At 36.6% G+C, this 249,198-nt stretch overlaps 5 protein-coding genes across 11 annotated transcripts; 2 read left to right on the top strand and 3 right to left on the bottom strand.

Annotated features, from left to right (window-relative positions):
- Positions 1–45,642: 45,642 nt before the first annotated feature.
- Positions 45,643–184,227, bottom strand: LOC135082444 (unconventional myosin-XVIIIa-like). Its single transcript, XM_063977239.1, has 22 exons — positions 183,892–184,227; positions 162,384–162,566; positions 154,224–155,456; positions 149,020–149,157; positions 63,392–63,574; positions 62,654–62,833; positions 61,871–61,995; positions 61,616–61,717; positions 60,687–60,824; positions 60,183–60,326; positions 58,440–58,669; positions 57,452–57,602; positions 56,908–57,018; positions 55,732–55,861; positions 54,625–54,721; positions 54,088–54,211; positions 53,368–53,515; positions 50,004–50,104; positions 49,479–49,603; positions 46,024–46,134; positions 45,807–45,928; positions 45,643–45,729 (listed from the first exon to the last, which is right to left on the bottom strand). The coding sequence occupies exons 2-22, from the start codon at positions 162,552–162,554 to the stop codon at positions 45,643–45,645; spliced, it is 3,951 nt and encodes a 1,316-aa protein (XP_063833309.1). The 5' UTR covers positions 162,555–162,566; positions 183,892–184,227.
- On the top strand, positions 126,784–128,897 carry LOC135082167 (uncharacterized). Its single transcript, XM_063976936.1, has 3 exons — positions 126,784–127,039; positions 127,521–127,765; positions 128,091–128,897. Exons 1-3 carry the CDS (start codon positions 126,877–126,879, stop codon positions 128,523–128,525), a joined length of 843 nt encoding a protein of 280 aa, XP_063833006.1. The 5' UTR covers positions 126,784–126,876; the 3' UTR covers positions 128,526–128,897.
- A 2,484-nt stretch (positions 184,228–186,711) lies between the features above and the next one.
- Positions 186,712–205,097, bottom strand: LOC135082165 (sodium/calcium exchanger regulatory protein 1). The gene is made up of 4 exons (XM_063976933.1): positions 204,946–205,097; positions 191,684–191,850; positions 191,129–191,239; positions 186,712–186,989 (listed from the first exon to the last, which is right to left on the bottom strand). The coding sequence occupies exons 1-4, from the start codon at positions 205,013–205,015 to the stop codon at positions 186,939–186,941; spliced, it is 399 nt and encodes a 132-aa protein (XP_063833003.1). The 5' UTR covers positions 205,016–205,097; the 3' UTR covers positions 186,712–186,938.
- A 7,755-nt stretch (positions 205,098–212,852) lies between these two features.
- On the top strand, positions 212,853–236,336 carry LOC135082162 (neo-calmodulin-like). Of its 6 annotated transcripts, none has more exons than XM_063976929.1 (9): positions 212,858–212,939; positions 218,922–219,003; positions 219,353–219,472; positions 220,102–220,202; positions 230,459–230,598; positions 233,555–233,698; positions 234,144–234,353; positions 234,792–234,848; positions 235,037–236,336. In XM_063976929.1, exons 3-9 carry the CDS (start codon positions 219,470–219,472, stop codon positions 235,141–235,143), a joined length of 762 nt encoding a protein of 253 aa, XP_063832999.1. In that variant the 5' UTR covers positions 212,858–212,939; positions 218,922–219,003; positions 219,353–219,469; the 3' UTR covers positions 235,144–236,336. The 6 variants fall into 6 exon arrangements, with proteins under 6 accessions (XP_063832995.1, XP_063832999.1, XP_063832996.1 ...); XM_063976930.1 differs by lacking the exon at positions 212,858–212,939 and adding an exon at positions 218,160–218,255 and having other exon boundaries at positions 219,358–219,472; XM_063976928.1 differs by lacking the exon at positions 212,858–212,939 and adding an exon at positions 218,160–218,255.
- Positions 236,337–236,524: 188 nt separating this feature from the next.
- Positions 236,525–248,462, bottom strand: LOC135082163 (serine/threonine-protein phosphatase Pgam5, mitochondrial). Of its 2 annotated transcripts, none has more exons than XM_063976931.1 (6): positions 248,167–248,462; positions 247,776–247,954; positions 247,101–247,318; positions 245,467–245,600; positions 241,287–241,433; positions 236,525–238,592 (listed from the first exon to the last, which is right to left on the bottom strand). In XM_063976931.1, the coding sequence occupies exons 1-6, from the start codon at positions 248,337–248,339 to the stop codon at positions 238,577–238,579; spliced, it is 867 nt and encodes a 288-aa protein (XP_063833001.1). In that variant the 5' UTR covers positions 248,340–248,462; the 3' UTR covers positions 236,525–238,576. The 2 variants fall into 2 exon arrangements, with proteins under 2 accessions (XP_063833001.1, XP_063833002.1); XM_063976932.1 differs by having other exon boundaries at positions 245,467–245,597.
- Positions 248,463–249,198: the final 736 nt, after the last annotated feature.

Below are 249,198 nucleotides of genomic sequence, written 5' to 3'. Positions count from 1 at the left end.
GTTGAGGATATTTTCTAGGGCTATTAACGGATGGAAACACGATTTGATGAAGTTGACTCGATAGAATAAATTCCCAAAGTTACCTCTATTCGTTTTCTATTTATGGTTTTATTTTTAAAATAAGCGATTTGAGATTCTAAATCTTTTACTAAACTAAAGTTCAGAAATAACTTGAGGGCTTTTAACGGATGAAATTTTTATATTGCGTCTTATTTAGTTACTATGTTAAAAAATGTGGAAAAAATCGTCCATGACGGCTTGGACAATCTCAATCAGTCGCGCGGTGGCGCTTACGGAGGACGGACGCGTGTCAGTTTTTTGGCCGTGACAGTTCGCGATTTGTCAATATTTTTGACAATGATGACTTTGATGAGTCACAGTATAATAATATCAGTGTTACTGGAGAAAGCTTAAAGTTTTGATAATTAAAAATTATCAATTTTGTCTACCTATTGAAATTTAAATCGTTCGCATCATTTAAATCGCGACATTCGCGACTCTACTCATGATACATAGTACATTCCTCAAATATGAGACAAAACCAATGAGTTAAAATTACATTTTAATAGTACCTACATACAATCGTCTTACCAGGCCTGTTCATCTCCGCGAGTTTGCATCGAAAACAAAACACGTACGATGGCCCACCTACAGGATACTCTTCGACAAGGCGTCACATACGAGCGAACATTGACTCACGCACGCGTATTCTTGTGTATGATGGAAGAAAATAAAGAAAATGGTGTACTAAATACTGTGCAGTATTTAACTGCCTCAATAATAATAAAAACACAAAATATACTTTTTTAAGTTGCCTCAAGACACTGAGAGGTAAATAAGTAGTTAATAGTATTCATGATAATTCATGCCAAATCATGTTATTTCCTCCGCCATTTTCCGCAGTTTGGCACCTCACGTCACATCATTTTACCGAAGTCAGCCCTATAGATTCGGCGCAGTGCCGATCACTGACGTTTGTCAACAAAATGATGCTTGACTCTTGAGACAGGCTAAATTACACCATATTGTTAATGATATTGAGCATACATTTTTTTAACCTTCAAGCGGGCGCGCGGCGTCGAATCGACCGCGCCTAACACATTTTCGTTCATAACTTTTTTTTTACATGTTACACATATTTCTCATTTTTAGTAGCCTGTCGCTTACTCATTGTGAGCGAAATAAAGACCTTATCTCAGCTCTCCGCGCTTTTCCCACCCCATGGCTTGCTATTGTTTTAGTCGCGGCGCCGGCGTCGAAAGCACGCCACGCGCCTGTCGTCGAAAAGGTAACCCGCGACTCTCTATGCGATATAACATTTCTTCGTCTATCACCCAATATTATTGAATTAAGCTTGCAATACTGTTTCTTCTTATTAAATAAGTCGTAGACTGCTAGTACAAAGTGAAATAACAGAGGCATTATTACGAAAAGACGAAAAAGAGAGTGAATCGGAGCTCAGAGACCAAGTCAAACTGAGCCAAAATTATAAAATTATGTTTTATCATTATTTTGCCATTTTTATCGTTTTTACCAGGTATATGAACTATTCTGAGGTATTTTAAAACATTTTGTGTTCAAAAATTAGTTTTTGATCCAAATAATATTTTCGTCATGTTAATTGATTAAATAATAGTTTCTTTAACTTAATTCAAATTACTAAAGACTTAAATACAAGCAAAATATACAGGGTGGCCAAAACAGTGAGGTCTAAAAGAAAAATTTAGATTCCTTACATCAAGGTGTACCTAAATCACCCCATGTATATTATACGATTGTGCTTAGTTTAGGAGACAGAGTTAATTTTGTGATATTTTAAAATTTTATGACCTAGTAGGCTTTAAACATTTTTATCTTTTTTTTGGGTTGACTTTTTTCAGATTTCTTTTTTTCGGCAGATTTGTTATTAATTGCAGATGTTTGAAAAAAATAATCACCTTCCTATCTTTAATACAAGATACAAAAGTTTTGCTAGAAACATTAAAATTATGCTTTTATCAGAACATTATCAAATTTTCAACTTAAAAGTTTAAGTAAAAAAAAGAACTTCCATAGGTCCAAAACCATTTTAAAAACTGCGCCGTTTCCTGAACATTCATAATAATACAAAAAAACATGTACTTAATGGACCACTATTTCCTGTAATCGGTCCACTAAAGTGGTAAGTCGGAGATTCCGTTACATGTTTTTGACTTTCTTAGAGTGAATTAATATTGGGAATCCTCTAAGTTTACATTTCGTAGAACAGATTTAGAGCAGTAACTGGACAGAACATGTTTTTATTCTCAACGAGGAAGCTCTTGCCCTTCATCACACCTGGTGGAAACTGATGATTAGGCTGAAGGTGGAAGGGAACTTCAACTACAAAGGAACTATGGCTTCCTACCTCCAAATTACGGAACATATTGTTATTTTAAGTAAGTTTTAATGAACATAAACCAAATATCCCTCCTTCTTCTTCTCACTGTAGTAGGTATTTCAAGGGTAATAGTAAAATGTAACAACTGCCTCTGTCTTCAAGTGGTAAGAGGTAAGCTTCAGAGGTCCCGGGTTTGATTCCCAGTGGAGGTGAAATTTTCTGATCGGTTTGGTTGGTGGTAGGGTTTGATCTAAGTCTGCCTGGCTAGCAAACCTTTTTTTTCTAAGTCTGTCACTATAACAATAATGTTAAAAGCATTACTGTATTCCGGCATTTGGAGGTAGGAAGCCATAGTTCCTCTGTAGTTGAAGTTCCCTTCCACCTTCAGCCTAATCATCAGTTTCCACCAGGTGTGATGAAGGGCAAGACCTTCCTCGTTGAGAACAAAAACATGTTCTGTCCAGTTACTGCTCTAAATCTGTTCTACGTAATGTAAACTTAGAGGATTCCCAATATTAATTCACTCTAAGGAAGTCAAAAACATGTAACGGAATCTCTGACTTATCACTTTAGTGGACCGATTACAGGAAATAGTGGCCCATTAAGTACATGTTTTTTTGTATTATTATGAATGTTCAGGAAACGGCGCAGTTTTTAAAATGGTTTTGGACCTATGGAAGTTCTTTTTTTTACTTAAACTTTTAAGTTGAAAATTTGATAGTGTTCTGATAAAAGCATAATTTTAATGTTTCTAGCAAAACTTTTGTATCTTGAATCAAAGATAGGAAGGTGATTATTTTTTTCAAACATCTGCAATTAAGAACAAATCTGTCGAAAAAAAGAAATCTAAAAAAAGTCAACCCAAAAAAAAGATAAAAATGTTTAAAGCCTACTAGGTCACAAAATTTTAAAATATCACAAAATTAACTCTATCTACTAAACTAAGCACAATCGTATCATATACATGGGGGTGATTTAGGTACACCTTAATGTAAGGAATCTAAATTTTTCTTTTAGACCTCACTGTTTTGGCCACCCTGTATCTGCGTACAAAATAATAAATGATTATTGGAAAATAAGTGCTTTATTTATTTACTAGACCCCATAGGTCTTTTCGTTTACGCGCGACCGCTGCCGTTACAAAAGACCGCGCGCCCGCTTGAAGGTTAAATACCTTCGCGAAGTAAAACTTCTGTACGTAGTACTTATTAATATTCTGTGGTCTTACACTCTTTAGAAGAGCACATTGACACAAATAAATAATAAAAAATACTGTCTATGGTCTGTAGCTAAAGGTCTAAGCTGTAAGATAGAAGAATCGTCTAGCCAAAAAGATGGCAGATGCAGCAGATGTCAACGGATTTAAAACTGGAGTTCATATGACTCCTTGTAGACTTGAGTCTCTAGAGCGTCCCTTCCTCCACCACGCGTAAGAATTTTCACAAAAATACTGTCTAAGGTCTGTAGCTAAAGGTCTAAGCTGCAAGATAGAAGAATCTTCTAGCCAAAAAGATGGCAGATGCAGCAGATGTCAACGGATTTAAAACTTGGAGTTCATGTGACTCCTTCTAGACTTGAGTCTCTAGAGCGTCCCTTCCTCCACCATGCGTAAAAGTTTTCCAAAAATACTGTCTGAGGTCTGTAATAAAAGTCTAAACTGAAAGATAGAAGAATCTTTTAGCCAAAAACATGGCAGATGCAGCATATATCAACGGATTTAAGACTGGACTGGCACCACCTTGCAATGTCATCCTCTCATTGTTACCTGTAATGTAAATTATTTTTAAAATGTATTTAAAAAATAAAAAATGTTCGTTTTATTATTTCAATAATCTGACCTCTCAACTCAACTACACTACACAAACACCTTTGTTCACAACTGTACTGACGAAACCTCGATATTATACCGTTCATTTAAGATGGCAAGCTTTTTGCTGCGGTAATGCACTCCAGGTAACCGTGTGTGATGCTTATAATTGCTCATAGTGATTTTCGATACAGAGCCCCGTACATACGTTATACATAAATTATGGAAAGAAAACACCCAGACCAATACAAACAAATATGTATGCAATTTTAGTATGATATTTTTATTTATTAATAAACAAAAAGACTGAACAAAATTGATGCGTGTACTGATTAATGTAATTAACCACATGCTGCATGCAGCTTTGTGAATTGCAACAACTATAATTTATTATCCAAGCTCTAAATAATCGCTACTACGAGTAACTGATCATAAAATGTTTTTCCAATCGCTCAAGCTCCCGAGGATCTACCGATAGGTCGGGTGACGTAATCTTGAAATTCTTTTAGCCGGCGCGGAACTTCCGGAAGGTCGGGTGACGCCACGCCTCTTTGAACCGTGTTTACTTTGGCAGTTATATTCTATATTTATTCGATTCTAAAATATATTCCCAAAAATTTTGAAAGTTGTTTTAATTTGTATCACTTGGATATGATTTGTATTAGAAAGTGCTGTGAGTGTGACGCTTGAACGGAAGGAAGTCAGCCTAACCTAACCAACTGCGTATTTCTAAACTGCGTATTTCTATACTGTGTAGCCGCGAGAGCTCTTTGGCGCGCTGTCTTCGGCGAAGTATTGCGCGCGCAGATTTTGACAGCGCGAAATACCTACTTTAGCAGAAATACCAAGCCTTAAATTAATAAAGTTTTAATTTTATAATGACATTAAAGCACTAAAGTGTAAATCTGATAAGCGATCATTTAATCGAGAACAAAAAGGTTACTTATCAACTGTTAAGATCTCATTTGTGTATGTTCATTCATTTGGACTAAACTGTCTATCGCAATAAATTGTACGAGTACGATCGCGCAGCCCTCCTTCCTGTCCCTTTTTATATCTAAAGTATTTATTTTAGGACTAGGTCTCTAGGGACTTTAGGAACTCCTGTCTTAAGGATAATAGACTCTACGGTCACTAAGGAGTTAGTTCACGTCCTGAGGGCCTAGCTAGTGAGCGCCCCTAGCGGGAAACGTTCAAAAACTAAAATTTTCATCAAACTCCAAATACGCCCCTAGTGAGCGCGTTTGATCTAAACTCACACTCAGCCCACTGGGCACGGATGTGGTGCCATACAATAGGAACTATTAAAGCTACATGGGATGCAAGTGATAAGCGCTATGTGCCTTCGTTGGTTCCTACACATCGACGGTACTTCATCCTAAACACCGTATTATCTTATGGAATAGGGGTGTTTATGCAACAAAATAGTCCGATGTGCTGTCATCTGTGTCAAATGTCATTTGAATGCACAATTGTTACGTGTCTAAATTACAAATGCAAACTTTCACGTGCAATGTGTTAATTCTTTTCATAATAACGGCAATCAATCAATCATAGATGATAAATAAATTAGATTCTCCACGGGTTATTGTGGAGAAAAGTGTCAATTTATGGAAATTCATATTTGTATTAAGTTTTCCGTATTTATGTGACTCTACAAATGCGGCGAAAATATGTTTGAGTTTATTTGAAGCTTTTGTAAGATTGTGAGTTTTTGCAGGAAAATCTCTGGATTTGAAATAAAAATTATTTTGTTTTGCTCATTTGTCGAGGAGGCTATAAAGACAATTACACTACGGCTAGTAGGAGTAGAGCATATCTGAAAAATGTTGTGAATGAAAACGGAACGTATTTTCCCCGCCATTTTCCGCAGTATGTTCGCCGAGCCAGCTATTGTCAAATATTATAGTGTCAAACAGTAGGGAAACAGTCACTAAAATATCGTCAACATACCAAAAAATTGCATTAATACACTCATTTTGAATTTAAACAGATAGTAAGAGGTATATACGAATATAAATTGGGTAAATTCATAACATTGGTGGGTTAAATTACTGAAAACTGTAGAAATCTGTGTAACTAAAGTAACTCTAATTCATTTTTTTTGTTTTCTGTATTACAGTCGTTTTAATACATTATAGCGCAGCCTCCATAGCGCTTAATGGTCTGTGGTAGACGAATAAAAAAGAAGTATAACCATTTAGCCCATCTTTTCCGGAACAGTTCACAAACTGTTTGCATGTCTGACGACTTAATTATTAGAACTAATCATTTTATTTTTTAAATAATTGTGCAAGTTTAGGTTTTTTTTAAGATTACACTGGTCAACAGTGTTTTTGTTGCCCTTGATATTGAAATGATTTTGTGTCAATTGAGACCCACAATTTACGAAACTATTATTACTTTTAGCAGATTGGCTCTAGTTTTTTTTTAAATCGTTTTTATCTGATTACACTATAAATAGTAGAAAATTAAGCAAGTACTTTTTATAAAATCAAATTTTATCTAAAAAGAACCTCAAATTTTGTTCTGAATGGTTTTAATTAATTTACAGAGAAGTAAAAAGATTAAAGAAATGCATAAATAATGTTAGATTTCAGAGAAAGCTTTTATGTATTTTTTTAAAATTAAATGTTGGGGGTCAATTTCCCTATGTGACCAACATTACTTAATCTGTCAGGAAACGATCTTATCTACCTTGATATCTTTATTCCATCACTCTTACGTCTTGATAGAATCATTATACCTGCTCGTCACTGCAATTTCATAAAAATAAATAAACATCTACCCGTGACTGCGAAGAAAGTGCAGCTTATTATGCTCATATTTGCTTCGACATATTTTGCCCAATAAACTGTGTAATTTAGTGCTTTCTAGTTACCTAAAAAAGATTACAATCAACACTAAACCTCTCCAAGCTTCACATACAGAATAAGTAATAGCTTTTTATAAGTTTGTGCATGTATATTCAAATTTGCCCACACATCTTGTTCCCAGTGAATTTTCTTTGCCCTATAGTTCCATATACATACAAAATGGGTATTAGACGTATAAGTGTAATGCGAAGTAAAAATCTAAGGCGTCCAGACAATATGACAAGTATGACATCAATATTACTGTCATTACTTCCTTCGGTAATGACATTCTAAATCTCCCCACATACAATTAGCCTTGTCGCACTATAACCGCCATTCCTTGATTCCAACCACCACATTGTCAGTGGTAATGACATTATTTTATCGTAATATCATTGTTACTGATAGAATCTGGTCCTATTACGTTTGAAATTGTGCAGAAAAACTAATTTGGTCCAGGTTCCTGGTCACTTATTAAAAACGCATGTTTCAAAGAGCCCATATAAATTGTTTATCACTTAAAAATTAATATCATAAAAACTAGAGCCAATTCAGTACTTTCGTAAATACATTCGTAAATTGTATGCTTCAAAGTATATAAATCCGAAGAAATAACCAGGGCAACAAAAAAAAAATTTTTTTTGTTGAGCTGTGTTATCAGAAGAAAAAATTTCCCAATATTTTTTCCTATATGAATGGACATAAAACAATTATCAATTGATTTATGCATATTTTTATGTAACAATAAAAGACTTACTTGGCATTTTTCTGCTTGAATTTGTACATGTAGAGCTTACCTGTAACAAAAGTAAAATATAATTAGAAATTATTTTTATAGGTATTTTTGAAACTGGGAAATAGGTTGGTTGCACATTTGTGTTTGGAAAAATAATTCTCGAACAATGTTGTCCTTTTTTTTTATTTTTAGATAATTACATTTCTTTTCATGTCTGAAACACGAAATATAACTTAAAACAAAGATTTTAAATCTACAAGAAAGACTGCTGAAGACGCGGGCGGTTTTTTAATTAGTGATACCGGAACTCAAAAATCATATTGGTAACTGTATCAATATTGATTTATAATTGATTGGTAATTGAAATAATGTAGGCAGACATGTGCTCAAGTCAGTTAAAGTCAATAGTAACTTGGTAGTTTAAATAAAATTGTATCTATAAATTTTAATTAAAAACAGATCATACATTAACTATCTGATGTATCCTCTAAGAACACAAGAAAAATAAAAATTACTGTGATTTAAAGACTATGCTTTAGATTTAACAAGATCGTTAATCTTCATCTGACCGGATAAATAAGATATAAAATTTAACATGCAATATTAGTAACAGCTCATTAAAGTAAACCTCTTTTGCAACGATAGAGGCGCTAACATTTCAAATTATTGGCGTTCCGTATCTCATATAAGTTTGAAAATTCAACTTGCCACATTATTTAAAAACTTATTGACTTCTCATACATAGGAAAGGATCGGAAAAAAATTGCTGACGCTCAAAAGTTGGTACTATTTCCTTCATCGGACATTTCCTCCATCTGTTATTCAAGCTGCTGAGTTGGTTAGTTTGCACTGAACGTCGTCGCTAGCGAGTGCGTCAAAAATTATTTGAAGATTTTAGTTCTTGAAAGCGGCGGCTAGCGGATATCTAGGGACGTTCCACAATCCGTCATAAGGTCATTTTTTACGCAGTCGCTAGCGAAGACGTTTGATGTACGACGACTGTTTTCCTGTTTTTACCCGACTGCGCGACTCAAAGGAGTGGTAATGTGTTTATTCTAAAAGGAGATGCTACGGATCTCTCATTAGGTACCCTTTCCGAGTCGCATTTGACCGATTTTTAAAATAAATATTACCGTTTAATATACATTGTAACACTTAATAATTATATCTCTAATTGAGTAACTTGATTTACTGGACAACTAAGTTAATAAGTAGAATAATTATAAACATGGAATAATACTGATAGGTTAATCAATACAGAGTACCTACTAATTATATATTAAAAATTAATACAGAAAATTCACATTTAAGTACCTATGTACCTAAATTCATACTTTTTGCATTTAGAATTTCATTTCAAAAAGTGACTACATTTTTTTTTACTAAACCAAGTGGAAAGAGAAACCTGGTATTCAATATCGTTAGTATTGAAATCTTAACAAACTGACCATCATATCAAAACTACACCAATCTTCGACTGTCAATCAAAGTTTGAATTTGAAAACATATTTTTTTCTAACCTAAATGGATATTAATGATTCTAGGTTCGATCTAGGTTTAGCGCATGTTTAGTGAATCACTTGTCATTATTCAATTTAATCAGTTTTGATGTCATGTTAATTCTATCATTTATTAAGTATTTTAATTTACCAGAGGCAAAATGGAGGAGTTGGCCTAAAGTACCATTTGCATAGCTTTGTTATTTATTTTCCAAGATTTAGGTAAAATTACCTAAGAAGAATATTTTAACTTTAATTCCACGTCTAGTTTGATATAATGTAGGTACGTTAATATTTAATGAATACATTGTAAGACAAATACTTTTCCTACATAACCACCAGAATTCATTAAAGTGAATGTTGAAGATAATAAAACATAACCATTTAGTTACGTAAATTAGCACTAAAGTGGGGGTGTCGTATAATTTTAATGAATTCAAGAGTGGATCTGCGAAACTTAACGCTTTATTTTTCATTATTAGAATGTTTTTGAGCCATTTTGTTATCTGATAAAATCAATATTCACCTATAGTCAGTAAGTAACTTTCTTACAGGCAGGCAGAAATAAAGTACGTTCACTTTTTTTGATCGAAAAGCGAGATATACAAATATCTTATTAGGCCTATTTGAATTTTAATTACATACCTACCAATAAGCATACATATACATTGCGAAAGTCCTTTGTCCAGCGGTAATTAAACAGTGAGTGTATCACAATATTCCGAAGAATTACATCACATAATTCAGTTTTATGATATCAAAGAATCAGCTGTGGACATCATTTTCATATTGCCCGGTTGATGACGGCCTGCATACAGCGCTTCTGACAGCTTCCATATTAATGAATTGCTGAATATCCAATCGCTTGTAGTCACTTTTCAATTTGCGTCTCTCTGTTTGAGGCTAGCTAGCTCGCTTGAATTAGGTGCTTCTCATTCATATTTTTTCCGTGACGTCATAACTGGTAAAATTTCCCTGAACTAAGCAATTTAATTGCCCGTGTAAGCGCATTTACGCAATGCTGGCTTTCAAAAAGTTGGCTTTGATCATATCAGTAGGTACCAGTTTTATCTTTAATAAACATATGTAAGTAATTTAACATTTTTGCACAATTTGAGGCTTGTATGAACGTATTTTTACGTGGATTCTAGCATATGGCTCTCCAAACTCCAACCACAAAAAAACAGGTTACAATAAATCTTTAAGGGGAATCCTATATATAAATATTGGGGGAGGCGTAGGCCGTTCAGCGTCTACGTTAAGTTCAACGTCTTATGGCTGAAATGATGATGATGATGATGATGTAAATATGTGACTCATAAAAAATAAGACTAACAGGTCTATTCCCACCTCTTGTTCCCGCCGCTGCAACTCCTGTGTAGCCAGGATCTACAGCTTGACCACCATAAAAACCCAATCAATCAAAGTCAAGTTTGTCCCGGGGGGAAAGTAAAACTGTAAGGCCCAGAATAGACGGTGAAACGCAACTGCAACGAAACTGCAATTTTCTGATCATTCTGATGAATGAAACTGAAACTGAAAGTTTCAAACTGGTCGCGTCATGTGTGGTCTCTCAACGGACGCTATGGCAGAAACTTAGATGCAACTCAAAAGTAACTAGCAGTTGCAGTTTCGTTGCAGTTGCGTTTCACCGTCTGTTCTGGGCCTAACTGGACCCGCAACGAAATTAAACAGAAAAACAAAAGAAAAATTAAGACTAGACAAAAAGTCAAAGAAATCTACATATTTCGAGCTGCAAAAAACAAAACAATATACCTAGTTACGATGGGTATTCCTAAATGTATTGCTAGTTTTGTCTATTACACTTCAGTTTGAATTGCAATCGTTCGTTTCAGTCAGTTGAATTCTTCCTTTGCAATGTAAACATACTTTATACATGTTAACCGAGTTTTTAACCAGGAAATAAAATGTTAGGCCTAGTTTCCAAAACCTCACAAGTAGCTTGTAACTTCTGTGTTCAAAAGACTTGGAATTTGGGTATATAAATCAATTTGAGTTATAACTTACCCAATTTAGCAATAAAATAGTTTATTGCAGTTTCTTTTCGTGACTGTTTTAAGACAAAGTCCATTAATTAATTAAACTCCGTTTAAAATTTTGTTAATTGTAGAAATATCAGTAATTTTCTCAATGTTGTGAACTGTTCGTTTCTAAGATAAAATTACTTGCAAACGATGATTCGACTTTCCAATTAATAAGACGAAAGAACATTTCATTAATCTCATGACATAATATTGTGTTTGTGATTACCTAATTAGGTAAGAAATTAGGAAATAACTTAAAGCTAGAATCAAGTTAAGTAGTATGTTAAAATCGGACTAACTTCAATAGGTACTTTATGGGCATCTTACAATGATATTACTAATTATTCGTGAATATTTATAGTTATTTTGCCACTTTCTTTGTTTCCTAGAATTTGTTTCATTTCAATTATCGACTCGTTCATTGCAAACGGGACACCGGAATGAGTTACACAGTTCTTTATAAAAACTACAGGAAAGCAGAAATCGATCAATACGAGAAATCGAGAGATTAATCGATTATCGATACTGGTTCAATTATACTGTGCATTACGCTTCACTAGTCTTCAGATAACTGTAGTAGCATTTAATGAGATTTGGTTAATTATTTTAATTATTAAATTACTCAACCAGGCACAAACAAATTAAGTTTCGGAAATTAAGGGCTCATCGATTTTGAATAGAAGCTCATTTCTCACTGTCTCGATTTGACAGGTGTCTGTTAAAATGAAACAATACAGTGGTGGAACCAATACTTAAGTGCTGAGCAAAAAAGACTAGTAGTTAATACGAGTACTATCACCTTTTTTCATTAAGATATACGGCCGTCATAAATTACTAAGGCCAGTATTGAGTCGGCAAGAAAAAACTCTATTATTTTATTCAAACCTTTATTGAACCAATTACAGACTTCAGTGTGCCTACCATGAGTTTACGTTACGTGTGCTCGCTAGCGACTGCGTAAAAAAATGACATTTAAATGTATGACATATTTTGCAGCGCCCCTAGCGGCTACTTTCAAGAAATAAAATCTTCATAGAATTTTTTTACCGTATTCGCTAGCGAGCTCACTTAACGTAAACTCATGGTAGGCACACTGGTGTAGTGTGTAATAGATAATTATTTATTATACAGTAAATCGCATGTTGACATTCTTCTGACATTAGTAAATATGTAGATGGGCCATTTACCTTACATCCACCGATCCGCACTAGGGCCGGGTGGAAGAATATGGCCTTAAACCACCCTACAGTATGGCCTATACCCTGCAGGGGGGGGGGGGCTTACTTAGATGCTTACCTTGATAAATTAAAAACAAAATCCAAGAGAACTCTTATCAAAATTGCCCTATAGTCTGTCATGATTTTTAGAAAATATTGTTATTATTTTAGTGAATTTAAAAAAATGTTACGATTTTAGTATATATTTTAAAGTTAAAAAGTGGCAACACTGTTAAAAACTTCAATCTTGTTTGGCAAGGAAGTGGTAATGTGGAGGGGATAGAGAGGCTTGTTGTAGGCCTAGAGCTCACTCAGAATCATTACTCTGTTAGCTTCGATAGAGCTCAGACTACTTGAGGAATCTATGTCCGATAGCTGTTAAATAATAAGTTATTGTGTATTGAATATTGAATAATTAAAGTGTGTGTGTAAGTGAAAAATATACTCGGGTTTGGCTGGAATAAAGTGGTTTCTTTTTATCTCAGAAGCGGGATAAGAACAGAACAAAAGGTATGTAACGCTAATTTCTTTTTTTTCTACGTTTGAAAATTATGAAACTATCTGATCAATTTTTTTTATTATTATTATAACATTTGGCCAATTTTCAAAGTAAATTAACAGTAATTACTGTGTTATTCACTTTGCTAAGGATATTCTTTAGTTGTGCAAAAATGAAATTGCTCAAACGGCCAGGGTATCGGACACATAATACTTATGGTCCAGATTCCTTTTGCCTTAAGCTTACAACGAAAGTACGCATTTTTTTAAAAGTAATTTCTACTGCATGGTGGCAATTTTAAATTAACTTGGTAATGTAATTGATTTAATGGTTTGACTTACGCGTTTAGATGCTGTAAAATTTTGTTCTCTCCGTAAAATATAGATTAACTTTCCACAAAGTTTGAATTACCAATGATTTACAATTGAAATAACAAAGTTAGTGTTTTTTTTTTTATTTTATTTGAATGGTCTACGTATGCTTAGGTTTAGTATACTGATATCAATTGAAATTATTGCTAGATTGAGTGGGCTATGTATGTTCACTGGACTAGTTAGGGGGCAGTGTATGTTTGGTCACTGGATTTTTGAGTGGGTATGTTTCCCGCTGGATTTTTTGAGTGGGTATGTTTCCCGCTGGATTTTTGAGTGGGTATGTTTCCCGCTGGATTTATGAGTGGGTATGTTTCCCGCTGGATTTTTGAGTGGGTATGTTTCCCGCTGGATTTATGAGTGGGTATGTTTCCCGCTGGATTTTTGAGTGGGTATGTTTCCCGCTGGATTTATGAGTGGGTAGGTTTCCCGCTGGATTTATGAGTGACCTGCATACATTTGTCGGATATTTTGAGTAAGCTAGGTTTGCTTACTGGATAAAGCTATAATGTTTGTTAATTAAATAGGCTATTTTACTAGATCAAATGAAATACCAATATTTTCAAGATTTTATTTAATAGAAAAGCTACATACAATAATAAAATAGTTTTAGATTGATCATGCCATTTTACATACAGTCTGGAACGGTTTATTTCGGTGAATTATTATAAATTACAGAAACAAATTACTTCTGATGACGAACACTGTACACCACGGGGAACGCCGCCTGGTTTGCTTCCGAAGCGGCGTGGACGAGCAAAGAAGTCTAAGTGGAGAAGGAGTCCTTCTTCTTCTTCCACGTCGAGCAACGAACCTGTACCTAGGAAGTCGCTTCTAGCGAGCTTAGTAGTGAATCTGAATAACCATTCAATTAATTGTTAAGTTAAAAGTAGAAAATTATATTTTTAAATTATAAAGCAGTATAAAATTTATTAAAAAAATGTGCATGCCAAGTGTATTTAAATATTGATATTATATTTGCATCTTATTGATTTATGAAATATTGTATGTATTGATATAATATTATGTTAAAACTCTATTGATTGAATTAATGTATATTGATAATAATATATTTACGCTCTATTGATTTAGAAAATATATAATGAACTTAATCAGTAGCTAATATAATAAATGTACCTAAGCGAATGTCATGATTTAACATTATCAAAATGTGTACTAAATTACAATTTACATAATTAAGTTCATGAGATTTAACTATGTATATTTTTTTATACCACTAAGGAATTAATGTTCCAGTATTTATTTCATTTATTTAATCAGATCCACTAATTATGTTTAGTTATTTTCATTTTTCTTAAATAAGTGTGCGTCGGGAGACAGCACAATATCGGATGGCCGAATGTCATGATTTTTAGAAAATATTGTTATTATTTTAGTGAATTTAAAAAAATGTTACGATTTTAGTATATATTTTAAAGTTAAAAAGTGGCAACACTGTTAAAAACTTCAATCTTGTTTGGCAAGGAAGTGGTAATGTGGAGGGGATAGAGAGGCTTGTTGTAGGCCTAGAGCTCACTCAGAATCATTACTCTGTTAGCTTCGATAGAGCTCAGACTACTTGAGGAATCTATGTCCGATAGCTGTTAAATAATAAGTTATTGTGTATTGAATATTGAATAATTAAAGTGTGTGTGTAAGTGAAAAATATACTCGGGTTTGGCTGGAGTAACGTGTTTTCTTTTTAAGTCCAGTAGAATTAGCTTTTAAATCGGAAATAATTCCTACAAAAGATTTTATTGTTTTAATGGCTTCATTGGTTGCCCATTAAGACTCTCCTATGTTTTCGACTTCGACGGAGTTGTGCTTAAGTGGTGGGGGCCCCCGAAAGAGGCACTTTTTCGGTTTTCCGGTTATACCGCGTAAAGGACTTACCCTATCAAAAAGTGGTCTTCATGACGGTTGAAGGGCACTTAATCCTGCATTGAATAAGACCAAATTCATATGTTTTGGACAAACCGTTCTCGAGCTAATGTTCGGCCAAGTAGAAAATATACGTATAATTAATGACCCTCTCCACGTCCAATGGTTTGTTACCCACAGGCTTCCAAGTCTTGAAAAGGGCCACCTCAACCAGTGTAACCCTATCAAGGCTTACGAGCTTGATGCGCCTATCCTTGTTCGTCCCAGCCGTTCCTTAACTGCGGTTGCTGCACTTCTTCCTGGCACTCACCTGAATGACTCTGTGTTACCTACTGTGGCTGCCCCTCTTCCTTGTATCCTCCTGCATGACTACGTTGCCTAGCCGTATGCCTGGTCTAAGGTTCGACGCCAAAAATCAACAACAACAAGTTCATATTAAAACGCTGAAGAGTTTTTTGTTCGTTTGTTTGAACGCGCTAATCTTAAGAATTACTAGTTTGATTGAAATCATTATTTTTGTGTTGAATAGCTCATACATTGAGGAAGGCTATAGGATATATACAATCACTCTACGACTAATAGAGGCGAAGCAGTAAAGAAAAATGTTGCAATAATAATAATAATAATAATAGCGACACCACGGGGCCAGTTGTTAATCCGAGTGCTCCCGAGAGTCGGTCAAGACCCTCGTCTTCGGCTTGCCGAAGTGGAATCCGAGAGGGTCTGCAGGACTTTCACCTCTGGCTTGCCTTAACCGGCCGGCCAGAGTGGAGTCGCTAGAGCTATATATGCTCCAGGGGTGGAAGTGTTAAAGGGCATAACGCCGCGAGTAACCTCGGAGAAAGCGCAGCACACCTCTCTACACCCCTGAGCTGGCAGACGCCAATGTTGCCCCTCAGTCCGGTCTATACGACTCATGACGCCAGGGGGGGCCCATTTAGTCGCTGGCTAGTCACCGCCTGCCATTTTTTCAGTCAGAGACTATGAACCAGGCAGGTGTCCCGTAGTCTCCATCCATAGCCCAGTAACCAGTCCCTCCATCCTTCATCCATAACCCTAGTCCATTCTCCAATAACTGCAATAGCTCCTGTGCACAGGCTGGGATGGTCTCTGGCTACATCCCATGATATAGTCAGAGACTAGATCCAGCATGTGCACCACTTTCACTTTTGTCGATTATTTTGCGCTTAAAACGGCCTCTACGTGTTGGATCTGTATCCCCACGCAAGCCTGTAAAGGACCGGGCCACTTTTGACCCGTGAGCTCCAAAGCGTACAAATAATAATAATAATAATAATAATAAGCCCCGCAGGGCAGCTTTGTGGCGAGCTGTTGGTGAGTAGCGACACCACGGGGCCAGTTGTTAATCCGAGTGCTCCCGAGAGTCGGTCAAGACCCTCGTCTTCGGCTTGCCGAAGTGGAATCCGAGAGGGTCTGCAGGACTTTCACCTCTGGCTTGCCTTAACCGGCCGGCCAGAGTGGAGTCGCTAGAGCTATATGCTCTAGGGGTGGAAGTGTTAAAGGGCATAATGCCGCGAGTAACCTCGGAGAAAGCGCAGCACACCTCTCTACACCCCTGAGCTGGCAGACGCCAATGTTGCCCCTCAGTCCGGTCTATACGACCCATGACGCCAGGGGGGGCCCATTTAGTCGCTGGCTAGTCACCGCCTGCCATTTTTTCAGTTAGAGACTATGAACCAGGCAGGTGTCCCGTAGTCTCCATCCATAGCCCAGTAACCAGTCCCTCCATCCTTCATCCATAACCCTAGTCCATCCTTCAATAACTGCAATAGCTCCTGTGCACAGGCTGGGGATGGTCTCTGGCTACATCCCATGATATAGTCAGAGACTAGATCCAGCATGTGCACCACTTTCACTTTTGTCGATTATTTTGCGCTTAAAACGGCCTCTACGTGTTGGATCTATATCCCCACGCAAGCCTTATAAAGGACCGGGCCACTTTTGACCCGTGAGCTCCAAAGCGTACAAACATAATAATAATAATAATCATTTATTTGCCTTAAATAGGTGGTTACAGAGTAGTTCTTATTTGATTAGATATAATGTAACTTAAGACCTATTTAGTCATAGACTATGACATGCAAGCACGGAAAATAGTATTTAAACTATTTTCACGCGTACAAAGTTGATTTTGTGGCGTCGAACCTTGGACCAGGCATATAGCTTAGCAATGCAATCGTACAGGAGGGTACAAGGAAGAGAGGCAGCCACATTAGGTAACACAGAGTCGTTCAGGAGAGTGTCAGGAAGAGGTGCAGCAACCGCAGTTAAGGAACGGCTGGGACGAACAAGGATAAGCGAATCAAACTCGTGAGCCTTGTTAGGGTTACACTGATTAAGGCGACCATTTACAAGGCTTGGAAGCATGTGGGTAACAAGCCATTGGACGTGGAGAGGGTCATTAATTATACGTATATTTTCTACTTTGCCGAACTTTAGCGCGAGAACGGTTTGTCCAAAACATATGAATTTGGTCTTATTCAATGCAGGATTAAGTGCCCTTTAACCGTCATGAAGACCACTTTTCGATAGGGTAAGTCCTTTACGCGGTATAACCGGAAAACCGAAAAAACGCCGCTTTCAGGGGCCCCCACCACTTAAGCACAACTCCGTCGAAGTCGAAAACTTAGGAGAGTCTTAATGGGCAACCAATGAAGCCATTAAAGCAAAAAAATTTTTTGTAGGAATTATTTCCGATTTAATCAAATTTTGTGTTTAATTCTACTGGCCTACTAATTCATTTCGAATTCGAAACAAATGACATGCGTACACTTCTTTTTAAAATCGCGTGATCGTTTTGATTTGATGATGGACCGTGTCCAATCAGCCAGCCGAATGATATACCTAAACGAATGATTCACATCTTAGACAGTGATTTTGGACAATTTGACATCTTAAGTGGTTGCAATAGATGCTATTTTGTAACGGATATTTGTGATGTGTAGTCGACTCTACAATAATACCTACTTCGGGCTTTGACACTTACCTACGCCAACAAGTTTAGTCCTCCTGTCTCAGACTTAGAATTCTTGGGTTAGATTCCCAGTAGGATCAAAATTTTGGTGTTTGATAAGTGCTACGGCTCGTTCTTAGCCTAGGTAGCCAGTCTACCTAAGGGACGCCATAACAAACAATTAAACCTTGCACCAAAGATAATAAAATATGGAAATTGGCCATTTTGTGGTGGCTTAATGTGCTGTGGACTGTACCTACTATCACTTTTAACGAGTTTTGAGAAAAACGGTAGTGGAAATTTTTCCTAAAGAAAGTTAAAACAAATCTAGTGACTTTCACATTTCTATAAAGAAAATACAATATCGCATAACGTCTGTCGTAATATCGCGTGTCATCATCCCAAAATTACCTCTTTCTACAAATAATACCTCGTAATACTTCTCTAGAAGTATTTTGACATTTAAGAGCTTTTAAGTTAAAGTTCCCGCAGTGTAGTGCCCTTTCATCATTTCTATTAATATTTATTGGTCATGACTGCTGTTCACAAAAAAGGTTTTATTTTTAAACCACAAAAATAAGTGAAAGTGTAATTATAAAAGAGGATTTAACCTCAGTAGATAAACCATTACTAAAACGACTTTCCAAAAACGATTAAGCTGTTTTTATTATTTCATACCAATCTACGTGCAAAAAGTATAATATCATATTTCGACATGCGCCTGAGCATAATGAAAAATTCATTGTCTCGAGTCGGCGTCCACGCAACTTGAAGTTGTTTTTCTTGACACAATATCTATCGCAAAAAGCAAATACTTAATCGCTGGAAATACGAAATAAATCGATTTCACGTATAGAATAAGATTTAGATACGATGATGTAGGAAAAGCGTCGAAGCCAATCTACTCATTTAAAACACAAATTACCTATAGACTAAAATGAATCGTGTTTTCTGTGAATTCTACGATGAATACGAGTATTACACTGATTTACACTCCATTTTTATCAAAATTTCTACAAGACGCTTACAGGACTCGAACCCACACGTATTTTTTTTAGCCTACCGTCGACTTAGCACATCAGACTGCCTATGAGATATCAAGTTTTCTTCAGCCATCCATTCCACGCTAGACTTTCTGCTAAAGACGTCGTTGGTCTATTTAGGGTGAATTCGACCAAACAAGAGTAAATATTAATATCAGAATAAATCGTCAGTTTTGACATATTTCCTACACTGAAACTGTCAATGTGCCAGTTATACCAGGATTTATTCTCGGATAAAAGTTTGGTCGAATCGGGCCTTATGAGGATAACATTCTCAAATAACAAAAGACTATCCTATTTATTAACTATAGGTATTTGAAAAAGATTATGTTAGCCTCTCAACTCTTTCAAAACCTTTCTTCTATTTGCTACGAATAAATTGTAAAAACACTATACTTACTAAACTACCCAGTATTTTCTTACTCTTGTAAAGTTGTCCCAAATAGAATTGAAAAGTCTGATTTATATCAGACTTTTCAATTCTACTTATTTGGGGCAACTCAACGACTTCGAAGTATTCTTCTTCGTTTTATTCGACTGCTTCTCTTAAGGAATTTCAATTTTCAACACAGCACGGTATGGTGCCTGCATCGGTAGATGGTAACTCACACAAAATAATAATATTGTATCAATCAAATAATAGATTTATTGCCTCCGATTATATCAAAACAATCCAAAAGAAAGCCGCGTCAAAGGCCGACATAAACGATGTATCATTATAAACTACAGTTTAATCATGGTAGGTGGTACATCACGGACAAATGGATCAGTGAACAAATCTGCATAATGTAAAAGTGACTACTTATCACCTTATACAGTTACAATTACATAGTACCTACAGCTAGCACTGTTATATGCAATAAAACAAAATAAATGCGAACATTCTTTACGTTTATTGAGATTGGATTTCTGTAAAACAAAAAAAAGATCACAAGGGCATTCAATAAAAAAGTCTTCATTGAAAATAACGAAAACATGAAATGAAAGAAAAATAATAGATATTAAAAAAGAAAAACATAGTGATTACAACAAAACAAATAGGAACAACATACAGGGTGTCCCAAAAACAATGGATAACCTTGTAACCATCAATAGGCCTCGCCATGGTCTCCCTAACGTCCAATTTTGACCCCAGTAAAAATATCACCGTTTTCAAGATTTTTAAGTTTTTGTGCATTTTTAGAAAATTGCCACCTGCGATTACTTTTTCTCATGCCATTTCTACAAATGAGGATACTTTTCAATCTAGTTTTTTTCCTTATCACAAGGGATAGTTGGGCTATCAAAAGAAAAGATTAAAGTTCAACAAACTAGTTTAAAAGTATGAAAATTTTAAGAAATTGCAGAGAAGAAGGAAAAATTAATTCATTGTCTTGCACTTTTGATCAGCCGTCGTGTAAAAAAAATGTAGGAAGACCATCGTGCCCATTACCTTAAAAACTTCCTTGGTTAATTGAGATTCTTAAAAGGTATCACATGCCTATGTATTCTGTATTATTTTTATCTTATGGCTACTTGAATAGCAACTAGTACGAAAACTGCAAAAATGAGTTTTTCTCGTAATAGTTAAACTAGGACTGCATAGTGGCATTAAATACAAATGGATAATTTTTAGCGTAGGAATTTTGATAAAGCAACATTTTATCATCATCATCATCATCATTTCAGCCATAGGATGTCCACTGCTGAACATAGGCCTGTACCCCAATGATTTTCATAATGACCGCTTAGTAGCGGCCTGCACCAAGCACCTTCCTGCTTACCTTTATGAGGTCGTCGGTCCACTTTGTAAGTGGACGTCCTACGATGCGCTTCCGGTACGTAGCCTCCACTTGAACCCTGTTGCCCCATTGGCATCCGTTCTGCGTTTTTGTGATTGCTTAATTTTTGTTTTAAACCTTATAAATGTGCCTATAGACAGATACCCGTGATAATACACGGCTCGGAAACGTGGATTTTTTGGACAGCGTGCTATGGAAGGGGCTATGCTCGGGTTTCTTCACGAAACCGTATCAGAAATTAGGAGATCCGTAAACGAACTAAAGTCGCTGACATAGCTCGACGGATCAGCAAGCTGAAGTGGCAATGTGCAGGGCACAGTAGTTTGCAGAACTGAGGCAGCAGGGTTAAAGTGGAGGCTACGTACAGGAAAGCGCATCGTAGGTCGTCCACCTACAAAGTGGACCGACGACCTCATAAAGATAAGCAGGAAGGTGCTGGATGCAGGCCGCTACCAAGCGGTCATTATGAAATCATTGGGGTACAGGCCTATGTTCAGCAGTGGACGTCCTATGGCTGAAATGATGATGATGATGATGATAAAATGTTGCTTTATTAAAATTCCTACGCTAAAAATTATCAATTTGTATTTAATGCCACTATGCAGTCCTAGTTTAACTATTACGAGAAAAACTCATTTTTGCAGTTTTCATACTAGTTGCTATTCAAGTAGCCATAAGATAAAAATAACACAGAATACATAGGCTTGTGATACCTTTTTAGAATCTCAATTAACCAAGGAAGTTTTTAAGGTAATGGGCACGATGGTCTTCCTACATTTTTTTTACACGACGGCTGATCAAAAGTGCAAGACAATGAATTAATTTTTCCTTCTTCTCTGCAATTTCTTAAAATTTTCATACTTTTAAACTAGTTTGTTGAACTTTAATCTTTTCTTTTGATAGCCCAACTATCCCTTGTGATAAGGAAAAAAAGTAGATTGAAAAGTATCCTCATTTGTAGAAATGGCATGAGAAAAAGTAATCGCAGGTGGCAATTTTCTAAAAATGCACAAAAACTTAAAAATCTTGAAAACGGTGATATTTTTACTGGGGTCAAAATTGGACGTTAGGGAGACCATGGCGAGGCCTATCGATGGTTACAGGGTTATCCATTGTTTTTGGGACACCCTGTATTATTACCCAAATACTTTTTTTTTTTCATTTTTTATATTTAGATATTTATTCCATCAATCAATTGCGATGGGCAACACAGTTTTAGCCTACACATTTTGCTTAAGTTGTAATAATGAGGGAAATATAAAAAAATGGTTGTGATTAAAACATAAACAATAAATCAATCTTCATATAGAAAAAAAGCAATCAAATACTTTAACTCAAACATAAACTCACAATATCAAATCAATTACTTTTCATATTGACAATCAATCAATTAATAATTTTGAATCTTTATTAATAAATCAATTAACAAAGATAAACATTGCACTGACAAAACCACTAGTAGTTAGTTTTACTTTATTAAAAAATCAACAGAACAAAAATAAACAAAAATCAATATTATGGCTGCAAAAAAAATAGAACAAAAACTTTAGTTTCACAGTACCACTTCCTTTCAAGGGCTCACAAAGAAAGTCAAATCATCCAGATAGCATCTCATTTGTCAATACGAAATGCTTTCTTGAAGTACCGACGACAGCACATTAAGCTTGACACCATGGCCTCTCAAGCACTTGTGATAGGGACTGTTTAGTAACAAAAATGTATAAGTTAATGTGCTATCTTCAGTACAATGTCTTTTGTCTCGCGATCAGGGCGTAATTATTCAATCAATGCGCGTGCGTCACGAGCTTGTTACAGATTCCCATCGCATAACGGTGTAACACCCACCCACGGGTTTGAATGAAAATGATAAAGGTTCGTAAGAAATCATGGGCCTTATTAAAAAAAAATTAAACGCACGTTTCAACGCGCATTTAACTTTTTGTAATAAGAACACTTACAGCTTGAGAAAGGTTAATGTATAAAACGTTATAAGGCAAAGAAGTTAGAGGTAGCCTGAAATTAAAGGATTCCCGTATTCTGAAACGACTCTAATAAAGTTTGAAAAGTCTAAACTCAACTATAGATTCACGTCTCCGACTATCTATTGACACTAAACCGTTAATCAATTCTCAAGTGCAAACTTGAGTGTTATCTTAAAATGTAATACAGGCTTATGAGCTCATAATATCGTAGGCTCTTTATTTCTTGTTCCTGTTCGGTTGCTCATTGATATTTATTTAAGTTTCTGTGCTATTTACTCCAGAAATATCACGAAACACATACACGCAATCATTAAAAAGGAAAAAATTATTGGACTTAAACAGTAGGTCGAAATATTTCCTACATGAGGCTAACGTTACTTGACGATTATGGGAAAAATTATAAAACAGATTTGCGTGAAAGAAGTGATTCGTGGTGTTAAAAATGTGCGGGTACGTCTAATTTTACTATTATAAACACGCGATGGATATGACAGCTAGAACAAAGTTTCCCGGCATGCGATGGTATAGTTCCAAGCCGGTTCCATGTACGAGTATATTGGTTGGAATTTTGATCTCTCTTATTAGCGAAACATAGCGAAAATCGACACTTCAGGCACCTTCAGGTCACTTCACAGTTTTGCTTTCATTTTTCAACCAATTTGAGATGTTCCAGTTTTGACATGTCTAACTGTTAACTAGATGACAATAGGGTTTTACGCGGTATACTTTTTATCAATACTTTGGTCCACTTGGTAGAAATGGCTGGTGGATCTCACCCGAAAAATATACCAGGAATCCGTATCTAGCCATCCCATTAATTTATCTTCTCTCTCTAGACCCTTAATTTCGAGAATTCACCACATTCTTAACAAGCTGTTGGTGTCATTATGCTAAAGTAGTCATCAGAAAACCCATTGCTAAATAGTCGTACAGGACAATAGAACATTAATATGTTCAGTCTTGAAAAAAAGTTAATCTACACATCCACATCCTCATTTTTAGCTTTGGAAATAGCCCGCTTTAAGATATTTTTATTGGCTTTATAAGTCTCACGCAGCTCCGCTTCAAGCGCTAGATCACGGACTTTCCTCCGCCGACTACGAGTAAAAGCCCTTCTTGACCTATTGCTGACATATCGAAGCTCAGCGATCTCCTCAGTCCACCAGTACGGAAGCCTACGCGGATAGAAGTGCCATGGGATACCCTTTCGTAAATAATTCTTGCTCACACGAGGCGAGCCTTCATAACCACACCATTCCCGCACAATCGTCACCTCTTCCTCAAACTCAAATTCCAAAAGCCACCTGGGTTTGGATTTTTTCGGGCGACCGATGGCCTTGTTAACACCTAAAGGCTTGAATTCAACAGCAATATTTTCTGACACATCTAGAGATGCCATCTTCTCTTCCAACGGTACGTCCAAGCTGGTACCCGGTTGGGCCATTTGCTGGGACTCAGGCGTAATCTGTAGGCGACCATGAATGTTAACGACGGGTTAAAAAAGGATTTATTACAATAATTGTCGAATATGAGACACACAATCAAAGTAATAATTTTGAATTCGGTCACATAAATGAAAAAGAAAAAAAAGGAAATGTTAAATAGTTATCTTGATAGCTCGTACCTATATTCATCTACCTACAGCAACTTCAGGTAATGATATAGCGAAAAAAATGCAGTCCTCTGTTGGACTATAACCTCCCCGAAGATTTCCTAAAGACCAGAGTCACTGCTCGCATTCAGAACAAAAAAAATTGCACAAATTATAAATGGACTTGAAAGATTTCCTTGCAGAATGAACTGAATTCATACAAAATTAAGTACATTTTTGAGTTCAATCGTAATTTATAAATGTTTAACCTTTTAATGACAGTTCAGCAGTATTTTAACCAAGTTATAGGATTTAAAATTGTAGTTGTCAATACTGAATGGGATTCGATTGCGGGTATCGGTGTTAATAACCATTACCGAGGCATTCTTCATTGTACCGACCGACGAGAAATAATTCGTATTGCAATTTTTCTTATTTTTATTTCCATTATATTGACGCCGAGGCAGTTGTCGGCGAATTAAAGGTTAAGGATTTAAATGGCAAGGTTATTTTATGTAGTCTTAAATGATATTGTAATTATTCATTATGAAAGGAAAATACGGTCAAATTACTCATCAGCAGAGAAACTGATATGCGATTAAATTATTCTTATATGATTTGATATTATATCTACCTAATTTACAAGTAAAAAAATAAGAAAAAAAACCACAGAAAGTCCGTAATCTATCCTCAAGTAGTGATGGGAACAAAACACAACACTGATTGTCGATCATCGATCTGATTTTCCGATCACGGCCCTCATTAAACTTTAATGGTTCGATCAGATCACGAGATAAGATTTTGGAGTTGAACAGATGTCTTGCACATTTTATTGAGTCATTAATTTTTTCTTCAACATCATCATTTAAGTTCGATGGTTGTTTGATAATAACAGCTGTACAGCAGTCAAATAGTTCGTGACACCCAACGTGGTCAAAATGTTGATAACACAACCCTATTCCTATTGTAACAAGGACGTGTTGCAAACTTTTTGGCTACTTAAGGTGTCACGGAATATTTGACGCTGACTGTACTTGTGTACCGCATACTTTCGTCTTATTTTGAACTAGCTTTCCGACCGCGGCTTCGCCCGCGTGGAATTTTGTTTGTCACAGAAAAACTTTATCGCGCGCGTCCTTGTTTCAAAAACCGGGATAAAAACTATCCTATGTCCTTTCCCGGGACTCAAATTATCTCTATGCCAAATTTAATCAAAATCGGTTCAGTGGTTTAGGCGTGAAAGCAAGACAGACAGACATACAGACGGACGGACAGACAGAGTTACTTTCGCATTTATAATATTAGTATAGAAGTATAGATTGACAGCTTTGCAGATGATATGTCCTAATCTATAGTTCATTTCACCTAAGATGATCCGTATGACACTTCAAGGTTATCCATATTACGCATACTACATATGCAGAATATTTTTGAAAAAATATTTGTATTTTATTAGCAATACAGTGTGAGTCACGTTAAAGTGTACATATGAAAATATATGAAACTAGACCTATTTTTATCGACAAAAAAGAGGTCAAAAAATTTTTGAGATTTTTTTTTAATTTTTTATAGATTTTTTTTTCTTCCAATTACTGTAAAGAAAACGTAATAACTTTTAAACTAAGAGGTATATCCTGATAAAATAAAAACAGTAATAAAGCTAAATAACAGGCGATACTAAAAAAATACATTAAATACACAAAAAATGCTAAAAAATAATAAAAATTGATACTTTTTGAAAAAAATCTGCTTTTAAATTCGTGTTTTTTTGGTTATTTGATAAATTTCTCCAAAAAATGCCCCTATAACGGGTGGTTTTTATTACTTTGTGTTATTTTCTATCGTATTATCTTTGTAAAACCAAAAATCGCATGTCTCTATCCCTATCACAACATTTGCTATGATCGTTTGAACAAAGGCCTGCCACAACATTATTATCTGCTACAGATAGAGACAATTTTAATTTTAACTAAAATGATTATTTTACTTCAAAATCTTTTGTTTTTATTTGAAATCTAACTTGTCTTGATCAAAATTACAAATCTAGAGTCATTTTCAGTTTCGTTGTTAACGAAGCGTTGAATGGCGCGCCCGGAGAGGCTTAGTTCAAAGGATCATTGCAAACGTTGTGATAGGGATAGAGACATGCGATTTTTGGTTTTACAAAGGTAATACGATAGAGAATAATACAAAGTAATAAAAACCACCGGTTATAGGGGCATTTTTTGGAGAAATTTATCAAATAACCAAAGAAACACGAATTTAAAAGCAGATTTTTTTCAAAAAGTGTCATTTTTTATTATTTGTTGGCCTTTTTTGTGTATCATATGTATTTATTTAGTATCGCCTGTTATTTAGCTTTATTACTGTTTTTTTTTATCAGGATATACCTCTTAGTTTAAAAGTTATTACGTTTTCTTTACAATAAGTAATTGGAAGAAAAAAAAATCTATAAAAAATTAAAAAAAAATCTCAAAAATTTTTTGACCTCTTTTTTGTCGATAAAAATAGGTCTAGTTTCATCTATTTTCATATGTACACTTTAACGTGACTCACACTGTATAATAAAAAATTATTAACTACTTGTCTTGAAATATATAGTAAAATCTGAGTCTATTGATTTTGATTTCGATTAAATATGATGTAAAAATATTTTTCATTTAATGTACGCAATGTGTGAAACGGAATAGATTTAGTGCTGAGGTATTTGATGTATAACAAAATCGATTATTTCCGCGATTCAGTAATCGATTGCAGTGAATACTTAGTTATTAAAAACATCACAAAAATCAACTATATTTTTCGATTGTTGACTTTAATAAACGCATTGAAAATAAATTAACAGTTTTTAATTTAAAAAAACAGAACCAGTACTTTTTAGGAATCGTTTTTTTGAACACGAAGTCCATGGAATTTGAATATTATCTATAAATAAAAAATTGTTAGAATAGTGTTATTTTTTATAACAAATATAAAAAAAACATGTTTTTTGTTGAATAACACCTATACAAAATATTTCTCTAAAAGTAGGTTTTACTAAAGAGATAAAAATCGATAGAAAAATCGCTATGGTTTAGTTATGTGACATCTCTATAACTTTCAAACTCGAAACGTCATACGAATCATCTTAGGTGAAAAAGACTATAGGAGGATATCTTTTCGTTCGTTTCAGCCGAAAGACGTCCACTGCTGGACAAAGGACAAATATTTTACTAGCAATTAAAATAAATTTTGCTTTGTATGACTACTAATAGAGTAGAGCTTGATTAGACGTATTCGGCTTTGAGCACCCGCACAAATAGCACCTGCTATTAGCTATCGATAGGTGCTCTAAGTGGAATAGGCCAGGTGCTATTGGGGCGGGTGCTCAAAGTGAAATACGTCCTTGATTGTAATTAAGTAATTTTAATAATAATTTACGAAAATTTTTGAGACAATTCCTGTAAGACACCAAGCAGACTACATATAGTACTTTTTGTCGGCCGATAGTTTGGTTGGGCTGTTAAATCAGTATGAACATGTATGGAAGTGCACACACATTCGATTTGATGTCGGCCGCTTCCTCATACATATTCGAAGCTGACCAACCTATTGGCCGACTGAAAATCTGTAGTCTACGGGGTTATCCAATTATACCTACGTAAGAATGGATTTATTGCTCTTACACCAAAAACAAAGAGTCAACAAGGAAGTTTTGGCATAAGTACTTAAATATCTTTGAAATGATACTTTTTGAATAGTTAATTTATTGTTTCGAAAGTTATAATGATAAACCAATGGCCACCATCAAAAGTAAACCGCATCTCATTCAGCTGATGAAATAATCATCAACAAATGTATGGCCTTTGTACTTCGTATCATGAATGCTTGTTCAATTATATTTTAAACAACCGTAACGTTATGATAAATATTAGGGGAGACCGGGGATAGTTGACTAATTTTTTACTAAATCATACATATTTTTTGTGTTTTCATCCATACAGACAAATAAATCGCATTAATGGATAGAAGAACTATTAAACTAATAAAAAACAACAAAACATAGTTCATTATTAAAAATCATCATCATATTTAAATGCATTTTATAGAACATCAACACTTAGTCAATCTACCCCGGTTCCGGGGTAGATTGACTATATGCCCGGGGTAAGTAGACCTACGTATCATTAAGCAAGAAATTATGAGAAGAGTTAAGTAATAAAACGCTATTTTCAATTTAATTGAACTCTTTATTCAAAAACAATTATAATCAGGTACAGACATCTTTAATAAGTCTTTAAAAAAAGTATCAACTCTTAGTATTTAAACTTTTTAAACTAAAATCTTCTTCAGTCTCATTTTAAATCACATATCACTCTGTGTATACAGGGTGTCCCAGATGGGTGAATCAAACTGATAGGGGAGGTAGTTCTACTAATGTATTATCCCTAAAAAATATGAAAAAAAAAACAAAGCACATAAAGACACAATTTTTTTTTAAGTGAAAATCAATAAGCTTTGCCTAAGTATCTGGCTATAATTGCTGCGTTTGGAGTTAATTTGTACTTTTTTCTTACCAATATTAATTGTACATGATCGCTTCGTTTATCTGTAAACAAACTTTTGAAAATAATGACTAGATTTCGAGTTTAGAGCACTTTATTAAAAAAAAATCCGAACTCAAAATTTTTTTTCATATTTATTTGAGATAGTATATTAGTAGAGCTACCTCCCCTAGCAGTTTGATTCACCCATTCTGTGACACCATGTATAGTAGTTTTACGTTTCCGAGTATTTCTTCTATTATTATCTAAACGTGGCGCCGCTTTAGGAAAGGGTCTTATTTTTTCATCGTTTAGTCGTCCGTTTATAGATCCTCATCGTGCTGTAGCAATAAAAATAATGTATGTATTAAGAATCGAATAAATAGATAATTTTAAAGATATTTTAAACTCAAAATGTTATTGGGGTTGGTTTATTCAACCAGCCCCGAAAGAAATTAGTCTACCAACCCCAAACGACATTTTAAGTTTCGATGGCATGGATAACCTACTGCCACCTAATAAAGAAATAACACAAAAAATAATATCAATGTGGACTCATAAAACACTCTGACTAATAGGCAAACGGTTAACATAAAATGTATAGGTACCAAATCAAACAATTTGCAACACGAAAATATTACTTACATGATATGAAAACAAATCACGGGTCACTACTCGAAAACGGCGTGTGCCGGCGACGCGGTGCTACCGACGCCTAAGCGGGGGGCGGAGAGTGATGCGCGGCTGCGCTGGGATGACGCAATACTCAAACCGTTGGCGAGTTTTTGGCGGTTAGTCTACCTACCCCTATAGGCAACCATCCCCGGTCTCCCCTACTTTCGATGGTTGACCTTAATTAGATTTATTTTTGTTTATATTTCAGAAGCAAATAGGTTGCTACGCTAAGGGCTGATTTTTCAATTGTCAGATATCTTTTAAGTGAAGAATAAACTTCTCAATTACCGTTGTGGCTAAACGCAAACCGCGAAAGCCAAGAAAAAAAAAAACTTGTCAATTTGACATATTTCCTATACTTAAACTGTCAATATGCAAAACTTATTCTTCAGTTATTAGATAAGCGACGATTGAAAATTCAGCTCTAAAAATCTGAATAAATACTTGGATTTGGAGGAGCTGTCAAAAAATATAAGTAGCTTGCTGAAAAATAATCTCATTTCAACACGTCTGATTAACTTTTAAAATGCCGTTTAATAGAATGAATACTCGATTTCGACAGCATCGATTTCACGAAAAAGTTGCAGTTGTCACCGAAAATAGGTTTCACTTGGAATAGTCGCAAAAAAGTCCCAAATAAACGGTTTAAGTTTCAATGCCACACAAAACAACGATTAACGAGTAGTTTGTTGCGAAAACGCCTATGTACAGTCAGCGTCAATTAGTTCGTGACACCCAAAGTGCCCAAGAAATTGAAAACACAACCTTATTCCAATTGTAATAAAGGCGTGTTGCGAACTTTTTGGCTACTTTGGGTGTCACGAACCATTTGACGCTGGATGTACCACAACGGTATTCTCCGACCGAAGTACGGAACGTTAAAATTTACTACGAAAACAAAAACATAACTCGGCTGTGGCGTACTTTCACTGGATCGGTTTGGATCTTAATTTTTACGTAATTAGCCTCTAGACGTTTTGGGGAAAGATTGACAGGTTTGTTTAAAAATAAGTACATGCCCTAGTAGGTAGGTCTTATTGATTTTGCAAATCAATAAGACCTACCTACTAGGGCATGTAATATCGGAAGGTTTTCAATTCCGATATTGGATTCCGATATTAGATCTCAATATCGGAATTCCGATATTAATATCGGAATTGAGCTCATGTGCTATAAAATTAATATTTGGTTATATTCGTAAGAATTCTGGATTGTTTACAATAAAATAATGATTTTAATCAAAATCTTTAATTTGGTACAAAACAGCACTTCATAAAATTGAAGTATTTTAAAACCATTTTTACGTTATGGGTATCCATTGCATTTAGTTTTTTTATGTGACAAGAGGCAAACGAGCAGACGGATCACCTGATAATGAATGGTTACTGATAATGAGCCTACATGGACTAGCAAATAATTAAAGTGTTTTTGTAAAATCACAGATATCAAACAAACTTTTACTCCTTCATTATATTACCCTGTTTTATGTTGGCGGAACGAATTTTAGAGTTATTCAAATCACGTGTTACAAAAATTGTAGAGTGGTAAAAAAAAACCTTGAATATGCTTGTAATTTGTTCCTTTTTGACTATCGATGTACAACTCACAAAACCACGAGCCATCATCATCATCATGTCAGCCATAGGACGACCACTGCTAAACACAGGCTCCGATGCTGATTTTCACAATGGCCGGTTGGTGGCGGCCTGCATCCAGCGCCTTCCTGCTACCTTTATGAGGTCGTCGGTCCACCTTGTGGTTATGAGTCCTACGCTGCGCTTTCCGGTACGTGGCCTCCACTTCAGAACCTTGTTGCCTCATCGTCCGTCTGTTTTGCGTACTAAGGCAGAACCGTTGGAAGACCTTATCACAATGCTCGAAGACCTTAATCGAGTTTCCCAACAGAGTGGCCTTCGGATGAATATGGAAAAAACGAAGCTTATGTCGAATGTCTATGTTGCTCCTTACCCAGTTTCGGTTAGGAGCTTGATTCTCGAGATTGTTGACAAGTAAATATGTCTATCTCGGACAAACGATCAGCTAGGTAGTTAGATGCAATTTCGAGAAAGAGGTAAATCGTCGAATACGAAGACGAAAGTAGTCTTCAATTAGTGTGTGTTACCAGTGATGATATACGGCTCGAAAACGTGGCCTTTGAATATAGGACACAACGTGCTATGGAGAGGGATAAGCTTGGTGTTTCTTTACGAGATCTAATCAGAAATGAGGAGCTCCGTAAACTAACTAAGGTCGCTGACATAGTCCGACGGATTAGCAAGCTGAAGTGGCAATGGGCAGGGCACATAGTACGCAGAACTGTCCATAGTCCAGTAAAATTAATGTTTGAAAAGGAGTTGAGACGTCGTTCTTTGTTGACCAAGTACCTATGGCAAATGCTAAAATTGATTTAGAACAAGTTAAATTAACCATAAATAGTCAAGATATTAAAATATTTGCAGTAGAACAAAAAGTGATGGTGAGAGACATGAGAAAATCATTGGTCTTTGCCAATCATGTACTTTGGGCTTTGTGGCAGGTTGTGGCGAGTTTAAACGCTTTGTTTAAAATCTCAATTAAAACTTTTATCTGATTCCGATATTACGATATTGGGTCGCTCAATATCGGAATTGAAATATCGGATCTCGCAGTCCGAAATTCCGATATTACGAGATTCCGAGATTCCGATATTCATGCCCTACTACCTACTAACATTGACACTGAATTTTTTAGAGACTAGTAGGCCTAAGGTAAACTTTTATCGAGGCATTTTATCGATGTTACGCGACAAGCCCATACATTTGTCGCCTAAAATTATCGATAGGATTTTATCACGGCGCGCATCCTAGCCCAGCTGGTATAGTAGTTAATTAAACATAACCTTTGTTTGCAAAGTGAATAATGTTACTTTTTTTTTTCAATAAGAAAATATGTCACTTCTCGGTAAGTAAAAGTGAAAAGAAAACTCGAATAATCTATGCGCCGAGTCCAATGACTAAATAATTACATACGTGTAAGAAAAAAATTAAATTCACGCCTTCTTATCTTATAACTCAAAAATGTTGAACCTTGGCTTTAGTTCACCTTTTACAACATTTAAGAGGCTATTCTTTTAAAATGTTAATGAGTTTAACCTTCGGTGTTCCTGCTCAGTAAAATCATCTTAACTTAAATTCGCACGATATACTCATACTTTGTAGTAAAATGTAATAGTCGATATATTAGTATACATTCTTAGGCTGAGTTGCACCAATTAACTGTAACAGTAACTATAACGATAACCGGTGTTTTTTTGTATGGAGTTGGCCAGACTTTTGACGTTTGTCAAAGTTAAAAAGATGGTACAACCCAGGCTTATTCGATAAGAAATAGAGAGTATACAAGATTTATCGGTGAAAAAAATACGTTAATTGTAGCCCAATTTAAACAGCTCTTCTGAAATGCGTTACAAGAATTTATGTACGGATGTTTTTACGAGTACAACGAAGTTTCATGCCAACTAGCAATCCATCTAACCCTTTGGGTCATTAAGATTTTAAGATAAAATATGAGATTACTCAAAGTACAGTCAGCAATTTTAACTTGTAGAACTTTTTGAAAATCACAAAATATTTTCAATAGAACACAAAGTTAGTAAAGTTAAAGTTTTAGGTAGGTAAGTATATAGTTAACTTCCTGATTAACCGATTGAGTCCCAGACGGCATTAATTAATGTCATAACAATTGATTATCTATTGTGTCTAGATTCGCGGAGCTTGAAGGATTAACACTATTTAGCAAGTAAAAATCTATTTTCAATTTCACACATCAAATTGTCACTAGTGCGCCAAAATCTTGTCAGTGTCATGGTCTTGTTGCGTGATTTTAAGCAACGAGTAGTAGAGAGTACTTACTTGACTCTTTTCAGAGATGGGGAACGAGGCAGATGTATTTTATCTACGACTTGATTTTCTTCATCTTTAACATTTTCGTGGGCTATTTTATGACAACTACAGGACGTATACTGTCACAAGTTTATTATTAACAACTGTACAATATTTCTACTTAATGTGAATGATGCCAATACTTGTCACCTGCTTTCCCACGGCAAAGAGTTCAAACTATAAACTAGAGGATGGGTAGTTTTATTACTCATTTACATAAATTAAGTATATAAATTGTCGCTTCTGTTATTGTAGATATCACGTGGAAGGTTCTTTTGATTTCTATCAATTTCCTATATTACCAATATTGCCAGATTTTCTTGATTAGAAGTTTTGTGATTCAAATTTGATTGATATGTATTTTAGAGAGTTTCCGTAACGATTGATGCATAATTAAAAAGTTGACAAGCAGAAAAGCTACGCGTAACTCGTTTGTCATAATATAAGAATTTATGGTCCATAAAATTGATTTGGATTTATTAACATTTTTATAAGCCAAGGTGTGAAATGATGCCTAGGTCAGTGTTCTTGAATTCATAGAAGGCTTTCGAGGCAAAAATTAATAAACATCGTCGTATGGGACTATTTCCACCTCTCGTTCCCACCGCTGCAACTCCTGTGTAGCCAGGAAAAAAAGCTTAGTCGCCAATAAAAACTCAACCAGTGAAGGTCATGTTTATCCTGAGGGAAAGTTAAGCTGTCATTGGACCCTTAATTAAAAACTCGACTTCCCTCCAGTGTAAAGAGGATTCCAGGACAAAACAAAGGTTTTATGGAACCTTTTAGAAAAAATATTGATAGGTTACACCACGGATAGAAGAAGTAATTAATTAAGGGGGCCTATCGTGTGAGCTATTAGGCTACCAGCCCAAATAGTTTTCGCAAAATCGCTTAAAAACATCGTCTATGAAAAATAATTTAAAATTCTTATTTCCCAAAATTAAAACTGCGGAATGGTTACTGAGTGAAACGGCAGATCGTAAATGTACACCTGCCATATTAGAAGTCGATAATTACCCACATAAATCTTTCACATGGTGGTGTTAACGCACAACGTATGATGGTGTAATGGGGGCTATCAAGCGATGGTGTGGTCCGCGCCCTTTGAACTCAAATGTGTTGGTTCTCAAACTGTAATGTGACCAACATCTCTGTGTTATGTTCTTCTGATTAATTTCGTTGCGGATCCAATGACAGTTTAACTTCCACCGGGACAAACTTGACCTTCACTGGTTGGGTTTTTATTGGCGGTCAAGCTGTAGATCCTGGCTACACAGGAGTTGCAGCGGTGGGAACGAGAGGTGGGAATAGTCCCGTGGATTATGTCTTAATTAAGTGTCATGTTAGTAGAGAGTCGGACTAGAAAGAGTAGGAAGACTTTCTGATTTAATGACTCTTGGAACTCTGAAGTTGACACTCCATTCTGCAGACGCAGTTCATATTTTTTTGTTATTGGTTCCACTGAGTCAAGGTCGTTATAGTGAAATCACGTAAAAAATAAAAGACCTTGGATAGAAGCACATTGTATCTATAGACTGAGGTTTTACAAAGGAAATGCTAATAGTAAAATTAAAATACAATTCCTATTAGTATGTATTCTGTTATGTGAAGCCGTTAGAAGATCTTCAGGGTGTAACAAAAAAGAACGATTTAAAATAACTCACGGAATATGGAAACAATAGAATTTCTATAATAATTTGTCGAACATGACAATCGCGAGGTGGATGTGTAGGAGCATAAGCTTAAAGTGACCTATGTACTGAATTCTCATCATCATCATCATCATTTCAGCCACAGGACGTCTACTGCTACTGAATATGGGCTATCCTCAATGCTTTCCAGATTGGCCAGTTGGCCGCTGCCTGCCTCCAGCGCCTTCCAGCCACCTTTATAAGATCGTCTGTCCGCTCCATTTCCTTTTATTAACTGTGTCCAATTAAAATAAACAGTTTGAGCACCGCATTGTCTTTAAGATCGAAAATCATTGTTTTAGGTTAAGTTCCGAAGGCCATCATTACGCTCGCATTTTGTTAATGTGTAGGCCCGCCTCCCGACTTTCCATGTGCCGACACTTCGACCGTATTTATGACTTAATTGTAGCAAAGGCATACCAAGTACAGACATCACATCAAGTTTAACACAGTGGCATCTTATCTCGTTAGAATACAGGCTGTTTTGGAACAAAAAAGAATAGGCTTATGTGCCGTCAACTGTACAGTAACTATCAATTTGTAGCAAAGCCCATTAAGCTGTTTGCACCATGTTTGAAAGCCAAGAGTTATCGCACGTGAATCTTGTAGCGTTAACAAACGTCATAAATTGAGCGTGCTTCAAAGAAAACTATCGCTTTTATGATATGAAACTGATGAGTTTTCGCAAGGCTTGTAAAAATACAGGAGATAAAAACAGTTTAGCAATATGACACTTATGAGTGTTTTTACCATCAAACCCTAATTTTTATTACATACCTATTAGGTAACACCTAACAGGTTCGTTTTCACCAAAGCCTAAGTGTTAGGTGACAGTTTTATTGTCAATCACGCAGACTAGTCAGCAAAATACACGACAGAACACAAGTGTTCTTAATTTGGAAAAACGGCAGGAGTACCTAGAATTTAATACAAAAGTGAATCGGTTTGTTCAAGCTTTTATAGGGCAATTAAAAACTTGTTTGATCACCTGGCACGTAATAAACTATGCTGCAGTGTAAATGAAAATTTACCGCTTCCGTCTCATACAATCCTAGGGCATAAAGGAAAGGTACGGTATTTAGTAAGTTTGTAGTAAAGCTGAACATCAGGACAAAAAGCACATCTGCCTAAGATAACCACAATGTACTATCGGCAACAGTGTTAACTGCCCATTGCCAGTCATGTCATCTCGTTCTATCGCACAGAATCATCATTTGATGAGAGCTAGAGAAAAAACGGAAATGGATAGTTAACAGTGTGGCCGTGTGTACCTATAGCTTGATGAGCTGTTCTCCGTACAATATGTATAGTATACAGGGTATAAACAGAGCATATAGTATAAATTTTCGGGATAAAATTCATGTATTAAATATAATTATAATTATGTTTTAATGTGACATTAAACACTGTCGTTGCTACGCTTCGCATCAGTTCTTGGAAACTGGAGACAGGGCAGTGGACGTCAATATGCTCATACTCTGATTATGATGATACTTTAAAATCTGTCCAAAGTTCACCCCTGATTCATGCTGCCATGATGATAATGATGATGATGAAGCTTAGAAGAAGGTGCTCAAAGTTCGCACCTATTTTTGGCTTGCGTGTTAGTTGTCCGATCATTGGATTTAATCATTTGAGATGCTTTAGAGCACATCTTGTACTATATTATAGTGATTAGATGTGTTTAGAAGCAATTTTTGCCTAGTTTAAGAATTGCTATGTTATTTTTATTTGTAATTTAGTGCCGACACGCAAGGAGTAATAGATGTCTTACTTAAAATAGTTTTGTGAGCTGTCGGCACAACATTTTTTCTTGAGAAGTTAGTGGCATGTGGAACAGTCAACGTCAAATTGTTCGTAACACCACCCACAGAAACTAAGTTCGTGTTGCCTTTTGTATAATTGGAATAAGATTGTCTTAACAACTTTTTGGCCACTTGGATGTACGAACTATTTGAGTCTGACCGTTAAATTATACTGTTGAACTGTTGAATTATATTAAACTAGCTTTTGCCCGCAGCTTCACCCGCGTGAAATTTAGTTTGTCACAAATCGTCATAAATTATAGCCTATGTGTTATTCTGGGTTATGAACAATAATACTGAAGTTTCATTAAAATCCGTTCAGTAGTTTTTGCGTAAAAGAGTAACAAACATGTCAACATCCAGACACCCATACAAACTTTCGCATTTATAATATTAGTAAGATACTGGAATTAATGCCATCTTCAAAGGAAACTTTGAAGCTCTCTGTTATTATGAAGTACTAAATATGTGGTTATTATTATCATAATAATGTTGTAAATGTTCTTAATACGTTTCTATCGTACCGACTACTACTAGCCTATTAATAATGTAATTTAAACATGAAAATGGTCATATAAAAAGGTGTTTTATCGTTTATATTTTTTTCAACCCTGTATGAAAGAACTTTTCACACCAAATTATAATCGGTCTTACTCATGCAAGTATGTAAGCCTATAATTTTGCGATGTGAAAGTGTACAAACTTCAGTGTTTATTTTAAGATCTAAAGGTATGAGCCACAGTTCCAGCTGCCTACTTATTTCGGTGTTTTCTCTCGCTGTCATCTAATTGCGATTCTTTGGGATAGAACGAGACGACATGACCAGAAATTGATAATTGGAAGTGTGACCCATAGTACATACACAGATCACTAATACAACTACTTAGTTAAAAGTCAGACGCAAAATTACATAACCTGTGACGCGTGTTATTTCGCATAATGGAAGAATATAGAATTAAAACATGTAAAAATTAACATAATATTCGCTTCCTACAAGCTACCATTCCAATAATACATACAAGAATCACCCATCTGTATCCGAAACATAAGTTCACACATGTGTTTCTAACGGAAGAATCTTTATGAATAATTTGGAATTAAATGTGTGAGATGCACGTCACTAGCACGTAATGAATTACCATACGGGTACAATAGGCAGTCCTACCAAGCCCCTACACGGGACTTTTTTCACTTGTCGTTCCTACCGCTGCAACTCCTGTGTAGCCAGGATCTACAGCTTGACCGCCAATTAAAACCTAACCAGTGAAGATCAAGTTTGTCGCGGGGGAAAGTTAAACTGTCATTAGACCCGCAACGAAATTAATCAGAAGAACATAGGAGTTCGAAGTTAAGATTCGACTTACCTACTACCAAGTTCTGTATACTGCCTGTGATACTACATACTCGTAGTTAGTACTGTTTGTAAGCCTTATGTACCACGCGCCACGCATAATCAGAAAATTCACGTTTTGGGTTTGGTTATTTACACTTAGGTTGATTTTTCTAGCCTAGCTCGAACATGTCAGGTCAGCAGAACTTTCGTCTGTTTGAAGACCTTGTCAGACTTTAAATTACAAATATTTTTTCCGTTTATTTAATTTAGATTCGTTCATTGATTAGGCCACGCAATTTCCTATCAGACATTTATGCCACTCGTATAATGGTTTTGATAGAAAACTGATTGTCGCTATTGTGCGAATATCGAAAGCAAGTCGTGCGCGAGAGTGACACTATGAGAAGGTGTTTACTTGGTTAGCGTGCGGTCTTTTATAATGCTTTATTGCGAGTGTAATAGGTTGTATTGTGCGTAAAAATTAAAACTAGATACTTGATTGGAAAACTCATAACGACTTATTGTCTTTTTTACGTCATCGGGTTTAGCCATTATAGCTATAGTAGGTCATGTCATTATGAACGCTTTCATTTCTTTTGTGATAGCATTCATTCAGACTACTTATTTATCTGCGAACAGAAAGGTGTGTTAACTTCATAACCAGCTCATATACCTACTGTATACCTAACATAATAGAGCTGTTTAGGGACGCTTACTTTGACGCCAAAACTTTAAATACTTACAAGGTCTGATTTTCAGTTTCAGTCGAGGACCGTTTCTGTTATGTAGTGTAAACAATGATGAGCTTTAGTGAAGACCTGTAGTCTTAAAAATCTTGAAAATGGTGAAATAGAGGATAAAAATCATAAGAGGAAGTCTACATTTCTTAAGTTAAGAAAAATCGTAATTATTTTAATTAGAAATTCTTACATAAAGTGTAATATCAAATCTTACGACCATGTTAATCGAGATTTGAGACCCGGAGTGACATACTGAAATCTAACAGAAGTTTCCATCAATAAACGTTAATTAAAACTCATTTATTTTTGCAAATAGACTTTTAAAAAGCACTTTTACACGACCCAGTATTAACCCCACCACTGCTTCGGGACAATAAATGGGCCAGTGCTGAGAAGAAGTTGCGTCTATATCCTTTAACCATGAATACATTATGACCTATTGAAAACAAGCAATATTGACCTATAGAATGTGGCAGCTCTCCTAAGATCTTGATTGTATCGGGGCCACGTAACACTTGTGGACAAAGAAGGGAAATAAGGCCACAGAGCCAGTTCGGAAGTAACATTTATGACGTAACCATATTATGCAAGTTATGTAAAGATTTTTTCTTGAGACCGCCGTGGACCGCGCGCAGCGAGAGTTGGTACTTGCGGTTATTACATTGTGTGAAGCAGGTCGTATCGTAATGTTTCTGTATTTTCATTTTTATGGTAAGTCGTTTGGTGAATGTTATGTGAAAAGTTGTGGTACGATTTGGTGGAAAATTCCCAAAAATGTAAAGTGATTAATGGTATTCTGTAGACTTGTAGAGAACTGAATGAATAATTTCATTCATTAAAAGTCCAAGTCATAGAGCAAGCCCAAAAGTAGGTGATGAGGGCAATGAAGGAAATAAAAGTAACTTTGAAAGATTAATCTTTATCAAATAAAAATATTTGTCTGTTCTCGTGTAAGTGGATTTTATAATCTTTTTCAGAGTAAAATCTTTAAAAATAAGCCAATTTTTTCCTTTAATAAAACGACTGACCAATCTAACTTGATAAATTAATTCTGAATCAAATAAAAAAACTAAGATTAGGTAACACTAAAATTCTTAAATACGAGTAAATATTCTTAACTGAGTGTCAATATCTCCATAACAAGCTTACACATTTAAAAACCGGTAAACTATTGACAATATCTTACGTTTTGTTTTACAATAAAACCGAACAAATATTGAAACAGCATAGGCACGCGCCAAAGCGGAATCCCAACTAATATTATAAATGCGAAAGTAACTCTGTCTGTCTGTCTGTCTGTCTGTCTGTCTGTTACGCTTTCCCGCTTAAACCTCGCAACCGATTTTGATGAAATTTGGCATAGAGATAGTTTGAGTCCCGGGAAAGAACATAGGATAGTTTTTATCCCGGTTTTTGAAACAGGGACGCGCGCGATAAAGTTTTTCTGTGACAGACAAAATTCCACGCGGGCGAAGCCGCGGGCGGAAAGCTAGTAGTAACATAATCCTACTTCTCAAGTATCAACATTGCGCGGTCGCGGTATCTGCGAGATAACGCTTACGTAAGAGCTTTCACTGCGCGAGCGCATGGGTTTGTTTACAACGATAGAACCGAACGAATGTTACTGTTACTGGACCGAAATGGAAATATACTAGCTGAGTAATCGTAGGGCAATTTGTATGCAGAGTTATTTTTAATGGTGGCCCATTCGATTTCGTTTGAATTATGAATTGATAACTGCTGATTCTGTAATATTTACGGTGTAGATCATAAGGTTGCATGGGAATAGCAAACTTTTTGCTATGGATACCTACTTGTTTCTTTTGTCATAATATGGTACCTATATCTACTGTTAGCAGTAGTAAGTAGGTATTTATGGGATCAAACGTTTTGCCTTGTACTTCAGTAAGGATTCGAAAATATACTATTTCTGCATCTATTACTATGATATTCTTTCATCACCAAACAGTCTGCCATTTGACAGTTTTTACTTAGTCTTTCATTGTTTGAACATGCCAAAAACGAATGAACAGAAACGAAATCTGGGATATTGATAATTACGTATGCCTACACTTGTAGTAATTTATTGGTATAATAAAAATGTTACACGTGCAGCCAGAAGGCATAGCTAATAAATAAAAACCGGTGAACGGTGTGTGCGAATTAACAAATAAATAAATTTTATGTGTCAATCTACCATTAATGTAATAGTTAATAGTTTAATGTGTAAAGACCGCAACGGAACATTAGTCATGAATAAATTATCATGAATATTCTAATTTACCATAAACACAAGAAATTATGTTTAATGATAGTAGTGAAATTAGGAAATATGTACTAAATAAAGTCCTCACGGTTCTTGATCATCATCATTATCAACAGCCATTTAGGTACTGTCTACTGCTGAACTCTGAGCCTCTTCCACTATAGTGGAGGGTTTTGCCATAATCCCCACGCTTGGCAGGCGATCGCAGTTTAAAAGATTGATGTTTTTCAGAGAGCGCGTTTTCGTGATCATCAATCATAAATATCTCAAAATAATTTGAATCAATATTTTTCCGGGATATTCTGCGTGCGAAAGTTCGAGAGAAAATTTCAAAGGTTTTAATTTTGATTTCACCATCAAAATTCAAATCGATTCAGAATAAGCGTGACCAATCGTGTCAATAGTATGACGAACGGATTTAATCGTTTTTAACTTCGTGTTTGAACCAAAACTGATACAATGACGAGGCAATACCGAGGGCCGTATTACGAAACCATACATTCAAGTCTCCATTCAATCATAAGCGAGGTTTCAAGCCTTTGAAAGAGAACTATCGCCTTTCAAACAGTTGGCACTACTGGCGAGTGACAGGATCTTACTCTACGACGAATGTTAAGTTTGTTGTTGTTGTTGAAGAGGTAGGACTCTGCATTTGCACTCAACAGGGTGGCGTCCCTCTCCTACCCTCATTTTCTGAATTTGAGATTCTTAGCTTGCTCGGCGTGCTCATTCTCTACTTAGTTATTTTAATTGATACGGGCATGGTTTTATTGGAGAATTTATATGACATTTCAGCCCGAATCGTTTTTATCAGTAAATTGCTATGAAGTGTTAATGAAGGTAGAATAAAACTTTATCTTCCTACATTTATTTTCATCGTTTTCTGACAAATAATCATAAATAAAATTACTTAGAAATTTCTGAAGAATTCGTTTACGATTTGTTTCGTACGCATATTAAAATTGAAAAAGATATTTTTTGAAATAAAATATCTTCATTACAGCGTATATACGAGTAAGATACATTACATACACGTGTCGCGCATTCAGGAGATTTGTAACAGAAGACAAAATAAAACATTAAACCTGGAAATGAAGCACCGTGGGACAACGACTTTTACTGACGTTATCTCGAAAAAAAAACGTGACTATATGCGTCTACTTTCTCAAGTAACGGCGTTTTATTAACTAGGGCTAGTAGACCTTTATGCTACTTAGTATGTGCCCTTGACTTCGTGCTTGAATTTCGTAAAGGCCTTATCAATTTCCCGCGATCTAACCCGACGACCGTGAAATCTTTTAAGATCTTTCTATTTTGATTGATATTTTTTAAATAACTTGAAAAAATCGAACTCCCTAAGGTGGGAATCGAACCCACGACCTTTGGCTTTTGCTTGCTTGAGAGGCAGGCCGCAACCAATCGATCAACATGGAAAGCATTGGCGGAGGCCTATGTTCAGCAGTGGACGTCCTATGGCTGAGATGATGACCAAAGACATAACGTCTACATGGCCCAGTGCTAAGACTTTTGGATTATTTTGATTATCCAAGTTTGCAAAATCGCACTTATTGCAACTACATAAGCATTAAGCTTTAAGTGCTATCCCCCCTAAATCAAAAGCCATTTCTGCGAAATTATTTGCTGTCGATTTGATATATTGATAACCTACAATTGAGATGTATATCAAAAAGATACGTGATTTATAATGATGATGCATTTAATAAATGTTATTTCTTCGTGGCCAATTAGCATATTTATTAGCCACGATAGCCTATAAAATATGCGAGCGAATAATATTTTGAACAATGTAGACCAGAGAAGAAAGTCAAATGCTCAGTGGTTCCAAAAACTTTTAAATAAAAGTACTTTCAACTTTGAACCGTCACCAGAGTTGATTCACGCCTGTTGCCAGAGACGATGGAGTATATGGACTCTTTAGCAATATTGTCGGCCGTTTGGAGTAGTGGCTCGGTAGCTGGCTAGGTATTCCTTATGATAACCGTGGTTGGTTAAGACCTGGGTGGTGGCAAAGTCCGGTCCGGTCCGGTGGTTAATCCAAACTTGCAACTATGGACGTCTTTCGTTGCCTATTATTTTTTCAATCGATAGTAGGTAAAACAATTGAAGCTTAATTTAATACTTTTGAATAAGGCTGTAAATTACTTACTTGAGTCAATCCAACCCTGTAACTGGTGACGTCCAGGTCCAGGCCTAATTGGCTGAACCTATTTTATGTACATTTCACAACAATTTGGGCTTCAAACCGTTTAAATAAGATCGTAAATCACTAACCTGAGTTAATCCAAGCCTGTAACTGGTGACGTTTTTCGCTTATATTAATTTTCAATAGTACCTACATAACAAATTGCACTTTATAGCGTTTAAATATGGTCGTAAATCACTAACCTGAGTCAATCCAAGCCTGTAACTGGTGACGTTTTTCACTGACTTTAATTTTCAATAGTACACAATAAATTGCACTTTATAACGTTTAATCATGGTCGTAAATCACTTACCTGAGTCAATCCAAGCCTGTAACTGGTGACGTCCAGGTCTAAAGCCAGGAGCATATCGTCGACCACCTGCCGGTCGGACAAAGTGTTCTGTTGGTTGTTCTCGTTTTCGTCGCTCTCCGATGTTGCTAGCAGCCGATATCTGGGACAAAAAAAGAAAAATCATCATCTTCATAATCATGCATGGCACAACGCTAATTCACCAAAAGCAAATGGAGGAGTTGGCCTACACTCTCTATGCTGGCCATAAGGGGTTGGGGATCTAATGTTTGGTTAGTCACCTTTTACAACATCCACGGGAGGAATTCCAAGTTAATTCAACATATTTTGTCACATGTGCCATGCTTTTTTTTATACATTATTTTATGCATAATTAAAATTACATGTTGATGAGGTCTATGAGGAGAAATCTTGCTATAATTTCAATTGTTTTCAGATTTCCACTCATCATTTTCTTTCGATTTAGAAGCACTTTGGAAATACCAGTGTAGATAGATGATTGGAAGGTAATTACCTACACTCTTCTGCAATCAACAATAGAGTGGTATTCCCTTCCAACGTCTGTTAAAATGGTGTATAAAATAATACCTTCTAGCGAACTCCGAAAGCGGCATGTGTTCGGGGAATCCCTGCTTGTACAAGCGCGCTGCATCCAGCAGTTGGAATCCACGGAACTGCAAAGAACATGAAAAATCATTAAAAAAAAATGATAAAACTCATTTATTTTTGCAAATAGGCACTTTTACATGTCCTAGTATTAACCCTACCATGCTTCGGGACAATAAATGCCAATACACTAATCAATGAACTAAGGGACTATGGAACTTTTCCACAGAGAGAGGTGAATGTGTGAAAGTTGTGGGATACAGGCGATTCTGATAGAGATTGTTGCTATGGTATTCTACGGGTGAGGCCTATGGCAGTAAACAACATTATCCAATAATTCAAGCACAATATATTTCTCTAATAAAACACCAGTTTTTGGTCGAGGGAAGCGCGGGGTGGAGCCAGCTTGATCCCAGCAATCCGAGCTTCGTTATTGTTGCGTGCTCATGGACGATAGCGTTTACCTATAAAACTCAAACATTAGCGGAAAAATAGAGGGGCGCGTCTTAGTGGATGAAACGATCTATAACATAATACTAGTACTACTACTACATAAATGTCATCAGATCTCTCACAAGGTGAGTGGTTAGCAGATCTATCACCAAACATAGCACAATGACTATATACTTTCTGTCTCACCTGTGACCGAAGTAACGGCACATTGACGTCATCAGGGCTCTCCGAAGGCTGGTTGGTCAGCAGACAGCACACAAACTGGACACCACCAGAGCCACATCAACGCAACGTATCCCCAATGCCGTCTGCACGAACGACATACTTAATATCTCACCTGTGACCGAAGTAACGGCACATTGACGTCATCAGGGCTCTCCGAAGGCTGGTTGGTCAGCAGACAGCACACAAACTGGACACCGCCGGAGCCGCAGCGACGTAACGTATCCACTATGCCGTCCGCCACGAACCACATAGTTAATATCTCACCTGTGACCGAAGTAACGGCACGTTGACGTCATCAGGGCTCTCCGAAGGCTGGTTGGTCAGCAGACAGCACACAAACTGGACACCACCAGAGCCACATCAACGCAACGTATCCCCAATGCCGTCTGCCAATAACGACATACTTAATATCTCACCTGTGACCGAAGTAACGGCACATTGACGTCATCAGGGCTCTCCGAAGGCTGGTTGGTCAGCAGACAGCACACAAACTGGACACCACCGGAGCCGCAGCGACGCAATGTATCCACTATGCCGTCTGCCAATAACGACATACTTAATATCTCACCTGTGACCGAAGTAACGGCACATTGACGTCATCAGGGCTCTCCGAAGGCTGGTTGGTCAACAAACAGCACACAAACTGGACACCGCCAGAGCCGCATCGACGCAACGTATCCACTATGCCGTCCGCCACGAACTTCGCTTGAAGAGCAGTCGACCGCCGCTTCATGCCAGCTGTGCCTATTGCGAAAGCAAAAACACATTAATGCAAAACTAGCTTTTGCACACGGCTTCACCCGCGTGGAATTCAGTGTCACAGATCACTAAAAATCATAGCCTACTTAGTCTATAATTAACTTTTTATTTATTTTATTAATAAGGGAAGGGGGTATAAATATGTGGTCGCGAATCGCGATCCTCATCAGTGACAAACAGGCGGGACAAATCCAAATCAGGGACAAACTTGACCTTTACTGGTTGGGCTTTTATTGGCGGTCAAGTTGTAGATCCTGGCTACACAGGAGTTGCAGCGATGGGTAAGAGAGGTGGGAATAGTCCCAATCCTCATCAGTGAGGGACCGAGGAAAAAATTATGTTATCCTCATGTATAAACATTAATACTGTAAAGATTCATTCAAAATCCGTTTTTTGCGTGAAAGTGTAACAAACATACAACATTACAAAATTTCGCCTTTATAATATTAGTAGGAATTAATTAAATTCCAACTCACACACACAAGGTTGTTTTACATCCTTGCAACGAATTTTGGCAGTAGTACGCTATTTTAAAGAAGTAAACACAGCGATAAGACGAGTGTAGAATACATTTGAATAATTCACGGAATTAATTTAAATACGACATCATAAAGGTAGCAGGAAGGCGCTGGACGCAGGCCGCTACCAACCGGGCAGCATGGAAAGCATTGGAGGAGGCCTTTGTTCAGCAGTGGACGTCCTATGGCTGAGATGATGATGATTGTTTTTAAATAATTGAGATGTATTTAAATACAAACATCGAATCTGCAACTTTAGAGTCTTTATTATTTTAATTATCTCAACGATATAGAGAAAGAAGATTATCTAATGATATAATAACAAATAAAAATAGAAGCACAGATTTTAGTTCATCTCACAATCAAAACATATTTACAATTCATAGGAGATTAATAATAATGCAGTTAAGGCTCAAAATAAGCATATTACATAATAATTACATGATCTTTTACCATTGATATGTATGTTTAGCCAACTTTCTGTTTATTTAATATGAATTAGCAAGGTTCTTGTAATATGTGTCATAGTTTTCAAACGGAAAACCATATTTTTATATCAACACTTACAATCGCTGAATCTTTTCAATTTTAACACTCATTACAACTAGGGTTGCCAAACGTAAATAAAATAGTGAAGCCGTAAAAAAATACACAAAGTAACTTTCCTGTCTATAATAGAAATGACTTGTCTCGATTAAGATAAAATCCCTAAAATTGATTTCGTAAAATTTGCGACTTTCTTTAATAAGGCAAGCAATCATCATAAACTAACTTTTATAGAGTCAATGATGTATGGTGATCACTTGCCATCAAATAAGCAACAGGTTTGTTTATAAAAACACTCATTAAATATACTCAAATGTCTAGCTACGCTTGCAGACTAATCTAATTTTAACATTCAGATTCAAGATCGGCAACCCTAACTACAACTTAAAAGGCCTCGGCACCGTAAAAATGTTTCCGTTCCGATGGGTTTATACTTTATTACTTTGCATAACGCAGTAATTAGACGAAAAACATAACTTCGTACTTAATTTGACAATTCATTAATTAAATTTTCTATAGCAAGCATCGGCTATAAAACAGTTTACGGCTTAGATTGACAATCTCGTAGGATATAACTCTTGGCAGTAAACTTTCTAGTTCGAGATATACATTAAAAACATGATTATTTTATTGCCAAAAGTTAGTGGTTTTATTACAATGGATTAAGGCTGAGATCTAAAGGTTTGACTTTTTACAATATTATGTTGGTTTGTTAAACGCGACGCTCCCTAGGCTACAAAGTAGCTGCCATTAAAAGTGATTGGTGCTACCCGAGGCAGGCCTGGCTCACTCCGCGCGGTACATCCGATAATTACCTACAGCGAAGCGCCCCGCCGGCGGGTATTATATCAGTCGAGTGTCACGCGCGCGCCCGTCAGGACGCTGGCGTGCGTTGTAGTATGATTATAATTCTATGATCGAAGTATTATTTAAAAATGGACATAAAGAGAAAGAAATATTGTGCGGCGTTCGGGTGTTTAAATTCGAAAAGAAATCTACCGGATTTATCTTTTTTTTTTCGCTTCCCAAAGATGCTGAAAGGTATGTTGGTCATGTAGGTAATCAATAATTCTTAGGATAGTATAGGAACCTAACCTACTATGACTACTGCTCAGAATGCGTTCGTTCGTTTCAGCCAAATGACGTCTACTGCTGGACAAAGGCCTCTCCCAAGGTTTTCCATAATGAATGCATACTGACCTACATACGTACCTCATTACAAATAAGTAGATTATTATTTTTTCACTAGACAGCAACCCTAACAGCGTAAGAAGAGTTCAGAGGCACGCGATAGAAAGAGACAAAACTTGTAATTGAATAAAATTGTAGGTACGTAGTGCTGTGCGAGCTGAATTCCACTGTATCGCGTCGTAGCAAGACTCGCATTTATTTAAATCGTCTTGCGGAGTAATCCTTCTGTACCTGTACTATTACTTATTCTGTGCCTGAGGTGCTACCGTACATTATGAAACTATTGGCTATCAATCTGATTGCGTAGAGAACAAAGATGTTCTAATTTTTTTAGTGGCTTGTGGCGTGGTGTTCGTTTGAAGCGATTATTCTAAGGTTTGGTATAGATAGGTACTCAATTATTTAACATTTCACATAGTGCCAACTACTCTCAAACTAAGCACTGGTTGTCTCATTTATAACCGGTCATTTTGAGGATTATCGGACTTCGATCTTGATAATTAGCACAATATAATGTTAATTGACCACGGGCTGGAAGACGTAGCGTGGGCAGGCCTCCTACTAGGTGGACCGACGATCTGGTAAAGGTCGCGGGAAGAGCCTGGATGCGGGCAGCGCAGGACCGTTCATTGTGGAAAACCTTGGGGGAGGCCTTTGTCCAGCAGTGGACGTCATTTGGCTGAAATGGTCAACGGTCAATGTTAATTGGAACGTATTTCTCTGCGGACTTTGGAATTTCGGTTATTCGGGCAAAAAACTGTACATAAAATATACTTTATCAAATTAACACTAAACAAGGTAATCTGTGACTTATTTAGATGTATGATAGATATGACACCATTTTTGTAAATGCTTTTTTTAAATGCTTGATTTTGCCTAGGCATATACTTAGTTGATACTTAGCTGCCGCGGGCCGGATCGATGGCAGTGGCGGGCCGGATATGGCCCGCGGGCCGTAGTTTGGAGACCCCTGCTCTAGACAAAACCTGCTTCACCTAACCCAGCGAAACTCTTTGCTATAAAGTAGAAGCCCTAACATTTTGATTTTTTTTATGGAAATAAAAGATATAATACCTGAAGTAAGCGTGCGTCGGATAGACGACGCTCGTCGCAGCGTAGACGCATCGCCTACGGACGCCGACCACGAGCCGGCGCCGCACGCGCCGCGGGCCCAGGATGAGAGGCGGCCCACGTCGTCGCTGGAAAACAAACCTTATTACTACGAGGGTAAGGGTATATCAACATGGAAAGCATTGGGGGAGGCCTATGTTCAGCAGTGGACGTCCTGTGGCTGAAATGATGAAGGGTATATTTGAGTCACGTTGTGAGCCGACGGCGGGAGGCTGAAGTCGCCACTGGAAAAAAACACCTTATCGCTTCGGAGATAGAGTTGTTTTTCCATCGGATCTGCCATATAACCTAGCTAGGGCCAATACACACCACGTTTTTGAAAGCGCCGTCAACGCGCGTTTTACGTTAAAGTAGTATTGTTAAACTTGTTGCATTGATTCTGAGTGTGGTATAATGCTATCATAAGGAGTACTCAATAATTTATTGCATCCATGTTGTTACATGTGGAAGAATGATTAAGATACTTACTTTTGACTCTCCTGCAGGAGTGTGAGAGCCTTCTTGGTTACAGGACTCTCTCGGCTTGCCTTCACCCAGCCAGTGACGTCATACAGAACTGGATTGGTGCCCTGAAAAGAAACATTTCATTATCTTTACAATAATTATTTCTACAAGTTTTCTTTCAAATAGCTCTGAAACTTTATATAGGATCTACAGCACTTGGCGATGGATGTCTGTTTAATAATAATACCCTTCGGTAATCTTGTAAAGCAAGCAAGAAATTAGCATGACGTCACATGGTACACGCCCTTCCTTACCATGTCTTTAACGATGTTAGTTATTTTAGCACGACCCGTGACGTCACAATATTTGATACTTTTTACTTAGGTATTTAAGGATATTGTGGAAATAAAACCACTGAACATTATTATATGTCAACAAAAGTACGGCCAACGAGAAGCGATACCAAATGTAAACAAACCCAATGTCATGGTCATTTGGAATAGCAGGGGTTTGACTTTGACATATTTTGGCGGGAGAACGAGACAGAATAGATTGTCAGTTCGACCAGGCCTGTTCATCTCCGCGAGTTCACATCGAAAACAAAACACGCACGATAGCCCACCTACAGGAGGCGATTCGACAAGGCGTCACATACGAGATACGAGCGAGCATTGACACACGCACGCGTACTCTTGTATTATGGATATAAAAAAATACTGTGTAAAAAATACTGTGCAGTATTTTACTGCCTAAATAATAATAAAAACACACAATGTACTTTTTTAAGTTGCCTGAAGACACTGAGAGGTAATAAGTGGTTATTGTTATTCATGATAATTCATGCAAATTCATGTATTTCTTCCGACATTTTCCGCGATTTGGCACTTCACGTCACACATTAGTTTGCCGAAGTTCGCCGAGCCAGCTATTGTCAATTATTATAGGTGTCAAACAGGATAGGGTCTTTGCGCTGGTTTTCGTCCAACTATCGGAGTTGCCAACTTTGTGATCTTAAAATACCCTTACATAAATGTATCATATTATTTTATGTCGTTCGAGTGCTCATAAAGGCAGTCAACTAAAGTCCATACTGCAACGCACACACAATCCGTAACGTAAACGCCTTGCCTCGCCGATGACAGTGCGCGAAGGGCAATGACAGCTCGCAAAACACTGACGTATATCAATGTCTCATGGACTTGGCGTAACTTTAAAATAAACGTACTCGGTACATTACGCACACATTTACACGCATTATAAATACATACACGATTTAAGAAAACAACATGGCCGCAATATAGGCAATCAGCTGACAGGTATTTGTGTGTGTGTGTGTGCGTGTAGTTGTCAGCTGATTGCCTATAAATATGTTGTTTTCTTAAATCTTGTATGTAGGTACCTACTCGGCACAAGTCAGGTAGTTAGTGACGTCACATGAAAATGTTGCCAGAATGAGTACTGACCAAACATTATCTATTTCTTTTTTTTATACATCACCAGGGGTAAGTTAGAAAGAGATAAACAGCTGTTTGCCATTAATTTGTCGAATTTTTGTATAGATCTATATTTCCTCTCCACTATTACCTCCATGCCACAAAAGGCGATACGTTGTTGATCCCTTTCCGAGTTGATTTGCCTGCTATATGACCTGAGCTATGCTTTAAAAAAATGACCCTTAGTCATCTAAGATTTAATTTTGTATGAAGAAGTTTAATAAACACTTAAAATTGTGTTTATAATGCTATCAATTAGACATACGTGCCAAAAACTTTTCCTGTCGGCACGTTTTTTTTCTAGCGCGATGATTTCTGCAATGTACCGGTGACCGGTGTATGGCCGCGCATTTACGTAATTTTTTGGAACTCACTACTTTTTAAATTACATTTTCATTTAGGTAAAACTGTTGCTTAGGCATTATAGATTGCAACAAAACTAGCGCGGGATGGCTACTGCCTTCTGTGAATACAATACTTTGTATTCAAATTTTACGCATGTGTTTATGGCAGCTCAGTGAAATGGACGAAAACCGAGGTTAGATAGAAAACCAGCACAATAACCCTACTTTCAAAAATTAATATTGCGATTTTATAAATCACTTAAACAACTTTATATTAATTTGCGGTACGAAGTACGCCGGGACAGCTCGTAAAACAAATTCATTATTTACATATTACTAATTTATCTACTTTGTTCATTGTTAGTTCATTAGTTGTTCGTGTTTCGTTTGGGTTAGACCAAGAGCCGAATGCAAAAAATAAAAATGTTACTTAATTATATTAATCCTACAAAAAACGGACGGACGTGTGCAAGTCTAATAGCCATATACTTGGTTAACTCATTTTAAAAAGTGCACAAAAACGTTCTATTTTCAGACAGACTATATGACGAATCTATGAGGGTTCCGTTTTTGCCATTTGGCTACGGAACCCTAAATACCGTATCAAAATCTGTTGCATAGTTTTAAAGATCTAAGCATACATAGGGACAGACAGACAGGAAAGCGACTTTTTTTTATAATTAGTACGTAGTGATGATGGGCATATAGACCAAATAAAGACATTTTGATTTAAGGGGGGGACATCGTAAGAGCCATTCACATTTTTATCAGAAAGTTAATAAATTAATATATTTAGGTTTTTGAAATCTAAAACAGCCAGGAAATCAAAGAGGCAAACATGATACCTTTGTGATTTTATATGAATTTTATTGTAAAACACGGTCATATTAAACTTTTATAAAAAATCCAGAGGTAAATGTTTTTTTTTTCGAGAAATTTTTTTTCTAATCGTGTTTTCGAAAATATCATCCCATGACACATACGTTCTGTAATACATAATATTGAAAACAGTGCGAAATATCGTCAATTGCAGTTTTCACATACTAAGGGCCCATAATGAAATTAGTATAATGTTTGTTTATGTAATAAAATTTGGTTTGAAATACCTACTGAATTGAATTTTTATTTCTTACTAGCTTTTTGGCTTCGCCCACGTGAAATAAATTGTCACAGTTATGTGTGTTATAAAATATTTAGGTGCTAGCTCTTACACTATATAACTGGCGGCCGCATGTAGCTGCGCGTTGCCGCGAAGAGCAGTGAATGCAAGTGTGGTGCGCTAGATGGCGACACAGTAGCTTCTTGTAGCAGTCAGCCCTATGGCATCAAGACAGTACCGATCACTGACGTATGTCAACAAAACGGTGCTCGACTCTTAAGACAAGCTAAATTACACCATATTGTTGATGACATTGAGCATACATTTTTTTGAATACCTTCGCGAAGAAAAACTTCTGTACGTAGTACTTATTATTATTCTGTGGTTCGACAGTCGAATCGACCTTTTGTATCGCTGCTAGTTGGCCTTACTTTACTCAATTAATATCATACCTGTAGATGCTGTAAGACAAACTGTCTCGCATGCGGCGCCTTCTTGATCAGGTACTGAGTCTGGTTGGGCGCGCCGTAGTGCGTCATCACGCGCTCCAAGAATGTGTCGTCGGACGAGCCAGGGTACATTGACTCTTCGTCCAGCAACCTGGGTAGAAAATTGTAGGTTAAGGATTATGAGAAAATGGATTCTGTCTGGAATTTGGTCTGGGTACCAAATTCAGTTAATTTACGAATCGCCAAATATACTGAACTTGAGAAATTATGAATTCTTACATATTCTTTCACTATATCAATCCTTTTTAGATTTTACTAGCGAACCCCCCCCCCCCCCCTGCACAGATACAATGTATTATATTATACTTAAAACCTTATAAAACTCATTTATTTTTGCAAATTACGTCCCAGAATTAACCCTACCATTGCTTCGGGACAATAAATGGACCAGTGTTGAAAAGAAGCAGTGCAAGAAACTCAGTCACTATTGTCAGCCTCCTTTCCCGTGGTTCCTATGTTTCACAGCTTCAGTGGCTTCGACTTTAGTTGCACCTACGTCGTAGAGAGGAATATTTGCATCATTCAGTTCCAAATCGGTAAGTTACATCGATGTAAAGTTCGGCAACGGTCCCTCAGGCCGTTTGTCACCAGTTACGTTACACCAAAAACCATGTGACCAGTAAAAGGTTAAGCGCTAGGACCTTTATTAGGTAAGTAAGTTACCACAAGAGGCCGCGGCGGTCGCAGTCTCGTAAGTCAGCCTGCGAGCTGCGCACGATCGTGTTCTGGGGAGACTTGTCCAGGAGCTCCACCATCGGGCCCGGGTTCACTGTCTCGGACAGCCAGTCTACGGAAGAAAATTATTAATAAGACCAATCAGCGGAAACTAACTGCTTGGCACACATAAATACCAAATTATTACTAGAAAACTTTATAAATACTTTATTCTATCCCTAGGGATGCTAACTCGTTTCCCCTTCTGCCATTCAATATCCATGGGAGTGTCGCATTTTTACAGTACATAAGAAGTTTGTTAATTGAATTCAAGTTTTCTTTCTAAGACATTCCATGCTGTTGCTTCGTATAGTTAAGTCAGAAACTTATGGTGGCTAATACATCTTTGCGGGCTTGAAGCGGGCTACTGGCAACATCGCCTATCAGAGGCCAAATCACACTGGGTCGCTGAGTTTTCGGAGTAAGTAAATAAGTTAGTCTGAACCTTAAACTATTGTCTACGAAAACAAATGAAGTCCACGTTACCTTCTTCAGCTCCGTCGTCGAGGGTGATGCCTTCCTGCGCGTAGCGCTCCCTCGGCGCAACCAGCATTGCATCGTGGAATACGGCTTGCAGGCGTTCCTGTGGACGCCATACATATAATTTATTATAGGAGCTATAGCAGGCCTGTTCATCTCCGCGAGTTTACATCGAAAACAAAACACGCACGATGGCTCACCTACAGGATACTATTCGACAAGGCCTCACATACGAGCGAACATTGACTCACGCACGCGTATTCTTGTGTATGATGGAAGAAAATAAAGAAAATGGTGTACTAAATACTGTGCAGTATTTAACTGCCTAAATAATAATTAAAACACAGAATGTACTTTTTTAAGTTACCTCAAGACACTGAGAGGTAAAGTAGTAGGTAGTTAATATTATTCATGATAATTCATGCTAAATCATGTATTTCCTCCGCCATTTTCCGCAGTTTGGCACCTCACGTCACATCATTTTACCGAAGTCAGCCCTATAGCTTCGGCGCAGTGCCGATCACTGACGTTTGTCAACAAAATGGTGCTTGACTCTTGAGACAGGCTAAATTACACCATATTGTTAATGACATTGAGCATACATTTTTTAAATACCTTTGCGAAGTAAAACTTCTGTACGTAGTACTTATTATTATTCTGTGGCTATAGTATGAAATATTTTTTGTGCGAGCAGAGCACAAGTAAGTGATAGTAAAAAATAGCGAAATGGACATTAACTCCTCCAGGCTCTGTAGACAAAATGAAATTCCTCTATTTAATTCCGAAATAGCTTTATTTCGGCTCTTTTTGTGTGCGAAAACTTCGCTGCGAATGAATCTGTCACGAATGACTTTGTCTAGTAAGGCGACAGCTAGGTAAGCTAAGTATTACAATGCTTGTCTTGAGAGTAAGTTCATAACATTCCACCAATCGACGAGGAATTTTTAGCTATTTATCACCATCAACGCCTGCCTGATGCCTGCCTGGTTACAGGTGCAATCCAGACACAGTAATTTGTATACATATATATCTATTGTTTGGTACTCATAGTACAAGCTTTGCTAAATGGCGCAAGGTAAAACGTCCAAAATATTAACAATGTATGTTTCTAACCTGCAGGTAGTTGGAAAGCAGTTTGGACAGCGGCGCGCCGCTCTGCTGGCCGGCGCACATGGGATTGTCAGCGCCAGGACTGTCTAACAGCAGAACAGACGCCATGGTTCGAGCCGACGTCGATAGACTCCTGCGCATAAAAAAAAGAAAAAATAACAATTCTAGATGTCACAAAAGTCAATGCTGTCCTTCTGAGGCTGAGTTGCACCACCTAACTTTAACCGTAGCTATAACGATAACCGGTGTTTTTTGTTTGTAGTTTGACAGATTTTTTAGTTTGTTTTAGTCAAAGTAAGATAGTGCAACCCAGCCTAAAAGTCTGAAACGTATTGGCTCTGTGCACGATTACAGCGCCAACTAGCGTCCACAACTTTGTGGGCTCTGTCACATTGACATTTAGGTCGTATATTTGTGAAAAAATATCGAAATGAAAAAATAACAAATATTTTCGACTAATAAATTGTCGTGATACCACCACAAACCGTATTTTACGGAAAGCTGTTGGTATTGGCTGGACAAGTCCGAGATGTAGAAGAATTAAGAACAAAACAAGGGCAGAGTTCAATAATTCACGCTCTCATCATAAGGCAAACATCTGTGCACAACAACTACTGTGACTAATTTTTGTACTACCACGTTGTATAGTCTAGTTATTTCCAAATTGTAAACGGCTATTAAACCAGCCCTATCGAAATACAGTCTACTCTTTTATTTAAGTTCCCAGTAGGACCATTTTCATGCGATTAATTAATGATAATAAAATGTATTAGGTAGAATCGCTTTGCTATTGACAGATACATCTGATGACATAGCTTACATTATTTCTACTTTTGACCACCATGAGCGCTGCGATAGATTATGTTACCTCCACCTACTACTTCGCACCCAGCGAATAAACAAAGGAAAACTTTATAGTCGAGTACCTCGAGTAGTTAGTTTTAGATACTGTAAGCTTTAAATTACTCTTAAAATCTGATTTAGAATTATAAAAAGGACAAAAAGAATAACTCTTTTTCAAAAGCCTTCAACCTTTATCAGTATTTATTAAACAGTGGAGGTCATTTCAGAACGAAGGAAACAATAACTCTAACGCGCGGTATCTGACACTTTGGTTTTAATAGCCCCACTAAGTTTCGCATATTATTATACCACCCACCCTATCTCATTAAAACGTACCTGTTAACGAGTGCGGCGACGATGTTGAAAGTTTCATTGTAAAGGCCTGTGACGAAAGCATCCAATGCTTCGGTGCCGGAAATCTCTCGCTCGTTTGAAGGCGACGGTGTTCTGAAACAAAGCATGTTACAATGATAAATTAATATCCTCTGGACATTATTATCTTCAGGATTCTTCACTACTATCTTATTAGAAGTCTTAAGCTTGTGTATGCAAAGTCGTTACCTTTTAAGCTATTAGCAAATTGTAGCGTGAGGGGCGTGGCTTGTAACTACACCCAATCGTTACGTCACTTAATCAGCAGCATCAGATTGCTGTTAGATTTACTCTCAATGTCTTGGGCAAACTTCAAATTATAAGCGACCTAGAACTACAATTGACTCTTGGAACTGTTTACTTTAGACCTGATGTCTTTGTCAGCTTATGATGTAATGTACTTCTTGTGTGTAAGATCCCGGAGTCATACTTCCAGTTATTAGCCGACTGTCACGTCTCATATGACATCCCATCATTGCTCAGCTCGTGCTGATTGTTTTAGTCATACCTCAAGTTGTTAGCCGACTGTGGCGAAGTGGGCGTGGCTCCAGAGAACACGGATCTCGCCAGGTCTTCAGGGGCTACGCCTAGAAGTCTCGCAGCACGCTGCCCACACCCGGTGCTAGCAAACTGGTATTTGAGGCCCGATGCTGTTGTTGCTGTAATAGTAAACACATGAATGTAATTACAATTAGTCATTATCAATGACATGCAAGATATACAGCATGTTGGAAGAATTATTTCAATTTGCAGCATGTCTTTGTTCCCTAATACGTAAACAATAATGGACAGCTAATTTCTGACCGATTTACAAAGATAAATCGAATATGCATTCGATCGTCGTGCAATATTATGGCCACTTATATTGCACGGTTGAGGGCACAAGAGCGCGCGGCAGGTCGCCCATGCGCTGGACTGACCAGATCAAAACCGCACTTAATAGTCCACTCCACGAGTGCACAAGAAAGGCTGCAGTGCGGGAGGAATGGCGACGGATTGTGAGACTTGCCACCGGACCTGGTGTGACGACCACGACCACTCTGGCAAGAGTGTAGCGACGAAGAAGGAGATATTGCACGACGTTCAATACTGTAAGATGGTACGGGCCACATGGTGCGAGAGTCTAACACCGGACTTGGTCAATTGTTTTTCCAAATACATATTTGTAGAAATAGTAAATTCTTTATAAATCTAAATCTAAGGATAAAGTTTAAGTTTTCATCGACACCATGCTTATTATAGGGCTGTTTCACACTTGTTGATAAGGATTATTCAGAACTTATCTTTCAGATGAACTTGTCTAATAACTAGAACTAATTAAGTGTCACTGAAACTTTATTAGAAACTGTGTAGAGAACTTTTAAACATTATGTGTACAGAATTAGCTGTCGTCGTGACTATATGAAATTGACAAGTTGCGGCATCTAGTCGCCGCGATTGTCGCCCAGTGTGCGCTGTCGCTAAAAGATTTATTAAAAGTCTCGTCATTATATTACCTTTAACAGCGCCAGCCCATCCCAAATGGCATATCGCGGCCAGTATCTTCCAGATCGCCAGCTGCTCCTGTTCGGTAACGCTCAGCAGCTGCAGCGCTTCCTTCAGCGCCGCGAATTCGGTAGGCGCGTCAGCCTTCTCGCTGCAGCTGATGAAAGGGTTCGGCGCGTTCAGAGGCGCTTGGTCGAGTAGTAACTCGCGGCGAAGACGGCCGTCGCAGCCGTGGAATAAGCTGAAGGGTTTATAATTTTTGTACATATTTGTTTAGATTATAAATAAGTAGTACCTAAAATCGTCAAATACGAGGGGCGGCTGATAAGTTCGCGGCCTAAGGTACTTAGCGATGAGTAATTAGCTTGTTACTCATGTCACTAGTTGCGACACTCAGTAGTATTATAAAAAGCAATCACTAATTAAGTTTGCACTGATAGTTCAATTTCTATCGAACAAATGACATCACCATGTCCGCCGAATCTGGAGATTTGCGGAATTTCGACACCGCGCGCCGCGGACATAATTCCTCGTAAAGAAGGAAAATAAACCGAAAGACATTTATGAAGAGATGTCATCGGTTCTTCAGGACTCTGGACTTTCATATACCATGGTTAAAAAATGGGCCCGACTATTTCAACACGGATGAGAGACCTGTGAAAACGACCCCCGCCCTGTCACGATACTGAGTGAAGGAAACGTTCAATAGTCGAAAAAATCGTTCCGGCTGACCAAAGAATTTAATCGTGGCAGATAGCTGAAGAATATTTCTTTATGTTTGCGAGGCTATTGTACAGAAATGACGTGGGAAACTGACACGCGGATTGCTCTTTCTGCAAGACAACGCGCCCGTTCACGCCGCACGTATTGCGAGGCCAAGCCCTGAAAGACACCGGGTGCTCAGAGATTGACCACCCACCATATAGCCAAGACCTATTACCTAGCGATATTTTCTGTTTTTCGATTTGAAAAAGGACTTATGGGGCCGGAGATATGCAGATGACAACGAAATTAAAGCTGCGGTTGGTCGTCATTTTGAAAAAAAATTTTTTAGGTGGGTAAAAGGCATTGTATGCGAGATTTAAGAAATGTATTTCATTTGAGGAAGATTATATTACAAAATAAAAAATAGAAACCATTTATTTTATTTCATTAAGTACCTTAGGCCGCGGACTTATCAGCCGGCCCTCGTAAAATGGTTGAGTAAACATTTAATATAGCAGATTCGAGACTTCCTGTCAATTCAAATCATTGCTTTTTTTGAGCAGTCAAATTACTTGTACCTGTAAAGTGTACTGGAAGTGTATGAGAAATCACGAACTTTTGACGTCAGTAGAAGAATTGTTGATTTTTAAACAAAAATCAATAACGATTAACTACAAAGATGATATTTTCAATACACAGATTAGAATAGTTGTTTTTATAAGTGTAATGTTTGCCCCTTTTGGTAAGAAAAGACTTCTTCCACCGCCGTCAAAGTCCAATGACGTCAGCACCGCGTGCGCATCGATCTAGTGCTTCGTTCGTTTCAGCCAAATGACGTCCTCTGCTGGACAAAGGCCTCCCGCAAGAATTTCCACAACGACTGGTCCTGCGCTGCCCGTATCCAGGTACTAATAATAGACAACTCACTCGTACAGAGTTATTTATTATTATTATTTATGTACTCACTCGTGCAGAGCCCTCATGGGAGTCTACCGCCTCTGTCAAAGTAGTGACGTCAGCATCAAACTAGCACTAACAACAACACTCACTCGTGCAGAGCCCTCATGGGAGTCTGTCCCGGCCTCAGGTCGGGCAGCAGCGTCTGTACCGAGGCCGATACAAGCGCGCCGCCGCCGTCGAAGTCCAGTGACGTCAGCGCCACGAAGCGCGACGCGTGCGCGTTCGAACTGGTGCTGAAAACACGACATGCATAGTTTCGGACTATTTTAGGGTTGTTGACATCATTAACCAAAAAATATTAACACAACTTCTGAAACAGACATTTGATTCCAGATTCCAGCCCAGAAAACTAAGAATTTAATTTGAAAGAATAAAAAAAATTGAACAATTCAGTCATCATATGTAATGAAAAAACAAGAATAGCTAATTGATATTCATTTTATGGTGAAACTAGGTACTGCTAAAAACTTTACAGCAGCCACTTTCTCTTGCTTCCTAGCTATAAAACCGCCTGAATACTTAGCGCCGTTTCGATTTAGTATTTCTTTTGTGTATATTTTGTTTTTAGGTTATACTAAAATATATTTACTTACCGACAAGACCCAAAGGTGTACAGCACATCGAAGGCAGCGTCGAACCGCTCAGGTGTAAGTTTGGAACTCTGCGCCGGGTACGCAGTGGCGAGGTACCACACACAGTGCCGCATCGCTGAGCTTTTGCCTGAGCCGGACCTGTAAGAGCAAGAGACAATAAGTTTTACAAATCATGGTAAAATAGTAAATACTTAAAACCGTTAGATTATAAACTGACTAGACCGTAAACTGTCGAAAGATTGTTAACTGTACAACTTGCAATGAGGGCTATCTTTATACTAAACAGTTGGCACCACTGGGGACTCACATGACCGTACTCTACAGTGGCGCCAACTTGGTGAGTGCAAATGCGAGTACTCCTACCGCTTCAGCGCTCACCATTTGCCCTCACTGCCTTCGCAGTGGCGAAGAAGGCTAGTGACCAAGTGACTTAATCTCGATACTTTCGCTTGCCTTCCTGTAGTTCAACTAGTAGTAACTAAACCCGACTTAATTCCGAAAGGTTATACCTTAGTCCGCCTTATGTACATTGTTTTATGTGCATATAAGTTTGAAATAAATTAATAAATAGCCCACCTTCCAAGGAAGACCACGGCGCGGTCTCTCCTAGACGCGAGCATGCAGCGGTGAGCAGACTGGACAGCCGAGGAACATGGCTGCCACCTAACGAAGAATTAGAAACTGAACCTACCTTCCAAGGAAGACCACGGCGCGGTCTCTCCTAGACGCGAGCATGCAGCGGTGACCGCACTGCGCAGCAGCGAACACATGGCTGCCATATAACGAAGAACTAGTTGAAACTAAACCCACCTTCCAAGGAAGACCACGGCGCGGTCTCTCCTAGACGCGAGCATTCAGCGGTGAGCGGACTGCGCAGCAGCGAACACATGGCTGCCATATAACGAAGAACTAGTAGAAACTAAACCCACCTTCCAAGGAAGACCACGGCCCGGTCTCTCCTAGAGGCGAGCATGCAGCGGTGAGCAGACTGCGCGGAAGCGAACACGTTCTGCAGCAGCCGCGGAACATGGCTGCCACCTGACGAAGAACTAGTAGAAACTGAACCGACCTTCCAAGGAAGACCACTGCGCGGTCTCTCCTAGACGCTAGTATGGAACGGTGAGCAGACTCGACAGCCGCGGAACATGGCTGCCACCTAACGAAGAATTAGAAACTAAACCCACCTTCCAAGGAAGACCACGGCGCGGTCTCTCCTAGACGCGAGCATGCAGCGGTGAGCAGACTGCGCAGCAGCGAACACGTGCGGCGGCATGTCATCGGCGCGGCAGCCGCGGAACATGGCTGCCACCTGGAATGATATGTTTGAATTTGAATTAAAAACAGATTAAAACTTTAAAAAATTGCTGGTATGGGAAGCATGATGTTTGATGTTTGTAACTTCTCCCTTAGCTGCCTCTTTTAAGTTCGACATCTACGGAAAGAGTGGAAAACAGCACGATTGAAACTTAAATAATATCTGGTTGGGAAAACCTCATATTTGCATATTGCCTAAAGCCCGGTCCGTGAGCACGTAGAATTTTGTCTAATGACCCCAAGCTACCCATCCTTATCGCTCGCGCGTAATTATATTGCTGTCGCGACTGTGCGCCTGGCACCCGCAGTGAGTGTGCGAGCGCGATAGCAACATAATTACGCGCGAGCAATAAGGATGGGTAGCTTGGGGTCATTGGACAAAATTCTACGTGCTCACAGACCAGACTATAGCTGCCTCTTTCGAAATCCACGGGAAGAGTGGAGATGGTCTTATTATACTCTGCCGAAATCAAACGGTTGACTGACTGGTCAGCGCAGCGTGGAAGTGAAAGCATCCATTTTCCTCTGGTAGACAAAAAATACCTTGCAAATTTTTACCAAAAAAAAAAACGGAAACATGAGTAAGCATCCCCTTATTTAGGCAGCAGAGTGACGCGAAGTCTTCAACCAATCAGTTGTCATTTTAATCTTACCTTTTCGGTATACACAGGAGCAGTGCGCCTTGGTGGCCCTAGCACGAGCAGCGCGTGGCCAGCACGAGCGTGTGGTAGGCCGGCCGCGTACCGGGAGCGAAGCACGTGCAGTGCCCCGCACTCGTTGAGGCAGCGGAGAGAAGCAATGTCCTCGCAGCGCTCCAGTTGGGGAGGGTTCGCCTGGAAAAATAGAAATGGGTATTTAGTAAGAAATGAAAACACAACTTCGTTAAGTACTCATCAGTATGACTTAGATCTTCGACGACCGGATGACTTCTGTCAATACATCATAACATGCGTCAGCCACAAATGGCCAGTTGCTTGCTAAAAAACCTGAACAAGCTGTCTGAAATCTGAATAACGTGAATCTTCGCAACGCCGTCGTGCGCCAGCCACATGTGGCCAGTTGCTAACTATTCTAAGCAAGTTGCCTTCTACCGTCAGTCTTTTAAGGACCTGTGATCATGTCACGTGCGTCAGCCACAAATTTCCAATTGCTAACCATGAAAGCATTAGGGGAGGCCTATGTTCAGCAGTGGACGTCCTATGGCTGAAATGATGATGATGATGATGATGATGATGATGATGATGATGATGAACCATGATCTGAGCTAGATTCCTTCCTCAAAGCATTCTCAATAACGATAAGGTCCTGATTCGCCGTCTGAATAACGTGGACCTTCGCGACCTTTGCTCGCGTCAAATGACCAGTTGCTAGCTATAATCTAAGAAAATTACCTTCTCCAGATCATCTTCATCAACGGTCAGCACCTCCCCAGTCTGTATGACGCGGACTTTCGCCCGGCCAGGGTCTGCGTCGCCCTCCCTGACGACCGCTGTGAAACCGCCGCGGTGCGCCAGCCACATGTGGCCAGTTTGCAGCCATTCTTTTTCGCAGGCCAGCTGCTCCTCTGATTTGGCCTGTGAAAGAGAAAAGAAACTTTATTACTAGACTGTTGACGGATTTAAAGGAAAGAAGGACAGTATCCGATATTAGATAATGTCGTCAGATATTCAATGAAATAGAGATACTCGTAATTATTGGTTTTAGAGACGTTTATGGGCGCCGCGTTTATGATTGCTTGACACCAGGAGCGACCTATCTCATATTTTTGTATTCAGGTCAGAAACAGAAACTTACTCACAGTGACAAATATGAAAAAAAAAACAAGACAATTACCAATGTTTTTTGGTTTTATGAATGACGCAATTTTTTTTTTTGTGAAATTTTAAGAATACATTACAGAATATTGATGCAGGTGCTATTAAATTGACTGCATTTTTAAGAAAATAACACATTATGTTGCTTATAACCTTTTATTTCTATTCCGATGGCTGTTCTGCCAAAGCATCAAAAAACTAAAACCCTACCTACCTATTCTAAAATATTGATGAACAAATAATTTGCACATTTGCCTGCTCATTTCTCAAGATGACGACTACAAGCTTACGCGTGTTGCTTAACCGTCGCAAGCTGATATGCATCGATATATCAATAAATTGCGTCTGCAGTGCAGTCTGCACACATTTATCTATCTGCATTAGGGTTGCCAGGTCCAAAAACACAAAATCCGGACTCTGTGCTTCATTTGGCCGGACATTTTACCCCAAAAGCCGGACATACCGTTTTAAATAACTAACGTACCATGTCAAGGGGAGAGGGGAGCAATTAGCGTCATAGCTCATGACTGGGTACTAGATACTATCATCTTTGAATGAACATTATTACATTCTGTGGCTCGAGTTTGGACTGGCGCGGCAGTTACATAAAAAGCCGGACAGGCCGGACAACACAATATTTGGCCGGACAAGTCCCTAAAAACCCGGACACCTGGCAACCCTATCTGCACTTACTATTGCCTGCAGGTACGTTACATTACCTTGCCGCATAATAATATGCAAATCGCTGGTTGCATAACAATTTATTATCACAATACGACTAATTGACGCATTAGGAAACGCATGTACTAGGCGACGTTTACAATTACTAGGTAATCCAGGTACAACATCGTAACTTCACATACAACATACAACTTTATGATTGAACAGCAAAGATTCAATTTGAAATTGATGCGTGGAACGAGGTAGATGGTACCACAGGTCATGCAGAATCAATTACTGTTCTGGCAACAACCTAACAACAATTTTAAAGGCGAGTTACGATAAAGGTCTTTTGTAACATTCACTTAAGGAAATAAGAGGCAGCGTGTATACGTGATGGTTTCCTTATTTCTATAATAGGATCTTAATAGATACCACATACCCACTGGGGATTGAACGTGTGAATCGCAGATGGAAAACATTGTCGGCCGTTTGGTGTAGTGGTTCAGAACGGACTACTATGCCGAGAGGTCCCGGGTTCGATTCCCGGCCGGGCAGAAATTGAAATGATGAATTTTAATTTCTGTGACGGGTCTGGGTGTGACTATGTATAATATTTATGTATTTAAAAAAAAAAAAAAGTATATAAGTAGTATATCCGTTAAGCTAGCACCCATAACACAAGCATTAAGTTGCTTACTTTGGGGCTAGCTGGCGCTGTGTGAAATTGTCCAAAGATTTATTTATTATTATTATTTATTTATTGTGTTGTATCTAAGACATTCGATACTTACAAATAGAGCATAATTAAGACTATAATGGGTCAATTCTTTGATCTCGACCCAGATGTTTCCACAAACCATATATAGAACTCCAGATGCTGTCCGTATTAATAACTGTTAACCATTAAAGGTGTACTATAAGAGTAAAACATGTACTTATACTATAAACTAATTCTAATATGTAATCTAATCTCCGAAGAAAACAAGTTATTTGAAAAAGATCTTAACCCCTCACCAGCTGGGCTAGGATGCGCGCCGTGATAAAATCTTATCGATGATTTTAAACGACAAATGTATGGGCTTATCGCGTAAAATCGATAAAATGGCGTGTAGAGATTTTTTTTTTTTATCTTATCCCACTTAAGTTCAAAATATGGAAGCATCAATCCTGCCACCACCAGATAAAGGCTAAGGCTGAGTTGCACCACCTAACCTTAACCGTAACTATAACGATGACCAGTACAAAATATGGAGTTTGACAGATTTTTGACGTAGTAAGATGGTGCAACCCAGCCTTAATTAGAAGTCATGCCCTCTACAACAAAGTTATCAAAATACGTAAGTCGACAGGATGATTCTTATCAAAAACAAATACACCCAAAGCAGTCCTCCCCTTGACATGTTCTCGGAAAGTGTGAAGATGGCGCGGAAGTAACGATCCCCGCCGTAATACTTATAATTTGAAGCCATTAGGATCGTTGGTGGCGGCAGATCGTGTCTTGGGAATACGTTTCCACTAAGCAATTCATCCGATAAATAAGTCGATTTATGCTAATCAAGCATAGGGACTTCTTTACACCATATTAAATATTTTCAGTTTTTAACCCCTAATTGCTGTTGCTTTAGTCTCTAACGCATGATGTTTTCACCTATAATTAAGTTTGCATTTAACAAGTGTCATTTTTATAGTTACTTTTGTGAAGCCTCAATGTAACCTTGTTGGTGTTCAAATAAATAAATAAATAAGAAAAGTAGAAGCATTAAATAAGATACAGAAATACGATCTAATAAGTTTATGGTCTAGATATTTTTTTTATTTTTCAATTCTTTATTTTTATTTTTGTCGTATCAAGACTTACACTGGTTGGGTTTTTATTGGCGCTCAAGCTGTAGATCCTGGCTAAATAGGAGTTGCAGCTTTGGGAACGAGGTGGTAATAGTCTCGTACCAAGATAATATCATTGTTCGATAGTAATCTTCCATCATATAAAACAGTCTATAAGCTCATACACTTAAGTTTAATACACAAAAATATTGCATGGTTGCACAGTGCACTGATTTTATAACACGATCCAGAATTTAAGAAGTTTTGTGCTCGAGTCGCCCGTTTATTTCTCGGCTTAATACGGCAACTCCCATTTTTTTCTCGGATTACTACGTCAACTCCCGGTTTTTGTCTCGGCCACGGCAATGGAAACGCACTGGACAGGTTAACAACGCCTCTGGTGTCACGTATGTAAAATAAGACGTCACCATTAATCGTCGGGGTGCTGCTATGTTATTTGCGAACTGTATCTTGACATCTTGACGGATCGGGAAATCCATTATTGTAATACTAATAGCTCAATCCCTTCTTAGTAATGACGCAATAAGAAATAACAGCTATGAGATTATTCTTATAAAATTTATTAAACTCATAACTCAGTACAGCTTTTGGCACTTGACAGTTAATGTATTCGGAACTATTCCCACCTTTCGTTCCCACCGCTGCAACTCCTGTGTAGTCAAAATCTACAGCTTGACCGCCAATAAAAACCCAACCAATGAAGGTCAAGTTTGTCCCGGAAAGTTAAACTGTCATTGAACCCGTGACAAAATTAATCAATCGAAGTTTAATGTGTCTGTCGAATTAACGATTGCAACACACAACATCAAATCTCTAAAGTGTAAGAAATCATCGATATTTCTAAAGAAAATATTAATTCAAAGCATTTAATTAATACAGAATGCTTATTTATTACTTGATCGTTATTGTAATTTTCCTGACTCTTAAAAAACTTGCTATGATGTTTTCCTGCATTCCACAATATTTATTTAAAAGGCATGATTGTAACTTGTAGCTGCTATGAAAATAATTAGAAAATCTTCATTAATCACTTTCAAGTTCATTTAAAAACACTTCACACAATTTAACGTTATTATAAAGTACCGTAAAACTGTCGTTGCAACTGATACCATGATTCCGGTTTCGAAAATACCGATCGTAAACGGTTCCGGTATTATTTCTCCTGTCTCATGCCTACCGCATACCGCACTAGAACCCACACGCCCCATCCACAAGGAAGCACATGTACGAGTACAGTCAGCGTCAAATAGTTCGAGACACCCGAAGTAGCCAAAAAGGCGCGCGTTTATATATTTTCCTGCGCGGGTTACCAGCGCTGACAAGTTTCTTTCTGTATACGGCCTTACATACAATAGGCTAGATGACAAAATTATTTGTCTGTCAAACAGACAGACAGAAAATATTAGACTCGTTTTTTATTTTCTTTCATAATTTAACAAATAACAGTACTAAATAGAGTTGAAATGGTGCATTATCTCACTCACGCAGTCACGCCTATGTAGATTTTTTATTCAAAAGATTCAATTACGAAAAAAAAATCAAAAATACGTGTCCAATATTCTTTTATTATCTATCTGACGGACTAAATAGAATTTCAATTTCATTACCCAGTCAACATCCCAATAAATTGGAATACGGTTGTTGTAAACTTTTTGGCCACTTTGGGTGTCTCGGTCTCGAACTACATATTTGACGCTGACTGTACATACGAGAGCACATTAAGATGCCCTCTTATGTCGTAGGACTATGTGCTATTTTATATACTTTGGTATGCTGCATACTGTACTTATTTGATCTTCCTACGCCCTCTACAGCATTATTAAGAGTTGACATTGGCATGGCATAGCATTTCCGTATATGTGGGATTCAATATCTGTAAAGTTAAACTGAATGCTGTCAATTGACGTAATTACATTAACGATCGCAAAAAATTCGCAAAAGAGTTGGAGAAAAAATTAAGAAGACATCTTACTCGTATTACGCAGGTTGTTAATAAAGGTGGTACCTATTTGACAGCGAATATTCAAGAATGAATCTGCAAGCAAAGGCCTACAAAATGATATTTTAATTGATACTGATTGACGTCGACGTCTATACTTACACATGTTCACTCCATGAAAGACAAAGAAATAAAAAACTGTGTTTTTACTTGCAAGAAAAAATGGGTTTTCCTTTAATTAGGTTCCATAATTTAATATTCGTCAGTCTAAAGCCCTATAAGTCCTACAAGCAGTGCGTCACATTTGGCTGAAGGACTTTTTATCTCTGATGCTCTAAATAATGTGCTGAGAAGTTTAGAAGCACAAAATTTTCGCAAACAAACCTTTATGCCTTTATGCCAGCTATTCAAAATGCTTTATTCCTCTATTCAATAACAGTTTTCAATCTCGATAAAAGCATACCTATAAAATTCTTGTAGTAGCCTTCAAAGCACTAAGCGATCATAACTCAGCGATAAAATCGTAACATGAAAGCAGAACTTCGGAAGTGAATCTCATGTTTCTCGCCCACATTCTCGATGCAACATAGTCAACATTTCATAATAAACACACAGTTCTGAACCTTAGTGCGTAAAGTTAGCAGAAATTGTTTATTAAAGGAAGCATTAAAGTTATGGTTTTAGAGGATGGAATATTTCGCATAGTTCCTTAATGAAAATCCTACAAACAGGACTAAAGCTTCTACCACACCAACGCCGTGCCAACGCGTGCAGATCGCCATCGCCGGCGCGATCAAAGACCAATTAATGACAGGTCGCGCGACCCATAACAGTTCCCGTGACCTGTCATTTCCCTATGATCTGCATGCGTTGATGTGGTTGAAGCATAATACGTGAGACTATACTGACTAAAGTTATAATTTTGAAACTTGGAAGACTAGCGATAAAACCACCTAAATTGTACCATATCTTTTGTATCTGTGTTTCTTCATTTTTCTTGTCTTGTGTGGTAAAATACGAGTATAATATAAAAATCAATCACAAAATGTGGTAAGTGCATAACTCAACAACGCCTGGACCAATTTACCAATTCTTTTTTTTAATGTTCTTCGAAGTCCAAGGAAGGTTTTACGGCGAGATTTACAAAATTCAACCCCTAAGGGGAAACGGGGTCGCGGGCGGCCGCTAGTGTACAATAAAGTGTGTTCAATCTTACCAGTACCACACTAGATAATATGTAAAAGTTTTCTCTTATTTCTATTACAAGTAGTGCACTTACATAATACCCAAAACTCATACGAGCGTAAAATCGCTCGGCATAACGTAAAAGTACAAACAAGTAACGTAAAAGTTGCCTTTTCTTTTGAAAACACTGCGACTAATCGCAAGTGTGTAGCGATTGTAACTCCAGTAGCGGAGGAAAGTGCCACCGCCGCGACTATTAGCGATAATGCAGATACTTTATGTCCAAATGGCGATTGTAAAGTTGCAAGATTAGGAATTGTTTTGTTTGCATAGATTGTCGATTCGGAATTTACGATAGGAGATAGTCATAGCGGTGGTTTGGTACAGTCGACAAAATGTATATATTAGTTACAAAATAGCCATTAATACAACTACTTAAGGTGTTAGTATTCAGCTTAAAGTACTTTATTGGAAATAGGACAATGATACAACAGCAAACAATACTACGGAACACTATTATTTATTTCGATGACTTGCTAGGAGATAATTGTAATCAATAAATAATGAGAAAAGCGACCACAGCTAATTATAAAATGTTATGATAATTATGTCGTTTATTAAGATATTCAAGGATAGATTCTACATATAATAACAAAGAAAATAAAATAAATTTACAGCTATATGTGCCTATAACTTTTAGTAAAGAAAATAATGACTTCATCAATCTTAATATGGATATGGAAAACGTATTAAAAGATACAGCCATAAATTATACAACATAGCTCAAACAGAATACCATGTAGGTAAAGTAATACAATATTTTAAACCAAAGACCTAACGGGATAATTTATGTTAGATTAATACTCGTAGGTATACATATCTTTGAAGTTCACCGTACAACATTAAAAGCCATATACGTACATTAACTAAGATATGATATAACCAATGGCGGTACCCTAAACGTTTGATTATAAATCCTAGCTCATTATGGTATGAATTTGATGAGTTTAGACCGTAAGAGGTTTTCTAATATTGGTCTGATCGATCAGAACAATCTAAGTATTAAAACTTACTCGTAAATATCTAACAATGTTAAGTAAATAATAATGTAGCAATTGGCAAAACATGACCTCAAAAGTTTTAGACCCAAATAAAGATTGTAACACCAGTTTTAGCCATCAAATTAAAATGAAAATATTTCAAGAAAACAAGCTTTTCAACAACTTTTCAGTGTTTCTAAATGAAATTAAGTTCTTTTTTATTATTAGCCAGAATCTCTTTCAGAGAACCTGAAGAGAAGTTAAAACATATTGTGATTTTTATACGCCCGAGCTAGGAAATGAGACATTTTCACGAAAAATCGCCGAATTTGGGCGAACGATTCGCTCATGCTGTGAACCAGTTATTTTTAACCTCCGGAAACTTCACGTAGTCCAGTTACGCCATGCATGTGGTAATCTACGTCTATGGGTGCATCTTATTCCAATGGGCCAAGGTCCAAAATCTGGTGCATCAGATAAGGCCTTCTGCCCACATCCATGGTTTTTATGTTTCCATTTATTACATAGCAGGTGTTCGGTATTTACGTTACTCCGACCTGGTTAGAGTTAGGATAAATTACGATTAAGTTACAAATTGGGTTATGATTGCCTTTGATTTGGTATTATGTTAGTTTAATAGCTAAATTTAGACTATTTGCATCGTGTGAAGGGATTAATTGTAATTTATTCGTTGAATGTTTTGATTTGCCTTAAGTGTATATCCTACTAAAGTGTTAAGTGCTCCATTAGGTTGAATTTAACAGATGAATTTGGCATCTACTAAAGTTTTAAGAGGGACGATTTTGCAGCAAAAAAATTATAGTCTAACTAATGTGTATAATTAACCTAATTACATCTTTGCTTGAGTGAATTAAGTGTTAAGCAGCTCACTGGTTGACAGTATGCTTTGCTCTACCGCACACAAGTCAATAACTCTATAGAGAATTAATTGCATCATGTGCACAGTCATTATGTACAGTTTACAAAACATAGTGCCACATTATCTACCTTGATGTGCTGTCACCTGTACCCTGTACAAATTGCACAGGGACAGCTAACGGCTGAGGCACCGTATGCGATTGATATTAACACCTATTGTCGTAAGCCCTGACCCTTGCTATTGGGTTAAGGTTCATCGTGAGTATCTTATTTTGATGTATAAGTTGAGTAAACGATACTGGTGTGGTAGTGACTATACGGTTAGCTATTTCGGACCAACTATTTCTTTTTTTTACCCAGAACGGATTGCGCCGATACAACGTGACGTGATGATCAGGACAACGGTGGAAGCGAGCTTCAAACGGAAACCTTTAATCACAGAAGAATGGATGTCGTGCCAGAACTGCTGAAACATAACAACATGGCGAGAGACTTAGGTAAGATGACGGAAACTAACCAGGCGGACTTAGAACAAGCTCTACATCTACTACCAACTAAACTGAGCAGAAAATGAGTCGAACTCGAATGTGCATGTGGATTGAGTGATCCTTGCTTCAATCTTAACAAAAATCGAGGAAGTTTTACTTAAAATATGTTAAAACATTGCGATGAAGTTTAAAAATTTGTTAAACCTAAGATAAAAATGTTATGGTCAATAAATAGGAGCACTCATACAGCACGCTTTAAGAAAACGTCATAATGTTTATTTCAGAAAATAAAGCCTTTCCACTTCTTTTTATAGTATTGAAAAATTGTTAAGAATTATGTTAAAACTATTAACAAATTCCGAAATCCCTTGCACGTCCCGTTCCAAAGTTATGACGATTATTTAGGATCACTCACACCGCACACGGGCCGTATGAGTGCTCTTCAAAATCATGACTATTTATTAATAAATACGTTTTATTTCTGTTGGGAAATGTGTGCAAACTGACGAGCGAATTTGTTAAAGAATAAGTGTGACAAAACTAAAAAGCTGAAGGAAGAAATTAACCTTTATTCTTTCTTCCAATATGCCGTGTGAGTGATCCTTACTTTTACCTCTATCTGCTCATATGTAGTTCGTAGGCAGACTGAGTTAGTATCTAAAATTGTTAATCGTTTTTAACAATTACTTGGCATATATTTTGCTTTTATTAAGGCCATAATTCAAGAAATATCAGGCTTAGATGATTCCTAAAGGAAAATGTTGATTAGGGTACATATGATTTTTTATTTTGTGAGACTGTTTCGATTCATCAGAAGTTTTCCTAAGGACGTGTACGAGCCAATTGAAAGCTCTTGCTGGACGTCGATACCAGTCAAATGACGATTTCATAGAGAGGTCATGAAAAAACGGTCATTCCTGTGCGATGTGCACCGACGCTGTTCTGAACTTGGTCTCGGGATAAAGCCACCAGTCTCCCGAAAGCGTCTTAAAACTTTCGAAACCCAAGACTGGCTTAAATGTGAAGCTGACGTGCGACAGCCCGCTGGCTGAGCCCTTCTTGCAATAGTGCAACGATTTGTGCTGCTTCTGAAGGTGTAGAATCCCAAGTAAAGTGTCAAAAGAAGCGGAGATGTGTATGGATCAACGTGTGAAAGCAAAAATCCGAAAACACTTTGGAACGGGACGTGCAAGGGATTTCGGAATTTGTTAATAGTTTTAACATATTCTTAACAATTTTTCAATACTATAAAAAGAAGTGGAAAGGCTTTATTTTCTGAAATAAACATTTTAACGTTTTCTTAAAGCGTGCGGTATGAGTGCTCCTATTTATTGGCCATAACATTTTTATCTTAGGTTTAACAAATTTTTAAACTTCATCACAATGTTTTAACATATTTTAAGTAAAACTTCCTCGATTTTTGTTAAGATTGAAGCAAGGATCACTCAATCGACATGCACATGAACTCGAGACCATTTTACCACAGAGGCGGTTAGCATGTTACAAACAAACGCTACAATGATAAGCGATCGATGACAAATTCCACAACAAGCAAATCCTGTTCGATTCTAAAACCTTAATGTGCAGTAGTCAGATTTAAGATTCAAAACTATTTTGTAGCAGTGTAAGCTAAACCCCCGACATCCAGTTCGGTAATTATCGCTCTGCAATCGTAAATCCAAAACGAGACAAACGTTCCTACGTTTCAGGCCTGACGGGAATTCTCGGCATTCCTACTGCGGGCTGCATTAGTCCACTTGAATACCATTAACTATTGTTTTGTCAGTCAGTATTTCCTTGTCCAATTAAATTTTGCATTTGTTATTATACCGTTTGACGTTTCTTCATTAGTTTGTTGAATGTATTGGTATTGCATACAATAAGTAAGCTATACTTTAGTTGTGATGTAATTTTAAATAGACAGTGCAAAATTGTTGACTAACTTTCATACAGTTTGTTTAAATAACGTCATCATCAAGTGAATTAGTATCCGCGGCAGAACCACAATCCTCTAATTTACCAGAGGCAAATGGAGGATTTGGTCTACAGTCCCTCCACCGGCTCTAGTATGATGATCATCATCATTTCAGCCACTATAGATTTCCACTGCTGAACATAGGCTTCCACTAATGATTTCCATATTGGCCTGCTTCTAGCGTCTTCCCGCTAACTTTTATTATTTATTGGTGGACATCCTACGCTGCGCTTTCCGGTTCATAAGCTTGTCAAAAAGTCAAAGTCAAAAGTCAAAATTTCTTTATTTGTTTGGACTAATAAATAGTTCTTACAAATCGTCATTTTGCTCTTAAGGAGCCTCTACATGTCTCATAATCTTTTTACCCTACCAGCGCTTTGAGACCAACATTTGGCAAGTGCTGAGAAGAAGCGCCGCAACAAACTCAGTCACCACTGTCTGCCGGTTAATATAAATAAATAGAAATAGTAGTAGTAGGTACATTCGATTCAGGAGCAGTTCACTGAATTTACCATGCATTCTTGTATGGTGTATCTTATAAGAATGGGTATACAAGATTGCGTGGTATATTAAACAAGGTAGTGACGTGCTAATATCTAGACTTACATATTAAGATACTAGTAGAAATGACTCGCATACATAAATTTGAATAACTTGGATTGACCAGTCCCCGAAAGCAGCGCCTGTTCACAGACATGACGAGTGAACCAGCCATCGCTTCACTCGACCATATTAGAGGGAATGTAACGACCCGCCTCACTTTGCCTTGCTTGACTCCAGAACCTTGCTGCCCCATCGGCTGTCTTCACTTCACTTCAGCTTGCTAATCGATCGGGCTATGTCAGCGACTTTACTTCGTTTACGGACCTCCTCATTTGTGATTCGAACTCGTAAAGAAACACCGAGCATAGCCCTCTCCATAGCACACTGCCTTAATAGGTACCATCAAAACTGAAGTGCATCTAATACTTTCCCTTTTACTAGTAACTAGCTTTCCGCCCGCGGCTTCGCCCGCGTGGAATTTTGTCTGTCACAGAAAAACTTTATCGCGCGTGTCCCTGTTTCAAAAACCGGGATAATAACTATCCTATCTCCTTTCCCGGGACTCAAACTATCTCTATGCCAAATTTCATCAAAGTCGGTTCAGTGGTTTAGGTGTGAAAGCAATACACACAGACAGACAAACAGAGTTACTTTCGCATTTATAATATTAAGTATAGAAGTATAGATTCGTCATTAGAGTGAATAGCCCTGAAAAATAAAAATTTTTTGAAAGGCCTTAATATGGCTTTTTTGTATCTTTTTGGACTTTAATTATAAGCCGTTATCATTATAAGCCTTTTTATTGATATTTACCTCAAAGATTAATGTATTTCATTTTATTATAAGAAATTGTCGTAGTTTTTTAATATCCGGTATCCGGCCGGATAGTGAGTTACTATCCGGTATCCGGCCGGATAGTAAATTTAGGCCGGATATCCGGCCTACCGGATAGTTACCGGATATCCGTTTCATCTCTACTAATTATGAAACATTAAATAAAATTAAATCCGTTGTTCCTTTTCAGTTACATTTATTAATATCATTATTGTATCTTTATGTAGTACTAGCGGCCGCCCGCGACTTCGTACGCGTGGATCCCGTTTTACCCCCTTCATCTATCTTACGCGGTTTAGATTTTTTCATGCAAATGTTTTTTCCCGCTAACTCCCGTTCCCGTGGGAATTTTGCAATATCCTGTTGTAACTAAGCTTTACGTTCACTAAGGTACCTGCATGCCAAATTTCAAGCGTCTAACTTAAGCGGTTTAGATTTTTCATACAAAAGGATTTTCCCGCTAATTCCCGTTCCCGTGGGAATTCCTAAGTATACTATAACCTGCCCAGGAGTATGAAGAATAATTGTACCAAGTTTCGTTAAAATCCGGCAAGTAGTTTTTGTTTCTATAAGGAACATACAGACAGACAGACAGACAGACAGACGGACAGACAGACAGACAGACAAAAATTTTACTGATTGCATTTTTGGCATCAGTATCGATCACTAATCACCCCCTGATAGTTATTTTGAAAATATATTTCATGTACAGAATTGACCTCTCTACAGATTTATTATAAGTATAGATTAGCAGATAAGAGCTACTTATCTTTATTAGCTCCACTTCACGCATTAAGCCCTCAATCGTACTTCAATGCAAGTTATGAAATGAATTTGAATTTCAAATGCAAGTAGTCAAAGTCATTTCACTGGTTATGACTAAGTTAAGGCTGCGTTCACACACAAAGGTGTAACGCAGTTTGATGATTTTTGAAATAAAATAAAATTACGCTTTATCGGTCAACAGTATGTTAAAACACTCAGTTCATATCTGAGTATCAAGGACTCGAAAAAATCATCTGTTGTGTGGATGAACACTTCTCACACAACACCATTCTTTTCGGGCCATACTGAGCCATGTACAAAAATAGCTATAAAAACATAGTTAATCGCTATGTGTTCTCGACCCTCAGATTTTTATACTAAAGACGCTGTTTGGCTAAATGCGCACCATATTTTCAAAGGCAGAAAACTTTCAAGATTTCCCGTAAGTTGTGATAATAGTGAAACTGAAAAAACAGACCGACTTAAAATAGACCGCGCCGCGCGGCCACAGTAATACTTAGTCCACAATCCACATTGCAGCTCACAAGACATTATGTGTGAACACATCCTTACCGGCCACTTAGAAGTGGAAAGCCAGTTAACATCCACCATTAACCCAGTCCCGAAACTAATGATTAGCTCTACAGTCAACAGCACATCAGACTATACATTTTTGTTGAATACTCGCCCCTATTACAACTGTATAAGAGATAGCAGTGTTTAGGTTGACATGCCGACACTACTTAACTAAGTGGTGACACCGACTCCCGTATAATTTGTACCGCGTTCAAATGACAAGTTTAATAGTATGAAAATGTTGTTTACTTGAGACATAATTAATGCGGATAGGCTGGTTAGTATTAGATTTTCAATTTCTTTGACAGCATAAAATAATGAGGGCATGTGCCAGTCTGGCAAATAGTGCTATAATGATATTTATAAGTCAGAGGTTTTAGTAAGTTTACATAAATATGATTTTGAGCATAAGGCCCGGTTTCCAGTTTTCCACCAAAGCAGAGAGCTGAAATAACATCGTAATTTAAATTTCTTAGCGATTAGTCGCATCTCATACTAAATTTTAAGAAAATATCTGAAAAGAGGTGACGTGGAGACAACGAATTATCTTCTCTTCTCTCTCCAGTATGATGGAAACCAGGCCTTAGAGACCACGTTAAGTCTCGTCAGTCAGGCGGCTAATGAAGACTGACACTAGCGCCCGTATTCACAAACACTACTATGAGGTCTCACAGTGTGCGTGGACGCACAGGGTGACACACGAACCAATCACAGAGCTCTATTCAACGCTGTGCGTTCGATTTATCGTTTGTGAATACGGGCGTAAGACTGTAACCTGTGATTAAAAAGAATATTTTTTTAAGAAAAAGGATAATAAATGACAGTTAAAACCACATACCTTCATAGATTAGAAACAATCCAAAGAGCCACAGAAACAAATGAAAATCAAACAGGTTTATTTCACGTCACAATCATCAAGTGTCACAATTATTACAACAATCCACACTCACTCCCCGCTATTGTATGAGATACTATTCCACAATAAACATTCATGTTTTAAAAGTGCAAATGTGTTCATTAGTAACTAATATTTTGTACAGTCAGCCTTAGAAAGTTGTAAATTTTCTTTTTAAAAGAAATTAATTGCAAAATGTGTTTAAAATAAAATATAATTAATATTTAAATAAAATAACAAAAAGTTTATATTTTCTGTGATTTCGTTAAAAGTTTGAATAAGTAACGCCAATCAACACTACATCCGCTCTACCTTTTTCGATTTTTTCACTTCAGTTAGTTCATGTCATTTCTGTGCTCTACAAAGAATAGAGTGGCCTACAAACAAAGTGCGTATAGTTTTACAGATGTGGCTATTTAGTAAAGTTCTGTCTTCAAACGTAGGTATGTGACTGACTGTACTAATGATTGCATTGAATCGTGACATCTGACACCTAACGTTTTCATACTGTTAGCGGTGCTCCGTGACATTCTACCCGATCGATAGCTTATTTGTATGACGTGCATAGTTTAAATAAGTCATCAAAACTGTTCAATTAATAACAGAAATCAATATGAACAAATTATTATTTATAATCTGTGTCAAATAACTAATTGACAGATATAACTATCTGATTGGATGAGTGTGGCACCATGCATATGTGGATTATAAATTAAAGGGTTATTTATAAACCATATTCTAATGAGATAAACCAGCAACCTGGGCTTTGGACTAAACCAGCATGCCACGTGCCAGCCATCATATTCATCAAAATCATGCTATGTCACAAAATTCAATATGCTCAACATTAATTGGATATCGGAAATATATGGGAGATGATACGAAAGATATCATCGTAGATATTTTATACCGAAATGGAGAAATGACCATTTTGTCTTCTCAGATAAGATCTGGGTACATGCACAAAAATTTAACGTTTTTTTATTAGTTAGCTGTGCTCGCGACTTCGTTCGTTCGCGTGAAAATCGTTTTTGACCTAATCCACTCAAGCTAAATTCAATTTCGCCCGCCTGGTGGCGCCACTGGCGAGTAAGGTCCTGTCACTCACTTGTTTGTAACTAGACGAAGATAGTAAGCGCTGATGTTTTTTTATGGGACAGGAGGCAAACGAGCAGACGGATCACCTGATGGTAAGTGATTACCGTCGCCCATAGACACCCGCAGACCCATGGGCGTTACAGGATGTGTTAGGAGAACGCCACTGTCAAGTCCTATCACTTACTCTCTAGTGGCGCTAACTGGTGAACAAAATTTAGGAAACCCTCACTATTCGATTGTCTGCGCAATTTTCTTAATAATTTTCTTCTCATGAGATCTTAAAACTTTAACAAGTGTACCTCGTAGTATCAATATCCAAGCTAAATTGCTTCCAATTGGTTCGCAAAGTTAACCTAAATAGCGGCAGTTAGTCCAGTTGTTAGCCAGTAACTCCTAATCTATGGCCAGGCGATCACTTAACAGTACACACAACGGATTATACAATTAGTCGCATCCTTCACATGGCTTCTGTGGGAAAATACGCTACAAGCTGAAGAAAATACGCTAAAACTATTTTCTATATCTTACAGTGCCGCGTCTTTAGTATATCAAGTTTTCCAAATTTTCCAAACGCTGCACTGCTTTATGTAGTTTTTGCCTTTGAGATTTGACCAATGCGACTTACTATTTTAGAAAGGTCGTCATCAAGGTAATCCTGCATGTAAACATTACAGATTTAAAGATATACTTAGTTACTATATCTTTGAGAATCATGAATATTTTTAAGGTAAAAATTCGCGTTGCAGTTTTTAGGTGACAAACACGCAAACATTTTTTTTCATTCGTGTAGAGTATCTACAGAATCACAATTTCTAGACTTTTAATGTGTTGAATTAATTCCTATTGCTCTAGTTCGAAACAACAATCGGTGCATTATCTAAACATAATGAGCAATTTATAAACATAATGCCTTTAACTGCATTGCCATTTACATAATAATGCAGTCCGTAAATAACTTTTGGAGATGTTTATCTACTCGAGATCCAAACGAATGATAGATCACGAAATTATTTACGTATGAAAAATCGCAACAAAAATAGAGTATTGAAATCTAAATGGAATATTAAACTTTGTATGGAATTAGCTGAGCGTGACGTCAAATGTCGAGTGCACTTGCAACTGCATGGGACGTTGCGTATTGTTTTGACATGGCTAGTGACGTCTTAAGATGTCTGATGTCTGTATTTTAGGTATTTTTAGATATTTTTAAACAGAGACGTACATGATGCATTTGATAATGCCACGACTAGAAATGAAAAATCATGCATTTTTCACATTAAGTTGAATATTCCTATTAAAAATGCAATCCCAAAACAGTCGTTTCATTTATAGTGTCTCTGATACAATAGGCACTGCATTGCATTAACCTATATCTGTTTACCAATTGTTACAATTGCCACAATCCCAATTCGCCCGACCACGTTATGATCAATGACTTAATAAATCCAAGATTTATGAATTCAACCAGTAATTTTGACGCCTCAGTATTAAGCAACGCGATAGAGACAAATTTACGACGTATTTTACGTTGTGGTTGTGTACCACACTATTATAGATCCTTACGAGGTGGAGAAACCTTATGGCGATTCTCACGGTGTAGGTGATAAAGTGAAGGAATGTGTTATTTTATGGTGACAAGCAATAAACTACAAACGCGAAATGATTAGGAATGTAGACGAAGTGATGGAACCTTTTGATGCATCAAGACAAACACTGTGACATCTTATGTAAGTTGTAAAAGGTGCTATCTGCAACAAAAATGTATAGTCTGATGTAATGTCGACTGTACCTTATTTATTTTAATAAATCAAGCTTTAACCACTGTCTATTGAATCTACAAAGAGTTGCCAGAAGAAGAAAAGAAAGCGCGGGAACCTTTTAGCCCAGGCGCAGACCACCAACTTTTTGTCAGCCGATAGTTTAGTCGAGCAGTTACCTAATCAGTTTGGGCATGTATGGAAGTGCGCACCTTATACCGATTTGATTTTCATACAAATTAAAATCGGGCCCCCAACGATCGGCCGCCTAAAAGTCAGTGGTCTGCGCCTAGGCTTACGACCAGTTTCCATCATTTTCTATCAAACAGTTATCTGCACATACATAACCTCGATCTAATATGCAAGTAGAGAGATGCGTGCGGGTATTATACTTAGCATAGACTATTACCAGGCCTGGCTCACTCCGCGCGGTACATCCGATAATTACCTACAGCGAAGCGCCCCGCCGGCGGGTATTATATCAGTCGAGTGTCACGCGCGCGCTCGTCAGGACGCGGACGCTGGCGTGCGTTGTAGTATGATTATAATTCTATGATCGAAGTATTATTTAAAAATGGACATAAAGAGAAAGAAATATTGTGCGGCGTTCGGGTGTTTAAATTCGGAAAGTAATCTACCGGATTTATCTTTTTTTTTTCGCTTCCCAAAGATGCTGAAAGGTATGTTGGCCATGTAGGTAATCAATCAATAATTCTTAGGATAGTATAGGAACCTAACCTACTATGACTACTGCTCAGAATGCGTTCGTTCGTTTCAGCCAAATGACGTCCACTGCTGGACAAAGGCCTCTCCCAAGGTTTACCATAATGAATGCATACTTACCTACATACGTAGGTCATTACAAATAAGTAGATTAATTATTTTTTCACTAGACAGCAACCCTACTAGCGTAAGAAGAGTTCAGAGGCACGCGATAGAAAGAGACAAAACTTGTAGGTGAATAAAATTGTAGGTACGTAGTGCTGTGCGAGCTGAATTCCACTGTATCGCGTCGTAGCAAGTCTCGCATTTATTTAAATCGTCTTGCGGAGTAATCCTTCTGTACCTGTACTATTACTTATTCTGTGCTATTACAGTATTATATTGATAGCTTTGAAAGGAAAACCAACAGTTTCCATGCAAAGCAATTCATGTAATAAAGTTGCAATAATTAATAGTTGAGTAATAAGTGCTTTCAAGTATTATTTGCTTGGCCGTATCGAATGGCAAATGACAGTGTTTTTTAATATTGCATGTCGGCAAAACTAATAAATAATAGCCTGTGGACGTTAATGCTGGTATCATTTGGGTATACTAAGTAAATACACAAATCTTTCCCGTCAAAAAAATCAAGCATTTGTAATAAGACAAGGCTGAATGAATGGCAACACTGGTGGGATAAATTAAGTGCGTTCCTGGAAGGTGTATTTTTATATTCCAAATAACGAAAACTGTGACAGGAAATTCCTCAAAGGATTATAAGAGTGAATCGTTTTGTCTGTTTCCCAGATACAGAGAAAATCAGCCTCCGAGGTCACTCGGACACTTCATGAGAATGAATGCCAAGCTTCGGCTCATTATCACCCTCAACAGTTACTCACAGTTACTACCTCAACAGACTATGTAAGAGCCTCCTCCAGTTTAGTGGAAAGTTTTGGCATGTGTGTCGGAGATCGCAGTTTAAAAAGCTTTGGCTACCATCATACCTTTGTCCAGCAGTGGACGTCATTTGGCTGAAACGAACGCACCATCATAGAAAAAGAAATGGAAAAAGGCTGACAGGGGCAAGCTCTACAAAACCAAAGTTAGTGACCGAAAGTCTCACCATAAAACCTTAATTTACTTATTCAAGAATTTATAACAACACAGCCACCAACCCTGTTTATCAAATGTATCCCTATTGAAGAAACAAGAAACTGGATAATTTATTCCAAACGAACGACCAATTATTGCTGACATGACCAGTTCCGATTTAACTGCAACCGTTAAATGTTGCCGTTAAATTTCGCGATTTATGACAACAATAACAACATTCCAAATGAGACTAACGTCCGGTAGTAGCTACCTTTAGAATATCTAGAAAAGAAAAGATTTGATTGTTAGGCTCCGAAACTATTGGACCGATTTGAAAAATGTCTTTACCATTAGAATTCTACGTTATCCCTGATGAAAGTAATGATGATAACAAGGAATGTATGTCAACATAATGATAAAGCATTGCCACTAGGTGTAACGACGATCTGGTGAAGGTCGCGGGAGGTGCCTGGATGCGAGCGGCGCAGGACCGGTCTTTGTGGAAATCCTTGGGGGAGGCCTTTGTCCAGCAGTTTCGGCTGAAACGAACGAACGAACGAAAGCATTGCAAACATGTGGACATTTAATTTAGAAAGAAGTCATAGTAGTATCTATGGACACTGCAATCTAGTTGGACAGTGCCCCACTGAACAGAGAAAAGTTCAACTAAAAAAATAAACATTACGCAATCCCAGAAAGGCAGTAAGACCTTTAGAAAACCGATAAACTCATACAAGTTAATGTTAAGCCTGGTCCAGCATAGAGCCTTGCTCACACTAGTCGAGTACCTACTTTAGTAGAGAAACTCGCCTTTAGTGACTAAACTACTCGCTACTTACAAAAAAATTTTTCGCACTTTGGTCAAGTAGAGTTTACAAAATTAGTGGTTTTATATATTATGAACTCGACTAAACCGCCCGGTTCGGACCCGTTTAGCTGGTGAGCGAGTGAGGGATGCGTGGTGGAGGGTGCTACTCGCCTATTAAAATAGAGCAAAATCTATTGATTTAGTTACCTACACGACAAAATTTTTAAAATGTTGATGTTCAGGCACGTTTAGCTACTAAATTACTTATTCGCCACTTTACTAAATTACTGTACTAGTGCGAACAAAGCTTAATGCGTAATTATAGAATTTCTCTGCACATACAAGGACACTGCGCAGTGTTGCCAGTGCTTAGAAACGCGTGCGCATGCGATATGGAAACTTGACGCTGTCCCGCCAAAAACGACGCTTTGACTCATTCATTAGAGGCGGTATTATGTCGTGGGCAGATTATGCATTAACATTGAACGCATTGGCTGTATTGGTTACGTTCATTCATGAGAAAAAATAACGAGTATCGAAAAATAAGCCGCACGAAAATTGACGCATTCTGTACACGGTAATATGGTTTGGTTTTAGACATTTTTTTTAAAGAATTATGAACTAAGTAACGTAGACGTCATATCATATGCAGGGCTAGGATGCGCACTATTATAAAATCTTATCAGTGATTTCAGACGACAAACATATCATGGGCTTATCGCGTAAAATCGATAAAATGCCCATATAAAAGTTGAACGTGGCGCGTATCGTAGACCTAGTGATCCGAATACTTTATTGAAAAAAATAATACATAGACGGAGACAAACGTGCATTGGTTTTATATCTTTGAATATGGCGCCTTTATAACATGTAGACAATGTAGTAAAACGTGTCAAACTGTCTCTAGCGAATGCACGTCTCAAAATACATTTCCAAGAAACCATCGCAATGGTGTTAAGGATAAAGGCAATAAAAACAATAGCTCTATGAGGTCTAATCCTCATGCGCGCGCAGAATGCTCATGAGGTGTGGACAGGAAACGCGGACGTGCTAGAATTCCTTGCGGGTGATGGCGGATTTTAGGGTTACGACGAATAGCTGTGCCTGTAGACAATATGACATTTGCTATCGATTTCGATTCGGTAAAGGCCGAAGATGTGTAACTTACTTTTGTTTGGTATCTAACTTTATGGCAAGATAGAACAAACAGACAAGAAAAATGTAATGATTACAGTTTCAACGGCTCTACATTATTTATTTATTTTATTACTTGACCCCATTACATTGGCCCCAAACAAAACCGTGACTCCAGATCTTCCGTTGTGTAGGGGAAATTCACAATTATTAATAACATAACCTTGTAGACAATTATTTCAACATTTATCTTCTACAGCATGTAAAACCCTATCCGACCCGAAACTCAAAATTTGATTCTTCATACGAGTATTTATTTAACAATGACATCTAATTGCATCTTAACAAGCCTAGCCAATATCTTGGTAAAACATGTTGTATCTCCTGTTAAAACTGTAAGACCAAAATCATGTTGCTCTGTAATATGTTTTCACACATGTTTATCTAATTAAATATCTTTATATTTATCTAATTTATTATTGAAAATGGCCACTACACTACCTACTACAATAAGAAAAGATCCAATATTTATATTTCCCCGTACGGAACCCTCAAATACACTCCTATTCCAAGACACTAGTACTACCGCTTATAAATAGACTGAATGTATGAGGTATTTTCAAATGGTGCGGTGCATCAGTCTTTTCAACAACTTTGAATTCTATTTCGAATGCCATAAGGGTCTTGGACAAAATTGGAAGAAACGTCGGAAATACTTTTGAGGTGATAGACAAGGGCCCGGAAATACACTATGCACTTTGAATTGTAATGCACTTTCGAATGCATAGATGCAGGTTTGTTATTTTGAAAAATTAGTAGCAGAAGATTAAAAATTACGTCGTAAGTAAGATATATTTTGGTAAAGATTTATTATACCTTTTCACGCTTAAACTTAGATGAAAGATATAGAGATATGTAGTTTTAGACCCAGAAAAAAACATAGGATAGTTGTTATCCTGATTTTTGAAGACAAAACTTCAAACGGACTAAAGCTGGAAAATACAAAAAACACTAGCTGGCACTAAAAACAAGATTATGACAAGGAAGAAAAATAATGCAATGACCATTGTTATCTGTACCTTAATATGATTGAATATTACATTAAATTGCGTTAGATATTGTGACACGAACGAGTTAAAACTTAAAATCAAAAAGACTCTACGGGCTACCTATACAACCTTTGATGAGCTTATTAAATTAAACAACTGCATTAATTAAAACTAAGTGTCTTTTGTTGTCAAAGATTTGAATAAATATTTGCTTGCAAATTGAAAGTGTACACTTATCAAATAATTCGTTCGGTTTATATTGTGTGTTACATTCTTATTGTTAAACTTATGCCTTTTCATGATAAATTAGAAGGCACGTAATGAAATGGCACTATAAATTTACTTCAAATTCAAGCAAAGAATCAAGACTATGATGAATATGAGGGTAGCGGTTGAATCTGTTCTTAGGAGTAGAGTCGTACTTGAGTGTTGTTTTATACAGGCGTCAATATTTATAACCCATTAAATTAATATGAAGACATGTTTATGAGTTGAGACTTGTTTATGGTCTAATATGACAGCTGTTTATGTAGAGCGACTAATAAGTCGAACCGTTTAATACGGCCAGCAAATAAACAAATCCTTCACAAAATATGTACTAATTTATGTGGCATTAAATAAATAAATAAAATATTATTTTAGTCGTCTTATACATGTTTCTATAAATAACGGGCACTGGGCTGAAGAAAGAATATTAGGGGAAAAAACTCAGAAAACCCCACAAAAAGAACCTATTTTGTACGACAAAATCACATTTTTTTTTTCGTTTTGGACATTTTTGTCTAATTCACCACCCAAAATCTAGAATCAAGATTGATTATTATGGATATAATTTATTATTTAAAATAAATAATAATCTATCTATTCTATACTTATAATAAATCTGTAGAGAGGTCAATTCTGTACATGAAATATATTTTCAAAATAACTATCAGGGGGTGATTAGTGATCGATACTGATGCCAAAAATGCAATCAGTAAAATTTTTGTCTGTCTGTCTGTCTGTATGTTCCTTATAGAAACAAAAACTACTCGACGGATTTTAACGAAACTTGGTACAATTATTCTTCATACTCCTGGGCAGGTTATAGGATACCTAGGAATTCCCACGGGAACGGGAATTAGCGGGAAAATCCTTTTGTATGAAAAATCTAAACCGCTTAAGCTAGACGCTTGAAATTTGGCATGGTGGTACCTTAGTAAACTTTAAGGTTAGTTACAACAGGATATTGGAAAATTCCCACGGGAACGGGAGTTAGTGGGAAAAAACATTTGTATGAAAAAATCTAAACCGCGTAAGATAGACTCTTGAAATTTGGCATGCAGGTACCTTAGTAAACTTAAAGCTTAGTTACAACAAGATATTGCAAAATTCCCATGGGAGCGGGAGTTAGCGGGAAAAAACATTTGTATGAAAAATCTAAATCGCGTAAGATAGACTCTTGAAATTTGGCATGCAGGTATCTTAGTAAACTTAAAGCTTAGTTACAACAGGATATTGCAAAATTCCCACGGGAACGGGAGTTAGTGGGAAAAAACATTTGTATGAAAAAATCTAAACCGCGTAAGATAGACTCTTGAAATTTGGCATGCAGGTACCTTAGTAAACTTAAAGCTTAGTTACAACAGGATATTGCAAAATTCCCACGGGAACGGGAGTTAGGGGAAAAAAATATTTGTATGAAAAAATCTGAACCGCGTAAGATAGATGAAGGGGGGGGGGGGGGGGGGGGGGAACGAGATTCACGCGTACGAAGTCGCGGGCGGCCGCTAGTAATAAATAATTATTTAGTCAAGTAACCAGGACTCGGTTTGTTAGTAACAATTGCACTTTTGTTGTACAAGATGTAAAATAAAATGAAATAAGATGAAAATAAGATTTAGAATTGAAATGAATATCATAATAAATTTTATATTTAGAGTCTGAGTTTGTATATGTCACAGTTACTTGCTAACCGTACCGTATCCCCCATACGTGATATTTGGCTGATATCACCCGCCCACCTCCGAGACTGTGACGGCTCATTTCATGCGTTTGTTCCCATATTTGTCAATAAATATGACGTAATGTTGATAAATAGTGACGTCAAACATTGGTGTAGAATGAGTTTACGGATATAGAGCTGAATGACTACGTGTTAGAAAACTATTTTACTTTCCCGTTGTTCATTCGTTTCAGCCAAATGACGTCTACTGCTGGAAAAAGGCCTCCTAAGGATTTCGACAACTACTGGTTCTACGCTGCCCGCATCCAAGTACTTCCAGGACCTATCTCATAGATAGACGGCGCTGTAATGATAACCAACAGTAGACTTGAAATGTGAAGTGCTAGTTCACTAACATACAGTGATCACTAGAGATGGCAAGATGTGCTGTACCCGATTTTCATTTTTAATTGTCTAATGCCTGTTTTCACCATCAATCCCTAATTTTTAAGTGACCCCTTTGAAAACAAAATTCCTGTTAGGTATTACCATAGGACTAGGGGTCACTTAAAAATTAGGGATTGATGTGAAAACAGGCATAACTCGTTAGGCGGGTGTATTTGCCGCTATCCCAACGAACGCAAGTAGGTTTATAGCCAAGGCATTCAATTTGCCACAATACTAGACACACTTCTTATAGGACATTTAGGTCATACGCATTTCCAAAGGGGAGTTTAACAAATCGTCCGCCAGATAGCGCCACGGTCGCGGCGCACGCGCATTGTTTGTAAACACGTTCGCGAGCGCCGCTCGCCGAATATAAATGAGACATATTTTATCTCCGTCCTGTATCTGTAGTCTTTACGTAAGTATGGACTTTAACTACAAATGGAAGTGGATTTACTGATGATGCCACACTGTCTTGTTTGAATTTGAAACACAGACGCACGTAACCACAAATTACTAAAGCTGAGTTGCACTTATTTTTACTTTGACAAACGTCAAAAATCTGTCAAACTCCATACAAAAAGCACCGGTTATCGTTATAGTTACGGTCAAAGTTAGGTGGTGCAACTCAGCCTAAAAGTAGTCCCTTCGGCTATCGTCCCTTAAAGTAGTATGTTATTTATTTTTGTGGTTTACTCTATCATTTCCTTATGACCACAATGAGATAAAATAGAGTCAGGGAGAAGAAGAAATTCCTCTACTAACTCAGCATCTTTTGGTTTGGTTATGTAGGTATGTGTTAGATACAGAATTTCGACATCTGGTATTTCAGCAGACTCGTTTGATTCTATCTCATAACAGTCTTACACTGAATGATAAATGGCGAATTAACCCTAAAAAGGAAGATATTAATATACCCACTGAGAAGTAAGCGACTAAAATAACACAAATGACGCGATAGTTACTTAATTTTATGGTTGTCAGTTATAGTGCATAGTTACGGTGCGATCATAAAATTCAGTTGCATTTTGTTGATGCTGTGATCATGTTTAACTATTATAGTAGTTCATTGAACTTTAGTTCCAGAAATTGCACAACATATTTTCGTTAACCTACACATATTTTTTCCCAAATAAAAAAGACATTTCCTCTTCCCTAATATGAAACAAAACTAAACCAGAATTTGTTGGAGCTTTTGAAGATTCAACACAATAAATTAGCCATACAAGTACCTACCAGAACCATGTAACTGATTTAGATGACATTTGTTTAGTATACAAGAGAAGAGGGATATTTTGAGATATACAAAAATATTATGGTAGTTTTCTTGCTAAGTGTAATTCAAATCAGCTATCATGCCCTATTCTCAACATTGAATACAATCCCAATGGACTACAGATTCCTAAAACCTACAATTTCTACTTACTAATCACAAATACCTGTCAACTGATCGACAAACCACTCGAGCTTTCGTAACGCTGCGTAGGCGCACGCGATTACTTACCGTTCGCAGTGGTATGGCCACCGGGCCACTCGATTCTATCATTAATATCGGTAACGATAAACGTTTTATCTGTCACTATTAGTAATAGACAAGCTAACACCGAATAACGTTTGACTCTATTTCGGTTACATAAAATAGTTTAGCTATACTTTGGACTACGTTGTAAGATAGAACATAGCGAATTTGACACAGAACACACCCCGAATAAAGTAAAATATCACTAATAATGTCGAAGAGCCTCAGTCACTTCTTGATCTTATTTTAGGTGAGATACAGACCAAGAATTTCCTCGTTGTGTAAAGTAAAATAAGTTCATCGATAAGTAATCTATCACAAATTAGATAGATATTTAGCGTTACATACATTACCAAATTTAACAAAAAACATGAGAACATTCCACGGGATTTCATCTTTATTATCTTTTGCTAACCCGTATAAAAATACGATGGGGCAATTTACCATTACAAGTCATCGTGAAACAAAAAAAAACACTCAACAAGGTCATCTATAATTTAATACTGCCTAGGCCTAAAAGATAAGATACGTCCTTATTCCATGAGCTCATTTGGCCTTGATTCTAGTCACAACGCTTAAATGTAAAGAGTCAATGACCAAATTTTTAAAAACAATGGGCCAGTTTTAGTAGGACACGCCAAATCTTGAAAGTTGCAAGATAACTGTAAAAAAAAAGTACCTAAAATCTAAATATAGATTTGTCTCGAACCAACAAAACTAGATCATCAAAGAAAACCACACTTCCTCTCTTCCCTAATCATTACAGAAACAAATAACATAGAGTTTCAATTAATACCCGTGTTCTCTACATTAACAGCTCCAACTTCTGGAATGAAGATCCACAGATCAACCATAGAATCACCATCAAAGCCATAGATTAGTACCCCGGGTATGCCATAATAACAGGCGCTGTCCATATAGGGGGTCCCGTTGGCCACGTAATGATAGGGATCGGTAGCGATCAGTAAGAAACCCCGGCAAAAACTTGTATGGGAGAGGATAAGCCAAGTTTAGGACATGAATGAGATCGTTTGGTTGGAATAAGGACAGCATCATAATAAAACTTGACGTTACCGGCTCTAAATGTCTCTGTAAAGTTAAGGATGGATTAAAACAATAACAAGGGAGTTTGACATTAACTGTACATCTATTATCACGGTAACACGAATATATTATGTGAAACCTCTGTGCCTTTTAAACTAATACAGGATGTACGGAGATTGTCATTTTAAAATCAGTAACTCAGTAACCTTGAACATTTTACGCAGCGCCATCTAAATCCAAATTAAACTAAACGATGATCTTAGATTTAGCAATTATGAGTAATAGTTTGAAACGATTGCCTTCAAACCTCCGCACAACCTTGCAACGGTGGAATACAAATATCCTAGAAACGCGATACCAGTTTGACAAAAAGAGTTCTTTGTAACGTAATCTTAAATTAATATCGGATCAAGAACTTGGCGGAAGCACTACCATGTCCCAGATCAGATAGTAAAGTTAGATTTACATAAGCGAGTGCGTGTTAAGGCTGACATGATTAGAACTCAGTAACTGTAATCTTCGGTTACAAGTGCCGATCAATTCCGTTAAATTAGATCGCCCTAATATGGCTTTGCATTGAAGGGATGATGACGTGATGATTCGATTTAGATAACCATTGATCTAAAGATTCAATTTACACCTCAGTAGCCCGGACAAGAACTTACTGAATACCGATCTATCTAAGGAAATATTTCATTATTGGCGTGTTATTAAATAGATTGCACATTCTTGAAGCCAGCGCAAGAATCTCGGCTTTTGACTATTTAATGATGAGAACTTATTCCTTCTTAAATCTGAACAATTCAGGAAATATTTAGCATTGTTTAATTCAACTCAGTCTAATTTAGTTAATTTAGCATCTGGTAATCCTATTTGAGGAAAAATCTAAGGATTTTATAAAGGGGAAATCTTGCCTTGAAATATTTCGTAGATAGGAAATCCCGAATACTTTTAGCCAGGTTTTTATAGTAATATCATAAAGGATTTTCGTATTTGTAACGTAGAACTCGTTTCTTATCGGAATGAAGAAATATACTTACTAGCTTATGCATTTTATTATTCGATAATAATGAGACTTAAGTACTTTACCGATGATCTTTGCTTCACTTAGGTGTTCAAGATGCTTACCTGCAAAAAGAAAACATCTCATTAATTAAGTATAAATATTCAGGTCACCGATGATTTTCCTATTAAATCCATCATTGACATTATTATCATTAATAGTAAGTGGAATTCCACACAAGACTGCTTCCACACTAATTGAGAACAAGAGGTTAGTGCCAAGGAAAACGTGCTTTCTATAGCTATCAGCCGATGCCAATCTAGAATACATAAAACTAAATCTTCAAAGAATACCGCTGAGAACATACGAGATGTGATCGCAGACGCACCGGCTCCAGAATCACTAACAACTTTCGCCAAATACGTAGAAAATTCGCATAATCGCGTCATCAATTACGTTTAAATAATACTAAAAGCTCATTCGGATCGTCCGAAAATGGAGGTTCATTAAATTAAGCACATTAATCAGATTTTAACTAGATAGGGAAATTAGAGAAAAATTTCACACCTATATTTATAATGAGACTGAGTGAGAACCATCACATAAATCTTTTTCCAAACACAAAGTGTGAACTTCCAAAATTATCAGTGCTCTAAAAACTTAAAAAATGACAAATGAATTTAAAATTTCATTTACATTTACATTCAAAATAAAGTTACTCATATTATAATAGATGTAAATCTCTGTTAACAGGAGACATCAATAGTTTGAAACCTAAAGATAAAAGGACAACAGAAGCCCACCAGAACAATGTAGCAAATGACAGAGTTCGAGCATGTAATTTCGGCGTTCGCATAATCATTACATATCTTGAGCGTGAGTTTTGCAATCGGCATTTGTTGTGTAGGAGACAAATTATACTTGACATTAGTCCTGTCCTTGTCTCTTTAATAAAGGCCCTTCTAATTGTTAACTCCTGCGGCCATCTTCGGAGCTTCACTGATTAATATTATTGCTAGCGAATACATAATAGAAATACCATAGATCTTCATGCATTTTCTAGATTCATGAATAACATTACACAGTCGCGAGTCACGATTGCTGATTTAGAACCTCCAATTTTAAAATATGATGATGAAGATGAAGTGTAATGATTAGTTATTTTTAAAATCCTCGAAATAGCTGCCAATTATAACGAAAATCTAAAATTGAGTGCGAAAGGAATAGATCAAAGCGTTGAACTTGTTAACATTTGGCACTTCATTAAAATAATAAGCTACAGATATTAATTTTCGTTAGCTGTTTATTAGAGCCATAAAATCATGATCTCAATCTCTCGACAGATTAGTGATGATTTGCCGTGAATGATCAAGACAGTAAAATTTAAATTCATAACAAGAAGACCATAAATCACCTAAGAATGTCAGAATGTTAGTAACAGGATCGGAATAATTAGAAAATAATTAATGAGTAGGTAAGTACAGTAGCAATGAGCGCAAACAAAAATGGCATCGGAGTATTGAATTTCGCAACCACACAAAGGAGTGTAGGAGACAAATTATACGTGAGATTAGCAATGAATTTAAAGAAGTTACGACATTCTCATTGTTTACTGATACACATACCGTTGTGCCATTCAATTATCGTCATACCACTTTCGCGCAGATGACGGCCCGAGATATGAATGAAAATGATTTGAATTCAACTAACAAATTCTTTGGAACCGGTTTGTCGCCACTCTTTAAATGTCACGTTGTAATGATATATGAAGATAGGCAAATTGGTAGGTATTGTACGATTTTCAAGACTTTGGAAACAGAGGCGTCTCTGACAGATACATTATCATTAAACAACAATTCGTTGTCCGTCTTTGACTTATCAACCACAGGGCCGAGCATCTGGGCATTTGAATAAGAGTCAAGTTCCAATTGTTCTCAGTCCTCAGCAAATCACTGATACCCACGCTCGGCGTTGTTTTCTTAACACTGACATTAGTATGTCCGATCAACATCTCATTTATATTCACGTCGCTCCCCTGCGGTGGTTATGTAAACACGCCTTGTAACGAATCAGGGACATTTGTGATTCGCACAGCAACATCGATATAAAGTTGGATGCTGTGATGACTGAATCTATTGCTATTTGTATTGACAAATTACGTCAGACGCATTCTAATCTAAGCTAAAATTTTTATAGCAGTCATAAACAAGATATATTACCTACATCCCATCTAAGAATGAGAAGCCTTTGATAGATTTTGCGAAATATATTGATGAAATCTTTATACACGGTTCGTTATAAATCAAAGCGGTAAATCATAAAACGGTCCCACGGTGAAAATCGTTAGGACTCCCGCGATCTCGGGTGCCGCCCACCGTGCGCCCGCGGCGCTCGCGTTGCCTCATGTATGGGTCCGAATGTTGCAGCGCAAATACGGCGCCCGGCCCCGGTGCGATATCGTGATCCAAGAAAATCGAAAGTGTTTGGAATTACCACAAACTGAAACCTTGACGTCCAATTTGAATACCCTCTGGACACGCTAATAATATCAAACAACGTTATACAACACCCTTAGAGCCGCGAAACCATTATTCAAACTACATCGTCCGCTATCCTCACTTTACATAGTAAGTCATTGCCTTAAATGGAACCCCATTTATCTCTTATTTTGGCAAATATAAAGAGACCATTTACGACCGTATCTCCGAAGATTAAACAAAGGTGCGTTACGTCTTGGCCTAAAGATAAGATCAGAGATTAGGACTTAACAACGCTCCTAAGCTTTACACGAGATCACAAAATTCATTGTACGACGCAGTAGCAGCACTATTTATTAGTAAACTATGGACCATTGAAAGCGTAACCGCGTGACCGCCTCCGACATAATGGCAGTCGAGTTCGTGAGATCCGTCGATAAGCAACGAGGGGTAACCAAGTGCCGCCAAATAAGTGAAGTGAGATATCAAAGTGCAGACGCTGCCTGCGGCTTGCGGCCTATTGACGTTTGACTTACCAGGAAGGGCGGCGGGTGCTGCTGGGAAGACATTTCGCCCCATGGTCTGAGCAAAGCGCGTTCGCCGTCAGCTCCGGAAGCGGCGAAACTCACGCCACACTTTCGCCACAGCGAAAGTTCGTAGAGCCGCCGCCAGGGTACTCCATTCACCACCTTCTTCCTAATACTCCCTCGCAGGGAAGGCGACCGCGCTAAGGGCTCTGTCGGAATCCCATTCTTGCTTGCACCTCTCCATGGCGGCTTTATTCCGTTTGTTCCTTTGCCATTTCCAATCGAATTAGCAGACCCTTTCCGCTGTAGAACAGGCTTGGTGTAAATCGGCGGCGATTTCTTTTTTTCGTCAACCAAATATTCATCATAATTAGAACCATTGAGTTCTTCAATAGTTACTGCAGCAGATTTTCTTTCTCTGTAACTACCCCTCAAAGGAGTACGACTGAATGCTTTTTTGCATCTTTCGCCGTCGATTTCGTCATGAAGCGAAGATATAACACTGTCATCGGCATATCTCATGCGGGCTGTTTTCATCAATGAAGCTTTAGTATTCTGAGCGAATAATCGCTCACATGGGTCAGCTATTGTATGGTTGTCCATTCTGGTTTTTGAAGTATTCTCTGAATCCGTGTCACTATGGCCTTCGTACGAGCTGGTGCTATTGCTGAAGCTCTTGGTGTACGAGCCGTCCTTGTTTCTCATAAATTGGTGATGTTTGTCGGCCTCTCTGATTTCTATTATGCATTCTCCTCGGTAAGATTTACGTGATTGAAGACTAGTGTTGGAGTCGGATTTTGCAAGAGGATTGTGCTTGTGATCGAAGCACCCGTTAGCGTGTGCCTTGCCAGTGCAATGCCGGTGTATCTTAGCCAAGGCAGCCAGCGTCTTGTTGCCATTGGGCGATAGTTCGTCGCCGCACCGCAGCGACTGCTCGAACGAGCCTTGGACGTGAAACATTCTTCATGTATTCAATTCAAGTTCTCATGCAGACCGGTCGCCACGACTGGCATTTTCAGGGGTCACAGTAAAGTTCCATGGTTCAAATCATGGCGAACGTCACTGTACAATAAGAATATTTGCTAGAGTTATGAGTTTTACGGTGCAGATCGTAGCGATATGTTGTATCTTAAATGTGTATCAAGAGGTTGGGCATGACAAATCGTGATTACAGAAGCATATTTGGAGTGATTGATGTTTTGGAGCGAATGTAGGTCAGTTTGGCAAAGATAATGGGATAGACAGGTAGATTGCGAGTGGATTGGAATAGGGTCTTGTGAGCCATTGTCGCGTAGGGCTCGCGCGTGACCTCAGTATAAAAGCTATTGTGTGGAAGTAACTTGTATTAGTCTGGCGGTAATATCCCTTATGCTTGGAGAATAAGGTTGGAAAGATAGTATGAGCAAATTAGCGTGGTTTAGACACGCGTAGCATTTCTGCACGCACTACCAGTGGAGGCATGTTTTAGTAAATTAATGCGATTAAGAACAAAAGACATCGGACGTACTGACAGAGCATGACTTCATTAAACTGTAAATAGTTCGGTGAGAGCATACATTCAGCTTGGTTAATTGATTACCTCTAATAAGAGAAACAAATGTACACGCATGCTTTTCTAAAGCATTTCAGAGACTAATAAGAAATAATTTACTACAATAAGTCTGATTTCCGAACGTATTAAAAACATGTATCGTTCATCGATCGCCCACGTTTAGTTATTAGTTTCTACAACTGTTACATTTTATTTTATTTGATGTAATAAAGAACAGAAATGTTTCTAAAACAGTTCGGCACAGTTAATATTGTTGAAACAGCTGATTTAACTAAACTGGATGGAATTTAGGACGTATGTAATGTTGGTAATGGTTTATAGAACGAAATCATTTATTTTGGTGTAGCAATAAGTCCTACGTAAGATGTTGAAAGACAACAGGTCAAGTCTACGTCGGATGATCAATCATTAACAAAAATCATTAATAGAATATTATAACTCAGTCAGTGCCTGAGGCATGGGAGCGGCACGGGAGGGTGTTTTTGAGACGTCAAACGTCAGCGAAACTTCAGATATGCTTCAGATTTGTTTGCTCTGTCACGTCATAATAATTATGTCAATGTCACCTCTCCCGTGCCGCCGCTCCCAGGTATTCATTTACCTAGCTCAGGCTCCGGTCTCAAACACTCATTAATGAGTTTTCTTTAATGTATTGTATCCTGTATTTTTGTGTGAGAAATAAATAAATCATTATTATTATTATTATCCCATACCTCAAGCACTGGCTGAATTAACCCTAGACCTATAATTTTGAAAGCAGAATTTTAAATGTCTATCACTAACAATATAAACTGCAATGAATAGCTGCTATTAATTTAAAACTGTTTAACAATAATAACAATTTGCACAGATTTATTAAGATGTCCACTACTTAACTTTGTTTATTGTGCTTGTTAAAATTTGCAATTGCAATGCAATTTATTGTTGTTTTCTTAACATTATTTAATTTTTATTACTAATTAAACAAATAACAATATTTTTTATACAGTTTGTTGTATGATTTTTTTTATTTCTTAACATCTGTTAATTTCTGTGTAATTGATATGTTGTAAAAAATGATTAATTTTATCTGAAGTAGGTATAGACTGTGGTCTAACTAATAAACCAGATAGGAATCTTTATACCTATAATAATTTTTGTCTCAATCAGGCGTTTGCAGTGCATAGAGGCAATTAGGCATTACCTACAAACTAAATGGTGTTTCATTGAAAAATTGGTTTGATATGGTCATACGATTCTGAAACGTCAAGTGGCAAAAATTGGAACGAATAACCCAGTATTGATAGTAGCGCCCTCCTGTCAATATCATATTTATAGGACACCATTGGCGGTCAAGCTGTAGATCGTGGCTACACAGGAGTTGCAGCGGTGGGAACGAGAGGTGGGAATAGTAGCGTCCCTGACAATGACAACTACTTATACTCGTATTTGTATCGTTCAAGTTCTTCAAAATAAAACAAATGCCAGCCAATGGTAGTCTTCTATGAAAGTAAAAGCTGTCGTAGCATTGTACTCGTGTTTCGCATTCGGTTATGGCTGATAAATATTCATGAAGACTGGGTGTCGCCGGATTGCGACGGTGTTGTCACATAGATCGAATGGGCTTAATAGATGAATGTTTTGTGACTTGTGGTGAGTTTTTTTTTTGTTATAGTCGAAAGTACCTAAGTTATTGTCGCATTGCTAGATCGCATTCTATGATTTGGCGCTCTGTTTGTGGCATATTGAATCTTTCTTTGTACCATTTTGTACCTACAAAAGGACAAGTTGCCATTTATAACCTTTTAAAGAGTGAGGGATAACGATAAGAGAAGATAGAGAATAACGGCTTCGTGATAATGTGGTTCCCTGGATTTGCAGGTCTAAAGTTCATCTTTAAGATTGTTTGGTAAATCAACCGAGTGATAATTTAATTTCAGTAATTAAATAAATCACTGTGTTATTGTTCCTTTCGTTAAGATTTCAGGCATTTAGGATATTGTAAGTTACATTTTGTGCAAACTTGAATCATCCTGAAGCCTGTGTATCAGTAGCTTGAATCTCAATCCATGGATTAAGTATTATACTAATTTTTATCTGCATATTTAACATTAACTTTATCATCGCATACCTGTATGTCGGAAGCATTGGACTACGTGGGCGGTCTTCTTAGAGGTCGTTTTAACCAAAGCAACAGTTTATGCAACATTCACCGGTTTACCGCAAAATGGATGCAGTAGATCCAGTAACAGTTCACCATGCACACCATTAAATAAATGAGCTGTCCCATAAATTAATGTTATGCGCATGTTAACATAATAATACTCGTAGTTTGCCCTATTTGGTAGTTACTACCTTGTTGAATACTCCAGATACAAGATTGGCGACTGCTGAGACAAAATCATATTATGTTCTTTCGCAGAAAGATTTTTTAATCTGGGTGCGATTCCTGGCTGGTATGATTTTATTTTATTTTATTTTATTTTATTTATTACGGTATACCAACAACATTACATACAAAGTAATAATAAGTATGATAAATAGTTTTAAAAAAATTCATGAAAATTTCCCGCGTATTTTTCGATAAAAAGTAGCCTAAGAAACTATACAAAAGTACTGAAAATTGTTTATTTGCTATTTTGATGAAGAAGCTAACATGACGTTTTACGTGAAGAAGTCGCCAGCATCCACCTATCGTGACAAACTTTTGCGTTCTATCTAATAGTAATATTATACGACAAAATAAAGGACGACACTACGTCCAAAGACACGCAATGCAGTTACTGTACACCTAAAATCCACTATGGTTTTATCAGAGCCCATCCTACGCCCATTCAGTTATCAGTGTCAATATTTGTACAGCCTCTCGCAATCTTACTGCACCTTAAGTGAAAGCAGTAAGGTTGAATTTGAATGATCTTTATATTTTTAGTGACGATCTTGCGATATCTCCTCAGCATCAGATCGTGGGAACGAGTTTTGGCTCTAATCAGCTTTTCACGATTCATTTCACTTGAAAGGCGTTACATCACTAAATCAACTTTATTCAAGTGCCTATTAGTTTTTTTATTTAAACTGACATAAGGAAATAGACTCTAACTAACTTAAGGGAAAAAATAATTAAAATAATAAAAGGGAATCTTGTCTGAAAATCTGTTTAGTTACATAAAACTTTTGTAGCTCTCCATTTCTGATAATTAACAGTTTGATTGCATAGATTAAATTGTTTATCATTTTAATAAGACAAATCTTGATTAATTTTCAATTAGTCCTACTAATATTATAAATGCGAATACTAAATAATTTCCAAAAGTATGTGTACTCTGTACATTGCAAAATTAAAATGGTTAAATAAGGACACTCAAGAATAATATCAAAGTGACAGTGCCAAGCCATTATCACATTATAAGAAATAACTTGGCCAAATAAAGAAATACAAGCAAAGCCACTTATAGGTGTACCAGAATCTCATGGCAAACAAAAATATTGGAAAAGTGTGTTTTTCATATGGCAATTGTCTATGGTTTAATTGTCACCTGTCAAAGAAAATTATGAAATCTGTCAGCCGCTGCAAAATTTTTGTAATCTCTTCTTGACTATTTGTTATTTTTCTGAAAAAGTCGAAAAAGTTCAAGCAACGCATATTGTTTTCAATGTGAATTGTAAAATAAGGCATAATTCAAAGTCAATCTTTGATTCTAAAGCGCGTCGTCGAGTTGACAGTAAGTTGGACTGAAATGTTTTGATACATTTAGTTTATTACCCAACTGCTTCAGAAGGAGGGTTGTGTTTTATTATATTATTCTTACTTAATAGCGGCTTTATCGGGGTTTTCAGGTATATCTCACAAATTGGTGCAGATGTTATAACCATGTAAAGATTTCATCAAAGCAAGATTGAATAATGGAGAAGTTTTCATTTTTTTTCTTTTAAATAAACTTGAAATAAATATAAGTAAAACTTATAATAATTGTGAAATAATCATGAAAATATCTCTACAAATAAATAAGTTAATGAGCCCTAAAGTTGCGCATAACTATTCACGCCATTTTGATCGGTGTTTCGGATTCACGACAGTCATTCAGAGTACAAACAGTAAATCACCCCTGATCCAGCGAGTGCTGTTGACAGGTTCATTTTTTTTAATCTAGCAGTTTTTAATTTTTCAGCTAGGGTCACTCACTCAAGATTCTTTCTTAGTAAAATTTTGTAACCTTTTTTCAAAATATCCCAGACCTGGCCATATACAAAAAGAACGGCACCGCCTATGTTTCAGTTCCACGCGAAAATATGTAGGTAATATAAATAATTTATTTCTCAGACATTTCTTGATCGATTTAAAAAAAAACTTCACCGTCTTTTTAGTTTTGGTATATATTTTAATCCTATTCAGAGAAATATAGTCTTTTTAACATCAGGAACTTCTCCATTGAAATGCTGGAAGAGCAATTTATTTACAGTAGGTACCTCTTTATCTTGATCATCTGTCTATTGAAGAACAAGAAATGCAAGTGGAGTTCTTAGAATCGTTTTCTAGTTCTGAATGAAGTGATAAGTTAAACGTATGATGCATAATAAAATTAGTTACTTAAAGTAATATACGATTTATTTAATTTCCAAGACATTTTCCTATGTTAAAAACCTGATGTCTAACAACATTCTTCATACACAATATACCTACCTAAAATACGTACTTCATGTTCATTAATATTAAAGTAATAAAAGTAAAAAATTAAACAGTATCAAGATCGTTTATTCCAATTTCCCCAGTATTGCTCTCAACAAAGTTTATTTTCCCTATTTGCCATGAGATTCTGGTACACCTATAGCGTTAGGTAGTGAGCACAAACACCCTAAACACACAGCTTAGGGTTGCCATCATAAAAAATATTTTTTTCTCTAATCTGTCTTTTAATAAACTACTTAGAATATTCTACGAAACACACAGTCTGCCTTTACGCATAATATTTAAAGATTCACAGTAAGTAGTGGTGGTCTGCCTGTTATGGTTATAAATGTAGAGTTAATTACGATTACGTTATTATCTTAAGAAAATCACCACTTTTTATTTGTTTACACGATAAGTTGGAATAAAAACATTTAGGCGGTTTCATCGCTAGGAAGCGATCTCATCTAGACAATTCACAGGGAAAAGTGTAAAAAATAACCCAATTTAAAACACCGGATATTTTCTACTAAAATGATTTAATAAATCAGACGAAGAAATCAAGACACACACTTTACTGTGTCCACAGATGGTCAGATTAGTCACCTAATGAATTGCCATATTCAAATATTAATGAACAAAGTTGAATGAACGGTAGCCCTGGTAGTAAACTAGCAACACCGAAGTTGGTCAACGATTCATGCAAATTCGCGTCGACACAGATCCCACCTATTTGATAATATCGAAACCTTTGGTTGCATAATAGTTTAATGTCCATTGAGTTACGGGAAAATGTCGTTTGGTTTTAGAAAAATCATATTGTGAAGCTAAGATGACTCATAAAAAACAAATTTAATTTACGCGTGTCTTTCTCTAAGGGCACAGACACTGCTGGACAAAAGCCAAGGCGCTTCCACAACGACCGGTGCTGCCCGAATCCAGGTGCTTACAGCGACCTTGACCAAATCGTCGGTCCACCGAGTGGAAAGCCTGCTGCTGCGTTCCCTGGCCCATGGTCGCCATTCAAGAACTTTTCTGGCCAATAATCATTAATTCTTGTTGTCAGTTACTTTGTTTGTTAACTTTCCGCCGGGACAAACTTGACCTTCACTGGTTGGGTTTATTGGCGGTCAAGCTGTAGATCCTGACTACACAGAAGTTGCAGCGGTGGGAACGAGAGGTGGAAATAGTCTCGTATGTACTTTGTTTGTCCTATGGATCTCCTCATTTCCGATTTAATCAGAGAACTCCACTAAGCATTTACCTAATAGAACAAGTTTTACCTAACAAAACTGCAACTATACGTATGCTTAGCTTTTGTCTATCATACTGCCTCTTGTGCCGCAATACAATGGATACTTTAGAAGCAAGAGGTGCTCCACAGAATACGAGCCAAGCCACCGCTCGTGACCGAAGGCTTATTATCGTCGATAACTCAGATAACACATCCTGAACCGCGCACGCGCAGTGACGACACTGTACCACTGATTGGTATACCTGGGACAATTCAGAAACTAATTCAAGAATTGTACAGGAAGATGGGTAGTATCTACTGATCAAATTATCCAGACCAAGAAGCATAAGTGCTATACATAAATAAAAGATTTCACAATTGCAAGATATAATTTATTTGCTCTACAAACAAATATAGTTTTCTTACTTGATTAATCCTATCACTCTTTCTTGTGAAAAGCTCGGGACGAGTTATTAGAGATTATGGCTTCATTTTCCGTAGGAGGGGATAAGGTATCTGATTTGAACGGGTTTCTAGGACAAATTGTAAAATATTTTCAGGATTTATCCCAGAAATAGTAAGAAACATATTATTACTCTATACTATAGTGTTTGTATCTAAGGTGTTTATGAGATGCGATTGATGTGTTACATGGCTGCCATTTTATAAAACAAATAACAGTGAAATTAAATAAACTGAAAATTTTCCGTCATTAGCTATAAATAAATATTATACATACCATCTAACGTCACATAATTGTTCTATTGACTGCAAACAGTACGGTAGAGAAAATTATATTTGCATACGTTACTCAACGAACCCGCGACCTTTGGGTTTGCAAAATCGACACCTAGTCTTGCGAGTAGCAAGCCACTTATTTAGTAAACATGTTTTTTGCACTAACATTTTGCGTCTTATCTTGAGAAAGAAAAAATATTGAGATGATATAACCTACGTTTTCATTTTACTGAATGAATCATTTCTTCTCAGCACAGGCCCATTTATTTTCCCGAAAGCAGAGGTAGGGTTAATACTGGGACGTGTAAAAGTGCTTTATAAAACACTATTTGCAAAAATAAATGAGTTTTAGGAGTTTTTTTTCTTCCAATTTAAGATATTTTTTTCGCGTTCTAACGTGACAAAGCAGGAATGCGACTGAAACATATGTCACCCCACATTTCTCTCGAAAACCAAGGGTATTTTTTAATTTCTAAAAGCCTATACGCCCCTGCTACGACGAACAGGATGAGGATGGTTAAAAATAGTGAAACACTTTTCACTCACACTTTAAAATCTAATTTACATTAATTAAAAAATTAAAGTTCCAAAGGAAATAGGAATCGGTTGGTTATAACCGTTCTTAGAAAATATCACACATCAACATTGCCTTTTTACTCTCATTCGATATCATCGAAATCAACAACAGATTTATCAAACCAAAAACAAGTTTTTGGTCGTCTAATTACAAAATCATTAAAATTCCCCGTGAACTTTTGTTCAAATAAAATAAATCAACGTTCACAAAAAATACTCAACGGTCAAATAATTCTGAAATATCTTAGAACTTGATGATTTCTAAATTAACGATGACTTTACACTGCACTTCACCCACTTGGTGCGGAGACTTATTGGAAAAATATGTAAATGTAACCTCCTTCCTAACATGAATGAAAAGATATTGAACTTGCAATCAGACACGACTCTATCGATGTGACGAAATCTTTTGTGGATTTATTAACTACAAACTTTGGTAAAGATTCCAAAGATATAAAATCTGTAAAGAATAATTTAAAACACTTCAACGTGTTAAATCAATTTGCATTTTTACAAAATAACACAAAAATCAGGATTGTCGATTCAAATATTTGTCCAACTAAAAAATAAAATAAATTAATTTGAACTGGAAATACTGGCACAACAGCATTTTAATCAATTTTTTTCTTTTGCATGTTGACGTTTTTTCCGCCAATATTATATTTTCGGCCAGTAAATCTCTTCACCTACGATTTTAAGCCTATGCGCAGACCATTGATTTTTCGTCGGCCGATAGTTTAGTCGGGCAGTTGATCAGTATGGGCATGTATGGAAGTGCGCACATTACGCCGATTCGATTTGGCCGTTTCTTCATACAATTTAAAATCGGGCACAACTATGGGCCAACTAAAAATCGATGGTCTGCGCCTAGTCTAAGTTTATTTTATTATTTCAAAGGAAAGGCCACAGTGTATTATGTTTAAATGCCGTCGCCTACTTGATGACCACGTCATACGATGTCAAAAAATATGATGAGACTGGAATATTAATTAGATATTGTTGGTTGCATAATCCAACCAAGATCAAGGTGACTGTTCAAAATGTATTCACGTAATCTAGATAAGGATGTGACAAGAAGTTTATTCATGGAAAACATGATAATATTATGATCATCATGACAATCATGGACAGACAAAAGTACATATTAATAATATAAATAAATTAGGAGAGAATCACGATTACATAAGAAATGACTAAAGAATTCCTAGGCAAGCAAACCCAAGTTGTCCTGTTAAGCAAAACCTTTTAATTGAGGTTTTTGTTTTCCAAAAACTTTAAGTACTTCTCTTAGATCAAACATATCGAAAATCCAGACAAAAATTTATGTTCCCTTTTCAAATGTAACACAATTAATTTAAAAGCCTTATAATACACGGCCATTTTCAATTTTGGGACATATAATACCACAATCCACGCTATTATACGTTAAATTAACCTAAACCCTACCTTACATATTCATTAAGGAACTCCGGATTAAATCCGTCCTTAGAATTCCAGAGGCAAAGTCCTCGTTAAAATATCTCTTAGGTCCTTGAGTTGCGGTCTGTACATTCTGCCGCAGAAATAGCAATTAATTTCGTTGTTATTACCAAGCAATTAAAGCGAAAATGTTAAGTACAAGTTTTAGATGCCGACTGGACAGTCAGCGCCAAAAAATTCGCGACACCCAATGGCCAAAAACTTCGCAACGCTTCTTTGTTACAATTAGAATAAGGTTATGTTGTCAACTTTTTGTTTAAGCTGCGTGCTGACGGCAGAGTAGAATACATTTTGTCACCAACTCCTACTCTTCCCGCGGATGTCGTAATAGGCGACTTAGGCCTCAGCCTCGAACTTAGCGGGCAGCGGGGCGGGAGCGGCGGCGGCGCTGGAGCGGGGCGGGCAACGCAGACCCGTTCTCGAAACAAGCGGGCAGCTCGCGCGGCGCTTTAGCGGCGAAGTGTTGTGTTCGGGGTTGTGTTGTCGAGATATTTGTTTTTATTCGCAAACGAAATGTCTGAACAACGGCGACAATTTTATTTCGATTCAAATTTATTCCTAACGCTCGATTTATTGTGGGCAAAAGAAGGAGTGCGCTGCCCGCTCGTTGCCCGCTCCCTCGCCGCTGCCCGCTCGTTGCCCGCTCCGGCGCCGCTGCCGCGCCGCTGTTTTCGAGAACCGGTCTATTTGATTTTACTCATAAGATCCTGCCGCTCCCGCCCCGCCGCCGCTCCCGCGCCGCTGCCCGCTAAGTTCGAGGCTGAGGCCTTAGGGACTACACATCAAACAGAGAACGGGCAGGAGCGCTCTCTGAAAAACATCCATTTTTAAACTGCGATCTCCAACCAGCCTGCCCAGCTGCAGCGTGGGGATTATGGCAAAACCCTCCACTATAGTTGAGGAGGCTCATAGTCCAGCAGTGGACTGTAAAGGGCTGTTGATGATGATGATTATGTCAACTTTTTGGCCACTTTAGGTGTCACGATCACGAACTATTCGATGCCGACTGTACAAACTGGCATCTAATGTATTCAACGGTTGGTCTCATACAGCGTCATTCGCAAAAAGATTTCGAACAATTATAGATCGTATTTCTAATAACATTAGTGTCAATTATGGTGAATAAAATGCAGAAGTAAGAGATGAAACATTTATTCTTAGAATATGGTGAGTATCTTTATATTTTAAATTGCGTTTTGATTCGTGGAAATACGGATTTAATGTAAGCATAAAAAATCTAGGAAGTTACTTTAAAACAAGCAATTAACAGGTGATTATTTTATCACTACTAGTACTGATTTAACTTTAAGATATCAGCGACATCGATTATAAACTGGTTGATAGATTCAAGCTTATAAACATGAAAAATAAAAAATGAATTTTATTTATCAAAGAAATATCGACGAAAATAGGTTTTGATTGATTTCGACTATCCATAAAAATCTACAAAAAAGATTCCTGCTCTAGTAAACTAATTTAAGTACACGTAAAGTCTCAACAAAAAGCGAATGTAGAAAGAGACTTGTCATTTTGTAACATATTTCTAAATTACTTATTTCACAGTTCTCCCACACCCTACAAAGATGACAGGACAGTTTTGAGCGTGAATGCCATAAACAGAAATTACGAACCGATTAAGACTATTCTTGTTAAAATTAAAGACCAAAAGAAAATCTGACACTTCCCCAACCTAACGACAGATTTAGGAAACAAAACACAGACGAAACGGAACAATAATTCAAGACAATCACTTGGCTGCGTAGGCGCCGGTAATCGCTTCTCAGTATTGTCTGCGGTCCCATAAATAAACCGTAAGTTATAGGCGATAATTACGAGGATGCATTAATGCAGATACATCACGATGGGTATAAATTAGACATTAACATGATTGTCAGATTCGCTATCATGTGCGATGAAAGGGAAACATAATAGGTCTAACTTAAAGGTTCTGCCAATCCAACGCGTGTAGGGTTGCCAGGCGTCCGGCTTTAGCCGGACATGTTTGGCTTTTTACGGTCTAGTCCGGCCAAATATTGTCTTGTCCGGCCTGTCCGGCTTTTTATTTGGCCTGCTGTTCCAGGCGAAAGTCGAGCCACAGAATAATATGAAGCGCACGCATCAGGATGTTACGATGATACGATGACAGTACTCACTCGTAGCTATGACAGTAATTGCACATGTCCGGCTTTTAGGGTAAAATGTCCGGCCAAATGAAGCACAGAGTCCGGCTTTTGTGTTTTTGGACCTGGCAACCCTAAACGCGTGCAGCCTGCGTGCGCGATGGCGATCCTACTGATTTCTACTGATCGCCATCGTGCACGCAGCCTGCACGCGTTGCCGAACCTTTACTCAGTCAGTGTCTGAGGTAAGGGAGCGGCACGGGGAGGTGACATTGACATAAATGACATGACAGAGCATACAAATCTGAAGCACATTTAATTTTGAAGTCTCACTGACGTTTGACTTCCCAAAGACACCCTAACATGCTGCTCCCATACCACAGACACTGACTGAGCTAAGTCACAAGTCCTAGAACTATAGTTAGCAATCGATTGTTTCGAGAATCGAGAAATTTAGGTCAATGTGTGTCGATTTAATGTTGCCTCGACCGATCAGTTAATAAGTAAAAAAATGTTACAGTTAATGGCGCGAAACGCAAAACAAAATCAATAAATCAATCAATATTATTGCCTAAACCTGACGCCAACCCAGAAACGATATATTTAATTGGAAAAATGATAGATAGACCCCCAATTAAAAATTGCAAAATTTGATGCTAGGCGTTTTAGAGGAACGTAAAATCTAAAGTCAGAGTGAGAGAGAGAGTCAGTTCTATACTTTGAGAGACAGAAGGCTCAAAATGATGAACATTAAACTTCAAGTTTTATAACTACATAATGTTTACATGCCTAATAATACTTCTAATCGTCATCAAGCAACTAAAGAGCAAAGTAACAGTTTAATATTATAGCTACTACTAAAACCAAATCCGAACAAGTCAATTAACAAGGTGCGACAGGGACGTCCCGGGGCGACGCGACGGCCGATTTATAATTACCCAAAATATTCGTATGCTTAGGGCTAACACAAAGTATGAAGAAACAGTTCCGTACATTGAGAATTCATAAAAGAAGAAAGAAGTAATATCAATGGAATAACAATCACTGAAGACTTCAGACAAAATAACGACAGAATCTTACAAATGTTTGGCAATGATCTTAATGTTATACTCATAGAATTACAATTCGCAATCAATAAAGAAAAACATGTTAGAACCTATCACTTACAAACAGTGAGAATCGACCGTTATTTAAATATTTAAAAATTGTAAGAATTTGCTTCTGTAAAAAACTTCTACTGAAATCTAAAAAGATGATTTTATTTTGCATACTAGTGTTAAAGATTACCTATGTACTTAAATTATCGTAACCAGTGTAAGAAGAGCGGGGCCTCCTGCCACAGGTATATCCATATACTTACTAGGTAGGCCCCAGCCTCAGATTAATGTAAATACCTGCTTGTAAAAGTAAATAAAAAGATTTTATTTATTTTTATTTTATTTTATTAAACTGACAAACAAATAAGCTGACTGACGTCAGAACAGCTATGGTCTATGCCTCTCGTGATGGGAATATCGATTATTATCGCTAATTTGATATCAAAGTGTAATGTTGAGAACACTAATCTAAGACAGTTTATCGTTATGTGTTCCATTTCAGCAGATATTTAGAACCCATATCTGTTAGCCAATTCTACTCAAAATTATCTATCTTTGCAGTTTTGACAGCAATTCGTTCTCGTGTAAACATCTCAAGTTCTCAACCGACGTGCTGTTGTCAACCCTTGGTACCGGCTCGGCAAAACATTTGGATGTTGACATATTAACGACTGGTGTTCCCATCAGCCTCCAGCAGTTTAGTGCGCCGATATTTATCTCTATCGAAGAACGAGATCTTTACCTTTTAGAACCTCGACGTGGGATGCAAGGAGTTAAAAATATCAAGAGCAACATTGTAAATCAAAACTCAAGTTAGAATTCTTATTCAAGTCAAGTCTGAATTATTGTGCACAGAATTTTGGTAGTGCACAGTATTTTGCCCGAAGTTACGGTGTGGTTCTTAATTTAGGGCCAGTTAACTGACATAAGAAGACGCTCTTCCAAAAACAAAAATAAGAAATCCAAGAGCTGAAATCAACAATATTATTGTTTATCTGACAATTTAGGGAAGTGATGAAGGATAGGATTATGGAACCCAAATAAAACTAAACTGATCTGTACTGAAACAAAAAACGTATGTTATGCAAATCCGTGCAACACCTGCATATTAGCATATGGAATGTTCGAGAACATAATAATAGAATTAGAAACTGTTGAGAATCTATGTTCACTAATAATAAGGCTTTTGTCCTTGCTAGTTTTGTAAAGATGTGCTAATAAGCATAGAATGTCAAGCCACAAGCAATAACGAAATACATAAAGCTTTCATATCTAAATAGATAGATAAAACACACTTTATAGTACACCACACAAGAAAAGAAAATAAAAGAAAGAAATAGTATTAGTTCAACAATACCTAACATAAAAAAATCAAGACAAACATATTTTTTTCAAAGAAGTTACAAATAATGAAACAACAGATGTATAAGAAAAAAAGAATTAACAAATCAATGAAATACTGCGAATAATTTTATTAAACTGAAAATACTTAATAATAATTTTAACAAAAGAATATTTAAGATTTCCAGAAAATTTCCATGTGTTTTCTAACCTGTAACCAATTGAGAACAAAGTGGTTACGTATGGATTATTGCAGAACCATACGGAAGAATTTGACAAAACAACTCTTGACTTGTGAAATTTACGCAATGTTTTCACTGTGTTAAATAATAAAATTAAGACGGAAATGTAGTATAGTTAATAAGTTACTATTCTGTGTAAAAGGTGGTGAAAAGTAATTTTAGAAGCCAAACACAATGACAAACCTAGCTTGGTCCAACTGTGGTTTCCGTAGAATACCAGCGTTGTTCTGGGTTCTACAGAATAAGTACTAAGTTGTACCATTCTAGATGACACAAATGCTGAGTTGGTTGCCATTTTGATTCTCAAAACTAATTTAATTACTAAACTGACCTAGTACAATTTTTTTTCTCACTTTTATTTCTTTCTTCTCAAAAATCCTAAGACGTGTGCATTACTTTAAAAAATTGCATCATCAATATTGTAGTAAACCTGCTAAATTCCGGAACCAATATCATAAATATCAATCGTAAAGATTGGACATCGGCAAATTAAACAAACGAGCTGTTAAATCGATTTAAATCGAAATCGAAACGTCGAATTATTGCTCGATTACTAAGTTGAAAACAATACCGCCCCCGCAGTGAGCTTTCGCTCATCAGAAGGCATGAGTGATGAATAACAAAGAAATCATTTAAAATCTTACCTAGAATATGAAGGAGAGATCCGTGAATTATTATCTATTCGAAGAAAAGTATCTTGAGTTTTAGTTAAAAAAAAAAGATTAACGAAAACATAATCAGTAAAATAAGTTGTATATCTGTAATGCTTCTGTTTACCATTAACAAAGCTGAAGGGTTTGCTATCACTCAAAATCATTTATAAGCTCACAATGTAGGTCAAAAACCATCCTAACAATTCCCAAACGCAATGCAACACCTATCCACTCATCCCATACCATACGAAGATAAATACTCTTGTCTGTTAGTAGGTATATAGAACAATCACTGTAGCATAAAATACAAGTTAGTTAAATGTTAATTATAGTAAACTAGCTTTCCGCCCGCGTGGAATTTTGTCTGTCACAGAAAAACTTTATCGCGCGCGTCCCTGTTTCAAAAACCGGGATAAAAACTATCCTATGTTCTTTCCCGGGACTCAAACTATCTCTATGCCAAATTTCATCAAAATCGGTTGCGAGGTTTAAGCGGGAAAGCGTAACAGACAGACAGACAGACAGAGTTACTTTCGCATTTATAATATTATTAGTTGGGATCTATGATATATGCCAACTCCTATAATTTATGGCCGATCTACTGCACAATGATCCGCTCTCAGCGCTCGATTTCCCCAGTTTTCATTAATATACATGAAACGTGTAAAATCTACGCCATTTATTCTGTAAGTATTCATATTTCAGCCCGCATAATTTCACTGTTGGTATGGACATAAAACTCTCTAGTAAGTCACGCTATATGATCGATATAAAAATGTTCTTTATCGTAAGAAATAGCTTTCATATCATTAACATTTCATTCTATAGACAATATGATGCTACTAACACCTATTGGTTTCCAATCACCAATCATACTTATCTTGTCTGAATTTCAATGAGACAGTCTGTATTAATTGTATTGTATTCTATTCTGTATTCGTTAGGATTTTACAATTGAGGTATGACTAAAGAAATCGGCTTCTGAATTCAGTTTCTTTCCAAAGTGAGTTTTCTTGAGACAAGACGGTTACAACCAACGCAATATTTTTGACGTGGCGCTAAACCCGCGTGTAAATTAGAAAAATATACTTCGTAATAGCAGTAATCCATCTACAACCAACGATTTGCATCACTATGTTTACGAAATGTCACCAGCTCCGGTCCCCGAGTAGCCCAGAAGTCGTAACATAAAACTAGTTTAAGAGGTCGTAATAATCGTAAACATAAAGAAGCTAAGTAACGTTTGGAGTGAATAAATTATGAAGTGAATTGTGAATTAGACAAAATTTTCATAGTCACTAGCTTTTATTGTATACAGTCGCGATTAAATAACTATGTCAAGTAGAGCTCAACAATGTCCTCAAATATTATTATGAATTGATTCTGAAGGATCTATACTCAAGCATAGATACATTTGATGGTCCAATTATGAAACTTGACCAATAAAAATTCGAATCTAAGCTACAGATTGAATAAAGCCTTAGATGATGCATCTTCTACTGATTTAGGTCATAGTGACTGATTTGAAACTGACCTTATTAACATATTACTGTTTATTACCTTTAAAGCAATATTCCTTTTGTTGCTCCTAGTAAAGTCATACTATGAACATAATAAACACAATACAGAGTTCACCAATCACAATACATGCTAACGGTTGCACTCGGAAGTCCGAAGCCAATTGACAAGTCGCCAGATGCGCGTGGGCAGACTGCAGTGAAACTTAGATAAACATTGCGATACGCTGACATTTTAGACGTTTGAGCAAATAGAAGATAGAAGAATAAATAAATATTCTACGAGGAGTTATGGCTATGGAATGCATTTATTTGTTAGATATAATTTTTTTTGTAGACTTTTCCAATAAAGGGAAATCTGGTCAAATCTTTCATGGTAGGTATCAATGCAGCACTTCGAAGTCGAAGAGAGCGATATGAAGAATATCGGGAAGATTTTTGTAATATTATTTCCTGTGCTGTGATTGGTTGATATTTTTGAACAAATCAGAGGCTTCTTAGCTAATCTAGTTTTAAGCGTAGAATAATAAAATAAAGCTAAATCTATGTCTGACCTTAATCTCAGAAACATTAATACTTCTTACCAGCATGTCTTCTGATGTTAAGTGAATTTAATGATAGCAAAGTTCATACTCGTAAAACCTTTATCCAGCCATTAAAATCATCAAAACATATTATGAAATCGTACCATTTTTTCATTACAAAATTTCATGGCTTCATAAACCCACTAACCACATAATGATGCGATCATCAAAACTTCATAATGCGTTCCGATCGAACAGTGCTCCAAATTCTCGAACGATCCCATTAAGAACGATCTAACAATAACAAGATGGTTCTGATGCCTCTGACCATCTGCGAAATGCACCAGATACGATGCTATTGCTGATCAGTTGCATTAGTCCGTTTTGGGATAAGCTGACATGAAGAGTGCAGGGGATAGTGTGCATAACGTATTGAAGAAAGTGTGAATGAGACGTAGCAGACAGATGCTACATTTTGGATCAACAATTAGAAATGAGACAGTTGTTTGCGACAGCGTTGTTAAGCTGAGTGTGGGTTCAATCGATCGATCGATATCAAAGTACGAGTACGGCTGTATAAATCAACCAGCGACGATTAGAAACAATAAATTGTGTACCTAATTGTCCACAGATTGGTTAGAGCAATGCAGGCTTGAATCAACTTCATTGTAAGAAAAGTAATGAAAAGTGCTTCAATTGCTCCTGCACTACAACGTCAACGGGCATTCAAAAATAGTGCGCGCGCGCCGTATACATAGACCGCAGTCCACAGACTAATCGGGATGCCTTTTATAGACGAAGTTATTCGGAACATTCCCGGAGCGGACTCGGGATAGCTCGACTTTTTGCCGTTATGAAAGCACGGCACGGATATAGGACAGACATCACTGCGATTTCATAAATAGCTAGCTGTATAATATGTAGCAAGAATACGATTAAAATACACGCGAAGTTACGAAGAAAATTTGTTCATAAAAAACAGTTAGTGGTGAAGCTATGAAGGAATAATAATATTTTTTGGAAAATTGCGAATTTATTTTTCTTTTTGAAAAGTACCTTTTATCATTCATTTCTTTTTTTTTCATAACTTATCTTTACGCTTAGTTTTTTTATTTTTCACTTTTTTGAGCCACTTTACTTAATTTATCCTTATACACCTTGGAGGAGGCCTTTGTCCAGCAGTTTACGTCATTTGGCTGAAACGAACGAACGATACACGTCATATTCCAACTTCCGAAATCAACGTACATCTTTGAAGTATGATTTATAGATAATAGATAACTGGACTGGTGCAGGCATCAGATTCAGTTGAAAGACTTCTCAAGTTAAAAGCAGCAAAAATGCCTCATTCAGAAATGAGGACCTACTAAGACACAATGGCACACCCTATATCCATTCCAGACGAATAATTGAGCCAATAATAAGCTGGAATGCGTATCGGACGTAAATAAGCCAGACAGGGAGGAATAAAAAGGCACGGAGGACAAGGGATAAAGGGATTTGTTGATTTGTTAAAAGGGAGAAATCGGGATTAGGTTATTTTTTTGAGATCGGCGCGCTGATTTGTAGACGTGGGAAAAGAGGAATGTTCGTTTAATTATAATTTTAAGGTATAGAGGTATTTGTAGCATTAATTTATGTCTATACCAGTACGTGAAGCAGAATCTAAAGATTCAACTTAATGATAATTGTCGGCAAGTCGCACGTAATAAATAAACTGAATCGATTAAATCAGCTGATTTATGTAATACTTAGCCAGTGCCATTACCTACTTTTATTCATATAATTAAATATACCAGTTATAAGATAAAAATAACGATTGGAATCTCGAGTTTACCACACAAGAGCAACCAGATCGAGTTCTAATCTCTGTTAGAAAAAAAACTCGACCATTACCCAATCAATTAACCAAGCGTGAATATATTTAATCACAACGTCAAACTGCGTTTGTGTAATGTAAACGAGTTTCACATAACAATCGAGAGGAGCTGTTAACGTGACAGACGGACATGTCAAACGCCCGACACGTAAGTGTCAACTCAATTTCGGACGTCGACAGATATGTGAAATCGATTGGACACGACGATTTGCACCGTAAACTAAAAACTTTTATTCACAAACCAAAACAGAGGCACTGCACTATTCACTTTTAAAAAAAACTTGACAGGCTGGAAAAATCACTCAAATTAAAATAAAAAAAATATTTTGAAAAACTGCAAACAGCACGTTCGAACTTCGAAATTCAAATTCGAATTTTGAAAACAACGGACACTCGTGCGTTCGATTGCCGCGAACGTTAGCGCGTGCGATGGCGGCGCGTGCGCAGGGTACGCGACGCGGGTTTTAACTGTTTACGGCGATCGTATTTTGGTCCGTATCTCGCCTCTGCCTCTGCGTTGATAAATGCACACTTTTTTTCACAAACGCGAATAGCTCAGATTTGCCATTAATAATTTAATACTAATTGTCAATTAACAGCTATGTATGAGACTTGATTATTTTAATTGATTCCACAAACAACGTGGAGATGAAATCTTGGACAATAACGAACGATAACAATCAAATTAATATTTTAGTGGATTGATTTAATTCTCAGCTAATAGGAACACATTAAAATAATACATAATATAAATTGATATTAAATGTCATATAAATAAACATGAGAATAATATTGATATTCGACGCCCGAAATATTTCGATTAAATTCTTTGGAATTTCCACTGATTTAAATAAATCGAAATCGGGTCAAAAGCGGATGTTCAGTCCATCGGGCACCCTCAATGAAGGAATATTGTCTCCTGTGCCATTAGGGGAATGCATTCATACGAGAATAATTGCGTTACGCACATACGCACTTCGGAGCACGACTGCCCTGAATGAACGCAGAACCTAAGATTAATTTTATTGTTACATTTATAAATAAATTACCTATAGCACCAATAGACTGGGAATGCCAATTAATAACTTTCTATATTTATAATTAATTAAGTAAATCATGATTTAATTGATTGCAGATTCAAATAATGTGCAGAATATAGATCGTTAAGTCAAGTGTTCCACGCATTTGAGTGATTTGACGCGTATTCTGAAAATTCCGGCTATTTCAACAAGACTTTTCGCCCGTATTCACAAACGATGCTTGCTTAAGTGACGCAGCAAATCGAATGCACAGCGTTGAATAGAGCTCTGTGTTTGGTTCATGTGTCACCCTGTGCGTCCACCTGCATGTGAGACCTCATAGTAATGTTTGTGAATACGGGCGTTAAAAGGGACATTCATTGTGTTATGCTTGTCGAGCGCCTGAGACTTTTGCGTTTACATTCTTAAATTAATACATAAACAACTAACAGTTTCAAGATACCTTTTATACATTTTAAGTTTTTAGTATATGTACACAAACAAATAATCGTAAAAATGCAACCGAAAATACAAAAATAGTGTTAGGAAAGGAAGTGACCCAGTTTAATAAATAAAACGGGAACATAAATGAAATTTATCTAAATAGCCCTGACTACGGTCAAACCCTAGTCCTAGTCAATTCTCAGGCCAGCCACCATCACTCTCATATTATTAGGGATATGTCTGGGGTCAAGCTACCTCCCAGAGCAATTTGACTCACCAATTCTGGGACATCCTGTATACATGTGTTCAGTTTTTCTTACTAACTCCAAATAATTGGCTCTACTAAACCTGAAAATTACATACAGTTCCCTACTCTTATCTATGCACCTTAGTATCAGAAAACTATTGCAAGCCTCAGGCATATTTGAAGTTAACACTAGCTTTGCTTTGCTCAGGAAACAAAGACACCGAAGGGCACACTAATTAGTAATTACTTAGATAGGAATCCATTAGGTAGGATATTTATAGCCCGGATCTTATGTAGGAATGCCTAATTTAGTTTTATTGGTTTGAAAACAATAAATATTACGAAAGTAGAGATTTCTGTAAAAAGTTTAGAATACATGCTTATCACATACCTTATCTATCAAGTACAGCCGGAAAAGAAAGTGTCTATCGAATAAGATTGGTACTCGAACTTCCTAAGATTCTACTGCCTAAATAACTAAGCATATGACAATAAAAACATTTTAAAAATTCAAATATTTTTAGTTTGTAGACCCTTATCAACTCACTTTTACAAAAAAAAAAGCATGTTGTCCCAAATTCAATGATAAATCATGGAAAAGTATGTAAGTGTCACGAATTCCAAAAGGGAAGAATGGGTTACAACAAAACAAGCCAAACATAGAATTCAAATTCCTACGGAAGTACACCACTCCTACCTGCATAAATCTGTTTAAAATTAGACATGAGTTACGCCAAACCTAATTGAAATAGCTGACTGGGCGAGATTAGTGGCCGATGTAATTAATATTACTAGCAAGACTGATAGCGCATGGACACAGTAGAAATAACTGTAGTAGGTGTAAATTCGGGTCCATATTGGCTCACCTAAAGTTATTTACCCGAAATTGTTCTTCCTAATGATTTGTAATCCGAATGATCACTCTTCCTAAAATTTTTCATCCTAACGTTTTCATTCATACTACACTCGGCATCAAATAAATCGCACCTCCCGCGACAAGCACTTATCAAACGTATGCATCCCCACTTCCCACCAACATTGGTACCATTTGAAAGCCTAGTTCTAAGCTTCATTTCATTAAAGGAAAGGTTTTTACTAGAGATGAAACGGATAGTTGTTTGGCCGGATACCGGATACCGGATATCCGGCCAGCTGCTAGGCCGGATAGCCGGATATCCGGCGGCCGGATAGTTGGCCCATTGTCTCGTTGCATGTCGTGACGAGTTTAGAGCCGCACATGTGCTTCGAACGCGATCAGTGGGTCTATTAGTAGACTAGACTAGTCACACTTTTCGAAAATCGAATTCGTCCGAATAGAATGTCAGATTTTGCCACTTGTCTAGGGGGCAGATTTCGGTTGCTATCGTGAGTGTGTGATTGAATAGCGAAAATTAAATTATTTTACTTGTTGCGTAATCTTACATCAGACCATCAATGAAAAAATGATCGCCATTTTTATTTAGCAATATTTAGACTTTCAGATATTTACTATTTATGTATTCGTCATTAGAGTGAATAGCCCAGAAAGAGAAATTAGTTTTTTGAAAGGCCTTAATATGGCTTTTGTAACTTTTTGGACTTTAAATAAAAGCCGTCATTATTAGAAGCCATTTTATTGAGATTTACCTCAAAGATTAATGTATTTCATTTTATTAATAGGAAATAGTTGTAGTTTTTTAATATCCGGTATCCGGCCGGATAGTGAGTTACTATCCGGTATCCGGCCGAATAGTAAATTTAGGCCGGATATCCGGCCTACCGGATAGTTACCGGATATCCGTTTCATCTCTAGTTTTTACCCCAAAAATGTGTCTTTACAAGGATCCAGAGTCACTTCTTCAAAAAATAGGTAGTTACGCTATAGCAATTATACTCGTGCTTCGTCCTCGAGATTAGTATAACATAGATTATATAACACAATGTAGTTTCGCATAGTCACTCCACTTTTGCACTGTCGTTTAAAGAAAAAAATAAAAAATAAAACATTTTGAGGGTAAGCCTGAAAATGTTTTTCTCTCCTCTACCGCCGATATTTCCTATGGCGGGCTCACTCCACTGGCGTCATTCGCAGTTTAGTGCTCGACCACTTCGCACGTAAACCAAAATGCCGAAACGACGTAGTGAAAGTACCGTCGAATTTTTATCAAAAAAATTGAAGAAATTGGAAAGTGAAATTAAACGTTGTCGTCGGCCGCGTCGCCGCCGGCTACTATCCAGTGCATCCTCGTCGACCAGCTCGTCGCGCTCAAGCTCATCGAGTTCATCGCGCTCCCGGAGCGGGCCCCGCGCGCGCTCGACGTCACGGGACTCAACGCCTTCGGAAAAACATTACGGTTAGTGTTCACTGTTAATTATTACGCGACTTCAGGACGTATGCAATCAGAATAGTCTGCGGGACTACTTCGCTGCATTTTCCCTGTTGTAAAATGTCGCAAAATATATGCAATCAGAATAGTCTGCGGGACTACTTCGCTGCATATTTTCATTATAATATGGTTGTGGCTCTGTAAATAAATGCACTCAGAGCAATCTGTGGGATTGTCTCGACGCATAAAAGTTCGTTATTACTCAGAATTGTCTGTGGGACTTTTTCGCCAATAACGAACCGATTTTGGTCGGATTTCAGACCGACATGCAACAGAGCCCACGTCGCCTGCGACGCCACGAGAAACTGCCGCCGCCCAAGAACCGCCCTGCGCCGCCTCGCCGCCCGCCCAAGCTGCTCCTGTTGCACCAGCGACGCCACACATCGCCACTGCCGACGTCGTGCCGCCACCTGTGCTGGCTACGGAGCAAGCAGATCCGCCGTTAGATCCTGAGATTCTGGACATCTTGGGCGATGACCCGACCGCTGTGCAAAAGTTTGGTGCTAACATTAACAAAGACCTGGCCAACCGGTTTAATCATATAACCACTGCGGGTTTGGACAAGGAAGGTCGGAAATTACTGATCGAAAAATATCTTATCCCGGCGAATTGTTCAAAGATAGCCGCTCCTCGGCTCAACCCGGAGATAAAAGCGGCGGTCCCAGACAGCGTTGTGAGACGCGATAAAGCGATTGAAGCTCGACAGACGGAGATCGCTGCCGCTATTTCGTGTCTAAGTCAAGCGATATCGAATCAACTCGCCGAAAAACATACAAATCATGAATTGTTAAAACGACTCATGGATTCGGCGCGCCTCATGTGTGACATCCAGTACAGTGAATCTATATCAAGAAGAAACTTCACTTTGTACTCTCTGAAAAGAGATATTAAGGAACAATTGACGAACGCCAAAATTGATACGTTATTGTTCGGCGAAGATCTACCCGAGACTATAAAAACGGCGAAGGCCGTCACAAAATCCAGCTCCGACCTCAAAATGGAAGTTCCTAAGAAAACGAACACTCAAAAATATCCTTCGAAGACTTTAAACTGGAAGACGGGGTCCGGCAACCGCAAGGCGGCGGCGGCGGGCCCCAGTCGCCGCCAGCCGCCGGCAGCAGCGAGCAGCCGGCCGCCCGCCAGCTCGTCGCGCAGCTCGTCGCAGCCGCAGCGGAGCCGGCCGCCGCGCCGCCACTAGCAGCGCCGCACGCCTCACAACAACCGGTACGCCTTGCTGGCAGACTTAGCCTTTTTTACGACCAATGGTCGCTCATCACCCGTGACCAAACATTATTATCGTGGATAAAGGGATACGTTATAAAATTTAATAGTCCTGTACACCAGTCTGCTTCTCCTGTCACAAAAATATACACGGAATCTGAAAGAGCCCATTATAATGATGCTATTAGTCAGTTATTGTCTATAGGCGCAATTTCTGAGTGTGAACCTGTCCCTGGACAGTTTGTGTCACGTGTATTTTTGATCCCAAAACCGACTGGCGATATGCGATTTATATTAAATCTAAAAGCCTTAAACAAGTTTATAGACACGCAACACTTTAAATTAGAGGATCTTCGTACTGCTCTTAAGCTTATAAGTAAAGATTGCTTCACTGCCACTATAGATTTGAAAGATGCGTATTTTTTGGTTAACATACACCCGGATTGTAGAAAATACCTGAGGTTTATTTTAATGTATAATGATGACCCAAATACCAGTAAAATGTTTGAATTCAACGTTCTTCCATTTGGACTGTGTACAGCTCCCTTTATTTTCACAAAAATAATGAAACCTGTCATTAAACTGTTACGCTCATGTGGCTTCTTATCGTCTATTTATTTAGACGATCTATATTTAGTAGGTACATCCTACTATGAATGTCAAGAAAATATTGAAGTTACTCAGGCATTATTAAGAGCTCTCGGTTTTATTATTAATGAACAAAAAAGTAGCATGATTCCTTCTCAATGTTGCAAGTACCTCGGCTATATGATAGATACCCATGAGTGGCATGTACGGTTACCTTCAGTAAAACGAGACCGAATAAAAAAGGAACTTCAGTCTTTTCAACTTTTGAAACGTTGCACTATTAGGAAATTTGCGCAGCTGGTAGGACTTCTTGTATCGGCCTGTCCCGCTGTAGAGTACGGGTGGTTGTACGTAAAGGAATTAGAGAGGTGCAAGTACCTTAACCTGCTAGGTAACGATGACTATGACCGAATCATGACCATCCCAGATAATCTATTAGGGGACTTAGCTTGGTGGGTTAACGCCATTGATGATTCTGTACACAGAATCAGAAACGATGAATTTGTCCTGGAAATTTTTTCTGACGCTTCAACTACGGGATGGGGGGCTGTGTGTGAAGGGCAGACAGCTAACGGCCAGTGGTCTCCTGCCGAAATGACTTTGCATATAAATCATCTCGAACTCTTAGCAGCTTATTTTGCTATTAAAATTTTTGCAAAAGATTACCGTAACTGCTGTATACTTGTAAGAGTAGATAACACCACCGCAGTAAGCTACATAAACCGCATGGGCGGGATTCAATTTCCTCACCTTAATAAGGTTACTAAGCAAATTTGGCAGTGGTGTGAGTCTCGTAGAATACTCGTCTCAGCATCTTATATTAAGTCATCTGAAAATATCATCGCGGACAAAGAATCGAGACGTTCTCATCCAGACGTGGAATGGGAATTGTCTGAGACCGGCTTTAGACACGTGACAAAGGTGTTTGGTTACCCACAAATCGACCTTTTTGCTAGCCGTATAAATAACAAATGTGCTAAGTATGCTTCATGGCACCGAGACCCTAACGCATTCGTGATAGATGCGTTTACGATAAACTGGTCGAATTTTTATTTCTACGCCTTTCCCCCTGTAGCAGTCATTTTAAAGGCGCTAAGAAAAATTATTTCAGAACAAGCAGAAGGCATCATGATTGTGCCAGCCTGGCCATCTCAGCCATGGTACCCTCTGTTTAGCCGCCTAGTCTCATCTACTGTGATTACATTCAGCCCAAGTGATGTCATGTTTCCCCATTCCAGCAACCGGAACCTCAACATTACCCTGGTGGGCGCAGTATTGTCCGGACGGCGTTATTGCGAAGAGACACACCCGCATCAGCCATCGACATAACGTTGGCCTCCTTGTCCGACAACACTATGAAACAATACGATGGTTGTTTCAAGAAATGGTTCACATACTGCACCAATAACAAAATTGACATGTTTCAACCGTCTATTCCTGTCATAATAGAGTTCCTTGCCGAGGTGTTTAATAGCGGTAGCCAGTACGGCACAGTAAACTGCTACAGATCCGCTATATCGTTGCTAGTAGGCCCGATAGCTCAGGATGAACGACTCACGCGATTCTTTAAGGGCGTGTTTAGGTTACGACCACCCCTACCTCGCTATAATATAACATGGGACACCAGCTTACTCCTAGACTATTTAGCAACGCTGTATCCCAATGAAACGTTGACTTTTGAGCAACTGTCAAAAAAGTGCAGTACCTTACTCGCTATTGTAACAGCTCATCGGGTACAGACCCTCTCTAAGATCAGTATCCTTAACATAAATGTTTCTGCTGATCAAATCGTAATAAAAATTCCCGAATTAATAAAAACGTCAAAATTAGGCCGTCCCCAACCAGTTTTATACTTACCATATTTCACCGATAGACCAGAAATATGTCCCGCTAACACCTTGAATTCTTATATGGAGAAATCTAAAGAATTTCGCAAGAGTGAGCAACTGTTTATTGGAGTTAGAAAACCCTATAATCGTGTAACATCCCAAACGATAAGTCGATGGATAAAATCAACGCTCAAAGATAGTGGAATTGACGTTTCAGTATTTTCTGCCCATAGCACCCGGCACGCCGCTACATCCAAGGCGTTCAAGCAGGGTGTCAGCTTAGACCTGATATTTAAAACCGCAGGCTGGAGCGGCAATTCCTCTACCTTTGCCCGTTTTTATAATAGACCCATCGCTAATAGCAATGATGACTTGTCTGTCCTGGCTAGAACTATATGTTCATCTGCAAATTAATGTCAAAGCTTGTGTAATTTCACAATTAATTTAGAATTTAATTTTGTTTAAATTATAATAAGAATACAAAAAGTGATTGATTATTTATTTCTTTTGTAATTGAGTAATAAAACATTGATACACAATAGTTGAAATTTAATTGTTCAAACAATTGTTCTATGATATTTCCTAATCTCTCAACATCTACATTGTGTTATATAATCTATGTTATACTAATCTCGAGGACGAAGCACGAGTATAATTAATGATTAAACGAACTTACCTGTACGTGAAGTTCAATCATAATTATACGAAGTGCTTCGTCCGAAGAGATTAGTATGTATCACCCTCCCACCCATGATCTATTTCTTTGGTAGAAATAATCGCTAAAGACTACGGAAATATCATACACCTACTCATCTAGCTCTAAACTAAATGACGCCAGTGGAGTGAGCCCGCCATAGGAAATATCGGCTGTAGAGGAGAGAAAAACATTTTCAGGCTTACCCTCAAAATGTTTTATTTTTTATTTTTTTCTTTAAACAACAGTGCAAAAGTGGAGTGACTATGCGAAACTACATTGTGTTATATAATCTATGTTATACTAATCTCTTCGGACGAAGCACTTCGTATAATTATGATTGAACTTCACGTACAGGTAAGTTCGTTTAATCATTAATTTTTTATAACTTTAAAACTGTTAAGTTGGGATTAATCGCTATCCATCTGTTAAAGAGGACACGTGAGATCTTTATTTGGTTTTATAACCATAAAAATTATTCTAATTGATCCCAGAGGTGAGCCCAAAGTGAGGTCTATTTTCAAGTCACATTTATGGTATATGTTAATCATTTATTTAGAAATGAAATGTATTTTTCTTTGAGGATATTTATTGGGCTTTCAAACAACACCAATATTGTTGGGGTACCATGATTGTGTCAGAAGAAAATCTTTAAAGTTCGCGTCGCGGAAGGTGCGGTTTATTTGATGTTGAGTGTATTTGTAGTGCTACCGGCGATGTTCATAACACTCATGTTTCCGAAAATTGTAATTAATAATATCATTAATGTAAATATATTTAAACTCCTACTGTTTTTTATCATAATACTTTTATCCCTAAGCATACTTAATTACCATAATATTTTCACTCATACCACAGAATAATAATAAGTACTACGTATAGAAGGTTTTCTTCGAAGGTAACGTAAGGTCACAGTTCTAACCTAACCTAAACCAATTATTATGAATAGGACCGATTCGTTTCTGGAACTTGACCGAGTGACTGGAGCGTCACTCTGACTTCGCCCGCTCGGCTCTTGCATTGTGGTCACACTTCTAACCAACCCTAAACCAATTATTATGAATAGGACCGATTCGTTTCTGGAACTTGACTGAATGACTGGAGCGTCACTCTGGCTTCGCACGCTCGGCTCGTGCATTGTGGTCACAGTTCTAACCTAACCTAAACTAATAATTATGAATAGGACCGATTCGTTTCTGGAACTTGACTGAATGACTGGAGCGTCACTCTCTCTGGCTTCGCCCGCTCCGCTCGTGCATTGTGGTCACAGTTCTTTCACATCAGAAAGGTAGCAGGAAGGCGCTGGACGCAGGCCGCTACCAACCGGGCAACATGGAAAGCATTGGGGGAGGCCTATAATGTTTAGCAGTGGACGTTCTATGGCCGAGATGATGATGATGATGATGATGATGATTATTATTATTATTATTTTAGAGAAAGTTACCTACGTAAACATTTATGACTTTGTATAAAATACCTAATGGCTACATAGTAGACAAATATTATAATAAACACTCTCTAATTGATTGATAGTTCCGTTCGATTCCCGACTCGAGCCAAGTTATGATCGGCTTCTGTCACAATGCCCTTTCTCTGAATCATCAATCAGCATTTGGCAAACTGGACGAATGTCATTTCTCGTTCGTGACAACCACCTATTGATAGAATGGGTCCATATTCGATTGCATAAAAAATATTGTCATAATTTAAGAGTGCATAAAGTTTTTTGGCATACTCATCATTTCGCATAACGTTCACACAGAATAAATCATAATGCATATTTTTTTTTGACATAACCACTTTTATTATAATAATATTTTAGTATATATTTTTTCTGTATTCTTGTTTTTTTAATAACGATTTCTAGGCATAACATTTATTGGCATCTAAACCAATGCCATAAATATTACCATTCATAATATACAAAATACCATAATTTTAACAAATATGAAATATAAAAATGTTATACATATAAAATATAAGTTAACAAATTATAGACAAGCAAGCATGCAAACAAGCATGCAAGCAAGCAGCAAGCATGCAATCAAACAGCAAGCATGCAAGCAAGCTGCAAGGAAGCATGTAAGCATGCATGCAAGCAAGGATGCAAACAAGCAAGCCTGCAAGCAAGCAGCAAGCAAGCCTGCAAGCAAGCAGCAAGCAAGCATGCAAGCAAGCAGCAAGCATGCAATCAAGCAGCAAGCATGCAAGCAAGCAGCAAGCAAGCATGCAAGCAAGCAGCAAGGAAGCACGCATGCAAGCAAGCAAGCAAGCAAGCAAGCAAGCATGCAAGCAAGCATTAGGATTGCCTTATCTCCGGCGCTGCGGGAAGTGCGGTCCTTCCGCTCTGGCGTAACATATGCCCGGCATGCCATGCTCACTTCCGCAGCTTCGGCTTGCTGGTCGCCTTCGGCGACCAGCCTCAGCCGCTCCAGCTCGCACGGCTGCCGGATATATGTTACAGCGAGCGAGGACCGCACTCCCTCCGCGCCTCCGGCTTTTAAATTACACTCTAGTATAGGGCAGACTAGTACCACGTGGAAGAGACCACGGCCAGTCGGGATCTACATAATTTCAGACCAGGCAAGCTTAATGTTGTAAAAGAAATGTGGACTGTATAATATGTGCGTTACAATAAATAAGAGGGATTCGAGATCAAACAGAATGTATTTTCACGAGCTTAAGTTTTCTAAGAGACAGGTCAAAAATTAAGAACAAAAATGACAATGATACAGAGAATTTAGTTTTTGCAAATCTATAGGCCGAAAGAGTATAAAGGTGGAAGGAGGATCGTTCGCAACATCACAAATACATAATTATTTACTCTTCAATGTTGGTTGCTCTTATAGACAATATTTATGACTTTAAATGTTATAAATAATTAAATTATGTTTATAGTATTTTATTAAAAACAAACTTTATGTATATAAAAATTATGTTCTTTACTTTTATGATTATTTAAATTATGGTATTGAAAATTAGAGAAAGTTATTATTATGCCTAAGAAACCATTATGCATTTAGAATACTATGCATATCAAAGTTTATGCGAAAAAACTTTATGCAAATACTGTTATGCCAAACTAAATTATGATGAAAAATGTTATGCGTCTGAGAGGGCACCCTGATAGAATTAGTGGGTCCGTCTCTTAGGTGCAGCGTTGCCAGACGTCCCGATTTTGGCGGGACGTCCCGATTTTTTAATCAAATTTAAATGTCCCGCGCGGGACAGGCTCGGTCCCGCTTTTCGGAGAGAAACACTCACTTCACCAGACTATTGTTTGAAACGCCATATTATTGTAAATAATAAAACTTTTTTAATTTCGATATTTTTTCTTTTTATACATTCTAAAGACGAATTTAATGATAGAGTAAATCTGTACCTCTAGCATGAACAACTTTCGTCTTCGAATCGTTTGCGTATTCGATAAAATTTGATACTCAACCTTCGAATTAAACGATAACGTGACAATTTTGATTCTCAAAATAAGTTTCGTGCAACCATTTCTTACACTAAGTTCACTTTACGACACGTCCACAAGGGTGCTGTTGTAGTTTTCGTACTAAATCTTTTGATGGCGATTTGAGTACGCAAACGATTTGAACTCGAAAGATTTTCGTGCTAGCCGTACTGATTTAAAATATTATTTTTTTGTTAAAATACTTTTTCTATGGCTACTTTTGCTATCTATTGTCACGTAAACGTAATTTTAAGTCAAATAAAAAGATAAATATTTGAAAACCTTTGATTATTATACGTTTTTTTACTATGTCCCGCTTTTGACGGAAGAATCCCGCTATTTTCACTCAAAAAGTACCAAAGTCCCGACTTGGCGAAAAAAAAAACTGGCAACGCTGCTTAGGTGGCTCATTTTGTTCTTATTCATGTTTCGGAAAGATACAATAAAAGGCACGATGTCAGTAATGATTATTAAGACATTAGGTACTACTAGTTAATTGTAAAAAAGAATATTAATTTTTATACCAATTGCACCAAGTGCAGTAGTCGTTTCAAAATTCAATGCATAATAATAAAGTATGAATAAAATGGTATGTACCTATGTAAGAGCATTAAAAGAGTATGCATTTGCTATCTTATCATGCACTCAAATATGCACAAAGTAAACAAGAACGAGATCATGATAAAAGTAAGCTTTCGATAACGTTGTAGGTACCTACTTATTAGATAAAAAGAGCTTACAACATTGTGCCTCGAAGAAATATTTTACAGGGTTTAGCTAGTTACATTCAAATTCTACAATTTTATTATTACATTAATCGGAAAATTCAAGAGTAAGATTCAGGCTGATTTTATAATTATTTAAAAAAATTAGAAAGTAAAATATTACAATATTATTAATAAAGATTTTTCATTGTTTGTATTGAATTATGGCTACGAAACTATTGGGCCGATTTGAAAAATTCTTTCACCAGTATAATTCTTTTTTTTTTTTGATGATCATAGTCACATTTTTTTTTAATTTTTTTTTTAGTAGTGCGTAGCTGGGTTAATTTCATGTGCGAGAGCTTTACAGTTTTATGACTATTACCGCCATCTATAGTGAATTTCGAAAACTAAAGAAAGTATGCTTTTTTAATGATTCTTCTACTTAACACTAGATGGCGCTAACCGTACAATGACAACTAGTACCACTACTCCACGATAGGTGGCAGTACTATCGACCGTGACGCTCATTTACGTCAAATCCAGTGACCAATAGGAGAAGCCCGTCGCAATAATGCAAGATCGTGCTTTGTGACGTCGTGCTGCGCAGCGCGTTTATTTTCGTTCGTGATAGGGCAGCGGACATCTTGTTTGGCTCATTGACGCAAGCGAAAACGCGATTGAGATGCCTTTGAACGCGAGTGGTTGGTCAACTGAAGAAGACGAAAAATTAGCTGAATTAGTTCAACCTCACCCAAACTTGTACAACGTTCAAGATCCAACAAGGAATAACTTATTAGCTCGGGAAACGACATGGCAGAGCATAGCGCAAGCTTTATCAAAACCAGGTATGTGATTTTAAAATAGTATAGTGATAGTATAGGTACCTACATAAAAGTCAAGACAAAAATCTTGTGCTGCACGACACAACAGCAGAGATGACAAGAAAAGAACCGGAAATGTATTGTAAAAAAACTTGGCTACGAAATACGAATCCCTTCAATATGTATCCAGATTCCTGAATACGGGAAGATCAGCTCATGACCTACTTTTAACGTGTAGCTACTTAGGTACTATACCTAAACACGGTTTCAAAACATTATTATAGTTATCTACTAGATAGTTAAAATTAAGAGCAAATATTTTAAATAAGTCTTCATTGTCTTAAAATGCATTACTTTTAAAAATAAACCGTAATGAGTTTCAACATTATATCAACACAGCACATAACATTGAAAAATAATCAAATTTGTGCTAATTAAAATAACCCAATAATGTACTAATTAACTTATGCCAAGTCAAACTAATTTAAAACTTACTCAATTCCAGTTGAAGAATGCAAGAAGCGCTGGCGTGGACTCCGAGATGGCTACATGAGAAGCAAACGTGTAGGAGCGATGCACAAGACCAAAATTGGCATGTTTGAGAAACTTCAGTTCCTGGACAGTGCAGACCTGGAGACGGAGGAGATACTGGGGGACACTCTGGAAGTGGTCGGAGAAGAGCACATCCAGGAAGACACACTGATCGGAACGGAGCAGCAGGTCATTACGGACAACCAGGAATATTATGAAGTGAGTAGTATTTATTATTTCAATTTATAATCAATAATACCTGTCATATTATTATTTTTTATGTACTCATGCAATTAAAGAAATCAGTCATGTGTTACTCTTTAACATGTTGAATAATATTGTGCAACAGAATGTTATAGGTATAATTATTATAATTTACTCATTCAGCATAGTAGACTATTCATTGATATTTCATGAAAGAAGTGACAGGGGTCAAAGACATTAATACCAAAAATTACAACTCACATAATTTGTCATGAAGAAATCTTATCAAATTACAGGCAGTTTTATGTATTTTTAACACACTTTATACATTATTTTCCAGATCACAGTCGTCGACGGCCCGCAGGAAACCGCAACCATGAAGCCCTTCATAAAAATAATGCCAAAAATGGACTCAAAAGAGGCTCCTCCGCCGAAGAAAAGGGCAAAGCACGGGGGCAGGAAAAAATCGACCCCCATGCCGAAGGTGATACCACCAATAAAAATACTCCCTAAGCCAATCCTTCTGAACGGCCCCAAGCTGGTGCGATACGTCGAGGACCCAAAGACACCAGAACAGAAGTCCCAAGTGATCGACCAGCTCATCGAGAAGGTGCTCAGAGAGAACACAAACGAAATAGACGTGTTCTTCCGCAGCATGGCAGCTAGCGTTAAGAAACTCCAACCAAATCTCATTCCCAAAGTTAAGATGGAAGTTTGCAACGTCATCGCTAAATATGAAATGCAAAGTTTTGACAAAAACATGCAGAACTTTTAAACTTTAGGATTTATTAGTTAGCCAGATTGTACGTAGAATTGCAGTCATTTTAGACAAATTAATTTTTCTGTGTGTATTATGCACACCTCTAATATTATTGTGTAACAATAGTTCATTGATGTGTCATTTACATAGATTTTTGTCGAATGAATTGATTAACCGATCTATTCTGGTTGTAAGTGTCAAATGGTGTACATAATATTATAAATTTTAATTAACTTGTGATAAAAGACTAGATTACTTATTAGATTAATTAATTACCAACTGAGTGCGACTCCTACTCGTAAATAACGATTAACTATGTACCACGACGTTTAATTACTGATATTTCATAATTTACGAATTTAAATAAATGTATCGTGAGTATGTAAATTCTGTAATTTTATTTTAGCGTCATTCCATGTATTATGGTAATTTTGAAAAATATTACATTACATAAAATTAAGTTACAAACAATTTTATTGAAATTTTTGCGAATATTTTTAGTTTGTCACAAAGTATGTTAGGTGGCGCTAGCTGAAAAGCTTTTCATGCCGTGAGAAAAACTGAAAATTCCTGTAAACTTATTTACATATTTAATAAAGTATAATTTCAATGGGTGTAGAAAGAAAAAGAAAATAGGTAAACACCATTGGCATGTCGTTTAGAATGCGAATTTAAATATATCATACGGTGAGCCAGTGCTCGTAAACACCATCGAAAGTGTCGCATCTGGACTGACTGCATTCAGCGGATATCTGGACCCCGCATTAGAAACCTCATATTTTATGTCAGTCAAGCAACATGTTCTCACGTTGAAATTATTGGGGTCTAGTCTAGTCCAGTACAGTCAATACAAAACACAGGCACAGAATAAGTAATAGTACAGGTACAGAAGGATTACTCCGCAAGACGATTTAAATAAATGCGAGTCTTGCTACGACGCGATACAGTGGAATTCAGCTCGCACAGCACTACGTACCTACAATTTTATTCACCTACAAGTTTTGTCTCTTTCTATCGCGTGCCTCTGAACTCTTCTTACGCTGTTAGGGTTGCTATCTAGTGAAAAAATAATTAATCTACTTATTTGTAATGAGGTACGTATGTAGGTAAGTATGCATTCATTATGGAAAACCTTGGGAGAGGCCTTTGTCCAGCAGTGGACGTCATTTGGCTGAAACGAACGAACGCATTCTGAGCAGTAGTCATAGTAGGTTAGGTTCCTATACTATCCTAAGAATTATTGATTACCTACATGGCCAACATACCTTTCAGCATCTTTGGGAAGCGAAAAAAAAAAAAAGATAAATACGGTAGATTTCTTTTCGAATTTAAACACCCGAACGCCGCACAATATTTCTTTCTCTTTATGTCCATTTTTAAATAATACTTCGATTATAGAATTATAATCATACTACAACGCACGCCAGCGTCCTGACGACCGCGCGCGTGACACTCGACTGATCAGTGTTGCCAGTCGGGTCTAGTCAGAAATTACCAGAAATGTAAAAAAAAGTAACCTTTTTGAATAAAAAGTAACCTTCATACGGGGGGGGGGGGGGGGGGGGGGGGGGGGGGGGGGGTGCGGAGCGATGATTGTGTAAGGTTGTTCATGGATGGAAAATGAATACAATTGATCATCTAAATTCGAAAAGTGACCAGTCGTATAAAAACGTTTCATGGATTTGCGTTTTATTATCGAAAAACATTCGCTAAAACTCATTTTTTTTTAACAAATAATAAATCAAATTCAAGTTTAAATGCACTTTATGACATAATTTTTAAATTGTCACTATTAATATTTTTACTGAATAACCTGTAAAGTTAATTCTACAATTTCTAAAAAATCACCTAAAAGTAACCTTTTCATTAGTGTAACCTAAAAGTAACCACAGCAGTTCAAAAGTAACCTAAAAGGTTACAAAAGTAACCTTCTGGCAACACTGCGACTGATATAATACCCGCCGGCCCGCGGCGGGGCGCTTCGCTGTAGGTAATTATCGGATGTACCGCGCGGAGTGAGCCAGGCCTGACATAGGTTACACGGGTATCCACAATGCATGAGAATATGTACTCTTACATCCAAACATTTTTTTTTCTGGACTATAAGGAAAATTTTTACATATTTCTTACCTATAACTTGAACATTTCGTCATAAACTTAGGTAGGAATTTATTTGTGGTAAGAAAAACTTACTTTTCCGAGGAATGATTCCTTGCCAATTTTTATTTTATTAGGTAGGTAGGCACGTAGTAATTATATTATTAAATAGAAATCTAGGTTAATTCTCCTAATTTTAATCATTATATCGATTGTTATAATAATATTTCCTCACTTGTGGTTGCTGCTTGCTTAAGAGGAAATAATCAATTTTACAGTTACCTGTCTTGTAAGTAAGAAATTTTGATTGTTTCTTACTTTAATAAGTAAGGCCTAATTTGCAAAATATCAATAGTTCATTTCCACCGAAAAACCCCCTAAGGCCGGTTTCTCACCTTCGTCCCAGCACTTGTCTAAAGTGTGGACTGTGGATCTAGAAAATAGTATTGGCACAAACGTTGTGGTACAAGCTAAGTTCTTTACGGACGAGTGGCGTTAGTAACAATATTGGGACCAACGTGTGCAGCCGGCCTGAAGGGTTGCTAAGTTGCTGTACCCCGTAGTCACTATATGTTATTTGCAAAGGGGCGTGGCGTCTAGACGACCTGCCACGGTTCACCGGCCGAACGTTTAGCTCCATTAAAAATATGGCTGCTGGCTTTTTGATCGCCGAACGGTTAATTTGTGGACTTTTGGCTCGTATTTGTATTCCTGAAAGGACGCTGAATATTATATTTAAACTTGGGCAAGCTTAGTATCCTATGTCCAAAAGTTAACAATTCAAACGTGTGAGAATGGTACGAGTACCATTTTTCGTAGTAATATCTGTCGCTTTTAAATTGTGAAATTTTGATTGATCAGCCAGACGAGTACTTAGCTTAGTAGTGTGCATACCGGGCTAACTAAACTGACTAAACATCAATAACGGGTGTGAGGTCTAATCAATGCCGTTGATATTTGTTTTGTCGAATTACATTAGATGTGCATGTGTTTTATGTAAAGAAAAATACATGAAACAACAAAGAAATCTAAAAGGTAACAAAAGCCAAGGAGCTTTTGATAACGAAACATAGTTGAGCAGTCTCGTTAAAAATCACTGGCATTCCGCCAACTGCAGTGCCAGAACTGCAGCCTGATGTACAGACAGCAGCATCTATTATGGCACCTTATCAACGTTGAAATAAGACTGATTTTGCAATAAAAATGTAGAGTCCGATGTACCAGCATTGTAGTGCCAGATAAAACGTTATTCCTAATGGAATATTGCAGGAGAGTGATATGAATGACAAATTGCTGTCTTAAATTATTAGAATAGGTGCAGATTTAATTGAATTGTGTATTATATTTAAATCATTTGTCGAATACAGTCATGTTCTTATCTCGCAGGGGCAAATGTAAGGTCTGTCTATGTCTGTAGCACATTTAGTCACCTGCGTCTGTGGTCTTCACTTTGTCTATAGTATCATCGTAGCACCCAAGTCCTACTCGGATGAACTGATTTTGACCCAAGTACTACCTATTACAAGCTTTTATTTAGTTTCACCTGATTGTCATCTTTTATTTTGTTTTATAGGTCCATAGATCAAGTTTTGTGAAACTCTATTGTATTGTTCCTATTGTTAATCTGTGGTTCAGCCATTAACTTTATCAAAAAGCGGGGGAAAACTTTTGAATTTTTTTCAGAACTCACGCAGACTATAGTATACTTTAGAATACGTTTCCACTCTACAAATCCTCATTTATTACTACTTATTTTTTTTTTTTTTTTTTTTTCCTGTGGCAACACTACCGCTAACAGCTGATTTGAACTTGTCCCAATTTATTTACTGATTTTTATTTAATTTAATATCATAAAAGGTCTCTAAACTCATCACTGTTACTGTTTTATGTAATTATAAGTGAAATAACGTTTAAATCTGTGTATTGCATTGTGTTTATGGTGCAAATTGTGCAAATACTTAGGACCGATTTGACAGTGCAATTACGAAAATATTACGTTGGATTTTGTTAACATTGTTCTATCTTTCGAAACAGGTCCTACCTATTTGTTTTATATTTACAACAGTAGTGCATATTTTAGAAACGAAAGACTATTATTGTGACCTTATACTGTCACCCGCGTAATTACCTACATTTTTGTCAACCTCCAATTATTGATCAATTGATCCTTTGGCATTTACATTTTAATACTTTATTATTTACCAAAAGAAACAATGCTTACACGTAAAGCCTTCGCTCGCCGGGAGGAGTCCCAACTCCAACTGGCTTTGAGAGATTTGAAGGCAGCCAAAGACTTGATTGAGCAATTAAATAGGGAAAGAGAGGACAATGAGAGGGAGCTGATGGATGTGTGGGATAAAAACAAGCATTTAAAGAAAGAGATGGCTGAGCTGCACACCAACTATGAGACAATTGTAGAGGAACGGAATAGGCTACAATTAATCATTGACGGGTTTGGTGAGTGCAATGAAGAGTACGTACACAACCTCAGACGTATGACCATCATGAAACAAGACCTTTATGATGCTCACAGCCATATCGAATTAATGGAAGCTGAAAGAGAAGCCTGCACAGCCACCAAAACCCAAATCATGTTTGACGAGTTAGTCGGTAGTGCGCCCAGCCTGACCCAAACTGCATCTGACAAACAATTAATTACCATAGACCTAACTTGTGATAATACTTTAAACAATACTCCTGTATGTGGTAAGATTGTCAGATGCAGTAAAAATAAATTTAAAAAGTATGTAAAAATTAGTAATTATATTAAAAAAACAAATAAGTTGATTAAAAAACAAAAATGCTTATACAACAAAGTAAACTATATAAATGAGAGACAGCGTCTAAAGAATGAGCTTGACATATGTTCCACAATGTTAGAGAATAGTGTACTGAAATATGAACATGATGTCGAAAACCTAGAATATAAATTATGTAATCTTAAGAAATCTTTGAACACAATGTCTGTACGGTATCAATGTACAAAAAAAGAGTGTGATGAACATTTCCAGGCTTTGAAAAAATTTATATCTAATTGCAACTGTCAAAATTCTATCCTATTGGATGAATCTTGTACAGATAGTTTTCAGTCTGGTTGTGAGTCACCACCTACTCTAAACACCCTAAACAAAGACTACTGTCCTAGGATATCATTATCACACACATTTATCAGCGGCTCCCCAACTAAAAATATTGAAAAAACCAACATAGTAATGTTCAGTGATGAGTTAGGCAAAAATATGGGCCAACTTATTAATAGTTACTTGGGACAAAGTGTAATCAACCATTGTTTACCGGGTGCTTCCTATTTACAAATTATGAGAAAAATAACAAATTATTCGTTCTCAATAAATACCACATTAGTAATTTTAATAGGAAATAGGGGCAATGTAGGCAAAAAAGACCTACTAAATATTTTTGATAGCTTATGTTTACTTAATGTAGATAAAATAATTTTGTTCACATTCCCCTACAGTAGAAGCTTGCCACAGGAGGAAAATAATTTAAGATATAAATTGAATTTGACATTGAATACACTGACATATAATCAATGCAAATTCCATGTAATTGACATTAACAATTATTTAAAAAATAAATGTTTATTGACAATAGATAAATATAATTATCTAAATAAATATTGTAAAAGACGAATAGCGAATTCGCTATCATATTTTATTAAATATTTAGCCATTAATTTGGCTAGCCAAACTGCTTTTATTGAGCAGAACATGGATGTTCGACCCTTGGAATCTGTTCCAAATCATAATTTAAATTACATCGTAAGACAATAGAGGATAACTCTGGCATACAAAATTCGGGTACAAAGAAATTTAACGGTTTTAATTTAGTGCATCAAAATGTACAAGGCTTCTCCGGCAAAGACTTGGAAATTGAGTTATTTATCCAAGAATTGAATATTCATGTCTTATGTTTAACGGAACATTGGCTCAGGCAATATGAACTAATGCTGAGCATTAATAATTATAAGCTTATTAGTTCATTCACTAGAGAGTTAGCTATTCGTGGAGGGTCACTAATATTAATCAATGATAAATTAAAATGTAAAGAGCGTAAAGATATTGTATCTCTCTCTGTCGAGCGAACTATTGAGCTGTCATGTGCAGAACTGGACGACTATGTTATTGTATGTGTATATAGGGTCCTTCTAAATCAGCTACGTTCCGTTTAATGGGAGCATGTATACGTCACACTGAATACGTTCCCAAAGTTTGAGCCAAAAATTCAGGCTAGTTTCCGAGATAATTAAGGAAACAACTTCATTTCTTATCAACCCAATACAACACCCTGTTCAGCTGATTCACTACTACACTGACAAAAATCCGCACGCACACGAGCTTACGTAATGGCCGCCATTGCGCTTGTGCTGCCGTTGGGCCACTGGCCGCGAACACAAGAGTGCCGCCGGACGACGGACCGGGCGCCACACAAGCTATTCTAGGGTTACTACTAGTTATTTAAGGAATTAAATTAAGCAGAAAATTAAAGTTTATTTATTTTTGGTAACATAAAAAAATCTTATGTGGTAAGTACTTATTTAGTGGCCTTAATGGAATGATGTTTATTCAAAAGTTCGTTAAAATACTTTTGCGCTTGTAAAAATCTTTTATTTCAAACGTAGCAACGAAACGAAGCAAAAAAGTTAGTTGCCGAAATCAATGACTTATTTTTATGCCATACACAAATGGGATAGTTACCATGACTATGAAATTTAGAATTACGGTTATTATTACGATAAAGCAGGCACATTTTTCATGTTAATTTTAATCGCTTAATATCCCCTTAGCAAATTAAATAAAAATGTGATTCGTAATTGACTCGATCATAGCAGAAACTAAACGCTATCGAATTATCTACCTGTGATTATCGGCAGTCTTTAGTATTCCGAAGTAAATAAGTAAATAATTGTTCCCAACTATCAATTTTAAACTGAAATAATAATCATTAAAATCATCGTAGAAACAAAAAAAAATTATAAAAGTAAATAATGATAGTTTTATTATTATTAAGATTAGAAAGAATTTTGGAGTTGACATCCTTATTTATGCGTGGCGGAGTCGGTGGTATCAAAGACAGCCGTCCCTCACAATAGCCGACCGCGCTAGCACAGTAGATATATGAGCTAAAGCAGTACGGAAACTTAGCCCTTTCGGCGAGTTAAATACCTACACTTCAACTGAGTGTTAGGGTTGGCACTCTTAATATTTATAAAATTAATAAGGTTCTGACTTACTTATTTATTAAAACGTTTATTTAGGTTTTTTAATTATCAAATACCTAATGGAATAAATTAATTGACTAAGTAGTTAACAAAAAAATAAAACGTTAATTAGGTTCTATAATGATCGAATACATAATCGAATAAATTGATTAAGTACTATTAGAGGCCTAATTTATTTATGAGAATAGAAGATATTCTATTCTCATAAATAATACCGGATACTTACTTTCACATAGCTATTGCCTCATTTTAAATACAGTTCATCACTTAGTACAAAAGCGCGCGGAGCAAATTACTTTATCAAATAGAACACATAAATTGTTAAAAAGCGTAATTACGTAATTTAAAAAGAACTATTACAAAATCAGATGTAAGCACTTTATTTAAAAAGTAATAGGTATTTAATCATTTTTACAATTCAGAATTATTACGAAGTTTAAAAAATGAAAGTTCTGGTTTTGAAGATGCCGAGTTCAAGCAGCCGTATACTACGCAATACACTCGTGGCATGTTTTTTAAAAATACAGCGGACAGTGCATGCAATAAAATTATTATTAAAAACAACGCGCGCGACACTCGCGACGGATGAACTGCGAGGTTCGCTTAGAGCTCGTGTAAAGCGTGCGTCTGTGTGCGTGAGTCTGATTTCGAGCGTTTGTATGAAGCTTCCGTACTGTTTGATTTATCTACTGTGGCGCTAGTGTTGTAAGAACCTCGAGTCTTTAAAGTCTTTATTTTGAGACTTGAGTTTATTTTTAAGACTAGGACTCGTTAGTCACATGAATAAGGGAATAATTGAGTCTTCCGAGTCCTTTCGAGTATTTTAAGTTCTTTGAGCTAGACTGAATCATGACATGAACTTGAGTTGGTGTATACTAATAGGCAATAATGAGTGATTTCATATCATCATCCGTATGTTATATCCTAATTGAAAATAAAATAAATCGCACAATACAAATGTAATATCAATAAAATTGCATTAAACGCAAATAATCGAATCAGAAGTATCCATCTAAAGACTGACGATTTTCGTAATCAAAAAGTTAAAACGGTCCAATAAAATAATAAACACACAGTCTTAATTCATAGCTATTTTATTTTCTTCAAACTTTTAATAAGTGAGATTCCAAGACTCGAGTGTCGTATCGTACATAGAGGTTGCAAATATTCGATAATTTTCTATTTCGAATATTCGAATATTTTTCCAGTGATATTCGAATATTATTCGAATATTCGAATACTTTCAAAAAATAAAAAGTACTAAAAATACCAATGTTTTTATTGCTGGTTTTATTGCTTTGGGAACTATATTTTAACTATTTAACAATATAGTTTTTAAAACAGTTATAAAATTCTCATCATCATCATCATTTCAGCCATATGACGTCCACTTCTGAACATAGGCCTCCCCCAATGACTTTCACAATGACCGGTTGGCAGCGGCCTGTATCCAGCGCCTTCCCGCTACCTATATGAGGTCCTCGGTCCACCTTGTGGGTGAACGTCACACGCTGTGCTTTTTGGTACGTGGCCTCCACTCCAGAACCTTGCTGCCCCATTGGCCATCAGTTCTGCGTACTATGTGATCTGCCCATTGCCATTTCAGCTTGCTGATCCGTCGGGCTATGTCAGCGACTTTAGTTCGTTTAAGAAAGAAGAAAGAAAGAAATATTCAGGATCTCCACATTTCTGATTCGATCTCGTAAAGAAACACCGAGCATAGCCCTCCCCATAGCACGCTGTGCAACTTTGAGCTTATTTATAAGGCCTATTCTATTCTCGGTTGCCCAGTCAAGTTGGATTCGACGATTTACCTTTTTCTCGAAATTTGATCTACCTAGCCGAATCGTTTGTCAGAGGTAGACATACTTGTCAACAGTCTCCAGAATTGAGCTCCAACCGAAACATGGACGCTGGACAAAAGCTTCGTTTTGTACATGTTCATCCGAAGGCCTACCTGTTGGGAGACTCGATTAAGGTCTTCGAACATTGTGCCGAGGTCTTCAAGCGATTCTGCCATGACCGCAATATCGTCAGCAAACCACAGCTGAGTGATGTATTTGCCATTGATAGTTATTTATGGCGAATCCTTTCCATTCAGGGAGCTTGAAAGCGCCTTCCAATGCAGCGGTCAACGGCTTAAGAGATATAACATATCCATACTTCACGCATCGCCGCAGAGGAATCGCCCTCGTGCTTTGCTCCTGTACTCGGACGGACCGACATGGTAGCGTTTCTGTACAGGCATTTTAGCACCTCGATATACCGATAGTCGGAGAGACTGCAGCAGTGCTGTCTTGATCGAATCAAAGGCCTTCTCATAGTCCAAGAAGAACACCACCACGCTTCTATCCCATGCCTCTGGCGTTGTTCCCTGAAGTAAGACGGAGCTAAAGAGTCTCTGAACGAGTATCGGTGTTCCACCTGCGTTCAGAAGCTCTGAGGTTATCCCGTTATCACCTGGTGCCTTGTTGTTCTTTAGCTGTTTGAGAGCCTTCCTAATCTCGTATAGGCTGATATACGGGATGTCTTTGGTATAGTGTCGCGTTAACCTAGCTCTTGCGTCTGTTCCTGAGCTATTAACAAATTTGGAGGTATATAGCTGTCCATAAATCTTTTCGATCTCACCCGAAACCTCGGTTTTTGTTGACGTTACCGTCTGCCGTCTTCAGCATCGTCAGCTGACTTTGCTAAATAGAGTTGTCTCTTTGAAGTTATTTGGAACTTTGGTTTCGCTCTATCGCCTCTTTTATACTATTTGTATCAAAGTCGCAAATAATAAAAATATGATTGAAAAAACAAAAAACACAACTACCTAAAAATGAACAGAAAAGACAGAAACAAGACAACTTAGTGTTCACAAATGCAGTCGGAAGCATCATGACTAGTTCTTTTAGCGGGTGATATGTATTTGATGCCTCCGACTGTATTTACAAACACTAAGTCGTCCTTTTACTATATTTTCTGTTTATTTTTGTAATATTCGAATATTCGAATACACGTAAATTTACTATTCGAATACTAATTTGAAATAAAAATTCGAATATTCGATTGCAATCCCTAATCGTACAACACTAGCCGGCGCGCAGCAAACGAACTTTTAGACACGTGCCGCCGCCTTTAGACACGTGCCGCCGGCCGCCGGCTAGCGCAATGTACACTCACCAAAATAAAATTAAGAAATGCAACAAACTTTTTTTTACTATTCAAATTAAAATTGTGTTTATTGTTAAATCACAGGTACATAAGATAGGTCATAAATAAATACCAAGTTGGAACGGAAATGATTCGGAAATTTTATTTAACTAATTAGGTACCTACCTACCTCATCTACTTTTCTATTGTAATAGAAATGATGACATTAACGATTAATTTAAGAATGGACTTTGATTTAGGATAAATGGAATATCAATACAAACAAATTGAAGAGTTTTATTTGCTTCAATAGTCTAATTTAATGTTTCTAAATAATTGACTAGGCCATTGAATTACCTTCACAAAACAATAAGTTCGATTAATTTTTAATTATTATCTGTTATAGGATATTTTACCATGAAATACTCAACACCATAATTTAGATTCAAATCAATTGAAATCGAAAGCAAGCAGATAAAATAATAAACAAATAAGTTTCTTTTTTGTCGTCGACTGTACGCTTATGCCAACTTTTCGGCTCTTGCTTTGGCGGCGTCGGCGTCTTTGTGTCAACAAAAGGCGTGCGGCTTGTCGGCATTTGTCGGCGCGTGCGCTTTGATTTAATTCAGTTTTTGATTAGCTTTCTTGTGTGAAGGTGCGTTTTGTAGTGCTCGTGAAGTGAACTATGAAGCACAGATGCACAAATGCAAATAAATTTACTAAGACGCGCCTTAAAAATCATGGCCTTTGCTGGTTGATTTTTCGATGGTATCGTGAGTCCGTTTTACTGTGATTAACATAAGATAATAAGGATAGACAACGATATGAGAGTAGGCCTGCAACATTAAAGTGATAGCTCGCCCAATCAGTCGATCAGCTAATCGGCTATCAGCTGTGACGACTGCTGTGAGTTGTTATGACGTGAGTGTAAACAACAAAAAAGTGTGCAGTGGTAGTGAGCGTTGTGTGTGTTGTGTCTCGTGTTCCTGTGCAGAATGAATACACTACAGCTTTGTTGTGTGAGTAAAAAATACAGCATGTTCCATTATGTAAGACGAAATGAATTTTTATTTTTGTTAGAAAATGTAACTTTGTAAAATCATTATAAAACACATACTCAAATTTGGTGAACTTGTTCAGTGTACCGTATAGATGCCCCCATTAAAAGGAATGTAGCTAGTTTAGAAGGACCCTGTATAGACCCCCATCTAGTAACTATGAATTATTTGAAACCACAATGGAAGAGGTACTTAGAAGAGTGTGTAATAGTTCAAAGAAAGTAGTTGTATGTGGAGACTTTAATATTAATATAATAGAAGATTCCTCTCTTTCAATACGGTTTTTAAATTTATTCAAATCTTTTAACTTGTTAAATCTTTTCTCTGAACCAACTAGGGTGACTCCAACATCAGCTACTTGCTTAGACAATATATTCTGTAACTGCTTAGTGCTAGAGAAATCAATAATAAATTTTGTTAATTCTGATCATTGCGGTCAAATAGTGTCATTTCAACACCATTTTGTGCCATCGAGCAAGGAAATAGAATATAGACCAGTCACTGCATCCCAGAAAGACAAATTTAAATCTCAAATATCTAATAAGGTCCCACTTTTGCATTATTTTAACTGTAGTATAAATATTTTATATGAGCAATTATTTGAATTAATTAAAAATGAGTTCAATAAAACTTTTCCTAAGAAAACAATTATTATTAAAAACAATAAAACTAAATTCAGTGACTGGGCTACAGTAGGTATTTATATTAGTAGGAAAAAAATGTTTGAATTATATGGTAGAAAAGCCTATAGTAGCGACCCGGACTTTATAGAATATGTAAAAAAATACTCAAAAGTTTTTAAACAAGTTTGTACCATGGCAAAATCTATTTACATACGTGACAAAATTAAAAACTCTGGCAACAAAATTAAAGCTACTTGGAATTGTATTAATAAAGAAACTTGTAGAATTATATCTCGGGATGACACATTCGCATTAAGAATTGATAATAAGTATATTAAATGCAATGATAAGGTAGCAAACGCATTCGAAGGTTACTTCTCAAATGTACCAATCATAACAACAAGCAATCTTAATTCATGTTCATATCAGGCAATGTCTCTTCTCGAGGGTTGTGTTGATGTTTGCAATAGCCCATTAAAATTTAGACAAATAGACCCCATAGTTATTATAAAAACTTTCAAAGAACTAAATATAAAAAAGACAGAGGATATATGGGGCATATCAACAGACATAATAAAACCCATCATTCCTCTTATAGCTCCCCATTTAGCTCATATCTTTAATGAATGTATTAACGAAGGTCAGTTCCCTACCCTGATGAAACATAGTAAAATCATACCATTATTTAAAGCAGGAGACAAAAGTGACCCATCCAACTTTAGACCTATATCGATACTACCTGCGCTCAGTAAAATATTTGAAAAAATTATTTTCAATCAACTACTGTCTCATTTTAACTTAAATAAACTGTTTCATGAAAAACAATATGGGTTCACAAAAGGGAAAAGTACGACCGATGCAGGGGTTGCTCTTATCAAACACATTTTCGATGCTTGGCAGGAGAAAAAGGATGCTATTGGTGTATTTTGTGACTTATCGAAGGCGTTTGACTGTGTTGATCATCAAACTCTGTTATTTAAGCTAGAACATTATGGCGTATCAGGCAAGGCCTTAAGCCTATTACACTCTTACCTCTCAGACAGATTACAAAAAGTAAATATTCACGGAACTAACTCTTCGGGCGCCCCCCTAAAAATGGGAGTGCCCCAAGGCTCAATACTGGGACCATTGCTCTTTCTGATTTATATAAATGATCTACCTTTTTATTCAAAGGACCTTTGTGAGATAGTATTATTTGCTGATGACACTTCTTTAATTTTTAAAACTGACAGGCGTCAGGAAATATTTGACGACGTGAATAATGCTCTTTCCAAAGTATTAGACTGGTTTACAACTAATAATTTGCTATTAAACGCAAAAAAAACTAAATGTTTAAAATTCACTATGCCTAATGTCAAACAAGTTAATACTAATATTACAGTAAATAATGAACGCATTGAACTGATAAACTCTACTGTCTTTCTAGGTATTACCCTAGACTGTAAATTACAATGGGGCCCCCATATTGCTGCCTTGGCGGGAAGACTTAGTTCAGCTGCCTTTGCGGTGAGAAAGATCAGAAACTTGACTGATGTTGAAACAGCAAGGCTTGTATATTTTAGTTATTTTCATAGTATTATGTCTTATGGTCTTTTACTGTGGGGCTCAGCAGCAGACATAGAATCAATTTTCATTTTACAGAAAAGAGCTGTTCGGGCAATATACGGTCTTAAACCACGTGACTCGCTTAGAGAAGTTTTTAAAGAAATCAATATATTGACTGTGGCTTCGCAATACATATTTGATAACATTATGTATGTCCGTAAACATATACATTTATTTACTAAGAAAAGTGACGTCCACTCATTTAACACGAGACATAAGAATAAACTTGCTGTTCCATCATTTAGGTTGCATAAGATAGGTAATTCATTCTTGGGGAAATGTATTACCATATTTAACAAAATACCACACAACCTTGTCGAATTGCCAATAAACAAATGGCAATGCCAGATTTTGTATGGAAGGTGGCGTCTTTTTTTTTTCGCGCGGCCATCGACCAAACTTTGTTTTTTGATTACAAAATAGTGTAATAAACCAAACTTACTATGGCATGTATACCTCTAAACTCAGTCTGAACTGAGTTACGAGCATTAGAAGTTTAATGATTTTCATACTAGATTTGCTTTTTGCGCGCAAGTTTTGTAAGAAATTGCAACAAAATATTGCGCTATTTTTTTATTGCGCTGATTCTGATGCATACTGATGTCTGGAGCCTTTAATGGATGGTATTGTTTGTTTACACATACAATGTCATTATTTTGTTGCAATTTCTTACAAAACTTGCGCCCAAACAGCAAATCTAGTATGAAAATCATCAAACTTATGATGCTCGTAACTCAGTTCAGACTGAGTTTAGAGATATACATGTTTTACTAAGTTTGGTTTATTACACTATTTTGTAATCAAAAAACAAGGTTTGGTCGATGGCCGCGTGAAAAAAAAAAGACGCCAATTTCCGGCATTGTCTTTTAAGATACATATAAAAAATACCCTTATGTCCAAAGGGTACTACAAGGTTCGAGACTATATTGATGACAAGGATGCGTGGTCAGTTCAATCTGCACATATTTGATGTACTTAAATTTGACTATTCTTACCGTTAGATAATTCCTGGCAATAAGTGGTGATTGAGTTTGTTCCGGCGTTTCTTCTCAGCACTTGCCATATGTTTGTCTCGAAGCGCTGGTAGGGCCCAAAAGATAAGGAGACATGTAAAGTGCCCCATAAGGGCTACCTTTTCTTTTTTTATTATTTTCTATTGACGTTCATAAGTGCCACTTGTGGTCTAAACTGAATAAATATTTTTTGATTTTGATTTTGATTCCATTGAGGCACAACCGCAGCCACATCAAAGCGGTCCTCGAGGGTACTCAGCGTATAAACAATACCTACCTACCCTCACCCCGCGGATCTAACTCGAAAGAGTTCGCTTTAAACAGTTAACGAGGTACCCACAACGGCACGTCAAGGTTTACACTGTTGCATCTTATGTTAGAGGTGACAAGTGTGATTTTGCAACAAAATTTTATAAGTTGATGTGCTGTAAGCTGTACTTAGACCAGATTGTATGGAACTAACGACTGAAGTGAGGATGGGATTATGGGAGACGAAAAAGTGTCTCGCTGTATAAAATGTTCGGCTTTTGTCAATGTAGGCTCTGTGGTTAGCTTTATGTAGAACATGTATACGGACTTATCGCTTATGACCGACGCTTCAAACACATGCGTCGGCGCGGATTTACAGCAAAATTAAAGGTAAACAACGTGTGGCAACCACTTGGTTATTTTTCAAAGAAGTTGTCTCAGACTGAAATAAAATATTCAACTTATGATAGGGAATTGTTAGCTGTTAATGAAACATCTCAGACTAAAAGGTGACAGAATGCACAACAGAACTAGCTTTATTATGTGTCAGTAAAGCCTTCTTCGGCGACAAAGGTATAAATGCTCGTGTTCATCAAAACTAAAATTTACCTACAGCTGGACTCAAGTTCAAACCCTCTCACTGGCGTCATACCACTGGGACAGACGATCTTTCAAATAGGATTAAGAAAATGAAGCAAGGTCTTGCCATTTCTCATCCCATTAAAAACAACGAATAGTACGAATACCTTCCTAATTGTGGTTAATTATGATAGTAGCTAAAATAAATAGTTTATTTTTAACGTTCAGACACTAATTGTAATAAACAGTCCCCCTGGACCACATCCCGGCTCTCAAATCAGGGAACAAATAAAATCAATAGTCAATCTTCATTATCCCGAATTCCCGAGTAATATTTAGACCCTGCACCCCAGTTACTGGAGTAAAACAATAGCATAGCCCATGCGAAGGGTTTGTCTGACCCTAGTAGGGTGACCAGGCTGTTTAGGGGGTCCCGGGATGCATGAATGACTGAGAACATTGTGTGTGAGGTATTTGGCGAGAGAGTGATTGACAGAATGAACAAGTTACTAAAATGTGGCAATAAGCTTCTGCTTTTTACTGGAAACTGTCTCGCGCATCTTGAGTAATCTTGACATCACAAACACCCGTTTAAACTATCCCAAAACATGATTACTCAGATTAGGTAAGTCCCTACATTTACAAACTTCTAAATTTTGCAAGTTAAATATCTCTCTCTAAATAAAATAAAAAAAAATTCACGGAATCGGATCGGGTGCATGCAGTACAAGCGTAATCGTTCTAAAAATAAAATTTTAGATACCATTAAAAATATTCCTTCAGAAATAGTTATCAAATATCTGGCAACCCCACACTGTAATGTGGTAATGCGTACAACAATGACTCATGTGTTCCTGTTCGCCGTCACGCGAGAGTACGGGGAGAACATAATTGAGTGACTCTCCTCTCCATTGGACCAAGTGAATTGGGAGTTTGGAATTTACTCGAGTACCTACTTGATAGAGAGACTTCATAGATATACTCAAAAATTACTAATTTCAGATAACAGTGAAAATATATTTTATAAATAGTTATCAAATATCTGGCAACCCCACACTGTAATGTGGTAATGCGTTCAACAATGACTCACGTGTTCGCCGTCACGCGAGAGTATGTGAGGGAGGCATGATTGAGTGACTCTCCTCTCCTCCCGTGGAGGCCGTGGACCGAGTGAATTGGGAGCTGGCAGATCAATTTACTCGAGTACTTGATAGAGATTCGCAAATAGGTTTTATGATTTGATTGACTTATCATAGGTTTTTTCATGTTCCTGGCATGTTAAACTTGATATAGGGCACAGCATGTTAAAAAAATGCTTTTCCACCTTATCATAATAAGGTTATGAAGACATAAATACAGAGGAGAGAAACCACGCACGAATCATGCAGGAGCATTCCTACACGATTTGCGCGATTTCATATACGAATTGCAATGTCAAATATTTACGTATTGAGAACTTTTTTTTTCTTATTAGCATCTGATTAGGGATTCTAGAGAACAGCTCGCAGCAACATTTATCTACAAATACGCGAATCTAATAAAGACCGTATGGCAGTGATTTTCCATACAAGTTGATGCATAGTTAAATTGACCGTATAGTTTACAAACCAGTCAATTTTGTTGCAATAATCACCCCTTTTCCTACGTAAGATACTGAACCTCGATCTGATATCATCCATGCAGTCTGATACAAATCTATTTTAATCAGTTTTTCAGTAGATTACAACTGTCTACAGCATTTTTGCGCACGGGTTATGCATAGCTTATTTTTATTGCTTTAATACCTAGAAATAAGAATAACAACAAAAAATTGTTCTGAATTTGCTTTTATGTGTAAAAAATAGAAAAATTCATATCAATGAATGTATGAAACATGAACATAGAGATGATTTAATTTGTTGCCAAATATTTTTTTTTCTTTCTTTCTTTCATTCTTTCTAATAATAAAACATACCAAACATCCATTTAAGATTTATTCTCACAAGAGAAAATTTAAAATAGAGTCCAAATATTTATTAAAAATGAGAAGTTCTAATTTCCTGTCATGTTCCATAGAAGATTTTTCTCATAAAAATCTAACTCTATCATGCTTTCAGTATACTGACCTTGGTAACGTCGTCTCTCAAATCCCAGTATATTTTGATGAAAGCGTGCCCCTTGTTCTTGCGAATAAGCCCCCATAATTATCTTTAAACATATCCCAATGAGAATGTGGCGTGCATCTTTAGAGACATTCTACTATGAAGATGGAAAATTCAAATCGCTATAACTTCTTAAAAAGCAAATATTTTCGATTTGTAATCGCACTTTTTTATATAAATTTGCTTATATAATCAGAATATAATAAGTAAAATCCATGCGCAAAAAAAAAAATTTTTTTTGTCGACCGGTGTTATCCAAGCGATATTGTAAGATGGTTGTTTGATAAGTCTTTAAGACCGATCGGCTTTTCCCACAGATTACAACAAAAACTTTAACTGGATAGGAAAGACTTTCGAGTTAATCACTTGCTGACGTCAATTAAGTTGTAGTACTTGCGTTTAATGTCTGGGTACAAAATAATCACCACGACCTGCTCGCCATAGGTATTGTAAGCCTGACTGCAGTCACGCAATATAAAAAGGGGAAGTGTAATTGTGAGTTAAGTCTACAATAGTTGATCGATGGCCCAGTGAAATAAGATCAATTATTATTATTAGCGTGTTTACACATCAATATAATAAAATATAATATAATACCTTCTAGCTGGCTTAAAGGTACCGCAGGATTTTGTGTTTTATTCATTTGTACTAAAATTCAAGTTAGTTGAAATGTGTAAGTTAGGTACTAGATTGTTACTTCACCCACCATGCGTGTTGGGTCGCCGCAACCCATTTAACCCTTGCAATGGAACGATAAAATCACAAAATGAAACGAATTCTAAAAATACATATAGGCTTGCTCTACATATTTACAACAATACATAATATTTAAAATATTATCATTTACTTATTTATCAGATTGACCAAAATATCCAAGTTTGTATTTCAGCATTGACCAATAAATACATAACTTGTCGCCTACTGCATTGTCATCAGATGAATGAGAGCTCCACCATTGAAGTGTCGAGTCCATTCAATCATCAATCAATCAATCGCTCGCCGACGCCAAATAATGCCATTACGACTGTGTTTTGCTTCAATTAACCGAAACAATTCGGTCATTCATTCCTTTCGTAATGCCGCGGACACACGGGATGACAAGTTGACAACGCCTCATCACAGTGCGTGCTAAGATATCATAAAATACAATGTAAACACTGGAACTAGAGGATTTCCTGTCGAATGTGCTTTGTTTTTATATTTTGGCTTGGAACTGCTTGTGCGATAGCTTTTTGGTTAATTTTTTTTGTCTAACTTTTAATCAAGGTTTTATTGATATTTTGCGATTTGCATCAACTTATTAGGTAATTTTGTACCATTCAGAATCAGATTCACTACCGAATGTGCATTTAATTTAGGAATTAAAAAAGTACCTATCCAAAATTCTCGGGTGGAAAAAATTATGATTTAAATTCCAACTGTAATATCCTAAAAACCTAATAAATTAAAATTACATCACAGGTATTGAGGTTTTGGCTCCACACCGCACACAATATCGCATTACAGCAATGCCCCGTCAAAACAATCGCGAAGGCCGTCAGTTCGGCGCCGGCCACATATCCATTAACTGGTAAACTGCAATATTCAAGTCAAAATATAACACTGGTCTCGGTCACTTCGTCTATAGGACATGTAATATTACACTAACTCAAGCCAGCTGTAAAAGAAATAGTAGCGGTCACAACAAAACACTCTTAAAGGTAAGTGTGTTCACCACAATAACAAAGTGGATCTTAGACTTTGATTATGAGGATGGCAAAAGGATGTAGCCGACTTTTCATGAAGTTACACTTGTGATGTGACACTTGACAAACAGTGACCATCTGCGGAAGTGCAGCTGATTCACATTTAATTTCACTCACAGCAAATACAATGTCAATGACACATCATGCTCAAGTAAAGTGGTGAAATTATTGAAACCAGGAAAAGGAAAAGTAACAAAGATGATTCATTCTGTTTTCTTCGGATTATTCATAAAAACAAAATAAGGACTCGCGCAGCCGTGCTTTCTAAATATGGTCAATTATTTATTATTGAAAAAAAAGTTTATGTTAAGATTATTGACCAAACGTTATCACAATATTTTTGTTCCTCAAGAAAATTTTCTGTCTGCACCATGCCTTAAATTCACGAAGTGATTGGTGACTCACACGCAGTGACAAGGATAGTCGGCCATTCAATTCGTTTATATTGGACACAATTGCATATTGCAACAGAGTGTACACACAAGCAAGATTGTTCCTTACAACCTTTCTTACATTGATGCGAGTAATTATGATCAGCTGTGTCATTTCACGAGAAATTAATTAGCATTTAACTCCTTGCGAAATAAGAAAGTGACCGTAAACTGTACTGATCCGTAACTAAAGGTCGAAGAGAAACTTATAATTGTTTTGTTTGTCGCTGTAATCCCTCGCCAATCCAGTAGCACCAAGTGGAAATTAGTGAAAAATGAGGAAGTTGACATTTTGTGGTTGAACTCGTGGTGAGGTCGTCACCACTGCAAGACACTAGACAAAACTGGTTGGGGAGACCTGATATTCCCATATTTCTCCCTTAGTCATCTCTAACGACATCCACGGGAAACGGACCCTATTCTATACTACTGTCCTCTCCCCGGGTTTTCTAGAGAGAAAATCTCGCTTCGTTGCTATAAGACCACTTAGACCGCCTAAATTGAGCTGTTTCGAACATTTTCTGGCAGTTTTGTGTGGTGTTTAAAAAAGGAATTTGTTTATCTATCCATCTGAAATCACACAGCATGACGTACCTGAGTGGAAGTGAACCTCCGACTGCCAGACCGGCTGAGGGTGCCGCCGCGCACGTTGCTGTCAGCCAGTTCCACGTCACCACCGCCGTCCGCTGCCCGCCGTCGGGATAGCTCGCAAAGCTCGGATATTGGCTGCACCTGGATAGATATGTCATCGTCAAATAATAAGTCGTTGACTGCTGGGCGCAGGCTCCTAGGCACGGTATATCACGATCAAACAGTTGCAGTAAACCTTTAACTTTCACTGTTGGACATATACATATAAAGCACAGTCTATCCCAACTAATCTCATGGCTGCTCAACCGTTTGAAGAGTCGGGCCAAACGGTGGATTCAGTCGTTAAGGACGCGTCGGGCCGCTTACATTTCCTATTTCAGTTACTCTCAGGACAAGCGCAATAAAAACTCAATTGTTAATAAAATAAATTAGGTGCGTATGTTCAATCCATAATCGCGCCGGCCACTTAAAATTCTTTGGCTGGTCACCTGGGATTGAGCAGCCTTGGTCTATCCTATAGCCCAGCTAGCCTATTCCTAATGTCGTTTATGGCAATTCGTATCATGTGATCGAACTAAAGCCTTGTTCGCACTAGTAGAGTAATTTGGACGTCCTACCTTGGAGGATTTGCTGCTAACTTAAAAGGATGAGTGGCAAGTGAGAATGCACAGTTGGCTCGCCATATTTATCTCAGAACCAACGAAAGTAAATAGATAAACAAATACATTTTTCCAACAATAACATCAATTACATAGCTACTGAACTTGTACTAGAGTAGGGCAACTAGATAACGGATAATCATACTTAGTACGAGTAAATACATAATCGATAAAAGTCCATGACTCCTAGTACATATAAAACAGGTGGTCTACAAGGGCAGGCTAGGTCAGTACGGATGCCCTCAAGACTTGAGGGTCCCTAACCTTTTACGAAACACAGACAGAGAGCGAAGGGTTGGCTGATTCGAATTATTAGATTAGGTGTAAGATTAAAGGATCAAATCACTTTGAAGAATTAATTCAAGTTCGTGACTATAATTTGATTAGTATACGTCACAGAGAAATCTAGTGCGTAGTTGCACAGTTGGTAGTAGCAGGCCTGTTCATCTCCGCGAGTTCACATCGAAAACAAAACACGCACGATAGCCCACCTACAGGAGGCGATTCGACAAGGCGTCACATACGAGATACGTACGAGCGAGCATTGACACACGCACGCGTACTCTTGTATTATGGAAAAAAATAAAAAAATACTGTGTAAAAAATACTGTGCAGTATTTTACTGCCTAAATAATAATAAAAACACACAATGTAATTTTTTTAAGTTGCCTGAAGACACTGAGAGGTAAATAAGTGGTTATTGTTATTCATGATAATTCATGCAAATTCATGTATTTCTTCCGACATTTTCCGCGATTTGGCACTTCACGTCACACATTAGTTTGCCGAAGTTCGCCGAGCCAGCTATTGTCAATTATTATAGGTGTCAAACAGGATAGGGTCTTTGCGCTGGTTTTCGTCCAACTATCGGAGTTGCCAACTTTGTGATCTTAAAATACCCTTACATAAATGTATCATAATTATTATTTTATGTCGTTCGAGTGCTCATAAAGGCAGTCAACTAAAGTCCATACTGCAACGCACACACAATCCGCACCGTAACGTAAACGCCTTGCCTCGCCGATGACAGTGCGCGAAGGGCAATGACAGCTCGCAAAACACTGACGTATATCAATGTCTCATGGACTTGGCGTAACTTTAAAATAAACGTACTCGGTACATTACGCACACAGTTACACGCATTATAAATACATACACGATTTAAGAAAACAACATGGCCGCAATATAGGCAATCAGCTGACAGGTATTTGTGTGTGTGTGTGTGCGTGTAGTTGTCAGCTGATTGCCTATAAATACGTTGTTTTCTTAAATCTTGTATAGTTCCAAAATACTGGACTGTCCTGTCTATGACATTGACAGTGGGGCGCCACCGTCAATATCGGATCGCTGGTACAGATTTTTGCCATGTTGGAAACCATATAGTTGAACGATGGTAGCGCCCCCCTGTCATTGAGTTTGGTGGGACAGTTCAGCGTGGGTCATCTATATGTAGGTACCTACTCGGCACAAGTCAGGTAGTTAGTGACGTCACATGAAAATGTTGCCAGAATGAGTACTGACCAAACATTATCTATTTCTTTTTTTTATACATCACCAGGGGTAAGTTAGAAAGAGATAAACAGCTGTTAGTCATTAATTTGTCGAATTTTTGTATAGATCTATATTTCCTCTCCACTATTACCTCCATGCCACAAAAGGCGATACGTTGTTGATCCCTTTCCGAGTTGATTTGCCTGCTATATGACCTGAGCTATGCTTTAAAAAAATGACCCTTAGTCATCTAAGATTTAATTTTGTATGAAGAAGTTTAATAAACACTTAAAATTGTGTTTATAATGCTATCAATTAGACATACGTGCCAAAAACTTTTCCTGTCAGCACGTTTTTTTTCTAGCGCGATGATTTCTGCAATGTACCGGTGACCGGTGTATGGCCGCGCATTTACGTAATTTTTTGGAACTCACTACTTTTTAAATTACATTTTCATTTAGGTAGAACTGTTGCTTAGGCATTATAGATTGCAACAAAACTAGCGCGGGATGGCTACTGCCTTCTGTGAATACAATACTTTGTATTCAAATTTTACGCATGTGTTTATGGCAGCTCAGTGAAATGGACGAAAACCGAAGTTAGATAGAAAACCAGCACAATGACCCTACTTTCAAAAATTAATATTGCGATTTTATAAATCACTTAAACAACTTTATATTAATTTGCGGTACGAAGTACGCCGGGACAGCTCGTAAAACAAATTCATTATTTACATATTACTAATTTATCAACTTTGTTCATTGTTAGTTCATTAGTTGTTCGTGTTTCGTTTGGGTTAGACCAAGAGCCGAATGCAAAAAATAAATGTTACTTAATTATATTAATCCTACAAAAAACGGACGGACGTGTGCAAGTCTAATAGCCATATACTTGGTTAACTCATTTTAAAAAGTGCACAAAAACGTTCTATGTTCAGACAGACTATATGACGAATCTATAAGGGTTCCGTTTTTGCCATTTGGCTACGGAACCCTAAATACCGTATCAAAATCTGTTGCATAGTTTTAAAGATCTAAGCATACATAGGGACAGACAGACAGGAAAGCGACTTTTTTTTATAATTATTATGTAGTGATGATGGGCATATAGACCAAATAAAGACATTTTGATTTAAGGGGGGGACATCGTAAGAGCCATTCACATTTTTATCAGAAAGTTAATAAATTAATATATTTTATTTAGGTTTTTGAAATCTAAAACAGCCAGGAAATCAAAGAGGCAAACATGATACCTTTGTGATTTTATAGGAATTTTATTGTAAAACACGGTCATATTAAACTTTTATAAAAAAATCCAGAGGTAAATGTTTTTTTTCGAGAAAATTTTTTTCTAATCGTGTTTTCGAAAATATCATCCCATCACACATACGTTCTGTAATACATAATATTGAAAACAGTGCGAAATATCGTCAATTGCAGTTTTCACATACTAAGGGCCCATAATGAAATTAGTATAATGTTTGTTTATGTAATAAAATTTGGTTTGAAATACCTACTGAATTGAATTTTTATTTCTTACTAGCTTTTTGGCTTCGCCCACGTGAAATAAATTGTCACAGCTATGTGTGTTATAAAATATTTAGGTGCTAGCTCTTACACTATATAACTGGCGGCCGCATGTAGCTGCGCGTTGCCGCGAAGAGCAGTGAATGCAAGTGTGGTGCACTAGATGGCGACACAGTAGCTTCTTGTAGCAGTCAGCCCTATGGCATCAAGACAGTACCGATCACTGACGTATGTCAACAAAACGGTGCTCGACTCTTAAGACAAGCTAAATTACACCATATTGTTGATGACATTGAGCATACATTTTTTTGAATACCTTCGCGAAGAAAAACTTCTGTACGTAGTACTTATTATTATTCTGTGGTAGTAGTCAGTAGATTTAAAAGTTATTATACCTACTTTAATGTAATAAATAGCTTATCAAAATAATAGCACTAATCTTTTACTTTCTGTCGCAGTCAAGACAATGCCACACTTCCACTTGATACAAACAATATGAAAGGAATTAGTTGTTCATACTAAACAATAGTGTGCGTATTGTTTCACAGACAAAGCAAAAACAATTAACCCACATTTAGGAGAACGTATAAAACAACCGTTTAACCAAATCATCAAGTTTAAGACAAAAACCTGTTTATTGCAAGTTCACACACGCTTTTTAAACTTATGAGAAAGCCGCAAGTTCTTATGGTCTCTTAATAGTTGGTTATGTTGTGAACATTATAATATGAAATTTAGCAAATTGTGTGTGATTTTTTTCTAATCAGATAATGTAACAGTCATTGGCTATCGAAATCCATAATTAAAATCCAATTTAGGGACATAGCGAAGAAATTTAACTAAAAAAATCTAAATAATTTCAAGAACACATTTTCTACGTAGAGCCCTACTCCGAACTCCTCATGTTCTTGTGATTCATTTCGTTGCGGGTCCAATGACAATTTAACTTTCCTGCGGACAAACTTGGCCTTCACTGGTTGTGATTTTATTGGCGGTCAAGCTGTAGATCCTGGCTACACAGGAGTTGCAGCGGTGGAAACGAGAGGTGGGAATAGTCCCGATTGTCTAGTAGTAATTCATAACTATCGTGATGATTTTTTTTAGTTAGTGGTAGTAGTTACCATTGAAGTTTAAAAGTTGTTATTAGAACGGAGTTAGTTCAAAACGTTTATTACATAAATTAGTTTATTACAAATCATACATTTACAAATCATTTCTGACTACACAACACCTGATTGAATGCATCGAAATAGTCACTAGTCACGCTATCCTTAGAGTTTACCGTTTGTTTGTAATTGGTTATTATAACACTCGTATTATTTTAACAAATTGCATTAAATAAATCTTCAAACTAAACGACTATTCGTCAAATTAAAGTTAATTATGAGCCTAATGAATCTGTTAATTTATGTTTATAAAATACATCAAAAAGTTAATCAATTTTTTATCAGTAAAGTTGCATAGGTAACGATGATTGACGTAAGTAACTGAACTTAAACTGACAAATAAATAATTAGAAACTCATACTGACCTTTATAGTGACAGAATCATGGCTGCTCTTGATCAGGTCAATCACGTCTTCCCTACTTTTGCCTTCCACACTAACACCGTTCACTTCCAAAAGTCTGTCCCCGGGAAGGAGCCCCGTCTCACTAGCGCCAGGATAAGATCCAGGTTCAGCTAGAATCACTGCTTTATAAGTCAATTTGCTATTCAGGCCATTCGAAATATTGCCATTGTATTTGCTATCACCGTTTGGAAGTCCGTTCTCCTCATGACCATTGAAATCTTTGATATCCCCTATGAACACACGCTCCTGAACCATAGCCCTTCGAAGACTAAATCCAAAGTCATTCCTAGGAGATTTCTGCCTTTGTATCGTTAGCATTCTGGGCTTAGGTAATTGTAACGGGGTCAGTGACGGTAAAGGCAAATACACATCTTCGAAGTTGCTAGTCCTAGACCATCTATGGAAGCCTTGAGATTCACCAACAGGCGAGGTAGAAAACGGCGGAGTAGCAAACGAAGAGTTCGTAGTCGTGTCGGTTAAAGAATCAGCACTTGGAGACGTGGAAGTGACTCCAATGTAATTGTTTCCGTTCGTCTTTGGTATTTCGTCTACGTCTTGGGTGACAATCGACGGGTTATTCGCATTGTTCTTATAGTTTTTATACTGCGTATCCACCGGACTGTGGATGACCTTCTTTGTGAACATTTGCAGCTGTTGTATGTCATCGCTAGACGACGTGCTTTTCGAAGGTGGGATGCCATAGCATATGACCTCATTCTGCTGCGTATTCCGTGCCAGCAAATTCGGATCTTGACCATTTATGTAGTCCACAGTATCGCTGCTTTGAGCATTGCTCTCTTGAGAATTAGAACTAGTATTGCTTAGACGAGGCCCTTTCAGGATTCCTCGTTTCGGAGGTCGTGGTGGAATCGGAGGTAGATTAGGCGGTTGTCGCGGGCTGTTATTGGCGTTGTTTGGGTTGTTTAGAGAATTCAGCGATGTTTCTGAGCTGTCTGATTGCAGGACGCTGTCCTTTTTAGTCCAGCTGTGGGTGGTGGGGTATCCGGGAGATAGATGGTTATTCTCGTCACTTAAGTTGGAGTTAGACCCCGAGGTAGGTATCAGCGGGTAGTTGGAATAATTGGAGTCTTGTTCCAGGTGAGCGAACAATGAGGCGGTGTAGTCGGCGGTGATGCCGGAGGGTAGTTTCTCCTTTTCTTTGCGTCTGCCCCGTAATTTCAGAGATCGTCGAACCTGTAACAACAAAACAGAATTGAGTAAATGGCGGTAATACCTATCCGGTGGACACGGCCCAATGAGCATGAAGGTCGTACCACAAACAAAATAGATTGGTAAATCTGACGTGCAGAATGGCAGGAGATTAGAATAACGCGTGCGGCGCGCCACTTGTAATCTAATACTTTTTACCTTGAGCAATTAGAGAGCCATTCGCAAATTGCTTTGCTTGCGTATGCATGGATAGAGCAAAACAAAAGGCTGTAATTTATCAAACACTATCACCGGTGCAGATTGTAACTGGCTAGCATAACATTCAGTTCATAATAACACGTGGTCGTAAAGAGATATAGACCTAAGTATTTAAACTATGTAAGGTGTCAACAGAAGACATAAAATTCTAAGTGCGACAGAAGACGCATACGTCATAAATTACGTTTTGCGCGACTTACTGGCAGCTGTGAAGAAACCCAACAAGTTCCTGTAATTGCGAAAAACAGCATTCCATGTCAGCCACACTCGGCCACTCGAAACTCAATCACGAACACCGAAAGTGTTACAATTATGCCGAAACTGGTTTCCGTCTTAATTGTCGGAATCTTATTTCGAGACGGACAAAAAACTTTCTTTTGAATTTTGAAAACACGAGGCGAAACCACTGGAGTCTGACGACGGAGGATCCAAATTACAACAGCAATAACGTTCAATTTAGCTTAATTGGTTATTAATTAACGAAATTCTCCGAGCGCATGCACTCGAGCCAGATGCAATAGATTTGGGGATGGGATGACCTTGACTCTATCGATACAATTGGATGACAACGTGAAACGGGAAGACTTACATGCACTATAAAATATCTAACTCGATTAAAACACGAGTAAAGTCGATTAGTAACAGTCAAAACGCTAAACCATCTAAACATTATAAATAGATAATCTCTTCTTAAAAAATTTAGGAATTCAGTTTCATTCCATCAATTAAATTGTATTCAACACTTTTCGTCTATCACAGCAGTTTATCACCACAACTCTCACAGTCATTGTACTCACAAAGTCACAACACATCAAGCAACACTGGCATCTTATGTGGCTGTAAATAGGAGATATTTTGCAGAAAACAGCATAACCTGATGTGCATTCGATTGTACAGTACGTTGATTTAACTATACCAGAGCGCTGAGAGCCCATCCAATCATCTTGAAACCACTCGACTCGAGTTTATACAGCTCCTCCATCGCAGACAGCCAATCATAGACCACACATGACCTAGCACCTCGAGTCCTCAGCACTGCACTAACAACAGCCAAACAATGATAATTGGCATGTTGTTTAGTTTGTAAACAGAAAATCAAAACAGCTGAGGATCAACAAACATCGGTGATTAGAACGAACTCAAAATGTTAAACGGGGCATTGTCTACTAAGAAAACGAAGAGAAAGGCAGCAGAAATTAGCACTGCTCAAATCTTGACCAGTGAAGATACAAAAGGGATCAAAGTTATTCCCGGTTTAGGAAACTACAATGCAAAAGGTCAAACTTTTAACACCCCTTTTTCTGATAGGGGTTAAAAATTAATAAAGACGAAAAACAAAAGTAAGCTATAAGGTGGACGAAGGTGCTTATTATGAAGGAATGACGGGACTATAATATGGAGAGATTTAGAATGTCATTATTACCGAAGAAAGGAATGCCAGTTTGATTGATGACATCCCAACTATATTTATTATTATTATAAATGCGAAAGTAACTCTGTCTGTCTGTCTGTCTGTCTGTCTGTCTGTCTGTCTGTCTGTTACGCTTTCCCGCTTAAACCTCGCAACCGATTTTGATGAAATTTGGCATAGAGATAGTTTGAGTCCCGGGAAAGAACATAGGATAGTTTTTATCCCGGTTTTTGAAACAGGGACGCGCGCGATAAAGTTTTTCTGTGACAGACAAAATTCCACGCGGGCGAAGCCGCGGGCGGAAAGCTAGTTATTAATAATAGTGTCTGGTGCATGTGGAAGTTCCAAACACAAAAAATACATCCCAGATCGCAATCCCACGTTGACCCAATATAATGTTACAAATGCACATCAAGTAGCCTGCGAACCTCTCCCATCGTACTCTCTCTAGCCACCGAAGTCACCGAACACCGGCTGTGTTCACCAACCGTGACCATTCAAATAAAAAAAACAGAAGCTACACCGTTAACGTATGCGCCGTCATTGTCCGATCTTCAAACAGCCTAATCTATGTATACTAATACTTCAGATAAAGCTCAAGAACTACTGGACCGATTTAAAAAAATCTGCCAAAACGGAAAAAATCATCGATTTTCACGCGTAGAATTCGCGGGCACAGCTGGCAGCTAGAACCAAATATTCCACGAATTCGGTTTATTGACAGTTACCAAAGCATTTGTTGACATAAACACGGTAAATTGTCTAATAGAACATGACACAAATGGTAATAAATCAGCCAACTTGATAGCTGAAGCATAACGGCAAATGATTTGTGAGACAGTTTTCAGGTAACTGTATTTTATCCGTGATTCGATTTCAATTTATACAAATAGATTGCACCATACAGTTTACAGAGACTATTATGTCATTTTACCACTCGACGGGTTTATTATCGAGTTTATGTAAGAATATTACACGTAGAGCTATTATTATTAAACACTAGTACGCTGTTTAGGCAGCCAGGTGACTTGAATTTAGAAAAAATTTCCCATCCAAAATTTTCCGGAAATTTTCCTTTTCAGAAATTTAAAAAACAAAAATTTAAAAGACGAGGAAAAGTCTTTGAGACCCCTGCCCTATTTGCTGTAGAAACCAACTGTTAATAAAATTATAAAGACATTTGGTAAAAGTTTGGACACGCCCAAAATTCAAATATTGTGATTTCAAAATCGTTATCTAAACTGCAATCAACGAGGAAGGAACAGGTGTTTATCTAAACATACATTTCAATCTTACAGCAATAACGCTTATCTTGGTCATTGAATCTTGGACCTCCAATGCTCTGTTATCGCTAGCGGTCAATTACCGAGATAACAAGTTGTTGAGAGCGATGCTGATAACACGGTGGTCGATATCGATGATAAGGTCTTGTATGCGATAATAATTGACAAGGATAATCGTTTAAGTACTTAAGAAGTTACTGAAATTACCGACTGTATCAGATAGGATTTGAATCTGATGAGAATTTTCTGTATTCGTTAGATAACCTAGTATTTCTTTAGAATTAGGCATACTTATTCAAATTTTAGTCTAACCCCGATTCAGTTTTATGTAATCGAACGTTTTGTAATCAACGATCGATTTTGCAATTTTAACTAATTGCCACATTAGTAACCAAAAATGCAAAATGCATTTCGATTTCCGACATCGCTAAGTTATTAGTAAGTCTGAATAATTAGGTGCTACATCAGGATCTTAAATTAGCTACATATTTATAAACAAAGCAAAACAAAACCCGCCGTTTTAAAAACAAAACATTTGCCCGCGGCTTTGCCCGCGTGGATTTTGGTAGGACCTTACAAAGAAAGAGTCTGCTAATGATCAAATCAGGAAGTTAGTCCTACTGTCCTATGACCAACGCCCGTTCATTTTCTTACGATATCATACGTGTATGCTAACTTTTTCCAGTTGCATCGCCCGAATTTCTTTCTGTCACAAAAATACCTATGAAAAAATTCCAAAGCCAACATTAGTTTGGATTAAATAAATAAACCTTTATTGTCACCATAACAAAAAAGAAACACACATGAACACAGTTTAACTATTAAGAACAAGGTGACAAGGGCATCCGGCTCAGCGTAAGCTGTACGGCATTAGGTCCATGCAGCGCTGGTTTTCAGCCGGTGCCAGTCTTATATGCACGTACTACAGCGTACATGGTAGGTGCAGTGATATAAAAAGAGATAAAAAACAAACCAAAAAATCTCACTCATCATTACTTCTTATTCCAAATCGAATAAGAAGTAATCCAAACAAATGTTTACACTACCCAAGCCCAGGACAGACTGCCCTGGGCGCCGCAGAACAAGGAGAGCCGACCCCAATGGGAAATGTCTAAGAAAAAGAAGAAGAATCCATTCACCTCCTAGAACAAACTCACAAACTTTACCTCTAAATTATTGATTGACCCAATGACTCATGCAAAGAAAATGCACAGCTTTGTAGCTAAGGAGGCTAATCAAGCAAATGCCACTTGCATTCAGAAGATGTTGAATGCCACGGCGATGGTGCAATCCACCCCGCTATGACCTATTGCGACAGAAAACGAGTAAGTCGGTGAGATCATATCTATTCTGTTTATCCAAATATCGTAGAACTGGTATTTGAATGCCGAATTGTCGAGGATCTAAAATACTAGCTTTTGCCTGCGACTTTGCAGGCGTAGAATGATAAAAATTACAACCATGTTCTATTCTGATGACTAAAAAATTGTAAGGTTTCATCATTTGTCCAGTCGTTTTTGGAAAACATGCATCCAATCCCAAAGTAACAGCATAGTACGAGTACGTCGTCTGTGCACTTAAGAATTAAAATATTCCAAATATTAAATTCAAATTGGCTTGAATTCATACCCAAAGAATAGAGTTTTATGATCGTTTTCGTATAGAACCTAAGAATACGTTTTCGTATAGGTAATCACGTAATAACAATGCCGTCCTGCAAAATTTACTGCAAAACCTGACATTTTCCTCAGACTCTTCAGAACTGACATTGATTTATAATAGAGAGATTTATCTTGGTCTTGGTCCGGTAAATGCAAATCTTGAGATGGTTTGCGTCGTAAATAATGGTCCACAATAATGTTAGACCTTGAGAACAACCCAACGTTAAAACAACCATTGATGTATTTGTTACGGTCAAAGTGATAAATGTGAAAATTATGAATAATCGCCGGTTATTATGAATAATTACCGCATGATTTGGTAAATGTGATTAATATGAGGTCATTTATGTGTGTATAAAACTAAATAGGCGGCTTAGGGGTGGCCCAAGGGCCACCCCCGCCGCACCTTAACCTATTTTTCACTTTAAATCAAAACATTATGTTATAGGCATCATGGAAAAGTAATATTATGCAAGAAACATTCCAAACTCATTATGCCAAATTATATTAATATATGATATCAAAACGTTCAAAAGTTTGGCTGTACACGAGCACGTACACAAGATGTTGTTCTCTTGTATGAAATTTGTTAGTACTAAGGTTGAATTATTAAATAATCACAGTTAAATGTGATTAATTTATCACTTTTACCGCGACTGTCGGTAATTATTCATAATAACCGGTTATTATTAATAATTTTCCATTTATCACATTAACCGTAACATATTCACAATGATAGGTTGGGTTCGATTCCCAGTGGGGGCAAATTTTTCTGCAGTTTGGTTAACTTGTGGCCTAGGATGCGCGCCGCGATAAGCTTTTATCGCGCCATTTTATCGATTTTACGCGATTAACCCATACGTTTGTCGTCTAAAATCATCGATAAGATTTTATCACGGCGCACATCCTAGCCCGGCTGGTTAGGTACTACTACCACCATCTCACACAAGTCTATCGTCGTTCGACAAAATAACTACGAGTATGTAACAGAACAGCATTGTTGTGTTTCGGCAGTCTGTTGGAGGTTAGAAGTAACGAAGTAGTCCTCGGACACTTGAGGTGATGTCACCTCAAGTGCGATAACTTTTTTGTGCTAAATTTGGATAAAGGATTAACTGGATCATGGGGTCCTTAATAAGTGAAGTTAAATGTGAATTATTAATACGTTTTCCAACAAGTACCGATATTGGAAACTTGTGACAGAATTTAAATTGCAGAAGGAATAGCAATAAATAAATTCCTAATCAAGCAAAAACTTTAAATTAGCCAGGTATATGTTACGGTTAATGTGATAAATTGAAAATTATTAATAATAACCGGTTATTATGAATAATTACCGACAGTCGCGGTAAAAGTGATAAATTAATTACATTTAACAGTGATTATTTAATAATTCAACCTTAGTACTAACAAATTTCATAAAAGAGAACAACATCTTGTGTACGTGCTCGTGTACAGCCAAACTTTTGAACGTTTTGATATCATATATTAATATAATTTGGCATAATGAGTTTGGAATGTTTTTTGCATAATATTACTTTTCCATGATGCCTATAACATAATGTTTTGATTTAAAGTGAAAAATAGGTTAGGGTGCGGCGGGGGTGGCCCTTGGGCCACCCCTAAGCCGCCTATTTAGTTTTATACACACATAAATGACCTCATATTAATCACATTTACCAAATCATGCGGTAATTATTCATAATAACCGGCGATTATTCATAATTTTCACATTTATCACTTTGACCGTAACATATACATAATATACAATAATTACTGATACAATCAATTAGTTAATCTTTATTACTGAACTATCAGTTACCTGTCGACGAAAGAAACGTGTACACTTTTTTAAATTATATAAATTGAACATTTAATGTCACGTCCAACATTTATTTAGGCACTTCGACAAATAGTTAACTAAAGATATGTACATAATTTGTCCAACTTTGGTGGGAAACAAATTCATGTATTTATTTATACGGATATGTCACATTTGATTGATGTTTTATCCACAACGAAGAAGCTTTTGGCCTACATCTCACCTTATGGAATAAATGATGATCAGGCATCCGGGACGAAGGTGGTATGATAGTATTTATTACCATGGTATGTTTAGACTGTTAATATGGGTTCAAGGATTACATTATTTTAATTAAAATATTCCTTACTGACGGAATTAGTCTACGACACCTCTGGCGGGTCATCATACCTAAAATCTCACACCAGAATGATTTTTGGTACACGCGCCGTTGACGCACCCTATACAATTTAATCCCAGCTTTTTCAATAGAAGACTAAAAATCATAAATAATTAAAAAATAAGGTAATATCTCACCTCTTCCAGCCTCAAGGGTTCCTCGAGGCCGGCAGCTATCCTCTCTCTTTTCTCCCGCTCTTTCCTCTCTTTCTTCTCTCGTTTCCTCCTCTCCTTGTCGCCGTCTCTCTCCTCGCAGCCGCCGCCGTCGCCGCCCGCCAGGACGGTGGACTTCTTGATGAAATTAAACATGGCGGCTGCGGTCTGTAACAAATAAAAAAGTTGGTAAGTAAAACAGATACTCAAATCCTAATCAAATCTGAAAGTTAATGTAAATAGGCACAATGTTGTTTAGGTATTACAAAAAATGAAAAGAAAGGTGCTAAAATGAAAATTCCTTTGAGTAACACAATAAATATTACTTCAATAAAAAGATCAAAGGACGAGGAACGCCTTGTTTGAAATTTGCTTAATATCCAATATTTTCTTCTGTTTACGTAATAGGAAGAATGAGTTATGTTGTTAATTTAAATCAGACAAATTCCGAAGTTAAGTTGTTATTAGGTATACATTTATATTTCGTGGACATCGTGTCTACATGATATCAGTCTCCCTAGAAAAAGTTTCTGGCAGTTCGGATTTCAAAATAAAATCTGTCATTACATTATTTACCACCAAGTATGTTATCACAATACTTTTTTAACGGAACAGGGCCTTCTCTTATCACCGACCACGGAACATTTCCTCTTCATCACAGATGACGTGGTTTGAATGAGACTTCTGTAATACTCTGGGTCTGTTTCTCAGAGAAATGAGCTTACTCAAACAACTTCTACTGGGCGGCAGACAACAAATAAACGGCGCGTGCGCATCTCAATGCGGGCTTGCGTAAATCAAACAGCAGCCTTTAAAAGCAATAACGTCGGTTTTAGTGCGGCCGCAGCATTGTATTGTGGCCACTTCAATGGAAATAGTGTTTCAGAAGAAATGCAAGAGAAATGGCGCCACAGCGCAGAAATTACCCCGGTAGTAGAATTCTTTATTAGGCTGTGGTCTCCAATAAACGCTCTAGGCCATCGTCACAATACTTACTATAGAAATATACTGTCAATAGGAACGTTTGATGCTGACTTCGTACTCTTTTAATAGGAGTCCGTAGCTTTAGGTCTATTGGCAATGACCTAGCTAACAAACATCAAAAGGGCATCACGGTTTGACCTAAAACCTTGGATTAAACATAAATAAACCTTTTCAGACGTCAAGGATCAAAGCAACTTACACAAGAAACCCATTAGCTCACTCCACAATCGCGTCCCGTTACTCCTCCGAACTATAGTAATGTCATCTAAGTAACTGTTCAACCATGCGATTGTGTTCTAAATCGAACGCGGCATACAAATCGACACGCGTGACATGTGTCAGATGTACACATAATGCATCGTAAATAGGTGGAAATGGGCCAACATGACAAATAAGGGCGAATTACGGACGATCAACAATTTGTCGTAAATCACAAAATGATGTTATCGCAATTTGAGGTCCACAAATTCCATATCTTCTGAGCTTCTGACAGTTGATGATCTAGCAATTTGTATCTGCAACTTCGAAACAAAAATAAACGTTGAGCCCAGTTTTTCGGATTATGATTCACCATCCTTTAATAATTGTTTAATTTTACGCCTGAAGCTAATAAAAATACCTCTGAAAAATATGAACGCTTTTACTGTTATTTTCATGGATTCGATTCAAATAATAATTAAATTAACCATGCTATTATTGAATGAGCTGTCTGCACTGCATTTTAAAATACATGATAGTTTAAAAGTGAAATATAAAAATGTTTAATTTAAGGTTATTTTTTACGGTTTTTATTTCGCACTCTTGGCATCGTTTTAAGGTTCATTTGACTTTCATATTAAGAGAATTTATGCGAACTGAATACAACTTTTGACAAGGTATACGCTGTTTTATGGAGCTGAATGGCTGGCGAGTGAATCACAGGATATTGGCGAGTGCACAATACTTTTGTCCTGATTCATTTATTCGTGAAGAGAAAGACAATCAATGATATCAATGGCAAAGGGTTTTCATTAATAAAGGTAGGTAATAATGACATTGCTTCGTTATTGCTTTAATTTATTTTAGCCAGAAGAGGCTAACACAAATTCTATAGGCACTGGCAATTTACATTTAAATCCGAATTGGAGAGGAGATAATATTTGGATTGGCTATGTACTATGTAGTTGCAAAAATTGTGAATAAAGGGATGAAAGGGAAAATGTACTTTCCCAATGGAAATTCCACAACCGTATAATATGAAAACTTTCCTTATAATTATATTTTCTAAGGCAAATACCGCAAACAATACTCATTCGAAAACCAGCATTACTTCAATATTAAAACATTCTAACACTAAGGCGTAATGAAATGCGTCAACAAGGGAAATGGGGGCACGTCATAACCATCATAACGCTACGTGTCCCGTATTACAATCGGGACTCCCGGTCAGTGGGCGCGCCCTGGATAGCGCTCCAGACTTGGTGACGCCGCTCGCGTGTCAAGTAGGGACTAGGGACTTCGGTGACATTGACGATTCTAATCTAATATCATAATAATTCATTACTCGGTTTTATTTAACTCTGGGGATGTAAAGTTAAGACTAGGCGCAGACCATCGATTTTTAGTTGGCCGATAGTTGTGCCCGATTGTAGATTGTATGAAAAATCTGCCAAATCGAATCGGCGTAATGTGCGCACTTCCATACATGCCCATACTGATCAACTGCCCGACTAAACTATCGGCCGACGAAAAATCAATGGCCTGCGCATAGGCTAAAAGTTTCGCATGTTTGTCCAAAACAAATACAATTAGATTTTTAGAAAAACTGTGATATTTTGTTGACGTTATGACAGCTCTTCTGGTGATTCAGTGTCTATGGGATGGAGTTATTGCTTTCTGTGATCCTATGATCGCTTTCTGACGTTTACCAATTTCAATAAAAATATTATTACCATGTTATCAATACGCTCTCTGATGCTTACCAAATTCAATAGGTACTTTTTTTCCCCCGCAGATCATCGATTTTTCGTCGGCCGATAGTTTAGTCGGGCAGTTGATCAGTATGGGCATGTATGGAAGTGCTCACACTACACCGATTTGATTTGGCCGATTCTTCATACAATTTAAAACACACAACTATCGGCCAACTAAAAGTCGGTGGTCTGCGCCTAGTCTTAACCCATCAGTGTAGGTGACAGGATCAACATTTTCAAATCAGCACAAGAATAAAACAGCTGCCAGTCTTTCAGCAGAAACTAACCAAGATTACCCAGAACTAACACGTGAAGTGTGTGAACTGGCCATCGATTAGATTAGTTCGAAATGCGTCAACACGCGCCTAATGGCTGCCCTAATGGAATTAACCATAATGGGGAGCGGGTTCAACACCCGCCTGTCCAGTAGCTTAGATAGGTCACACTACTCGATGGGATTAAGATAAATATGTTCACTTTTAATTTCGATTTCGATATCAATAACAGTGGTTAGGGAATGAAAAAAAAAACCGGCCAAGTGCGAGTCGGGCTCGCACACCGAGGGTTCCGCCGTACAAATATAGCGGTTTACAATTTATGACGTATTAAATCAAATTACTTACTTGATTCCGTTGCGAGTAGTGGCGAATTTCAAAATATGCGGTATGATTATTTTTTATTTATTTATTTTTCCTATATTTGCATTATAGGTAGGTACCTACCTCAGCGTTTTGAATTTTTGCGTTGATTTAGAATTTCTCACAGTTTAGAGGCAATTAGATTTAAGAAGTGTTTGATATGAATTTCAACTTTAATATCTCTACGCGTTCATGTGAAAAAGGGTAGGTAGTAAGTTTATAATTATTAAAAAAATATTTTATGTCATGTAAGCAAAAATAATATTTTAAATTTTATATAACTTCAAATTTATCATTTTCGCAATTTTTCCATTATCTGTACTATATGTATAACGTTGCTTCGTGCCGAATTTCAAGATTCTGAGTTCACAGGAAGTACCTTGTAGGTTTTGATTCCCTAGCGTGTGACGGAAATTCGTCTAAGGTGTCGGTATAAACTGCTGTATCTTTTGATCGCGTTAACTTAGAAGTTTGATTTTTTTACTTCTTAAAGGGACAATAGATCTAGGTATTTGGTATAAATTTCAATTTGATACCTTTATTCGTTCGTGAGAAATAAGGTAGTAAGTTTCATTTTATTAAAATATTTTTATTATATTATACAACTAAAAAAAAGAAATTTTCGCAATTTTTCCTATATTTGCATTATATGACAATGCTTTATGCCAAATTTCAAGATTCTGAGTTTACGGGAAGTATCCTGTAGGTTTTGATTCCTTTGCGAGTGTCGAAAATTTGTTGAAAATATCGACATAATCGGCTGTATCTTTTGATTGGCTTGGCTTAGAAGTTTGATATTTTCACAGCTTAAAGGGACAATAGACCTGAGTATTTCATGTGAATTTCAGCTTGATACATTCACGCGTTCTTGAGATAAAGGGTCTTGACAGACGGACGGACGGACAACAAAGTGATCCTATAAGGGTTCCGTTTTTTCCTTATGAGGTACGGAACCCTAATTATCAAAGTGTAAATAATATGTCCAGTGCCAAATACACGATACACGAATCACCTCTGACATTTACATTATGCATACCAAGGCAGTATTTGACCACAATCGCACCTGATGTTAAGTGGGATGCAGTCTAGGATGGTACATGGCCCTGTAAGCGCCTATTCACCTCAGATCGTAGAAGTATTTACTCTCGCCTTGAAAAGGCCCGAATATAGTCTTCGGGAAAGACAGCAGCAGGCAGCGAATTCCAGTCCCTAGCTGTTCGCATTATACATTATTTATTATTTAAACTGTCGAAGTTTAAACAGAATCAGTTAGTAAGAAACTATGATGACATTAAAATTATATTCAGTTAGAATATTGTGGTAAACCCACTCAGTCCTGCTAATATGTACAAGCATTCATTTGTATTGTAGCTGGAGGAATCAACAAAAAAAAAGAAAAATGCGTTATGAATGAAAAGGTGAAACGAATCTGAAAAACTCTTTGATGTTGATGTAGTGCGCTATAAAATGGTACAACATGAGTGGTCTTCGACTAATTACCGCGATTCATTTGTTTTTCGTTCGCTTTTCGAAATACGATCACGAACGCCATTTAAACTGCATACGTACTGGCAGCACAGAATATGGCGTCATTGTTACATCTTCGGGTTCGATTGTATTTAGAGCATAAAAACTGCTTCCATCACAGCTCGTACGAGTACGAACTCGATTGTATCATATCATCGCGTGGAACCAGTATTTTCTCGTTAACTATTAATAGCCTCTTTGCTTGACTCATTCAGCCGCTTCATTGAGTTGAATTTATCTTTTTTTAGCACTGATAATGAGACTTCATTGTGTCGGAAAATACTGTTGATGGTAATTATGAGGATTGACTGCACCGTATGGATGTGTTATGTTTAAGTTACATGACGTCATTAAAATATTTTGGTAAATACGCTGATCGTATATTTTATAAAATGTATCATTGCTTACATTGATCTTATTTTGTTTTCAATAATAAAAGTAACTGCACCCGTATCTTGTTTGCAATTAATGCTCTAACTCAGTGTTTTTCAACCTGTGGGTCGCGACCCCCTGGGGGGTCGCGAAGCCTCTATAGGGGGGTCGCAAGAGGTCGTAAAAACTACCTCAGTAAAAAAAAACAGTAAAGTTTTAAAGCTAGATTTATCCGAAATCTAATTATGCAAATTCATAAATGTTGTATAGATTGAAGAATTCGTTCCCTACAACATCTTTGTAAAAGGCATGAAAACAAAAAGCTTGCCAACGGCGTAGGGGTGAACTGGAAAGATAATCAATGACTAATTCTTTTGTTGGTGATGTATTTGATGCCTCCGACTGCATTTGTGAACACTAAGTTGTCTTGTTTTTGTTTTTTTGGTTCTTTTTTGCGCGGTTGGGTTTTTTGTTTATTCAATAATAATTTTATTTTAATCTTTTTAGTTAAATAACGTGCATTTTTGTAAACTACTCAAAAAGCCCTTTATTTTGATAAATCACTGCGTAAATTTTTGGGGAAAAAAAAATATTTTTAAGACATTATGGCGCCTAAAATCCGCCATTTTGATTTTTTTCAACTTTAATATAGCTAGTGTCACTCTCACGATTAAGACGAATCTAACGACATCACTCAAGCTAAAATCGGTCAAGCCGTTTAGGCTGTAGGCCGTGCCAAAGAAATGTACATACATACACTCGAAAAACATAACCCTCCTTCTGGTGCAGTCGGGTAAAAAGCGAACGGTCGGGGGGTCGCCAAAAATTTTTTCATGCTAGGGGGGTCGCGTCATGAAAAAGGTTGAAAAACACTGCTCTAACTTATCAAGAATATTTTAAGTGATAGCATTTCTTCTGAATAGGCAATAGGCATGTACCTATTTACAACTTCTGTCCTACTATGTGATATGCTGGTGACTCTACAAATATAAATAACTCCAAAATGAGTGCGGGACCATCTTTGGGGGAGGCCTTTGTCCAGCGTGGACGGCATTTGGTCGAAATGACACATCTAAATATAATCAGCTCGTATACAGATTACAGACCCATCAAAGGCATAGCCGAGATGGCTGAAGGACATAGGTCAATAAATACATACATACATAAATAAATACACATTGATCAAAGCAAGCGGGACAGCTGATTCTAATCATTTATCAACCATAGACCAAAGAAGTACAGTCAGTTTATTCACTCCGACACGCTCGTCCCGTTAATCCGACGTGATCGGAATTAGTTGAGGTATTTTATACTATACTGTTTTTGAGCCATTCGCACGCTTCAAGAGTTTGTATGAAACGGTACCTCGTATGTGAAAAATAAGCTTTGTCGGTTTTTGAAGGCAATAACCGCTTGTGTGTTGGCGTTTCTAGTTCTATATGTTATTGTTACTTTTACTGGTTTGAGATTTGACCATTCATGGTTTGCTTTTACCTCTACTGCCTCTACCTACGATCAATATGGAATTGGAAATCGAGGCCTATGTTCAGCAGCAGTGGACGTCCTATGGCTGAAATGATGATTCTGAAGTGTTCAATAAGTTAAGCAAAGGAGTTGTGCGACTCCGATTGATTGAATCTTCCAAAAAAAAAAATCGATGTCAACTATTGGGCGGTAGCCAGAAGCACAAAATTCAGCACAATAATAAGGAAACTGTGTTACGCTGGTATACCTACGTAACCCCCGTTTTAACTTTTAACTTTCAATAGTTTTAAGCCCGAGTACCTTGAGTGAGATCAGAAGCTATTAAACTGAAGCAAGGTATTAAGTAAGAGATTCCTCGTGAATAAAAAAAGTAAACATGAATCAGCGAGACAAGTTATTCAAATTTTTTACTCAAATTTATTCATAAATGAGGCTGGATCATTAACACAGGCCATAGATTCCCGGCACAACAAAAACAATAGACAAAGTACAACAAGAAACTGGAACATAAGTGGTTTGTTCATCTCCTGCAAACAATGGCTCGGAATGTTGCCGGCATAACGAGTTATCGTGATTACTGTATCACAGAACAGTAGCTAGATGCAGTAGGGTTTACGAAACAGCGCCGTTGGGTCTGCTTCTTTTAAACGTTTCCATATTTTCGAGTCCACCCCTTTCACTCATAGAATAGTTCTCATGGGTGACCGACCACGACAGAAAATTTACTTTATTAAATGTAATAGCCCGCCCGCTGTAGTAGAATGGCTATCGAAAATAGAAATGTAGTTCACCATATTGGACTTCTTTTAGTATGTTTCCATTTCAATGGACTCAGCGATGCTTGTATTTTCAATTAAACGCACAACTTTTATATTCAGATATTCAGTGATTTCAACGAAAGTGAAGTGATACTTGTCTCGGTCATTCATTCATAATAACGGTTAGGAGCATCAGAATCTGATATTGTTGATCAATATTGCCAAACAAGTCGTATAGTGTCTCATATTGCGACTTGATACTGTTTATCAATCAAATTAATCATTAGGTAGGTGTAGAAACTATCTCGTGGTGAATTCAGTTTGACCATGATCCACCATAGGTGACCGAACTTTTGCAAGCCAACTGGAACAGTCATCGCATGTTTATCAGATAATCGCTGTGATTCAGTCAAGCCTGCAATATCTTATCTAAACTGAGAAGTTCTCAGTTTAGATAAATTTCTAGAGTTCGAGTGGTTCTCAGTGAGAACCACTCGAACGCTAGATATGAAGTGGAACTACTGCAACTGCCTAAGTTGTATCTGTACCTCTGTACTATACCTTACGCCATCAGGTACATGGTAAAAGGGAATACATGTCATAAGGCTAGTATTATGTAAGAATGGTAGGTAAGTTAGTAGGTACTTTCATGATGAGGGAATTGCAACATTGCAAAATCTATCTTCTCTCAGTCTTACCCATGATCAAGCAAGAGTTTGCTGATAAATGTCAACAAGTAAAGATTTCATTCTTTTACTTTGATTTTAAGACAGAAGCTATCAGCTGGAGAAACTAAAGGAGAGAAATGAGGCTTTGAAGTTCCTAGTCTTAACAAATTCGACATAATAAGCGCATTACGCACTAAATACGATTAAAATACAAAAGGCCCTGCGAGTATTACATAAGTAAAATTATACATCAACAAGCACAAGTGTACAAGACTATAATGGACGGTTTCATTAAAGCGATATCTCCTATCAAATAACACTTAAGAGGTGTCAACTGCAAGGAAACCGAGCCGCAGTGAAACTTAATGTAAGCTAATCTACCATAGCAAATGGGCTGATACCCTTCAATAATTTCTATCGTGCTAGAAGCATTAGGAAATTGGCAGCGAAACCTAATCACTTAAATGTATTAATATGACTTGAAAGCATTTATCACCACTATGGTCCAGCAGTTACTCATTCTGAATTTAACTCCCACCCAGGAGAATAAGAAAAAGCGCTTTCTGCAATAATTTCTATTTGCTGATCTTTCGGACTGGCTCTGAAAACCGTTGCTAGAGTAACTTCAATTTCCAATAGTTCAATAAAACTTTAAAAGACCGAAACATAAAAGTAAAGTTTCCAAATCTTATCATCTAGCCAGATAGTTTTTGCACCTTTCCACTCCCTCGACACCCAACATCAATTTTCTTTTTACAACCGAAGCCGGACAAAAAACGATCGCAAAAAACCAACTGTCATCTAATAGCCGAACCGCAAGACATCAACTAGTCAGTCACGAAGGACCACATATCACCTCCGAGCGCGTTACTAATGGTCACCAAATCATATTAAGAAGAGGCAGATAACACAAGGAAAATTAGCGCACGTCTTGTAATCTACGTGGTACAAATTGTGTACATCTACACTACATGATTGAAACGTGACGGTAACCGCTTTAAATAAATCTATACCATTTCCGTTCGTTTTTTGCCACATGCCGTATCATGGTACACGTACGTCCACTAATTTAAGGCATACCTACTGACACCTCTGAGCTCTGACTATGGGTACGTACGAGTCATCACAACAGCAAACAATTCGATTCGCACGCGCGAGTGTACGCAACAAGTCGGGTTCAATCACCCGATTACGCAACTCGGGCCTCGCTGGAAGCTTTTTCATCGACTCCTGCGCCGGTACTGCTAACGTAGACGTACGAACGTAGAGCGGCCCGTAAACATCACAGCGATCCACAGAGTAGAAGAGATCAGTACTATTCAGGTGTACATCTTCAAATTCCAAAGATTTTCGTTGGTCCCTTTCTTACTCTGTGGCTTCGTACATGACATTGGTGTACTGGCCAGAGGCAGCGTGAACGAGCAGTGCCATAAAATCAGATTAACGACACGCGGGACCGTTTAGTCTGCAAATAGGTGTAGTTGAATCAACACTTGAGCGTTCACCTGTAATAACAATGATGGAAGCGATGTAGAAGCTGTTTTACTGGCTAAAACAAAGCCAAGACAGACAGTTCGTGACATAATAATATAGTCTTGTTAAAAGTCAGATAGATAGAAATGATGCTAAAGCCAAGTAGGTACGTATCTTGTTCTTATCATCAAAATAAAGGCTACAGTAGCAGAATTGCCTTCGTGGTCTAGGCTATCACCTAGCTAGACTCCAGGCGTTCATAAATTCGTTATTGAAGGACATGAATGGGTAATTAATTCCCATTTAGAAGGTTCTAAGGACATTAGGGCCTCATACTCAAAAAGAATTACGTTTACATTTCCCTCAGAATGTCAATTGTTATGACATAATTTATGAGCTATGACATAATATTATTGAACTATAGTATACAAGAAAGATCTACATCTAAAATCTACACAACAATAACAAGAAGCCTGAAGCACGACAATAAAAGTAAGACTCGCTTCTTACAATTTCCTACTTTCAAAAGCTGTGAGCTGCAGTGAGTTAACATGAAAGACAGACTACAAGAAACATTCTGTAACATCTACAAATGCAGGTCAATAACTCAATCACTCGAATCGGGCATGTTTATTTGATAGAAGAGTAGCGGAAGCGTTCCCACAGCGTGTGACTGACACATCACAGGAAATGCTAGCAGTCTGCAACTTTATACTGGAGGTAGTGATGTGGTTTATCGATTTCGATAACGTGGAACAAAAAGAATTGGAGAAGCTCAATCAGATAAGATTTGAAGTCCAACATGGGACTATTTCCACCTCTCGTTCCCATTGCTGCAACTCCTGTGTAGCCAAGATCTACAGCTTGACCGCCAATAAAAACCCAACCAGTGAAGGCCAAGCTTGTCCCCGGGGAAAGTTAAACTGTCATTGGACCCGCAAGGATATTAATCAAAATAACATAGGAGATATTTAATTAAGGATCCCAAACAGCAACAATGCAGTGATGCTAGCCATCAGAACATTACATAATCTTGTGACACCAATCCTGAAATGGTTAATAAAGTAATGCTTCAAAGACCACTGACGAGCAGAGAAATTTTAATAAATTCTGTACATAACCGAACGATTAATATTCATGCATACTGGGGATCATCGACATTGATATTTAGGCAGCATTATGAATGAGTAACACTTCCGCGGCGCTCGCGCATTGCCGCGTGCCGTCCAGCTGCTTGAAGGAATAATTTAAATAGCAGAAAATTGCTTTATTTAGGTAAGTTTAAATTGGATAAACCAAAAAAAAAGAAAATGATTATGTAGAGTAATTATTTGAATCACTTGAATAAAATGCTTTAGGAGCAAAAAAAACAAACATAAATGAATATGACAAAAGAAAGTCAGTAAAAAGAGTTGAATAAATTTGTGTTTACACAACCGATTGTTTGAACGAATTAAAGGATACGTCGGTGCCGTGACAGCAATAAATTGGGCCAGCTATTAACTGAAATTAGTTTACTGTACATTGCGGTCGGTGCCGGTGTGAAACCGTGAAGCGATCACGTAACAAACCGGCAGAATGTAAAGCGGCTGTAAAGAGAACCGAGGTCGGTAATTATACTGCCCTCTTAAGGTTTGATGTCCACTAAAATGCTGTAAGATTAACCCCATCGAAAAGCTAGGCAGGTAAATTGAATCTTGATATTCCTCAAGGTAAGAGGATCAGTATGGAAATACGGAACGGTAAAATAAATTACAGTGTAGTAGATGTCATACTATAGATTTATGTTAGTTGCCTATAAAGGATCACAGTCTGACACCAGTTTTTGATTGTTGCAGTACAGTAACTATCTAAAGAAAATTTTAATTCCAAAACATTCCCGACTTTGATAAGAGAAGATTAACCAGAAGGAATACTTTATAGACAAAAAAGAAAGAAAAATAAAAGCAATGTTATAGCTATCTAATATCTCTGTAGCAGCAGTGGAACACAGACCACTTTAGTTTGTGGTGACGACAGCTATACCGAATGGGCTCGACGAGTTAATTGGAGCATACGTCAAAACGCAACTGACGACCCTCCAATATTGGTAAACATGGAAAATGGTTTCATAGAAAATGACGATGAGGCGATGAACTATAATAACATCGGGAACCTACACAAGTGGAACTTATTGATCACGCCTAAAATGAATCCTTTTTCGAAGCGAAGTAACTCAATATAAACAAACGCCGGAGCGAAGAACTTTACAAAATTACAACTGTCACGTTTTGCCACTTGTCTAAAGGGGCCAGTCTTCGTTTATGTTACTGGTTATCATCATCAACACCTTGTCTGGTCATGTGGCCCAATATTTTGCTGTTTTATTAACCAGCTTCTTCAATAAAAGAGGTAAGGGAACCCAACATCCAACGAACATACATCTACTTTTCTTCATCATTCGCTTAACGCCAAGAGCCCTAGTTTCAAAGACATACTTCATATTTGCACTTAGTCTTGTCTATGTAGATTTATTAGATTCCCCTCCCCTCGCTAAATTGAATTCCTTGTTCCGCCATTGGGGAGTAACGTCTCTGGGGAGTACAATATCAAACACACCACAATCTTATTTCGTCTGGTACATAAATGTGGAACGAAGGACGCCTAAGTTATTGCAAAAATGTGTTCCAATCACTTTGGATTTACTTTTGACTCGATTAATCGGAGGTAGGTCTAATCAAAATCATTAACATTGGTTAGTTAATTGCCTACATTCAAGGAAACGTCTTTGCAACAACACTTTTCATTAAAAATACGAAGGAGGAATAATTTCAATTCCAATTTATAAGCTAGGTACTCAAACTGTACCATAGAGAACTTTCTCTATGGCCCTAAACAATAGCTCAGCCCTGCGGATACTGCAGCCCCGTTATTTATCTGTGCACTTCCGTTGGACATGGGTCATTGTCCGGCACTCGCGGAAGAAAGGAAGCAAAGCAAAGGCATACGGCAGGAAATACTTTTTTTATGCACAGTTGTTGTAACCTACAAGGAGTATAGTATACTGGCCAGGAATAGCTTGCATAAGGCACTAAATAATGCAGATTTGAAAGGCGATTTATACCGTAACTTTCGCTCACAGCTGTGGCTGAGTCCTTTGTAGTTTGTAGCTAGGATAGGATTGAAAAGAAGATAAGATTTCCAAAAGTTCGACTTAACGAAAACCTTTCGTAAACCAACCCAACAAAAGTAGTTAAATGTTAACCAAGATTTCTGTAATGGTTATTTAGTAGCGTCTAAGGTTAAGCAGTACTTAAATAGCTGCCTAAAATGCGATGTAAATGTAAACAAAATTAGCATCATTCGAGTTAAAATGCGATTCACAAATTTGATCGTACAAGCTTTACTAAATTGGAACTACATTTGGTGTGATAATTTATTTTAAATTTACTACGAGAACGCTATGTCGTATTAGCTGTAAAGCTGTAATTCAAATTAGCACCGTTATTTAATTGGAATGAAATCGAAAAATCGTAAGCGATATGCAAATTGGCGTGTTATCTAGATTTATTGGTTTTGATAAAACCTGTCTGTTTAGCTGCTTCCAAAATTTTATTAATCACGTAGTCGATGAGTTAATAGGTAAATTTTTATAAGGCGTTATAAATCTTTTCGGGGATTGGTATTCTGTAGAAACGGTACAAACTGGACAAGTAAGTAGTATAGCCCGCGAATTTCACACTTCGTCAACATTTTTAACATAATTATTATTAACTATCCCTAAACCTAAAGCTTATACTGAAGTGATAGCATATTCAAATATAAACTTGAAAAATAACAAGTACTTACACAAAACATTTCCGAGTTGTCTTTTTTACATTATTACTTGGCCCTAACGGTATACGAAACGAACACGCTACATCAGCTGGTGTTGTAGTAAACGATACGTACGCTAACCATGATTTGCTATCATCATAGCATCCACAAAATATTTTGCTAGTTGCTTTGCTTCTTTGGGTACCTTAATTCTTAAAAATCTCAGTAAAAATCTCGTTGAAACAAGTTGCAGTAACAACTAACCATCCAACCTAACGCATGTTTTCCTTATCACCGTCAACAATCGTAGCAGGAAATCTTGGATCTCATGCAGACAGAAGGTGTCGTAGGCCGGCGTATTGCACAAGATAGAGTGAATGTTATTTCGAGCCTAGAAGGTCAATGTCTGCGGGTCCACGACTACACACAAACACACACATATGAGTACGATTGTAGTGAGATCGTAAAACAGCGTTCGGTTTGGACACAGTACAGTAATGCGCGAGAAAATCTCAATGAACTTGAAAGAGGCCGCTACTTCCTTCATTGTAAATTACAATACTGTAACTTGTAAGAGTTCAAGAAGTTTTCGATATTTTCTAATATTGGACAAGCCATATGGCATAAGCATAAATACTACCGGAAATAATGACCCGAAAGGGGAAATGGTGAGGATGAAGAAGATCAAGTGCTTATTTCAGGACGTAGGTACAGGGAGTTGAAGGCAATGCCAGTGCAAGGTTCAGGAATGAGTGGAAAGGCTGATGCTACACAGACATCAACAAAGTTCTTGCCATGCCATTTCTAACACACGACATAGTCTTGCTGATTGTAAGACAAAAAGTTTTTAAGATCTTATGATTATTTAGAACTTGGTTGGTACCTATTACCATATTCATTGTTAAACGTTTACAGATTAAACTAGGTAATTGTATTAACATGCAAATAAGTCTGCTGACCAGAAAGAAGCAAGTCGTACATTAGTTACCGTTCGCGTCTCCACTGTGCCGCTTACAATTCACTGCGCATGATTCACATCTGGGTTATAATAACGGCGCTAATCTTAAAGTTTACTAAAATTAACCAAAGCTTCTTTCATAGAATTCTATCACCAAACAGCTCGCAAATCCATTTAAAGCCGTGCCTTATTAAAGACAGGAACCGGACGTCTGGCTTGTATTGTTTCTTTTTATACAATCTTATAGAACGAAGATTTTCCTGAATACAAAGCTGCCTGATTACTATTTACTACATACTCTAGACGTTATTATGTAATATTGACATGTAATCAATTAGTCATAATTAAAACAATAGCATGTTCATTATTATTAAATACTAAATAACATACGTTTATTCGATTAAAATCACGTAATCGGTAAACTAATCGCTGCTTGATTTGACAGTTAATTGATTTGAAAATTTGTTTTAAATGGATTGGAATGCCGGTCATGTTTAAAACATGTCATTGTGAGTATTAGATGAGCTCATGAGCTAGTTATCCTGGTTTAAGCTAAATAAAACAAACAGGGTTACCTAATTAGTCGTTTCCTGTTTGCAGACAATATTGGACTATTTCTGTTAGCATTATTATCTATGTGGATTATTTCCTTGTTTGCGGTTGATTATTGAATCGTCTAAGTTACACATTTATCCTCTTCTTCATGAAAATAATAAATGAATAGTGATTTTAGCGTCGTTTTAGCTTATTATATGACTGTTCTATTGCAGTGATTGAAATATCTTTAACAGTTTTTTTGACAAAAAGATAAAACAGAAATTGTTAAAAACTAATGTCCCGAACATGACGTGACACATGCTTTACACCGCGCGTGCCAGTTTTTTCAATGAGCCCCTTAGAACCTTAGCCTCAGTGATACCGCTATCCTATTCATTAGAATTAGTAGTTTAGTACGTGTGTACTTCCAAATTCCTACGCACTATGGTTTCATCACCTCTTCATTCATAGAGTACCAAACTGTGTTAAATCGTTCAAATCGCTGCCAGAAGGCCTGAAGACCGCCCCTATCTAGGCCAATCGGTTCTGCGTCGCTTTAATGTGACAACCAGACAACAAAATTGTGGCTTGTCGTCTACATGGAAGATACAACATCCTGTGTTAGGGCGATGTGAAAATTAAACTTATTTTGAGTCATTAAACAGTTTCTTCACCTATACCACAAAATAGAGCCTATACTTTCAAATCAGGGTGAAATTGTAATGATTTGTCGATTTCTAATACCCTCCCAAAGGCAAGTTGAATTCGCTTTGTGAATTACAATAAGAATATTACTGTGACATTAATCTGAGCGGCTTTATGGTAATGGTGCCCCTGTTTCGCGTCGTGACTCCATGCATTATGCAGCCTGCACTCCAAACAACCGAGTACTATACAAATCAGAACGTGACGAGGAACTTGCCAATTTATTAGGTTTCATTTTTATGATTCTAGATTACTTAGGAAATGAACGTGATGGTTAAACTCATTAAAACTTTATGGTTTAAAGCCTCCACGTTTATTGCAAGTAGATTGCAACATTTAATGCTTAGATGTTTTCTGGATTACTAATGTTTGGCCAAAAAACGTTTCCCAAATTATCACATCGCAAACAACGTTTCGCAAATTTTCATTTGGCAAATTCTCATTTGGCAAAACAACTTATTGCAAACTTTTAATTCGCAAATGTTTTTTTTGGCATATTATTATTTAGCAAATTATTGTTTGGCAAAGTATGGGTTGCCAAATGTTTCATTAGGCAAAAATATTTCACGATAAACTATTTACAAAATAATTTGATTGGTGCATAGAATGGTATACAAATTAGCTTGTGGTTATTATTTTGTTTAGTGGGGAGTTAATATAAAATTTATTCTACATTAATTTCCTTATTTCATTCTTTGTATCGAAATTTCCAAATGATTCATTAACAATAGAGGTGATTCTAGCGCTCGGCGGCCGCTGCCGCGGCACGCTTCGCTCGCCTTCGCGCATTAAGGGTCACTGTTCTAACCTAACCTAACCTACTATTTTCTGCAATACCTACTTTTTGCAACCATACTATTTTATGCAATGTTTTACATAAAATTATTGTGAAAACCATGATCATGTGCCTTATGCTTTGATTTGTGGGTAACGGTGGGTAAGTATGTGAAGTGTCAATTTGACCAAACAAATTATTTGGGATATAATATTTGGCAACATAAAACATTTGCTATATAAACATTTGCCAAGTAAAATTTGGCCAAATGATAATTTGACCAAATGAATTAGTTGCGAAAAGTACAGTTGCTAAAAGTTCATTTGGGAAATGAAACTTTGGCGATAAGTTGTTTGCGAAGTGAAATTTGGCGAAAAGTAATTTGGCCAAACGGAAGGATACCATGTTTTCTAGCTTTACTAGAACACTTGTAGAATGTATAGTACAGTGTTTGAGTGCCTCATTGCTAACAGGTACTTAAATAGCCTCCATATTCATGGATCAATCGACCTCTTGCATCATTCTATTCCGGTGTTAATTCCTAAATAGTGCAATAAATGATAGTGTGCTTCCGTAATTAAATCTACTCGTTGACCCTTGACATCTAACTTTATCAGAAGATAATTTGAAGCCAAAGCTATTCATCATTTTAAATCTTCTTTGAGGTCTAGGTCTTGCCATCGTGTGGTGGGCCTATGCGTTGTATTAGCCGCTGCGAGGTTAAGGCATTCTTCAGCTCTCATACAAGTTTTGAATGCCCGCTCATAAAATGTGCAATATTTCAGACTTATAGCAAATCTAGCCACATGCCTTATCCATCATTGCCTAGCTCATACAAGGGAGTTCTGTATCAGTGTGAGAACAACATGACAAGAGGTCTTTTTGTTCGGGCGCTGCATTGCAAGCGGTGACGTCAGAAGCCGGTTGCAATATGCCAGGCACATGTTGCACTAACTGGACGACATTGGACCACGTCGCGGGTGACTGAGACGGAATAGTAATCTGTCAGTGTTGTAGAGGGTCAAATATTTGACATAGATAGGCACGGACTAGTTTTGTGCCAACTAAAGTATTTTGATGACATTCTGAATGCCAAAATAAACCTGCCTACCTGAACTCATAGTTTAGTAGCAAGTCGAGCCGTAAATAATTTGCAAAACAGTAGGTACCAATCTGCCTTCTTGAAAAATAGGTATTTTCAATGGATACAAACCTTTATTTCTCCGCTTTAACCGATACAATTTAAGTAACTCGCTAAGTAAGTTTATGGCAGCTATTTGGAAAACGTTTAACGTTTAATTCGTGACCGCAACATGTAGCTGAACCATTTCAAGGTTGGCATGGCAGTGAGGTAAGTAGTGAGTACATACTGAATTACGCAACATTTGTTTTCAAGCTGACAGCTAAAAGTTTTTACGCAGTGGTTATGTGTAAACAATACAGTTACACAACTTACTATGTGTAGGTATTTTGTGGTTAGGGGCCAGGGCAAGTAATCGGCACCAGAATAATAATATAGTAGACGGTCATGGAAATAATATTTTACTACTAGCAGCGTGCAGGGAAAATGTATTTTATGGTCATGTTTTCAAGCTATAGGATGGGATCACTGGCAACCAGCCAAAGGCTTCCATCCGACAAGGATTCACAACGAAGTGCGCATTTGTAGTATTCAACGAGCTTCGTCCATACGAAAAATAGGTCATAAGATCATAAATAGTATAATTTGTTAGCTTACTGAATGAGAAATGCATCATAGCACTGCATTGCAGTTTTAATCAGGTCAATTAGAGCCACTAGGGCTTTAGTATAAGCCACGGACGTTCACCTATCGATTACTTTATAAATTCCTCCTTACTCCGAAATGCGACTATAAAATCTTCGTCGAAGTCATTGTTGTTTTTTCTTGTCTCATTTTATCCATTTTTCTTAATGAATTTATAGTGGTTTCTGGTGATAGACTATTTGGAAATTGTTTTAAAAATGATGCGACTAGTGTTGGTGGACGTAAAAATTATAGAAACCTTGGAAGCTTTCAAATTATACTGGTAATAGAGAATAGAGCCCAGACTAACGCAATATAAATAATTAATCCAGTTTCATTGGCTGGTGCCTCGACTATTATACCCTGAAGACAGGCTAGACAGCATCTTGGATTCTGAAATTTTAATCAGGCAGTGCCTCCCTCAAATAAGCGTATTATTCCCTTGGTTATGCATTATGTATTGCAGTATGTAGTCCTCCTCCCTCACATAGCTAACCCTTCTTTAGGGTGCACCTGCTTGATTCCTTTTCCTTTACGTTTCCCAGTAGCACAAGCCTCAATTTGATTTATGTAGGTATTCTTATTTCGTGACCGTATAAGGGTGACAAAAACTTGGCAAGATTGAAGATTACAAACCCAGTTTGTTTTGTTTTTCTGTTCAGTCGACTCTCTAAGTCAGTCTACCCACTCAATTTAACGCACATCATAAATTTCAGAGACTACTGCTGTTAAAGCTGGAATCGAAGCCATCCTTCGCTCATAATTCAATAACAACACGCAAAATTTCGATGGCAATTGATATACACGCTGTGCAGTTTATAGCTCTCCTTACGTTATAGCTTAATTTGATACGGGCACGCGCAGCACTTGAATGAAGGAGGCCTATCGACTCGAAAAGTTGGAAAGTCAATGACTGGTACAGACGAGTTTTCGGATTAAAGCAAATATACCGTAGGGTTGGAGCGTGTAAAAAATACTTTTTTGAAAGCTAAGTTAAGTACCTACTGAGAATACTAGCTACAATGAATTAATTGCAAGTTTTACAAGCACAGGGATCAAAGAACTATCACACTGCCAAGAGATCATTTTTCAAATTGGCGCTAGTGCATTGCATGCCACATCTTATAAGAAACATGGACCACCCCTGCTTCCCAGTGATAAATTGGATGGCGCAGTAGATACGCATTTAATTTTGCAACGCGCAGGCGTGTCATTTAAAAATAAAGATTGAACCCTGAGTATTTTAATTTTGTTTTACTGCTTCTTTCATAGTTTTCATTTCTAATAAGCTACTTGAACAGGAAAATTACCAAGTAAAACTAAGACTGTGTTTATGACCATGCCGTGTTATCGATAAGTGCAGTCAGGGCTGGGCAGGCACACCCCTTCAGATAATGCCATATGATTCGGTTTCCTGCCAGCAAGGTGTATCAACATGCACCGCACAGCTGACTGCAACGACAGCGGGGGCTGGCTATCGATTGCGAGGCCGGTCGGCCGGATCAGCAGGGCTATTCCGATAGTTTCGGGTCTACCTGTCACCGTCGCACATGCTGGCATCTCGCTTTGCGTGAGGGGGATGTTAATATTCGATTTCAGATACGTTTTCGGAGTAACCCCGCAGAACTAAGTTCAGAAGTGTAACGACCTATGCGACCGACGTATTTTGGGGAGGCATTAAATATTAACCATTTATTTTAGAACCCTGTTTTCCTTACGAGCTTCGACGTCTTACGGGCTAACCAAGGCATGTTGTAAACCTGTTTTTATGGACCATATTTTGTAGGTTTGAGTCAATTAGTTTTATCAACAATGTGTGGTTTTATCACTAATCACTTTTTATTACAAAAACATTTTGGCTTATTTAAAAAAATATTATTTTGACAGGTGGTGTACTAAAACTTCTTTATGTGCCCATGGTATCATCATCTATCTGCATTGAGAAATATTTTACATTATTTTAGGTAACATTTAATTTTATTTTGATTGTGTCTGATTCAACCTCAACCTTATGTGAGGAAACCTACAAAGATATGTGTTATTTATTATTATCTGTAAAAGCAAATAAACAAACATTTAACAAGTTTAACAACAGAGATAAACCGATGTAGGTATGATGTAAATGTCTGTCTGAGTTAAGTCACTACAATATCACTGGAAAATTTTTAATTATTAAAATTCCATCAAATAAGGCCTATTTGAATAAATTGTTTACAAATTTTATTACACATTGATGGTACAGGCAAAAAGACTGAAAAATGATTTGGTTTCTAAAATCATTTAGAACTTTATAGATAAACTTTGGTAATTTTAAATAAGATTTAATGCAAGTGTATTTTCTTGTCTTTTCAATTTTCTTCATGTGGGATTTGTTCCAAGATTTGAAGAATCTGGTGTGGCAACTTCTTTTTTTCTGTTTCCTTTATGAGGTTTTTTCTCACTCACTCCTGAAGTAAATTGTTTTCAGAGCTTCTTTACTCCTACATAAAAATCAAAAGCATTAATACCAGTTGAAAAACACAGCAAAGTAAAGATAAAACTGGTCTATCGGATATTAATGAAATAATTTATGAAATGAATAAACTTGAATAAATAAACATTATATTAAATTTTTTTTTTTAATTATATGATACAGAACTATGTAGGTGAATATTATATTTTGTAATCTACGGGGAGTTTTTGAAAATTGTATGTAGGTACGCCTTGTTATGTTACAGTCATGAGGGTAGGTATTTATATTAATTAAATTTTTAATAAATAGAAGAGAAGCCATGGGCGCAGGTAGTTGATTTGAAACCAACAATGCTGGCCATGACCCACCTGTTATCACTAAACGTTTTTAAGAGTTGATTAAGCATATCAATTAAGTCTATTAATACCTACATAGGTACCTATTGTTTGTTTACTTTTTTATCTATATTGATAATCATTGTATTCAAACATAGCCATTGAGGTAGATAGGTAAATAGCTGAGGACTTCATACATTCTAATGAGATTCTTACTCATGAGTTTGACACAACTAAACCGAATGACTCGGAAGAATGCTATGTTTGAATTATGTCTTACACTTTATACATAGTTTGTGTAAATATTTACTTACTTACGTATTGAAAATCCAACTGTGCAAGCCTCGTTAAATACACGGAGTCATTCACACACAAAACACAACAACACCGCGAATTCCTGACATGATAACCACAAAGTTAACACAGTAGATCGTCAGGCACCACAATCACAAATGCATTATAACATTAAACACGTAAAACACGAAATATTCACATTTATCACCGTCCCGCAAACACACAGTAAATTCCGAAAATTAGTTTGACAGATGTCGATATCGCGTTCCGTCCGTAGATGCGAAACGTATCCACTTCGGTAACGATTCTAATAAACTAAACAACAATCGAATCGAATCGACCTCGGTCGGTCGGTCCCCGACCAGGGTGTGGAAACTTCCATACAACGGTCATCGAAGTGAAACTTGCTTCCAAACAGCGACATCGGTGAATAAATTCAAATACTTTTTAACTACCCTAAAACGCTCAAGATGTCGCTGCTCCTGTTTCCTTCATATTTTCATTTTTTTCTTAATTAAAATATATTTGAGAATATTGTTAATTACAATGTGAAAACTTTTTTTAAATGAAATTAATTTGTTTTAATTTAAAACTGAACATTGACATTTTTGTTATAATTTACATAATAGAGTAGTAGAAATTACTATTTAACATATGGCAACTTTGTTTTTCCTCCAAAATGGCCGGTGTTGTTTTTGTTATGTTAAATGCATTCTTGTTTTCTTAGCCATCATTTAAGTTTTCTGTGGCCCTATTAAAGTATTGAAGAGTCGTCGAGTCAAATTCAAGTTCATTCCTTCGTACCTGCTGCTGTTCTGGTTCATCGGAGTTTTGTTCGTTCCTTCGTGAATCGCGAAGAAACTTTCTGTTATGTTCACAAGTGATCTGAGTTTTCTCAATGTGCAAATGCTTTTTTAGTGTTGTTGAAAACTTTGCGAAAAGACGCTTTTGGTGTATAATATTATGTGTGTTCATAAATAAAGTAAAATTATTAAATTCAAAAGTTTTTGTTTACTTATTTGCATTTCCATGTGCAATGTAGAATTTTTCCAAATCCATTGTTTTGAAAATAATACAATACGTACACCATAAAGATAAATATTTTCAAAATAATGGATTTGAAAAAATTCTACATTGTACATCATGAAAACAATAATTCTTTGAAGTTTGAAGGTTATGAGGGCCTATGTGTGCGTGAACTGTGTGTATGTGTGCGTGGACTTTATGTATGTATGTGTGCGTGTACTATGTATGTATGTGAGCGTTACGTACGTAGGTTAAGTACAGGGAATTTAACACCAGGCTGTCAATTAGTAGGCTCAAAAATTTGACAGAGAGGGTTCTCTATTTCCTATGTATTACTTTTCTCTATGTCCCCGACTCTCGGATGCGAGGAGCAAAGCAGCAAAGCAAACGCCCGCCGGGTGCCCGGCCGCGGCCCCCTTACATTTGGTTCGGTGCGGTGATGATTGATGCTGAAAGTGAAAAGATGAATATTTTTGACGACATGAAACCTTATTACTTTTTGCATTAATTAATTAAAAACAAAAAATATATTTCATAAATATTTTTTTAATCAATAAAACATAAAACACAGATAATAAATGTAAAACCACGAACGTAAGCCATCTAGTGTTGAGTAGATTTACTAAAAATATTTTAAAAAGCATGCTTTTTGCGCGCCATCTAGCGTCGAGTAGATGTACTATTATGAAATTTGGTTACTTTTAACAGTATGCTATTTTATGAAACAAGGTATTGTTTTTTTATCCGCTAGATGTCTCAGACTGAGAATTTAATAATATTTTTTTTAAGTTATTACTTTTGGGTTCATGCAAATCGCTTTAGAAAGTCCAGTCAGATAGATAATATTTTTTTGAATGATACTTAGATATTTTGGGATAAAGTAGGCAGCCCACCTAGGTAGAAGACAGCTCTAACGTGGTAATGGTAGGGTTATAGCATAGCTAAGTAAATGGGTTCATAATCTTCTACAACGTTTACCTACAACTAAGTACAAGTGAGAAGTTCATGCAAAATTACTAACGGCCGATGTGTGAATTAACAGAGTTAACTTGACTTATAAAACCATCAAATACCTACCTACTTACCTAGGTAAAATATAGATAGGTAGAAAGGGATAGTTTTGTTGTTCAGGGGAAATAATTTGTATGTACCTACGAGTTATTATTATTCTGTGGTATGAGTAAGTAATTAATTATGTTAAGGAAGTTCCATTTATGTTACTGACTGCCCTAAGCTGATACGAAGCTAGAAATTAGAATAATATTATGAGATAATAATAATACGAGTAGGTATGGCTGAATTCACCACTATGACTGAAAAAAAGGTATACTATGTAGGTTACCTACTTAATAGTTTTGTACTGCTTAAGTAGGTAGGTATTTAGTAAATGAACTCCCTACCTGTAGGCTGTATAGGAAACGATGCTCAAGTTTTGGGTAGGATAGATAGGTAAAAATTCTTTCTAACTTGAATTTGAATTCAAAGGCAACAGTAGAATCTATTCGACTATCACCCTCGTATTAAGAAATGAAGATGAAATAAGAATAAGAAATTCAAAATACATCATAGTTTAATCTAACAGGCTTCACGCCATAGTTTACAATTTGCAATTTAAATTCTAATGATTACTAAGGCTGGGTTGCACCATCTTACTTTAACTTTGACTGTTTGACAAAAACGTCAAAAAGCGGTCAAAATTCATACAAAAAACACCGATTATTGTTATAGTTACGGTCCTAGTTAAGTAGGTGGTGCAACTCAGCCTAAGTCATTGGTAAACCTCTTTAGCTTTAACACCAAATAAAAGTCAATAATATTACAAAACGATTTATTAAATATGCACTGAAAAACTTATACAACAGTAGGTATGATCTTAGAATTCCGAAACTCAACTTTGGCAAATATACTGAGCGTACAAAAATAAATTACTGCGCGTGTCCACACCTACAGGAGTCCTAAATAAAGATAATTTAACTTTACGAATAGTTGTGCTAAAATAGGATAAACATAGGGCGCCGCCCTACAGTCTTGCTTCACGGGCTTATTGCACCTTGTACACTCGGGTGCATGTGACGTCCTTGGCGGTCATCACCTGGGAAAGAAAAAACATATATTAGAACAAAGTATTAATTTACAAATTTTGTGTGGATAAATCTTATTTGGGACAATTTTAAAAACAATTATGGGAAGCTATCCCCAGGGGGATAGAACTCTGTCATTGGATGGACCGATTGAACTCCTTATTATTTCATATTATTCTGGTTTCAAAAGTTTAACCACTAAAGACACCTTAACTTTACAAGTCTTTCGAAATAAATTATACTCGTTTGCCCGTTTGGGACACTAAACAGTAGCGGTGAACGGTGTCTAACAACAAGACACGAGGATTTTAAAAATCATTTACATAATTTCTTACGTTACCTCCAATGGTTATTGATAATTTATTACAAGCTTTTTAATTTGAATACTTGCTTAGGTTAACTTTGACAAGCCGCCGACAGTCAAAAGTAGTTACCTACTCGTCGCGACCTTTCACCCGGTATTCATACATTTTACTAACGAATGATGAAATTACGAAAAGAAATTCATTTACAATACAAAACCAGTGTCTTCAGTGTGAAAATGTGGATCTATTCGTTTATTAAAATAGTAGAGACAACATTATTTAAGTATCTGTTTCTTACTTATTATCCCCGTTTGTTGTAAATTATAAGCTATACCTATCCTATAAAATAAATAACCCAGACAATGCCTAATCTCCTAAGCCTTGTACGTACATTGATAAAAATCTTGCAATAAATATAATTATTGACAGGTGGGGATTTTTGGTACTTATTTTAATGATAATTTGAAAAAAAAAATCCATGTCAGTAATTTTATTTAATACACATAGTTAGATTGCTTAAGTACTCTTTATTGAAAAAAAAAACTGTCAAAAGATATAAAATTACTCTTTATAAAATTGAAAAGGCACAGTTAAAGCGGTCCTAATGTTCGGAAGCGAACCCTTCCAGGTGCAGTCCTGTTGTCCCCCCTGCTTGGCCCCCCTGGGGGAGCCAACAGGATTTCGAAATCCTGTTGTCCCCCCTGGCTAGGGGAGACAACAGGACTAGATTTTTAATCAATGATTTGAGGACTGTTGTCCCCCCTGGCAAACATGATTTAAAAACCATATATTTTTATAACATCATTTTTGAAATACTGAAGTACTTGACTGAATGCCAAATTGCCAAACTGAATACCTAACCGTTTGTTAAACAATAATTACCATTTTGATAACGAAAAAAATAAGGTGTTGGTGCCGATACTGACACCTACAAACTTGAAATTTGGCAGGTAGGTTCCTTATAGAGTGTAGACATCTGCCAAGAACGGATTTTATTTAACTATTTATTTAATCATATGAAATAATACGAAGGATATAATAGGATTTTACGAAATTCCACACATAAGGGGGTAAAACGGACTCCGCGCATACGAAGTCGCGGGCGGCCGCTAGTTGAATCACTGAGCAAGTATTGAATATTGTGATTAATTTAAAATTATGCAGTTTTAGCGTCCTACCTACTAATATTATAAATGTCAAAGTTTGTGAGTATGGATGTTTGATACTCTTTCACGTATTTAAAAACTACTAAACGGATTTTTAGTATACTTTACAGAAGATAATATTTTTTATACATGAGAATAGCATACCTTTAACTTAGCTTTTGCCCACGGCTTTGTCTGCGTAAAATTTTGTCTGTCACAGAAAAAAATATAAGAGCGCCTTCCTGTTTCAAAAACTGACATAAAACTATCCCACGTCCTTTCCCGGGACTCAAAACCATCTCTACCAAATATCAAAATCGGTTCAATGGTTTAGGCGTGAATTCGTAACAGACAGACAGATAAAGTTTTTCGCATTTACTTAATATTATTATTTAGTAGGGATAATTCATAAAGATTTGTCGATTCGATTGAGTCCCAGACGGCATTAATTAATGACATAACAATTGATTATCTATTGTGTCTAGATTCGCGGAGCTTGAAGGATTAAAAGCAAGTAAAGGAAATTGGAAGGAAATTGCATAAAAATAAAACCCTCATCATCAGTGAGAGACTTGGGCGTACTCCTAGATTCGAAATTAACATTCAATTTGCACATAGACACAATGGTGGCTAAAGCTTTTCGAAACCTAGGTTTCATTTTAAGAGTGAGTAGACCTTTTACGGATATAAATTGTCTAAAAATCCTTTACTACGTCTATGTAAGGAGTGTATTAGAATATTGTAGCTGCATTTGGAATCCCCAATACGTCACCCACATTCACAAAATAGAAAAAATACAGCATAAATTTGTAAAGCATCTTAACTACCGCGAATACCACATGTGGTCAGATTACGAGGATTCTTGTAAATCCCAAAATATTATGTCACTTGAAGACCGTCGTTGTTTACTTGACGTGACCTTTCTTTATAACATCTGCAATAGCAACATAGACAGCCTTAACCTTGCATCCAAAACGCTTACTTTTGGTGCTCCTCGCACCCGTACTAGACATACTAAGCTTTTTAGCAGTTCCTTGTCTCGCAGTAATTACTCCCAAAATTCTGTGGTATGCAGAATGCACCGCATTTATAACAAAAAGTTTAGTCAAGTCGATTTGTTTTGCACGTCCAGGCACTCTTTCAAGAAGGAGATTTGCGACTTATTAGGTAAATGAAAACTCACGCACACTCACACACACACACACACACACACACACACACACACACACACACACACACACACACACATACACACAACCTGCATGCAAGCCTATGTTTTTTTTTTTTTTTTTGCCCCTTTGACTGTTTTTTACGAGATTGTAATAATATATGTATAGAATCCATTATTGGCTGTAAGAACAAAAATACCTGTTTGTATTATTATTATAAAGAGCTGTGGTTTTCTGAATAAAGAAAAATAAAATAAAATAAAATAAATAAAGCAGATTTTGGAATAGTCAGAAATAGTACCGGTACCAACAACTTATATTTTTTTCGTTAACAAAATGTTCATTATTATTTGACATACGTTTAGGTATTTAGCTAGGCAATAAGTATGGCATTCAATCAGGTACTCCATTTTCAGTTCATCTTAAAAGTTATAAAAATAAATGGCTTCTAAATACTCAATGTTTGCCAGGGGGGACAACAGTCCTCAAATCATTGATTGAAAATCCAGTCCTGTTGTCTCCCCTAGCCAGGGGGGACAACAGGATTTCGAAATCCTGTTGGCTCCCCCAGGGGGGCCAAGCAGGGGGGACAACAGGACTGCACCAAAACCGCGGCTACAAGCCTGCAGGTTGTCATTTTTATTCAATTTTCAATGCATATTTTCCTAATTCATGAATCTAACTGTTTGATATGTAAGGCCTACGTCTATTGTATTAGTATTTCAAGCATTACACAAAGTAAAAATCATTGTGTCGACCTTCACGTTAATGTCAGGTTTTTTTTTCATGGAAAAACAAAGAATACCTACAATCACATACAATCGACTGTAAAATGTAAGTACCTAGGTGTGTCTACATTGTTATCTTTATCGTTTAGTTTAGAACAATGGTTTTTTGACATCATTTTAAAACCGCTCTTTGAACCTTTGCTAATATGTAATATTAAACATAGGTACAAACCTTTTTATAAATATAGAACTTAATTACATACTCGTTAGTCACCATAAAAGTGGTGTTAATGCTGTAATGGATCCGTAGCCATAAGTGGACACTAAGTACTGCTTATAAGGAATCTGCGTGTTCTCTTGGAAAACGAAAGTCGATCTGCGTGAGTCAACGTTGCTGTTGTAGAAAGAGATGGCTCGTACTTTGAAACGGTGCTCAAAATAATGAATCTGAATTCAAGAATCAGTCTGTGATTGGTTCAAATACTTATTGAAAAATCACTAAGTAATTTGTTTTATGCTAAAGCTTAAAGTTTTTATGATGCAATCGCTATGGTTTTCAGTAGACCTAATGCTGTGTGATGGAGACTAAATAAATGCGATAACCCACGGAACACAAAAAGGATGAGTATTCCACCTACACGATAGCTTCAAGCTGTAGGTGTAGATCCTGGCTACACAGGAGTTGCAGCAGTGGGAACGAAAGGTGGAAATAGTCCCGTACATCATGTATAGCTTAAGCTATTATTCTGTGATTTTTAACAAGGAATAGGAACATTTTCTGGGAGGAATAGGAAGATACTCACAGCCTTCAACTCCTCAGGTCCGAATTCTCTAATATAATTGACTTCCAAGCCGTCGGAGCCCTTCTGTGTCTGCTTCAGGACGTTGCCTTCGAAGGTGCACACTGACTTGACCTGTAAAAACAAAATAAGAGCTCCTTTAGCAAAAGATAACAGTTAATTTACGAGGTGCGAACGAACTAGCACGAGCGTGCGTGCAGTGGTGGACAGGGGTGTTTTATGGACGTACGAACGAAGTTAAATGATCGTGCGTGAAAACTGGTGGTAAGGTAGTTTCGTGGAGTAAACTTGTTTGCGTTGTATGTTTTTACAACGTGTGAACGACGAACTATGAGCAGCGAAAGCTTGGACTTTCGATCTTGTCATGTCGTCTACACATAATTATCGAGACTGGTAACTATTAATTAAGAGAGCGCATAGTTAAGATTAAGCCATGCATGTCTCAGTGTAAGCCGTATTAGAGCGATTGGCTCGATATATCAATCGTAAAAATTATAAAACAGCAGCACTGAAAACTATACCAAGCCATAGGTACTGAAAAGTAAAAAAAGATCATACCTTGGCACCGTCAGCGCGCTCCTCATCGAACTCCTCGCCAGGCTTGAACTTCATCTCCGTGGTCTTGAAGGTGGAGGACGTGACCAGGTTGTACTGGTCGCCCTCCTGGCGCAGCTCGATGGTGGGGGTCACGGCGTTGGCGGCTTTGCGGGTGATGAGGCCCACGCCTGGCAAGAAGAGAGAATTGGATGAGTTTCATTCGTCACTTCAGCCTATTGTTGGATTTTCTTGGCCACAGCTGGAAAATTTAAATGGAATTGAAACAGTGCCGAAATAAGGGCGGCGCAAGCTGTATCAAGATGCAGGGCGCTGTAAATGAACCTTCCCTGAAAGTCAGGATAGCACGATCATTGCAGTCAGGTCTGTATTGGATGAATTTAGTTGTAGCTTTAGTGAAACGGTGACAGAGTTCCATTGATATTATTTTGTTGTAAAAGTGGTAAGCAAGTAATTTAATTTCGGAGGCAAAGTAAACGTTCAATAGACTTTTTACATCCTATAAAAGTAAGAACCACATTCTTAATCATCATCATTACCTACCTAAAGCTTTCATAAATTCGTTGAAGTTATCAGTATAGGTGAGCTTATACTTCTTGCCGAAGTATACTTCCATTTTCTTAGGTCTAGGTGATATATTCCAAGGTTATACTTAATTATAATGCCGAGAAAAACTAGAAATTGTGAAACTCAACCGCAGACGCTCGGGTGAAATGACATCTCAAACGTGGGACGTCATTCGGAATTGCGGTCAAAGATAAGAACTATAGACAAACTCTATGTCTAGAAAATAAGGTTTACATACTCAATGTAAATGTTGAGTATGGGTAAATTGTTTCAGACCTGAAAAGTGCAATTTTTTTCAAGTTAAAGTTGGTTATGCAAAAATATGAATATTTACTCCAAAGTCTAAATTAGGTACCAATAAAATTAATAAATGACCTAAGTAAGTAGGTATTTATGCTTGTAGACAAAGCAATATTTTGTGGCAGGAGTCTAGACCATTGTCAGGTCACCTCTAACCGGTATCTAAGGAAGTCTTGATTATGATAATAATAACAAGTTCTAATCAGAACTAAACAGCGCAAAAACCAGAAATAATCTATGATTCATTCATCGTTTATAATCCCTGGGTAATTACCCCATAGGAATCGGCAGGAAACATACAAAGCAGACGTATAAGGATAGTTACTACTCAAGTGAAGTCCGAGGAAGGCAGGGTGTGCCGTGACCATGTAGGGGGCTGCCGCATTCCAGGCTAGGGCCTTCGGGAATCCAGTTACATAAAGTTATAGGGCTGCCGCCTGCCACACTTGTGATCTTTTGTTAAAATGATGTAGATAGAATCGCCCAAAAATGTTGGAAAGATAATGTATTTTTATGTCTAAAACACAAAGTTACGATAGTTAACACGCTGATCGAATCTCAGAAACTACACTGGTCTAATTTGAAAAAAATATTTTTGTGTTGGATAGCCCATTTTATCTAGGAAGGCGTCGCTATAATGTAATATCACGACCAATAAGAGCAGAGCATCAATGAAAATTGTTGTGGAAACGGAAAAAATATCCAAGCTATTTTCACGCGTAAAATACACATTTCGGATTTTCTGTCAGCGATTGATAATGATCGATTACTCTTTCCCAGATCTATCTTAGCTTCAATCTGTCTGTATCTTATCAATCGGTAAACAACAACAGATTATTCTGGGCTTCTGTGTGTCACGTGAGATATATTTCTAAATCCGCCTTGACATGATTTTGTTCTCAAGTGTTATGACCATGATTGTTTGGAAAAACTACCAATATGAACTAAATATTTACAGAAAAATTTGGAAAAGCTGTCCCTGGATTGCACCATCTTACATAATAAAACGTCATCGTTCGGGGTTAAAGTGAGTGGGTGGTGCAACATAGGCTGATTTTTAGTTGCTTTGAAATTGTTTAAAATTCAATTTTGCTGGAAAATCAGTGACGTCATCGACTAGTATTACAATTTACGATACAAAATCTAAGGGAAAATGGGTTTCTAGTTTCGAAAACATATAAATACGTCAATTGATATGGTGTCAAATACCCTTAGCGAGTGGCACCCCTATAAGTGACGAGCGCGCCTAGTAACCGCATCTTAATTGAAATACAACGCCATCTATTCAATAAAGTATAGCAAGAACTAGACCTTGCAAGGGTTCTTGCAACGGCCATGATCAGATGAGTAATACTAATCAGTCATAATAACGATACCCTTGAAAGCATAATATTTTCTTTATTCATATCTTATCAGTTGTCTGTGACCTTTGGTGATCGGATGTTTAACATTCTTACCAAGGGGTAGGTCATCAACTTGTTTACTGATTGTTTTGTAAAATGGGAATCTCTGTATCTGCTACTTCTTCTGCTATACCTAACATATAAAATGAATTGCTGTTTGACAACTAAGGCTGAGTTGCATCACCCAACTTTAACGGTAACTATAACGATAACCGGTGTACTTTGTATGAAATTTGACAGATTTTTGACGTTTGTTAGTGTCAAAGTAAGATGGTGCAACCCAGCCTGTCTTGCTAAAACTCGAGATGATTTTGGTTTGAAGTGTTGTGGTCCCGTCCAGGCACATGAGTAATAAAGAAATAAGTTACTCATGTGGTCTAGATTATTTCAGATATGTACGTGAGACATTGAAAAAATAATATAGAATAAATAGATAGTTGTAGGTATTCATGAAGTTCACTGGATAATCTAGTCACGGAAAAATATATGGATACTCTTCGTTAGGTTCTAATTCAATTCATTCGCTACTGGGTAATGACATTACCCACTAAGTTCCTTCTAATGCTTACCACGTTCGCAGTTTCCCACCCCTCTGCGGAAAACCGGCCTCCACTAAGGGGAAACGGGGGAAAGTGCTCCTAACTCGATTAATATTATAAGTTTGATTAGTAAAGAAAAGGCGTCATTATTTGAAGGGATATTATTATTGCCCTTATAATATCAAATGGGCAATAATGGTTTAAATTTTGTTTTTGGTTTAAATTACGCCCACAATTTGTTATTTATTTCTTTGTTTAATACTTGTTATATTAACGTATCTTTTATGAACAACAAATAATATTCAACTTAAGTTGTACCTACATAGGTATTAAAAAATATTAAGTGGCTAGATTATAGTCGAAAGCAATCATTAATGTTAATTAGCATCAAATGAGGCAAGGATAATTAATGAGATCATTGAATTGTAAAAGAAAGTAGCGGAAAAGGCGGCAAAAGCCTTTAGTTAGGTAATTGAAATTCACATTCACACTTAGGTATGGTGAATCTCGAGTCGAATAATCAACGATGGTTGACCGTTTTGCACTTGAATAAATAACGCAGGAGAGCAACTCGATCCTAGTGCGTTGCACTTCATTAAAAGATTATAGTACCGTCGTACAATAATATGAGTTTAAGAGACAGTAATTAAGTAATTACTTCCCAAATTATTTGGTATTTAGTTCTGTATGATTTACAAGTTGAATTTTCTTAATGAAAACATATTTAATGAACTATAATAATTTCGACCAACTCATAATAAGAAATAGAACGCACGAATGAATTTTGATTTCATCGTTAATTACTTAACTTCCAATTACAGAATAAAATAATAATCAAAACTTATTTGTAAATTTTAAAAATTTCGTCATATAACATTTTTAACTTGTACGGTAGTTAATTTAAGTAGAATAGTTTTATAACTACTGTAATTAGGTACAACAGATTGTAAATAAAATTGTAGGAATTCATGCATGAATCATGCTTCCTTAGAACCTAAGATCATTCCACACACATCGACATGTCTATTAAGATGAATCAATGATCCTACGCTCTGATTGGCTACAGCAACTCATCGCACGGTCGCACCACCCTTCCTACGCTCTGATTGGTCGTCGAACGACATTCCCGCGTCGTGATTGGTCCACTGGTGGCGCGGTGTGACGTAGAGGACATCGACCTCCTAAATGGCGGCAATTTTTCAATTTAGATTCCATTAACGAAGGAACTAGTCAGGCGATCTGATAAAGGAAGATTTGCTTTGTATGGATGTGAGGCGAGAGCAGGCAATTACCATTTATTGATATAGAAGCTATTTATAGGCAGAAAGTGTGGACGAAAATATTATTTATGTACGCAATTTTCCAGTAAAATGTTTTGCAAATGTTTCCGCGCTTTTATTGATCAAAACTAAAATTGGATGACATTGAAAGGGGATGCGGACTCAAGAATATTATGAGAACCAGAGTCATTCCATAATAAACAAGTCATCTGTGGAGTGCATTAAATCATGCAAGTTATTATTTAACGGAGCGTCAGTCAGATAATTATAGAGGTTCAATGTCCACGGTGTCACTATCAGCTGGCGAACGATGCCAAAGCGCGACTGAATGAAGTATTTTCGTCTGTGTTATGTATTTCTGAACTCAATGCAACCAGAAAATCGCACGTTTCTAAGTCAAACGGGTCGACGTTGAAACAAAATTTAACTGAAATTTATTCTCATGGATACTACCAAAACAACTCTAGATAGAGCCTTCAAACATCATCATCAGTCCATTTAGTCTCCATTGCAGGAGCAAAACCCTCTCTAATGAACCAGAGGCAAATGGAGGATTTCCAGAGCAAAGGCCTCCGTAACTATTTGCTCCAGTTTTTCCATGATTATCTTTTTTTTTTCAGATTCTCTTTACATGACTTTTTCTTAAAGTTGGTCAACTATCCATACAATATCGAAGATACAAATTAACAATTTGTTTGGTTATAAAGTTTTCAGTAGCTTTGATTTCCTAATCATCCATTAAATTCATATTCTGGGTAGTTCACGGCATGGAAACTAAATCTCATCTTGCAACAAGTGCGGTAACATCTTTCAACAATCTTCATTGCACCCAACATTGTTCCTTGCGTAAACACATAATTATTATCACAGATGACTAATATCATTTGCGTGATATAACAGATTGTGTAGCCCACATAGATCGCAATGTCAAGTTCATTGTGATTGGTGCAGATGCGTAGGCTGCGTGGGCGCAGAGATCCGCGGTTGTCCTGAAATTAAAGCTGCTGCAATTCTTGATGGAAATTGCTATATGTTTATAGTTATTGCAGCTCGTAGTTAAAGGAAATAAAATTTATCATTTAAAGTTGAATCACATGATAGAACTTTATTGACCGATCCTTAACTTGATTTAGACAAAACGAGAAACCAAAGTCCCTTGCAAAAAGGGTCTCGTATAGAATAATATTAGAGTAAAACAAGCTGTAAGTGCTGTAACATTAGGACGAAGCGAAGCAAGGAACAAGTAAATTTACTCCCAAATAAAAAAGTGGAATCGAATTTTCGAGACAAACATTATGTTGAGTTCAAAGCTAGCAATAATACAAATAACAAAGGGGAGGCGGGGCGTTTCTGTCAAAGAAACGGAGAGTCATTTTTCGTCCATCAATTCAATTTAGGAACTCTGATTGAAACCTGAAACAAAAACGAAACGTCTAAAATCAGCCAAGTTATTGTTTTATTTCCATCGCGTAGAATGTAGATCCATATCTTTGTGCGTCAAATACAATGTCGCAGTGCAGACCGCAGTATATTTCCACTGACGATTGAATAAATCAGTGCAATCCGCGCCGGAACCCAACTGTCGGGTTATAGAAAACTGTCGGCTCCCAGCATGTATCTTGTTGAGGCAATTGAGGTTGATTGTTGGCCATTTTACGTCAATTGCCGACCGCCTTAATCGCCCAACTATGCCGGGATATTCACATGCAGTCTTCCTAATTAGTTGAAAGGATCGGACCATTCGGGGCGTCTTTTGATGTCCCAAATAGAATAGATTAACTATGGATGGGTAGTATGTAAAAGGACCTAACTGTCTGTGGTATAGTCACTTCTATGTATTTGGCATAGTCACATTCGTTTTATGGTAAGACTAAACGCTAAACTGCGTCACTGAAATAATGAATAGGGAAACAAAATCCACAGTCCGGTTATTTTATTTTTATGACCTATAATTAAGGACGATAGAGATACCTAAAGTACATGACAAGGTTCAATTTCGTGTCATGATACATAATTTGTGTAATACTTAATTAGGTACAAAGGAAGTTGATTCAACTTACTCGTACGTTAGAAATGACAAGTTTTTTGCCAAAAAGACCTTATCAGAACCTCGCTCTGTCAGTTAAAATAAACCTGAATAATATCTAACCGATGAGTGATTGCTGAATCAGTCATCGAGTGCAGACAAGCCCACTACGATATCATTGTAGTCCAGTCGCACACATTTGGCGGATTTTTTAATCCGCCAATGTCATTCACATTTCACACGGCTCAAGTCCAAGGACTCGATAATTCTGCGGGTTTTGGTGTGTGAATCTACTAATACAATTTAGGCGTCTGTTTGGATTATTTATTAACAGGTTTACAATTCTAAAAAACTTTATGTCTGTTTATACTGGTAATATCCGAAACGAATAGTCTATAAGTATGTATTTGATTTTTTCGGTCAGACTGCTAAGAAGTAAGTTTAGGCTCAGTATTAAAATTTTTGTTGTCAAAAAAAATCTGATTCCGCTTTGAAAATTTTATAGCCCTGATACTTATACTTATTGGAAAAATAATTTAGGTAATCGTAACGGACCCAAATCCACTTAGGCTAAGCCACGGTTAACTGAGAACATACATACAACATAGGTACTTCAGAACCTAAGAACTTATCGAATATAACACTAATCTGATCAAGTGAATCTGAAAAATACCCAATCTATGACATGACAATGTTGAGTCAGGTCCGATTTAGACAAGCCCACCACGGTATTTGCACTGTGGACGGACGACGCCATATCAAGCTTAACATTGAGGCCTCTTATTCAGTTGCCATAGGTGTTATTTTGCAACAAAAAGTCAGATGCTGTAGACTGTACTGTGTCCCACACCTTTTGGCTATTCGCACTCCGTCCAATGTCATTTACACGGGGCCAAGTCCAAGGTTACGATTATTTCGCGCTTTTTTCCTGCGCGTTAGTGCTTTTCGGACCGCTCAAAGTACAAGGCAATCTCGGTTTTGGGGATATGAGTCATCATGGTATAAACAGGCACAGATTATGTAACGAATATCTTTTCTTATTCTTTTTTCAAATACCTGAGTGATTGTTTTTGTTTTATCACGAATATCTTTTCTTATTCTTTTTGAAATACCTAAGTGATTGTTTTTTGTTTTATCTTTGCGATTGTTTCACTTGAGTGCACACTGTGAGACCTTGAGGATGTTTTATAATGGCAGTTAGTTACTTCACTTGTTTACTGTGTTTTGTTTAAATTACTGAAGAAGATAACACGTATCGCCTTGACAAGGTTCAGTTAATGTTAACGTCTAGTCGCAAAGGCAGTTTCTACTTTATTTTCAGTAGGTTAGGAATACCAAGTGGCAACACTGGCAACTAGGCCGTAACCTGAATTCTATGCCAAACAACGCTGCTGAACTCTTGAACTGACCTGAGTTTTATTTGCTTCTCATAGAGCTATGAGTACGATATGGATCAATACTTAAACGCATAAAATGGTTGGAGACTAGGAATGATGCTTGGACTATTTTTTTGGATTTCAATTGGCATGATCGTAATGGAAAAATCGTTACAAAATTAGAGCGCCAAATTAGACTGGGTAAGAAAGAGTAGGTTGAGGAAATTCAAACACCACACCTTAAGGTAAAATCAAATTAAAGGTGAGGTAAAACCAGAATAATAAATGTGTGTTTTCTAAGATAGGTCGTCAATCTAAACAAGATGTGCATGGTAAAAATCAAAGAAGTTGGGGAAATAAGGCTAAAGGTGTAGATTTCCATAAGCCAGTTTGGTTTTGCCGCACATTTTAATATGTTCGTGTTAACCTACTGTATTAGCAGGTCGTACAAAGTCGTGCTTCACGCATCGGTCACCGCATTGTGATGTAAGCGGACTATACAAAATCACTATTGTAGAAAGTTAAAAACATCAGTAGTTCTTATGCTGTTGTAATAGAATCGTTTTTTGCTGCAAAATGTAGGTATAGTCAGATGTACTGGTGTCTGCATGGCTGACAGCAAAAAGTGCATGATTACGATAATTAAATCCGGCCGTCTAGATTTTCCGAGTACGATCTATTCTCGTAATAAAAAATGCTTGCAATAGATTTTCAATACCATCTCATGAATTGATTAAGTTGATTTATCTAGTAGTAGTCTGGCAGACTTCTTCTAAACTAAAAAAGCGTCCGATTTGAAAAAAATATTTTTACTTTGGATAGCATGTGTACGAAGTCGCGGGCACAGCTAGTTTTATTATAATTTTAAGATCACCTAGACTCAGTCATTTTCTAGATCTATACGAATTAATGACTACAAACATAATCGCGTTTACGCAGGCCGCTACAAATCGATCAACATGGAAAGCATTGGGGGAGGCCTATGTTCAGCAGTGGACGTCCTATGGCTGAAATGATGATGATGATGATGATGATGATAATCGCGTTAGTCAAAAACATTTTAGAGGTTCTTATATTGGTTGCATTTGTTTTCTTATTAGAATGCAACAGACTTGAATTTGCAATGCAAATGGAGTTCAAAATTGACTCTATGAACTAAGGACATAGTGTCAAAAAGCGCAACTTCCTTTAGAAGCAATACCTAGTATGTAACTGTGGGTCAAAGGCTAACTGCTAACGTATTCACCGCAGAATTGAATACACGACGACTTTCATTGCATAACCAGTAGCATTGAGCTCGATTCTTTGATGTTTGTGTGTTGAATATGTCGAAAAATTATGAAAACATATTATATTATAAGCACTAAGAAGTTTTTTTTTATATTATGCCTTTGGCTGAGATGATGATGATGAAGAAGTTTTTTTAAGTTCTTATGTTCTAAATAATAATGTTTGTGTATGTAAAAATAAACTTATCTGAATAAAATTAATATTTTCTTCTTTTATCCGTAGTTATAGAAAACTAGCTTCTGGCCGCGGCTTCACCCAAACATATTGACATCCAGACAAAAATTTCGCATTTATAATATTAGTAGGATCGTTATATCTTTCAAATAGTTAAAAAAATAAAAGAAAAAGAAAATTGTGTCTGAGTCAGACGGACGTATACACGTGAGTGATCTTTTATGAGCTCCGTTATTAGAATTTATTAAAATAAAATAAAAAAAATGAAATATTAATTTGAAAACCAGTTAAATAAAGTGTATTTTATTGTAGTACAAGTAATAATGCATACCTACAGTAGCGTTATCGTAAATATCATCAATATCATACAGGTTAATCCACAGAGGTGGTACGGTGAACTTTGGAGATAATGGCGGATTCAGAAAATAAAAATTAATTAATATTGAAGCGTAGCAACAACACAATACACAGGGTATACAAACAAACAGTTTATTCTTACAAAGAGATTTGTCAGCAGACAGACTATCAACAAAAACGATAACCTTAAAATTAAGGTTAAAATATTTACTCATGGTATGGATGGAAATGAACCTTTCTTTATATTAAATTGTACAACGAATTCAACAGAAATTCATTGAATGGACCCATTATTAATTAAGTAGTACCATTTAATTTTCTTCAAAGACCTCTGTCAAAGTGAATATAATCAACATTTATTCGACCATTTAATTTTGATCATATCACTATGTAACTGTTGTAATAAAATGATAGCCAGTATCTTTATTTATGACATTTTTATATTTTAATATCTTTATGGGGACTTCAAAGATGTCCGGCTGCTAGAGATAAGTTAATTTAATAATTACCTGTTTAAGTATACATAATACAAATATTGATAAATAATACAAAAATAATGATTCAAGATAAGATGAGAATCAAAATTCAAAGAATTAATCTCAAAAATTGCAGGGGTTAGGTTCAAGAATACATGAAGCGAATGAATAATGGAGCGTTTCTAATAAAATTGAAATTCGTATTGTGAAAATAACGTGTATTAACAACATTGGATGACCACTCCTCAAAAATAAAGTATTAGCTGGCCAGGCTAAAATGATAAGATAATCTAGCATTACTAAGTGCAGGGATTAAGTTAATCTACTGACTCAGACAGGTTCCAAACCTCGAAATTGTTACTAAGCCGATATTTAGTAGGTAAAATACCTAGATGCAGATTCATGTATTTAATGAGGAGGAAGTGCGGGAAAAGCTGGCATCATCATCATCATAATTCAGCATCATCATAAGCCTCAGGACGTCCACTGCTGAACAGTTTCTCCCAATGATTCCATTCCTTCCCGCTACCTTTGTGAGGTCGCATTACCATCTTGTGGGTGGACGTCCAACTATGCGCTTCTTAGTTTTAATAAAAGGTGTTCAACATTAACTGCCGTTGTTGATTTCTAATGAAATATTATTATCTTCATCATAATGTCATGAATCTACTTAGCCGAAGTCCAAGTCGCTATTTCTGTATGAATAATTTAATACGTAAGTTATTTAACTATTTTTAAAACATTTATTGCTTTGGTAAAGATACATTAATGCCTTTTCCACTTTAAAAAAATCTATTTACGATTCTCTGATAAATATTTATCAGACGCTATCTATTTTTATTTATACATTACGATTTCGATAAATAATTTTATGAGTAGTTATTTTCCAGAAAAAAATTGGTACTTATACAAACACTTTTCATGTTGGACATAGTTTATTCGTGTTTTACTTTTTTTGTTGGTGTACTATATGTAGGTATTTCCAGATAAAATACAAAATGTATTTGAGGTCTTACTGATAAGAAAAAGCGTGTAGACAGAAATCTTTGTATTGTACGTCATTCAGCGAGCCTTCGTCGCTGTTTATGTTTGTTTAAGTTCAAAGTTCGACGAATAAGTCAAAACAGTTGATTTCATTGTATATTGTTTTTTTTTGCTTATTTGTTATTCATACAACTCTTTGTAAACAGTTGCTAGTGTCAAACATTAAATATAACCGTTTTTTTTTGTGAACTTATCAATTAGATCTTAGGTCATTTTTTGCAATAGAGGACTATTCTTAAGTTTGATAATATTAATTATTAAGTTTTTTGATATATTTTTTTATGTGACACTAGCGGCCGCCCGCGACTTCGTACGCGTGGATCCCGTTTTACCCCCTTCATCTATCTTACGCGGTTTAGATTTTTTCATAAAAATGTTTTTTCCCGCTAACTCCCGTTCCCGTGGGAATTTTGCAATATTCTGTTGTAACTAAGCTTTAAGTTTACTAAGGTACCTGCATGCCAAATTTCAAGCGTCTAACTTAAGCAGTTTAGATTTTTCATACAAAAGGATTTTCCCGCTAATTCCCGTGCCCGTGGGAATTCCTAAGTATCCTATAACCTGCCCAGGAGTACGAAGAATAATTGTACCAAGTTTCGTTAAAATCCGTCAAGTAGTTTTTGTTTCTATAAGGAACATACAGACAGACAGACAGACAGACAGACAGACAGACAGACAAAAATTTTACTGATTGCATTTTTGGCATCAGTATCGATCACTAATCACCCCCTGATAGTTATTTTGAAAATATATTTCATGTACAGAATTGACCTCTCTACAGATTTATTAGTATAGATTAGGCAAACGAGCAGACGGTGATCCGTCTGCTCGTTTGCCTAATCTATACTGCCTGATGGTAAGTGATTACCGTCCATCCATAAACATCAGCGAAAGTTAACAATTGTCGCATTGATCAAATCAAATCATTTATTCAGTTCTTAGGCATTTTCCAGGGCACTTAATACACGTCCCAAATATAGCTTGCCCTACCACATTCGGGACAACATGGGCTGGTACCAAAAAGTGGCGGAAGAAACTCGGTCACCTTTGTCATACATAACAACGGGTTATTATTTTAACACGTTTTATTGAATAAACCTTTAAACGTCATTGGCAGACCGATGTACCCATAAATAACTTTTAAATTGATGCAGATTGGACTTCAATGGACGTCACCGCATCAACATGTCTATCAATTTCTATTGATTTTCTAAGTGATCCGAGGCATTGAACTGTCCAATTAAGTTTTAGGTGTACCTAAGTAAGGTTCAATTCTATTCCCATCGGAGGGAGTTAATTGAAACAATGATCGTGATTGATATGCGGGCTCTTAAGATACATAGATTTGTTTTCCAACCAGTTAAAATAAGTTCACGACTCAAATTCCAGCAGGTCTGATAGGTACTTAAAATGAATGTGGTGATTTCAGACAATAGGAAATGAAATGTCGCGTACAGATTTGCGTCACCGCATACAAGTGGTTAAATAATATTTTTGTTTCAATGGCGTCGGGTAGATGGCTTTTAATCACACTTAGCTTGAGCTAAGTAATACTTATTTACAACATTTAGTGGTTAGAATAAATATAGTGACCTAGGAGGTAATTAATTAGGAAGAAAATAAAATATTTGCAGCGATGTTGGTCCTCCCTGCAGAGATTTCTACAGTTAAGTATTAGCAGTAGAATTCTCTATGGACTTTTAATAATCTAATCTTGAATAATTTATTATCCTTAAATTGAAAATGTACATTTACGTGCATTCATTTATTAATATTACGTCCACGTAAATATACTTAGAATCTTTCGCTAACCACAAAGTCCACAAATCTAAATGTAGGTAATTTTAAATCTATTATTTTTTTGTATTTAAAAGACGTGGATGAGCTTACATGGCATTTTATTTTACAAATACTCCTAAATTATTGACGTAACGGTACAACTATCGATTTATATTTCATATTCATAATCACGTTGCCCCATTCTCCCCTTCCCAGTTCAAATATTTGGGATTTTAGAAAAAAAGACCGCGTGGTCCGTGGCTAAATTTTACACACTACCCGCATCTTTCGGCGCTTAAAAATATTTTTAACATTATCTATTTTGTCTAATATGAAATAGGTAGGTGGTATAATTATTATAATTTATTAGCAATATTTAAATTAAGTAGGTACCCTCAAAATATTATGAGAGCTAATTTAGTTTTTTTTTGCAATAGCTGTAACTAGGTATTTATCAGAAAGAGTTAATTAATATTAATCTGGATTGTAGGTAGAAATACTAATTCAGAACAACGCGGTAAAAAGTGAAGGAAAAAAGTGGTTAAACTACCAACGCGAAGTAAACCGACCGTCAAAACCGGCGTGCAAACCGCCCATCGATTTATTCTCAGAATCGCGACAAAAATAAAAAAGTAAAAACTAAAAGACACTCACCAAGCACCTTCATGAACTCGTCGAAGTTCTCGGACGAGATCATTTTGTATTTCTTGCCGACGAATTCCATTTTTGAATTTTTTAACTAAGACCGTTGAGTAAAAAAATAAATGTAGTCACCGGGTACCGGCTAAAACTAGAATGAGTACTCGCGGACGCCGGCCGGCAAAGTTGAGCGCGCATGTGTGACCGAATGGAACGAACGGAGAACGAGTGAACGGTTCGTTGAACCGACCTTGGTAGTGATGTGGCAGCGATACTGCATGAATCACACTGTGACTGTGATGCACGATTATCTTATTGTTACACTTCGACACAATAGATTCAGACCTACCTAACTGAGATATCTTTGAACTTTGATCTCGATGGCATCATAACCTACTTATTACTTAACCCTTAACTGGTATCGTAAATTGGACATACGTAACTGGTATCGTGGGGGCCGCGCGCCCCCCATACTATGTTTGCTTCTAGCAAGCATGTTTTACCTTATATACTTGAATAAATGCTCATAAATGATATATATGAGGCTTTTTCTATGTAATCATTTAGTTGTTATTGTATTAAATCTTCTTACATTATTACTTCAAGACATTACATAAATAGTAACAACTTTTTACGTAATATTTTTTTAACGTTACAAATATCTATGAAACCTACGTTTAGAAAGTTACAACCAAAAATATTATTATTTTAATTAATCCATAATAATGTGAACTTAATAATAAATAAGGTTTTAATGTAATTTATAATAAAAATAATAAGCATTTTATAAAAAAAAAACATAAATATTATGTTGACAAACATTAGCAGGTACTGGTGGATTTTCAGACCACTTGTATTTATTTTTTCATAGCAGCTGGATTGACTAGGTCCTACAACATCTTCATTTTCACTCTCTGAAGAAAAAACTAGAAAATCAGAATCAATATCCTCATTATCGACCGAATATTGATAATTGGGTCTTCACAATGACCTATAATTTTATTATCACTATATCCTTCTTCTGGCATGCTACTAATCACTAATTTGGAATCAAAAACTTCGTTCTAGGTATCTTCTATTGTTTTATCACTAATAAGCCATCAATACTGCAAAAAAACAAAAAACAAATAAAAATTGCCATGAAAAAAAAACTAACGTAACTGGTATTGTGGGGGCCGCGCGGACCCCAACACGTGCATATCTTCGTCCTGGTGAATGATGCATTGCTGAAACGCCTGCACCAGACGCGAGTAGCGCCGAAATGAGAATACCAAAAATTTTGGCTGCCCACGATGCGTAGCTTCTTAGAAATCAAAGAAAACATCATGCGTGGGGGCCGCGCGGCCCCCACGATACCAGTTAAGGGTTAATGATCAATGATGATTACACAATAGAAATAGATTAGTAAGATTACTGCTAATAAGTAAAAAATAGACAACAAAAATCTTATTAAATACAAATGTAAAAGTGCAGCACTTACGATAAAATTTGAGTAATTAGAAAGAAAGAAGGTACGTCATGAGATAACGAGAATAGATGCTATCTTTTTCAGATAATTGATAGATTTTTATGTAATTGTGTAAAAAAACTAAGGCTGGGTTGCACCACCAAACTTTAACCATAAATAAAACGGTAACCGGTGTTTTTTTGTATGGAGTTTTTGACGTTAATGTTAAAATTTAAGCAAGATGGTAGAACCCAGCATAAATCAATGGAAATCTTTTTTAAACAATTTCGATACTAATCGAATAAGATGAGATTTGTCGACGAATACCGAATCTACAAATTACTTTGATAAACAAGGTTAGGTATCTACACCAGTCACAGTCACAGTGTCGGTACCTCAAAATCACGCTACATCACTACGCCTCATCTGTCTCGTTCTTGCTTAGCCCACATTCATCTCCCCATCTTTTTCCTAGGTCAATGCAGATTTGCAGTTCACCCTCTTGGGATCTGACAATTAGGTCACACGGAACGTGAATGGAACGAACAATGAACGAAGCAAATAATAGGGAATCGGGGCGTATTATCCCCTCTGATTGAGCATACGCTTCAGAATGTAATTTAATGAATATGATTAAGTAGTTTTATTTCTTAATCTGTAGGCGTAAACGTAATACGGGTAGCTATGATAATATAAAGCAAGGCGCCCTCATATTTTAGTTATTTTGGGCATGCGGTAGGAAGAGGAACTTGAGTGAGAGGTGGAAATTCCTTCCTATGCCACTAGTGATGACATGGAGTGATAACTGTTTTTTTTGGCGACCGAAATTAAATAGGACTGTTTGCAATTTATAACTTCTTTTAGAAAAAAAAATACAATCACCCGATTGATTTATAAGCCTACAGTTAATTTAACTATACCTAGTACTACAGTTAAAAATAAGTAAACCTATAACGGAAATAGTTTTTATGTGGTGGTTAGTAGAAAGGCTGTGAACTTAAAAGCTTAAATTAAACTTGTAACCCAAAGTGATAAAAGAAAATTAGTAGCAGAGCCACGGGGAAAAGGCTAGTCTTAGCTCAAAGGGCTAAAACAAGACATTTCTGGAAATAACGAAACAAAATATTTGAATGTTTGTACTCCGAACATTTCGTCGGCAATCAAACGAGGAGTCTTTGCATTTTATAGCTGAACCTGAACGTCTTATCCACTCGAATATGGATGTAGTGTGACCACAGTTATTTCGTTATATTGTTTTATTTTCAACTAATGGTACGAAACTAACAAGTGTAAAAGCGAACTGACATAATTATGACCCAATTTGACCAAGGCTATATAATTTTTGGAATTTTCAGGCTATTTCTTGCATCTTACTTTTTCATTTTAGGTATGTGATTGAGTAATGTAATACTCGACGAGAGCACCGGCATCGGAAGGAAAGAAACATTCACCTGATTTTACATATCTCACAACCAGAATCTCTGAGCTGAAACAATCTTTACTGTGTGCTCAAATGGAAATAGATGATCTAAATAAACAGATTCATCTTCTAAAAGAAAAGCTATGCTGCACAAACACAACTATGACATACAACCGATCCACAGAAGCTACTCCGCCTGAAAGCGACTTCATGATGAAAAACAACTCACCTCACGGGCAGCAAACAGCAAACACCATCTATATAATTGGAGACGAACAGCTTAAAGGATTATCCGCAACCATGATGAGCGCAAGGGCAGGGAAATGGAATGATCAATACATAACCTCTGCAACAATATTGACAGGCGCTACAAGCTCGGAAATGATACGTTGCTGTGAAAACATATCAAAGAAATTGACAGAGGGAGACATAGTGATCTTGGGTTTTGGCTCTAATGACAGTGATCTAAATTTACTTCATTCAAATCTATGTATCGCAATTAACATGCTATCCAAATCAGCTATATATATTGTGCCAATACACTATAGTCCCTGTTTTAATGAAACTAAACTGTATAATGCTTTTAGAATATGGTTAAGACATTTTGACAATTGTAATATTATTGAACGTTGTAACGTGATTTCACTTTATGACTCTAGTTACACAAGTGTTATCTGTGAGAATTTAAATATTTATATTGATTACTCAGAGTATAAAAAACAATTTTTGACATTTAAAAATACACGTAGCATAGTAAGAAGTAGGGAAAACAAAAACATCCGGAAATTAACTCACTCAAAAAAAATCACTAATTCGCTAAACTATCAAACTACTACTCCTCCAATAATAGAAAAGAAAGGCACTATACCTTTCTACTTTAAGGCTACAAAAAAATCAGAAAATAGCGACGGAACAGTCCCAATGCAATCAAAGTCAGCGTCAACAAATAACATTTTTCGTGCCTAAACTAGAATTTCGCATTTTGCACCAAAACATAGCCAGTATCTTATCAAAAAAAGAAATCATAGACTTAACTATCCTTGAATTAATTGAAGATAATAAAGAACCTGATATAATATGTTTGACAGAGACCTTTTTACAATCGGGTCATGAGAATTACGTTAACATCCATAACTATCAAATGATTACTGCTTTCTCAAGAAATAAAAAAAGAGGTGGCTCCTGCATATTAGCCAAACGGGGGCTAAATTGTAGAGAATTGACATACTTCACCAAATACGCATCACAAAAAACATTCGAGTGTTGTGGTGTAGAAATCATAACAAACAATTTAATAATCATTTGCCTATATAGAACACCGGCATCTGATCCTACTGTATTTTTGAATAGGCTTGACTGCTTACTAAATGACATAATTAATAAAAACAAGTATAAAATAAAAATTGTAATAGCAGGTGACTTGAATATTAATACAATAAACCAAAACAATATTACGAATCACCTCCATGACTTAGTACAAAGTTATGGTATGAAATTACACATAACGGTACCCACGCGTAAACAGTCATGCATAGATCACTTAATAAGCAATGTCTCAGACGCTACAGCATCAGTGCTACCGCTCCATCTCTCTGATCATGAAACAGCTCAATTGCTGAGTTTTCCTATTAAGCATAAAAACGCCGCAACTTTAACGTTTTCTGTTTACAGGAGAGATTATAGCAGAGAAAATATCTTGAAATTCAGACATTGTCTGAAAAATATCTCATGGTCCGAAGTCTACGTTGAGTCCGACTTCAACAATAGCTTTGAAAAATTCCATGAACTTTTTAAACTCTTTTATGAATTATGTTTTCCCAAAATTAAAGTTAAAATCAACACTATAAAAAAGTTAAAATCAACACTATAAAAAAACAAAAGCAAAATTGGATAACGAATGGACTGAGGGTAAGTTGCAAAAATAAACGAAAGCACAGATTCGTGTATTATAAAAAGAAAAGCCAATTAAACAGAATAAACTATAAAGTACTCAAAAATACTGAAAAAATGTATCTACAAGGCCAAAAAGAATGCAAACATTCGTTTTATTAATGAAAGCGAAAATAAGTGTAAAGCATCTTGGACCGTTATAAAAAACGAATTGAACGATACACAACATACTACCAAAACTATAGATAAAATAAAATGTAATAACGTAATACTAACAGAACCATTAGCTATAGCTACAGCATTTAACAACTACTTTATCAATCTTCCACACTCAAACAAAAATATGGATCCACAAAAACTGAAATTTAATCAACAGATAGTTAATTCCCTTTTCCTTAAGGCCTTAACCGAAGATGACGTTAAAAAGGAAATCATGACACTAAAAAATAAAAAATCAGAAGGATTTGACGAAGTATCTACCATAGTCCTGAAAAAATGTACTAATGAAATCGTAACAATATTAACGTTTTTAATAAACTCATCGTTTTGTTCGGGTACTTTTCCAAAACTGCTTAAAGCGTCAATCATCAAGCCTTTGTTCAAAAAAGGGAACACTGAGGATATGGATAGCTATCGTCCCATTGCGTTGATATCAGTGTTCTCTAAGATTTTCGAAAAATGTATGTATAGGCAGCTAGTGGAGTTCTGTACTAAATATCATATCATAAGTAATGAACAATACGGATTCCAAAAAAATAAATCCACGACATTAGCCACTCATAGCCTTATGAAGTTTATTCTGACCAATATCAACAACAAAAACTTAACCACTGCCATATACATTGACCTATCCAAAGCCTTCGACCACGTTTCTCATAAATTGCTACTACTTAAATTAGAAGCAGTTGGTATAAGGGGTCCTGCACTGAATTGGATAAAGTCTTACCTTAGCGACAGACAGCAATGCGTTGTCATTGACAAAATAGACAAAAACAGCGAGTCTGTGACTTACAAATCTGAATATAAAGATATCCAACAAGGTGTGCCCCAGGGTAGCGTACTGGGTCCAATTTTATTTATTCTCTATTTAAATGACATTTTTGACGTGTCACACCATAAATGTGTAGCGTTTGCCGATGATATTTCGGTAGTAGTGACATCCAATAATACAATTGACTTATTACTAAAATGGCTTGACAAATACAACCTAAAAATTAACTTGACTAAAACTAACTACATACAATTCAATAAATATAAAAACATTAAACTTGACATTCATTATAAGGACACAAAAATTAATGAGGTAAAACAAACGAAATTCTTGGGACTAACTATAGATCAAGATATAAATTGGAAAGTTCACATAGATAATATTTGTAATAGAGTGAATAGGTTTGTTTATGCCTTGAAGCAAGCGAGAAACGTCACTGTTGTTAAAACTGCAATCACCATTTATCACGCATATGTAGGATCCATATTACGATACGGGTTACTGATGTGGGGAAACAGTACCAATATCAAAAGAGCCTTCATTGCACAAAAAAAATGCATTAGAGCAATATGTGGTGTTCCGCCGCTTACATCCTGTCGACCACTATTCCAGAAACTTCGCTTGCTGACATTAACATCACTGTATATCCTAGAGATAAGTTTATTTGTAATGCAAAATAAGCATTTGTTTTTGAGGGCTTGTGACATTTATCCCAGAAATAGTAGAGATCCTCATAGACTGGTTCTGCAAGATACTCCAAAAACCATGCAATACAGCAAAAGCTGTTTGACTATGTGCGTAAAGGTTTTTAACAATATACCCAAAGAATTTAAAGAATTAAATATTTATCAATTTAAGGCGCATCTTTATAATTGGCTTGTCTCACAGAACTTCTATGACATTAAAGAATTATTAACTGTAAGGCCCGGCTAAACTTTGAGCATTGTTTTGAGTTTTTTTTACTATAATTTGCATGCTTAATTCTCTGGCTAAACATGTCTGAAACATTATGAATATTCCATCTTTGTATACCATGTTTACTGGCAAATAAAGATTTATTATTATTATTATTATTAACATACGATGCGAGAAGAATGGCCGAGAATACCTAAAGGCATTAAGTTCGCCTTAGGTACCAATTAATATGACCTTAAATATAAATAAATAAATTAGGCACATCCTAAACGTTTATTCATCTATACGATGATAGAATCGCGGTCTTTGTGTGCTGGTCATCCTACTCTATACCTGTGTGTGCTTGTATTGTCTAGCACGAGGCTTACAATGATTTATTTATTACGTAGGTATAAAGATTATCCGTGTTATTAGTATTAGCTTGGCCACCCGAGCGGAGTGGTGCCGCTGGATCCCCTTCACACTGTTGCTGTATCTACACGATGTATATTTTGCTTACACATTATATTTAAGCACTGGTTAGGAAGGAGTTTCGCTGATGCGTTTTATTTTATGGATCTGAGACTTTCATGAAACAATGACTTCTTTTAATTATTTGTTGAAACAGCAGAACCGGGGGACCAGTGCACCGCAACACTTGTGTTAGACTAAACCACCAAAGCTTTTAGGTGATCGAACTGTAAGGGCTCAAGTTCCCACTGATATTCTGTTTTTGCAGGATCCCGTTGAAAGTAGTATACCAACTGTTTTCTAACAGTGTTCCGCAAAAAGCCGATCCGTTCGAATTTTGAATTCGAATTTCAAACACCCATTTGTTTGATCCAGTAATGCAGGACCTCGCAAAACTGGATAGCCGTGGGAAAGAGCTCTTAGAAATATTATATCTCCATTGTTGGTTGATTTATACTTATTTGCAAGTGAATCATGGCCTTCATCATGACATCTCATGCTCAACCTAAGAACGAGACGCTGCAACTGCTGTTAGGACTTGAAACACGGGTGAAACTTGTTGCTAGTTCCCAATGAGAGATCATGTGAGACCACAATGTGCGACATCATCTCGCAGACATTCCAAGTAGCTTTTAGTACCAAAACATTTCTTTCCATTTGTCCTACTGTAACCATTAATACAACTGCAGACTCATGTATCGAAGGCTTTATGTGACTGCTGAAAAATCGTACCAACAGCACTCCACCTTAAACTCGCAGCAGTGTACGCATGCGCGATCGCTTGGCTCCTCCAGCATCCTTCGTCAGTTCCGACCCAACCTCCTCACCGATAGTTCGCGCCAAAACGCAAACCATTGTGCCAACATAAAAATCTGTGCAACAATTTTTAAAAACAGGTAAGACATAGATTAAAAACACTCAATATTTTATTTTTAAAATTGGTTTTCAGGCAAAAGCAATAAATTGTTAGCATTGAGTGATGTTACATGGGTATTGTTTGACCAAATGACCGAATTCACAAGATTTGCAATTCAAATGCAGCTGGGTTTCATTAAATTCATATTGGCAGTCATGACTTGAGTATTCAGTGCGCTGTAAGCTGTGATTATTATTGTATTACAGAAATACCTCAAGCCAGGATGTTTGTTCTTTTTTCATATTAATTATTATAATAACGTTTCCATATTTGATTTTCACCAGAACTATTATGTTGTTGAAAGTAATATTAATAATAGGTCTTTACTTGAATATGTAGAATATGTTCTCTATTGTCATAGAGAAAATATGCTAGGTGCAACTTCAAAGAGTCGCCCACTCCCTTCTTTATGTTTTCATTGTGTTCACCCGACTACACAACACATATCGCACCTTCGATAGAACAAGGGCACAATTATTGTCAAAAATTGCAAAAATGAGTTAAGTATGCAGAAATACTTTAAAAATGTGTTTTCAACTGTTGAGACAAAGACACCCGTTTAATTCCTTCAAAAAACCGCCAGGGGCAAATAGCGGCTTTGTCTTATTGGCGCTTTTATTTTACTGTTCTGACGCGACAAAGTCTCATTGGTCAGTTGCGCCGTCAGCGGGGTATGAAGTACTTGTCATTTGGAGCGCTAACGCCGCAATGGTAAATATGCCCTTTAATGTTTTTGGTTTCTGGAGTGACAAGGTCACATCTATCACACTTATGCCTAGTAAGTAATTCAAAAATTGGAGGGCAAAAGTCGTTCAGACAGTTATGCCCTTGTCCGTCCAATTTTTTTTATTCTTTGGTCTTAAAGTCGAGTGCAATTCCAAAAAATTTGCTTAAAAATTTAACAATTTAACTAAAACTCCAATATGAAAGGATTAAGTTATAATTAAAAACAGTGTAGGTACTGAATAAAACATAAAGAGACTATTTTTTGTTAAGTTTATGTTATTTTTATTAAAATTCTATTACTTTATAAGTAATTACGAGCATATTTCCAGAGTTTTGCTAAGTAAATTTGTTTTGGAACAGTAGTTGCAACGGAGTGAAGACTGATTAAAGAACTAACGGCCGCCCACGACTTCGTACGCGTGTACCCCGTCTAACCCCCTCAGGGTTGGAGTTTCGTAAAATCCTTTCTTAGCGGCTGTCTACACCCTATAAGGAACCTACCTGCCAAATTTCAAGTTTGTAGGTGTTATAGTTTCTGACATTTTGTGATGAGTGAGTCAATCAGTACATACTAAAAAGTCATGTTATCTCTAAGTTTTATTCACTTTTTTTGTGTGAAGTTACTACACACTTTTAAATTAATAAAAAAATACATTATTTATGCAAAAACACTGCTTATTTTTATTCTAACATCATCCTAAATTAAAGCTCAAATTGGTCATAACTACAAAATAATTTAGATATTGGTGGAACAAGGGCATAAATTAATCCCCTCCTTGAAAAGAAAATTAATATAAAAAAAACTAAAAGCTTTTTATTCTCGCAAGCAATGCGCGTAAAAAGTATATAGTTAGTATATAGTTTATGTCATGCAAAGTTGGACCACTTTACAGGAATATTATCAGAGCTAGACCATATTAAATCCAATAAAAATCTTAATATAGCTCTCCTGTAAAATGGCAAAAAGTGCAATTGTGCCCTTGTTCTACCGAAGGTGCGATATGTTACTTTGTCCCTTCTGATAGCCTTTTATTACTTCCATATTGTCGTCTGATTGTTATATTTCCTAAATGAAACTATTATCGTGTCCTATCTCTATTATTCAGTTCCAAAGACACATTTTCATTTGTTAATACAAAGTTACATTCAGGATGTCTTCTGTTTTATGTACAAATTTAAAAAATATGAGATTTTTCAAGAATAGAAGAATATATTGTATATTCATGAGTGTTCTATGTCTGGAGTGCGAAGGCTCTTCTCATTATTTATTTACAACTCAATCGGTTTATTATTTATATTCCATACAGACATTATAGTTTAAATTTTGAATTAAATCATCCATAATAACAAATTTCTCTCTACTTATCTACCAAAGAACTGAAAATTTAAACAAATAATAAGTAGAAAGAAAACTAGAAGATTAGACAATAAGATATGTAGTAATGTTTATGACGGAACATAATTCATACAATGACGCACATAGGTACTGGTCATAATTTTCTCGATATATTATAACTACTTATACTTACTCAAATTACACGATAACCGTCGATGTGACAAATCAAATTCTGTAGAAAATCTATTTTTAAGATAGCGTTTTTGAATATTATGTAAAATTCTAAATCATCATCATTACAACACACATCCATTTACAAAATTCCTTCTCAGCTTTTATAAAAATAAATACTGCGGAATTTACGTTACTGTATTCAGCCAACGACTGCTAGCGAAGCACTTTTCCAAATTATTTCGAGTTTCCGGTTCGTATTTCAACACGTCACTATAGAATTCTGAGAAGGTTTTAAGGAAAAAAATTACGAGGAAGTATTTTACGCCTTTCGATTGACGAACGACGAACGTTTCGTATCGTTATGGTATCGTCACCAAAAGATAGCAGTCAACAGACATGACATCACACTTCTTTTGTTGCAAAAACGCTTTTATCAAAACTACACAATATGCCACAATATTTAGTTTTGATGTGCATTGTACAATCGCAGACTATAGGCACAAAGTACGTCATAAATTCAAAACGAGACACTGTATAAGTGCCTAATTTTTTTTATCCATAACGAGGAAGCTCTTGGCCTGTATCTCACCTGATGGTAAGTGATGATTAGGCCGAAGGTGTTATATCAGGCCGAAATACATGATTTTGTATAGTTTAACTTATTTTATTTTCTTTAGTCGCCAGCTTAGAGAATTTATTGAAAAATATAAATCGTGACGGAAATTATACAAAGACCTTCCTGTCGTTAGAATGACCAGTATTTGACATGTTGTCACTGGCTCCACAAAATGCCCAGGAAGGAAACCATTACCACCAATCCCACTATATCATTTCCTATTTGCCTTCCGCTCTCAATAGCTTCAACATTGCTTTTCCTTGGGGCCTTGGGATTGTCAGCCCAAAGGTTTCTGACCCCGACCCGACCCGACTAGTCTTTTATCTACTCTGCACTATATTTAACTAATTGAATGATGTAATTGGAAGACGTCTACTGCTGTAAGAAGGTTTCCCTCAAAGATTTCTTAACAAGTCTTGTATCCGCATCTAAGCGCTTCTTTTTTTTTACGTCCTATGATATTCGTAGTAAATACATGCATGAGCTACCTCATGTAGTAAATTCATCAATAGGGTGTGTAGACAATAAAAACACATGAATATTTATTATTATTCTGTGATTCAACTAGCGGCCCACCACCACGTCTTCGCACGGGTAGAATAGGTATTTTTATGTGCCTATGTTTTTCAGAAATATTATTCAGAAAAAAAAGGAGGATTGTAATGGTGAAAGAGTTTTTAAAATCAGCCTAGTAAACTACTAGAATATTAAATACAAATGTACAAAAATTCAAAATAATTGCTTGCCAATAAAATTAATGGTAGGTATAATCGGTTCTTCATAAATCATTTAGTTCGTAAATAAAATAAATGACTTTCAAACTACGTTATTACAGGCTCGTAGCGCGTAGCACGTAGCCGTAGTGCCATGTTTTCATTTCGTAGCGCTACGAACTCATTGATTTCCGGCTTCCGTAGTTCAGTACGATTTCCTGTGATGAAAAGAACGATGTTGGAAAAATCTGCGAGCGTTAATTATTGTATTTAATGATGTTACATAAAATATTATGGTATCCTTATTTGATCTTTGAGTTCGAGTAAATGGGTAGTTTATTTTCAAACAAAATATTATACAATTCAATGCCACAATATTTCATGTCTTCTAGTTAGATATTCTCAACATTATAATACTTTTTTTTATTACTGAATGTCATTCAGGTATGAATGATTAATTGCCCCTAAAATTTTATCCTTGGACTTGGATGCTTCAGAGTCATCAATAACATCTTGACATGTGAAATTTTAACACACTGGTATAATTTCGTTAAATTCAATTTATTTATTTATTTATTTATTTAATTCTGAAACATCTAAGTATACGTTGAAATATCTTCGTGTAAAGCACTTTTTAAGAGCATAATTGCATTTGAAGTAAATGAATCGAAATAGTTTTTTTGACCCTGTTCATGAAAGAAAATGTTTTAATCCACACACAGACGTATGTAGTTGGTAGTGATAAATAAAGCCAATGGAAGACGTTCGTACCCAATTTGTTTGTTTTTGTTCCCACGGGGTCTAGTCTAAACCACAAGGACAAGGCCAATCTCTAATACCATGGACATAGAGCTTAATTTACAGTCTCTCGTTACGCAGACACGCGAGGACAGTTGGGAACACAAGTGTTATAGATTTTATAAACGTCTCAAATTATTGACATAACAATGATTTAGAGAGACTAAGCTATGCCAGCTATTTTGTAAACTAAACTAGTTTTTGTGCCCGCAAATACAGTACATAATAACAACTAAAACATTTTTTTCTATGCAGAACCTTAAACGAGTAGTATTCACGAACGTTAGTCAGCCATACATAGGATTACGTTCAGATTAGTGATTATGCTAGTATATTTAACTAGTTCTAATGCAATAGCCCCAGATTTTATAAGTTCAGTTATGCGTCAAAAATAGGTGTCAAACTATCTAGCTACCACAATCTTACCTAAGTCTGTCGCCATAACAACTTAGTTTCGACAGTAGAGGTACGAAGTACTTATTATTATTCTGTGGTAGAGGAGTACTTACTATTATTCTGTGGTAGAGGTAAGATAGCCAGTTCCTCTGTGGTTCAGGATTCCGGGTGACGCTCGCTTCCACCTTCGTTCTGATCATCACTTTTCATCAGGTGAGATGCAGGCCAAGCTTCTTCGTCGTAGATAAAAAAGTCCCAATATTTGGTTGCAACGTTTTGTGTCGCCGACTGTACCACAAAAATCCACAATTTCTCCGTTCTTCCTAATAAACACTAGCGCGAGATTAACCAATCAGTCAGAAATTAAAAATAGATACCTTGCTATAATGTTTACTTAAGCTAACGTAAATGATGTTAACTCTACATGTTTTTCTAACACTTTCGCATACGAGTTCTCAGTTTTGCTAGTTTTCTCTCTGGAATCGACCGTTGGTTTTGTGCTATGTTTGTGATAAGAGTGATGAAAAGGTTCATTATGTGAGTTTTTGTGATCACTCACTTTTCTATTCTTTATAAATATAAGATAGAAGTGTGTTGTGGTAGCATTATAGGCAATTTACTGGGGCTAAAGTACTTTAGTTCCCAAGAGATGAGAAATCGAAAAAGGGATAATATGAATTATAAAATACCTAATACTGGGAAAACCTTGCAAGCAAAAGTCTTCTGTAATATTAGTTCCATATTGCACGTATTTGACTTTCTGTTGTCGTTGTCAGAGCTTAAGAAAAGCTCTTTAAAGCTGCTTTAGGGGGTGTGCTAGACCCACCCTTGTGTTCTTGGAATGGATCGATGTAGAGTTAGGAGTAGGGTTCCCATTATTTTGCACATACGTGAGTAAATAGGGACGGATGTTCTGGATATTTGAAACTTATTTTAAGGCCGCTGAACTTCCATTGGAAGCGAGAATTAGCCTCGTCGTGTTTTTTTAAGATTATAAATTAGTTAAATAAAATCATATAAACTTTTCATTCATTCGACAAATCTATCTATATAAATAAAAATGAATTGATGTTCGTTAGTCTGATCAAAACTCGAGAACGGCTGGGCCGATTGAGCTGATTTTGGTTTTAAATTGTTTGTCGTAGTCCAGGGTAGGTCTAAAGGGTGAGTGAATACGCGCGTGATATTGTTTTTCTGTGACAGACAAAATTCCACGCGGGCAAAGCCGCGGGCGGAAAGCTAGTCGATAGTATAATTTCGCCAAAGCTGCGCAGATTCAGTACGAGTAGGTACCTACTATGTGCACTTATAGTTTTAATCCTTTTGTGAAATTTCTTGTTAACGACTATAACCCCCCGGTTTTTGACTTAAGATCTTCTGCTCGTAGTTGTGAACTTAACTAGTATGAAATAAAATTGTCAGAAGAGCACGCTGAAGCTGAAGCTCTCAATTCAAAAACCGGGATAACGTACTTTTTTATAACTCTAACACATTCAACATAAGGTTAAATTTACACCAGCTAACCTATCCCGTGTTTTGCTAAAGCAGTTGCTTGTTCACGACTTAGTATGTTTATCATTTTAAACCCAAATGCCGTAAACTTAAGGTCCAAATTAACTTTCGTGTTTTGCTAGAGCAGCTGCGGGCGTGGGAACGCCCGCGCAGACGAGACGAACAAACGCGCCAACATATTCTCCGCGGTGAACAACTTCTTCGCTGATTCGCCGCTGGTGAATCAGCTCAAAGGGATCATGGTGAGTTGACACCATGTTTATATTTTTTTAAAGAAAATTAGCAATTTTTATCTTAAATTTTGGTTAGTCTCTACTATGAAAAGGAAGAAATCACAGAAATCACAATACATTTTTTTTTTTTTAACAAGATTGTTAGTATTTTTTATTGCACACAATCCTCATTGGTTGGCCGCGAGATACTGGCCATCAAGAAAACTGCGTTCGTTTCTCGACAACCAATATCGATGTTCTTCTGTTTTTTCTCTTGCTTGACCCTCGGATTTTCCTTAACACGATTCGAATTTGTTGTAAGTTAACTTAACATCACAGTTTTTATAGTTTGACAACTCAATTTAGGAACTAAACGCTTATAATATTTATTATTTGTTTTACTACAGTTTAATTCCTAAACAAAAATTCCCGTCCAAAAAAAAGGGTTTTAAAAGTCATGCGTTAAGTATTCTGAAACTTCAGAAGTATTTTATGCGATTACCTACCTATTTAAATAATTATATAAAAATAATTTCACGTGCGTGTGCGTAAAAACTCACTGATCGAAGTTCAAAGACATTTGGTAGGTACCTACTTTTTTTCGATGGCATGTCTCATTACTAACTAAAATGATTCTTAAATGCTATTTTTGTACACAGACTCGACAAACGAGCAGCAGTGGGGGCGAGCCCGGCCCTCCAGACGACTCCCGGCCTGCCAGCAGAGAGCCTCCTAACCTGGCCATCAGTCCCTCCGAGAGGTAAGTCTTCTGATCAACAGCCTTATGCATTAATGATCTTCAAAGTGGTCCTTATTCACCCATAGGATTAGTCAATATTGAGGATTGCATCCGCTGTCGTTATTGTATGTTCGAAATTTTCGGCAGCGAATCTGTCTCGCGTTTGTCGCTTTAGGTTAATGGCGATTGATTGATAAGTAATTAACCACTAAATGTCTAATAATCCCGAATTACAATATGACATTATATGAAACACTTAACAATACAGTTGTGTTAATATCTGGAAAAGCCCAAAGCATTACGTTCTGAAATTTTCCATCTAAAGAAAATTTCCAGCGATAAAAGCGTCTATTTTTATCGCATAAATAAAAAGAGTTTCGCCTTCCTCCATTTATTACCTTTGGAAAATGCAGGAATGTTCAGAATCTTTTAAATTCTTTTACTCGAATCTTCCTTGGAACGACAAGGAAATGCCTAAAAGAGGAGTTTATCAAATAAATGGTTCTCATTATGCTTGATGATGGCATAAAAATTGTTGTTACGATTTGTTTTATTAGCTTTTTTATGTGCTCTAGGTTACGCGATAAACTTCTATTGTAAATGAAAATACTACATGATTATGTGCACGTATAATAAGTGGTATAAGTGACTAAGAATTTATGATGTCAGTAGGTATGACAATTGATTCGAACAAAATCGTAATTTGACATTGTTTTTATTTAAATAAGTATACAGGGTGGAAACGATAAGTGATCTCACTCGATTATTTCTAAACTATACAAGATATCCAAAAACTGCTTACTGATCCTAAAAGTGCTTCATGAGCTCTATCCAACGGTACCAATAATAGGTTACATAATAAATTGGATCTATCTGAAAATTCAATGTTTCCAGCCTCCATACATTTAGTAAAACCTCATAATATTAAAAACTATACAAGATATCCAAAAACTGGCAACTGATCCTGAAAGTGCTTCACGAGCTCTATCCAATGGTACCAATAATAAGTTATAAAATAAACTGGATCTATTCGAAAATTCAATGTTTTCAGCTTCCATACATTTAATACTGCCACAATCATAGCACTCATGTCTTGATAATATTATAGCAAGTAAAGCCTAAAACCAATGTTTTCCGTGAATAATTTTAAATAAGAATGCAATTCACGAATTAATTTTAAGTGTTTATTATTTAAAATAAAAAAATTAACACTTCTGGGTATTTCTCATCGCCACGGTTCTCATCGTCACCTTCGTGGCAAATTTTATTTTTAACTTATTTCAACTTTTTGTAAACAAAAATTGTAGCGCTTGATGTGAAGAGTGTATTCTCAGTAAATCAGTCAAATAGTGAGTCTGGTTTGGAAGCTTTAACGTTTTGAATTTTTTGATGCCACGAAAGTGATTCTGTACTTCACAGCAATATTTTTTTCAAACTTTACTACTGTAAATGACTCTTAAGTATTTATAAAACATATATTTTGTCTTATTTTCATAGATAAATGGCAATAACTAGGTTCAAAAAGTCACTTTTTGAGTGACTGTGGGTCAATTCAACTAGGCCCTAATTGATTTGATTTGTATTGAATACGTGTCGAAGCACTCCTTCATTGTTCGTAATATAAATAGGTACGTACTTAAATACAAGATAAAATTTTACCGATAACGTCACCTACTAAGTTACAAGATTCTACGCAATTGGTTTTAAGGGTGATACTGGTGGCATTCTGAAATGCTAAAGAAGCAAAGAAAGGATTATCAGTACCTCAATTAAAAAGAACTCTTAACTTATCAGTCCCTCAACAAAAAATATGTTTATTTATTGAGGCCAGCTGATGGCCTCGTATTTTTGTTGTACAACTTTTAACTCAAACTTCAGATTAAATTTATCTTACAAACAGATACACAGTCACATATACAGACATACATACAGTCATACAGACAAAAAAAATACGAGGCCCTTAATTTTTTATTGATGTACTGAACTCTACTTAACACGTATAATTTATTCGTTATTAAAATATTGTAAAAACTTAAACACCAGTCATTATATTTTAAAATAAACCAAAGCAAGAAATCACTTTCGTGGCCTAAAATCACCTTCGTGTATAAAACACCACGAAGGTGATGCCACGAAGGTGACGAAAATTTTAGTTTTTTATTCATTATCCCTAAATTTGAGTTTAACGGTTCAAGTCCAATACTACACAAATAAGTGTAACATGTTAAGTTTTCAATGGCCTAAGTTTCAATTAAATTGTTTAAATTTTAGAGGTAGAAAATATTGATCAAGCAAGCGACGGAATGTCTATGGATAATCACAAAAAGTTACGTATTTTTTTCGCGAAGCGACGATCGACTTATCTCACCTCCGCAATGGCAGGAGCTCGACTGACGTTAACCGAATAGAACACAGTGATTGGTTGCTGGTGTTCGGTTTAACGGCAATCTTGTATGATTACTCAAAATTTTAGGTTACCTAAAATCGTGTGACCAACGTATTTTCCTTCCTCAATTCGAAATAATTATAAGAAGATATTTTTTTGACTATTGTGTGGAAAGTATATTTAATTACGATGATTTTAGTATGCTACACACAAATTGAATGAAAATTGTGAATGCAGTAACCAAATGTTTCATTGCAACCGAAGGTGTGACATGATGAGAACGCGAAAAATGACCCCGTTTTGTATCGTTTCATGTGATGTTTTCGTATTATTTTTGCTTCTATTACGATAAAATTTATTTTGTATGTAGCTAAATAGATATGTTTTCATCTGATTTCAAAGTTATTGTTCTAACTTATACCGTTTATGAACTATTATTGTGTGACCATCAAATTTGAGTGTAAATGAGAAGTACCCTTCTAATATTGTGTGGCTGGCATAGTGGCATACATTTAGTATGGAGGCTGAAAACATTGAATTTTCGGATAGATCCAGTTAATTCTGTAACCTATTACTGATATCGTTTGAAAGAGCTCGTAAAGCACTTTCAGAATCAGTAATCAGTTTTTCGATATCTTGTATAGTTTAGAAATAATCGAGTGAGATCACTTAACGTTTCCACCCTGTATAGTTAGAATAATATTATAGAAGGCGGTATAAACCGAAGTAACTTTTAACTTCTTTAATCAAGTTTTTTTGGAATTAAAATACATATTTACTTAGGTATCCCCGGTATTCCCCAGATCTGCTCATCTATAAGGTCTACCTTTAATGGAATCCATGATATCTAAAGAAATACAAAAATAAATTATGTTTATTTCGAACCAGCTTAGGGTCCAAAATAAAAAAAGTTCTTTTCTGTACAATTTGCAACACCGAATTAGTGTTGTTTTGTACCTAAGTAACTTAATTTGATTCGCTCTGAAGGTTGTTAGTTTAGCCGGTATTCAAGCGGCATATAACTGCCAAATGCCGAATTGACACGCTCATTAGATGGGCTGGGTTGGGTTAATAACATGTTTGAGTAGAATACCCTTCGGTTAACAATGTTTGCTTAACATTCTGTGACAATACAAGCCAAAATACGAGTATGAACGTGGTATAGTACCTGGGCATTTCTACTGTACGGTGTATTTTTTCTCAATTCGGTGCTAAAATTTATATTTAGTTTTTTAAGTAGTTTCAATACAAAAAAATAAATGTTACTCCATTCTGAATGTAAAAATAGCATTGTCACTAAATATTGTGAAGTGGTTTATGAGAAATGTTAAGCATCGAATTGAGAGAGCACCGAATTGAGAAAATGAATCACGGAATTGAGAAATGAATCTCCAAATATAAAAATCGCTCCGCAAACTTAGAATTGATGACATTATGAAGAAATACCTAATGTATTTCAATAATTAATAGGTATAATAAATACTTAAAACATTTTGATATCTGATTGCTGGTCTATTAGTTAGATGGTTCATTTTAGGTTTATGTGTCTGAAATACCAATGGAATAAAACAAAAATCCTAATCAATGTTTAATTTTTTAATAAGGAACTATAATAAATTCTTAATTTTTATAAATTATTTTAATTTTATTTAAATAAAACAAATACATACATAACACAGGGTCTCTTTGTTTATTTATTCTTAACCTTAAACATAAAACAAATATTGCAAAACCCAAAAGCTAGATTGACCTGACACTATACCGAAGATATTATATCGGACGTCAGTTTGTACATGATTAAAATGGCACTCAAATAGCTGAAATACAACAAGGCACCAGGTGTTACGGCATTATAGCTGAGCTTCGCCGGTACTAAAGGCTCTACAGAAGCAGTTCAATTACGTCATTCTCGAAGAAAAATGCCTCCGGCATGGCACAGAAGTGTGGTGATAGCATTATAGACTCATCTCACTTATGAGGCGTGTTTACAAGCTGTTTTCGAGAGTCCTTACGAATCATCTCGCTCGCAGACTCGACGACTTCCAGTCTTCCGAACAAGCTTGTTTCCGAAAAGGCTTTAGTATTATGGTAGGTACACACACAGGTACGCTACGGCAGATTATACAGAAGACCAAGGAGTCGCGATATCGGGCATGATATCGGAGTCATGGCCTCCGTAGAGCCTTTCAACAAGTGGGTCTCAAAATGAACATGGACAAGACAAAAATCATGTCAAATGTCCGTGTTGCACCCTCTCCTCTGAAGGTTGGAGACTACACTCGAAGTTGTTGACAATTGTGTATACCTGGGACAAGAGTCCAGATAGTTAGGTCCAACTTTGAGAAAGAGGTCTATCGCTGAATTCAACTCAGCTAAGCATCGATCGGGAAGCTTCGCTATTACGTCTGAAATACCGCAGCGTCTTAAGACAAAAGTCTTCTACCAGTGTGTGTTGCCAGTGATGGTGTATGGGTGAGAAACTTGGTCGCTTACTATGAGCCTAATAAGAATCAAAAATATGAATATCGGCAAGAGAACCAAAGTGACCGGCATAGCCCGTAAAACTGCATAAATCAAGTAGCAGTGGGCGGGGCACATAGCTCGTACAGATAATGTCTGTTGGGACTGAAAAGTTGTAGAGTGGAAACCACGGACCAGTGAGCAGGCCCCCACTAGGTAGACCGACGATCTGGTGAAGGTCGAGGGAAGAACCTGGAAGAATTATTTTAATAAGATAGCAATAGCAGTGTATTTTTGTTTAATGAAACCTCAAAAAATTAGTTTTATTGTCTTCTGTCCAATGACTGGTACGGTCCAATGGTTGGTAGTTCACCCTATTATTATGCTCTATTGATTTCATTATTATTTTAAGTTACACAAACAATTTATAGCACAATAAAAGTATCTATTTTCATTTAATATCAATTCGGTGTACGTGTTTTCTCAATTCGATGCCCCATATTCCACGGAATTGAGATCCACGGAATTGAGGAAAAATCACATCTCATCAAATTACTCGAAAATATTATAAATTACAACGATTTCTACCAAACGTAATGGCAGATATCAGTTAAATACTCAATTAATTCAGCAGTAATCTCATTAAATACTTCATGAACATTATTAATATCGCACACCGGTTTGAGAAATGACCAGTGACCAAAAATTCTGAGTGATTTCAAACCTCTGAAAAATGCTCCTCAAAGCGACTGATCCCTCTTTTATACTGCTCGACCACTCGAGTGCAACTGCTAGTTTATGGGAATCAGGCGTGGGTGTTCGTATTGTGCGTTGTTAGTGATATAGGAGCATAAAAGTAAAAATCACGGAATTGAGGCACACACGTCGGACAAAATTTAAATGTGTTACTGTATTAAAACCCAAGGACTTGCAATAAAGAAACTCATTTATATAGCTTTATTAACTATCCCTTGTTCTGTGAATGTGGGTTTCATAATGGGGAAGTTATTATTTCAAAAGTTATGAAGCAAAAACGAGTAAATTCTGGAAACCGGACACTCCATTTTAGGCCAAATTTCGCCCGTTTTTGAACTTTCGGATTTTTTCAAGGCGAGATGTAAAACCTGGCGGTCTTCTAAATATGCTCTCCATCAAGTCAAGAGTCCTATAAATACGTGTGATTTTTTTCAAGTCCGTACTTCAATTTTAAAGGTACTTTTTTCGCCCCAGTAGGTCGATCGGTCGTCCCCGTAGAAATGCCCACCTACTTAGAGACAAGGGCGCTCGGCTCGCAACCCGACGTTCTGCATCAGGTTTATGAAAAAGTCCGAATTATTTTTTTGAGAAACTTTGTATTACAACAGTTTATTATTATTTGTTTCTTGAAACCTCAAAAAAAAAAAGAAATCACCGAAATGATTTATATTTGCCATGTTTCTTTGGTAGAGAGTCCTTTAAAATTATTTAATTTGCCCATAATATTATCCATAGATTTAGGTATCGTGAATAAATGTGAATTTTCAAATCATTAACTTAGTTTGCTTTAAGTAGTTAATTTACTACCTACGGTAACGTACCGGTTGTTTCAGAGTTGTGGTTTTCCTTAACGGAAGTTACGTCGAAGTTAATCTAAACTTGAGTTGAACTTTCGTGAACGTAATGTATGATCGATGAAGCTTCCATTTAAGTTCAAAGCTGCCGAGGTAATTAATCAAAAACATTAATAGCATTACTTTATATCTTAACTGTGTTAATGAATTTTGAAATATTTTTACCAAGTACCTAATTGTTGGCAAGTAAATAAGTAATATTTTATTATAAATACCCCTTAATAATCACTAATCATGAAATGATTGATTTTTAATAACATTCTACGCGTAGATGCATAAATAGATAAGGTACTTGAAAAATTATCTCAATCAACATGGTAATAATACTAATAATGTAATTAACTTCCATACAAATCCTTTCAGATATTATGTAATGCAAAAAATTATGCATTGCTGATAATTTTTAAGATAAGTATCGATAGATTTATCTTTGCATCTTATCGCATCTTTATTAACTACAAATTCGGCATAATCGAACGGAATTTGCACAAAGGAATGGAAATTTTGAAATGGAATCTTTTCAATGACAGTCTCTAGATCTAGAATAAGAAATTAAAATTATGTAGTAAAAGTCAAAATTGCACAGCGTGCTATGGAAAGGGCTATGCTAGATATTTCTTTACGAGATCGAATCAGAAATGAGGAGATCCGTAAAAGAACTAAGGTCGCTGATATAGCCCAACGGATTAGCAAGCTGAAGTGGCAATGGGCAGGCCACCAACCGGCCATTTAGGAAATCATTGAGGGAGGCCTATGTTCGGCAGTGGACGTCCTATGGCTGAAATGATGATGATGAAAAGAACATAAAAAAGCTTTGTCCATAATGTAAGAGCTAAATCAAGACAAAACTAACAAGTCCAGTTACGATATTGTTGCTGTAAACCATTGAGGAGTTGGGTGGTCTGCAGGTGATCCTGCTAGCAGAATCAGGTCCATCTCATAATCATATTGCATTGACAATGTTGACATAATGCATAAACACTGGTATTCAAGCTAACCCACTTCCCATGGGAACTAGTTACAAATTAAGTTGCAATTGACCTAAATAATATCAAGTTAAAACATACATAAAAAATACTAACCGAATTGAGGACCTCCTCCTTTTGTTGAAGTCGGTTAATAAAAGCTGACATAAAAATCTAATAATTTGTGATGCTTGTGCTTGCGACTTTACTTCTATGAACTTTTAGCATCGAGTATTTATCGATTGGTTCTTTGTAACTCGCGTGCCTTCTCGATAGTGATTCACACTTTCTATTGGAACTCGCTTCAGCGTGAAATTGAAGGCCACCCTTATATTCCATTCAGCCTTTGACATATTAGTGTGCTGAATATTGAAGGATTTTCCACTGGATTTTCGTGTGCGATTTATTTATGGAAAACTGTGATGAACTATCTGATGCGTTGTTTTTATTGTACTACTTATCTCTTATAATACAACAATTTGATTTGTTTCGGTGTGTTGGTAATTTATTAAAATGTAAGCTTTCTGCATGTTCACTTTCACTTGGAGATGGATGTTTATGAAAGAACTTATACTTTTATTTTTTTAAATAATTAGGATTCTACAAGGTTAAAGCCCAGGCAAGAGTAATATAAATATAGCTTTTGCATGTGACTTTTTTCGCTATTTGTTATCGGAAGTAAGATCTACTAATTCGTACCTAAAATAAATGACTCTATCAGAGTATCAGCCCAACTCTTTGGAAGTAAGTACAGTACTAAAACGACAAATAAAAGTTAAGGAAGTAGATATTTTCCAAATGTAGGTAGGTAACATGAAATAACCGTCCATAAAAGTATATCAAGCGTCTTATAGAACATAATCAAGCAATTTTCAGTTCAGTGTAGAGTGCAATATGGTCTGCTTTATTATGTATTTTTCCTTCCGTATCCAAGATCCTAATCTAATGAAGGGATAGAAAAGGTTTCCCCTAAATACAGTCACCAACCCATTCGACTATTAACTTCTTGCAAAATAGCCCCTATCACAAGTAACATAAGACCATAGAATAGCACAAAGTCCTGTTGCCTGTACAAGAAGGTAAATTAAATACGCTCGTATAATGGGTGTTTTTAGAAAATTAAGATCTTGTTAAACTAATTAATTAAACATTTGTTGTTAAAGCGCTAAATTGGTTTGATTTTAGTCCCATCCAAGTAGGATGAAAGACATTATGAATTATTAATTAATTCGTTTACCTACTTAGAGAAAAACTTACTGTTTTCTCTCTAACTTGAGTAGTAGGAGTCTTTAAGCTATCGCTTTCTTTGGATAATTTGATTTTCTGCTTATAGCTTAATAACTAAATAAGTAGTAGTCTTATTAAATGTTATAATTGGGCACAGTTTAGTTTATCTCATTGAGCATAACAAACTTTAACTACATAATAAGTAGTCTGGGAAAGTGAATTTCTACTAGCATCGTGTAATTTCTTAATTAACATAAATTAAGACCATCCATTTTCACTAAATATTTCAGGGGCTGAATATGCTACCGCTCTTTTCAGCGAAGCTTTAGATTGTCACTATAATTTATTACTTGAAACTTCCAACAATTTTCGCAGGGTTTTACGCATTAACGACTTTTTAAGCCTTTCATTGGCAATTAGGTCTATCTTAATTTAAAATTGTAAAGAGGCCTTTTTTGCAAGGCTTTTTTTCCAATCTTTCTGGATGATTTAATATAGGTAGAGCCACAAACTGAACTTGAAGTTTGTATAAATGTGAAAGTTTCTGAGAATGGATGGAAAAATAAATTGTTCATGCAAAATCTACTGAACGGATTTTGGTGAAACTTTACATTAAGGTAGGTATGGAGGCTTATAGTTTATAACGATATTTCTGTGACAAACTGGAACTGAAAAACTGGCGAAGACGCGGGCATAGCTAGTAAGTAAATAAAAAAAATGTCAATCACCTGTGATTCTCGGACAATACGAGTATAACCCATTGCATAAAACACTAGTTTTCTTTTAATTAATTATAGAGAAACTTCTACAATTTCAAGGAAAACGTTCCAGAAGTCGTTAAACTTCAACCTAGCTGTTTGATCAGACCCTCTTCGCAGCAAATAGAATTTTTAAATTGAATTCTGTAGCAGCCGGGTCCGCAGTTAAGTTGTACGCTTCACCGATTAAAAAGGCTTGGGATGGCAATAAATAAAATGGAGGTCGTGCCGTTATGAAAAGGCCGGTAATCAGGCGGGGTTTATCGGGTTGTTAAATTGAGGAGTTGTCGGTAGGAAGTGATTAGGAAGAATATCTGAGCTTTTTAAGGCTTTGTAGATAAATAAATGTACCTGCTGGAATTTTGTTATGAATAAAATATTTTTCCTGTAAAAGGAAATTTTTACATAAGTCAATTATAGAGACTGATTTTATATTCAGACAGCATTGAATATTTATTAATATTGAATATAAACTAATAATTGATGATCCTCAATATTGGGATTCTTACAGAGTTATTTTATGTGAAAGTGATATAAGTACTTACGTACCAATTTGAATAACTTTAGTGACTACTTAAACCTAGGTTAGTTACACAATAAAACATGATTTTTATTAATAAAGGATAATATCGTTTGTCTGAGTAGTGTAGTGTCGAAGTAAAGTCATGTCGATATTCAGTAGTGTCGGAGTAACGTAATGTCGAAGTAATGTTTGTCGGAGTTTATTAAGGTAGCCAACTACAGACTACTACGGCCATAGCCCACATTGGTTGAAGTGAATGAACGAAGGTGTCTTACTTTGTATAGGGCGCTGTAGGCAGGTGTCTCCTATGACCCTATGACACAATAGTGATCCAAGTTTTGGTTGCAGCATAATATCGGAGCGCTCCTGCGGCAGGGGTCAGCAGCAGCGGCAGGTGTCGTTCCTGAAGCCGGCTGCGGACACCACCCTGGACAGGAAGGCGTCCATCGTGGACGAGACCACGGGCATCACTCGGACGCAGATGAAAGGTACAGAGGAGTTACCACGAGTCCTAGTTTCTGATAGGGTAGATTTAAGATCCTGCGGCAGCGGCAGGTGTCGTTTCTGAGGCCGGCTGCGGACACCACCCTGGACAGGAAGACGTCCATCGTCGACGAGACCACGGGCATCACTCGGACGCAGATGAAAGGTAAAGAGAGGAGTTACCACGAGTCCTGGTTTCTGGCAGTTTTATTTAAGATCCTGCTGTAGGGTCAGCAGCAGCGGCAGGTGTCGTTCCTGAAGCCGGCTGCGGACACGACCCTGGACAGGAAAGCGTCCATCGTGGACGAGACCACGGGCATCACTCGGACGCAGATGAAAGGTAGGAATACGAGTATAACCCTTCAAATATACTGAATTATACTGGGTAACCCTATGATAAATAATTTCAGAGTTGATGATAAATAATTTCAGAGTTGTAGAAATATTTTTTTAAACTTATATGTATGAGTTGACAACCCTACGATTGAAAGGTGGGAAAAGAGAAGAGTTAACACGTTGCGGGTCACGACAAATAGAGGATCCGGTAGTATTCAAATTAAAAAGTCAAGTAGACTTTTAAAGTGTGCGTGGACGGCAAAATCAGAGATGCTGATCAGAGAGGGCTGATCTTGGTTAATTCCTTAAAAACTGCATAGTTTTTTTTATAAGTTGGTACAATTTCATCAAAATGGAACCAAGGACCGGCATGTTAAACGCATTTTGATTGAAGCAGTTAACAAGTTTAATTTTCAAAGGGAATACCAACCCCCCACTCCTGCTATTAGTGCTGGTAATCGGTACCTAACTTATTTGTTCACGTACAACCACGAATTAGTGATGTCATTTTTATGTATGCCGTTGAGAATATTGGATTGAACTACACCAATATTGATATAGGACGATGATAGGATTAGTTTGTATGAGTATAATAATCTGAGCATACACTAGGTACTTATTAGCTTTCAATATGGTTAATTCGCTTTGTTAGTAGGTAAACTATGTAACGTAAATGCGCCTATTACCGCCAGTTTAAGCTGACTTCGGATAAACGTTAGAAAATTAGATATAAGACGTGGTGATAAAAAAGAACCTTTTATTTATTTATAACAATTATGAAGTAATCTTTGAATTCAAGTAGTAACAATGAGTATTCAATCACACAATAATTAATAAATAGCAATTTAATCTGAAAAAGCAGTTGTTTCTATTACCGACCTATAGACGAGGTGTGTTTATATTAACATTTTTTCTGTTTCTATTACCGACCGCTAAGAATATTGCTCTTCAATTGGGTATATTCCAAGAGGCACGGGTTCGATTCCCGCTCAGAGGCTCGGGAACCACTTGATTTTTTCAAGTTAAATTTGTTTTGCTTTTAGTTTTAGTTAATATTTTTTTCTAAGTTATTTATTTTTTCTATTATTAAAAGAGAAAAGGCACGCTTCTCGAAAATAAATGGACAATTGGACACTGTATGATTATTTTAAATTATTTTTTTATTATTCAAAATATCTTAAAAAGTTACATAGTAGTTGTGATAACGCATGATTGGTTTGGTGTCATGTCATAAATGTTAGTTATATTATTATACAGAATACAGGCTTATAAGTCTTCGCAGGTGGCGTTATAGTTATGAGGCGGTAATAGAATTAAGTATGAATATTACTTTATTCTATTCGCGACCGTAAAAAAAACAGTAACCAGCTAAAATACCTATCTACTTTAATGAAGACGTGATCAGGGAAATATCATTTTTATTAGGTTTATTTTATATCAAATAGGTAATAATTAGAATTTAACAGGTTTTTATAAAATCTATTGTTATACATTATTAGAGATATTCTTTAATGTTCATTGCAGTTTTATGCCAAACCTATGACAATTATCGTATGGCGTTAATTGATTTAATTATGTGAAATATTCTTATGAATCGATCAAGACAACAAAATGGAGGTTAAATGCGTAATTAAAGATATAAATACTAAAATAAAAAACTTTATCTAAATTCTAACAACGCCATAGGTCGTTATTAGGAACCAAATTATAAAAAGTGTTTCTATTACCGCCCTTATTTAAAATTGTATTTAAGCCACAAAAATACAGCGAGAGGGCTATATTGAGGGTTTATTAAGGAAACTAAAGTACGAATTAATATTGTTATGCAAAAACATGTTGGTATACTCTTTTTAAATGTGTTAAAATTGCTAATTAATAACAAGGTGCACCATAAGTAGCTGGGAGCCCGTCAGTATGAAAAGTGCGTCCGTTGCCGGCGCGTCCCATTTAATGTCAAATAACTCCGTTTACTGGTTATTTACGAACACATACTTTAATCGTTTCGATAGTCAATAAATATATCTAGATAATTGTTAGGTAACGTGTTTTCTGGAACCTGTTATTATGCCTTTATGAAAGAAAGAAAAATAGGGCGGTAATAGAATACAAATTTTGGGGGGTCGTTAATAGGCGCACTTACGTTACGTTCATATAAAATGGAAATTTAATTCTGGCTGTAACTTTTGTCACTGTCTAGGTATAGAATAAATTAGGCTTTGAGTGTATTAATGGTAAGGGAGACCGAGGAGAGTTGAGACTGTCGAGTTTTTGGAATTTATTAACTACTAGCGAGCTCGTAACAGTGCGTGTTTTTTAGTTCAAAATCTTCAGCTAACAAATACCTACGCGCTGTTGCGAGCTGATAGTTAATAAGTTCCATTAAATACTCTCCTCGGTTACAACTCTCCTCGTCTCCCCTACCACCCACCTCATAGAGATTTTCTAATTATAAAATAACTGATTATGTAGGTAGGTACCTATACCTTACTTCTTAGTAGGTTGTAAGTACAGTACCTGAGTGAGTATATAATATAATAATACAAGTCCTGAAGTCCAATTTATGGATGACTGCGACACTTGTTTTGATTTATTACCGCAGCTTTAAAATTATAATGTTGTCTCCAGAGTTCCGCGAGGCCTTCCGTCTCTTCGACAAGGATGGAGACGGGACAATCACGAAGGAGGAGCTAGGCCGCGTGATGAGGAGTCTGGGGCAGTTCGCGAGGGTTGAGGAGTTGCACGACATGCTGCAAGAGGTCGACAGCGATGGTGAGATATTCAAATTCTTCATCAGTATTTTGGCCCATTTCAGGACAAGTAAACACTTCCCGAAAACAACTTGCTGTGAACAACATTTGAATGGTTGAGAAAAAGAGAAAAGAGAAGTGGCAGAAGAAACTCAGTCACCTGTGACAGCTTAGTTTGTCGGGGATTCCCGCGTAGTCTTCCATTGTACTTAGTCCTGCCTGAGAAAGAACCCTTATTGTTCATTACAGTAGGTACCTAGGTACTTATTATTTTTCTGTGTCATTACTAAAACAAACATTTCATCACGCACGCGGGATTGCACCGTATTCCATGCATTACAATAAATACTTGAAAGGACACTAGCGAGTGTCTTCCGCGTGCGTGGTGAAATCCACACGATATTAAAAACACCTTTACTTAGATAGGATCTCACCTGCCAATTCTCATAAGAATCTCCTAATCCCAGGCGACGGCAACGTCAGCTTCGAGGAGTTCGTCAGCATCCTCTCCAAGTCCATGTCAGGGGCTGGTGGCGGGACCAGCTCGGCCGAACAGGAGGAGAGAGAACTCCGGGACGCCTTCCGCGTGTTTGACAAGCACAATAGGGGGTACATCTGTGCTTCAGACTTGAGGGCCGTGCTGCAGTGCTTGGGCGAGGACTTGTCGGAGGAAGAGAGTGAGTTGTTGAGCTGTTTCATTGGGAAATATAGTATTTAACATTTTACGCCAATATTCACAAACGATGCTTGCTTAAGTGAAACAGCAAATCGAACACAGCGTTGAGTAGAGCTCTGTGATTGGTTCATGTGTCACCGCACGCGCACTGTGAGACCTTATAGTAATGTTTGTGAATTTTACGCCCATATTCACAAACGATGCTTGCTTAAGTGAAACAGCAAATCGAACACAGCGTTGAGTAGAGCTCTGTGATTGTTTCATGTGTCACCCTGTGCGTCCACGCGCACTGTGAGACCTTATAGTAATGTTTGTGAATAAGGGCGTTATAGTCTCATTGTAGGTAGGTATGGAAAACCTAATTTGATAGGCAGATACCTACCTAATGCATGCTTTCTTAAGTTGCCTTATGGATTGTGAATGATTTTTTTGTTTCCAGTTGAAGACATGATAAAGGAGGTGGACTCTGATGGTGATGGCCGTATTGACTTTTTGGGTGAGCAAAAATTTATAGCTTAACATTTTAACTTCCATATTAAAAAACTACCTATTATATATTTTTAAAAACAGTTACGAAGTTTTAAATGACGCGACACGAATTTTATATCAGTGACTGAAAAAATAAATTACCTACCTACTCACCAGCTCCACGTTGTCAACATTGTGGTAACTTGTAAATTCCAGAATTCGTCAGAGCTCTCGGCGAGCCGGAAGACGCGTGCGACGACGAGGACGAAGACGACGCGACTGAAACCGAGATATCCCTCCCACGAGCGGTCGCGGCCAACTAAATTTGAGGGTAGTTTTAGGCCCATATTGTAATGACGCAGTTACACTATGCGAGAAATTGATCGAGACGTATAGTGTAAACACTCACTTCAGTTAGTTTCGTTGTGCGTCACCCATATACTTCGACATGCGTGCTCGTGCTTCGTCTCGGTCAATTTTCCGCACAGTGTAACTGCGCCATAAAACTTGACTCAAAACTCGATTCAAACTCAGGTCTAATACGTTTGAGTTTTCAATCTACATTCATTAAGTCTTATTAATAATACAGGCCTATAAACCGTTACTTTAAGCAACGATTTTGGCGGACTACTAGGGCTTACTAACTCTAGTATCTTTTTCAATTCATCATAACTAATTACTTGATAAATAAGAAAGGATGTTCAGATAGATTGCCTAATTAATATTTCAAACTATTTGTCCAAAGATATTTATTTCAACCGAAAACGCAAAAAATGGGATTTTGCAGTTGGCTTTTAATACAGATTCAGAACGTTTGTAACAACTCCTACATTTTAGATATCTCTGAATTGCCTAATGCAATATTATTAACTTTTTACCAGATATATCTTAAACTGTATTTTCTACATTGAATCAAAAATAACCATAGTCATTTAAGAAAACCAAAATACACTTTTAAAATAAACTTTTCCATTTCATCTAAAATTATGCAGCGGACTATATTTCTATGTAAATTAATATTTCCTTAATTATTGCTAAGTGTAAGTTACTAAGCTAGGATTAATGTAATCATCACGACTTTGCATTATTGTATTTACTTAGAAAACGATAAAAAAATCGCTTAACGCTATCTTTTTAATCGAAGTCAAAGTATTTTAAAAAATTAATACTCATATTTAAAAATAAAAGAAAAACGCACTATTTAACACGTTTGCGGTCTAAAAAGTTTTATCACACAACTGAAAAACATTCTGTATAGGTACAGTATGTAGCCTGTGAACGTGTTAAATAAAATTTCTTTCATATTATAATTAAAATAATTCATACTTTTGTTATAACTAAACATATCTTATATGAATTTATAATGATACTATCGCAAATGCAGATGTAATTTCGATTTATTTTAGGAAACAATATTCCAAACTAAAAATGCATGGTTGGTTAGAGATAATTCCTACGGTTCTATCGGTGTTGTAAATTAATCAGACCAATATACAAAATAAATAATTCTTAATTATGATGGAGTTTTCTTAAATAACGCCTAATAGTTAACCATCTGTTCAGAAATTAAGCATTCATCGGAGCTGTAAGTACCTAACTTAGTTTTGTTACCTCCGAAAAAAGCCTCACTGATGTGTTTGTGCTATAACACTAGGTTTATGTTACGAAAACTTGATCAAATAAGGAACTAAATGAAATGCAAAATCTTTTGTTCATAAATTTTATTGACATATCAAAATATTTACAGCTTATTTTATATACATGTCGATACAAATTCACATTGGCTTCTAAAATGGAGGTATTTTGATTGACTACAAAGGCAAAGTTGCTTGAAGCCGAATATGTTAGGAAATACATTGAGCACAGATTATTATTATTATTATTCAATATAATTGTATATTTTCCTAATACACAACAAGGTAAAAATTCGGATAAGCATTAATTTAAATGTTGCCATCGCAAAGAGTAACTTACCAAATGGAATTTCCGAAGTATCTGAAAAATACATTTAATTAAAGAAATAATTACCTACTTGTTTAACTAGAAAATCTATGGCAAAATATTGTGGATCCCACACTTAGTAATGCATTTATGTGCAGTCACATAATGACAATGTGTGTTTGATGACCCCAATGTAGTTAAAAGTAGTTAATTAATTTATTATCTACGTTAGTTAAATAGGTATTGTAGGTACTCACTTTGCGAATGGCACTCAAATTGTAGCTATTCGAATATGGCAGTGTTATCAAATACAAATAAAGTAACAATTTGTTAAAGTAACAACATAATATTTGATCATTAAATTCATTAATTTATCAATTTATTCTCAAGCTAACAACGCAACAGGAAAAAACATAATTTGCATCTTTTGCAATTCACTATAAGGTGGCTTTTACAATGATGGATTGTGCCTGCCAATGATTGATGAATTCCAAGCAAAAATTAACCATATTTCATTGGAGCTTAAGGCCCGTATACAGAAATGACAACCGATTAAAAATTCACTCAACAATAATAATATACATATTTTTAGTTTAAATACGGGTAGAACTGGTAAAAATGGCACACAAATATGAATCTACATGAAATACATAGAAGATTGAATTTTGAGTGTCGTTTTAGAATAGAGCTGAGAAGTTTTGGTAACTAACATCATAAACGTATCATTTAATAAACAATATTTGAATCGTTTTCTAATTAATTAAACATAATTATTCTTCTTTATAAAAAGTATAAAGAAATAGTAAAGATTTTTTAAACACTCTGTAACTGCTTATTAATTGTGCAAACAAATGATGGTGTTAATGAATATTAAGAACCATGAACATGGGGATACAAAATGTGGACACCTTGACATCTACGACGGACAAATATTACAAGACGATGAAATACATTTAGCACACTTTACCCATTAAAACAAAACAAAAATACATTCAAAAAATTAAAATACATATGTATAAAAAGAGGGTGGTCTTAGTGAGAGTCTTCGACACTTTTATTATGACAGTAATGACATTTCTTTTGTAGAAAATGGCAGTGGTGTGATCTAGGTCTTCGAATCTAAACAACACACTAAACTACACATTTAATTGACATGTGGTAACGAACAAGCATCTACAAATCGATCTATTGTTTTGTCAACAATAGATCTTCATTACGGTGTGCTATTACAATAATAAGTGTAAGTTACAACAATACAGTTTAATGGCATAATCATTCGGAAGTTTGTCCATAGAACACTGGCTGACAATCAAAACTATGACCTATTTTACAACAAAAAAAAACATAGCATTCTAAATTCGAATTTCCCTTCACATTATTTTGGGAATTAAATTATCTGTCTCATTACAAATACTGCAAAGCGAACACCTTTTAGTCGGTTCTATTTTTTTTTTGTTAAAATTGAAGAAAACCTATGCGCGGTTTTTTTAAAGAAATTTTAAAAAAATATTCTAAAACATCAAGTGAACCCAAAAACAATCTAAAGCTACTTTTTGACCATGATTAATTTATTGTTATTTTTAAATTATGGCGTTAAACGTGTTAAAAGAACTTACAAGTTACTTTTAGCGCTAGCTGTAAGGCGAATTATATAACATTTCTGTTCGTCAAACCTTCACGAATGTTACATTTTCAAAGTTTTTCTTAGATTTCAATTACTGTATTCTTGTAAGGTACACAAAAGCCTGTGCAAAAGCAAGTTACGGCACAGTGATACTACGTTAAATACCGTTCGTCTGCGTTTCTCAGCATCACTTAAGTCGGATTATTCCTGTTAACACATGTTAGGTTTAAATAAGTACATGTTAGTTAAGGATATGTGTGAACACTTTAGTTAGTTATTTTATATGGTAACAAGTAATTCAGTCTATTTTGGTTAGGCAAAAATACGGAGAGTTTTGTAATTTTTTTTTCTAAATTATTTTTCATAGTCATAAAAAATTGGTGGTCAATATAATTATCGCATTCTATTTCCACAAAACTGATAATTATTTCTGCAAATTGCAAATACTACTTTAAAAAATACGCTTACAATACATTCCTTGTATTTTAATAGCAGAATTCAAATAAAATTATTTTATGATAACGCCCTCTCTTAGTAACAGCTTTAAAATGCGTGTGAAACTACATTTTGTTACTAACAGATTAAAATATCACACAATAGCGTCCTTTTGTACTGTATTATGAATGCTCAAACCACTCGTTTCGTTATTATGGGTGAATAAAGAAATTAGAGGCCAATTTAAAAACCGTTAGCAGTACAAAGCTTTGACGTTTCAACTCTCAATGACATTACAAATATACAGGAAAGATGAAGAAGAAATATACAGGATATCTGACGTGTGAATGAACGTCTGAAACTTTTTATTTTAAAAAGCACAGTTCGTAACCAAAATGCTAATATTTTTACTCTCATAAGGTCTCCAGTCTTTTCATTTAGACATGTAACTAGACTAAAGTGACTATAGTTGATTTGATAGTTGTGTGATTAAGAAAAAAGAATTAATAATTAATTCACATTTCACTAATAATAAAAAATAATTCTTAACGCACTCATGAAAAAAAAATACAAATTAACGCACACTACATAATATGGATAAGGATATGTATATTAAACAGTATTCATTTTATGTCAGTCAAATATCCTTGGTTTGTATTTCATTTATACAAAATCAGTATAAATAAATGCCCATATCAAAAAGTCACATATACCAACTTCTATGTGATATAACTAAATTGTAAGTAACATAAAACTAGATTTAGTATTCACTACTACTAATAATACGTATTATGGGCTCCGCTTAAAATGAAGGATTTGATTGAAAAAGCATTTCTCATATTTTCATTCCATTTGTTAATGATTTAAAGATATGCACTAGTTGTAAGTTAGCGCCGACAACACAAGTAGCAGATATGAATTGGTGCTCAAAAATTCAAGGTATACAGTGTGAGTCACGTTAAAGTGTACATATGAAAATAGATGAAACTAGACCTATTTTTATCGACAAAAAAGAGGTCAAAAAATTTTTGAGATTTTTTTTAAATTTTTTATAGAATTGTTTTTCTTCCAATTACTTATTGTAAAGAAAACGTAATAACTTTTAAACTAAGCGGTACATCCTGATAAAATAAAAACAGTAATAATGCAAAATAACAGGCGATACTAAAAAAATACATAAAATACACAAAAAAGGCCAACAAATAATGAAAAATGATACTTTTTGAAAAAAATCTGCTTAAAAATTCGTGTTTTTTTGGTTATTTGATAAATTTCTCCAAAAAATGCCCCTATAACCGGTAGTTTTTATTACTTTGTATTATTCTCTATCGTATTACCTTCGTAAAACCAAAAATCGCATGTCTCTATCCCTATCACAACGTTTGCAATGATCGTTTGAACTAAGCCTCTCCGGGCGCGCCATTCAACGCTTCGTTAACAACAAAACTGAAAATGGCTCTAGATTTGTAATTTTGATAAAGACAAGTTAGATTTCAAATAAAAACAAAATATTTCGAAGTAAAATAAGCATTTTAGTTAAAATTAAAATTGTCTCTACCTGCAGCGGAGAATAATGTTGTGGCAGGCCTTTGTTCAAACGATCATAGCAAATGTTGTGATAGGGATAGAGACATGCAATTTTTGGTTTCACAAAGATAATACGATAGAGAATAATAGAAAGTAATAAAAACCACCGGTTATAGGGGCATTTTTTGGAGATATTTATTAAATAACCAAAAAAACACGAATTTTTAAGCAGATTTTTTTCAAAAAGTATCATTTTTTATTATTTGTTGGCATTTTTTGTGTATTTTATGTATTAGTTTAGTATCGCCTGTTATTTTTCATTATTACTGTTTTTATTTTATCAGGATATACCGCTTAGTTTAAAAGTTATTACGTTTTCTTTACAACAAGTAATTGGAAGAAAAAAAATTCTATAAAAAATTAAAAAAAAATCTCAAAAATTTTTTGCCCTCTTTTTTGTCGATAAAAATAGGTCTAGTTTCATCTATTTTCATATGTACACTTTAACGTGACTCACACTGTATAGGGCTAAAAAAGTTTAGAAACCACTGCTCTAGGCACCAAAAAGGGCGCCAAAATGTCGCACATCGAAAAAAAAAGCTGCATCTTTAAGTTTAAATATTTGGGTCATCCCACTTATCCATTCACCGCGTCATCAATAGGGGTATGTGAACTTTTTCCACGAATCCCCAATTATTTCCCTTTTTTTTCATTGCTATGAACAGGGTTGATGGGGCGAATTAATGGTATAAGTGGAAAAAACCCAAAAACTTGAAGGGACCAAAGGGGCTAGAAAATTGATCCACTCTTAATGGGGCGATTCAATGGGAATAATAAGTGGAAAACCCAATAATTTCAAGGGACCAAAGGGGCGCCCAAGGACTCACTGCTCAAACCTAACTTCTAGATATGTGACTGTAGATATATCAACCAGTTTACCGGCTGCTGATATATTTGGGGGCCATGTGTCCCGTCTCGCCCAGGGTGCGGAGGACCACGTTCCCGCTAGGCAGGATGGAGATCCAGGTGATTGAGCCGTGGTTGAGCGCTATCCGCAGCCAGCCTTCGGGAGGGAACTGAAGGGCTCTGGAAGAGAGGGGTAGATTGAGTATTGAGAGTGAAGCGAGCTGTCCCGATCGAATTATTTGAATGAAATTTTTCGAATTCAAAATCACTGATTGTTAAACTTGGTGGGGTAATGGGGTTGCCATCACCTCACCAAGTTTTGCTAGGGTAGGCTTACATATCTTAGTTTTCTTATTCTACTTTATAATGGGTAATGGATGAGCTAATTCAATCGAGAATGGACATGGCGCACAATTTTTGTTGAAGATGCCAAAAAAAACTACAAAAAATTAGAATGAATACTGTATTTTTACTTTTTTGATATCTTTAAAAATGACTGAAATATTCAAGCTCAAAGTGCGCTCTTCCGCTTGGAGCGATTTTTCGCGCGGATTTTGAAAATGTGACGTAGTAACATGAAAAGCTGCATGTAAGATATTATCTGTGTACAATGGTTAGAATGGTTAGTAGGGGAGCCGAAGCGGGGATTTTGGGACTTACTAAAGAGTGGCAGACTAACATACAAGGAAATACTTTGTACCTAGTTGAGTACCTCTAAGTATGAATTTTTGATATAAAACGGCATTAGTTCTTATGCCTTTCACCCAAAAAATACCTCAATTAAGCTCAAATTTGAGACGCAGTCAAACCTTGAGTGACGACGGAAACTAGCCTAGATGGAGGACATATGAAATTGAACTTCTGCTTCTTCATTGATAAAAACTTATCATTTACCATACCTTATCATTTTGTATTTCATTTTCAAGTCACTTTTTTTTCGTTTACTGTTTAAATAAAACGTGGATTTTTTTTTAATCTCTGGTCTTTTGAACGCACATCTGAACGATGTCTGGTTTTAATTTCATCCTGTTTCTGCTGTAGACTACCTCCAGGGTAAACAGTTATAAAACATAGGGTTCTTTGGGCGAGAACTTCTCGCCTTCACTGCTTTTAACGCTACTACTACTAGGTCTCCCTATCCGTGAGAGGGTAACTACTTTTATTTTTGATTTTTTACACTTAAAACTTCATTGTACCTATTGTTCACTGTGTTCACGCAGAACTAATTAATAAATATGAATATAAATTAATATTCTTGGACATTTTACACTGCGCTTCTAGTCCCAAACTAAGCAAAGCTAGTAGTACTATGGGTACTAGACAACGGATATAAACTGCATACTTAAATACTTTTTTTTTGTAAATACATACATATTATACATAGAAAACACCCAGTCCAATACAAACAAATATGTTCATGCACACAAATGTTTGTACTGTGTGGGAATCGAACCCGCTACCTCCGGAATAGTAGTACGTTTCGAACCACTACACCAAACGGCCGACAATGACATTCAAACATTAAAGAAATACATTATTTAGTTTTGAGAATTTATTGTACTTTAGACAATAATATTATATTGAAATTAGAGTTAACGTGCCGGCCGGCACGTCAAGCCGGTTCGGTGGCTGATAGGCGAGAGGGGGATACAGTGAATGGAAGAGTGAACGCGCGTGCGGACCGAATGAGATCGACCGATAGTGATGTGTAGCTGTCTGTCATAGACACCTATCATTTAATGAAAAGATGAACTAAAATTTTTCAGCGCGACTAAAATATGCTTTGGCGCGTAGCCGCACCAATGCAGTGTGGCAACTGCAGTTCGGACTTCATTATGCGTCCACTACACATACAATAAAATTCAAACTATCGCACATGTTTTCTTTCTATTTCTAATTCAGTAAAAAAGGTTTTTGAGACCTTCATTCAATATTCAAAAGTTATTATCATATGACAGAACTTATGACCAGACTATACATTGAATAAAATATTTTTCTTTTTATCATCTGATCAAGCTTAGCAACCTAATGTTACTATGACACTCGAGTTAATCCACATTCAGCACCATAGCCTCCCCTTCTACAAGCCCCTCTACAAATGTCAAAATGTCACTTAACCCTTTTAGCATCAGTTTTTTTTGTTTTTGAGAAGATGTAGGTACCCAAATTTTTATTTCAGTTAAATTATAGTCCAGTCGTTTGGTACAAATTAACGTGGTTACCTGGAAAGTGTTCTGGGAGTTTTGAAAATTGGTGTTTAAATAGATTTCGCTATGCTCTCTGTTAGTCTGTTAGTTAAGTGTGATTGCCGCTCGTTGAGAAATTGGAAAATGCTGCATTAGAGAAAGTTTTGATAATTACATTCTTTCCTATGTCGTCGCCAAATGACGTCCACTGCTGGACAAAGGCGAGAGCCCTTTGGGTTTTCCATAGGTTTTTCACAATGAACAGTCCTGCGCTGCCCGCATTCAGGTTCTTCCCGCGACCTTTACCAGATCGTCGGTCCACCTAGTAGGAGGCCTATCCACGCTACGTCTTCCAGCCCGTGGTCGCCACTCAAGAAATTTTCTGCCCCAATGGCCATCGTCTCTACGAGCTATGTGCCGCCCACTGCCACTTGATTTTAGCAATTCTGCGTGCTATGTCGGTCACTTTGGAGTCAGGTTGGTCAGGAGACTGCGGATCTCCTCATTTCTGATTCGATCACGCAGGGAAACTCCGAGCATAGCCCGCTCCATCGCCCTTTGGGTGACCTTGAGCCTTCTTATGAGGCCCATAGTAAGCGACCACGTTTCAGATCCTTAAACTTTCCTATTTATTTCACGACTAGCTTATGTCTGCGGCTTCACCCGCGTGAAATTCAGTGTCACAGATCGGCATAAATTATAGCCTATATGGTAATCTGGGTTACAAACAATAATATTGTACAGTTTCAACAAAATCCGTTGTGTACTTTTTGCGTGAAAGAGTAACAAACCTGAGACACAGGAATCTTCCTAGTTCAGGTATCAACCCACCAACGTCTCTAATATTCTTACTTTTTATTTTTCCTAATTGTTTGTTATTACAAATATCATAATATTATCTGTCTGGAGCAACGAGCAATGGAAAGACAGATGCTTGGCGTCTCCCTACAAGATCACAAAACGAACGAGTGGATCAGAGAAAAGACGAGGATCAGCGACGTGGTGGAAGAGATAGAGAGCCGTAAATGGAGATGGGCAGGACACATTGCACGGATGAACCAGGATCGCTGGGCCAGAAAGACCCTGGAGTGGAGACCCCGCAACAACACCCGCGGCAGGGGAAGACTGCCTAAACGATGGACAGACGATATCCGGCAGCAGGCTGGAGTGAACTGGATGCGTGTGGCCAGGGACAGAAAACGGTGGAGGGTTGAAGAGGAGGCCTATGTTCGAAGGCGAACCCAAAGGCTGACATAGATAGATAGAATATTATCTGTTATGTTGGTGAGAAATAAACATGACTTTACTTTACTTTTCTTTAAACATCCAGACATCCAAACTTTCGCATCCGCGACTTCGTACGCGTGGACCTTGTTTTACTCCATTAGGGGTGGAGTTTCGTATAATCCGCTCTTAGCATCTATAGCGCATAAATAAATGTAAAAATGGCTTAATAGTGCACAAAATTGGCAATAGGTGGCATAATAATGGTTACTTTTGGGTTTGAAATGTGATTGAACGATGACAACTAACAACAGTTGTCAGTTGGGTAAAATTTTATTTTATTTCGAAAAAGACAAAAAGTGGTCAATGGGTTAACGTGCGGGGGCTGAAAAATCATGTTGTGACGTCACGCGCGAATATTGGAAATTTTTGAAAATTTAAAAACGTCCGTAAACTTCTCGAGGCTCTATCTTCGGTAATACTGGATGGATTGAGGTGAAATAAAGACTAGTGTAATGTATGTGATCTAAACTTTAAATTAAATCATAATTTAACTTAATATTACAACTTATGCGTGTTGTCCATTCACATAAACCCTTGAATATTTTTATTTAATTCAAAAATTTCAATATAAAGAAAATGCAGCACTTATGTAGATAAGCATGTGACTAGAATAAAATTGGTCAGTTTTAGTTCTGATATTGCCTCAATTTTGCTTTTTTTTTAAATATAATATTACTTCGCTCCATGAAGCAATTTCGAAATTGAAACTGTCACTTTGTCTAAACGAACTTTATACTTACTTGCAAACGAAGAATCGTATCACGTTGGCGTGGCACACCAGCAGCGTATAGCTATCTTGGGTCTGCTCCGGCGGCGCTCTATGGAAGTAGCGGCGGAATGCCGCCTCGATGCGCGCGCCGTCCTGGAAAAACTGCTAAACGTACCAGACCAGGCCGCGTTACTATACTGGCCAGTTGCAAAAAAAAAATAGGGAATAGAGGAAATAAAGAAAAAAATTAGGATTCAAAAAGAGAACGAGATGTTTGAAAAAAATAAGAGGATGAAGAAAACGGGGAGAAAAAAATACTAATTTGAGTTTACGTAAGGGCGCATATTTGACGGAAATTAAAAAAGGTAAAAAGACAAAAAAATACTACTACCTTTTCACTACTAGATACTTAATAGCATTGGGAATTTACGTTTTTATTATCCTCAGTGTTTAATTTTGAGAATAATTTTATTAATTACATAGTGTGATTTTATGAATGGAAAATGGTTATGAACGAAACTATTTGCTATTACTAAGCTAAGTTTACAAAAGCATTTAAGGGAATGGAATATTATGGATGGGATAATGCAACACTGGTCAGTTAGCAATGCAATCACAATGATGAAGATGACGATGGTTATACATTGTATAGAAGATTATTCTACATGCTTGATACACAAAACTCTAGGCTGAGTTTCACCATCTTACTTTAACTTTAACAAACGTCAAAAATCTGTCAAAGTCCATACAAAAAGCATCAGTTATTGTTACGGTTCAAATAAGGTCGTGCAAATCAGTCTAAAAACGTTAATTACACAAACAACATGCTTTTCTTTTATTACACTTTTTTTTTACTGATATTCTATCATTGAATATTAGTGCCTTTTTCAGATCCACACTGTTGCGAAATCCGCTTATCAGGAAAAAGGCACTTAAAGTCAAAACAAGTAAAAAATTTAATAAAATACTATCATAAGCAGTCGCCATAGCATCTTATGTCGTAAACATAGGACCTTTTTACATTTGAATTTATATAATATTGGCCTATTTATTATTTGTGCAGTAAATAGTGCAAATGTAACTATGGATCTCAATAACACAGATTGTTCGCAAGTCTAGTCATTTGCATCTGCCCTCAATCTGACAAAGAAAATAATAATGCAGGTGTCAAGAGGTCATCTAGTTGCAACTCTTGTTTGTCCTAGATCACTTTTAGAGATTTAACGGTTGTTTAAATGTAATATTTGACCTTGGGTGTACTTTATTACAAGCTTAATTTTTTGTATTGTGTCTATTATTTAAGTGACATTGATTATTTACAGTAAACAATAATAATTAATTAATTTTGTCATGGTTTTAGTTATTTGAAACAAGAGTCTACAATATACTTGTTGAATAGGTGAGTCTTTCTATTTCTACTTTTACTAAATGCTGAGTTTTGATTCTTACATCATCAAAGTTAAACTAATAATAATTAATATTGAAGTGAATGTGAAACAAAGGAATTTAACAAAGGAAATGCATTTTAAGAGATATGGTATAGCATTCTATACAGCTTTGTGCTCAATAATACAATTCTTTATGCATTTCAAAACTCTTGTCTAAAAAAAACCCTGATATTTCTTTATTTTGTACTTTGAATAGTCAAAATTTAATTATACTTACTCTTGGCTCTGGTCTCCAGTGCCCCACAGGTGGTTCCGGTGGGATAGGAGCCCCCTCCTCAATTAGCTGACAATCTTTGACCTCAATATTTTTGTCGAGATGCTGCGCAATGATTTTGGCGGTCTCCTGAGCACGTGTCATCGTTGACCGCACCAGTAGGTCCCATTTGATGTCGAGGCATGCTAACCTCTGGCCTGTCAGGTCGGCTTGCTGTCTACCTGCAGTTGTTAAGTTATTGGTGATTAAGTAAAGATGACGGCACGTCAACGTAACCACTGTGGGTTCTTGTACAGTTGTAATAGGGGCGAGTTTGCAAGAAAAATGGGAAAAATTCAAATAGGCTTTTTATCAGTTTATAGTTAGACCTCATTGATATTGTAATTAGTATTTGTAATTGCTTTTCTTATCAGGTGGTGTGTGTACAACTAAAGTTATTCTATTGTGAATAGGATATTATATTGTGAGATATTTAATTTATTTGATTTTAGTATTACAACAAGTCTCTTTACGTAAGAACACTTCACTGTGAAAGTATAATGAAATAATCATTTAAATGTATCACAATATCTAGTCTAGTTGTTCCAATCATGACCAAATAGATTGTTTTAAGATTATTGCTGAAACTTAAGATACAATTAAAATAAAACTTTTTAATTTCATGACTTATGGACTTACCTAACTCTGTCAATGTCCTTTCTTTGTCCGTTACACCGTCCACGTTATACTGGCCGTGTCTGATGAGGAACAAATGCCTGACAGCTTTGCTTTTAGACTTCTCCAATTGCTCATTGTACCTGTTTTCTTCCTCGGGCTTATCGGAACGTATAGGCTTCACTAAGCTCGCTGGCTCTCGACTGGAATCAACAGAAATACTGATCTTATCTAAGGCAACAGATAAATCGTATAAAACGTGATTGAATTATCAAAGGACAGTTTCTAGAAGATGAAGTGTGTAAATAAGACTGTTTATTGCTTCTGGAACGGCAACAGTTTTATAAATAGAAACGTGCAACGCCAAATTGCATGGTTTTTTGGTTAGACTTTGCAACCAAAAATTAACACTTACTGGTCCCAATTCTTGTCCCATTTCACACTGGGCGTGAAATTCGTCGTCCACGAGTTCTGCACATCGAATTTTTTATCACTCCTTGTACTGTTTATTTGATAATAGGCAAAACCACCACCAACAGCACCTAAACTTATAATCGCTATTTTTTGGAACCTAGACCACGTAGCCATTTCAGATCAATGAAAACTTAATACAGTTCACTGGTAATACTTTGTTGCATTAGTTAATAATTTTTTAACAAAGTTTAATTGATTTTACGATAGCAAGGTAACCTCTCGACAACCACCGTTTTTGACAACATTCAACAATGACAGCAAGTTGACTTGACAACTATGACAGATGTATTCGCAGTGATTTTTTTTAGTAGGGGGACATCACGATGGGACGTTTATATAAAAAAAATACATTATTGTTTGATTTACAGTCTAATTTTTTAGAAATCAGCAGAAATGTCATCAAATATGGCCAACTGACATAAAAATATTTTTAGTCTGTGAACTAGTGATGCGACAAAACCTCTCGTTAATCGCGAAGTGAAATGTTGTAGTACTTGCGTATCATCGCCGGGTGATCGTCAAAATACTAAAAATATGCAACAAAGTCGCAACATTGAATGTGAACTGATTATGAAATTTTCGAGAACAGGAAACAAACTGTATGCACAGATGTAATCAAAAAACACACTGGACAGTAAAACAATCAATGATATCAGTAAAGTTATTAAACTTCTGTTGCTTGCTGTTGCTTGCTGCGTGATTGGTGGATTTTGACATATCTGTCAATGTCATGTAAAAAATAACCAATCATGCAGCATTTGGACCTCGTGTCTACGTATTGCCATCTGGCGGATTTTTCAATCGCGAAAACCCTCATTGAAAGAAGTTTTTTATTTTCTTAAAAATAAACAATGGAACAATACGTAAGCATTAATTGCATAAAAAAGTAAAATAATTTCGTTTAAATAAAACCGACTAAAAATTAAACTGACTCCGAAAAAGTAAACACTAAAAGTAGAAAAATAAATTTACG

This window comes from Ostrinia nubilalis, chromosome 21 (genome assembly GCF_963855985.1).
Source record: "Ostrinia nubilalis chromosome 21, ilOstNubi1.1, whole genome shotgun sequence".
Lineage (NCBI taxonomy): Eukaryota > Metazoa > Arthropoda > Insecta > Lepidoptera > Crambidae > Ostrinia > Ostrinia nubilalis.
Note: the sequence above shows the minus strand (reverse complement) of the source record. Positions and strands in the feature narration are given on the sequence as shown.

Excerpts from the sequence above, each read along its gene's own strand:
- LOC135082167 (XM_063976936.1), top strand. The coding sequence starts at position 126,877 with ATGCCTTTGAACGCGAGTGGTTGGTCAACTGAAGAAGACGAAAAATTA. Across the intron at positions 127,040-127,520 it reads GCAAGCTTTATCAAAACCAG|TTGAAGAATGCAAGAAGCGC; the intron begins GTATGTGATTTT and ends ACTCAATTCCAG. Across the intron at positions 127,766-128,090 it reads ACAACCAGGAATATTATGAA|ATCACAGTCGTCGACGGCCC; the intron begins GTGAGTAGTATT and ends ATTATTTTCCAG.
- LOC135082444 (XM_063977239.1), bottom strand. The coding sequence starts at position 162,554 with ATGTTTAATTTCATCAAGAAGTCCACCGTCCTGGCGGGCGGCGACGGC. Across the intron at positions 61,718-61,870 it reads GCCGTGGTCTTCCTTGGAAG|CCATGTTCCGCGGCTGCTGC; the intron begins GTGGGTTTAGTT and ends GTCAGGTGGCAG. Across the intron at positions 53,516-54,087 it reads GACCGCCGCGGCCTCTTGTG|GTTGCTGGACGAAGAGTCAA; the intron begins GTAACTTACTTA and ends TTTTCTACCCAG.
- LOC135082165 (XM_063976933.1), bottom strand. The coding sequence starts at position 205,015 with ATGGAATTCGTCGGCAAGAAATACAAAATGATCTCGTCCGAGAACTTC. Across the intron at positions 191,240-191,683 it reads AGCGCGCTGACGGTGCCAAG|GTCAAGTCAGTGTGCACCTT; the intron begins GTATGATCTTTT and ends TTGTTTTTACAG. Across the intron at positions 186,990-191,128 it reads GACCTGAGGAGTTGAAGGCT|GTGATGACCGCCAAGGACGT; the intron begins GTGAGTATCTTC and ends TTTCTTTCCCAG.
- LOC135082162 (XM_063976924.1), top strand. The coding sequence starts at position 218,221 with ATGTTTGTGATAAGAGTGATGAAAAGGTTCATTAT. Across the intron at positions 219,473-220,101 it reads ATCAGCTCAAAGGGATCATG|ACTCGACAAACGAGCAGCAG; the intron begins GTGAGTTGACAC and ends TTTTGTACACAG. Across the intron at positions 233,699-234,143 it reads GCAAGAGGTCGACAGCGATG|GCGACGGCAACGTCAGCTTC; the intron begins GTGAGATATTCA and ends TCCTAATCCCAG.
- LOC135082163 (XM_063976931.1), bottom strand. The coding sequence starts at position 248,339 with ATGGCTACGTGGTCTAGGTTCCAAAAAATAGCGATTATAAGTTTAGGT. Across the intron at positions 247,955-248,166 it reads TGGGACAAGAATTGGGACCA|TCGAGAGCCAGCGAGCTTAG; the intron begins GTAAGTGTTAAT and ends TGTTGATTCCAG. Across the intron at positions 245,601-247,100 it reads ACTGGAGACCAGAGCCAAGA|CAGTTTTTCCAGGACGGCGC; the intron begins GTAAGTATAATT and ends TGGTACGTTTAG.